General features: G+C 43.0%; 6 protein-coding genes, 1 long non-coding RNA gene and 1 other non-coding gene across 13 annotated transcripts; 4 read left to right on the forward strand and 4 right to left on the reverse strand.

Annotated features, from left to right (window-relative positions):
- Window positions 1-2,623: 2,623 nt before the first annotated feature.
- MACO1 (macoilin 1) lies at window positions 2,624-58,338 on the reverse strand. 2 transcript variants are annotated; one of them, XM_061186970.1, is made up of 11 exons: window positions 58,061-58,338; window positions 43,282-43,423; window positions 41,589-41,715; window positions 37,113-37,236; window positions 35,395-35,573; window positions 33,644-34,145; window positions 14,824-14,982; window positions 13,262-13,444; window positions 11,113-11,233; window positions 8,131-8,305; window positions 2,624-3,800 (listed from the first exon to the last, which is right to left on the reverse strand). In XM_061186970.1, exons 1-11 carry the CDS (start codon window positions 58,138-58,140, stop codon window positions 3,598-3,600), a joined length of 1,995 nt encoding a protein of 664 aa, XP_061042953.1. In that variant the 5' UTR covers window positions 58,141-58,338; the 3' UTR covers window positions 2,624-3,597. The 2 variants fall into 2 exon arrangements, with proteins under 2 accessions (XP_061042953.1, XP_061042954.1); XM_061186971.1 differs by lacking the exons at window positions 33,644-34,145; window positions 35,395-35,573; window positions 37,113-37,236; window positions 41,589-41,715; window positions 43,282-43,423 and having other exon boundaries at window positions 58,061-58,337.
- An 8,514-nt stretch (window positions 58,339-66,852) lies between these two features.
- LOC133088859 (RH-like protein) lies at window positions 66,853-102,510 on the forward strand. 2 transcript variants are annotated; one of them, XM_061186973.1, is made up of 11 exons: window positions 66,853-67,000; window positions 77,371-77,557; window positions 81,126-81,276; window positions 83,503-83,650; window positions 84,431-84,597; window positions 86,136-86,273; window positions 88,643-88,753; window positions 94,375-94,394; window positions 94,802-94,881; window positions 97,884-97,957; window positions 102,484-102,510. In XM_061186973.1, the coding sequence occupies exons 1-11, from the start codon at window positions 66,853-66,855 to the stop codon at window positions 102,508-102,510; spliced, it is 1,251 nt and encodes a 416-aa protein (XP_061042956.1). The 2 variants fall into 2 exon arrangements, with proteins under 2 accessions (XP_061042956.1, XP_061042955.1); XM_061186972.1 differs by lacking the exon at window positions 94,375-94,394 and having other exon boundaries at window positions 88,643-88,776.
- Window positions 102,511-104,699: 2,189 nt separating this feature from the next.
- On the reverse strand, window positions 104,700-125,372 carry TMEM50A (transmembrane protein 50A). The gene is made up of 7 exons (XM_061186976.1): window positions 125,212-125,372; window positions 123,410-123,515; window positions 121,562-121,674; window positions 119,295-119,362; window positions 117,138-117,230; window positions 114,567-114,627; window positions 104,700-104,798 (listed from the first exon to the last, which is right to left on the reverse strand). Exons 2-7 carry the CDS (start codon window positions 123,500-123,502, stop codon window positions 104,753-104,755), a joined length of 474 nt encoding a protein of 157 aa, XP_061042959.1. The 5' UTR covers window positions 123,503-123,515; window positions 125,212-125,372; the 3' UTR covers window positions 104,700-104,752.
- On the forward strand, window positions 125,073-146,000 carry LOC133088862 (uncharacterized). 3 transcript variants are annotated; one of them, XR_009700553.1, is made up of 5 exons: window positions 125,073-125,546; window positions 126,039-126,541; window positions 127,531-127,680; window positions 131,934-132,061; window positions 143,898-146,000. It is a non-coding gene; the product is annotated as an uncharacterized LOC133088862 (long non-coding RNA). The 3 variants fall into 3 exon arrangements; XR_009700554.1 differs by having other exon boundaries at window positions 131,934-131,988; XR_009700555.1 differs by having other exon boundaries at window positions 126,220-126,541.
- A 9,749-nt stretch (window positions 146,001-155,749) lies between these two features.
- Window positions 155,750-159,645, forward strand: RSRP1 (arginine and serine rich protein 1). 2 transcript variants are annotated; one of them, XM_061186977.1, is made up of 5 exons: window positions 155,751-155,929; window positions 156,172-156,766; window positions 157,187-157,338; window positions 158,529-158,612; window positions 159,178-159,645. In XM_061186977.1, the coding sequence occupies exons 2-5, from the start codon at window positions 156,232-156,234 to the stop codon at window positions 159,313-159,315; spliced, it is 909 nt and encodes a 302-aa protein (XP_061042960.1). In that variant the 5' UTR covers window positions 155,751-155,929; window positions 156,172-156,231; the 3' UTR covers window positions 159,316-159,645. The 2 variants fall into 2 exon arrangements, with proteins under 2 accessions (XP_061042961.1, XP_061042960.1); XM_061186978.1 differs by lacking the exons at window positions 158,529-158,612; window positions 159,178-159,645 and adding an exon at window positions 157,719-158,515 and having other exon boundaries at window positions 155,750-155,929.
- A 3,074-nt stretch (window positions 159,646-162,719) lies between these two features.
- LOC133088864 (pre-mRNA-splicing factor SYF2-like) lies at window positions 162,720-171,400 on the reverse strand. Its single transcript, XM_061186979.1, is given in 8 exon segments — window positions 162,720-163,828; window positions 165,487-165,585; window positions 166,434-166,524; window positions 166,632-166,720; window positions 166,722-166,744; window positions 167,330-167,455; window positions 170,976-171,086; window positions 171,302-171,400. Coding segments are annotated over 8 exon segments (732 nt in total). The 5' UTR covers window positions 171,329-171,400; the 3' UTR covers window positions 162,720-163,662.
- Window positions 171,401-175,036: 3,636 nt separating this feature from the next.
- LOC133088865 (pre-mRNA-splicing factor SYF2) lies at window positions 175,037-181,074 on the forward strand. The gene is made up of 7 exons (XM_061186980.1): window positions 175,037-175,125; window positions 175,357-175,467; window positions 177,390-177,515; window positions 177,933-178,050; window positions 178,398-178,488; window positions 179,650-179,748; window positions 180,537-181,074. Exons 1-7 carry the CDS (start codon window positions 175,099-175,101, stop codon window positions 180,700-180,702), a joined length of 738 nt encoding a protein of 245 aa, XP_061042963.1. The 5' UTR covers window positions 175,037-175,098; the 3' UTR covers window positions 180,703-181,074.
- A 37,772-nt stretch (window positions 181,075-218,846) lies between these two features.
- On the reverse strand, window positions 218,847-218,949 carry LOC133089248 (U6 spliceosomal RNA). Its single transcript, XR_009700627.1, has one exon. It is a non-coding gene; the product is annotated as a U6 spliceosomal RNA (small nuclear RNA).
- Window positions 218,950-288,358: the final 69,409 nt, after the last annotated feature.

Consider the following 288,358-nt stretch of genomic DNA (forward strand, 5'->3'; position numbering starts at 1 on the left):
TGCTGCTGAGGACCCCACTTGGGAGTCAGGTGCGGGGATGGAGCTGGCCCGGAAGGCAGACTCCCAGCCAGCCAGGCCTCACGGCCACTCCCTGCTGGAGCTCCAGCTCCTAACCTCATCGGAGGCCCTAGCTAGTTCACAGAGCACTCCTCTCCCTGATTTCCACAGCAACTCCTTCCGGCAGGCTGGGCAGCCAGGAACAACACTCCTTCTTAAAGGGGAGGAAACAGCACCTACCCCAGGGAAGTTGTGCTGGTGGCAAAGCTGGGAGCAGACTCCCATCCCTGTCTAGAGGGCTTAGCCTGGCCTAGAACAGACTAGGGCCTTTAAAGAGGGGAGATGCTGCAGGCTTGTGAAGAAGCCAGCACAGCGGCAAGCATCATTGAGAGTCACAGAAAATCAGGCATTTACAGGGCTCAAAGGGCCTTTAACCTAAACAGGTCTAGTTGCTGTGGCCCACCTGAAAACAGTTTACTAGCTGGCCTTCACTGAATTGGCTTTGGGGTGGGTTTCCAGTTTACCTGTTTGTCTCCCTCTGGCGTGATGTGAATTTCACAGGAAGCAATCTGATAGCAGCTGTCAGAGATGTTCAGCCCTTCCAGGTGGCTTGCCATAGCCTGACTGATGCAGCCAGGTGAGCCTGGGGAACTGGGATGGCAGGAGAAGGGACTATTCCCTTTCTTTAGGCTGGGAGCCATGAGGAATTGCTCATTCTCATCTTATAGGATGTCTTGGAAAGATGATCGCAGAGGGAATGGGCACACAACAGCTATTTCCTTATGTCAAGTTGGGAGACGTCAAGTCAACACACACTCAGCCCACGCTTTCTGTAAATATTTAACCATCCAGAATGGCAAACACTGCTTTATGGCATGTCATAAATGATACTGTACTAAGACGGAACCGTTTCATGATGGGCCTAGAGTAACAAAGACAACAACTGGAGATCTCCTTGGTGGAAAAGAACATGACAATGAGAATGCTTTGGGCAGACACATTCCTTCAGGGAGGGCCAAGGCAAAAGCCAAGCCGCCAAGCCGAGGCGTTTCCCCTGGGGAACTCTGCTCATGGTATTAAGTGTGGTATGTTTGCAAGAGCCTAAATGGCTGAGACTCAGGAAGGCTATCCTGCAATAGGGACGGGGCTGAGGTGCCAAGAGCAGAATTTTCCGAAACTGGAGCCAAGATCAATTGTAACAATGGCCAAGAGAGGAAAACAGAGGCCGAGAGGGGCAGCTGGCTTCTCAGAGGATGAAAACAGACAAAGCCTCTAGAAACAAGGGAGGACTATAGAAGCGGTTACCCTGGAGATCAGTTCAGGATCTGTAGCAGATAGGAAACCCAATAGGGTATTGGTCACAAACTGGCCTGACAAGATTCTGGAAAATGGAAATTTGCTCTCAAAAATTTCTCACCAACTACCTTCCAACCCCACCCCTAATCTGCTTTTTTAGGAAAGGAGGATTGTACCAGAAAACAAGTCAGCCTTGGTTCTACTCAGATGCCAGAGAGAAAGGAAAAGGGAGGGAGGGAGAAAAAGGGAAGGAAAGAGGGAGGGAGGAAGGACGGAGGAGGAGGGAGGGGGAGGAAGAGGGAGGGAGAGAGAATGAGAATGGATACATCCGAAGTAAGACTAGAACGAAAACTACTTGAGAGCCTGGATGGATTCATCCCAAATCCTGTAACCTGCGCCCCACGGCACCCGTTGCCCGGGACACTGCCACTGTCAGGGTTCGGAAATGAGGACAGAACAAGAGTGAAAATCTAAGGCCCATTCAGAACAATCTACCTTGTTGTGCCCTCCTGGAAAGTTAAAAAGGCAGAAAACTAGTTTTATCTGTAAGAAAATGTTTATTCTTTTGAACCCCACAGGGAAAAAAAAAAAAAAAAAAAAAGGAATGCAGCCAAGACCAAGTATTTAACCAAAATAGTGTCTCAAAAGGCAGCAAAATGGGGGAAACCTCAACACAAAGTCAGTGACAATTTTCCATGTTTTTGCACAAAGATAAAAAAATCTGTGACAATTCTGAGTAACACTTTCATGGTGACAATTACACAAGATGATTCAAAAATGCAAAATGGCAGCAACATGCATACCTGGCTAAAGCTAGAAGGTTTTAATCCCAAAATAAGATCAGTGATTAAAAGGAAGATTCTTTTTAACACTTCTATTTTGCTGACTTGCTTGTCCTACTTAATTTGCTTTAAATGAGACGTACATGCCAATTAACAGGAAATTTTAGAAGAACTATGTCCTTCCAGAATCCATGGCAAGGAAGCCAAACCATTCTATTTGGTTTCTTAATTTTCCTAGGTTCCAAATACAATTTTGCTTTGCCCCTCCCTCTCCCAGCCCCTCCCTCCACCCACTCCCTGATTCTTAAACACTTCCAAAGGTTGCCAGTGCAAACACTTTTCTACCAATGTATAATATACACTTGAGACTGAAATCTTTGTGCAGAGTTTTGAGTTTTAAACTCTTTAAAAAAAAAAACAAAACAACAAACCTTCCTTGGCACAAGAGCTGAGGAATTGTCAAGTTTCTTTTAAATCGTCAAACACAAGATGACGAAAAGTGGAAAGCACAGTTAAAGGAAAATTTAAAAAAATAAAACAAAACAAAACCTAGAACTGCAGCTTTTATTAGCCGGCATTTGCAGTCTCTCGAACACAAACACCGCCCAGCTCCCCTTCCCAGGGTGCTTGCCTCAAGACAAGTCCAGAACACTGTGGTGCTTTCAATGAAAGGAAACAGAAGGTGTGGCTGAAGTGGTAACGAACAGCCCAGCTACCCACCAGTTCTACAGCAGGATCCATAGTGAGCTTGATACAGAGAGAAAGGTAGATGATGGTAAAGGGGGAAATTGTTTAAAATCAAGTTTCCTCTTGAAATGTCTTTTCCCAAGGCACTGTGAACAAGACTGCTGCTAGCAATTTTCTAGGACTAAACACACCGATGGGAAGATACACATTTCAGACACAACCCCTGTTACATTCTCACAGCTGGTCTCATCACCTGAGTCTCTCCCCTCGGCTGAAATGACACTCCTTGAATTTGTTTGGTCCTTGGAGGGGGAATCAACTTTTGTTTTCTGTAATTTTAGTAATCATCTTCTTTAATGCAGCTATAGCATCAAAGCTGTGTTAGGTTATTTAAACCTTTCACGCTAAAAACTAAGTTTTCATTGTCATCCCATGTGAATCCAATGTGCAGGTTTTGCTTGCTGATTTAAGAACAAAACAAAACAAAAATAAAGGGTTGAGAAGGAAAAACTCTGCTTTTTTTTTTTTCTTCAAGAGGAAACTGTAAGAATACATAAAAGGCAAAATTGGCTACTTGAAATCCAAGAATGGTTTTAATGTATTGGCCGAGAAAAATAAACTGCAAAGTTCTGTGAGGTCTTCTAAAAACTTACAAGAAAAACTGGTGGGCAGTTCTACTCAGACTTGGATGTTATCTTTTCCCCCCTTTTTAAAAACGACAACATATACAGTCCCACAAAATACAATATAAACTTTTTTTAATCTTGACTGCCAGAGACGCTCCTTTGCGATGCCTTCTGATAACCAAAGCCTGGACAAAACACACTGCTGGCCTTCATTTCTTCAGGGGCTGGTAAACAGAGGCATTGGGATCGAGTCCAGAGGGGCTGGTCTCCACAAATTTGGAAGAGTAGTGTGGGGAAACGGGGCTCAAGGGGCTGGTGGCAGCACTGTATGTTATGCTGGGCATGACGGCCATGACTTCGGCTATCTTCTGTTTTAGGTCCTTGATTTCCTGGTCTTTCTGAAGAATTTGTCCTGGAAGATCAAAGACCCACCATTAGTGAGAAGGGAGGGCTCACCCAACACAATGCCCTCTTGGGCCCATCGATCCCAAATGGATTCGACTCCAGCTTTGATGGTTTGTAAGGGGAGACACACTTTTCCTGTAACGTGCCAAACAGTAAATATTTAAGCACTGTGAGCCACAAACTGTCCTTGTCGGTTTTTTTTTTTTTTTTTTTTAAACCATAGAAAACTGCAAAAACCATTCTTAGCCCACGGGTGGTACAAGAAAAGGTGGCAGGCCAGATGTGGCCTACAGGTCATGGTGTCAAGAGGAACTGCGTTTAGGTAGGTGTGACGAAGCAAAGAGCTCAATCTCCAGGAGCCACATTTTCAGCTCGGCAGTCACCAGGGCAGCCGAAGAGGGTGCTGCTTTTGAACTAGGGCTCTACCTCTTGCGCGGAAACATTTTTCTGGGAGGATGGACTATCTCTGAGTATCAGACCAAGGAATCCAACCAGCTCCTGCCTGCCGCAGGGCCGCTTCCCTTTCTGTGCTTCTCCCATGCTCTCTGTGTTAACTCGTGAGGTTTCTGTTTCTACTCCCTCACAAAGCTTTCCCTGCTCCTTCCATCTAAATCAGACCCTACCCCCAGCCCCCAACTCCTCGATTCTCAACACACCCTAAACTTTCCTTTCTGTCACTTTATTCTTTGTAATAATGATAATAATTACAATAGCTAACACGTATGTGCCAGGCACTGTTCTAAGTGCTTACGTAGACTAACTCATTTATTTATCACAACAACCCTATCAGGTGGGAATTATCATCATCATCATCCATTTTATAGATGAGGAAACCGGGGCACAGAGAGGTTGAGTGACAGAGCTGGGATTCAAAACGATGCAGTTTGGCTCTGGAGTCTGCACTCCTGCCGACTGCATTCTTCTGTCTCCGGTGAGTGTTCATTTGGGTGATGATTTGTGTCCATCATCTCTCCACTGGCCCATGAGCTCCATGAGGGCTGAGACTGTCTCCCCGCTTTTGTTCTTGCCAAATCCCTAGTGCCCAGCCCAGTGGAAAGCTGAGGCCCTGCAAGGTATGCATCTTGCCCAAAGTCATTCAGTTATTAATGACTGAGCAGGATTTAAACCCAGGACCACTTTGTTCCAAAGCCCATGCAATTTCCATCATGCTTTGATGCTCCCTGGTCTACTAGGGGAAGAACACTTAGGAGTAGCCCTTCAGAAATTTAAATGCTGAAAAAAGAAAGAGATTGTATTTGAGTTGCACTCACTTTGAGTCCTACAGAAGATGGTAATATATTTAAAATGTAAGAGAGCGTGGTGGCTTATTTCAAAAAATGATATAGTAGATGAAAGCCATTTTGGAACCAAGATGAATCAAATGATATAGAAAGTAGGAAGGAGAAACCCAACAAGGGGCCTGATTTAAATTATACAGTTGGGTTCTTATTAGAATATTCCAAGCATGAGCATGACAGTGGAGGGGAGTAGTGGGGAAGGCGGCAGCAAAGAGCCACCCCCCTCTGGCTTCCTTCACGTCCCCTCAGCTTCAAGTAAGCATCAAATATCCTCCTTCCCTTTGAACGAAGTAAGCCTCAGATGAATAAAATACCTAATGGCATCTGATATATGAGCCACTGTATCTTTTTTCCATGAAGATTTAAGTTTGATTTCTTCAGTAACGTACAAACATTCCCAGAGCTTTGGAAAAGACAGTTCTCTTTGCTTTACGAGAATTTCTGGGCCAACAAGGAAGCATAATCTGTGCTGGGAAGCCAAACTCCCCTCGGCTACTCTGAGACCCAGGTGCTGCTTCACTCCAGGAGACAACCTCTTTCAAGTCTGCAAATCCAAGTAAAAGGGATGAGGCAGAGAGAGGGTAGCTACTTCTCAGGGAGCTGAGCCAGGCAGGCAAAACACCAGCATATGGTCAGAAGTTTGGCTTTAAAGCAGGATTCCCAAGAACCTTCTTTTTAAATGCCTTTCCCTGAGTCCACAGATTCATAAGCCTGATTCTCAACCCCTTCTCTTCTTGCTCTGCCACTGCCATCCCAAGCCACTCCTATGGCTTCACTGACTTCTCACAACTTCTACACCCCACCCCCAACCCCGGGGTTCTGGCCTTTTCTGTGGGGTTTAGGCCCCAAATTCCCACTGACTGATGAAGATCTTTCAGCCCAGTGTCCGGTAGGCAACTCCAGATCAAAGCATCCCAAACCAAACTCATTCTCTCGTCTCATTCCTTAATCTGTTTTGTTCTTCTTCCATGGTTCCAGCAACCCTGTTGGAACACGTCACCCCCTTCCTCCTGAAAATCTAGGGGATACATCCTCTAGTACGGCTTCATTCACGGTCCTACTAATCTCCTACTCTCTTCTTCCATGTCCCCCAGCTAGAGGCCACTGGACTGCTTACCTGGACATTCTCAACACTGTCCTTCCTTTGCTTAAACGCCATTCCCTCAGGTAACAATGTTCTTCCCTGCCATTCTCTGCTCTCAGAATTCATCCTTCAAAGTCCACTCAATGGTCTCTCCCTTATGAAGCCACCCTGATCTCTCCTCTGGCCTTTCAAGCTATCTGCCTCTACCTAGTGGCAGCAGGCCTTGTGCGTGGCTTTCCCTAGTACAGCACTTCTCACAGTGTCCATGTTGTCCTCATGCTAATACTAAGACATTTATCCGCCTTCTTCACGTGCATTCCCTCATGAGCCTAAGTGGAGTCTTCCAGGAGCAACATGGCAAGTGAAATTACAATAGACTGAATGTAAAAACAGAGACAAGAATTGAAATATCTTCTATTAAGCCAGAAATTAAAGAGATTTGCTAAATGTAAAACAATACCGCCTTTCTCACTAAATTTTTTTTGTTTTGAGAAATAGTTATTTTCATAAAATGTTATGTTAACAAGTAATATGTTTATTACATTATTTTTAAAATGAATTAATATATGTTTTAGGTTTTAATTTCTAATACATCAATATTGGTAGACATAATTCACTTGAAAAACACCTCCCTTGGGGTACTCAATAATTTTAAGAGTGTAAAGGGGTCCCTAAGACCAAAAAGTTTGAGCACAACTACCTTAGCGGATCCCCAGCTAGACTATGTCTTGTTCGTCTTTGTCTCCCCTTCACCTTCTAGTAAAATGCTTTACGCAGAGCAAGTGTGAACGCTCTGTAAGTACCTGCTGAAATATTCTTTTCCTTCTATTAAGTCAACTGTTTGAAAATTTTTTTCAGTAATCTATTGGTGGTTTATCAATTTCTTGAACAAAATCTAAATTTATTTTCATCAGGTCATGTCAGGCCTCTGTTCAGAAGCTTTCCAAAGTTTCCCATGTCACTCAGAGTAAAGTCCAAAGTTCTTTCCATAGGCTGCAAAGTTTGGCAGAATGTGGCTCCTGCTACTTTTGACCCTAAAAACTCTCCCCGTCACTCAGGCTGCAGCCCCAGTGGCCATGACACATGTGCTTTTCCCCTAGAGACTTACACGGCTCACTCACTCTCTTCCTCTCAGTCTCTGTTCAAATGCTACCTATTCAAAGGTTCTTCCATGTCCTCCATGTCAAACCAGCAGCCCTACACACACACACAGCCTGCATCACCACTGCTTTATTTTCTTCACTGCACCCATCAGATCTTATATATTTGCTTGTTACTGTCTGTCCCCTTAGGGATTTGCACAGCGCCTGGCACATAGTAAGTCTCAGTAATATCTGCCGAGGGAATAGCCTGCTCTCCAGACTTTCCTCCCTCCACTCCCTCATCTGCGAACTTCGCTCCAGCAAAGCAGAGCCAGCTGCCGCTCTGAACACATCAGGCCCTCCTAGCTTCCCTGGCCTTGCTCGAGCTGTTTCTTCTGTTCAGATGCCTCTCTACCTCTCACCGCCCCTACACTGCTTCTTCACTGGGCTAACCCCTTCTCATCATTCAAGACCCAGCTCAGACATCAGCTCCCCTGAGAAAAAGCCCTCTCTAACTCTCCAGACTGGCTGAGTCCCTGCCTCTCTATGTTCCCACGGGCCCTGTACATCCTGTTACATCAGCATCTTTTGGTGACTCTGCAGTTCTCTATTTATTTCTTCTACGACGCTCTGAGCTCCTTGAGCAGAGAAACTCATACTCTTCCTTGTGTGCCCTGCACTTGGTATGTTCTCATCTCAAAATATGTCTGCAGAATGAATTAATGTGATGATTCCTAGATGTCCATGGTGGGCACTTATCAAACCACTTGGAGAGGAAACGGAAGTGCCTTTGGTTCGAGCTCTAAGGGAGCTCTGCTCTCCGTGTCCCCAGGCATTCTCAGCCATGCCGCGTGACCTGGGCTGTTCTCCTACCTTGGGCAATCTCGAGCTGTCGCTTTGCATCCCCCAGTGCGGAGAACAGGTCCAGCTTGATTCTTGTCTCTGCGCTCAGGCTGTTCTCCAGGTGCTGCGTTTTATCTTGCATGGCTGAGAGGGCTGACATTAACACCTCAGTGTCCTTCTCATTTTCCTTATACTTCCGAAGCTCCTATCAATATCATCAAAGCAGCAATGTTACAAGATAGTTTTGGCATCGATGTCTACAAATTAGCCTGAAATCACAAATAAAATCCCACTATTATTGACCTGGCCCCTAGAACACAGAATTCTGGTGTTTCATGGGTTTAGACCTCGCCCCTTAGAGGGAGTGCAAAATGTATTTATACAGTGATGTGCACATACAAAAATGATGATTGTATTGGGCTGTTTTGAGATAACTGTGGACTCTGTCTCCATATAAAACATTTTCGGGCTTCCCTGGTGGCGCAGTGGTTAAGAATCCGCCTGCCATTGCCGGGGACACGGGTTTGAGCCCTGGTCCGGGAAGATCCCACATGCCGCGGAGCAACTAAGCCTGTGCACCACAGCTACTGAGGCTACGCTCTAGAGCCCGGGAGCCACAACTACTGAGCCCACGAGCCACAACTACTGAGCCCGTGTGCCACAACTACTGAAGGCTGTCCACCTAGAGCCCATGCCCCGCAACAAGAGAAGCCACCGCAAGGAGAAGCCCGCGCACTACAACGAAGAGTAGCCGCAACGAAGACCCAACATAGCCAAAAATAAATAAATTAAATAAATTAATTAAAAAAAATATATATAAGACACTTTCTTACAGTCCTAATTCAGAACCACAAAGAACTGTTTCCCTGCTGCCAGCTGCAAATGTTGCTGTAATGCTGCAGTCAAATGTGCCAAAACTCTACTCTCAACTTACACTAAAAATTGTAAAAATGTTAATTATTTTGACAGGGTATACTGCAAAATAAGCCCACTTAAAACATCAGATAATGTAGCCTATATATATGCGTGTGTGTGTGCACGCGCGCGCGTGTGTGTGTGTATATATATATATATATGCTATTTAATTTTTCTCATTTTAAGAGAGAAATCAAAACTTATTATAGTCAATTAAAAAATACTTAAAAGTTCAGAGAAGAAAATAAAAATCACCCAAAATCCCAACGCTGCAAAAAATTTGATATTTTCTTTGTCTTTTTTAAGTATATGTGTATCTTTCAGCATAATTGAAATCAAACTATACGTACAATTTTTTAAAAACATATAATCTCAACTGTTCTTTGAAAATGCAATTTTTATTGGCTGTTTAATATTCCTACATGTATATGTACCATAATTTATTAAACAAATCTCCCATTGTTAAGATTATTTCCAATTTTTTTTGCATTTATATACCACTATGATGAACATCTCTGTATATCAATCATCGGTGAGACTTTTAAATGTTTACCTTAAGGCTGGAGTCTGAGGAAAATATTTTTAAAAAATACGTCGTGACCTTTTCCAGAAAGTTACACTTCCACCAGCAACATACGAGGCCTATTTCATTGTATCCTCACCCAGGTTGATATTACCATTTAAAAATTCTTTGCTGATTTCACAAGAGATAAGTGATATCCAATTTTAATCTATCTGTCTTTGGTGATAGATGAGGATATATTCTTACATTGTTATCAGTCATTTATATTTCTTCTGTGAATTATCTGTTCATATAGTTTGCCTACTTTCTGTGTATTTGAGCTTTTCTTAGTAACCTTTATGAGCTATTTACATATTGAGAATATTAATTCCTTTTTTATAATATTTGTTGCAATATCTGTACCCTCCCCAATTGACTTTTTCATTTTTTTTTTCACTTTGTGATTTAAAACAAAATGGTTTTTTTCCCTGCATTCAACTCTTCCTCTGGAATTTATTTTTGTGTGGTGTGAGATGAGCATCTCATTTTATTTTTTCCCATTGTCTAGCTGTTCCTCAGCCTTTCACTGACTAACCCTTGCTGTTCCATCCATTTCTTTTTTTTTTTTTTTCTTTAAATAAATTTATTTATTTATTTTTGGCTGCATTGGGTCTTTGTTGCTGTGCGCGGGCTTTCTCTAGTTGCGGTGAGTGGCGGCTACTCTTCATTGTGGTGTGCGGGCTTCTCACTGCGGTGGCTTCTCTTGTTGCGGAGCACGGGCTCTAGGCACGCAGGCTTCAGTAGTTGTGGCACACGGGCTCAGTAGTTGTGGCGCACGGGCTTAGTTGCTCCGCGGCATGTGGGATCTTCCTGGACCAGGGCTTGAACCCGTGTCCCCTGCATTGGCAGGCGGATTCTTAACCACAGCGCCACCAGGGAAGCCCTCCATCCACTTCTGATGCCACCTTCACTGAACACTAATTTAGACTTTGTCTCTGGGTCATCTATTCTACCCCACTGACCTGCCACTAATTTCTTATGGGCTCCATATGACTCAAATTACCGTAACTTTACAACTTATGACATTAGCCTTAAACATCCCTTTGAAGACCCAACGCCACCAAATACTTGGCTAAGGTACACACAGCCCCAAAACTGGCTATGTCCACAGCACTGGCAGCTTTCCTCCCCATGCATTGCCTGGAGTGGCCATCTGTGAAGCTCAGAGCCATCCAGAATGGTCAATTCCCTGGCGATGGACAGAGGATTAGGGCTAAGAAGAGGTGTATACGTTCCAAAGCACACTAATCTGGCCTATAACCTGAAAAAGTGAAATGAATCTCCCGTAAGTCAAATTCTGGTATAAAACATGTCAAGGACCATTAACATTTCTGGCTTGTCTTAGAATCCAGATAAACTAAATATGACTTGAATGAGCTGGACAGGCGAGAGCTTCTTTTGGTCATACAGAGATTTTCAGATGCAATGGGGTTTGGCCTGTATCAGAAGGCACCATCTCCACATGGAAGCACAGAGCACCAACCTAACACGGAAGAGGAATTCAAGCGCGATGAAGTCTGTTTTTCCTCCTTTACCTGAACTTTCAGTTCTAGTTCTCTGATTTGGTCTTCTTTCACCTTCATGTCCATTGTGAGCTTCTTGCCCTCTGCTTCTAATTCTCTGATCCGATTCCGTAAGGTTTCGGTGCACTCTCCCCTTATGAAAAAGAAGAGAAGGGAAAAAGAGGATTTAAAAGACTATAGGTTTAACTATATTGCAGGATTGATATTTTTCTTATACTCCACAGAGTCAGATTTTAGCTTTTGGCTCAGTCTGCTCATTCTCTCTGTTCTTTATAATTTCAAAAATGATCTAAAATAATTATTAATTGGGTGTCTAATATGAGCCAGGTGCCAAGCTAGGTACTTTACCCATACTTCCTTCTTTGCTGGGGTAGGGTTTATTATCCTATTTTCCAGAGAAGAAAACTGAAGCTACTTAGATATAATACTAGTTCAAGGTCACCCAGCTTGTAGGTCACAGAACTGGGATAAGAACTGAGGTTCTTCCACCTTGCCAATCCAGCAAGCTTCCCATCAGGCCATATGACTTGAGACAATGCACACAAGCTGAGCAAGAGAGAACCAGACGTGTGCTGTCTCCAGCAGGGGGCAGTGAGTTAAAAAACATTTTCACTTTTGAGGGACTGTGCACTGGGAACGTCACCTTTCTTTCGTCATGAAGTTTTGACAAGACTGGAGTAAACAGAAAAAGAAGGGAGCAGCATTAGGTTGCTTCTCAGGGCTATAATAAGGACAAACTTAAAAAGATGATGGCAATGGCCAGTCCAAAGCTGGTGAACTGTTTAGGTTTCAGAAACAGCCTGGTGGAGAAGGTAGGTGTCCTTTGCCTACGAAAAGGAAGGCCCAGTGAGAGACTAAAGCCTTGAGATATACTTAAGAATAAAAACAGCCTCTACATAAATGATGGCAAACAAGGACCATCCAAGGATAAGACCAAAGGCAATAAGCTTAACCAAAAGCAAAAGAAATTAAGGGTAGAGACTGAAATCAATGTACTGATTCTCAGGCATAAGAGACACTAAACAATATGGTTAAGAAACTGTCATATCCTCCTCAGGGATTTTTTAAGAAAGAGTAACTGCTGGATGAATTAAGGAGAGCACAAGCCACACCACATGACTGTTCAGGAAAATCTCCTGCAAGTGTAAGTGCTTCAGGAACGCTCACAAATCTTTAAATGAGTGAACAAACAACACCCCCACCCCCCGACATCCTAAGCAGGTTAGTAAAGGGTCTTGTGAATCTGTATAGATGCTAATGGGCCAAGTTAGCTCAGCCATCTGCAGTACAGAGTCTGCTGGGGGAAGGCAGGACCACGCGGGAGAACGAGTTCTCTTTCCCACTGCTATTTCCTAAAAAATGAAATGATGGTTCACCAATTATTCTACAAATGCCAGAACCCAAAAGAAGGCTATTAACATGCCAAATACAAAAAAGCAAAAAGTAGAATTATATCACATAGACACAAATTTAGGGATAGAAACTTAAAATTAAATAAATAATAATTTACCCTCACCCTGCATCTGTAAACCCATAACTGACCCCCACCACGCAGATGAACTTCACCAGTCAAAAAAACAAAGAAAAAAGAAAAAGTGAAGTAGAAGCCAAAAAGAGAGAGAGACAGAAAGAAAGAAAAAGAGGCTCTTAACTCTCTTCCCCATCTTTTCCAGGTCATTTGACAGTTAGCTGGTGTCCAACAAAGACATGAGCAGTCAGTACACAGTGCTTGAGGGACCAAGATTTTATCTTTCTTCCATTTTAAGATTAAAAACACCAGAAACACACAACTAAGAGTAGAGCATAATGATAGTTCTATAAAGGGAACAAAAGTCCAGATTGGTTCCCTCAAAGCATTTAGTAATTATCAGTCTTACAGAAAGTGGCTGGAAACCCCTTTTTGAGCAGCATTTTGCCTCCCAGGTGTGGGAGGCATGGAGATTCCCTTCCTGACTTTATACAGCAGGTCACTGAGGGATGAAGTAGTCATGACAGCATGAGCTTGCACAGATGGGGTTTAAACCAGCTAATAAAACAGTACTTAAAAGCAATCCATCCATGCATGATTGTGTATTTCCAGTCCTGCCCAAGGCATCAAATTCCCATTCTCAGTCCAAGGAAAGCCAACCTTGGATTAAGCACTCAGGTGACATCAACATACCTAGACGCAGCAGCAAATGCAACAGCCCGGGCAGCAGTAGCTTCTTCTAACTTCTTCCTTTTTTTCTCCTCCATTAACTGCTTTTCTACAAAACTTCGGGCTTCCTGCTCAGCTTTTAGCTTTTTCTCCAACTGGCTGATATTCTGCTTATCTTTTTGCTTCATTTGCACAGCATTATGTAACCTATATGGAAACGATTGTCATACAAAGTTTTACAATTAGAAACGTCCAATATAAACCCTGGAGAAACATGGCTCCTCTTTATCATTTTGAGGCCAAAGTAAACAGGAGATTTGAACCGCAAATCATAAATGTCAATTCCCAGAGTGTCCAGGGAAAATACATTGTCATTATTATTTACCAATTCCTAAACGCCCATAAACAAGCTGCCTTACAAGATACAGAATTGGACCTAGCCTCTGCTTAATTAATGTAAGTGATCTACAGAAGGTAATCCAGAAAATAGGATAAAACAAGTTTCTATCAGAGGAAAAGATAACTGTAGAACTAATTCTAGTGCCCCAAAGCACCTTGAAAGAACTTCAGTCTGAGACCAAGGAAGAGCTGAACCAGATCCATTGAAACTGAGGTAAAGGGTGGGAGGGGAAGGTCTTTCTCTGCCTGAATACAATATGCTGCAGCCTACTGCAGCCTTTCCTTTCCAGCTGGGAGATGTTTTCTCAGAGTATCCCAAAATAGATCTTGTAGTTAGAATCACAGCATGCTTAATTTCAGATAAAAATTTCAGCCATATTCCCTTCCCTGCTACTACCACCCCCAGCTTTACGTATCAATATAAGGTGAGTTTCTCTCAATATATCAATGTAAGGTAAGATGTTCTCTATGTAATAATGCTAGAGTCATCAAATACATACGTGAATCAGAAGCAATGGAAAGGTTATTTGCCTATAATGCTCTAGCTTTTGAGCTACATTCCCTGAAAATGATGAAGGACTGCTCTTTCAAGGAAAAGCCCAGAAACCTCGGCACCTATAATAGTAATCACTACCCCAGACACACATTGCTTAGAGATTAAAAAAAAGACAGACCCACATTGAGTCAAGAAGTAATTCCAGAATGAATTAATGGAAAGCATAAAAGAATTCATGCAGAAGAGCTAGCTTTTTGTCTGCGTCTTCAAATAAAATCAAAGTTCAACATCATTTTTTAGTTCCAGAAATCAAAGTAGATAGAGTCTAATCCTCTGGAAATTTTCACTCAAGGGAACAAGAGTTTCAAATTGTGGCAGAAATACTTCTTGTCAATTTTACTCATATTGTCACAAAAGCTCAATAACTATTTTAAACTAAGAGAAGTTATTAAATGAGAGAAGACAGAATACTAATATTAATAAACTGTTTTGTTGCAATGAAACAAGTTTTTATAGATTTTATAACATGTTGAATATCTGGTGCTACATTAAATATTTTAAACATTTTGTTTAAAAAACAAACCCCTCTGCTAGATCCCTTTGTCGTCATGGGCCTGTGCTCCAATCCCTGGAAACAAGAGCAATGCGAGGCTGCTTGACTCACGGCCAGAGGCCCACAAGGCGCACATACTTGTTCTGCAGCAGCTCATTCTCTTGCCGGAGCTGGCCCATTTCTGAGCGGATCCCTCGCTCGGTGCTCGAGAGGGAGCTGATCTGACTGCGGAGCTCCTGTTCCACTTGCCTGCTGGCCTGCAGGTCGGCCTTTAACTTTTTAATGTCTTGTTCCAGCCTAGGAGAAGGAGAAACACAGCATCTTCATCACTGAGAGGCCACCCCCGGGGCTCTGCGGGAGACCCTGGCTGAAGTCCCTGACTGCTGGGTGGCTGGTGGAGCACCCTGCCAGCAGCTCCTGACATCAACGCAACTCCCGTCTGCAATCAGCCTTTGAATCAGTGCTTCTGCCTGGGTCTCCCCCTTCCCACCAGAGGGTAACTTTTGATTCCCCCAAAATATTTGTGAACACTGACAGGTGAAGATGGTGCCTGTGAGTATCTGAGCTGCTAATAAAGGAGGAGGGGAAGGCAGAGGGAGGGTGCCTGAAGGGCATGGTCCCCTCCCCACTGGTGAATTCCCCATGCCCCTCAGCAAGGGAGATATGCTCATAACAACCAGCTCAGGACCCACATGCTTTGAGACATCCTGACAGATCAGAATCTACTGTCTGAGATTCCCTCCCACCATGGGCCTAGAAGAAAACAGTGTCTGAGACAGCCTCCTGAAACTGCTAGCATCCTTGCTAAATGATGTTCACACTTGTGGTGACTGTGACAGAAGAGCTCACTAGACTCAACAACAATGAAAAAAGGAACAAATTACATGATCTACGAATCATAAGAAAACTCAATCTGTGAAATGAAGCTTCTCTTTTCAATTCCTTACTCCTGTTCCATCTATTTTCTTTAATGCAGTAATAGTTTCACTTTAAGTGATATGTATTGGGGAACTATTATATGCACATGTAGGACTGAAAAGGGTCAACAAAGAATATAAAGTTAAGCCCCCTTCTTCTCAGTATTAATACTTCTCAGTATTAATACAGGAAGGCCATGGTTAAAAACATGCTAAAGGGAGTAACTAATATTTAATGAGAACTTACATGCCAGGCACTGTTTCACAGGTTTTAACGGTATGAACGCATTTAATCTGTACAACTATGAGCTAAGTTGAATAACCTTGGCAATTATTAGTCCCATTTTTACAGATGAAGAAATCTAGATTCAGGAAAGGTTCCAGCCCAAGGTCACACAGGCAGCCTAGCTCTAGACTCCACTCTCTTCTCCAGCAGGCCAAACTGTGGCTCTATCAGCCACAGCATGGCATGGGGAGAAGTGTCACATGAGTTCTGAGGAGAGAAGATGGGAAATGAGTTGGGCCTCGAAAGTTGGGCAGGATTTGGAGAAGTAGAAGGGGAGGACAAGGCATTCTAAACAAGGGGAAAACATGCTCAAAAGCTCAAAGGTAGCACAGCCACAGGCATTTGGAGGCAGAGCAATCAGTCTGGCCTCTGAGGAAGGCTTGTACTCTGGGAACAGGGTGAGAAAGGATAGAAGGGACCTGGCAGATTAGACCATGGAGAACGGCACTGAAGTTCAGGCCAAGGATGACTGCCAGGTGAGACTCAGAAGACACCTTTTCCTACAAACTTACAGTAGGCAAAAGTCAGTTAGCTCTGAAGAGACTCTTGTGCATTTCACTAATCCAGCATACCAACAGAACCAAGAATTCTGGAGGGCAATGGTGATCTCTCCTTGGAACTGCCAGGTCCATAGACTAGGTCCTTACAGAGATGTTTTATGAAGCACTAAATCCCCAGGGCCCATCAATCACAGTGATCAACACTTACTAAATACATATATCGGTTGCCTGGCATTCCTTAGAAAACCAAAGAGCAGGTTTATTTACCTGTCTTACCTTTAGCCAATTGAAGCAAAATCTCAAAACCAAAAAGTCATGAAACATCAATGGTTACCTCCCAGGCCCAGTAGCCAGTCCCCCTGTCCAGTGCCTGGGAACACAGACTAGAGACTTTGTGTTCCAGAAGAGCTGCCGGGTCTCCTGACACAGCTCGCTCCCCAGGGGAGCGTCACAAATGGACATCATGCCACACTTTCCCTATTGCCAGGGTTATTCCAGTTGAATGTACTCCCGGAACTGCTCTAAACAAATTACCGACTGGCATTTATACCATCCCCACACCGTCACTCATTCACCCGAAGTTACCCAAGGGATATTTTCTAAAACAGGTCGATGCTGTCAGGTTATCCTCATTAAGAAGTTTGGCTGAAAAATGTGTTAGGTAATTTATCTTTTTTGAGAAGTCGGTTTCACAGCCCGAGGATTGCATTTTTAGTAAAAAGGATGAGCTTTAAGAAGAGACTAGGGACTTAGCATGGTTTAGAAACGGGGTATAGGATCAGGATTCTCGACTCAGCTCTGGTGCCAGCTCTGCAACCCTGGACAAGGCATATAACCTTTCAGGACTCAGTTTCCCCATCTGAGGCAAACGATCTCTAAAGTTCCTCCCAGCTTGGTCTAGGATTTCTAGGCCTGACACACTTACCACTGGCTGTTGATCTGCTCCTTCAGATTAGCAACCTAAGCTGTATCATATGCAGAGGCCCAGGAATCAAGTTCCACACAACCAGCCACTGGGGCAAAGCATGTGCCGCAGTTGGGAATGAAAGAAAAATTAAATCTGTGAAGTCTAGATGTCAAGAATTTTGAAGTTATTACTTTTTTAGAGTTTTTAACCTATAAAAGCCAAATTTCCTACCATGAACTAAGAGTAACAATTTCTGAATGAAACTTTAGAGTTCCTTGAAAAATGTAAAAAAACCAAGGGGTTAGTGCAGTTAGGAGAGCAAAATGTGCAAAAATATCAAGAGTGTAACTTCTGGAGACCGCAGAACACTAAACAATATTTTTTGTGTGTAGAACTATGAAAATTTTATCAAAGACATATAGCAGCACAATACAAGAAAAATAAAGTGACATGGTTACAAGGGTGTGTTCACTTTTTGAAAATTCATAAGTTGTACACTTAAGATTTGAGCACTTTTGTGGATGTGTGTTATACTTCAATAAAAAGCTTATTTTCAAAAATTAAATAACTTAAGTTCACAAGGCACAGAATTAAAATGCTTCAGGATTTTCATAACTGTTGCCATTAGTTCTGTAAAACTCTGAATGACTGTTTTCCAAACAGTTGCAGCAAACCTGTTAGTTAACACAGCATTCCTCAGTTTAAGAAACACTGGTCTATAGGAAACTGCATAACAACATGTAAGATAACTTAATGTGCTAAATGGTAAATTCTCAGTAATTTTTAAAATTTATTAGGGTAAATTTTTCATTGTCTCTCTGCAGAAAGCATTAATTTAATGTTGAACGTCCACTATATTTTAAATCTTAACTGAGGTAGGTGGTAAAATGATTTATAACCCCTTATTGGATTTATGTTTTTATTGCAAAAGTGATACCCAGTCAAAATTAAAAACTGCATACAACAGAAAAGTATAAAGAATAAACATGCAAATAACTCATAATCCTTTCATCCAGACAGAACCACTATTTGCATTTGGTTTACTTCATTTCTGTATGTCTTTTTCTTTCTCTTTCTTAACACATGTAAACATTTTTCATATTGCTGAGAGAGTATCACATGTATAGTTTACATATCTTAAGCACCTTTCCACACTATTAGAAACTTTTCACAAACAACTTAATTGCTGCATATTACACTGCACAGATGTACTGTACTACCAATCTCTGCATATGCTCAATAAAAAAATGTATACATGAGTTTTTAAAGAATTACATGAATTAGTAAGTTGAACTGAATCGAGCCAGTCAAGTGCCAGGGGCATTTATTAGACAGATAACTACTACTTGTCATAATGGTAAACTTAACCCTTTTGTGCTGAAGGTCAGTACTTACTAGGTAAAATGCAGATATATAATTTATTGCTGTGAAACACCAAGAAGTACTGATTAAATGGTGTTAAGAGGTTAATGCAAAATCTTCAAATGTATTCATGGGATTTTATTAAAATGTCTATAGCTGCAACCTAAATTTGAAGCACGTGGCCAGGAAGAAAATGAGGCAGAAGTAATAGTTTATAACCCTTAAAACTAATTTCAGTAAATAGGAATCAAAAGAAAGGAGGAAAAAATTTCATCTCCAAGCTCAAACCCATTTATCAGAGCTAAATCCTACTCTCCTCCCTACACAGTAGAAGATTAAGGGATAAAAGAGAACTTTCCTCCAGCAGAACTATAAACTCATCCAAAAAAGAGAAATAATGGGTCAGACAGATCTTAACCAAACTTTGGTAAGGCTTCAGCAGGAAATAAACGTATTCCCTCCTTGCCCAACTCCCGTGGCGCTAGTCACCCTTATGAAGGCTGCCCAGTAGTGCTGCCACTTGGGATACAGACAGGGCCCACAGCAAAGCTGGAGTCTATGTGTCCAATAAAAAAAAAAGGTCATGAAGAACCTAGTGGCAAGACGGGAATAAAGACACAGACCTACTAGAGAATGGACTTGAGGATATGGGGAGGGGGAAGGGTAAGATGTGACAAAGTGAGAGAGTGGCATGGACATATATACACTACCAAACGTAAAATAGACAGCTAGTGGGAAGCAACCGCATAGCACAGGGAGATCAGCTCGGTGCTTTGTGACCACCTAGAGGGGTGGGATAGGGAGGGTGGGAGGGAGGGAGATGCAAGAGGGAAGAGATATGGGAACATATGTATATGTATAACTGATTCACTTTGTTATAAAGCAGAAACTAACACACCATTGTAAAGCAATTATACTCCAATAAAGATGTTAAAAAAAAAAAATGTCTATTTGGGCCCAATCAGACAAGCCAGGGGTCTAATCAACTCAGAATGTTACCTGTTAGGTCCAGGCACCTTTCCGAGCCACTTTACTCCACTTTACTGATAAAATTTTAAATCAACTTCTAAACTTGTAAGCTACCTCTAAACTCCAGCAGAGCACCTAACTCACAAGCAAGAGGTGGGGCCACTGGAGCAGCCGTTCCTCAGGGGTCCACTCGCCGGCCCAGCTGACTTCAGAGCAAAACTGCCAAGTTGAGGAACGCTCTTACCCACTCCAAACCTCAACTCTACCTCATCTTCTCCCTCATTCCACCCAACTAAGGTAAGCTATAATGTAAATGGCTGATAATTATTTAATTTTAAGGGAAAAAGTTACATTTTAATACGGGGTAATTTCCTAGCTGACCAAAAGAATGAAGCTCAAACCTGAGTCTTTCAAGGCAGGCTAAGTAGGAAAAATATCTATGAGCATCTTGAAGCACACCTGGTAGTAAAACAAAGTACAGTATTCAAGTGTCAGCTTTTAGTTGAAAGAGGTATTGTTAAGTATCTGAAAAGGTAGGGAGATATTTATGTCTAAGTGTTTGTAATCCTTATCTTTGTGAATTACTTGAATTACAGCCACAGTGCTATGACTTCAATGAAAGTTTAAAAGTCTCCAATGTGTAGAGCCAGTACCTTCATGTTTTTATAAAGCCTGAGGCTTTATGAGGCCTGACTGAGAACACAGAAGAACTTTAAGACTTTGGGGCAGGAAATTTCCCCAGGAAGCAAGTCCTGCAAAAAAGAGGGAGGCCTTTTTTCAGCCAGGACTTCACCTACGGATGACTCCATACCCATTCCAGAAAATGACCTAAGTGTATATTTCTATGGGTCGCCAGCTTGACCCCATGAGGCCGTCAGGAAGATGAGGAGCCTCGGCTCTGCTGGTTATCTCTGAGCTCTAAGAAGCTGTGACAGAGATGCTGTAGGCCTTGCACGACAACACAGAACTTAAGAGTGCTGCTTACTACGTAAGAAAAGGGGCTTCAGAAGGTCACCTTCAAACGATACAGCCAAGACTGAAAGATGAGTTTTTTTCACAAACCCATCATACCAGCCAAAACCACCCACTCCTTGTTTCCAGACATCTTCTGCCTTTCATTATACCACCCCTCCCTCCTGAAGGAATGGCCTCCAATTTTCAAATCTCACTCATTCGAGACCCAGTTAAAAAATAAAAACAAAAACCGAACTCTCCACCATGAGGTGCTGATTTCTAAGGGCCCAAAGTTCCCTCTCCTTCTGAAATCTGAAAGCCCTTACTGTTGGTGTTTCTGGTTTGGCACTAAACCATTTCCCTGTGCTGTTTTTAAATTTGTTTTGGTTTTTAATATTTTCCTGTGTATATATCTTATTTCTAAAAAGCCTATAAGTTCTCTGAAGCCAGGGACAGGCGGTGCTCTAAAATTAGAAGCTGGAAGTGTATTTCTAAAGTTTCTTCCAACGCTTCCAAGACCATGTCTCTAACCCTCGCTCTGTGTCCATTTCTTCAGTGCTTAGATTAGAACAGGGTCAGCGTTATGATATATGAGGCTCTGGAAGCAACCTATCTACAGCAGGCCGCCAGATTTTTAGTTTAAATAGTGGCTGAAGGAGACAGGGGTAAAGGGGCATTTGCTTATCAGGAAGGCAGGTGCACATGAAAAGACTGAATGAAGAGCAACTGCTTTATCTCACTAAGTACCTAATTCCATTAGGAGATCCCCTGGCATACGTTAATCATACAAGACAAGACTTGTTTAGGGACCACACAGCTGTCTATGCAGGAAACTGAGCTCATAAATCAAAGCTCTGTTCCCAGAAGAAATACTGTTTACCCTCTCCACCAACTCCTTCCCTTCCCCCCTTTCCAGGTCATTCACCCTGACAGGCTGGGTAGCATGGGTCATTCACATAAAAACATGAATGTCTCTCATCTTAAGTGAGGCCTACACTGACTTGAAGCTGCTCTAGTATATCCTATAAACCACAACTTTGGAAATAAGGAAATGAAGCTGCCTCAGGTCTCACTGTGGTTACTACAATTGCTTACCAGGCACAAGTATCCAAAAATAAGCAACAGCCTGATGACCTGATTGCTAGGTGAAACCATAATACAAAGTACCTTATGTCTCTGCTCCCTAATCTGTCAAACACATTCATTTTCATTAAGGAACACAGAGACAGGAAAGGAAATCTAGAGGATTTCACTGGCCATTCACGGAATAGGAAACTGACTTCCTGAAGCCCTTTAAGAATAAAGCTATGGGTGCCATGAACTAGTATTTTTAATAAGGTCCTTAAAGGATGTGGTCAGATATGATACTTTGTATCAAAAAAGTCTTTAAAATGTTCATATCTGTTAATACATCATCCCTCTCCCACACTGGAGATACACTCAAAGATTTGTGTAAAAGTGTGTTTCTTGCAGCATCATTTATAATAAGAAAAAAAAAAGCAGGAGCACAAATATTCAACAGAAGAGTGGCTAAATAAATTGTATATTCATGTGTCTGACTGACATGCCACCATTAAAAAACCACTGGGGTCTTCCCTGGTGGCGCAGTGGTTAAGAATCCGCCTGCCAATGCAGGGGACATGGGTTCGAGCGCTGGTCCGGGAAGATCCCACATGCTGCGGAGCAACTAAGCCCGTGCACCACAATTACTGAGCCTGTGAGCCACAACTACTGAGCCCGCATGCCACAACTACTGAAACCCGTGTGCCTAGAGCCCACGCTCCACAACAAGAGAAGCCACCACGATGAGAAGCCCATGCACCGCAACGAAGAGTAGCCCCCGCTCGCCGCAACTAGAGAAAGCCCACGTGCAGCAACAAAGACCCAACACAGCCAAAAAAATAAATTAATTAATTAATTAAAAAAAAAAAAAAACCACTGAGGAAGAATATTCAATGACATGGGAGAATGCTCATGATATAGTCAGTGAAAAAGACAATTACAAAACATTATACATAGTATGAGCTTCGTTTTGTGAAAAGAATATGTATGTATGCAAGAGAAAAAAAGACTGAGAGGATATACATTAAGATAGTGGCCACCTCTTCTTTATTTTCAAAGTTGGAAGTAATCAACAGCTATAATTTATTTTTAACATTTTAATTATCATTTTATGATTGGGAGAAAAGTTATTTTAAAAGAGGAAGCTGTTAATTTGCTTTCCATGGCTTTTCAACATTCACTGTTACTCTTAGATTTGCCCATGTCACAGGCCAGTTTCAGAATAATCTGAAAGCCTTAGGGAAAACCCAACTCTTTTACTTCCTAAACTTTTTAGGTCACTCCAAGGAAGGGGAACTTAATTTTCTGAAGTAGAAGACGCCTCAGTTCCTAAATCTACATCAACTACCTGTACTTCCCATTCATCAGTTCCTATCAAAGCAATAGTTTGTCTAAATCTAGATTCTAGAGCTGCAGTTTACCACCCTGCCCTGGCTCCCTGTACAAGAAGAGAGCAGGCGTTGCTCTGACATCAGCCTTGACAGTATACACACGTTACAGGGGATGGTGCTGGGAGGTCCAGATTCTAAACTGGCTGGTCTGTGAAATCTGCGAATAACCAGTGTCCATGTCCCCTGTTTCGGTATATTTTATGCTCCAAGAACACGGCAGAAAAACACCTTGGTGTGGAGTAAGTCACCTGTCTTAGACACAGGAGGCCTCTATACCGTATGGTTTGAGGAACACCAGAGACCCAAACTACCCTTCTTATCATAAGGCTGTCCCCTCTCCTTCTAAGTGGTCTGAAGGCCTCACGGTCAGGTGTGAGGATGCAACAAAAAAGGTGGCAGTCTTTGACTCTGGAGGGGCACTGTCAACAGGTGCATGTTTTCCAGGAGCACACGGAACTCAAGGACAGGAGAAGGCAAAAAGGTCCCATTAATACATGGCAGATCAGTTCATGGGAATTACCAGATTGCCCCTAACTACAAGTCCTTCCTGCAGGAGTCCAGTTTTTGACTGGTGGGGTCAGTGGGGGATGGAACAAAATACAAGAATAACAGGAAGGGTCAGGTGCAGAGGTTACAGACTGGTGAGCCAATCCGGCCCATGAACATGTTTTGTTTCACTCTCCCCCACATGATGTAAAAATAAATGTTGTGGAACTGTGAGATTTCACATAAAGACACATATTTTGGCATCTCCTCTGAATATCAGAAGATTTAGCAACACTGGGCCTGCAACACAGCAGGCCCCCACAGCAACACCTGGCTGGGCCATCTGGAAGGGCATGTGCTTCCCAACTCCCACGTGCCGGGTGCAGTACTGAGTACGAACGATGCCAACCCCGGCCCCCTGCTCACGCCTGTGCCCTGCCTCGCTCCTGTACGTGCCGGAGTCCGCAACACCCTCTCTAGAGCCAGGGGGACAGTAAGTGCAGTGGTCCCTTCCAGTTCATTACACTGTTTCTGTTTCAAATCTGTTACAACACTCTACGGAGAAAGGTGAAACATACCTTACAAGAGAGAGGAGTTGTCGTTCTTTCCATAAAAAAGAAACTAAAACTTGCTTTAATTCTGAGAGTCCCAGCTGACTAGAAAAGAGGTCTAAGAGATCCCAGAGAGATTTGCACAGACTGAAGTATACCCACACTGGCGGTCAAAGTACTCAAATAGCCAGTTTCTAAATGATAGCGTGAGTAACATTTAAAGAATACAGTTCCTTTTCCTTGGAGTCCCGCCCCTTCAGGGAATCCACCCCTAATTCCCTTAGCTGGAAATCTCAGTTCGTTATGTGCCAGCAGGGGTACTGACTCAGAATTTAACACAACATTTTATAGTAGTTCCTTCTGAATTCTAGGGAGGAAACTTTCTAGCTGGCTAATCAGAAATCCCTGTTGTTAGAATAAACTCTCAGTACTCAACATAAAAATGTTTCTAATGTGGATTCCCCCCACCAAATAATTTGTGTTATTTCATAATTTATCCATACAACATAGATAATGATCTTTTTTGATCACCTGGATATGCAGACATTAAGTAAACTGCTGGCTTAAATTCATTAGTGCCTAGCTTCTAAAGTGCTGCTTGGTTTTCAAGTCACAAAATAGGCCTGCTTAAGTATAAAATTATCATGCTTCTATTACCACATTTATATCCCAGAATATTATAGTTTTAAATCACTGCAATGGTTAAAATAAATTCAAACTATATTATGAATTAATATAATAAACAAAGCTAACCAAATAAAACCTACAGGTACCTTAAATATTATGAGCATGGCAGAAAATGAAAATAAATCAGGTCCAACAATGTATATCTGCTCAGAAACAATGCTAGACTAATATAAATCAAAAACATGTTTCCATGGGGCTTCCCTGGTGACACAGTGGTTGAGAATCTGCCTGCCAATGCAGGGGACACGGGTTCGAGCCCTGGTCTGGGAAGATCCCACATGCCGCGGAGCAACTAGGCCCGTGAGCCACAACTACTGAGCCTGCGCGTCTGGAGCCTGTGCCCCGCAACAAGAGAGGCCGTGACAGTGAAAGGCCCACGCACCGCGATGAAGAATGGCTCCCCACTTGCCACAACTAGAGAAAGCCCTCGCATAGAAACGAAGGCCCAACACAGCCCCAAAAATAAAATAAATAAATAAATAAATAAGTCAGGAGCACTTTCAAAAAAAAAAGCAAATTAAAAACATGTTTCCACAGAGACACTGAACTTACTAATAAATAGAAATATGGCTCTACTTTTTTTTTCACTTAATAATTTCCAAATAATTTATTTTCACTTAATAATTTCCAAATAATTTAGTAGCAGCTATATCCAACATATTTAATCTAATTCTTTCTGAAATGTCATGTATTTTTACTAAATTTTACCTCTCACCTAGAAATGATACTGTTACAAATAAATGGTCAAATACACCTGTGGACGCGGAAAGGCCTACTTTGGCAGCCACCACTCACGAGGAGAGCGTCAGGCAAGTCACTGTGCAGCACAGGTTGTCAATGCAGGTGACAGGTAGCACACGTAGGGAAAGCAGCCAGGGTAAAGCCCCAAAGCCCCAATCACTGTCTCCCAAGGTCAGATTTTCTTCCACAAACTATTCCTGACACACAGCAAAATGTATTCAAATGCAAAAGAAAACAAACAAATATACCATTTTCTCTCTGGCACCAGAGATGACATACAAGCAGTCAACGTATTTTCTAACCAGGGGGATTTCCTTGGAGGGAAGGTTGGAAACATGGGATCTAAGCTCTCTCTCCAGCTACCACAAAGACAAAGAGAATGGCTAGAGCTAAGGGGGAAAAGAGAAGGCAAGACCCACCAGGAAAGGTGAATAAGACAAGGCAAACTGAGATTTCCTCCGAGTTCTTGGCTGACGTGTGGCTTGTGCCTAGGTTCCTTGGCCCTGAGGAACAACCAACCCACTGGCAGAGCAAATGGCTTTTTCAAAAGTCCCTTGGAGGAGTTTTCTCCCCTTGCCCTTGTAACTTCCAGAAATTCTTAAACCTCCTCACAGCCTGGAAAAAAGTCCTGACAGAGTACTTAATTTTAAAACTTCCTGGGAAATACCAAGGAAAAGGGCTTAGAGTGGAAAGTCCTTCTATTTTTTAGAAATAAAATCAGTAACAACTTACTCAAGAACAACAAATAGTTTGACACTGGATGGCAGGTCCTTGGCCTGGTCTAATGTAATATTTAGGTTTTCCACCTTCAAAAGCCTTTGAGTCGCACTGCACTGCATCTTTCCTCCCCCTGCCCCCATCTAGTATTTTCCCTGCACAAAGGTAATATTCATTCAACAAGTATTTACTGAGCATCTACCCTGTGGCAATCACTGTGTACTGTGGCAGACAAGAAAAAAGGAGGTCCCTGCCCTCGTCGAGCTTACATTCGTTTATGGGCACAATAAGCCCGTGTAAAAATTCAAAGTATGTAGAAATACACAATGTAGAAAGTAAACATCTCCTATAATCAACTACAATTGACCATTTGGTGTATACTATTTCAAATAATTTTCTGTGTATATAAGAATGATACCTAACCATATTTTGTTAATGGTTCATACCATATGATCTTTTTTGCTATTTCCGCCCCTTTAACAATCAATCTTGGGGTGTTTCCATTAACCTTCTTTTAAGATGGGTTTCCACCTTTCAAGAGACTCCTTTGTAACCTTCCCCACTTAAACTACTGTGATTTCCCACGTAGGACTCTTTAGGGACTTGGGAGAGGGCTGGAAAGGGCCATAAAAGGCCACCTCCCCCTGGAGTACCTGTCTCAGGGAATGCTCATGGGCTCTTCCTCTGGAATTGACTGCTCTGTCTTGTTTCTTTCCCATAGTCAGGTCTCAACTTTGGATTCTACCCTCGCTTTGTGCCTACAATCTCTAAGATGACAAAACAGGGGCTTCTTGGATTCTCCTTACTTTGCTCTTTTGCACAGCTATTCACACCAAAATCATACTGAACCCACTGATTATTAAAAATCAGTATCTAAAAATATGGCCATTTCCTTTCAATGGATATATAATTTTTAATTGTGTGTAGACATCTTAAAATGTGGGAAATGAACAATAGGAAGTAGTGTAAACTGTCTGTTGTTTTTCCCCAAACAGCAAGACCACACTAAGGAGCCTTCTATAAGGCAGAGGTTAGACGACAATCTCAAATGCTGGTGTCTGGAGACAAGTTTAAATTCAGAAGTACAAAGACTGAGAACTGCTAGTCAAACCACCTGAGCAATCTGTGGCACCAGCAAGTCCTGTCAAAGAAGAAAGTTGGCTGTTGTTAGCTTTTGCTATCTTCGTCCCCCTTAAGAAAAACATAAAATCATAAAACATAAACACAAGGTTTATATGGGCTAGAAAGTGGAATGAAGACCAGTGACATTTTGCTCACCTACCAGCTTAACCTAGAAAGAGATTAGTCACAAATACTCATATCACAGCTACTAAAAACACAATCAATATACTCATGGATGGATCAGAACATTATAAAGCCTATTTATAAAGTATGTTGTCATTAATCTATATGATCCCAAAATACTTCTCTAAGACCCAGATCTAGTAATATGTTAGTTCCTGGGTATGAGTGTAAGTTAAACACTCCTCAGTGTCAGTGAATGAGTTAAAATGTCTTAAAGTGCTTCTCTATCCCTCCTCTCCTCCTCCCTCCCCTCTGAGTCAGGGCTATCACACTTGCTTAGTGATTACTGGAAAAATCCTGATACAAGTTTTCTCCTTTTCTCCCAAGGCTCTCAAGTCTCCAAATAAGCAGAACCGTATGAACAAACTAACTTATAAGTAATAACATTTTGGTGTGCTTAAAATAACCAAATGAATTTACAGAGGAAAAAAGAGTGACTTTTCAATATATGAAAACATACCCCAGATTTCCACTTTCCCCTGAAGAAAACCCACCCCACCCTCACCCTCAGAACTTACCACCATGGCCATGCCCCCACCCCAGCACCTCAGGCCTTCAAAGCAGTCACTAGTGGCCTTTCCTCAGGGTAAGTTGATGGTTACATCCCCAATCCTAAGTTTTCCAATTCAAGGCTCTTCGGTCTGCTGCTGTCAAGCTAGGCCTACCCCAGATTTATTCCTAAAGGGCAAATTTCCTGCTGGGTGGCTCTAGGCTATCTGAACCAGACTAACTCCCACGTAGCCCTAACCAGAACTGAATTCTCAGAGACCCTGTAAGCTTTCAAGGGTACGAGTGGATGACCCCCTTCTGTTCAGAAATAAGTACACCCCTGCGTCTTTGGCAAGAGCAAGAATTTTTAAAACACTTAAAAGAGCATATCTCTAGAAAAATGTAAAATTAAATGAATTCTGAAATTCTAAGCATTTCTTCTATAGATTTTAGCCATGAGAGCATAAAATTTAGCTCTGGTGCCAATCCTTATGTCAGCTTTAGCTGTATGTGCATTTAAAACAAAAAGACATAATTTTTTTAAAAAACAGAAAAATAAAGCAGGTTGATAAAACTTTTTTTTTTAAGCAGCATGGTATAACAGCAAAGGCAGAAGTCAAGAAATTTCGGTTCCGGTCCTGGTAACTGCCATTCTAGCTGGGTTACTTGGACTAGCCATTTACTCTTGTAGGGCTTGTTTACTTCTCTGCTAAAAAGACCGGGTTGGGGAGGCTGGTCTGTCTCTTAGAACTCCTGCAGTTCCAAAAAAAAAAACCCATCATTCTAAATTCTACTCAGTTTTGTAAAATGCATCTCTACTAGGCAAACTGTGGATACTTTTCCTTCATGACTCTTCTCACCAAACATTATTCAACTACGTTAAAGAGTTGATACCTTATTAAGAATAAGCACTAGAAACAAGAAAGGTTAATCTTCTGTCTTGAACACAAAAAACAAAGAAAGAAAAGGTGGGATGGAAATAAACCAAGAAGAGACTTTTGCTTCCACATTTCTACAGAATATGGATCACTTTACATTCTGTACTCAGTTTTAAATTCTCTCCCTTAACCAGGAAATTGAAACAAGTAACAAACCCCAACAAGAAACCCCAGAGTCTTGGGCTGTATTTGAGAGGGAGCTTTGTGCCAAGTACAAACAAAAGTGTTGGCTCTTCTGCTTGCAGGCCCTGAAACTACAGGAAAGCAGCTCAGGTGTCGCACCCTGACCTGCCGGATCTTAGAGTGACCACTGAATGATCACACAGACCTGCCATGGAATATTCCACATCAAGTGAAAACCAGGGTTAGGCTAAATTGGGAAAATGATTTCAATATAATTTAGGTGAAAAAAGCAGGACACAAAAACTACACAAACATAGCGAACAAACTTATGGATACCAATGGGGGAAGGAGGGGGTGGGATGAATTGGGAGATTGGCATTGACATATATACACTACTATGTATAAAAGAGACAACTAATGAGAACCTACTGTGCAGCACAGGGAACTCTACTCAATGCTCTGTGATGACCTAAATGGGAAGGCAATCTAAAAGAGGGGATATATGTATACATATAACTGATTCAGTTTGCTGTACAGCAGAAACTAACACAACACTATAAAGCAACTATACTCCAATAAAAATTAATTAAAAAAAACCTACACAAACACTATGGCCACAACTATATAAATTTAGTTGATGAAAATACAACAAAAATTTAACAGTGACTTGTGTCATATATTTCCTCCTTTTTCCACCTAAATTTTCTATAATTTTTTCACACTTAAAATATTTTAAAATTGACCACTGAAGAAAAAAATTGAGCAAACCTCACTCTAATTTACAGGATTCCTTTCTAACCCAGCACTTACTTAAAATAACTGATCTTCCTCATTGCTTTTTTGTTTATGTCTAGAAGTTTTTTCCACGTCAGAATTAAAAATATTTTTGGCTACCAATATTATAAGTCTGTTTCTAAATAACTTGGGTAAAGAACTCAGAAATCAAGCTGGCAGAAATTGGGTCATTTTGTAAGATACGTATTTCTCAAACCAAAAGAGGACTTTGGAGTGGCTTTAGCAAGTTCCCAAACTTTTCCTGGGAAGGAGCCTACAGGCAACACTTACTGCCAAGTTCCCCACCTTCCCCCACCTTAGTGGATCTATCAGCATACTTTTTCTGTTACGGGCTAGGAGCAAACATCTTTGGCTTTGTAGGCCATAGAGTCTCTGTCGCAGCTACTCAACTCTGCCACAATAAAGCAGCCATAGACACTATGTAAATGAATGAGCGTGGCTATGTTTCAATAAAACTTTTTTTTACAAAAACAGGCAGTGGGCCAGCTTTGGCCTGTGTGCAGTGGTCTGCCAGCCTGTGGTGTACAGCACACTAGAGAACATCTTTGGAGCTTGGAGAGACGGTGAAAAGACCTGAAGGACTGCTTGCTCCTTCACAGGGAACGACCATCGAACCTTATTTTGACAGCCACACCGATCTCCAAGAATTCTTTGAAGGTGGTGTACTAATGAATATTCCCCCCAAAGTCAATGAATTGGTTCCTCAAATATAGTAGTTTTCAACCATGATACTGAGACAGACATAGCTATGTAGAATGTGCTGCAATTAATTTACTATTAATAATACAGTACTGGTTTTCAAATGATTTTAAAAAAAAGCTTTATAAAAGGGATGATCAGTCTTATCCTTATAGCCAGCCTGGACCTATACACAGCCTTGGGTGTACCTGCAGGAGCAAAGGACTCATGTACATACTGTCAGCCCAGGTACGTTTGCATCAGAAGGAGCTTTAGAAACCACTGAGCCCAGCCCTTTCCAGCTGAAGATAACAAATCCACTCTATGGCTAACAGCTCAAACATGTCAGGTTTGGATCCATTACAGTCTTATTAATATTCATCAAAACATACATGAAGTCAAGGAAGAAGAAACAGGAGATAGCCAAGAAGGGCGAGGGATAGTGTGATAATTCGCTAGGATAGATATACTTTTCCTTTTATAAACTTTCATTGTTGTTCATCATAGAAAAACTTGAAAATGCATGAAAGACAGAAGAAAAATTAAAAGCCCCCATACTATCATGGAGCAATTAACTATTGTTATCATTTTGGTTCCTTTTCCTTCAAGTCCTTTCTCTGTGTATATTAGAAAAACAAAATGTTTTTAATAAGATTGCTTTCTACTTTCTTCATGAAATATTATGTCATAAGCACTTCCCTATATTATTTAATATGGCTCAGAAATATGATTTTGTAATTTCTGTATTAAAAATCTATGGAATAGATGGACCATAATTATTTAAATTTCTCCCCTATTGTTGGATATTTATATCATCTCTTTATTTTTTATAATATTATATTAAAAGTTGAAAATAATCCTATGGAAGCTTATAAAACTATTTAAATATAACATTTTATATTTAGGTATTTGACAGCAGGTATTGCCTAAAGCAGAGTAATATTCTGGGGCCCTTCAGATCAAGGCACATCAGAGGACACATTAGTGACCACAGGAAGAGGTATATACCCCAGGAGCAGGCACAGGAGCACTGGACCCACGACTGGAAAATGGGCCATCTGAGACCTTGAAATTCTTTACTAAAGGCAGATCAGGTAGTAGAGTCAACCAACATGACAAGTGGGGCCCAAGTGAGGTGGTATCACAAGACTGAGCCTTGACTGCTCTCTCTCTGCAACACCCTACAGAGGAAAACTGTTTTGACTTGACTGCTATTATTAAAATTGTGTAGGAGAAAGGATGTTAAAAAGATGGTGGCAGATGTTTCATTTATAGCATATAGTAAATTTGTGGGATATTCCCTTTGACATAGAAGGTCAACTAATTGGTCTTTCTCTCATGGGCAAATGGAAGAGAGTTCTCTGCTGAGTGTTTTCTCTGCAGGATATGATGGGGCAGAATGTCAAAACAAACAGATGTGGATGCCAGCCTGGCATCAGCAACAGCATGGTATGCTTCCAGAAGTGGCAGAGGGCTCTGAAACCTCTAGAGACATCAGCAGTAGAACCCACATTTATTTCCCTTCATCTAGCTGCCAGTAAGAAGACTGAAACAAATTAATAATCTAATTCATGTAATTCATAACACTAGTAACCTTCCCTCATAAATTGTCTGCTCTGAAGCAAGCCAAAGGAAGAGGAACAAAGATAACTTAGTGGAGGGAAGGAGTTACAAGTGCCCTCTTGAGTTATGTATTTTTAAAAAGCTCCTTGAAATAATGACATTTACAGCAACATGGATGGACCTAGAGATTATCATACTAAGTGAAGTAAGCCAGAGAAAGACAAATACCATATGATATCACTTATATGTGGAATTGAAAATATGATACAAATGAACTTATTTACAAAACAGAAAGAGACACACAGACATAGAAAACAAACTTACCAAAGGGGAAAGGGGGTGGGGAGGGATAAATTAGGAGTTTGGGATTAGCAGATACAAACTACTATATATAAAATAAACAACAAGGTCCTACTGTATAGCACAGGGGACTATATTCAATATCCTGTAATAAACCATAATGGATAAGAATATAAAAAAGAATATAGATATATATGTATAACTGAATCACTTTGCTGTACACCAAAAAGTAACACAACACTGTAAATCAACTATACTTCAATTTTAAAAAATAAAAAATAAGGAGAAAAAAATAAAAAATAAAAAAGCTCCAATTCAGATCTCAGTTTCCAAATAGAAAGATATGAAGTAAAATGAACATATGTGTATTTTATAAAACACATAAAATACAGCAAAATTAAGTCTGAGCCAGTCAAGGTAATACAACGTTACTCTTTAACTTAAAGATGGGAAAAGGAACATTTCCGATTAAAATCCATGTCTAACACTGTGCAGTTGACCCTTGAACAATGTGGGGGTCAATCCCAGTGTAATTTACAGTTGGCCCTCCATATCCACGGTTCTTCCACATCCGCAAATTCAACCAACCAAGGACTATGTAGTACTGTAGTATTTACTATTGAAAAATAAACACATATAAGTGGTCCCATGCAGTTCAAACCCACGTTGTTCAAGGATCAACTGTATTTACCTATGGAATTTTTAGAAAGAGATTATTTTTCAAACCTAACTTTCCCAGAATTATTTGGGAGATAATTCATATTTTAAGTGGACAATCAAGAACAAGTCCAAAGTGGTAAAGGGCAACTTTCTCCACCCCCACCCTCATTTTTCTATCTGTCTGACAAAGATTTGCATGAACAGGACACACACTCTTCTTTTTGTGTCTATGCCACAAGAACCTTGGATACGCAAACAGAAAAGGTCAAGGACTAAAGATATGCCTCTCAAAACCATGAGAAGAATCAAATTACATGTAAATTTGTCAAATGTGGAAAGTAATCACTGTCACCACTCACTCAGAACACTGGAAAGAGCTGGAGTCAATGCTTCTGGACAACGGCACAGGTGACCAACAAACCCATGTGAAATAAACACTAAATGTCAAACACCACAAAGTTAATTGTCACAGTATCTGATCACAAACAATTCCTACAGGCACACTTGGAAGTGTGTTTTTCAAGACCTAAGTCAAGTTTATGGAAAGTGTTGGTAAGGTCACAGCACACACACTTACCTTACCAGTGCATCTGGTTTGCTTAGCTGGTTATTAGGAATACAGTTTTCCATTAAGTCCTTGTGTGCACTTGGGCTCTTGCTAGGGCATTTCTGCTTCTTCTCGTTTTTACTAGATGAGGAAGGAATGCTCCCATTTGTGGCGCTGTGACTTCGAGGTGAGGAGTTCACAACTCCACTGGCGTTTTTGTAGTTTTTTGAGGAAGCAGTGCATGAGTCCTCTTTCAAGAGATTTTCTGTACTTCCCACGAGATCATTATTTAATCTTTTACTATTGATATGGTTTTCCATATACTCAATTTCTTGTATTTTAGAGTCTACAGGTTGTAGAATATTGTTGTTATTTATTCCAAGGTTGTGTTTTTTGGCATCTTTGTCTTTTTCTTTCCCTTTTTCTCGGTATTCTATCTCTGGCAAAGTTGTGGAGAGTTTTTTATTGGCTGGGATACCTCCGTTGTGGTGTATGAGGATTGAGGAATCCATATCAGGTAATCCTTTGGCTGCTACAATACCAAAAACAAACCAACAAGCAAAAAAAACCCACACTGGAATATTTAGTTGTAAAAAAACACAATGGATTGATTCAATAAACTGCATCATCTACACGTAGAAACTCACTACATTAAGTTGCAAACTCATTCAGAAGCAATAACCACACCACATTATGCTAACTTCAAGAAGCAAATCCAAATAAATTTGAGAAGCTGCACATTTAGAAAATCGCCATCATTTATAAACACCAAGCCATTAAAGTTTTGGCCTTGAAAATAATATGAGGATTTTACAATTAAGTCATACTTTACTTATCAGTCAAACCAAACTTCTCTATCACGGGGGTGACAGGACACAGGCAGATCATACTCTTAAAAGGTCACATTTTAAAAGATGCTTAAACAAACTTAATAATTTTACTGCAAAGAATGAGATTAAATGAAACAAAAAGGTGTGATGTTAGGATACAGGGCATCTATCCTTTGTCTGGACTCTATCATTAAAGTAATAATACGTCTATTATCATTTACTAGGCCACTTACAAAGAATTTTCTGTATCAGGTCTACATATTCCAACTTGTCAAAGTCTACTTGAAGAGATAATTTTGCACCACACCAGAGAATAAGATTTTGTCATATATCAACTAAAAACATGACCCTCTCAAACCAAAGAAAACTGGTATTGCTGTCAATTCATCTATTGAATTGGTTATATATTCATGAGAGAGGTTGTATTAGAAAAAGGTCAATCTGAAATCCATGTTGCATTATACAAACCATTTAAAGTGAGACCTAGCCATCTTTGCTCTATTCAGAAGAATTTTGACTTATAAAACAACTCTATATGTTTACATCTCTATCTTGCTTATACTTTGGTTCTTGGTTTGCTTCAATTACAAATGCACATAGTTATATACACTGTTTTGTTACTGAGAATAAATATTTTAAAGTATTTATAACAAATAAAATATTAAAATAGAAAATAAGCTATAAAAATGAAATATATAAAAATAATAAAATAAACGTATTTAAAAGCACATGGCCTTCAGACACTAGGTAGAAAACATCACACACATTCTGTATTTCATGACCAAACAAAGCAACAGCCCTGAAGAGGCACACCAGAAAACAGGAAAAGCCTTGGTAATTTTCCAGAGCCCTAGCAACTTTTCTGAAAAAACAAAACAAAACAAAACAAAAACCTGACAGACAAAATAATGACTAACCTATTGAGTCAATAGCTTTAGAGTAAAGACCTACCTTCCTCGGCCTCTTTTTCTTGCTTTTGTAGCATCTGTTGCTCTGGGGGGAGGGCTTGTTGAAGAAGCTGCATGTAAAATTCGTTCTCTTTTTGCACTTCCTTTTGCTTCCTCAACCGCATTTTGTAGCTTACATAACTTTTGAAGCCAAAGCCCAAAGTCACCACAGGGTACCCAATACTAGAAAGAAGACAATCCCGCCAGTAATTGTAAGTTAAAAACAAACAACACGTGCATCAAGCACATGAGGACACCTATGAATGAAATTAAGAAATAAATTCTAGATGATGATGACAGTTGAGCATTCAGTAAACACACACGTAGTGTGTAATGCGTGCTGTGGAAATCAGAGGCAGCTGGCACGTAGAACAAACCCCCAGGGAACAGCAGGACTGCTGGACCCTAAGAGGCTGCCCATCAGACTTTGGCATTCTTCAAATGAACTCAAGGAGTTACCGAAGGGACTGATGGATACAGTGGCTAATGTCTTTGATTAACACTGAACTGCCTTATGCATGATTAGAACTTAGGCATCTGTATGCTTTTAAGAACTAACAGGGTAGAGATTTTATGAGTGGTCATAAGTAAACATTACAAGTGTTAAAAAATCAAAAGGACATCATTTGGTTTTTAATACTAGAAGACAGGGTCAAATTCAGGTGACTAATCTTGCTGCCTGAGGGGTACTGTCACCAGCTATTCCTGGAAAATTAGTTCATACATAAACACTCTATCAAACATAAATTCAAGCATCATTTAACTAAGTATCTGATGTTATCAGTGCCAACATTTGGTTTGTACCAACAAATTAAACCAGCTGTACTTACAACTCTAATCTCTGGGATAAAAAGTTGAAATATTTTCATTCAACTCATCAGTCTGTCTAATATCATTTCAAAGTCTCTGAAAACACTGTTGAAACTCATATTAAGCTTCATTAACATGAAAACAACAATTATAATTAGTCTAAACGTGATCACACCACAAATTTAAAGTGACAAATTTTACTGACCAGGTTTATTTAATTCACTTGTTTGTGAAAAGACTTTAAACATATTGGAAACTATTTTTTTGTTGTTGATTCCTATTTGTTTTGGTTTCTGCCATAAATATTAGCAAAAATTGGTGTATTTAAAAGAAATATACGTTACGTGGTTATTTCCGCAATAGATATAAACAAGAATCAAGCTCATTTTAAAACACGTTTCATGGTTTAAGGTTAAAAATAATATTCCTTAAAAAATTATTAATAATATTCTCTTACTTTTGTAAATAGGCAAAGGAAACTGTAAATTCACTTAAGCTCCATGAAATAGCCATATATTTCATTAAGACTTTTTGGAATCATTATCTGATTACAATAAAAATAGATAACATGTATCAGACACCTATGTGCTTGGCATAAAGTTAAACACTTTACATATATCACCTTATTTCATCTTTCCCATGACACCCCATGAGACAGGTTCCCAACATATAGGTAAGAGAACTAAGGCTTAGAGAGGGTGACATATCCAAGGCAACAAAGCTGTAAGGGGGCAGAGCTGGGATTCAAACACCCATCTGCCTGACTAGAGGGCTCATGTTCTTTACCACACCATGTTATGTTGTCTTCTGGATTCATGTAATATCTTTGAGAAAAAATTTACAATTGAAATTACCATTCTACATTGAAAACACTGAATTGGATTACAGATTAAGAATACACATAATACTCACCAGTGAGCAGCAAATGGACGACAAAGGTCTACATGAAAATTTTTGAGATCTTTAAATCTAATTGCTGCTTCAATATAAACAAAGAGTATCCAGAGGGATACTGTGGGCAAACACACTCCCCTTTCTGTGGGAAAGCAGCAGAGAGACAAGCATCAATGAAACATTAACTAATATAACAGATCAGCTGTTTGGGAGACTGGTTCAACTACAGTAACTTTAAGACTTTCAAACTCGGGACTTCCCTGGTGGCACAGTGATTAAGACTCCGCGCTCCCAATGCAGGGGGCCTGCGTTTGATCCCTGGTCAGGGAACTAGATCCCACATGCATGCTGAAACTAAGAGTTTGCATGCCACAACTAAGGAGCCCGTAAGCCACAACTAAAGAGCCCACCTGCTGCAACTAAGACCCAGCGCAACCAAATAAATAAATTTAAAAAAAAAGACTTTCAAACTAATTAAAAAGCAATATGATGCAAACTGAAAGCTTCTGTATGACAAAAGATGCCTGGAATCATAGACAAAAATAAAAACAAGCATTCTGGCAGAAAATATTTACAATATATGTAAAACAAAGAAGTCATAGCCCTAGCATACAAAGAGCTCCTACAAATCAATAAAAAGTCAACTGAAGAAAAAAATTTGAAAGTCATAAAAGAAAAAATATAGATGGCTAAAAAACATGTGAAAAGATGCCAACTTCATTACTGATTAGGGAGATAAAAATTTTTTAAATGAGATTCTATTATTTTAACCTATCACATAAAGCAAAAATTTTAAAGATGGGTAATAGTATAGGGAAGATACGTAAAAGGCTTCCTTCTCATACTCAGCAATAATATAAATTGGGGCAACTTTCTTAGACGGCAATTTGGCAGTATAATTAAAAATACTTATATCTTTAACCCAGAAATTCCAATTCCAGGAATTTACGCTACAGAAATACAAAAGAGCCCTGGGAAAAATGTATAAGAATATTCAATGTATTATTTGCAATAGCAAAAATTAGGATTTAGAATTAACTTAAATGCCTATCAACAGGAACTGTTTAATTATGATAAATCTATATAATGAAATATGATGCAGCTTTTCAAAAGGATGAAGATCTGTACTACCATAAAATGATAAGTAAAAAACACAAATTCTTAAGTAAGAATGAGTTACAGCACTAAGGAATGTTTCTGACATTTAAGTAATACTCAAAAATTTTTTTTTCTTAACTACGAGCTCATATTCCTTCTGTAATTAAAAACAGTTTTCACTGTAGGAAAAAGCAACTTGCAATAGAATAAATAAAACTCAAATAATGAGATAATTTTCACTGGGCTTTAGAATCAAAGTCTGTAGGCTATGTCCATCTATGTCAGGACGTGACTAATAATGAGATATTTCATGAAGATAGACCACAAAGGCATGAGATCCACTAACTCTGGAAAGATCTCCTTTGAGACCATATAAAGCTAGCAAGTTACAGAAGAGAGAACTGGAGGGAAAACTCAGTGACCTGAAGAACTAAATGGCTTTTTTCTAAGACTCTTTGGGATGAAACACAAGAAAAATTATAGCATCTTGGTACTAGAAAGATGATCACTTAGTCCAACTTTCATTTTATGGAAGAGTAAAGTGAGGCCCAGAGTTTATACAAATTGGGTCCAAATCACAGAGATAATAATGAATCTGCTTCTAAGGAGAACCTAAATGCCCACAGACCTAGTCCATAAGGTAAGAAGATACTCAAAGTTCTGTGAAGGCAGCTAATGGTCTCAACCATTCTTACAGATTTAATGTACTGGAAAAAGGGTATTTTCACAATGTAGGAAGACAAACAGCAACCCTTAGGATAATGCATTTTCAATTTCATTTCAAAATGCATTTTAAAAAATTTATATTCTGTACTCCCTATATTAATTTCTAAAGTTATCATAAACAAAATAAGCATATTGTAGAAAAAATAGAAAAATTTGGATAAACTACCCATATTTCTACACCTATCAAATAAATAAAATCAAACCACGTTGAAAATATTTTTGAGCTAGTATAATAGTTATGTTGTACATACAGTTTTTTTTAGGTATTCTTTTGGCTTCTGTTACGTATGTATGTATGTATGTATGTATGTAGGCCATGCTGTGCGGCATGTGGGATCTTAGTTCCCCAACCAGGGATCGAACACGTGTCCTCTGCAGTGGAAGCGTGGAGTCTTAACCACTGGACCTCCAGGGTAGTCCCATACATACAGTTTTATATCCTGTTTTCTCCCTCTTAATAGCGAGGAAAAAAATTAATGATATAATATTTTCATTCTTTTGTGGCAATATATAATTTCATCAACCATTCCTAATATTCTTAAGAAACATTTAAAATTTTAACAACTGAAAGAGAAATTAATCCCAAGCTATAAAAATTGCACTTATATTTATTGGGCCTAATAAGAACACAAAGTTAGTTTTGTTTGTTCACTAATCATTCCAAATTAAAACATACTTCATAACTTAGGTATTCCAACATGCATTTCTGAGCCTAGAGCTAAAGAGAGGCCAATATCATTTATAACATTAGCTTCACTGCTGCCCTGTGGGTCACCCACTGAACTCCAATAGGTTCTATTAATAGTTATATGAGTAGTTTTTTCTCAACTATTAAGACATTATTAAAGTAATTTAGGGAATCATTATAGTTCATCAGAGTCAGAGATTATCTGAGCTCAAAGGCTCCCTTAAACACTGTCTAGGTTACTCTACCCTCACATGAAAGAGAAGAAGCTGAGACCTAGAGAGAATGACAAGTATAAAGGGCAACTCACTTGAAACTGAGGGCCAGGACAAGGAAATACAAGTAAAAACTGGTATATAGGAAAATCACTTTAACTAGAGGAAAGCAGACTAAGGAACCAGCATGCTAGCTTATAAATTCAGTCAGATATGAGAGAGTGCTGAAGATGGAGAAAGCAATGCTCAAAGTGGATACTTTAAATAACAGAGCTGAATTGTGTCTTCTAACATGGGACAACATCATCCTTATAGCATTTAGAGAAGAGAATGAATGTTGCTCCAGAGAGCTTTCATTAGTTGGTGCTCCAACAGCAGTCAAAATTCTACAGGTTGCAGCTGGGCCTAGGAATCAAGTTTCATGCAGCTTTGCAGAGAAATGTGACGATCTGAGAGCCAATCATCACATCCCCATGCGTCCCATGTGCAGGCTTCATAGTGGACTGGAGCTATCAAAACATCTCAGCTCATCTTAGTTTGTAATAGCAAAATAATAGCTCTAAGAAGAAGGGAGGTGGCTACGTAGCTCCACTCAAGTCAGAACATACCTGAAATAGTACATTTTGGTTTAGAGAGCCACTAAGAACTAGGGAGATCAGAATGGTGCAAGTGCTTAAAATAACATACAAGGAAAAGCTGATGAAATCGGAGATGCTTTGTCTACAGAAAAGAAGATGAGAGGATATGACAGTGTCTTTAAGGCTCTAAAGAAATGTTAACATGGATGGAAGATTACACTCATTCAGTGTGGCTCTAATGCAGGGGTCCAATGTTTGGACTAGAGGGATGGTCTGTAAGCCCTTTAAAATTAAAAAAATTTTTTTTCTGTATATTCCCATGTGTTTTTCTGGGGAAAGCCCTTTATATCCTCTAAGTGATCAGTGAGTCCCAAGACAGTCAAGACATGCTGGGTCAAAAGTGTAAGGAGGAAAATTCTGGCTCAGTAGGAGGAAGAATTTTCTATTCCAGTTGCCCCAAAACAACAGTAGTAAGTTCCTTGTCACTAGATTTTCAATCAGAGATTAAAGCACCATGTGCCAGGGATGCTGTGGGGACTCTTATGCCAAATAAGGGTTCAACTAAATGACTTCTGACATTCCTTTCAATACTGAAGCTGAAGGAACATTCTTCCTATTTGGCACATGGTTGTCTTCAAGTCCACCTAAATAAAAACTGCTTCAACTTTTTTTAAAAAATGGATATCTGCATGAGAGTTGGTAAATGAAATGTCTACAATCAAAATATCAAATCACAAAGGCTTAAAGTTTTGATTCAATAATAAAAAAAATACATTTTAAAGGTACATTATAATCTATTATGAAAAGGGATCTTTAAAATGTCCACATTTATACACTACCAAATGTAAAATAGATAGCAAGTGGGAAGCAGCAGCACAGCACAGGGAGATCAGCTTGGTGCTTTGTGACCACCTAGAGGGGTGGGATAGGGAGGGTGGGAGGGAGACGCAAGAGGGACGGGATATGGGGATATACGTATACATATAGCTGATTCACTTTGTTATACAGCAGAAACTAACAAAACATTGTAAAGCAATTATACTCCAATAAAGATGTTAAAAAAAAAAAATTGAAGGATTAAAAAAAATGTTCACATTAAACTCAACTCTAAATAATTTATTCAAGGAAATCACCACATTAAAAAAGTTTGAATCTAAGATTTCTATCCATCTAAGAAACCATTAAAACTTACCTGTGTGCCATACGTACTGAACCCACACATATGTACTAGCAGCAAAAAAAAGCCATTGTATGGGGATGAACAGCAGACATATTATATTTGACGTGAATGCTACACAAACAAAAAATACTGAGAAGGCCTAAAGGGAAAAACAAAATAAAAAACATATCTTAGAACATGTTAATTTCAAACAGAGATTATTAAAAGCACGTTGGACAAAATCTCTGAAACTGCTATGCAATAACTACAGAACAAGTTACAACAGGAAATTTTAAATATTTAAAATCACCCATATAAAAAGTAGTCGTTAATTTAGCATTAAAGAGTAATCCTATTTATGGCCTCAAATCATGAAGAACTGGACCAGAACAAATTGAGGTTGATTCACAGTGAGTTTACTTGGACTCCACAGGTGGGTTACCTAAAAGAAACAGAATTTTAACACAGAAAAGGCTCCTCTCTCCTCACAAAATATTACTAAAGAGACTCATTCTTAAAGGATAGGCTGTTGGAGCACAGATGAAACACAACTGTGGCAAGAATTACACTGATGTTCATAATTTTAACAATGCAGCTTCCTCTGGACACATCATTATCTATTACTAACAGGACATGAGCTCGAAACCATCTTTTCAAGGCATGGATTTGCTCTGACCGAAGCACCAGGCCTGGGTAGAAGAGGTACCGGTTTAAGATGTGGCTCTGGAACACAACAGAACTACAGGTCAACCAAGGGAGCAAGCCCAGGCCTATGCCCTTGCTCTAATCCAGTAGTTCTCAAAACATGATCTGGGGATCCCTGGGGATCTCTGAGATCCTTTCAGGGAGTCTTCCAGGTAAAATAATTTCATAATAATACTAAGGCATTATCTGCCTCTTTCATGCTCATTTACTCAGGAGTAGGGTGGTGTCTTCTAGAAGTTACACGATACGTGATATTGTAATCACCTGAGTTCACAAGTAGATATGAAAATCCAGCTGTCTTCTATTAAGCCAGACATTAGAGAGATTTTCAAAAATGTAGTCAATCTTCTAATTTTTTTGTTTTGGAAAATAGTTATTTTTCATTTTAAACCGTAATGTGTATTAACGTGTAACGGGTTTATTATTGCTATTTTTAAGTGAATTAAGTATTCAATTTTTATTTTAAATTTAAATTTTATTTTATTTTAAATAAAAATTTAAATTTTTTATTTTTATTCAAATTAAATAAGTATTAAAAATTTTTCCAGTTTTAATTTCTAATATAGTAAAAATAGATAGATGTAACCTACATAAATAAAAGCTTTTTGGAGTCCTCAATAGTTGTTAAGAGTGTAAAGGATCTGGAGCCCAAAAAGTTTGAGAACCACTGCTCTAACTCGAACCCAGTCACTAAGCCAGTGATAGGGGCTCCAGAGGTACTTCAGAGTAGAACTGGGCAATTACTGCTTTATCCACTACTCTGTCTTCCTCCTGAAATCCTCCCTCCCTCCCCTTCTTTTCACTGGAATGGTAGAGGAGGGAGTATAATGATTTGATCAGTGGGTTTAGACAAAATAGCCTTAAAGGCTAGTTTCAGTCCACAGACCCTGTTACTCAATACAGTCACCTAAGTATTGCTAATAAAATCTACTTTATACAGTTTCACTATCGGTTATTGAAGACTTTCTTAGAAGAGTAAATAAATCTTTTACACTTGAAAAATATATATTAATAAACATACCAGTCCCTGGTATCTGAAGGAATCATAGACGCTTCTGATGAAAAGCCAAAATGGCCACAGGTATTCAAATCTGAACTCCAGGACAAAATCTGCCAGGAGGACAAGTGCCCACACTACCAGGAATTTCAGGTATAAAAATGTACTGCAAAATATAAAAGAATTCAAGGTCATTTGTGAAGAGCTAGAAAAAGAAAATTCACTGCTTTATTTAAAAAGAGACAAAAAATATCTTCCTATACTATGAAAACAATGGAGATAAAGGACAAAAAGAGATGCTGCCGTGGCCCACCTAAATTTTAAAAGCTCTGGTGTTCATTCTGAGACCCACAACTATCAAAATAAGATGATGACCCAAAATGCTTAATTCCATTTAAGATGGAAAAGGCCCATTTAAATCTCACCACTATTTTAAAATGTGCTAAGTATCTGACTTCAGAATACCGCAACACTCTCAAAATTACAGCTTTCAAGCTGTTCTTCATTAGAAGAAATGTCATGGTTGAGTGGCTTGAAATTTACTGTTTCCCCACCCCTCAACATCTGTTTGGAGAGTCTTTGAAATTCTTGATGCACATCCCTACACGCTTGAAGAATTCTGTCTTTTCCCCCCCATTTCTCCTCTTGCCTCTCTCTGTAGTATTCATCTGAATTAACCAAACAAAAACCAAATGACTTCCCAAACAGACAGAAATTAACTTAGGGAGCAGATGCCAATCACTTCTAAGGGCTGTGAGGGTACCAAAATGTACATTAAAGAAAAAAACCCTGAAAGATCCCGGCCTTGCTCTAGCTGAGATGTTAATTTGTGCTCCCACTTCCCTTTGGACTTACGTTAAACAGAAACACACCCTGGTAAGCCAGTCAGAACACATATCTAACCACTGTGATACCTCAAAGCAAGGTAAGGACCTGGATTAAAAAATATATTTTTCATATAATCTAAAAGCCCATTCTTCCAATTCATTAGTTGTATCATAGATAACAGAAGCTTTCAGACTCTACCTATTAATAAGCCCCTAATTCTAGGTCTTTAATCTGGTCAATTCTGGAGCAGGTTAAATTTAGGTATTTTTTTTTAAAGGTTTTCTAAGATATACAGATGGGAAGTACCTAAAATTCACTTTGACTCGGGCAACAGCCTTGCATGGTGTTTTGCAATACAAACATTCCAATATTGCTGATTAAATTAGCTGTCTGAATTTACAACATGAACAATAAAATCAAAACTTTTAATAAATAATTTTGAAATATATTAAAATAAGGTACAAAAAGACTTATATTCTTGGGGGTAAAATTAACAAAAGCAGGATCCAGCACTGAGGATTCTTTCTATGCCCTATAAAGCCACACAGGTAAAAGATGTCAAGAACAGACACATATGACCCTTAATGTTACAGTATCATGATGATACATAATTTGCAACTAGGGTCAATTTCTAATACTAATTTTTGGTAGAACTTCTTTGGGCATGACAATAAGTTTTGATTAAGAGGTTTGCTGTAGAATCAAGGAACCCAAGGCAAACCACAACACAAGCTTGAATCTTTTTTTTTTTCCATATATTTATTTATTTATTTAGGGGCTGCATTTGATCTTCATTGATGCGCGCGGGCTTTCGCTAGCTGCAGCGAGCAGGGGCTACTCTTTGTTGCAGTGCACGGGCTTCTCACTGCGGTGGCTTCTCTTGTTGCGAAGCACGGGCTCCAAGCGCGTGGGCTTCAGTAGTTGTGGCACGTGGGCTCAGTAGTTGTGGCTCACAGGCTCTAGAGCACAGGCTCAGTAGTTGTGGCGCACGGGCTTAGTTGCTCCGTGGCCATGTGGGATCTTCCCGGACCAGGGCTCGAACCCATGTCCCCTGCGTTGGCAGGCGGATTCTTAACCAGTGCGCCACCAGGGAAGTCCACAAGCTTGAATCTTAAGTCCCACCTTTTAGTTTCATTTCATTAGAGTCATGTTAGCCAGATGAGGACAGAGCTCTCAATCTCATTCATTAAATCCATCACTGATCCAGCGGAGAGTAAGGCATAGTTTGTTAGAAAGAACAACTGAGCCACGCAGGCATTCAGGAGCACAAATCTAGTTTGAAACTAGATTTCCAAGCTTGGCTTTAAAAGTGAAAGGTTTTTTCCTTGTTTCTAGAATTGTTTCTAGGTTTTAAAGAAGAAATAATAGCCTTTCATCCATATTCCTAAGGCATTTAAGAAATGGCATGGAAATGTATTTACTTCTCTGATGAATCCTTCTCCCATGGGGCTGTGTCTGGAATGTAGCCGAATAAGACATGGTGGGTGCCTCATCATGTCTAGTTGTCGCTATTCCCCAAGTGGAGAAGACAGAGTTCTACCAACTGCTCTCTGCCCCAAATGCTCCCAAGCATGGCAGGATCCTAGTCTAGCTGGCAACATACCATTTCACTGTTTAGAAAGCATTATCCTAAGAATGGCAGCCTGTTGAATACTTTTTAATAACTCAATCATTTATACCTAAGGCATTACAAAAACGATCATCTCTGTTACAGTGACTACTCATTTTCAATTCTGTAACTTCAAGGGGGTTCCTTTTTATATATTTAATTTCTTTTCAAACAGCTGCTTTCATACCTCTGATGTTCCTGGACACCCAGTTCTTATGGAGTCACAGTTTGGAAGTACAGATACCTAAGGAAACTTGATCTTTCACAAACATGTGCTATACCCTCAGCTTTCCTAAGGCTCCCCTTCTAGGTGGGCCTGCCTCTAAAATCAAGAGGCAATCTTAATTAACAGTTGACTTTACTCTAGGACTAGTTTTAAACTTTATAGATTCATTTCAATCTAATAGAGTTTTAGAAAGTTTAAGACAGTTGCCTGATTCAGTATTCACTGAGCCTTCTATATCAGTAAATTATGCCTATCATCCTTCTATAGGTACATGTACAAAAGTTAAAAGACAAGTAAACTAAAATGACTGCTCATCAGTGTAGAAAACCTGACTAATTCCTTTCCTTCCATACTCTGAAGGTCGTAAGATTTTGCCAAATCCAAAGAGATGACATTCTAAAGGGGGAGAAAATTTTAGACAGGGTTTTTTTTTTTTTAATAAATTTATTTATTTTATTTATTTTTATTTTTGGCTGCATTGGGTCTTCGTTGCTGCACGCGGGCTTTCTCTAGTTGCGGCGAGCGGGGGCTACTCTTCATTGCAGTGCGCGGGCTTATCATCGTGGTGGATTCTCTTGTTGTGGAGCACGGGCTCTAGACGCACAGGCTTCAGTAGTTGTGGCTCGTGGGCTCTAGAGCGCAGGCTCAGTAGCTGTGGCACATGGGCTTAGTTGCTCCGCAGCACGTGGGATCCTCCCGGACCAGGCCTTGAACCCATGTCCCCTGCGTTGGCAGGCGGATTATTAACCACTGTGCCACCAGTGAAGTCCCTAGACAGGGTTTTAAACCCTTAACATTCCAAAATATTTCTTTTAAACCATGACAAAAATATGATTAAATATAAAATATTTTTATATATATAGTTCATAATATGACTTATGGCTAACTTGCTGTTACTTTAATTCTCTGATCCAAATAAATTTACTAATTACTATAAAATATCTTGAACAGAAATTTAAAGCATAATTGCAACAAAAAGATACTTCCCATAATAATATATTGAAACAAGGGCAGACCAATAATGTCTTCTGATGGTCTGATTAGCTTCTACTCTGGCTGCCAGTGAAATACAGAAGAGATATGCAAACATTAGGCTTAATGGTGGACTCTTTCACAGTGGATATTAACTATAGGATTCTTTTTTCCCATTCCATTCCCAATAGAATTCCCCATTCTATTCCTACCCTTGCCATTTACAACCATATTTTAAAATTGAATCTACTTAGCAATACCCTCCATCTATGGATTAATCACCTATGATTAACGAGAAGTAGTATTGAACATTCTTCTTTTTCCATGTAAAGTGCACCTTCTCTCTAGTATCTCTAGCTGCTTGTCACTTAGATCATTTTCTGGAGCTCATATAATTACCACAGGGTGGCCATCAATCCTCGGTACCCGACCTTTTCCCTAGGCAGACTAATGGCCATTTAGTTCACTTGGGCCTCGCCACAGAAATGAGTCTGTGGAACATTTCACTGGCTGTGCTAGTAGTCATCTATCACAATCCCAAGCTTTCCTGTCCTCTCCGTAACAGCAACTGTGAATCCCTTTTACCTTTCAGTATGTAGCATGATACTTCTTGATACAAACTGCTTTGTCTCTACTGTTATTGAATACTTCTCCCTATTGGACATCACCTCCAGAATGTTTGCCCAGCCTCTTGTCCAGCTGGTATCCTGCAAAGTCTTATTATATGTAATTACAGTTTTGCTACTCAAAGTGTGGTCCATGACCAGCAGCATCAGCATCATGTATGAGCTTTTCAGGAAAGCAGTATTTCAGGGCCCACCCCAGGCCTATTTAATCTAAGGCTGTGTATTAACCAGGTCCCTAGACCCTTTGTGCATACATTAAAATTTGAGAAGTACTGGTTTATTGTATAAACTTCTCATAGTCATAGAACTTCCACTGAATTCCACAATTTCTCAGAAAGAAGACAATGATCTACTCAGATCATCAGTACTTATCTCCAAACTGTTAGTTGTCCATCCCTCAACTGGGAACATTCACACTGTTCAGGGTTAATTCTTCCATTTTTCTACATTTCTTTCTGAGTCACAGACAAGATCCTTACCTAAATACAACTTTAACTAAATGAAGCACTTCCATTGCTACTTATCCTTCAGCACGCAGCATGAACATCATTTCTTCAAAAAAGGCCTCCCTGACCCCACAGTAAAGACTGTTACCCCATTATATATTCATATAGCATCCTGTACCACAAGAATCATATTATAATTAAATAACATTTTGTATAACTAATTGTTTAAATGTAAAGTCCACAAGAAGGACAAAGGAGCTGCCCATTTTGTTCCCTGCTTTATTCTCAATGCCCAGCACAGAACCTTGCACACCAGAGAAACTTAACAAATAGTTTGTTGAATGAATGACCTGCCATGCATAAGAATGTTTAGGACCAACAGTAGGGCTTTTATCAAAGCACACACTTACAGTGAAGGTAGAGGGAAAGATGATGCACAGGTGACTAAGAAGGGTGTCTGAACAAAGCAACACCAATGAAGATAACAAATACAGCTTCTGCCTGAAGGATTACCATGCACCTGCTCCCAATCTGTTCTCACTATTTTTCCACTAGGAAGAAAGAAATCTTATCAGCCTTGCTCTGGATGCCAGACTATCACTCCATTTAGCCTACCTGCCACTGGTTCTGACTACTGTGGGGGTCCTCAAAGTATCTTCTATTAAGCCTAACATTAAAGAAACCTGCAAAAATGTAAAACCACACCACTCTTCTCATGCATTTATTAGTTATTTTTATATGAACTAGTAATTATTTAAAATTTTTGACTTAATTTCTAATCCAGTAAAATTTTTAGATATAACCCATACAAAACAAAGCTCTTTGGGATTCTCAATCACTTTTAAGAGTATAAAGAGGTCCCAAGACAAAAACTTTGAGGAACGGTGGTCTACAGAAAGTTGTGCATGAGCCTCAAGACTAGAACCACTGCTACGTTCTGCAACCACATCCTTGTGTAAAATCCAGAAAAGGGGAGCAGGCTGAGAAGACCTAAGCTGTTCTGTACTTTTCTTTTCTATTCTGGGCATCCTGCAGACTGCAAAGAAAACCATTCTAGAGTCAATCACTCACACACACACACACACACACACACACACACACACACACTCATGCTTATATACATACACAGCCACTGGAATGACAAATCTAACAGTGTGAAATATGTCCAATTTAAAAAGAAAAAAACCCTAGAATGGACATCCCTAAAAAAGCTTTCAAGAATTGTGTTGTATAGTATTTTTCTAAAGTACTACATGACTATTAAGATATCAGGAACAAGTACTGTAACCTAATGCAACTGGAAAGTTTAAAGTTTTAGAATTTCTGCTTCAAAAACACTGTTAATAGTGTGGACTCTATGGGGTTTGGGATTAAAAGAGGTAAAGAAGACATAAGGAGAAAGAAGACAACCCACAGGCCCTAAAAAATTGTGTTAACATTGTACAAACATTAGAAATTCATTTTATAAACGAATCAAGTATTATGCTTCATATCTTTAATAGTAATAATCATCTACCTAATCATACCTTATGTTTATATCGCACTTGTGTAACTCTTCCAAAAGCTTTCATATTATCTCATTTTATCCTTACAACTATGACATAAGCAAGGCAGTTATTATCATTTTATAGGAAAGAAACCTGAGGAACAGGGAACTAATAGGCTGCAGGACACTGTTGAAAGAGCACAGGAATGGGAGTCAGGAGACTGCAGAGAACAGAGTGAATTCTACATGCACTGCTGTGTTGCTGCTAAAAAATTATAAATAAATTTCTATGTAAAGAAATGGACACAAGATTAAATAAGGAGAAAAACCAAGAAACTTTTGTGTAAAACACAATTCTATTTTTGTTAAGAAAGAAATATATATGTTTGTTTATATGGATCAAAGAAGAAACCATACTTATAAATTATATAACAGTGCTCATTCCAGAGCAAGAGGACTAAGCTCTTTTATGTTATACTTACACATTGTCATACTGCTTTAATTTTTTATAACAAGCACGTATTACTTTTATTTTCTTAACTCTTCATTTTGAAATAGTTTTAGACTTACAGAAAAGCTGCCAAAATAATACAAAGAACTCCCTTATATCTTTCCACCCAGATTTCACAAATGATAAAACATTTTATCAAGTTTCTATCATTCTCCCCCTATATATGTATACATAGTTTTTTTCCTGAACTATTTGAAAATAATTTTCAGACATAATGTTCCCTTACTCCCTAATTTCTTGAACACAAGAATATTTTCTTATATAACCACAGCACAATTATCAAAATCGGGAAATTAACACTGATACAGTACTATTATCTGATCTACAGAAGTTATTCAAATTTCAGTAGTGAACTCACTAATGTCCTTTATAGCAACAGATAGATAGATTGATCCATTGATCAATCAATCCCAGTCCAGAATCACATTTTGCATCGTTGTCACATCTATATTGGATTATTTAATGGAAAAGAGATTCTCATTTTGAGAAGGAAAAAAGATTAATGGCCTTGCACAAGACACTCCTGGTACCTGTTGCTTCACCTGAAAAATGAAGATAATGACACCTGTCCTTCATGTAGTAGAGAGTTTGAGAGGACCATAAGAGTTATTACACATAAACACCATTCAGAAAGGGTGAAGTAGCACAAAAAGTAAAACAAAAAGAGGACAGACTTTGGGGTAAGGCAGATAGAGGTCTCTATCAAGTGGTGAAACCTCCTGTAATCTCAGTTTCCTCACCTGTGAAACTGAAGCTAATATCCTTACTGGAACTAAATAACAGAATGAAGGTAAAATTATAATAGTAACAGCAAACAACTTTTTGAGCAGCTCTGTCTGTGTCAGGCACTATGTTAAGTATTTTACGTGACTTATCTCAATTATCCTTATAACAATCCTATAAAGTAGGTAATATTATTTACTATCTTCATTTTACAGATGAGAAAACTGAGGGTTAAAGCAGGTAGATGACTTGTTCAAGATCAAATAACTAGTGTCGGGGACATTAATTGAACACAAGTTCATATGATGTTAAAGCCCATATGCTTATCCATCACATTGGACTTTCTCATCTCTTACTAAATGTTTGATAAATATTATTTCCCTTCTTTATATCCCTTTGTGTATACATATTCAAGTTACATAATTCTTTTTTAAAAATAAATTTATTTATTTATTTAGCTTATTTTTGGCTGCATTGGGTCCTTGTTGCTGCGCACGGGCTTTCTCTAGCTGCGGTGAGCGAGGGCTACTCTTCGTTGCGGTGCGCGGGCTTCTCATTGCGGTGGCTTCCCTTGCTGCGGAGCACGTGCTCTAGGCACGTGGGCTTCAGTAGTTGTGGCTCGCGGGCTCTAGAGCACAGGCTCAGTAGTTGTGGTGCTCAGGCTTAGTTGCTCCGCGGCATGTGGGATCTTCCCGGACCAGGGATCGAACCCGTGTCCCCTGCATTGGCAGGTGGATTCTTAACCACTGCGCCACCAGGGAAGCACCCAAGTTACATAATTCTTTAATTCTCCAAGAGAACCAAGTTTTTAAAAAATGAGCAGATGTGCTTTATGAAAGAATAAACACTCAGTACCTTAATTCATAAACTATGAATTTGTAAACACACTATGAAGCTCTGCAGAAAAAGATGTTAAAGTCAAATGCTCTTTACAGAAATAGCTATGGCACAAAAGATGGGACAATTCAAGACTGCTTTCCAACAATATTCATACTCATAGAACGGTCATTGTAAAAGAGAAACATGTAATTTAAAAATAAAAAGACAACTCATTTTTTTAAAAAGCCAGAAACACAATGAACCATGAGGTATAGTTTGTCAAGTCTAGAAAAAGACAAGAAAATAATACTTATTACATCTGAGACAGAAGACTCCAGCCTTAGTATTTCTCTCATCTGAGACAGGAGTTTTTGTTTGACCATGAACATGGCCCCCATTTTCTCCAGAGCTCATGACCTCACTACAAGATGCCAAAGTACTGACTTTAGTACTGAGCAGCTTATTTGGTTTTTAAAAGTGTTTTGAAGATGAGCAAAGTAATAATATAATTTAAAAACAGAACGAGACTATTTCTAGCCACCTCCCCTGTTCTGGGTAGGAAACAGATCCCAAACAGCCTTAATGAGTCAGTGATCTCTATGGATAGACCCGAAGTGGACTAGGTGCACCATTTCAATCCACTAAATGCAAAACCTCTAAAACAGAAATGGCAACAGAGGAGATGGGGTGAGGGATAAATTACTTCTGATGTTATAACCCCGTGAGTCAATCCTTAAGGGCAGCAGAGGAAAAAATACAAAGGAATGAAAGCCAGTGCTATGAAGGGGCTTCAAAGTCTGGGGATGACAGGCATCTGAGAAGGTTGATGAGCTGAGGCCAATTTGATGTCAGTTAAATTAAATGCCAAAGTAAAGATAGAACGCCTCAAAGAATATACTTTAATAGCTGATTACATTTTTTAAAGTTTCCATTACCAGAATGCATATGCCTGAAGGTGAGAGACCTTGAGGAAATAGTCACCCCTCAGGTATTTGAAGAAATCCACGATGGGGAAAAAAAAAAGTCCAGCAGAGGATATGTGTTTCTACTGTTGGTAAGTACCATTCTACTTATGCAGCTTGTTGAGCAGAGAACTTATTTTTCTTCTGGACTTATTTCTTGAAAACTATCCAAGTAAAATAATTACACCCAAATCTGGGAAGCCTAGAGAATAAAGTAAAAACTATATTTGAAGAGCACACTAAATTTCATGAAGAAAAGTAATCCAATTATAGTATTTCACTTTGATCTCAACTAAGTTTATAAAATTTCTATCTGACCCTCCAGATTCCACAAGATACGTGTTATATCTCGTTATAGCCCCTTAAGTATATCACTTGGATGGTAGCCTAGAAAATGACAAAACAAAACACACATACATACACATAAAACCCCAAAGGGTTAATATGCAGGAAATCTGGGAGAAATGGCCAAAGAAAAAGACTCTGGAAATAAAAGTGCTTATAGAACATGGATTGGGTCTACAATATATAGGTATATAACAAGAAAGTGAAAATAATAAGCTATTAAGTCTACCATTAAAATCAGTCTCCAAATCTAGTGAGTTTCAAGAAAAGCCACGAGGTATCAATGTGAAGAAAAAGGAGAGTATCATTAACAAAACAGGAAGCTTTTAAGCCAATAATCTGGAATAGATCACATTCCCTCCTTTCCCTGCCTCAACACACAGCAGCAACTTAAAGGGATTTTCAAAACATCTAATGAAATGAAACTGCCAAGAATGCTCAGACGAGAAGAATCATAAATGAAAACTGGAGGAAAGTACTTTTTTTTAAAGGTAGTATACTACTAGCAAAAATTAAGTACAAAATTCCAGTGTGGCAGATTTGTTTCAATGTATTTCACAGAAACTACAAATACAAGGGTTTAGCTCAACACCTCACTAGAGGTGAGTGAAAACATTTCAATTTCTAATTTCTCCATTGTACTTACCCCCCTCCCCAATACCCCTCTAAAACAATATTGCATTTATCACTTTTATGTCAAGTCCAGCATAGTTGAAGTTAAGGCCTACCAAGATTACCAAAATGCTTTTAGGCTGTGAGGTTGCAACACTGGTATCTGGGGTTTCAGTTGCAGAACACATGTACACTCAAGGCAGCCAAGGGTCATGCCAGCCTCCAGTGGCTTTAGTAAGCATAGCCCAAAGGAGTCTAAAACCAGGCTTAGGAAACATCATTAAGGTGGGCAGGAAAAGCAGAGAAGTGAAATCTCTGGAGATCAGATTATTTAGACAAGGGTCTGAAAAAGGGAATTAGGAAGCTGAGAAGTATGTAAACTTTGACCATTTAGAAAGTCAAAGGCCAGAAAACTCCTCTCTGAAATAAGGATGGGAAAAGGTACTGTATATACCAGGGAAGTCCCGAGTCCTAAAATGTAAAAGTCAGGTACAGTACTACACTGCTTAAGCTTCAGGCAACATACTACAAGAAGAACCCAGCACACCATGACAGGAAGTATCCATAAATCCACCAGTGAAGGAGTGCTTCCTTCAACCACCAGTAACGAAGCTATAAAATAATTTCCTGAAGCTTAAAACACCTGCCTTACTTAAAATTCTTATATTACTTACTTGGGTAAGGAACAATTTTAACTGCAGAGACTTTAAACATAAATGTTTCTGCCTCTGTCTTCTACTCACCACACCTTATCTCCTCATCTTCCTATTATAAAATCATTAATTCTCAGAGGGGAGTAGGGAGCCTGGCAAGATGAAAGGTCAATGAACCACCCGGAATTCCCTTAAGCCTTTTAAAATCTACACAGCACTCCAACCCCACTTCACCTGGAGAATCAGTGCATGGAGTAATGAGATATTTCTTTTGGGAGCGTCTGGTGCGTGTGTGAAGGCAGACACAGGGAGAGAGTCACTGCCCTAAAACCCGAGGACCTCTGAAATGTTATAGTTAGGTAGAGTTATTCATTTTACTTTCTCTTATTAATAACTATTTTTCATAATTTCCAAAGTACTTTCATATCTATTTCATTTGAGTTAGAAAATACATATTCCCTCACATAGTGGTAACTGTGTACTTCATCATAAAATAGTACAGGGCAAAATTGTTAATGCATCAGGTGAACCACTAAAACAGCAAGCGAAAATTTAATTCAACTAAAATATTTTTACTTGAACAGAACTCAAAGTTCTTTGGAACCTCAAAACCACTGTACAAATTTAAGAGGGCATTATTATGGCCTCCTAGACTGTAAACTCCTGGAAGACAAGGAACCATGTCGTATCTTGTATCCTCCATAATTACCAAAACAACGCAGGTTCTTAAATGAATAGAATGGATTGGCTTATGTTCATTTATTTACTAATTCACTTGCTCAACATTTACTGAGGACTGAATTCCTATTCTCTGTCAGGCTCTATACTGGCTCAGATTTTTTGAAAATGACATTGATTTTAGCTCATAATAATATAAAAGAAAATAATCACCATTCCTATTTCCTTTCTCTTATTTTTGATTAACAATTTGACCAGAATAACATATTTCTATACATTTCAGTTTTCAAATGATGGGTATATATATAAATGTAGGTAATATTAACATAATGTTAAAATCCATTTTCCATCTACCTTGCCCCTGAAACAGAATTCTACCACAGCCATTATAATGACAATAATGATATCATTTGACAATCACCTCAGTCACAGTTGCTGGATTGGAGCCCATGATTAAAAGCATCTCAGCAACAGGATTTTTTTCAGCAAGACCAAGCAGAAACTGACCCCTTGTTTTGACTACTCAACTTTTGTTTGATAGTTTTACCAAACCCTATGGTCTTTCCTGACTCCTTAAAAATAAAACAAATATGGTAAACTGCGATAACAACTACATGCTAAATAATGTTTGTATTAAGCATGATAGAATTTACAGAGTTTCACAAACTGTACATTATTTCCTCTCAGTCCTCAAAACTCACTCGACAGGTGAGAGAACTGGGGCTCAAAGCGGTGGATGCCCTGCCTATCCCACACGGCACAGCTGGGACACTGAGTCTGAACCTAGGTCTCCTGACACTCCCAGTCCAGTGCTCTCTTCACCACAGCTGCCTCCTTGCTACGCCAAGCTCAGAGAGCTGTGCAGACTGAGAACATGAAAATAGTAAGTCCATGAAAAGCTATGCTGTGAAACAGTAGGTAGTGGTTATCAAAACTGCCAACAGAGCCTGAGAAAAAAACAAAGCTCTCTACTTAATGAGACAAAAATTGGCCAGACATTGAGAAACAAAATGGGCAATGGTGTGAAAAACAATTTAGTGTAGACTTAAATGTGATGATTAACAGAAATTTGATACTCACAAATCCTCAGACACCTAATTTGTAACTAGCCCACTCATTCTGTCTGCTTTAGAAATAACTGGAAATTTTCTAAATCTTTTTAAAAACAAAATTGCAAAAAAAAAACCCCAACACTATGGTCTTGTTCTTCAGACCATAATACTCCAAAATATAATACTCCATAATATAAACTAAGAAACAGATAAGTGAATTGAAACGCTCATTTGATATATGATGCTCCAAGAGAAAAGAAAGTAGAAATATATGTAAGTTTTTTATTAACTTTTAACTTAAAGAATGCCAAATAGAGAAGAGTAAATATATTTGAGAGCTGAAGTACTGTTGGTTTTTTAAACTTTTACAGATGAAACTCTGAATAACTTGCATAGGGCATTTACTATTAACCTTTAGGGTAAGAAAATTCAAATTCCAAAAGTTCATCAGTAAAATAATAGACCTTCATTAGACAATAAATTCACTTCTTCACATTGATGCACACTGATTGAGTGGTTATTATGGGGCAGGTACTAAACTGGGCATATTTGTTCAAATACCAGAGAAGTTGAAATACAACAGAAAACATGTAAACAATATGGGATTCCCAATCTTCTCACTATAAACAGAAGTACATCATCATATGTTACTGTAAATAGCAGCCATTCAAATGGCACGGTTGTCCTTGCTTTACCAACTCTGTTTAATACGCTTTTTCTATTCTTGTGTCACTATTAATATTAAATTGTTCATATCTTTTTCAATAGGCAGGGGGAAAACCCTTCCTTTATTCAAGAATTATAGTGTGTGTAACTTGAAGAGAACTTTCCCCCACCCATTAAATCTGTAGGAAAAATGGTTTTTGCTTTTACAGTTTTAGTTTAAATGGCCAGGTTTGATTGATTCAGCATGGATTTTGGCCTGTTTTACTCACTGCTGCACCTTACTAGCTAGAACAGGGCCTGGCACATAGTACATATATTTGTTTAATGAATGAACTCTTCCTATGATCTATGGCTCATTACATAAGGATATATCTAAAAACTTTTTACTTCAACTGACTTCTTAACCCTTTTAAGCTTGAAATAAAAAAAACACCCAATGTTTACATCGGTCAGCTGCTTGTGGAAAGGAATCATTCTAAATGTGTAAACAGTAGCATGTGCAAGGTGTACAGCTATGCTAAGGCAACTTGGGTGTTATCAGCTACCTCACATATTTCTCTAAGTCCCACAGCTAGACGAGCTAAACTGTAAAACACCACCAGGACTCAATTAAGCTTATAGGCACATCCTGAGAATTCTCCTTTGTAAACTAATTACTTCTCCTCTGAAATCATTTCTTTATCAAGGCAGGTACCATTCAGAATTAACATTGTGAGAACCAGAAAATAACAGTCCTACACAAATGTTGCTTAGGGAAGCTGGGATTCTCACTAAGTTGCCCCATGAACCTGTTGTCCTTCTACCCCTCAGTCCTGAATTCAATTTCTATTTAAAGGGACACTGCTTTGTTTTTGGAGGATTAAAACAAACTAAAAACAACAACAAACCACGCGAGTTTGGAGAAAATCCTTTTTAAAGGGGTCGAAGAAAACTATCTGCTTGGAATTGTCAAAATAATGCTGCTGAGAAAATGATCATCACTCCTTCTGAGTCTGGAGCGGGGCCACAGGCCATGATTTGGGGGTATCGGCTTCAGCCCTCGGTGCCAAGTTTGAGATCCCATAAGAAAAGTAAAAGGCGAAAGGGGGCAACGTGGCCACCTGCCCAGTCCGCAGAGGGACCGCGGGGCCACTGTCTGCTCCCAACTTTGTCAGCCTTCCCCCGCACCAGTGCATATGGTCCACGCGCCTCCCGACTCAGGCCGGCGACTCCCGGGCCGGAGCGGGCTGGGGGACCAGCGGAGGCCCGTCAGCCCCTAGAGCAGCCCCGAGGGCCCGGCGGCGCGGATGGGGAGGGGGTCACCGCCCCTCCCCCTCGGCGGGGCCCGGACAGTCCCAACGGCGGCGCGGCGGCTCCCTCAGCCCGCGCCCGCCGCGCCCTCCCAGCCCGGCCGGCGGCCCTCGCCACGCCCCGCGCCCTCGGGGCGGACCCCGGCGGGCCGCCCGGGGCCCCATGGGCAGCGCTCCTCCGGGGAGCCCCCGGCAAGGGCGTGAGGCCTAGTCGGGGTTACATAACGGGGCTCGGCCCCTCCAGAGACGGCCGCGGGCCGCGGGGCCCGCGCCGGCGGAGGCGGGGGCGCCGCCGCTCACCTGCCGTAGATGCCCTCGGTGATCCGGTTCCGCTTTAGGGGGCGGCGGAGCTTACTGCAGTCGGCGTTCCGCCGCTTCATCCTCCCGCTGGGGGGCCGGGTGCCCGCGCCGCCGCCGCCTCTCACCTCAGCCGCCGCCGCCGACCCGCCCCGCGTCGGGCCTGGACTCTACCCCTGGGGCCGGTCACACAGACATGGAGCCAGCACCCGGGGGGAGGGGGTGGGACGAGGAGGTGTGGGCTCAGCGCTTCCTCCGCCTTCGGAAACAAAGAAATGACAATTCCGGGGCCCGCCCGCCCCAGCACCAGCCAGCCGCCTGCCCCGCCTCCTCCGCTCCGACGGACGGCCTTCGGGGCCAATCGAAGGCGCCGCTACGCCGCTGCCGGCCAATCCCAGGGCCCGCTGTTGCAAAGCGGACTCTAGAACCCGCCTCTTTGAAGGACAGAAGAGTGCGCCAATCATTACGGTGTCTGGGCCTGAGTCCGAGCCTATCAGAAAAGACTTAAATAGAGGCTTATAAATAGGCCCTATAAATATAACATCCTATATTATGCCTTGTTGCGAAGGTACATTTCATTATTATTCGATTGCATTTCATTGTATTATAATCCACATTAGAGCATACGGTGCTGTTTTCATTGTAGGCTATCACTAGCACCCTATGAAATCGCGAGGCCTGGGTTTGCGGCATGTGCGTATCTGGGCTGAACTGTGCTCCAGTCAGTCGCATCATTATGTAAGGGGCTCACAGCACCCTTCTCATCCGGGAGGCGCCGGGGGCCTTTCCTGCGGAGCCTGGAATGCTCGACCAAGCCGGCCGCGCCTGCCAGCGACGGGGGTACGTATGACAAAGCAAACCGCGCGCGCGCACACACACACTCCCTGCCAGCTTCCCGCGACGTGGTGACAGCGCGGCGGCCTATCGGAGGAGGCGCGGGGCGGGGCCGCTGCAGTCCTGCCTCCTGGAGGTGGTGTCACAGGGGGCGGGGCCGTGGGTGCGCGCGACGTCACGCGAGGTTGCAGGGGGTGTGTGGGGCGGTGCGGCCCGGGCTCCACGTACGCAGGGCGTGCAAGGCGGCGGGTTTTGCGGGCACCGCGCCTGCTGGACCCGGCGAGCGTCGGCTTCGGGAGCGTCTCTGCCCCCGGGCGGAGGTCTGGAGCTGCGGGGATGCCGGGCCAGCGACCCTTCTCACCTAACATTCCTAGAGCCCTGATTTTGTGCCAAGAACCGTGCTAGGTGCTCTGCATCTATTTGTTCATTTACCCCTGCAAAGTAGGTATGGCAAAATAACAATTAGAAAAGACAACAAAAAAATTTTTTAAGAGAAAGAAAAAGATGAATGTATGTCGAAAAGAGGAATGCATGTCATTAAAGAAAACTGGGGAAATGTAGCACAGTTGACTGTGTTGGGGGGAACACCCATGGGTCTCATCACCTTAACACAACTACTGTTAGCATTCTATATTTTTCCCTTTCTTTCCAGTTTTCCCCCATGGATGATATATTATTACTATTACTGTTGTTTTTATTATTAAGCAGAATAGTGATCATATTAGATATTCAATTTTGTATTCTGTTCTTTGGCTAACAAGCATTTTTACATGCTATAATTAATGCACCCTTCCTAAATATTTCTGATGATTGCAAAATCTCCTGTCAAGTGGCTGTACCAACTTAACCACTCACCAACAGTGGGACAGTTAGATGGTCTTACAGCACATTTTAAAAACTTACAGGAAGCAGATGCCGTCTTGTTTTGTCCTGGGATGCGTGGACCTCTCCCTGCCCTGTGATCACCCCCTGAAATAAAAACCCGCCCCAAGAAGGAACTTGTCATTTACACCAAATGCATCATCCTCAACTGCTGCTCTTTTACTTTATACTGTCACAAATCTTCAAGGATCACCCAGTGCCTGAAAGAGAAAACCCATTCTCTTTATTATGGCATCCAAAGATGGTCACAATGGGGACCCACCCCTATTTTCCAGGCCTCCTCAGGCAAGCAAGCCTTATCTACTTACTGTCCTCAAACCCACTAGTACAACCTTATCTTCCCTCCTTCCTGCCTTTACTCCTACAGAGAGCATCTCTGTCAGTATTGTTCCTAACTTGTGGTTTCTTGGGTGAGGCTTGTCCATCCACCTAGATGAAAAGCTTCTTGGGGATTGGCTTCATACCCTGTAGAGATGCAGTTTGGAAAAATGGCAAGAATACCTGCTTTTTCAGACCAGGATTGAAATTCCACCTTGGCCACTTACTAGCTTGGGCAAGTTACTGAATGTCTCAGAGCCTCTCTTTTCACTCAGGTTTGTTTGAAGGCTTACCAGATGATGAACTCTCAGGGCCAGGCATGCAGTAGATAACAGCAAGTCATTTCTGTTAACAGTATACTTGTTTTTCATCCTTCACCTCTACTCCAGCACGTTGATAAAGTGTCACCGGGCAGCCAAGGATAACATACTCTGTGAGCTCGAAGTTTCACCAAGGCTGCCCATCATTGTGAAATGCTCTGCTTGGAACCACAGAAAAAGACTTCAGTTGCCAGGGCAGGTTGGTTCATGGAGAAGGATACAGGCAGAACCTAAATCAATATGACTGGAGGCTGAAAGGCATAGGTACATGGTGAGGTCATGGCTCCAGACTCCATGGGGTTCGTCGACCTGAATAGCCCTCCTCTCCATGACTGCCAGTTTCCAGATTACCTGGGCCAGGGACTAAGACAGTCAACTCTGTGAGGTTAGGGGCCATATCTGTGGTCTTTTCCACTCCTCACTGGGTCCCTGTTGTCTAGGACAGTGCCACGGCACACTGCAGAATGGGTAGGTGAATAATCCAGAGAAAAGTTGAGAGAGGCACTGAGGACACACGCCAGCTTTCTGGAGCTCACTGTCTAGCCTGCCATCAAATAGGTTCCTGACAAGGGCATTCCATGCTGTGGAGAAGTGTGGAGTGGCTGGGTGTTACTGGAGTGTGTGGCTGGGAGTTACTATTGGGCAACGGACTGAGAGCAGAGGAAGGGCAGAAAGAATCCCAGGGTTGGCCCAAGATGATGCAATCTGGAGGTCTGGGTTCCAGTCCCAATTCAGATGTCAACTCACTGGTGTCCAGAGTTGAGTCACCCGCCCACCCTGTGCCAAGATCACCTCTGGAGACACTTCAAGCCCTATGTTTAGAAGCAGAACATGTTAGCTCCATTTTACAGATGAGAAAACCGAGGCTCAGAGAAAACAAGGTCATGCAGTTGGTATGGTAAAGGAATTTGGCTTGAGTCACAAGCTGAGCAATATGAAGCCTTGATGCTCTGGTGCCTGTACATGGCTCTTGATGGTAAGGATTGTTGATCTGATGATTGGCTGGAGTGGGATGATGGGAAAGGCCTCCTTGTCAAGAGCCCTAGGACAGGCCACAGTAAGTCTGCCCTTCTCCATTCCCTTCCTCTCACACCTCCTGTCCCAGCTGGACCCTGTATTTTCCGGACCAACAATAGCCCAAACCCCTTTGGCTCTAGCCAAGTTGCAGCCTTTCACCTCTGCAACCTGAAAGGACCCTTTGGGATCCTAAGGGCACAGAACTGGGCTGAGATGAGGCCTGACACAGAGCTCCCCAGTTCCCCACACTGCCACCACCAATCAGGAAGCAGGGGAGATCAGCAGTGGCCATTTTACAGATGAGTAAGACAGGGAAGAGGAAATCATTTGCTCTCATTCAAAAGACCAAGGGCCAGACAGGAATAGGGCTGTTCCTCCTCTTCTCCTGGGACTTTCTGATGGCCAAGGGGTTGGGATTGGCATGTGAGCTTCAACTGAGCTCAAAATAGCTCAGAATAGCCTGGAGAGAGATCATCACACCCTATTTCACATATGAGGAAATTGCATACCCACCTCTTTCAGCAGCTTTGATCCCCTCAAACCCGCCAGGCACGGCTGGCCCACCTGCCTTGAGCTTTGTTCCTGTCCCATGTGAGTCACAGAAAAATCCAGACATTGGATGGCCACCTCCTATATGTGTGTCTGTATCCCCCAGAGAACCCTGTTAATGAATGATGTTCATAGTATGTTTAGAACAGAAACAGTTTAGAAATAGCCCAGATATCCCACAAAGGGGGCTGGTCAAACAAATGATCACACATCCTTACTGTGGAAATCAGTGTGCCATGGAGAATGATGACACATAGCACTTAACTATGTGCAGGCACTCCTCTAAGTATCATATGCATTTTGATCTAATCCTCACAACAATCCTATGACAAAGAGATTACTACTGGTGCCATATTACAGATGAGAAAACTGTGACACACACAACTACTGAGCCTGAGCTCTAGAGCCCGCAAGCCACAACTACTGAGCCCACGTGCCACAACTACTGAAGCCCGTGTGCCTAGAGCCCGTGCTCCGCAACAAGAGAAGCCACGACAGTGAGAAGCCCACGCACCGCAACGAGGAGTGGCCCCCGCTCGCCGCAACTAGAGAAAGCCCGCACACAGCAACGAAGACCCAACACAGCCAAAAATAAATAAATTTATTAAAAAAAAAAAGAAGAAAAGAAAACTGTGGCACAGAGAAGTTAAGTCATTTGCCTAAGGTCACACAGTAAGTGATAGAGCTAGGATTCAAACCCAGGCAGTCTGGTGTCAGAGCCTGGGCTCTTATCCACCATGATAGTGTTATAGAAAGATTTTTCCTGGCTTGGAAACCGCTTATGATATTCTGTTCATGAAAAAAGCAAGTTACTAAACATTTGCTATATAATCCCTTTTTCGTAGGGGAAGAAACAAGGCATAAATTCACATGAATAGAAAAAATCTGAAAGGATATATACACAAAGAAGTAGAGCTGGTTTGGGGAGATGATGAAATCATGGGTGCTTTATGTAAGCTTTATGCACCTTTGCATTTTTGAAGTTTTCTGTGGTAAACATGCCAAGCTCGTGCCATAATAATAATGCTAACATTTATGGAGTGTTTTCTACACATGTGACACTTCATGTGCATTACCTCATTTAATCTTCACAACCACCCTGTGAGATTGACCCTGATTTTCTCCACTTTACAGGTAAAGAAACAGACTCAGAGATATTGGTAGTCTTACCGAAGGTCACACAGCTAATAATTTGCAGAGCTAGGATTTGAACCCATGTTGCCTGACTCCAGAGCTCGTTTGTTAAATGAATAAATTATTGACTTAGCCACACTTTAACCAGGCATGCCCAGAGCAGGATCACACCCTTGGTGTGGACAAGCTTCCAGAGAGGAGATGGAGGGCCTACCTACCTCCTTGGTCACTGCTCGTGACTGAGTTTTACAATACTTGACTCAGGTGAGGAGGGCGTGGTGAGTATTCTCATAGAGTCCTGTTTTTTACAGAAAATGCATGATTACATGTGAAAGCTGCAGTCTCTCTGACTTGATTCATCACACCCGGAGGAAGCCTGGTCACTCAGAACAGGAGGCCACAGTCATGGCACCACTTGCTCACCTTCATTTCCAAAACCCAGGTTGCCAAGCATGCTTACATAGTCTCACATTTATAATAACTCTGTGAGGAAAGCAAAGCAGCTCATCTTATTTGACTCATAAGGAAATTGAGACTGTGAGTTGTTTAGTTAATGGAAGGCAGAATTGCAAAGTAGTTAACAGCACAAGCCATGGCATCAGATGGATGTGGGTTGGGTTCCGACTCTGCTGTTTATTAGCTTTGTGACTTGGGGCGCTCACATCACCTCTCTGAGCCGTAGTTTTCTCATCTGTAAAATGAGAGTGGTGATGCCTGTACTCACAGGCTTGAGGGGAAGAGTAGATGAAATAATGTATGCAAAATGCTGGGTCCAGTGCTTGGCATTCCAGAAATGGCAGCTGTTATTCAGTCAACAGATATTTATTGAGCACCTACTATAGACTAAGCATCAGGTGCTGAGGATACAACAGTCAAAAGTCCCTGGTCTCCTGTTGCTTGGATCTGAGTCAGCGAGGGAGGGAGCATGCAGATACCTGGGGGGAGGGGTGCTTTTGGCATAGGGAGTGGCAGGTGCACACAGAACCTTTTCCCCCCAACATTTTGTTATGAAAAATTTCAAACATATACCAAAAAAGTTGAAAGAAATGTTCAGTGAAAAGCCATTCACCTCCCACCTAGAGTCAACAATTAACATTTGATTTGCTTTATGACATTTCTGGCCTAGATCGCCTGTGCTTTTTTGTACTAGGGGCCCTGCCTTGAAGATTTGGAGTCAGACTATCTGGAACTGTCGTCAGAAAACAGGGGTCTTTTGCAAGAGTTAGAGAGGAAGACAGAAAACTCCCCTTTTGACCAGTCTTCTGGGAGAGGCCACCTATGGGGGGGTCCCCTCCCTTTAATAAAAGAAGCCTTCCTGTTCACTGAGGAGCTTGGCCCTCTTGTCAGGCGGTCAGTCCCTCACTGAGGCAGGATCAGGACACACAGGGGGTTAGGATGCCCCTGTGAGAACCAGCTGCCGTCATCACTGAATTTGCTAGCTGGTAAACACAACCATCAGGGGCTCCAGGCACAGGAGCTGGCAGCGACTGGAAATGTTTGGTGTTCATCTGCCTGACATTTGGTTTCCCTGGGCTGCCTGGCTTACAACCTGCTGGTACAGGACCCATGCCAACAGGGGTCACATTCACTTATCCCCCTCACAGGGGAGTCCCTCTTTAAGGAAACCCAGCTCATAAGAAGTGCTGATGGCCAGAAAAGGACCAGAAATCAGAACCAGGGCTGACCATGAGGGCTAATCTCTAGAGACCAGGGCACCTACTCCCTTATTTACTGTTGAGATAGCAGAAGGCTTAGAACCCTACATTCCTAGACTTTTAGAAGTGGAAGAAGACTTAGAAGTTATCTGGGCTAAAGTTAAGTGGTTAAACACCCAGGTGCATAAGGCAGACTGCCCGGGTTGAAATCCCAGCTCTATTACTTACTAGCCCCATAAACTTGGGCGAGTCACCTAAGCTTTCTGTGCCTCAGCTTCCTCTGTTGTAGTAAAGGCTAATAGTCCCATCTCACAGGCTAGTTAACTGAGTTCATACATGTAAAGTGCCTAGGACAGTGCCTAGCATGCTAAGTGCTTAGTAAATTTTAGCTCCCGAAAATACCTAAAGCAAAAGTAACCAGGTAGTGGTTTGCAGCCATTTTTTTTCCTATGCATGTCTTAACATACTGTGTCATTATTATTTTACAAAAGTGGGATCATACTTACACACTGTTCTGTAATTTCCTTTTTCACCAAATAATATATCCTCTGTGCCGTTTTTGAGAAACCTTAAAAGCATTTTCCTCTGGATTTCCCCCCATGTTCAGAACCATCATATGGGTGGCAGATTGTGTGTCCTGTAGTTTACTTAACCAGTCTTCTACTATTGGACATTTAGGTTATTCTCAATTTTTTCCCTTCTGTAAATAAAGCTGTGCTGGGCAAGAAGTGACTGATGCCAATGACTGTATGACCTTGGGTGTGACCTTCTGGGTCTCAGTTTCTTCATCTAAAAACAAAAAGACAAGATTCTACCAGGTGATTAAAATCTCCCTTGATCCAGATATGAATCACATGCCAGACATCTCTGACAAGCAACCATCAGCTTCTGCTTGCATTCCCCTAGTGACAGGGTGCTCACTACCCCATGAATGATCAATAAAGTATCCACTCATGTTGGGCCAAAATCTGCCTCCCTGCTACTCCTAGCCAAGTTTTAGTCTCTGGGCTTCCATAAATTCAGTCTATACTCAGTGGCCAGTGGCTGGCCAGTGCAGAAGGTAAAAAACTTTGATTCCTCCCTCCCTCCCTTTCTCCATGCTTACTATGTATTAGATCTTCTGCTGAGCAAATGGATGTGGCCACAGGAAAAGTTAGCTGCAGGGTCAGAACTAGATCTCAGGTGCCCTAAATCCTATTCCAGGGGACTGTCCTCCATTGTGGGTTGGGCGTGCTAAGGCTGGTGGCCATCCTCAAATGCATTGCAGTGTTCATGCCCCAGGCAGAGTCCTGGGATGCTCTGTGAGCAGGTGACCAGATGGGGGACAATTTTAGTCTCTGGCTGGATCAGGACTCCCACCAGGGTTTTACTAGAGCTGGACCCAAGCCTCTTTTCTTTTCTCCCACCTGTCCTTAAGAGATTTAGAAACAGGTCAATTTAAATACAGTTTCAAATAAAAATAATTTCAACTGTGTAGCTCTGAGGAGTTAGTTCTCTGTGGGTCCTATGTCCTCCCCAGGGCTTAGCATTGCTCTTTGCTTTCATTCATTCATTCATTCATTCAATATATCCTTTTTAAGAGCCCACTTGGTGCCCTCTCTGACATGTGGTAAGGTTTTAAAGAGAAATTTTGCCAATCCAAAGCCCCATCTGAGCTTTAGTTTCCCCATTTGTAAAATAGAGGTGTTGAGTTGATCTATTCTTTGCCATTCTTGCAAGATATAGTGAAGGTAAACGAAGTAAGGAGTAGAGAAGGATTCTCATGTTTGGGGATCGAGTGAATGAATGCCCTCTTTTCAACTGAGCACAGTGCCTGCAGTAGGAATGTAGCAACTACTTGTTGAATGAATAAATCAATGAATGATTGAATGAATCAGTTAATGTTGGAATAAATGCATTTTTTTCCTCCTCCCTGTCACTGCCCCTCTGCTCCTGTGTTAACTCCATAGACAGGCCAGCAGCGCCAGCTGTGCAGCCTGAGATAAGGCCTTGGGCGGGTGTCTCCCCTATCCCTCCCCCGAGTGGGTGTGGAGCCGAGGTGTAATGCCCGGTGCTGGTGGAACTGCCGCACAGAGACGGACACAGGATGGGCTCTAAGTACCAAAAGTCTGTGCGGGGCCCGCTGACCCTGTGGGCCTTTATGCTGGAGGTGACTCTCATTCTCGTCTTCTTCTTTTTCACCTCCTATGAAACTTCTGTAAAGGAACAGAAGAAGCTCATGAGGACCTATCGAGGTGAGTGTCCAGAGGGGAGGTGGTCACAGAGGCAAATAGCAGGGGCAGGGGAAGAGGAGGTCTGTGGTCCTCCAGGGGCCTAGGGGCTCCTTTCCACAAAGTCTCCGAGGAAAGGGGTTCACTCATCCTCTTCCATTCTTTGCGCAAAGACCCAGCCAACAATACAGTCTCTTCTTTAGGACCGGTGTCACCATCACCTCTTCCATGAAGCCTCCCTTGATTTGTCAGGGCAGAGGGAGGGGCCTCCTTTTCTGTGTTCCTAGAATTCCCTTTGCCAAATGGTCTTCACAATTCTCTGCTTCTCTGCTTCCCCACCCCCGCTTCTCTCTCCTTAAAAGCAATGAATTTCATGTTGCTGTCGGGTTTGGGGGATTTCGTTTCCTTTTTTTTGTCTCTTTTTCTCATTTCTGTGCCACCCTCCTTTTGGAAGCTTTCCTCTCACTTAGGGGCTGGGAAGTCTGCTTTCTGCCTGCAAATCCAGAGCCATAAGCTCTGGCTGAAGGGAAATGTAGGACGGTTGTTATTTTATATGCAGCTAAAAATATTCATAGACTGTGACGAGAACAACTCTAAACAAGACAGACATCCACAGTGGTGTGGCTTTTGCTTTTTTTAAAAGTTGAGATGAGTTTTCAAGTATATCAGTGGGTCAATATGTTGTTTATGATAATGGAAGGGCCTCCTTGAGTGAAGTCCCTGGGACAAAGCTGAAACTTGAGCCTCGTTGAGTGCTTGCTTGTTTCTAATTGATGTTAACTAGTTAACTGGAAGCAAAGGGAAGGCATCCCTGGGCCCTCAGCAGCGGAAAGAAGGACAAGGAGATGACTTGGGAAGGGAAGTCCCTACACTGCTTAATGGGCCAGCTCAGAGAGGGCTCTCAGTGCTGGACAAGTGAGGCCTGGGCACAATTTTAATTCATTTCAATTTACTTTAATTCTTTTTAATCCGGTACAATGTAATTCAATCCATTCACTCATTCATTCCCTCAAACCTGTATTACAAACCATGTGAGATCCAAACGCATGCTAATCAGGGATGATATTTATTGATTACTTACTAGGTACAAGGCACTATTCTAAATGCTTTACCATAACTCTACAAGACAGGTACTATTATGATCTCTGTTGTTCTTGTGAGGAAACTAGGCACTTAGACATGGAGTGACTTGCCCAAGGTTGTTCAGCTAGCAATAGCACAGCAGATTTAAACTTAGTCAGCCTTATATTTAAAATAGGTAACCAACAAGGACCTACTGTATAGCACAGGGAACTCTGCTCAATACTCTGTAATAACCTAAATGGGAAAAGAATTTTAAAAAGAATAGATCCACGTATATGTATAACTGAATCACTTTGCTGTATACCTGAAACTAACACATTGTTAATCAACTATACTACAGTATAAAAGTGAAAAAATTAAAAAGAAAAACTAAATTGATTACATAAATAAATAAATAAAACTAAATTAAGGGAAAAAAATAAACTTAGGCAGCCTGGTTTGAGTTTCCATGCCCTTAACCATGATGCTTCACGGCCCCATTTTACAGTAAGGTTGAGTCTCTTGTCATATAATCAGTAGGCGTAGGAGCCAATATTTCAACTTTGTCGTTTGGGCACAGGGTCCCTCTTCTTTACCCCTAGGCTGTGCTGCTAACATATAATAGATATAAGCGTCCTCAGATGCTCACTTTGTATGGAAGCACAGAGGAGGGCCCACAACCCAGGCAGGGAGATGGTTATGTCAGGAAAGGCCTCTGGAGAGAAGTGACTGCCCAGCCAGGCCTTGGAGGCTCAGTAGGAGTTACCATGTGAAAATGGAGGGTCGAGAGCGCAGCAGGAACCATTGTGTGTACACTCATCGGACTGCACCAATCTGGGGTTTAACACTGCAGTGCTGTTGGAGCATAAATAGGGAAGCAGGGTGTGGTGGACCCATTGCATTGAGTAAGAAGTTTGCCCTTCATTCTTTTGATCTAATAGGAAGCAGGAGCGTGATCAGTTTGGGTTTGGGTTATGGAGAAAGCCATTCCAGGGCTGGCATGGGCATGGGGAAGGGAGCGTGACTTGAGGTAGAAGGCCAGTGTGGAGGCTGTAGTGTAGTATGGACCAGGGGGCTTCAAATTTTTCTGATCATGCACACCATTATTCAAGCATGCACCATATTTATATGTACTGCTGCATGAATACATTTTGTACATTATTATACATGTACACAACTTAGAAAATTTGAAAGAAATCAAAAGTAAATATAAAATATTTTCAAATTACTGATCATGATGGTGTCAGTCACTCTTAAGGCAAGGTCCATTGTTACTGTTTTTTGGGTTTTTTTTAAAGGAAAGTTTTTTTCTTTTTTTTTTCCCCACACTATTTTTTAAATATTTATTTGTTTATTTATTTTTGGCTGTGTTGGGTCTTCGTTTCTGTGCGAGGGCTTTCTCTCCTTGCGGCAAGCGGGGGCCACTCTTCATCGCGGTGCGCGGGCCTCTCACTATCGCGGCCTCTCTTATTGCGGAGCACAGGCTCCAGACGCGCAGGCTCAGTAGTTGTGGCTCGCGGGCCTAGTTGCTCCGCGGCATGTGGGATCTTCCCAGACCAGGGCTCGAACCTGTGTGCCCTGCATTGGCAGGCAGATTCTCAACCACTGCGCCACCAGGGAAGCCCCCATTGTTACTGTTAATGATAGTGGATGCGGACTTCCCTGGTGGCGCAGTGGTTAAGAATGCACCTGCAAAGGCAAGGAACAGATCCCTGGTCTGGGAAGATCCCACATGCCGCGGAGCAGCTAAGCCCGTGCTCCACAACTGAGCCCGTGTGCCACAACTACTGAAGCCTGCGCGCCTAGAGCTGCTACTCTGCAACAAGAGAAGCCACTGCAGTAAGAAGCCCACGCACTGCAATGAAGAGTAGCCCCAACTCGCCGCAACTAGTGAAAGCCCGCGCGCAGCAACGAAGACTCAATGCAGCCAAATAAATAAATAAATAAATAAATAAATGATAGTGGATGGCAATCCATTCCTCGGGGTCTTCTTGACAATTTCAAATTATCATGCTTGACTTCTTGTCAGATATGATTAGACTGACTTTTTTTTTTTTTTAAACTCTGAATGTGGCTGACGGAGAGTCTGCACGAGGAGAAGTATCACTCTGCCCTTTTGTTTCTGTATGTTTGGCTGCCATTATTGTTCTGCCTTCAATCTGTGTTTTTTGGCAGGAGTTGTTTGAGCCATTAGTCCATTTTGTGAAGGTTAGTTGACTTAAAACTAGGTAGCAATCTGTCAATCCATTTAATCTAATCCAGTCCCTGTAAACGACAAGTTATTTAAACCAGCCAATTCTTTTTTTTTTTAACATCTGTATTGGAGTATAATTGCTTTACAATGGTGGGTTAGTTTCTGCTTTATAACAAAGTGAATCAGCTATAAATATACATATATCCCCATATCTCCTCCCTCTTGCGTCTCCCTCCCACCCTCCCTATCCCACCCTTCGAGGTGGTCACAAAGCACCGAGCTGATCTCCCTGTGCTATGTGGCTGCTTCCCACTAGCTATCTATTTTACATTTAGTAGTGTATATATGTCCATGCCACTCTCTCACTTCGTCCCAGCTTACCCTTCCCCCTCCCCGTGTCCTCAAGTCCATTCTCTACATCTGCGTCTTTATTCCTGTCCTGCCCCTAGGTTCTTCAGAACCATTTTTTTTTTTTAGATTCCATATATATGTGTTAGCATATGGTATTTGTTTTTCTCTTTCTGACTTACTTCACTCTGTATGACAGACTCTAGGTCCATCCACCTCACTACAAATAACTCAATTTCATTTCTTTTTATGGCTGAATAATATTCCATTGTATATATGTGCCACATCTTCTTTATCCATTCATCTGTCGATGGACACTTAGGTTGCTTCCGTGTCCTGGCTATTGTAAATAGAGCTGCAATGAACATTGTGGTACATGACTCTTTTTGAATTATGGTTATCTCAGGGTATATGCCCAGTAGTGGGATTGCTGGGTCGTATGTAAACCAGCTAATTCTTAAAGAAGACATTTTTAAGACAATCTGGAAACTGGAATAAAACATGAATATTATATAATACACAGAAATTATTGTTAGTTTTGTTAGGTGTGATAATAGCATAGTGGGTGGTTTTTAACCTATTTAGAAACAGGTTTAACAATTTAACAAATAGTGGGCCCTGTTTGTTAGAGAAGCATATTGAAATGGAATGATGTCTAGGGTCTGCTTCATGCCAAAAAAAAAAAAAAAGAAGCAGAAGAAAGGAAACAAGGATAATAAAAACAAGATTGACCCCATGTGACAATCATCAAAGCTGGGAATGGGTACATGAGGTTCATCATGCTACTCACTCTGTTTTTGTGTATGCTTAAATTTTTCCATAATATAGAGGTAAGTTAAAAAAAAAACAAATTCCTGTCATTAGTTGCAACATGATGAATATCGAGAAACACATGTCACCCCCGTGCTCAGTGGCCCAATATTCCCTTAGAACACCTTCTGAAGCTAGGAGACTAAGCTGTCTGACATCCTGAGCAAGTGAGAGGAGGCTCCTGGGTTCATCTGAACATTAAATGCTTGCAGAGTTGCAAACTTCACCAAGTGCCTTTAGGGGTAGAAGAGCCTAGGTTAGTGGTTCTCACAATGTGGTCCCCAGACTAGCCACCTCAGCATCCCCTGGGAACTTGTTAGAAATACCTGGGCCCCCATCCATACCTACTGATCTGAAACTCTAGGGTGGGGCCCAACAACCTGTGTTTTCCCAAGCCCTCTAAGTGACTCTAACGCTCATGGAAGTTTGAGGACTACTGGAGCTAGACTGATTCACATCTTGCCTCTGCCTCTTCTTAGCTGTGAGACCTTGGGCAAATCACTCAACCTCTCTCTGCCTCTGTTTTAACCTCTGTCACATGATGATAGTACTTATTTAGTTGTCAAAAGGATTAGAAGAATGAACACATACCGAGACTGATAAAGAGTATTATCTTTTATTATGAATAAACTTTAATTTCTTAATTTTGTTAGTAAAAATGAATAGAACTAGAGTGCTAATATCTCTTCTTCCAGCAGCCCCTATGGATTGTCTGGAGCATCTTCTGAGGGGTGTGATCCCTACTCTGATGACCACTGGCCTGGATGACCTGTGATGAGGCCAAATGGGCAGGGACAAGAGAGGAGAAGTGAAGAGTCAGATTCAAGAGCTATTTAGGAGATAAAATCAGCTGTTCTTGGTGAAAACGAGGGAGGAGTCAAGGATGGCTTCATATGTGAGATTTGGCAGATGGAGGAGCCCATTCCTGAGATGAGAGACACAAGGGGAGGGGCAGATTGTGGGATAAATGAACAATGATATGTTCATTCTGGGCTTGGGATTCAGGTGCCTGTGAGATGCTTGGGGGAAGCAAGTGTATCCATTATCTATTGCTGCACGACAAACCACTCCCAACCTTAGTGGCTCAAAACAGAAATCATCTAACTTGCTCCTGATTATGATTCCATGGTTCAGCAATTTTAGCTGTACTTGGTGATGCAGTTCTTCTGTCAGTTTTACCTAGGGTCACTATGCATCTCCAGCCTGGAGGTTTGACTGTGGCTGAATGGCCTCAGATAACCTCATTTGCATGTTTGTCAGTTGGTATTGGCTGGCAGCTAGCCCATGTGGTTCCAGCAGACTAGCCCAGACTTTTCACATGGCAGCAAATGAGTTACCACAGTAAGAGAGGGCAAGCCCCAATGCGCAGGTGCTTTTCAAGCCTCTGCTTGTATCGTGTTTGCTAATGTCCCATTAACCAAAGCCAATCACAAGGCTCAACTCAGGTGGGAGGGGTCTATACTGGAAGGCATGATTCACTGGGGGCCATTACTCTGACAACCTATCACACAGAGCCTGCTTGCAAGCTGCCACATTGGGGGACCATCCTGGGCCCTGCACTGTGGCTACCACCCAATTGCCCCCGTACTCCTTAGAAGCAGTAAGCAGAGCTACTAAAAGACAAGAGGGGCTTTGCCAGTGACATAGAAATACCCCCAAACCCTGATACCTTCTATATCTCAGCCTCGACTGCCCCTTTGATTGGGCAATCTCTTTTTCTTTTCCCAGGCTGCTGCAGGGGTGAGGGCGGGGTGAGAGGCTGCGGGGAAGGGGAAGGCAGCATGGGGCTCCGTGGATGGTCCCTGACAGGGGCTGCAGAGGTCCTCCCAGTCAGTGGTGGGGAGCACAGTGTGGAGGCCGAGCCCAGGGCCTGAGGGACAGAAGCTGGGCCTGGCTTCAGAGCTGACGATGCTGAAGTGTCTGCAGGCCAGAGGGAGGGGCTAGGGTGGGTGGGGACACAGAGTGAGACTCCCAGGGGCAGCCAGGCCGAAGGAAGGGGGCACAGTCTTGCCCAAAGTCACAGCTAACAAGTGGCAGGCGTGGAATAATAGTTACTAATACTTACCATGCACCCAGTGCTAGGCTAAACAATTCGAAGGAGCCAGAGAGCTCGGTCCTCACAGCAAACCTCCGAGCAGGTGCTATTGTTTCAGACCATTTTACAGACTAGCAAGCAGGAACACAGAGGTAGAGCCAGACTCTGAACTCTGACAACCTGACTCAGAGGCCCACACTCTTCATTTGACACTATGGAGACTGAAGAATGTATGGAGAGGCAGGGTGGTATAGTGGTTAAGCCCAGAGAGTCAGGATTCAGCTCTGCCACCAACATTTGCTAGCTGTGTGACCTGGGCTAATTACAGCACCTCTCTGTGCCTCCCTGTCCCCATCTGTAAAATGGGGATAATAAATAGTACCTCCTGCATGGGCTTGTTGAAGGTTAAGGCTGGCAGGCACTTGGAAGAGTGCCTGGTATGTGGCGGGCACCATGTATGTGCCCGCTGTGATGGTAATTATTGTCCTGCAGGACTCCCAGGTTAGACTTTCTCTAAGTCATGGAACTTTCATAAACTTCTGAAGGCCTGCCTTAGACAGTATGTAAAACTCCCCTCTGGGGCCCGGTTGTTGGGGCCCCTGCAGCAATCCTCTCCTTATCACCCCTGGACACCTTAGCATCATTAGCTTATCAGACCAGCAGCTGATGAGGGGTGCAGCACAGGGTCTGAGAGGCAGAGGCTGACACCAGTGGGGAGGCCCTGAGCTGGGACCCAGCGCTGAAGTTGGGGTCCAGGTCGTGAGACATGGGAGGAGCAGGGGTGGGCCAGAGCCCTGGGAGGCTGGGAGAGGAAATGGGAGGATGCAGGGGGTGAGAGTAAAGGGACCCTGAAATCAAATGTGATTTACTGACCAGTTTGGGGTGAATGTGCTCTGTCAACAGCTCCCAGAAACTGCCACCCTAATTTCATCCCCCTGGCCGAAGCACAACCCCACCCTCAAGGACACTGTGGGGTCTTGGGAGGAGGGTCTTGAGTGCCTATACCTGGCAGCAGGCGTGGCAGCTGTGCCTGATAAAGCTCCCAACCAAGAGCCTCTGACTTTCTATCTTTAGAGCCTCACGTCTGCCGTAATCCTGGTGCCCTTCCCCTCCCCACCCACTGACCCCCTCCTCTGAACACACCAGAGCAGTGAGGTCCTTACAGAGTATCAAGTCTGACTCCCATGTGTTACAGATAGGGAAACGGAGACCCAAAGAGGGCAAGGGACTTGCCTAAGGTCCTTTAGTGCATTGCGGGCAAACAAGAGCAAGAGACAGCCTAGCCTGATGGGAGGGCACTGCACCAGGAGTCCAGAGCTTGGCTCTGTTACTGACATGCTGTGTGCCCTTAAGTAAGTCACAGGCTGTCTCTGGTCCCCTTCTGTAGAATGAGAGGAAAAGGCAAGCATCCCCCTACTCATGGAATCTTCGATAAGTCTGGACCCTTTGCATATAGCATTGTTGCAAGATGGTGGATGTGTTTGTTTGTTAGTTTGTTTTTTAACAGCAGTGTTTAAGAAAAGATTGAATTTGAATATCTAAAGTGGGGTTCGCAGTCTCCAATTGGCCACAGCCCTCACCACTCCCTAATACACATTGTACCCTTTATATACATAGTTTCCTGCTCAGCTCCTGAAGGAATTTGAGGGATCCCAAGAGGAGCCCCTATACAAAATGTGCCCTACCCACCCCCATTCCACCCCCATTCCTAAGGGGATGCAAGCAGGAGATGGAAACATTGCCTCCCCCTCCCTTATGTCAGAGAAAAAAGGTGAAAGAAGTTGAATCCTCCTGATTGTCCACTTCTCACCCACTCCCCAAGTCCCCAGATCCCGTGGAGATGCCCGGGTCTCCTATAACCTGGTGTTTGTCAGACTGACCTGGGATCATCAACACCCACCCAAGTCCTATGTGCAAGATTCTAGGTATGTGTATTTTTCAATGAAAGTGAATTTAAATGTAAATTGAAGAGGCTTTGGAGAGATCTGGAAATGAGAGCTTCCTTGTTATCAGAGCCAAGGGTGGAGACCAGGTGAGTTCTTATTGCTGTGATGGTGATGATGGTGCTGGTGGTGAATAACCACCATTTACTGAGCTTTTTCCATGTGCCAGGCATGGTGCCAAGCTCTTGAACAAAACATTACTTCCTCTGGCTCTCCCAGCACCCTCCGAGGGGAGGATAATTGCCCTTATTTAGCTGAGGAGGAAAGCAAGCAACCCACAAGGCCATGCAGCTAAGAGGTTGAAACATAAAAATTGCCATTTTTATAGGTCAAAATGGTCAAATATTGGCAATTTAATATGGCTTAACCTAATAGGGAACGATAGAGGTGGAGTCAAACAGAACTGTCTGACCTCAAAGCCCATGCTTTTTCCTTTAAAAAAAATTACTTACTGTCCACATGCTGGCTGTAGAAATTTTTAACACTGAAAATTTTTTAAAAAATAAAACTCTCCTAAACCCAGAGGTAATCTCCATGGGGCAAAAAATTCCTTCAAGATCTCTCTCCAGGCATTTGTACATGTATGAACATAGTTGGTGTTTGTTGATAAAATAGTCTTTACTATTCTGAGCAATTATGTGCCTCGTACTGTTTGATTCTGGCAACCTGATAGGAGAGGTATGATTATTTTTCCCATTTAATAGATGAGAAAAGCAGGAGGGCAGATAGTGTGGTAGCTCAAGGCACAGGCTCCAGAGCAGACCGTCTAGGTTGAAATCCCAACTCTACCAACTGGAGCAAGTTACTTAACCCCTCTGTGCCTCGGTTTTCTTGTCTGTAAAATGGTGATAATAACAGTACCCGGGACTTCCCTGGTGGTCCAGTGGTTAAGACTCCGCACTCCCAATGCAGGGGGCCCAGGTTCGTTCCCTGGTCAGGGAACTAGATCCCACATGCATGCTGCAACTATAAATTTGCATGCCACAGCTAAGGAGCCCGCCGGCCACAACTAAGACCCGGGGCAAACAAACAAACAAACAAATAAATAAATAATATTTAAAAAAAAAACAGCACCCACCTTGAAGGATGCTTGTGAGAACTAAATGAGATAGTTTACGTGAAGTGGTTAAAACAGTGTTGGCATTTGGTAAATACTTAATAAATGTCGGCTGTTATTAAAACTCAGAGACATTAAATAACTAGATTAAGCCACACAGCTGGAAAGTGCCAGAGCCCTGATATGACCCCAAGCTTATCTGGTTCCAGAGCCCAAACTGTTATCCATTTTGCAAACCTGGAATTAATTCAAAGCATCCACCCGTTTCCTTTTGCTGGTCCCCTTCGGAACATTAGCTAAGTCCCTTGCGCTCATCTGTCACAGCAGCCCCTGTGCAGGGTCTGAGGCTGGGAAAGGGGAGGGTCACCCATGTGGCTCTGGTGCTTTCTGCTGGCCCACCAGGTCCCTTTCAGCAGGGGTCAAAGGGAGAGAGCCGTTTTCTGTGAAGATAATTTTGGTTCTTGCCTATGAACCTCTAGACCCGCTTCTGCCCCCTCTTCTGCATGACCTGAGCTAAGTCACCAGCTTCTGTGGCCTTATTTTCTCTCACACATGATCAGGAGGTTGAACCAGATTCTCAAAAGTAGGAGTCAGTACCTTTACTGAGTGTAAACTATGTGCAAGGACTTGTCCTGATGCTCTACACGTGTTCATATCATTGTGTTTAATAATAACAATAATTGCTGCATTTACTGAGCACTCACTATGGGCCAGGCCCTGCATTAGCTCAGTTAAACCTTCCCTCAAACCTGCATGGTATGTATGTGTTATCCCCATTATTCAGATGAGAAAACTGAGGCTCAAAGTGGGGAAGTAACTTGACTAAGCACTCTTCAATGATCTTTAATGTCCCTTCCAGCTGCCGTTCTATAAAACTCCAATTTCACACAACCCTCCATCTTGTCTGCTTCTCTTCCTCCTTCTCGACATCTCTTCCCTGAGCAGACTTCCAGGATGTTATCATCATGGCAGTCCTCGGCTTGGGTTTCCTCAACACATCTTTGCGGAGACACTGCTGGAGCAGCGTGGCCTTCAATCTCTTCATGCTGGCCCTTGGGGTGCAGCTGACAGTCCTGCTGGATGGCTTCCTGAACCAACTCTCCCTTAGGAAGATGGTCCTCAATCTTTCCAGGTAACTGGATGGCCGCTGGATCACTTTTGGGTCCTTGGGGGTTTGGGGCCCAAGAGGGCAGATTCTAGAAGAGCTGGCTTGTCCCCTTCTCTTTCTAGCACCGACACCATGCAATATTCAGGACTTATTTATACTAACAAATTACTCATTGTTTGTCTAAAATTCTAATTTAACTGGCATCCTCCATTTTATCTGACAACCCTACTCTGTGACATCACAAGGGGCCCAGATCTACAGCCCACCCTGTATCCTTTCTCTTTTATTGATTTTGATTTCATAAACTTATACAATAAATATTAGTTCAAAGAAAAAATTAATAGAGATTAGACAAAAAGAAATAGAAATCTCACACTCAGAGAGAGAGTCTCTTGAAAAGAAGGAAGTACTCTCAGTCCTCAAATGCTGGTGGACAAGAAATAGCCTTGTCTTTAGTTTTTTTTAATTAACTTTGATTTATTTAGATGCCTTTATAAGAACTAGCAAAATTAACCTGTGTTGCTAGAAGTCAGAATAATGGTTACCTGAGGAAGGTGGTGTTTATTGATTAGGAAGGGTCACAAAAGAAGTTTATGTGGTGCAGTAAACATTCTCTATGTTATCCTGCGTGATGGTTACACAAGAGTATGTATACATACACACACACACATACATTAAGTTGTACATACCTGCAAAAAAAGTCATTCACACTTAATAGGAGGAACCAGGTAAAATTTTTCTTTAAAAATTGTGTTTTGGTTTTATCCAATTCTGAAACTTTGTCTTGCCCAGATGATGGGTAAATCCCACCTTAGGTATCTTAGGGACCCCTTCAAGGCCATTCTACCCTCCCCTCTGAGACCCTACTAAACCTCCGGGCACTGCTGTTAAACATCTCTCCATGAGCCAGGCTCTGCGCTGGGCACTTCACAAACATTGTTTGTTTAGCCCTTCCAAGTAGGGGTCTGATGTGGCGTACAGGCAAGAAACTAGACGCTCAGAGCTTGTAAGACACTTGCCTAGGGTCACATAGCTAACTGGTGGAAATGGCTTCAGTTTTAACTCTGTAACCTTTCCCACACACTGCAGAGTGGTCCTGACAAGAAACACAGAGTAGCCAGCTCCCCACGGGCCCTGAAAAAAATTCTTCACCTTTTTTCTTTTAAACCATTTTAGAGCTGATCCCCATGGGGATTCAATAACCCCAGTAACCACCTGGGAAGTGACAAAGGGCATTCTGGGGGAACTCCAATAGGGTGGTCCTGGTCTGGTGTTTCTGCTGCCTTGGCTTAAGGTCACACAAGCCTTCGGCTTCCTGAGCCTGAGTCTCCAGGCATCTCCAGGCTGCCCCCTTCTTCTGACGTCCTACCTGCAGGAATCTGTTTGCTCTCGACTCAATCCGGAAAGACGAGAAGAGGCCATTTACAGCCCGAGTGAACGCCCCTGCCCTGCCCTGACCACTTGGGTCCTCCCAGCTGCGACCCCCAATGGGGCTGGCTTCACAGATTTGAACAATGGGCTCCTTCCTGAATTTTCCTGCTCTGGCTGGGCTGGTGGGTGGTGTCCAGGCCTGCCTCTCAGACAGGCCCTTTCCCTCTCCTGCGGCCTCACCCGCCCGAGGCCTGACTTGGCACTGAATCGGTTCTGCCTTGAGTCACCGATGACCAGTCCCTTCAGGGCAGGGGCCTGTCTTATTCAGTTTTGTCCTCCTTTGTTTTCCTCACATAGTAAGGACTTAGTAAATGGTTATTGGAACAAAGATGAAAATAAAAAGAACCCTGAAAGTTGTGATATTTTTAATGCTGTATGTTAAAAGGTCTTGGAGGGCCTATCATAGCAATAACCAACCCCCTTACTTTGCTTGACTCACTTTGCCCTCCCAACAGCTCCGTAGGCCTTGCCTCTCCCTTATAGATGAGGACATGGAAACACAGAGTGGTTAAGTCATTTGCCCAAGGCCACACAGCCAGGAAGTGGCTGAGTCAGGATTCCAACCTTGGCAGCCTGAACGAGACTGTGCTAAGCACCCTACTTCACTGTCTCAATACCTCCCTGGTCCCAAGTGGCCCCTGAGGTCTGAAATCCTCCCACTGGCACAGAATCTCTTGAATTAGGCTTTTGCCAGTTAAGTGAGTGCTCACCCAGAAGATAACATGGCCAGCCACAGTGAAGCACTGAGTGACCCTTCATTTCAAATAATTCCTGGCCCCTGTGAGGCTCCTTCCCCATACCTTTGGCCTCCTCTGGCTTTCCCTCTGAAGCCCTTGAGCCTTAAGTAGGACACTACATTGGCAGCAAACAGTGGGAAGTCTGTGTCCAGACTTCAGAACACAGGCTTTGGATCCAGGCCAAATGGGTGGGTTTGAACCTTACATTTGTCATTAACTAGCTGTGTGGCCATTACCAAAACAGTCACCTCTTCCAGTCTCAGTGTCCTCACCTGTAAAATGGAGGTACTGAATGGTACCCTAGCACCATTTACAGAGGGCTACCTGGAGGATTAAAATTTAAATGAGGTGATGTACTTGCAAGCCTGTTATACATAATGCTCAATAGATTATTATTATTACTATCACTATTATGGTGGTGGTGGTGGTTGTAGCATCATCATCATCAGCTCCCAGGGGGAGGGGTGGTCTCAGCAAAGTGCCAGAGGAGGGTGGGTTGGTTTAACCACAATGGATTATCCAGCTCAGTGCCACCTCCTCCAGGAAGCCCTCCCTGTTGAGTCCAGTTCACATTGCTCTCTCCCTCCAGTGAACCCCTCTGGCCTCGTGATATTGCAGATGGTTTTAATTGACAGGGTCATGATGTCTGCTTTGTCTCCTCAGCCCAATCATAAGTGTCTTGAAAACAAATATTGTTTTCTCCTTCTGAATCCCTGCACTAAGCTTGCTGACTTGTCAAGGGAAGGAAGGAATCAGTAATAGCACTGAGTTAGTTCTTTGTGCCAGTCATGGTGTGCTAGACACACATGCACGACTATTCCTTCTAATCCCCCGCAACACTCCCATGAGATAAGTATTATCATCCTTCTTATTTTACAGATGAAGAAACAGGCTCAGTGAGATTAAATAGCTGTTCAAGTGGAAAAGCTGGAACTGGAAGCCAGGCTTGTCCTACTTCCAAACCCAGTCTCTTTCCACTACAGGGAGAGGGAGAGAGGAGGGTGCCTGAAGGATGGGCGGGCAGGTGAAGAGCGCCCTCTATTGAGCATCTGTGAGTGATGACAGTAGAAGAGAAGCCCAGGGCAGAATCCTAGTAGTCAGATCCCAGAAGCGGTCCCGTGGGAACAATCAGACATTCCTATGAGAACTTCGGAGCATCCTCAGTACAGATGAGTGTATGCAGATCAATCAGAGTGTGGCTGCCATCCTGGGTGGGGGAGGGGATGAAGGAGACCCCAGACTCGGCAGCCTCCAACCCCATGAGAGCGGAAATTTTGTCTATTTGCTCTCCTACTCCATCCCCAGTTTCTTGAAAAGTTTCAGGCAGAGAGTAGGTCCTCAACAAGTGTTTGCTGAATGAGTGGATGAATGAATGGGAGGCATCCTTCCTTCTCAGTCATCCCTGTCTTGCCCCCTCTCCCCAGTATTCAGATATCCACCATGAGCGCTACATCTGTGCTGATCTCAGTGGGTGTCATCCTGGGGAAGGTCAACCTGCTGCAGCTGCTGTTGATGACATTGATAGAGGTGACAGCCTTTAGTGCCACGAGGATGGTCGGCAAGGAAGTCTTCAATGTGAGTCATGGTGCTGTGAGGAGGGACCTCGGGGATGAGGGCTGAGCAGGTGAAAGGGGAGGGCTCTGTCTCCATTTGATAAAGCTTCTGGGATTAAAAAAATTAAAGACAGGCCAAAATGGGGTTGTAAAAGTGTGGTCTGTGCTAAACATTTAAACATAGCAAGCAAATGCTATGAAGGCGGTTCCCACGGTAAAAACTGTCAAGGAAAGAGGTCAATTTCCAGAGATGGAAAGCCCACTGTGGGCAATGCATTATAAGCCTTTTCCTGCTTTGTTATGGTTTTCATAGTGGTTGTTTTAAAAAGCTGCATTAATTCAAAGCCATCTCCTCTCTTCTCTGCAGCTTCAATGTGTTAGTTTAGCTGGTCCGGGGGAGGGTTTGGCACTGATTTTGAGAGTTCACTGCTTCTCCTCAAAAACTTCAATTCAGCCTGGGTTTGTTGCATGGAAGGGCTCAGGGGAAACTAGAGCCAGAAACCAGAGCTGTTCCCAGTAGAGGCAACTCAAGAAATGAGTATTCCAAGCTGACGATTCCCAAATGTGGTTTTTGGATTCCTGGGGGACCTCAAAGAGATTAAAAATGCAAGACCTCTTCAGTTCTTACAAGGGAATTCCACAGACTTCCATTTTTATGTGCGACTGAGGGTTCCCTACCATTCATTCATTCCTTTCACAAATATTTATTCTGAGCCTATTATGTACCAGGCACTCTTCTAGGCAGTGGGAAAATGCAGCTGTCGTGCAACTTCTATTCCAGAGGGAAAGACTGCCAATAAACAATAAAAAGGCAAAAGATACAGTGTGTTAGATAGTGATAAGTACTATGGAGAAAAAAATAAAATGAGGAAAGCAGACAGGAATAGCTGTGAGGGAGGATAAAGTGTTAGAGAGGTTGGCCAAGGAAGGCTTCACTGGGCAAATAATTTTTGAGTAAAGAGCTGAAGGCAGCAGGTTTGCAAGTCACGTGGGTATCTGAGGACAGTGGCAGATGGAGGGCAGGGCCATGGGAGTGGTCTGCCTCTTTCAGGAGGAGGATTGTGTCAGTGACACTGTTTAGAATTGTTGGCACATGATGATAATAAAAAGCAGATGGACTTTTAGTTGCTTTAATTGTTTTAAATTCTCTACAGACAATGCATCCCCTTATTGCCTGTACCCAGGGTGGACCACTCCCTCCACCCTGCACTCCAGGCAGTGGAACAGATGGTGCAAGGTGGTACTGACGTGGGAGCATGAGTGTGGGTTTGAGGAAGAGCAAGGACAGTGTGTGTGGAATGAGCAGGAGATGAAGTCACAGAGGCTGTGGGAGAGCAGATCATGCAGGGTCCTGTAGGTCATAGTAAGAACGCTGACTTTGACATTGAGGGAGACATTGAGGAATTCCCACCCCCCTCACTGGGGGATTTGAGCAGAAATATGCCATGAGCTAAGATTTTAACAGGGTCTCTCTGGCTGCTACGTGGAGAAGGGTCAGTTAGGGGACAAGGGTGGAAATGGGGAGACCAGTTAGAAGATTACTGCAAAAATTTGGGAAAGTGTTGATGGTGGCTTAAACCAAGGTGGGGGTCAGTGGAGCATGGTGGTAAAAATTCTGCCAAATCTGGACATTTGTTGAAGGCACAGCTGACAGGACTTACCAGTAGCCCACGAAGTGAGTTATGAAGGGTTACTAAATTTGATATTCGTAAAGCAAAATTAGCATATAGCTGGAATTTTCTGAACACTTTAGTTCAGTATTATAAAAATTCTGGCTGCTTCATGTTGCAAAGATCATATCACTCATACTCTACGCAAAATTTGAAATTCTGCCAAAATGTAGGAAGCAGTGGGGTACATGTCCGTGTGGCTCTTCCCCCACCTAAGTGGACTTCAGCCAAAAGTGTTTAAAGCCAACCAGAGGGGAGTTCCCTGGCAGTCCAGTGGTTAGGACTTGGCGCTTTCACTGCTGTGGCCTGGATTCAATTCCTGGTCCTGGAACTAAGATCCTGCAAGCCACAAGACTCAACCAACTAAATAAATAAAGCCAACCAGAAACCTGTCGGGAATAAATACACAGCAACTCATGGGACTCCTCTGAAAGGGGGGCTGCTGGGCTGGGTCAGCCTCCTGACTTCAAGTCACGCCTCCTACATGAAGCCAGAACTTTCTCCAAGGAACACGGGGGGTTCCCTCCCTGTGGGCAGAAGATGCTGACGCTCACTGTTCCCGCTGGGTTTTGTTGCAGATGGACAACCACATAAGCATGATGTACATCCACGTGTTTGCGGCCTGTTTCGGGCTGACTGTGGCCTGCTGCCTCCCAAAGCCTCTGCCCAATGCAGCAGAGGACAAAGATCGGACGGCAACGAGCCCTAGTTTGTTCGCCATGCTGGGTGAGGACAAGGTGGCGTGGGTGGGCTCAGATCTGGGGTGGGCAAGAGGCTCCAAAAGGCTCTGCAGAAAAATCTCTTTCCTTTTCCAACCTTCTCTGGGTGTCTGAAGCCCTTCGGTAATGATCCATTTCCTCAAGTAGTATCTGATGAATTCACATCTTTGAAGGAAGCATTCCCCTCTAGGGAACTTCTCTTCATTAATATCCAAAGGAGAGGAGAGGCTCATTACATCTCAGTTTAAATAAGGTTATCCAATCCTTTTGTCCTCAACTTAAAGCAGAGAATTGGACACATGAAGAAAGCCGGGCCTGGGAGTGGAGGAAAGAACGGGAGTGGGAAAAGAGGAGTAATAATGGTGTATCAATAGTTTGAAGAGCTCCAGTAAAAGTGATGAACTTAGAGTCTGGGAGAGGCTTAGACGAAGGAAATTAGGCAGTGAGATCGCCAGCAGGCAACTGAATACCAGGCCATTGGGCCAAATGAAAGCATCCCATTAATTTTTAAAAATAAGCATTTAGCCATCAAAGGCCAGGGTCAGGAGGCCTGGGGTTTGGTGATTTCAACTCTCTGGACCTTAGTTTCCTTGCCTGTAAAGTATGTTAGCTGGGCCCTACCAGCTTAAGAATTCAGAGAGGAGACATGATTTGCCCAAAGTCACAGAGCAAGAAAGTGACAGAGATGAGACTTGCCAGGTCCAGAATTCTCCTGTCTGAAGTCCCCCTGGCTCAGGCTTTGGAGCAGGAATACTGGTTCCGGCCACTGACCCTCTCTGGCCTCCAGGCACCCTCTTCTTGTGGATGTTCTGGCCGAGTTTCAACTCGGCTCTGCTGGACATTCCGGATGAAAAAAAGAAGGCCTTGTTCAACACCTACTACGCCCTTGCGGTCAGCATGGTGACAGCCATCTCAGTGTCAGCCTTGGCTCACCCTCAAGGGAAGATCAACATGGTGAGGAGGGGGCCTTTCCCTTGGGCAGCACTTGGGTCTTCTAGGCCTGACACACATATTCACACCCCACCCGCCGGCCTCAGTGCCAGCGCCACAGGTCGGGAAAGAGCATATCGGGTGATGGGGTCTTGTCTGCAGCATCGTGGGGCATCAGCCCATCAGCACTGCCTTGTCAAAATGGGCCTGAAACATAGGAGACTGTCAAATGAGCAAAGGCCCTCTGGGGGGAGTGATTAAATCTATCAGCCTTGACATCAAACAAATCCAAGTCTGAACCCCATTTCTGCTAGTTACTGAAACCAGCTCCCATGAGCAAGAGTCAGCAGAGAAAAACGGGTAGAATGAGGCATCCTCTCCCCTTCCCCCAAGAACTTTCAAGAATGGAATAAACGGAATCAGAAGTAAAGAACTTTGTTTCCCTAGCCATCTGAACTTGGCCAAGCCACTTAAACTTTTTGAGTCTCAACTGCCTCATATGTAAAGGTGGGAATTGAGAGATGATGCACGTAAAGGGCTTCATGTGGAATAAGTGCTGGGCAAATATTAGCTGCTACTATCAACGTAGCTGCGAGTCTGTGTGTGTTTTCGGGGGAGAGATGGGTGAGATGGTAGACTAAAGACAAAACAAGGTCCCATGATGATCAAGGCATGAGGTCAGCCAGTAAGACATGATGGGAAAAAGTCTAGACAGATCGGGGTGGGGGGGGTGGGTAGGGGGCAGCGGTGAAGGGGAGAGAAGGTGGCCAAGGATGACAGGTTAACAGCACTAAGGGGAGGTGAGGGTCCCCACAGGTGAGCTCCATGGTCACAGGGAGTCTAGGATCAGACAAGGTAGGGACATCCAGGGAGGCAGGTGTAGGCATCAGGTCAGGGAAGCCCAGAAGCTGGTCCCAGGGCCCAGAGCTCCAAGATCTGGGTAGAATTGAGAGGGGCAGAGAGCAGTAGCATAAGAGCAGGGCAACGCCAGTTCTAGAGCAATGAAGGCCATAGCAGAGACATGACCCAGGAACAAGGGCCAGCTTCTTGGGACGGGGTCCAATAATACAGGGTGACATAGGCACCAAGTAGCCAATAATAATAATAGTAAAGAACAATAATAATGGCTTATATTTTGGGGGCATTTACTCATGTTCTATGCCAGGCATTGGGCTCAGAGTTTTGTATATGGTAACTCAATTTTCACAATAACCATATCAGTAGATACAATCAAAACCCCATTTTTCTGGTGACAAAGTTAAAGCACTGAGTGGTTAAGGGCCCAAGGACACATCACAGCTAAGTGTGAGCCTGGCTAGGATCCTGAGTAACTACACTTTCAGGCTAAATGACTCCCAATCAGGGTGACTGCTCCCTGAGCCTGAGAAGTGGGGTGAGATAAGACCGTTGGTGACCTCCCTGCAGAGGGGAGGGGCTGGTTTCAGGATCAGAGAAGCAGGGAGGATGTTACACTGTTGTCTTGCTACCGGCTTACCAAGTAATTTAGAGAGATGCTGTCCTCTCTATGTCATTTCATTCACCCACAAGCTATTCCTTTGCAGACTCACATCCACAATGCAGTGCTGGCAGGAGGTGTGGCTGTGGGCGCCCCCTGTTACCTGATCCCTTCTCCTTGGCTTGCCATGGTGCTGGGTCTCGTGGCTGGGCTGATCTCCATCTGGGGAGCCATGTACCTGCAGGTAAGGAGCTGGGCAACGAACACCTGCTGCCTTGACTTCCACCAGGGTCCGGGCCCCTAGAACATGGCGGGCCATCTTGTAGTGCCAAGGGCTGCATTAGGCAGCCATTGGCACCTTCTCAATTTAGCTTCAGAGCTTGGGTGAGGGACCCACCCAGGTTGGGTGGTGCATTTGTTAAGATCTGGGGAGCAAGTATCAGAACCTATTCAAGCTTGCTCAGGAATAAGGGGGATTTGTTAGAAGGCTACTGGGGTATCACCGAACCCAAGTACAGGAATGCTGCTGGGAGCCCAGGAATGGCCGGCACCAGGGATGCGAGTCTTGTGGGGAACCCAAGAAGTCCCTGCTCTTCTTTTTTTGCTTTTCCTGAACATCTGCTTTATTCTCACTCTGTAGACTTCCTTCTTCTTCTCCTACTCCACACGGTGGAATGTCGTCTTTCTCTTCAAGAAAGCAACCAGGTGAAATCTCTTGGCCCCAGTTGCAAATTCTTTGGAGAAGGGGCTCCATGGTCTAACTAACTTGGATAATGTGCCCATCTTTGGCTGGGTGGGAGGTAGGGCACATCATACATGCAAGTCTGCTGTCCATGAACCATGTGAATGGGGGTGGGAAGGGCAGCACTCAAAAGAGGGATGCTGGGCTGATAATCCAGGTCACATCCACTTCTGATTATTTAGTTCTTCTTCTAAGTGGATGGATTTTTCTTCCTTCAGTATTCAACATATACTGGTAATATCAGAATGCTCCATTATAGCCGATTTGTTATCACACACTTCTAAGAGAAATATTTAGGAGCAACAGATCTTCATAGGTTTGAAGACCTGATGGAGGAAAAAGGAATAGACTTTTGGGTGACACAAGAAGATGAATTTGGATGAACCGTGGATGTTCAGGGAGGCAGTTTCAATCCCAAATAAGGAAGAACTTACCAACAGTTCGATCTGACCAAAAGATGGGGTAGTCTGCTTTTCATCTTTGGAGTGGAAGCGCATGTCTTTTTTCTCCTCTGGCTTTGAGATCCTCTGATGAAAGTAGGACATATTCAGCAAAACGTGTATCATGGGAATTCCCTGGCGGTCCAGTGGTTAGGCTCCGAGCTTTCACTGCCAAGGGCCCGGGTTCAATCCCTGGTTGGGGAACTAAGATCCCACAAGCCGTGTGGCGTGGCCAAAAAACATGTATCACAAGTATCATGAAGCTCAGTGTCCGTCACTTTCTCTGTGCCTCAGGTTCCTTGAGTCTATCACTGCGGGAAGGATTCAAAGATGATTCACTGATTTTTTCATTCATTCATTCACTCATTCATTCATTCATTCAACACATTTGTTTTAACAGTCATCCTGCTTCCCAAGCTATAGTGTAGTGAAGGAAATGGACAAATAAATGCAACACAGTGTGTTAACTGCTACTGGAGCACATCTAAGCTGGCCTGAGATAGGTCAGGAAATGCTTCCCAGAGCAGAGAATGTCTTACCCGAGCATTGACAAAGAACTAATATTAGCCAGGGAAAGAAGTGGGAAATGTACTCCAGGCAGAAGGAACAGTGTGTTCAAAGGCTCAATGGCGAGAAGAGCATGTGGCCCAACCAGGAAACGGAAAGATGTTCTTTGGGCTGAAGCATAAAGTTCATCAGGGAGTGTGCCTCTCACCATAGCCTTGAGAGATGGCAGGTGCTCAGGAATACCTTCTGGGCGAGTTCAAGAGTCTGAATTTTTATTCCCAAGACAAAGAGGATTCTAAGGAGGGAACTAGCCTGATCAAATTTGCATTGGTATCCACATCTGTTGGCTCCCCGCCATCTGGGTGGCCAAGTGATGAAATGGAAGGAGTACTGACTGGGCGTCTAGAGGTGTGGTCAGATTCTTTCCTTTTAATCAGCCATGTAGTCTCTTGGATGGCAGTTAGGTTTGGTCTAGACCAGTGGGTCTCAATCAGCCCCTGGGGACATTTGACAGTATCTGGAGACAGTTTTGGTTGACACACTTGGGAGAGGGGTGCTCCTGGCATCTAGAGGGCACAGGCCAGGGATGCCGCTAAACCTCCTACAGTGCACAGGAGGGGCCCTAGCATAACACAGAATTATCAGCCCCAAATGTGAGTAGTGTGGACAACAGACCAGCATTGGTGTCACCTGGGACTTTGCTAGAAATGCAGAATCTCAGGCCCCAGACCCACTAAATCCAACTCTGCATTTTAATGAGCTCCCCAGGTGCTGTGAGTGCACATTCTAATCTGAGAAGCACTTATTTAGTTGAGTCCTAATGCCCATCCCCCTGGATGCCCTGGATGCCAAGGGTCTATGAAAGGGTGGGTAAGGAGTATCGGTCCCACATGCAGATCTGCTGATAATGGTGTTTGCCCCCAGGTGTGTCTTCAACGAACACTGGACCTCCATGACACCTACGGTGTGCAATATACCTTCGGCTTGCCGGGTCTACTCGGAGGGATCACCAACATTGTGCTGATGGCGCTTCAGGTCAAGTGGACCAAGATTTCCACGTAGGTCACTTGGCTCAGCCCCTTATCACCCCATCCAACTCAGGAAGGAGTGTGCCCAGAGCCCTTGGCCGGGGAAGGGGGGGGGTTACATTCAGGGCCGGGCAGTCAGAGGCCTCAGTGAATATTCGTTGGCCAATTTATTCTGAAATTCTGCCCAGCCCCTACTGTGTATGGACTTATCACCTGTCCAGGCCACTTCTTTCTAAAGCAGGCAGCTTGGGTGCAGGGCAAAGGCAGACAGTCCTGAGTCCTCCCGAAATGCAGACAGAGCAGGCAATCAGGCTCAAGCCAATTGAGCCTGTTTTTCAGTCCCTGGTGGTTTAGGTTGTGGTGAAGTGTGCTGTGGGGTCTTGACCTCTTACTAGCTGGGCCATGCTACCTAACCTCTCTGAGCCTCTGTCACCCAATGGTAAATGAAGATAATGATAATTCCTCCCCTCACAGGGGTGTTGGATGCTACTTGAGGCCAGGTACTGTGTGGTTAAGAGGATTTGATATGTTAATGTAGGAAAATGCTGAGTAGAGCCCATCCCTGAGACCCAGAGAGGGAAGGAGCTTGGCTAAGGTCACACAGTGACGTGGGACCGTGGGTCTCTGGACCAGAGTCAGGTCCTGTGCCCCCCAGACAATGGACAGCAATGATCAGAAGCCTGGCCATCACCTTCTGGAAGTTGTTTATCTTCTTGTTTCTTTCCTTTTTTTTTTTTTTTTTTTGCGGTGGGGGGCAGTTGTTTATCTTCTGAATGTGACTCACATATAATGAAAGAGTGACTTGGGCACAGGGATAGATTTTTCCAGATGAACTGAGTTAGTGATAACAATAATAATATTACTGATGACAATCAGTACTGTTTATTGACTGATTTCTAAATGCCAGGCATTATGCTAAAATCATTACGTCATCATCTCAGTCAATCCTCACAGCACCTGGTGAGGTATTATTAGCTTTCCCTAAGAAATGATACTTCGGGGGAGTTAGCTGTCCAAGGTCATGTGGCTGAAACCTGGCAGTAAAGGTTATGAGCACCTGCGGTGGGTGATGAGAGCTCATCGTTGTGGAGGTATCTCAAAGAAATCATGGAGGTCTGCGTCCCTCAGTTCCAACAACAGAGACGACCATAGCCCCAAGTTATAGGAATTCTCTATGAGCAGGTGAGATATACCTCCATGAGCTGCTTGGGGGTGAGGAGGGTCCCATTTGGGGGTGGGGAGGGGATGGTCTGTGTGAAGCAGTGCATCTCTGTAATGGACTCCAATGATATGCCTGCCACTGTTTCAATAGCTGTGTGACTCTCAGCAAAGCTTTTTCCTCTCTCCGGGCTCCTGAGTTCCCCTCTGTAAAATGAGGTGTTGATCTAGCAGGGTCCTACACTCAGATACCTGTAGGGACCAGGCAGGTAAGGTTAAAAATGAAACCGGTGAGGGGAGGAAACTATGGGCATTTGCTCTTCAGTGCCAGGCAGCTAATACCATGCAGGGTCCCAGGATAAGTGTTGCCAGATCTAATGACTTTTCAAAAGTCAGAAATCCAGAGTTATGCATGTACTCTCCCAAGCATTGGCAATAGATTCAAAATCATTAGAAACACTGTGTGGGCCAGATTCTGCTCGTGGGCTGCCGACCTGGAACTTCTGGACCGCCTACCCTTCTATCCCCCAAATTCTGTGATTCTGTGGCTCTCCTAGGACAGTGGCTCTCAACAGCATCAGCATCACCTGGGACTTGTTTGAAATGCAAATCATACCCCACCCCAGACCCACACAATTAGAAATCTGAGGGCAGGCCCAGCAGTCTGTTTTAACGAGTCCTCTGTGTGATTCTCATACAAGCTCAAGTTTGAGAACTATTGGCCTATAGCAAAAAAAAACCCCAAAAAACAAAGCAAAACCGTCAACCAGCAGTGTGCTGCTAAAGGATTAACAACTGGCTCTCCAGGGAAACAAAGCCCTGACTTAGAGCATTTGCTGATTTCTCCCTGTCGCCAATTTCAAGCCATCAAGGTAAGACCCCTGAATGTGGAGTTGAGAAGAGATGAGATCTATCGGCCTGTGTGTCTGTGTGAGCTGGCTCCTGCACCCCTCTGCAAGTCAAGTCTCATCAGGATGAGACAGCCGAGGACCAAGAAGTAGCCCTCTCTCCTCTGCAGGAACCTGGCAAAGGGAAGGGCACAGTGACAGCAATGACCCCTCTCAGGGTGGCCTCTGGTCTGCTGGAAGTAAAGGGCACAGGCTTCAGGGACAAACAGACCAAGGTCACATTTACCAGTTGTGTGACCTTAGGCATGGTATTCAAACTCTCTTTAAGTCTCAGTTTTCTATCTGTAAAATAGGATAATAAGATCCATGTCCCAGGGCTGCTGTGAAGATTCAGCAACATATAATAATTAAAGGGCTCAGGACAGTGCTTGGCATGGAGTAAACACCCAACACATGGCGCCTTTCTTTATGATGGTTACTGATGCTGCTGCCTCCGTAGGAGGGGCATCTGGATGTAGTGGAAAGATGGGGAAAGGACTGAGCTGTCAGTCAGAGCGCTTTCTGGGAAGTGTGGATCAGCTGCTTTATTAGCTCTGTGTCATTGGATGAGTCAGTTGACTTTACATTCATTCCACAAACAATATTTGTCGATTTCCTATTTGGGTGAGTGAATGTAAATGAGTCAGATGCTGTGCTTGGAGGCTGGATGGAGCATTTTTCACAAATTGTGGGATTTTTTAAAAATAAATTTATTTATTTAATTTATTTATTTTTGGCTGCGTTGGGTCTTCGTTACTGCACGCGGGCTTTCTCTAGTTGCAGCGAGCGGGGGCCACTCCTCGTTGCGGTGTGCAGGCTTCTCATTGCGGTGGCTTCTCTTGTTGCAGAGCACGGGCTCTAGGCGCACGGGGTTCAGTAGTTGTGGCACGTGGGCTCAGTATTTGTGGCGCACGGGCTTAGTTGCTCCGCGGCATGTGGGATCTTCCCGGACCAGGGCTCGAACCCGTGTCCCCTACATTGGCAGGTGGATTCCCAACCACTGCGCCACCAGGGAAGCCCAAATTGTGGGATTTTAAGCGGTGTGAAGATACGCTTAAAGAGCACTGAATCACACAGTGCAGATGCTCTTTTTCACTTCTCATGCAATCCGTTGATTACATCAGGGAGAAAGTCTCCACTTGGGGCTGAGTGCCTCCACGCTCTTCCAGCACCCGCTGACCTCTGATTTAAATAGCTGCAGAGGAACCCTCAGGCTGAGATTTGCCCAGGCTGCCACATCTGGGGGAGAGTAAAGCAATGTTTTGTTTTCATTGTATCTCTTTTTACAGTTACCTCCTATGTCTCTTCCATTTACGCAAGTGACACAAGGTTTTATTTTAAATACATTTATTTAACTGTAAAAAAAAAAAAGTCTATTTAAAGAAAAATATTTGTAACAAATACTATCCCTGGAATTCGGATATGGCCAAATTTGTGAAGGTAACCCTCCAATGCTGAAATTTGGCCACCTTTATGGGTAGACAGACCTGCCTGGTTTGGATCCCAAGAGCCATCCATTCCAAGCCACATGGCATTGGAACCCTTGGTTCACTCTCCTAACCTGGACCTCCCATTTGTGAAAAAGGGACTTTCTCATAGGCCTGCTGTGAGGATCACATAAAACCAGATGGTAAACCATGGAGCTGAGGGCCGGGCACAGGGAGCCCATCCTGCACGGGGAATGTTAATATGGCGATTTCTACTTCATCCATTTCTGCTCTCAGATGGCATCAGGGTAGAGTGAATTGTGGGTTGGAAGTCAGCAGATTTGGGTTTAGCCTTTATTCCACCACTCATTAATTTTTTGAGAAACTTTTTTCTTATGGTATAATCTACATCCAGAATAGTCAAATATCCTAAGGGTACCACTTGGTGACTTCTGACACACCCGGTAACCAGCACCCAGAACTCCTTCGTGTCCTGTCCCAGGGTAACCACTAACCTGACTTCTAAAAGCATCAATCAGTTTTGCCTGCTTTTGTCCTTTATATACATGGAATCACACAGGAGGTCTTCTCTTGTGTGCTTGGCTTCTTTTACTCGACATTGCAGTTGTGAGATTCATCCATGTCGTTGAGTATCTCTGTAGATTGTTCATTTTCAATGGCGTATGGCAATGAATTGTGCTTGGGTTTAATTTATAAAGGCAACTGAGTGGCAACACAGAGAGGTCAATGTCATCGAAAGGGAACTTTATTGTTACTCACAGTTGCCCTGGAAATGAGAGGCACGGCATCCACGCAGGGACACATGAAAGCTTATCACATGCAGGTACCAGGCAGTAGAGAGTGAGGGGAACAGAGACTACGTCTTTAGGACTTAGTGGCAGGGGAGGAACGTAGGGGCGTCCCCTCTTGGGAGGAAGTGAAAACACATGTTAGAGTTTGTGGTTGGGGGGTTTGTAATATGAGTTTTGCATTCCCATGAAAGCTGACTTACAAGAGAGAGAGGTAAACAACTTTGGCCATTAGTTTGGCCCTGTGATAAATGAGTGCTGAGTAGACAAATACAAAATCTAAGAAAACACAGAACAGAGCTCCAGTATATGATTACAGCACAATTTATCCATTATTGACGAGCATTTGGGTTGTTTCTAGTTTGGAGCTATTATGAACCTTCTAGTATTGCTGCCATGAACATTCTAGCACTTTTTTTTTTTTTTTGAACATACGAATGCACTTCTGTTGAGTATATGCCTAGAAGTGGAACTGTTGGGTCGTACAGTATTCATACAATCCATGTCAGTGAATACTTCCAGTTTTCCATTGTGGTTTGTGCAGTAGAACCTGAGAGCTTCCTTTACCCCATATATTTTCTAACATTCCATCTTTTTCTTCTTTTTAATTTTAGCCATTTAGGCATCAAACTTACTGTTTTAATTTCCCTGATGACTAATTAAGTGGAGTACTTTTCATATCTGCTTTGTGGACATTTGAATACCTTCTCTTGTGAAATGTCTGTTCAGGTTCTTCTGCCCATTTTTCTGTTGTGTGTTCTGACATTTTTTTATTGATTTGTAGGAATTCTTTTTTTTTTTTAATTTAATTTTTAAATTTATTTGGCAGCATTGGGTCTTCGTTGCTGCATGCTGGCTTTCCCCCGTTGTGGTGAGCGGGGGCTACTCTTCGTTGTGGTACGCAGCCTTCTCATTGGGGTGGCTTCTTTTGTTGCAGAGCACAGGCTCTAGGCACACGGGCTCAGTAGTTGTGGCTCGCAGGCTCTAGAGCGCAGGCTCAGTAGTTGTGGCACATGGGCTTAGCTGCTCTGAGGCATGTGGGATCTTCCCAGACCAGGGCTCGAACCTGTGTCCCCTGCATTGGCAGGCGGACTCTTATCCACTGCGCCACCAGGGAAGTCCCTCGATTTTTTACTTTCTTAATGGTATCTTTTGATGAACAGTAGTTTTAATTTTATCACAGTCCAATTTATCATTGTTCCCTCTATGTTTAGCTCCTGTGTGTCATGTTTAAGAACTTTTTGCCTACTGCAAGGTCACACAGGTGTCCTCCAAGGGCCGCTTAATAGTTTAAAGTGAAGCCCTGGGGTTGCTTTGAAGGAGAGAGGACAGGCAAGTATGTCCAAGGGGGTAGGCAGGGGAAATGGGTCTGATGGCCAAGCTATACTCCATCTCGCCCTGATAGAAATAAAACCTTCATCTTTAATTGCCTAATGAGGAAACTCAGGACTGTGAGAGGCTAAGTGCCTAGGGTCGTGCAGCTAGTGACAGAACTGGGACTTGAACTTGGGTTTTCTGACTTCTAGTCTAGTTCATCGTTCATGGGGTCTGAGAACTAAAGTAAGCTAAAGAGGATCTTGAAATCCCTTCTTCCCCTTCTACATGTCTGCATAGGTTTGTGGGAGAATGACAGGAATGTACTGCCTAGGGAGGGGACATTTGTTCTCCTGGTGGCCCTCCCTGATGGCATCACTACTGATGCAGTCTTTTCTGTCCCCAGTGACCTCTGCAGCCTGATGCCCAAATGTGACCACCTCTGCTTTGTCATTTCTAGGCTTGGCTACCAGATACTCACCGACTCCGGGGCATTCAGCTTCACCATCATTATGGGTATGGGATCTGGTCTTCTGACAGGTCAGTGTGAGACCACCCTTCTTCCACCATTGTCCAGGGCACAGGGCCTGGGCCTAGACTGCACCTGCCCCATCCCTGGACGTGTATGTGCCCACCCCCTTCCCCCTGAACCCACCCCCTCAGCTCCAGCCAAAGGAGGCAAAGAGCCCAGACCTTGATTAAAAAATAAAGGAACACAGAATTACAAACTTTCATAATTGGAAAGGTCCTCAGAAGTCACCTGGACACTGCAGCCTCTTGAGCCCAGGACTGGTGATTTCATCAAATTTTGCACAGAAGACCAAGAAGACCCTTATGCTACAGAGCTTAGCTTTTACTCCCTGAGAACACCTAAATACTATTTTGTTCAGCAAATATTTGTTCAATATCTGCTATGAGCCAGGCACTATTCTTAGGTACTTGGGATACAGCAGTGAACCAACCAAATTCCCTGGCCTCATCGAGTTGACATTCTAGATGGGGAGGGGACTTTTACCATAAACAGAAAAAAATAAAATAAAATAAAATAAAATAAAATAAAATATATGTGCTATGTCAGATAGTAATAAGCACTATGAAGGGAAATAAATCAGGGTAGGGGGAACGTAGAGTTATTGTGAAGGTGGGCTGCTCTTTTAGAAGGGTGGTAAGGAAGGCCTATCTAAGAAGTTGACTTTTAAGCAAGGAATGAATGCAAAAAACGAGGGAGATACCATGTGTTTATTTGGGAGAAGAACATTCCATGAAAAGGGACAGCAAGTGCAAAGGCACTGAGGCAGGAGCATGCATTGCATGTTTGGGGAACAGCAAGGATGTCAGTGTAGCTGATGTGGATGGAGTGAGGGGGAGAGAGTGGCAGGGGTTGAGGATAGAGTGGTAGCAAGGAGCCAGATCATTCTGAGAGATGGGAAGGCATTAGAGATCTGTAAACAGAGGATTGATGTTTTTTTGCTTCTGCAGTATGACAGACCTGCAAAGAATCTTGGGGTGATACCAATTTGCCAGTCTTACATGCTAGGTGAAAACATGCATTCTGTACAGAACTGTTCACTGTTATTCTACAAGCAAACAGCTTTTATTGGTTAGACTTTCATACATTGTATCTCTAAGCATGGAGTGAATGCCAAATAAGAGACAAAATAGCATAAGTAGACACTAAGGAGTGTGATCTTGGGCATGTCACTTTGGGCATTGGCTGGCTTCTCTGTAAAATGAAATGATTATAGTAACTAATCATATGGCATCCTTTCAGCTCTAAAACATGTATGAAAGTACTGTTTGGAGTTTTAGAGCGTGAGATTGGCTAGACTTGCTTTAACGTAACAATTGGCCTCAGCTTTCGACAGAGTCTGAGGTGATTAATTAAATACAGATAAGAAAAATGTCTCCAGCCATCACTTTACATTCGATTCATGGTGGCAGTCCAACACTGAATAGGGTTGCCAGATTTAGCAAGTGAAAACACAAGGCACCCAATTTGGAATTCAAAAGTAACTGAGCATCTTGTATTTTATCTGGCAGCCCTACACCTGCCCTCTCACACCATTTACCACTCTCCCCAGCGTGTAGAGGCTTCCTATGCTTCACTGAAGCCAAGAAAGAGAATAGAGGAAAGACACTCCTATTATTCCTTTAAGAGTTAAGACCAATCAGCTTTCCTCTTCACATGTTGCTTTCCACATGAGGGAGCCAGTGATAAAAAAGGACTTGGACAATGGAAGCGGAAAGAGGCCTCCAAGAGGCCAAGATGGCAACAAATTGACCCCCGAAAGCGAAGCATTTTACATATGAAGAGACCCCGTTCCATGGAGCCCATCTATAACATATGCACTTATTTAAGAAACCATCTTATCAAGCATAGTTATGGGGTTTCCCAGGTCAGGCAGATTAGAAATAGCAGATTAGACGTGGACAGGTTTCTAGAGGCAAGTCACCCTGGTAGAAGTTAGAAGTGAAAGCAGAGAGCCTGGCAGGAGAAGAGAAATTCCTAAAACCAGTCACAAGAACATGAGAAGCTTGGGCTGCTGGAGAACAGGCCAGTAACCTTCAGCAGCTGTAGCCCTTCTCCAGGTTACACAGCACATTTCATAAAAGGATGTTCCTAGGAACAGTTCTGATTTTTTAAAAAAAAAAATCTAAATGTGTTCAGTGTTGTCTCATAAGACAAGAAAATATAATAATTTTAGGGGATTTGCATCAGATGAGTAAGCCTCAGCTATCTGGAAAATATATGTAGGCGACAGGGATCATTTCTGAGTAATTCTAGCTAAATGAGGTGTGCTGATTGCACTCTACATGCCAGTATCAGTTAAAGGCATGCACTATAAGACGAAAATATGAATAAGCACACACCTACTCTTGTTAATCTTACTATTTAATACATTGGGACTGATCATCATTAAAAATACACAGATAAACCTATCAATGGCATTTCCCTGCTTCACGTGAAAGGTAAACACTACTTTATGTACTGGAAATTTGGCAGACTTTGAGTGACTGGGGAAGGCATAGGGCCCGAGCTCTCAGGGCGGAGGAGGGATGGGTGAAAAGGACAGGCACAGAAGCAAGTTGTTATAAACTACTTTCCTAATGAGTGGAATCTTGAGCTGAGGTCACTGGGACTTTATTGGAACCAGTGAGGATGGACCTGCAGGGGTGGCTATTTGAGTCGCTCTCCATGGTAGCTTTTGCATTTTAAATGGATCAGCTCTTAAGTGGGGCACCGTCTAACAGGGTCCTTCTATTCCGTCTTGGGAAGTGTGTTAATCCATGACTATTGTATACCTCCCTGCGTAACCTAAATCCTTTGGATGTAATTGCTCTTGCCAGTTCCTTTTGAAAGATGTCTATAGAATTAATTAAGCTGGTCCAGGAAGGACAGTGCTTCAATTTGTCTATCTCCTGGTTGTGGAAGAAAAAAGGATTTCTGTTGAGATACCATAGTTGACATAATATTTTGATTAATTTTGAGATAACAAATGCAATCATCTAAGTGTGTAACATTTAATTATGAATTTAAACAGGTTTGCTCTTAAACCTCAAAATATGGAAGTCACCTCACGTGGTTAACTATTTTAATGACCAAACTTTCTGGAAGGTAAGAGTTTTAACCTATTAATGTCTACGGTTTTGAGTGAATGAACTTAAAAAGATACCTGGGTATATATGTTAACTTGCTGTTTATGAGAGTAAAGTAACAAACAAACAAATCCGAGATGTGTGTGTGAGCGTGTGTACATGCGTGCGTGTGTGTGCATGTGTGTGTGTGTGTGTTGGTGGGGGGTGGGGAGGTAGTAAAGGTTCCCATTTCCCTGATGCCTCAAAATCACTGAGGGTCAGGGATGCGAGAACTGTCACTGGCCACATGTCTCCTCCCCACCTGGCGTCACCAAAGTGGGTGGGCGAACAGTTTGACGTGAAGGTGATGGAATCCTGCAGTGCAAGAGCCAGAAGGACCACAGGGGCCAGCGAGTCCAATCCCCTCACCTGATGGACCTCCAAGTGGAGCCATGAGCACCCAAGTTCTCACAGGCAGTGAGTGGCACAGCTGAAGAAATTAGAGCTAGTGGACATGAGAAAACTTGCAGCATAGGTGTCTGGGGTTATTTAGTCAGGGGACATAAAGCTCAAACAACTCAGCTGCTGCTGAGGGTCTGTGTGACATTGTAGTGTTTGTTGTCATGACTGGGCTAGAAAGGAGGTCAGGGCTCATTCCCTGAAACCCCACTGCCCTCCTCCCTTTAACCTACACTCACAGTTCACAAAGCGTTCTGATGTGTGTCACCTTAGGTAATCTTCCAATTGATGCTGAGGTTGGCTGGGCAAGCAGGGACCCACATTGCCAAGTTATAAATGGAAAGTGGGGGCCGACAGAGGGCAGGCTAATGCCCAGCATCATGCCTTTGTGAGTGGAAGCAGTCCTTCTGAGTCCCAGGCCAACCCTTTCTCCACCCAGCAGGCCAAGATACTGACCACTAAAGGGACAGAGAACCAGCCTTACTACAGGCCTTGGCATTTGTGTCTGTAGGGGCGAAACAGAGAGAACCTACGGAGAAAACCGACCTCATCTCCCTTTCCTTCATCTCCGCGCTCTCTTTCCTCCTCTTCCTCTTGAAACAGCTTTCTAGAGGTATACTTGACAATGAACTGCACATATTTAAAGCATACATTTTGATACATTAAACATGTTTACACACCTATGAAACCATGACCGCAATAAAGGTGAGAACATATCCATCACCACCAAACATTTCCTCCTGACTCTTTGAAACTGCTCCCTCCTGACTCCACACTGTTCCATCCCCAGGCCACCACCGAGCTGCTTTCTGTCCTATAGATTAGCTTACATTTTCTATAATTTTATATAAATGGAAGCACACGGCATGTACTCTTCTTCGTCTGGCTTCTTCTGCTCAGTGTAATTATTCTGGGAGTCATCCACGTTGTTGTACGTAATCTGCCTCATCTTGCACCAGCTTCTCTCTATATGGCTTCTCCCAACAGCTAGTCTCTCCCAGTCCCCTGCAAGTGTTCTTGCCCCTTTAGCAGAAGCAGGGTAATCTAGTGAAAGGACTCAGAAAACTGGCTTCATCCATCCATTCATTCCACAAGTGCTTATTGAGCAACTATTATATACCAAGCACTCTGCTCATTAACTCTGCCTATTACCACAAATAGGACAAATATCCAGCTCAGTTATTTGAGTTGCAATAAATACTTGCTGAACAAATGAAGGAAATCTGAGGAACACCCCCCTCCCAATACTAGCCCCTTGCAGCAGCAGGTGAAATGGAGATTGTGTCCCTGGAACAAGAAGACCTGGATTCTAGTCACCATTCTGCAAGGTCTGATGTAGGCAAGACCCTTGACCTCTCTCACTGGTAAAATGAGAACAGTAACCTTCGTTCTACCTCACTGGGTTGTTTTGAAGACCAAATGGGGTCATAACATATGTGACCACATTATGTAAAATGCAAACTGCCATGTGAATGTGAAAGTTTATTACTAGGGGCTTAGACAAAGGAATGTGTAAGCCTAACAGCTATCATTTATTGCAAGCCTATTGTTTCCGATTCTGTGCTGGATGCTTTTCAACATTATCTGATTTTATCCTCGCAAAAACCCTGCGTAAGAATAAGTCTCCCCGTCTGCAGATGAGGAGTAACTTGTCCAAAATGACAGAGCTAGTAAATGGAACAGGAGGAATTTGAATCGGTGTCTGTTTGGCTCCAAAGACACAGCATGTATGTGTTGTGGGCAGCTACTGGAGAATGGTTATTTCTCCCCTCATTTTCTGATGTATTTTTTTTACAGCTGAGTAGAACTATTTATTCAGCAGTGTAACACTTATAGCTTGCATTTAAAAAGCAAGAATACAAACTTCCAAAGCTGATAAATCCAGGGGTGATTTTTTTTTTTGTTTTTTTTGGTAAACCATCCAAAAAGACATTTTAAACGTTATGGAATGCCCTTTATTGTATGTCATAGAAGCAGAGTACTGGGGGTTGGAAGGGACATTCCTTCACTGGTTGCCCAGACCATGCTCAGCACTTCCTGGGATGGGGCACTCACCACCCCCCAAGAACACCCATCCCATCCTTGGATGATTTTATTAAGATGTACTCATTCATTCACTCATTAATTCCATAAATATATTATCTAATATGTGATCAATATTGTATGAAGAGCTGGGGAGACAAATCTAAATAAAATTTAGTTCTAGGTCTTAAGGAGCTGCATGTACTAATCCTTCGTCTTCCTGGAAATTACAGTGATCCTCACCCAGATACTGATTTACAAAAATCCAATTTATAATTTTTCATATGTCTTCTGCCTTCGCTAAGAGGATAAATTCTTTCAACTTTTAACTTCAATTTCATAAACCATGGATTTTATTTCATGCTTTCCAAGGCACAAGGACCCACTGACATCCATTTATTAAAATGAAGAAAGGAACTTTTTTTTGCGAGTCTCCCATGGACAAGCCCCTGTTCTGATTATTGTGTGGATGCAAACAGAGAAAATAGGGGTCTAAGCACTTAGAAGAACTGGATCTTTACCTGTGCACAGCTCTATCTATTAGGTACTAAATAAGTAACCCTGGCAGTAGCTGCTAGTTGAACCAGTGGAGGCAGAGGTCACAAGCTTGGGGAGGTCAGGATTTGCTGGACGTGGCTAAGTGACAGAAAGTGAAAGACATTCCAAGAAAGGGGAGGATTGAGAGCAAACACAGGAGAAGCATGAAGCAACTGGCTCAGGGGTGAGTTGGTGAAGAGGAGGATGAATGGTGGGCAGAGTCACTTGAATCATCCTTCAGGCGATGGGAAGCTCCCAAGGTTTACGTGGGGAAATGGTGCCATAAAATGAATGTTTCAGGGTTGAGTAGTATGACAGGATTAAGCATGTAGGATGGATTCTGAAATGACTGCAGTATACTCAAGGTCATCCATTGCTTTCTGAACACGTATTTGCAGTTTATTTTCCACATGATTGTATTGCCAAGAAATTTAAACAAACACCACCACTGTTTTGGCACAAAAACACGACAAAATGTGTTGAGTTCCTCTGCTGTTTTATGCAAAACAGCATAGACTTGTCACACTGGTGTCACCCCTGCTTCTGATTTAAAATAGATGTTCTAGACACACAGTAAGGGTCCAAAAAATGCTTGTTCCACCGAAATGAGGAGAGCCGGTTTTTAAAGCAAAGTAGGAGAACAGATCAGGAGCCTTCTGATTCCTCCCCTTTGGGAGGGGCCCAGTGGAAACAGCCTTATCTGGGAGGCAGATCTGAATTGAGTCCTAGCTCACCCACCACAGGCTGGTGCCCTTGGGCAAGTCACTTTACTTCTGTGGGGTGGAAGGGAGGCTCAGTTCCTTCATTTGTGAAATGAGATCAAATTCAACGTTCTGGAGTCAGACAGATCTGGGTTCTACCACCTCTAGCTCTGTGATCTCTGAAATGGAGATATCTCACTAGGTTGTTGGAAGGATTTAAGGGAGGTAACGTGTGTGAAATGTTAGCACACTGATCCATAGGAAACGCCGCATAAACTTTAGCTACTCTGATTTCTGGTTCTGGAATTCTGTGATCCAACGCTACTCAACACGCAGTGATGTTGTATGGCAGGGTACCATATGGCACAACCAAAGAACTGAGGATCAATTTATTTAGCTTGCAGAAGAGAAGACCCAAGGGAGACCTAAGAACAATCTTCAAACACTTGAGAGACTGTCATGTAGAAGAGGGAAAAGATTTTTTTCTATGCTTCTCCAAAGAATTTAACTAGGCCCAGTGGGCAATGCAGTATAAATTGCTAACAATTTGAACTGTCTGCAAAACGGAATAAACTACTTCATGTGGTAGTGAGTCTCCTGTCACTGGAGGTGTTCAAACAAAAGCCAGGTGACCATTAATGATCCATGTAAAGAGCTATATGAAATGAGATCTAGCTATCTAAGAGATCTTCCACTTCAGATTTTATGAAAGAATTTCTAAGACCTTTGTGATGAAACAACATTTTGGGCAACATAAGTTTCAAAAGATCAAGCCAGAATCAATATGTGTACAATATTAAGAATAAGGGTTCATCTGTAATAAAAAATGTTTGCTTTCCTTTTACAGTTTCCACATTTGGCTGTTGGATATTAAGCGAAAGCATCCAAGAAAAACAAGGCCTGTTTGAAAACAACTTCTTTTCACTGTTGCCCATTTTTTTGTGTGTGTGACAAACACTCATTACAGCAAAGTCTCCTTATGTACAATGAAACAGGTCACAGATAGATTTGATATTAAAAATAAAAGACTAAAAACATAAGGGATAATTTTATATTATAATAATTTTAAATAATTATGTTTGGTTTCATGAAAGATGATGCTATCATTATTTTCTTGGGTGCAGACACAGTTCACAAAATTAAGGTTTTGGTTCAATTTTATTGACAATTCCTAGATTCTTTCTTGCGCTTAATAAAGTATTAAGCTATCAGTTAACTCATCTACATCAGCAAAGCAGATGATATAAAACAGGGGAAAAGTAAGAACTCACTTAGATTTAGCCCTTGCAGACACTGTGCTTTTATTCCAGTGGTTTTACAAGGAGTTCCTACTCCCTGAGCATATCCTGAATTTAACTGTGGGGAAGACATTCGTGGTCAAACGTGGAGATACACTGCCTCAAGATTTAAAAACTAGTTCTATGACCTTGAGGAAATCATCTAAATTGCCATGGTCTGGGTTCCCTTATCTGTAAGAAGAGGTGAACTTCAACCCCTAAGATTGCCTCCACTTCTTACATCCTGTGGATCTAAAACCTCACCAGGAGTGATTTGCTGTGAGATGACAGCAACACAGCCATTTCTTTGAATAGTTGATGACCAGGCAACACTCAAATTGTACACACTGGGAGAAAACTATGGCTGACATAGAAAGGGGACCACTGGGACTTCTCTGGTGGTCCAGTGGTAAAGAATCCGCCTTCTAATGCAGGGGACGAGGGTTCGATCCCTGGTCGGGGAAGATCCCACATGCCACAGAGTAACTAAGCCCATGCACCACAACTACTGAGCTCGCGTGCCTCAACTAGAGAGCCCGCGTACCGCAAACTACAGAGCCCACACCCTCTGGAACCCGCGCACAACGACAGAGAAGAGAAAACCCGCCGCCACAACTAGACAGCAGCCCGCACGCTGCAACAAAGATCCCGCATGCCGCAACGAGGATGCAGCCAAATAAATAAATAAATAAATAATTAATTAATTAATTTTAAAAAAAATTTAAAAAAAGGACCACAATTTAAATCTAAGAGATATTTGGCATTTAATGAATGGCTAATTGTAGCAAGTTTTATGTAAGAAAACATTTCAAGCTTTAGTTCTGAAGAACATGTATCCCACAGTTAGCTAGTTTATTAAAGAAAAAAAAAATTCCCATTTTGCCAAAGCGGGGAGCCTGGGGGATAACAGAATTCCAAAGAGGAACAGACTAAGAATTCCCAGTAGTTAACATTTGTCATTATAATTGACCCTGCTGGTCTATCTTGAGCTTAGTGGTTCAGTACAGAGATACAATGAAATGGAATCCAATTTATTATCAAACCGACAACAGAATTAGTCACCTGAGTAAAGACCAGTGTCAAGTCCCTATCCTCTTCCTCTTTCCTTCCATGGTGGCTGTGGAGTGACTGTCAGCGTCCCACCAGGACCAGGTATCACAGCTGAGTTATTACTCACCCCCTTCCCCCCCCCCCCACAATCAGTGCCACTGAAGGGACACTTTTGAGGAGACTGGCGGCAGGACTGAGGGGCTACTCTCTTTCAACATGTTCACTCACCCCTTGGGAGATGCTCAATAGTTACTTACACTGAAATATTTACAGAATTTTTGGCAAAACCATATAAACCAAACACAAAGTATACTGAGAAAGAATTCTGACCACTGAATAGTTTTTTAAAAACAACAATATGTTTATATTTCATTTAACATTTGACACAGAAGAGGCCACATTTAAATAAACACATTCAATCTTCAGAGCACTTTAACTGCAGTTTTGCACCTTGGATATGACAAATACTCATATAAGATGCTTCCATAATTTCTTTTGTGATTTATTTTTATTTTTACAAATTATACCATGATAAAACATAATAAAAATTTCTCATGTGAAATATTTTTCTTTAACATTTTACAAGTTAAGCAAATGCATACCACAATAGATTTTGCTGTTGTTGTTGTTTAAATAGGGAGTTCTCATGATTTTAGTATTATACAAATTTAAGTTGAGACTACACTCAGAAAGAAGTTTAGAAAATGGCATTACAAAAGACAGGGAGTGAGTAGTGAAAAAAAAAACAAACCCATGCAGGACTTCTCTGCAGTAAGAAATCAGATGTTTTCACTGCCACAAGTCTTCAGTGCGGCCAAACTTAAAAACGAGTCCTCTGTGAATAAAATAAGAAACATCACATGACTAGCTGAGTTTGGTGAAAGAAAGACTGTGTGAGATTTAGAATCGTGGGAAACTAACAACAAAGAATAATTGATGAGTTGTATGGAAAAAAACCCATGGGATGTATCAGAACAGAAACTGATCATTCTAAGGTAGTAAATTCTTTCACTGTGCCCAGCTGTGCTATTTACCATTAGCTTCCCTGCATTCTTAACTTCTGAGTTTGGAGACATATGTCCCTCCTAAAAAGTTAACCAATATTTAGCATGTAACCATTATATGTCTGATTTTATCTAATTCATTCAACAAGCCTTTTTTTTTTCTTTTAACATCTTTATTGGAGTATAACTGCTTTACAATGGTGTGTTACTCTCTGCTTTATAAAAAAGTGAATCAGCTATACATATACACATATCCCCATATTTAGGTTGATTCCATATCCTGGCTATTGCAAATAGTGCTGCAATGAACATGACTGTACATGTATCTTTTTGAATTATGGTTTTCTCAGGGTATATGCCCAGTAGTGGGATTGCTGGGTCATATGGTAGTTCTATTTTTAGGTTTTTAAGGAACCTCCATACTGTTCTCCATAGTGGCTGTATCAATTTACATTCCCACCAACAGTGCAAGAGGGTTCCCTTTTCTCCACACCCTCTCCAGCATTTATTGTTTGTAGATTTTTTGATGATGGCTATTCTGACTGGTGTGAGGTGATACCTCAATGTAGTTTTGATTTGCATTTCTCTAATGATTAGTGATGTTCAGCATCCTTTCAGGTGTTTGTTGACAATCTGTATATCTTCTTTGCAGAAATGTCTATTTAGGTCTTTTGCCCATTTTTGGATTGGGTTGTTTGTTCTTTTGATATTGAGCTGCATGAGCTGCTTGTAAATTTTGGAGATTAATCCTTTGTCAGTTGCTTCGTTTGCAAGTATTTTCTCCCATTCTGAGGGTTGTCTTTTCATCTTGTTTATGGTTTCCTTTGCTGTGCAAAAGCTTTTAAGTTTCATTAGGTCCCATTTGTTTATTTGTGTTTTTATTTCCATTTCTCTAGGAGCTGGGTCAAAAAGAATCTTGCTGTGATTTATGTCATAGAGCGTTCTGCCTATGTTTTCCTCTAAGAGTTTGATAGTGTCTGACCTTACATTTAGGTCTTTAATCCATTTTGAGTTTATTTTTGTGTATGGTGTTAGGGAGTGTTCTAATTTCATTCTTTTACATGTAGCTGTCCAGTTTTCCCAGCACCACTTATTGAAGAGGCTGTCTTTTCTCCATTGTATATTCTTGCCTCCTTTATCAAAGATACGGTGACCATATGTGCGTGGGTTTATCTCTGGGTTTTCTATCCTGTTCCATTGATCTATATTTCTGTTTTTGTGCCAGTACCATACTGTCTTGATTACTGTAGCTTTGTAGTATAGTCTGAAGTCCAGGAGCCTGATTCCTCCAGCTCCGTTTTTCTTTCTCAAGATTGCTTTGGCTATTTGGGGTCTTTTGTGTTTCCATACAAATTGTGAAATTTTTTGTTCTAGTTCTGTGAAAAATGCCATTGGTAGTTTGATAGGGATTGCACTGAATCTGTAGATTACTTTGGGTAGTATAGTCATTTTCACAATGTTGATTCTTCCAATCCAAGAACATGGTATATCTCTCCATCTGTTTGTATCATCTTTACTTTCTTTCATCAGTGTCTTACAGTTTTCTGCATACAGGTCTTTTGTCCCCTTAGGTAGGTTTATTCCTAGGTATTTTATTCTTTTTGTTGCAGTGGTAAATGGGAGTGTTTCCTTGATTTCTCTTTCAGATTTTTCATCATTAGTGTATAGGAATGCAAGAGATTTCTGTGCATTAATTTTGTATCCTGCTACTTTACCAAATTCATTGATTAGCTCTAGTAGTTTTCTGGTAGCATCTTTAGGATTCTCTATGTATAGTATCATGTCATCTGCAAACAGTGACGGCTTTACTTCTTCTTTTCTGATTTGGATTCCTTTTATTTCTTTTTCTTCTCTGAGTGCTGTGGCTAAAACTTCCAAAACTATGTTGAATAACAGTGGTCAGAGTGGACAACCTTGTCTTGTTCCTGATCCTAGAGAAAATGGTTTCAGTTTTTCACCACTGAGGACAATGTTGGCTGTGGGTTTGTCATATATGGCCTTTATTATGTTGATGTAAGTTCCCTCTATGACTACTTTCTGGAGAGTTTTTATCATAAATGGGTGTTGAATTTTGTCGAAAGCTTTTTCTGCATCTATTGAGAGGATCATATGGATTTTCTTCTTCAGTTTGTTAATATGGTTTATCACATTGATTGATATGCATATACTGAAGAATTCTTGCATCCCTGGGATAAACCTCACTTGTTCATGGTGTATGATCCTTTTACTGTGCTGTTGGATTCTGTTTGCTAGTATTTTGTTGAGGATTTTTGCATCTATGTTCATCAGTGATATTGGCCTGTAGTTTTCTTTCTTTGTGACATCTTTGTCTGGTTTTGGTATCAGGGTGATGGTGGCCTCGTAGAATGAGTTGGGGAGTGTTCCTCCCTCTGCTATATTTTGGAAGAGTTTGAGAAGGATAGGTGTTAGCTCTTCTCTAAATGTTTGATAGAATTCGCCTGTGAAGCCATCTGGTCCTGGGCTTTTGTTTGTTGGAAGATTTTTAATCACAGTTTCAATTTCAGTGCTTGTGATTGGTCTGTTCATATTTTCTATTTCTTCCTGGTTCAGTCTCGGAAGGTTGTGCATTTCTAAGAATTTGTCCATTTCTTCCAGGTTGTCCATTTTATTGGCATATAGTTGCTTGTAGTAATCTCTCATGATCCTTTGTATTTCTGCAGTGTCAGTTGTTACTTCTCCTTTTTTATTTCTAATTCTGTTGCTTTGAGTCTTCTCCCTTTTTTTCTTGATGAGTCTGGCTAATGGTTTATCAATTTTGTGTATCTTCTCAAAGAACCAGCTTTTAGTTTTATTGATCTTTGCTATTGTTTCCTTCATTTCTTTTTCATTTATTTCTGATCTGATCTTTATGATTTCTTTCCTTCTGCTAACTTTGGGGTTTTTTTGTTCTTCTTTCTCTAATTGCTTTAGGTGTAAGGTTAGGCTGTTTATTTGAGATGTTTCTTATTTCTTGAGGTAGGATTGTGTTGCTATAAACTTCCCTCTTACAACTGCTTTTGCTGCATCCCATAGGTTTTGGGTCATCGTGTTTTCATTGTCATTTGTTTCTAGGTATTTTTTGATTTCCTCTTTGATTTCTTCAGAGATCTCTTGGTTATTTAGTAGTGTATTGTTTACCCTCCATGTGTTTGTATTTTTTACAGATTTTTTCCTGTAATTGACATCTAGTCTCATAGCGTTGTGGTTGGAAAAGATACTTGATACGATTTCAATTTTCTTAAATCTACCAAGGCTTGATTTGTGACCCAAGGTATGGTCTATCCTGGAGAATGTTCCATGAGCACTTGAGAAAAGTGTATTCTGTTGTTCTTGGATGGAATGTCCTATAAATATCAATTAAATCCATCTTGTTTAATGTATCATTTAAATCTTGTGTTTCCTTATTTATTTTCATTTTGGATGATCTGTCCATTGGTGAAAGTGGGGTGTTAAAGTCCCCTACTATGATTGTGTTACTGTCGATTTCCCCTTTTATGGCTGTTAGCATTTGCCTTATGAATTGAGGTGCTCCTATGTTGGGTGCATAAATATTTACAATTGTTACATCTTCTTTTTGGATTGATCCCTTGGTCATTATATAGTGTCCTTCTTTGTCTCTTGTAATTGTCTTTATTTTAAAGTCTATTTTGTCTGATATGAGAATTGCTACTCCAGCTTTCTTTTGATTTCCATTGGTATGGAATATCTTTTTCCATCCCCTCGCTTTCAGTCTGTATGTGTCCCTAGGTCTGAAGTGGGTCTCTTGTAGACAGCATATATACAGGTCTTGCTTTTGTTATCTATTCAGCCAGTCTATATCTTTTGGTTGGAGCATTTAATCCATTTACATTTAAGGTAGTTATCAATATGTATGTTCCTATTACCATTTTCTTAATTGATTTGGGTTTGTTATTGTAAGTCTTTTCCTTCTCTTGTGTTTCCTGCCTAGAGAAGTTCCTTTAGCATTTGTTGTAAAGCTGGTTTGGTGGTGCTGAATTTTCTTAGCTTTTGCTTGTCTGTAAAGGTTTTAATTTCTCCATCGAATCTGAATGAGATCCTTGCTGGGTAGAGTAATCTTGGTTGTAGTTTTTTCCCTTTCATCACTTTAAATATGTCCTGCCACTCCCTTCTGGCTTGCAGAGTTTCTGCTGAAAGATCAGCTGTTAACCTTATGGGGATTCCCTTGTATGTTATTTGTTGCTTTTCCTTTGCTGCTTTTAATATTTTCTCTTTGTATTTAATTTTTGATAGCTTGATTAATATGTGTCTTGGCATGTTTCTCCTTGGATATATCCTGTATGGGACTCTCTGCACTTCCTGGACTTGATTGACTATTTCCTTTCCCATATTAGGGAAGTTTTCAACTATAATCTCTTCAAATATTTTCTCAGTCCCTTTCTTTTTCTCTTCTTCTTCTGGGACCCCTATAATTTGAATGTTGGTGTGCTTAATGTTGTCCCAGAGGTCTCTAAGACTGTCTTCAATTCTTTTCATTCTTTTTTCTTTATTCTGCTCTGTGGTAGTTATTTCCACTAATTTATCTTCCAGGTCACTTATCCGTTTTTCTGCCTCAGTTATTCTATTGATTCCTTCTACAGAATTTTTAATTTCATTTCTTGTGTTGTTCATCACCGTTTGTTTGCTCTTTAGTTCTTCTAGGTCCTTGTTAAACATTTCTTGTATTTTCTCCATTCTATTTCCAAGATTTTGGATCATCTTTACTATTATTGCTCTGAATTCTTTTTCAGGTAGACTGCCTATTTCCTCTTCATTTGTTTGGTCTGGTGGGTTTTTACCTTGCTCCTTTATCTGCTGTGTGTTTCTCTGTCTTCTCATTTTGCTTAACTTACTGTGTTTGGAGTCTCCTTTTTGCAGGCTGCAGGTTCGTAGTTCCTGTTGTTTTTGGTGTCTGCCCCCAGTGGCTAAGGTTGGTTCAGTGGGTTGTGTAGGCTTCCTGGTGGAGGGGACTGGTGCCTGTGTTCTGGTGGATGAGGCTGGATCTCGTCTTTGTGGTGGGCAGGACCACATCCGGTGGTGTGTTTTGGGGTGTCTGTGACCTTATTATGATTTTAGGCAGCCTCTCTGCTAATGGGTGGAGTTGTGTTCCTGTCTTGCTAGTTGTTTGCCATGGGGTGTCCAGCACTGTAGCTTGCTGGTCGTTGAGTGGAGCTGGGTCTTAGCGTTGAGATGGAGATCTCCGGGAGAGCTCTCGCCATTTGATATTATGTGGAGCTGGGAGGTCTCTGGTGGACCAGTGTCCTGAACTCGGCTCTCCCACCTCAGAGGCACAGGCCTGACACCCGGCCGGAGCACCAAGACCCTGTCAGCCACACGGCTGCTGCCATTTTCCCCTGGCCAACAAGCCTTTTTTAAGTCGAGGTGCTAGGTGCTAGGTGCTAGAAGCTAGGGCTATAAAAGTAAAGATACAGTCCCTGCCTTCAAGTTGCTCATGTTCTTGATGACACAAAGTGGTAGTATAGGGGGTGGGGGTGGGGAGACACATATGTATCACATGTTAAGGGAGCAGAGAACATATGGGAATTTATTTTGCCTGAATGTGTTAGAAAAGGATTTACAGAGGAGGTAATATTAGATGAATTTTGAAGGATGAGCAGGAGTTTGAATGGGAGGTTGGGAGGAACAGGAGCTAGTGGGATGATGAAGGAAGATGTTTCAGGGAGGGGAAAAGGAAAAGTAGATCAAAAGGCAAAGAGGAATAAAAGACCATGGGGCCTCAGAACAAGCCCAGGAGATGGATGTGTCAGGAAGTGCTCTCACAAAGCTTACACTCTAGGTTTTAGTTTGGGAAGTATCTATAGTTGTCTTCAAGGCTTCAGTTTAAGAGGGCAGAATGGAATTATATGCATAAGAATATGTATACACACACATATATATATCTCAATATAAATATCTGTGGTGTAGTAAAGCAGCGGAGAGTCCAATATGGCCAGAGTATAGTTTAAGAATCAAGGAGGATGAGGAACGGCAGTGGCCGGATTTGGTAAGCCCATTGACCAGGGTGGCAAATTGCCCACAGGGGCCTTCGGTGCCTTAGATGAGTCAAGGGGGCAGGCACCAGCCTGTGATCTACTAAAGGGGCAGCTGGTACTCGGGCCCAGGCAATGCATGAGATTGGACTATGCAGAGATGCATCCCCATTAAAAGAAACAACTTTAGCTCCAGCGGATTGTTGCTGAGCAGGGCCCAGGTTGTTAGATCCTCTAGTTTTTCAAGAAAGGCCCCAAATTCCAATTTTTGATGAAATCTCTTGATTTTTAAATGTCAGCTCAATAAAACAAAAAATACTGTATAGGCTAAATAAAACAGAATTGTGGGCAGAATTTGGCTGGATGGTCACTAGTGGTAACCTCTTCTGTAGACAGCTCCGAGTTTTGAAAAATTTTAAGACGGGAAATGACAGGCTTAGAGCTTTGTTTTAGAAGGAAACCTGACATAGGAAAACTGGATCCAAGAGAGGTATAGTCAAGGATGTGAAGTGCTCAGGAAGGGATGAGGACGACCAAACATAACAATGGAAATAGACAAAAAGAGAACTGGTTTAAGGCAATTCAGAAGCAGACTCGTCATCAGGGCTTGGATGTGGGGAGTAAGTGCAAGGGAGAAATGAGAGGAGTGGACGCTTCAGTGGCATCTGCTGGTTTTCATATTTGTTTTCCAATCTCCAGTGTATACGCAAGGTTAAACCCTCAATCAAAATGGTTGATTTAAAACAGGTTTCATAGGGAATTCCCTGGCGCTCCACTGGTTAGGACTCTGCGCTACCACTGCAGGGGGCCCAGGTTCGATCCCTGGTGGGGGAACTAAGATCCCGTAAGCTTAGCAGCACGGCCAAAAAATTAAAAAAACAGGTTTCATAGGCCTTTATAAAGGTAAACACCTGAGTGTTTTTTGATGAAAACAAAAATGCAACCAGGAGAAAAAAAAAAAAAGTGCAACCAGGAAGTCATCTATACCCTCTCTTGGAAGTATATGAATTTCTCTTTATAAAGGATTTCATAAACCTCCAAAAAGTGATTTGATCTCTGCTCTTCCAGGTAATATCAAACCTACTGCTGCAAAAAAAGAAAAACCAAAGTTGGGTATTAGGGCCCCTACTCTCCAGAGAGCTTAAAAGAGATGTGGTAACTTCAGCACACTAGTCACCAGATGTAAACTATAATCTCAATAGTTTCTCGGGCAAGAGCCAGTCCCTCCTACATTGTCAGATGGTCACCTTTGGTACTGACATCAGTTTCTGAAACAGTAATTTCTAAGCTGTTGCTGAGAATTGTTCTGTTATAAATCAAAATGGTAGGCAATCTGCTACAACTGTTCTAACAATGGTGTCTATTAGTTGAATTTAATTTCAATTTGCTTACAGTATTTTCACAAAACCAAATTAGTTTTTAGACTTAATAGATAGACTAGTAATAAATGAGAAATTAACCAAACTCATTGCATAGAAAAGCAATTTATTATAACTAATTTGAGACAATGACAAGTCACTGATCGGTTTCCAAGGTTTTGTGAAATGTGATAACTACCATATGAACTTAACGTGTTTCTTCCCTCATTGGAAAAGATAAAAGTTTCCCACAAATCTTCACTCAATCCTCTGGTTCCTCCCTGCTGTGACAGAGTAACTTCTCTGCCAAAAACAGCATCTCAAGGTGGAACTTACTTTATCCTCTACCTCTGCCAGAGAAAATAATGATTAAAATAAAGAAGTCTGCTGTTTGACCTTCCTTGGCTGGTTCTCGTAAATCCCCTCCCCACCACTCCATCCTGAAACTTTTCTAACCCCTGCCTCTGACCCTGTTACACTGCCTTCCTTTGGCTGAAGTTGTGGGGCACTGAATTCCCCCGAGCACCTCTAACCCTGTGGAGATACTGGAGTAGTGAGCTCAGGGTGCCTGGTCCTTCTTTAAAGATGCCCAAGCCTCAGCATTGCAGCTTGAAAGGAAAAGAAATCATAAATATCAACACTGTCCCTCTCATAAACACATGCTACATTACCCTATAAAATAACAAACTTACCCATATTTACCAAATTTGCATAACCTGGGGAGTGAGGTTTGTTCACTTTGTATTTTTCATGTACAGTGTTACATTCTTTAAAAAAAAAAAAAAAAGGCAGGAGGGAAACAGTACTAAGCAACTGGTTGAAGATTCAGCAAAAGGAGAAAATGTCAATTAAATTCATTCCAAATTTCAAATTTCACCCTCATAGTAGCTGGAGACTGAACTTTGAAGTCAGATAGCCTGAATTTTAGCCACATGATCTCAAACATGAGCTCTGTGCCTGTTTCTCACATATAAAATGGTGATAATAATGGAGCCACCTTCTGAGTTGTGTTGGGGATTAACTGAGAGCACACATGTAACACTAAGATGATGCCTTGCACATAAAAAGTGCTCAATAAACTTTGGTCATTATTATTTTCTGCACAAAAAATCAATGGACTAACATTTTTAAAAAACTCTTTGGGTTTTCTCCACTAGTTTCAAGATGCAAGGTATGACCCAAAGAGGCTGTGTATCTTGCCACATGTAAGTTCACATTTTTCTTATTTCTAAACTGATTTTATAAAATTGCAAAAATGCTTTGTGGTAGAATGGAAAAAGTGTGAATACCAACTGCTGACTATTATTAAAGGGCAACTGTTAGCATTTCATGAGTGGTTCAAGTAGATATGGGGCATCTATTTCCTTTTAGGAGGTGGGTGGGAAGGGACAGGGAAGGAAAAGTCCTAGAATAGACTGTCCTAGAATATACAGCATATAAAGAAGATACAGAATATAAAGGTTTTTTTAAAACCTTTTTTGGATTAAGGACATCTTTGAAAATCTGATGAAAGCCACAGACTCTCTTCCCAGAAAGAAGCAGAAAAACCAATGTCTTGCATACAGAAATACCCGGTGGTTCCCAATCTTCAGAAGCCTACCCATGGAACGGAAGTTAAGAACTCCTGATGCACAGGATAAAGAGAAGTTTTTGTTGTTGTTGTTGTTTTGGGGGGGAGGGGTTGAGTGGGAGGCCAGGGATAGGGGAAAGGGCAGGCCCTAAGTGTCCAGGAAAGAATGAACATTAGAAAAGATTAGTGATAAAAGTATTAAGGTCTTAGCAATCTTTTAATTTGTCATTGCGTCAGAAGGATAAAAAAATGTCAGGGCTTTTCCTCTACCCCTCAAATGTCACAAATTCTAGTGACACCAAGGATAGTAAGAACCATAAAATGCATTCAGAAACAAAATCTTAAGGAGAAATGATTTTAAGCAGGCTTTCATTAAAAGCAACTGTTAGAGATACAGATTTTAAATGAACAGTGCCAGTGTTATGTAACTAAATCTACACAAATCACAGTTCTTCGTTAAAGGGGAGGTGGTGGCAATTTTAAAAATCGATGTATGTTCCCAAGGCGGCAAGCCAACCCATGTAGTAAAAATATCTCTCTCAGTCTCATTCTCCGTATTTTATGACACTAACGTGGGGAAGGGGCATTAGACAGGGGGAAATTAAGCAACTAAATATAGTAAATGACATAAAATAAACTATTATTTAAAAAAAAGATAGGATGAAGAATGCAAAACAAACTTACCCAAAAAAGATGAAGGCATTTTGGAAAAATACTGCAATTCCAGGGTATACTATGGCTTTTTCTGTAAAAGTAATTGTAGTATTTAGAGGTTTATGATCTCAACACATTGTTTCTGATAAACTGGTGAATATCAGTTGTCCTGCCTAACATAATTGATTTTTCTGGTAACTATGGTCGGTGTGGGCATTAAATGACATAATACATACGACAGAGTGTAGCGCTGGTAGCCTCCTTCATTTATTTAACAAATACTGAGCACATATTATGTGCCAGCACTGTTCAATGCGCTGAGGATACTGCAGTAAATAAAACAGGCAAAGTGTTTGCCTTCACGGAGCTAGAGAATACCAAGAATAAATAAGGAGAAAAAGCAGGAAAGGTATAGGAAATGTAGTGAATGATGATATTTTATACAGGTGGGCAGAAAAACCACATGAGAAGGTGACACTGGCATAAGGACACGAAGAAGGAAGTGGGGGCAGGAGCCATGCAGAAGCAGCAGAACAGCAAGTGCAAAAGCCCTGGGGTGGGAGTGGGCTGGTACATCAGAGGAATGGTCACGTGGGCCAAAGAGAGAAAAGCAGGAGACAGATCAGAGAAGTACGAGGGGCAGGCTGGGAGGTGCAGATCCTCTAGAGCCTCGCAGTAATGGTGAGGACTTTGATTTTCACTCTGGGTGAGAGGAAAAGCCATCGGAGGGTTTTGAGCGGAAGAGTGACCTGAGCTGACACATTTCAATAGGATCCTTCTGGCTGCTGTGCTGACAGTAGACGAAAGGGGGGAAGGGGAGAAACAGAAACCAGTGAGGCGTTAGGAAATCAGGCCAGAGACTATAATGGATTGAACCAGGGTGGGAGCCATGGAGAAGGTAAAAGGTGGTCAGATGCAAGACCACTTTTTTTAATAGCAGAATCAACAGGATTTGCTGATGGACTGGGGTGTGTGGGATGTGAGAGAAAGAGGTGTCATCCTTGACAGGCCTTAACCACCCAGGTTTTGGGCTTAAACACCTGGATGGAGAAAGCAGCCCCTAACTAAGATGGGCAAGACTGCCAGAGGACCATTTTGTCTCCATTTTGTCCTCGACTGAAGTTGAAATTCTCATAAATTTCTACTATTGGAACTGTTAATCATCGCTGACTAATTGACAAACTGAGGCATGATGAATAGATGAATAGCAACTTTTTCTCATAATAGTTTTAAATTAATCTGATTACCATAACCACTGGTTTGTATAGGCCTTCTCTACTAGAAGGCCACATTAAATATTCCACATTAAATAACTATTAACACTAGAATGACTCATAAAGATCCTATATAAAGGCAACTTATAAAATTCCAGATTTGCTGCTAATAATTCTCAAAGCATAACCTGGCTTCAGAAGCCTTTAGGAAAATAACTTAAAAGTCTATGAGATGAACACATTCCTACAAAAAGGGGCTCTGTATCAATAGTTGTATCTAGGAAAGAAAAATTATCAGTAATTTTATTTTCCTCTGAGCTCTTTTATATTCTCAATTTTCTACAATGAACAAGAATTATGCACTTTACATGATAAAAAAGTAACACTTTTGTTTTTAAAATATGATGGTGATAGATTTTATAGCAGCAAGAAAACTACTTATGATATCATGTTAAATGCAAAAGGCTAGGTTCAAAATTATATTTATACTATGATTATAACTACTTAAAAAACGCAAGATACCAAAGGAAATATACCAAAATATTTAAGAGTAGAAAGATTATTAAAGTTTTTCTCTTCTTTCTTTTGTACATTTTTAGTAACATGGTTTTATAATAAATTATATAAATAAAAGAAAAAATATAAATATTTAAAATTGCCTATCATTCCTATCTGTAAGATTAAAACAATTTTAATAAAAAATCAGGAAACCAATGATTTCAATCCAAGAATTACATTTTATTCAAAGAAGTAAAATGTTAAAATATGAGCTAGCTTAGATCTCTGCTGGTCTAGTTTGGCAAATCATTAATATTATATTTTTACTATGATAAGCATCGTCAATTTTACCCAGAACATTAAATGGATTTCATGTTTTTCTGGGGTCCCTCAAGGCAAAATTTCAGCCAGGGACCCAAAAGCAGGTCTTTTCCTAGCTTGCCTTAAACTGGCCTTATATAGCAGATACGCCTTAAGTGTTAATTTGCTTTTCTGTCTAAAAGAAGATGCTATCATATTATCAGGGAGGCTTAGCTCAATAAATTTCAATTCTAGGATGTTAGAGCTTTGCCTGGATATTATTCAGCAAGTCAAAACTTGCCAAATAGCTGGACAACATACGTGTTCTGCTTTTGAGGTTTTTGGAAGCCAAAGAGAAACAAGGTATAGAGCTGTGTCCCATTCCTTCCAGCCTCTAGATTAGAAAATACAGAAGAAAGGCACACTAAAAACATAGCAAACAAACAAAACAAATACAGATAGGGGAGGAGAGTTCCCAGGCACAAATGCCTTGCTAGTATGAAAAAAGCTTTATTCTAAAAAAACCCCAACTTTAACACAAAATTTCAGTATTCCATTGAAGTAAAATAAAAACTGCGTTTTCTCTTACCTTTAGCAACATACCCTCCAAAAAGAATCCACATAGATGCGATCAGAGAGCCAAAGGCCAACATGAAACCAATGAACAGCCAAATGCGAGCACCTTAAGGAAAATAATATTTTACCAGAATTGTTTCTCAAATGGCAGCAGTCAGTTCAATTAACTTTTCAAAAAGAAGACAAAAACCCAAAGAGAAAAAAATGTGTAGTTGTCATTAAAGTCTAAAGCAAGACCAGTGAAAAATGTGCTGAGTATCATCAGTGTGGACGTTGGCCCTTTTCCTGTTGGTTGGTTGGTCTGTATATTCTAAGTGCCTATGCTTACTTTCCCCAACTATGACACTGAGAAAAACTTTACTCTCCCTTCCTATATAAATCTCACGAAATATGTTTCACTATATTTAGAAGCTCATTCTCCAAGTATTTTTAGAAATTGTGCTCCAAAGTTTAAAGCCCTCCAAGAGAACTTTCAAACAATAACATAGGTATACTTAACAAAAAATTCATATTCAGTAATATGTGAACCTAAACGCTACCGTATTTCCCTTTCAAGCAAGTCAGGCAGCAAAGCAAATTCAAATTTAGTGTGGCTGGCACTTAGGACTAAGCTGCATTAAAATTATGTTAACAGAGAAAGACAACCAACTTATAAATCACATTATACAATATTTATGAAGATTTGATATGCAATAAATGAAGTCATTAGATGGCCTAAAATGAATTCTGAGATGAGTTTGTTTAATTAGCACAAATACATTTTAATAAAAACACTGCCCTGCTCAATAAAGCACAGCAAATAGAATGTTATACATAAATTTCTGATTTCATACCCAAAACATAAAATAGTTCTGAAATAATAAGCTGCTACTCATAGATGAGATACTAAAACAAATACAACTAGCTCTGGACCCCCAAAGCTGTGCTAGCTAACAAATTTTATTTATGGATGTGATTGCCATATTCTATCTAGTCTTAGCTCGAGCTATTATTGGCTTATTATTACCAACACTAACTGCTAACGTTCATCTCTTTGTTTAGAGTTTACAAGGTTGTGGTACGTCAGTATTTCTGTATCTCTTCTACTTAAGTTGATCTACAAAGACAGTGAACCAAAGGAGAGTCTGAAAGCATAGACCAGAGCTGACTACTGCAGTTTCTCCTGTTTCGTTAGGGAAAGAAAAAAAGTCACCTGAAATTTGCCTATATCCAGGTTTATTTTTGTATGGATGTAATATTTTAAGTTTACCACTTAAACTGCTCAATAAATATCCCCTCAAAACTTTGACTAAATTGGACCCTATAGGAAGCTGTGCTACATGTATCCTGTATTCTGCCTACCTTGGGTACATGGCCATGGGGTTCAGGGGATATAAGTTCCTTAGTTGAGCAGGGCAGGCCTGGGTGAATCTAAGCACTAAAATTCTATTATTCTATTCAGTTTTGCAAGATTAAAAGAGTTGCACAACAAAAATGAATGCACCTACTACTGAACTGTATACTTAAAAATAGTTAAGATGGTAAATTTTATGTTGTGTATTTTAAAACACACCAAAAAACTATGACTCTATTTCAAAATGCTAATTCAATCAAGTAAGGTTGGCAAAAAAGGGAAGAAAATAATTTATATGGTATAGCTTTTTTAAAAAAAATTAATTAATTAATTAATTAATTAGGCTGCGCTGGGTCTTAGTTGCAGCATGCGGAATCTTCATTGCTGTGTGTGGGATCTTTGTTGCAACATGCAGGATCTTTAGTTGTGGCACGTGGGCTCCAGTTCCCTGACCAGGGATCCAACCCAGGCCCCCTGCATTGGGAGCGCAAAGTCTTAACCACTGGACCATCAGGGAAGTCCCGGTATGGCCTCAAGTAGCAGAAATTCTATTTTGCACATGTATTCTTTATTATATACTGTTCTTTACCGTACTCTGTATACATTTATATCCACATATTATTGCACAGGGTTATATATTCAAAACTGTGCATATATTTAAAAATACTATTCTGCAATCTTTGATCAAATGCGACTTTTACCTTAGGCCTTGGAACCTATAACCTCTCCTTGGAACCTATAACCTATCTCTGATCTGAAGGAGTCAGACAAGTGGCCCTTCCATGTATAATTCTCATTTTAAGGGTGTATAGTAAGATGTTTTTTGCACCTATTTACCTGTTTGACCCAGGCAACCTTCACTGTAACTATCACCTCGCACTTGTCCATTCGATACTGCATTAATCCTGTGTGAATACAATAAAACCAAGAGATCAGGGTCTCTGACTCTTAACAGGAAATTATCCATGACATCAAATTACCAGGTACAATAAGCTAGAGTTCTGCAAATTTAAGGTAAGTCTTCATAAGTCTTGAGTAATGGGTTTATACACCTTCGGCAAGTCCCCTCAACCATATATCCTGTAAAGCAGTGGCCATAGTCCCCAGACCAGCAGAATCAGCATCACCTGGGAATTCTTTAGAAAGAAAATTCCCCGGCTCCACCCCAAGTTTATTGAAGCAGAAACTCTGGGTATGGGCCCCAGCAATCTGAATTTTAACAAATCCTTTAGGTGATTCTGATGCTTGTTAAAACTTGAGAGTGAAATTCTCAAAATTATATCTTGCTAAGATTGGAAGGATCTTTAGCTTGGTCCTATCTAGTTTTCCATTTGTACACATCAGACATACTCAACATGAAGAGATGCAAGTGGTAAAATCTTGTTTTTTCAATCCCTGTTACACGTTCCAGACATAAGGAGTCTTTTGCTGACTTTCACAGAATACTAAATTGAGATAGCCTTGCTTTCTTTAGAAGTATCCTCTGAAAATTTTAAAATATCATGGGAAACTGTTCACAATACAGCAAGTTAAGAAGTTAGAAAACTATATATGTGTGTGTGTGTGTGTGTGTGTGTGTGTCTCCATTTAACTGTGTATGTGTGAGTGTCTACTGCTAGAAAGACACAGGGGCTGTGTCTATCTTATTTTTCACTTTTAGTCTCAGTGCCTAGCACAGGGATTGGCACATAGTAGGTGCTGAATACATGAACCCTAATTTTTTCACAACAACATAAAGTCTTAATGTATTCATTCAAATCTAAGTTTTAAAAAGAATGATCAAAGTACTCTTAATTATTTTCAGTGAGTTCTTTTAAGTTATTTGGTACATAAAACAAATACATTTTAAAACAAGTTTCATATTTTTAAACAATGCAGATGTTCTTGGGCTAGTGGCTATTGGCTCTTCTTTTTCCTTGCTGAGCCACCTGAATACACTTCACAGCCCTCTGTGGGACAGCCATGACCCTGCCTCATCAGTCTTCACCACTAGGCACATCCTCGAATGAACAACCTCTTTTTGTTCTCTGGTATTACTGGTTTTATACATATCTCAAACTTATAGAAAAGTCCCAAGTATAGTTCAAATAAATTTGTTTTCCTGAAACATTTGAAACTTGCCAACATGATGACCCATAACCCCAGAAATTTGTATGTATTTCCTACAAATGAGACAGTTCTACCGAACAATACAACCATCAAGATCGGGAAATTAACAATGATCCATTCCCATTAGCTAACCATCAGACCTCATTCAAGTTCCCTGGTTGTCCCAATAATGCTCTAAATAGTAAAAGGATCCGGTCCAGAACCATGAGGGACATTTTGTTCTCCTGTCTCTTTAGTCTCCTCAGTCTGGACAGTTCCGCAGTCTTCTCTGGCTTTTATGACCTTGACCCTTTACTCCAGCCATGCTGGTCCCCTTGCCATACAGCCTTTGTGCTTGCTCTTCCGTCTGTCTGGAATGATCCTCTCTTACGTATCTCCATGATCGGGTCCTTCACTTCTTCAAATCTGTACTTAAAAATCACCTTCCAGTAAGGCCTTCCTTGACTCTATTTAAAATTTCTGCACCCGCTGCTGACATCTCATATCCCCGCCTCTGCTTTTTCTCTCTAGCACTTATCATTATCTTACATGCTATATATTTAATTTATTTCTCTTTAGTTACAATCTGCCTCACTCATTAAGGTATAAATTCCATAAAGGCATGGATTTTCCTGTTTTATATACTGTATTTACTGTACCTAGAGCAGAGCCTGGGAATATAAAAGCTTAATAAATATTTGTTGGATGAATGAATAAACAAACTCTTAGACAAAGTATATGGTTTCTGACATGAAAGTAAAGTTATAAACACTGGCAGCCTAGAAATAAAAGGATAGCTGAGAGAAGCTGGGAGACAGAAGTGGGAGAGGAGAGGTGGCAGGAAGAATAGAAAAGAAGCCTGCTGCTTGTCTTCATCAGTCCTTCTCTATGATTTGACTTTTAAACCATGTCCCATATGTTAATTTGGTAACACTTAAAAAATTTAACTCAACTGTATGTAAAACATTCTTCTTTTGTGACAATCTGTAAGTCATATCACTAACAATGACACTTACATTAGGAAGGCTATGGTTGCTATAACACCACAGGCATGGTAGGAGTGGTTGAACTCTTCCATGCTGGGATAAATGACAGCTGCATCTATGATAATCCACCAGCCTGTAAAAAACTAAAACAAACAAACCACAAAAAGGATAAATTACAGTTATTTCATATCTTACTGGATAGAAAGAAAGCAAGGAATCTTGCTTTCCAGCAAAGAAAGCAAGGAATCAAGCAAAGAATCTAAGTGAAGAGATCCCTTCTAATAAAGTCCAAAATTTTCTTAAATGTTCCAGCAGTGTCTTGCATATAATTAGTATATGGCTTAATATCTGATGAAAGATTAGATACCCTAAAGTCCCACAGCAATTATTATTTATTAACACTTCTTTTCTAAGTCTCCTTTAGTCATTATTTTATGTTGTCATATTAAAGTCTGTAATCTAATTTGGTGAACTAGAAGTTACAATATTTCATGGCAGGAGAAAGGAAAAAAGTGATTCAGACTCCAGCTGACAGGAGGAGTGGCCTGTTGCCGATATATTATAAGCCTCCAGGAAGATATTATCGAAAATGAAAAAAAAAAGTATTCAAAATAATATAGGGAATAATTATCGTTGATAGAATTTTAGCTAGCCTCTTGGTGTTGTGAAATAAACAATGGCTATGCAGTACTGCTTTCCCTTTTGATGAATTATAGTGCAGTCTACAGACGGTTTCAGAGATTATGCTAAATTCAATTTAAATACCAAATTATAATTTATCTTAATTGCATTTGGTTCTGGACACTATCAAGGGCAAACATATAAAGAAAAAACATTAAAACTGCACAAATATTTTTTATCACCTGAGCAGAAACTTACAGTAAGATGATATTAAGCAAATACTGACAAGTAGCTTAGAAGGTTTGGAAAGTAACCCCCTTCTCTATCCCCACTTGCAACCCTGACCTAGTTCGCTCTCAGAATTGCCATCTTCAGGGAATTATTTTAAAATAACTATTTTAGGCTAATCAAATTATTTTTATCAGGTTACAGACAGATCCATACTCCATTAATGACTTTTTTACTAGCTAGTGCAAGTACTCTTTCACTGTTTTTTTTTCACCCTTAGCTCAATGTATTCAAGATATTTTCTTCATAGACTAAAATTCAAAGCTTTTTTTTTTTTTTTAAGAGCAGAATTTCTACAGTAGTTTTATATTTTGACATTACTTTGGAAAAATATAGGATAATTATTTTTCATAGATTATAACTGTCAGAGACTAGGCAAAGGGGACATATTTAAACTTAGAGTTTTGTTTGTTTAAAATTCACTCTTTAGAGCATATGACAACATTAGAGGACAAAACAAATATCAGATACCTTGAAGGATCTGTAATGTAAATAAGAATTTTATACTATAAATTACTTCTAAGCAATATATTTTTATGAGTTCTTTCTATTTTCTAATGAGATTGAGAAGAAAGTTAACGCTGGATCATGGAGAAACGCAATCATATCTCTTGAATGGTTCTGACCTGATTGTTTCTTAAACACTTCTTAGTAACTTAATGTACTCATTAAGAGGAAGCATAATCCATGCTATGAGTAAGTGTATAAAATATACTGTCTTACTATACAATTTTTTTCATGCAGTTAAAGTAAAATAATCTGATCAAATTTCAAGCCATAATGTCAACTCTTTAAATGGAATAACTAAACCCTCTCATAAATAAAACAAAATATCAACATTTATTTTTAAAAATTCAGTAGTCAAAGATAAAATAAATAGCACTTACTTAAAGACATCACACAGAGCTTTAAATACATAAAAACAAACACACCAAAATAATGAAGGCCCAAATTATCAAGGACACTTACTAGGATACCAGCAGCAACGGAAGCAATAGTATTGCGCTTTTCCCCCCAATCAATGCATTCTGAGCATCTCAAGCCTTCTAGAAATCCAGACATTTTTTTCAGGTCACTTGAAAAAACAAACAAACAAACAAAACCAACTAAAGTACTTCTATTGACTTGCTTCAAACCTGACTTATGTTTCTAGAAAATGATTAACAGTTTAGGAATAATTTAATAAAAGTGAAGTTACAAATACTTTATCTGGCTACACATACTTCAGAATATTTGATTTAGCTTTTGATGAATTTCCACATAACTTTGGAAAACAAAATGTGGACTCATTTAAGTTTTTTTTTTTTAATTTAAAAGATGGTTTTGGTATATTTTAAGCAATATAAACAAAAGTGGGCATCCAAATATTGAAAAAATTTTACACTGATTATTAATTTTAATTCCAAACTAAGTTATTATGTGACTTAGATATTTACAGTCCAGCAGCACTAGCATAGCAAAGAGACAAATGATAAAACTTTGGTTCTGAGTTAAAGCATGGACTCAGATGAAAAATATTTCTCTTAGCAATTTACCCATTTTGTCATAGAACATGTTTCTTTACACTCAGATTAAGAAATTAAACACTGCACCCGCATCACGTCCCTTCACTTCATTATTTTTTCCTTCTCCATGTCTGTCTGTTGGCGTCATTTCTATGTAAAGAACACCCATTTCATTTTAGTAAGCTCTATCTCTGATTCTAACATGTTTTCCAGCCAAAAGAAAGCACAAAATTGAAGTCAATATTAATTCAGACCACAAAAAAAGAAAGAAGGAAAGAAAGAAAAAAAAAGAAAGGAAGGAAGGAAGAAATTAAAGAAAGAAGGAAGGAAAGAAAGAAAGGAAAGAAAGAAAGAAAACGCCCTGTTATATTACCATGGATAAATTACCGTAGACGACATTTACATAAAACATTCCTTAGAGCTGGGCCATACAAACCTGGTCTGAGACACAGCCATAGGATCTCTATTTCAGAATATGAAAAAGCCTGCATTAAGTGTAAACTGTTAATAATCAAGCAAACATCCAAACTCCTACAGTGAATCTTAACCTGTCCATGAAGCTACTCTGTAGCCAGCAACTATGGTTGTTCAAAAACATATCCTAAAAAAGAGCAATGAATCCAGTTGGAAACTCCCTTTTAAAAATTAAATTTAAAACTGTGATTATACCCAGTGCTAATATGTCTTTCGGACAAGCCCAATTTTGAAAATTCACTCGTTTTATTCTTCCCTGGGAGGAACGGCAAGCCAGTATGTTGTTTTCGGTTCACCCCAATGACGCCGCCCCGAATCCGTTTTTCTTTGGTTTATTACCCGCACAACTCGTGCCCAAACTCCGCCCTCCAGATTCTGGGGATCTGAGGTGTAGAGAGTGGCCTGCGACTGGGAAGATGTGGAAACTAGTTCTAGCTGTTGTGGCTCGGCCATCTCCCTCGCCGAGGGAACCAGCCGGCTTACACTCCTTCCGGGGTGTCAGTTTCTGCAGCTCTAAAGTAGGGGGGCATGCTGAGTTTCAGGGATCCTGTGACGTGCCGGGGAGGGCGCTGTCCGGAGTGCGGAGGCGGTCGCCCTCTCCCGCCGCCGGCCGGACACGAGTCAGCAGGAAGTGGCCAGGAAGGGTCCAGCAAGGCACAGCCTGAGCCTGCAGCTTCCCAGAGGGTGGACCCAACGACTCAGGCAGCATCAGACGGGCAGACACTCCCGGGTCCCGGCCTCATCCGGCCTGCGGCAGTTCCTCCCCTTCCCCCACTCTTGCCTGGCACTTACGTCCAGCCCCGCGCGTGCAGTCGGTCCAGAGCCCGGTGTCGCGCCGCGCCGGGCCGCCTCACTTTCCCAGTTCCAGCCAAGAAAACAAAACAGCTACAGGCCGCCGGATACCCGGATTGAGCAGCACCGCCCCAGGAGCTCGGTCGCGCATGCGGAGACGGGGCGGAGGGAGCGGCGCGGGGAGAGAGTAGCACTCGCTGAGGGAGGGCTAGAGAGAGCCACGCCCACCGCGCCGACGTCTCTGGGGATGCTCGGGGCGCCAGCTGTGGGGACTTTCCGCAGCGCTCAGTTCACATGTGTACGTCGGAAGTGATACTTGGGTCCGGCATTCAAGGGTAGGTGTGAGAAGTTGCTTTCTCCTAAGCTTTCGAAAGAAGGCGTTTGTTGGGGCTCTGTATCCGTCTTCAGTGAGGTGGTAAATTTTCTAGTGCTGGGGTTGCTCACACAGTTATCTCAGGCATGGGTCCCGTGTGGTGCAAAACGTAGGTCCGGGTTCGCGGCCCCACAGCACTAATCGGGGTTTTAAAGTCCCGTTTATTTTCTCAGAGCCTGGCCCCGTCCTCGCCGTAGCTTCGCCTCCGTGAGTGGCGGGGTCATTCCCGGGAGGCGGGGACCTCCCGGTTCTGGAAGCGGGCTACCTGGGCGACCCAGAGGGTCCCGGCGCGGTGACCCTCTTCTGAGACTTGACCTTTTTTTTCCGTTTGCTTTAAGGCAGGGTTTCTCAGCCTAGGCACTACTGACATTTTGGGCCAGATAATTCTGTTTTTTGGGGGGGAGCAGTCCTGTGCGCTGTAGGGTGTTTATCTGCATCCCCTTCTTTCCCCCAGTTGTGACAACCAAAAATGTCTCCAGATTGCCAGACATCCCCTCCCGGGGAAAATCGTCGGGAGATAGGATTCGGTTTAGGAGATACTCTGGGTTATGGGGAAGTGACCCTTTTCAGAGCTGGCAGCAACGATGTCTTAGCTACGTGAACGAACTTGTGGCCGGGCTCGCCCGCTCTTCCAGACGCTCTCGTTCCTGTTCCAGCGTCTCGCTGGAGTCGGTCGTGGTCCAGGAGTCAGAGCCCGCCCGGGAGAAGGAGCAGGTCACGGTCTCGGTCCGAAAGGCGCCACCAGAGAAAGTACGGGCGCCACTCGCAGTCTTCCTCGCGGAGCGGGTCGCGATCCCGCAGGAAGTGCCGCTCTCGGGGAAGGTCGTATTGCAGAAGGGCCTTCTCGAACACGCAGGGTGACAGTACTAGGGCTTTGACCCTGTAGTGTACCCGAAAGAACACAGCACTTGGAGGGAGAGATCCAGGAAGAGGTCGCAGAGCAGAACCCCGTTTCCTGTAAGTAAAAAAGGTGGGTGGGTTATTTGTGGTTAAGAGAGGCGCACAGGTTCACCTCTTTTTACATGTAGGGCGACGGTATATGAGTAGGCTAGGGAACCAAGGTTGTTGTGTCATTTAATTTCTTTGATTTCTTTTGATGTATGAAATCTCTGTAGCTTTGGGTTGGGGGCGGTATTATCTTTTTTTTAAATAAATTTATTTATTTTATTAATTTATTGTTTCTGGCTGCGTTGCGTCTTCGTTGCTGCGCGTGGGCTTTCTCTAGTTGCGTGGAGCGGGAGCTACTCTTTGTTGCGGTGCACGGGCTTCTCATTGCGGTGGCTTCTCTTGTTGCGGAGCATGGGCTCTAGGCGCGCGGGCTTCAGTAGTTGTGGCTCCCAGGCTCTAGAGCACAGGGTCAGTAGTTGTGGCGCACGGGCTTAGTTGCTCCGCGGCATGTGGGATCTTCCCGGACCAGAGATCGAACCCGTGTCCCCTGCACTAGTAGGCGGATTCTCAACATTGCACCACCAGAGAGGCCCGTAGGGGCGGTATTATCTGATTAGCAGACAAAACTATACAATCACAATCCATAGCCTATTTTTAAATGGACATCATTCATACCCCTCGAGATTAAAGATTAATTGTGGCTTTAAATGGTTCGGGGTGGAGGAATCTAGTGCAGGCAGTTCTTAATGGAACCTTTTAAATGTCTATTAATGACATTAGTTTACCAGCTCTGAGCAGCTTTAACAAATCTTGCCTTCAGCTTTTAATAAGTTAACTAATGACTGCGGGAGGAACGGTATTAATTTTCCTTTCTCTTTTGCGTTTTCTGTCTCCACCCTTTTTTACATTTACTGGCATAACAAGACTGTGGAGTATTTTATAAACATAAGTGAGCATCTTTATCTTGCTTTTATAATAAAGTGCATCCTTAGTTTGTCATTCTTATACTTTTTGGGGTATGCTATAGAATTAATGAGTATTCGGTGTTTTCTTTGTAGGTAAAATGGAGCTATTAGAAATAGCAAAAGCAAGCGCAGCTAAATCATTCAGAACAACCAACCTTGACTTCCCAGCTAGTCTCAGAACTGTTCCTTGTAGCTAAAGAAAGAAACTGTGGAACAGCTGTACCAAATACTGCAAAGTTCAAGGTAAGCCAGATTTATCCAAACAAAACTTACAGAAAAACTACCGTCAGAAAGATTTGGTTAACCATTTTTATCTGATTTACCTTAGACTACACTTCTCAGAAAGTCTAGCTAAACCTAATTTGCTAAAGTCAAAATAGCAGATCTGAAAATACTAGATAGTCTCTCACTCATGAAAATGGGAGAGTAATGAACTTTATTTTTGGTGACCAACCATACCAGATTGGGACTGTCCCTGAAAGTCCCATATTCTAAGAAATCCCTCCTGGGTAAAAAAATGCCCTGGTTCTCAGCAGTGAGTGCAAAGATTAGCAGGGGAGAGGAGGGGTGCAAAACCCATATTATGGCCCCCCAAAAAAGAGGCTGAAGACTACACCTTTTTTATGAATATGATGATAGTCTGCCTTCTGTTAACCACAAATGAATATGGTGATTGTCAGCCTTCCCTTGACCAGTGATATTGGCAACCATTTGTGTGGTTCACATAGTATATCCATTGTAGCCTTCTCTCAGAGCAACTTAAGTTCTAGTCAGGAGTGTTAACAGTCCAATTAACTGTTTTCTCTGTATGGAGATAGTGCTAGTGAATTTTTAACTTTATGAATATTGTGACCATGTTTTCTAAGAGTTCAGATAATGAAAATGAGAGTGAGTTCCATACCAATGCCAGCATGACCCAGACAATACCAAGAAAGAAGACTAAATGGCTATGTTATTTTAATGACAGATGGAAGGACACTTACTACTGGATTAGGGAGGTAAATAATCCAAAAGGAGCATACTGCACAATATGTAGAAAAGAATTCGGGGTTGGCCATGGTGGAGAAGGGGATGTGAAGACACATATGGGGACCGAATCCCACAAATCCAGGATGAGACAAGCAAGCACTTTTGAATCAATACAAAGTGTTTTTGTATCCCAAAAACACACCAGTGCTCAATGGAAAATAGCAGCTGCTGAATTAGCTTGGGCATATCGTACAAATGAACATGCGTTGTCCTATTGCTCTCTTGATTGCTCTGTGAAGCTGAGTAAAGTTACATATCCTGATTCAGAGGCTGCAACTAAAATGTCTTGTGGGCGAACAAAAGGGGCGATTTTGATCACGGACGTGTTGACCCCTTACAGTATACAGCTGATCCTGTCAGATCTTACCAGCAATCGTGCTTTCTATGGTATATTAAGTGATGTGTTGAATCATGGCAATAAAAAGTGTTCCCCCTAGCTCTCAGGTACCTCAATTTGAAAAATGGAGTTTCAAACTGTCTTCTTGTTGTCTATGAAGATTTTAATGAAACCTCAGAAAATACAAAACGAAAGACTGTTGATATCCTGTCCAAATACAAACTAGACTTTGCTCACCTATCTGCATATTCAGCAGATAGTGCAGATGTAAATTTCAGCAAATTCCATTCAGTCTATAAACTTCTTACCAAAAACAATGAAAATATCTTACCTGCTAAGTGTCCTGCACAGCTTGTACACAAGACTGCTAAAAAGGGGTGTGATTTGCTTTCCTGTGACATTGAGGCTTTCATAATGAAGGTTTTGGGTTACTTTTCAGTTTCTTCAAAACATGTAGAAGCACTTAATGAGATTTTTGACTTTGTAGAAATGGAAGGAGAGAGACTCCTTAGACAGATGCCAACAAGATGGCTGTCATTGTTGCCAGCCATAGGAAAGATGTTAAAATGTTGGCCTACTATAGAATCCTATTTTCAAAGTGTGGGAAAAGAAAAATGTCCTTCTCTAATATGGAAGTGCGTAGAAGATGAGAATGGAGAAAAGGATTACAGTACAACAGAAATTTATATGCTTTTTCTCCAGAACTGCTTGATGATCTTTGAAGAGGCCATAAGGAGCCTAGAAAAGGATAAACTGTCTGCACCTGCGTTATTTGATACTATGTGTAAGTTGTGACAAAAACTCACACAGCAAAAAACTGACTCATTTTTTGGAAAGAAAACTGCTTTAGAACTGAAAAGAATGTCACCAGAAAAGGGCAACCAAATTAAACAGGATTTTCTCAACTTCTTTACTAGAACAATAACTCATTTGGAATCCAATATCGATTTCACAAGTTCAAATTACCTCTGTGCTTTAAAACCATTTTCCCTGAGAAAGAGAGGTTTAACTTACAAGGACATTCCACGTGCTTCAGAATGTTTTAAAATGATGGATGGGGCTTCCCTGGTGGCGCAGTGGTTGAGGGTCTGCCTGCCAGTGCAGGGGACACGGGTTCGAGCCCTGGTCTGGGAGGATCCCACATGCCGCGGAGCAACTGGGCCCATGAGCCACAACTGCTGAGCCTGCGCGTCTGGAGCCTGTGCTCCGCAACAAGAGAGGCCGCGATAGTGAGAGGCCCGCGCACCGCGATGAAGAGTGGCCCCCGCTTGCCGCAACTAGAGAAAGCCCTCGTACAGAAACGAAGACCCAACACAGCCATGAATAAATAAATAAATTAATTAATTAAAAAAAAAAAAGTGATGGATATTTTAGACACGGATAACCTCTATGATGAATTTATAGATGCAAAGGACCTGATTGACAAACAGCTGGTCTACCAAAATAAGCCTGTAGATAAAAAATGGATGGACAGGGCTTCCCTGGTGGCGCAGTGGTTGAGAATCTGCCTGCCAATGCAGGGGACACGGGTTCGAACCCTGGTCTGGGAAGATCCCACATGCCGCGGAGCAACTAGGCCCGTGAGCCACAATTACTGAGCCTGCGCGTCTGGAGCCTGTACTCCGCAACAAGAGAGGCCGCGATAATGAGAGGCCCGCACACCACGATGAAGAGTGGCCCCCACTTGCCGCAACTAGAGGAAGCCCTCGCACAGAAACAAAGACCCAACACAGCCATAAATAAATAAATAAATAAATAAATAAAATTAAAAAAAAAAAATGGATGGACATTTTTGGAGAGCTAGAAATTAATTCCTGCAAGTCCCAAAACTTGCTGTTGCTAGTAAGTAAAATCCTAAATATTCCACCCTCAAATATTTTTATTGAGAGGATATTTAGATTGATGTCATCACATTGGACGGACACCATGAATCAGTGTAATGTGGGTTTGATAAGAGCACAACTTCAGGTCAAAGAGAATTTCACATTTGACTGTATTCAGTTTTACCACTACATAAAAGAAAAGAAGGATGTCCTAAAGGCAGCAGGCAGTTCAGAGAAGTATTATTGGAAAAGGAAACCAAAGGAGTGAAAAGATCCTGTATCATGGGCAGAAAGGAACATGCCATTGTTATTTTTTAATAAATATAGCAATGTTTGTTTAACTAATCCTATTGAATTTACATTCTCCTTTAAAAAATTCTTATGTTTTTATGTCTTAAGAATACGGAATAATATAGCCTATAAAATTTAAATATTCAATTGTTTAAAAAAAGTAAATTGGTGTATCAGAGGAGGGAAATGCATAAAGATATCGTTACATATTTCTCATACATTATTTAATTAGTCCTGTTATTGTCACTGTTAACTAGTCCTATTTTTAAATAATAGCATTTATGTAAATGAAGGATAAATTATACAACATATGTAAACACCTGTCTCATATTTTTATATTAAAGTAATGACACTTGTGTGTAATTATTATCTATTGTATTATGGTGTGTATGTGTATGTTTTTGTTTGTTTTAGCTTTGTCCCAGATTGGCTCTCCCTACAATCAGTCCTTTTATCTTTCTTAACTATGGAATTTTGATCCCTGTTTTAAGTAGATTCTCTTTGGGATTCCCCCCTCCCCCCTCCTGTACCAATTATCCTTGGCTAAAGAGAATCACCAAATAATTACTTTAGGCTGAGGTGGTAAGGAAGGGCCTTGTAGGTTGAATTGGGTCTGTTAAAATGGAGACTAGGCCTAAAAATCCCTCAAGCAGACAAAGCCAGTTAAGCCATGTAAGCAAAACTTAATCTAGCTTACTTCATGAATGTTAGCAAAACTAAATTTAGGTTATTTCTTGCAAATGCCTCCGATAATCATACCCAAAATTTAGTGTCTTCCTAAAATGGTATAAGAGAATCACTTTTAACCAATCCCCTGCCATTTGGAAACCCCCATTGTTTAATAACCAATCCTTGTAAAAGTTAAACAACTTCCTCAATCTCATGTTATAAGCCATCCTATAAACATGCCTTTGAGCTTCTTACCATTTTCAGTCTGAAGTCTCCCAGTTTGTGAACTGTTCTTTTGTGTGCACAATGAACTCTTAACATTTTAATTTGATCTGATGTTTTCACAGTTTCTTGTGTCATAAGTGGGATCTGAAGACTATCCCCTGACAAGCCCTGAGGCCGGTGAGTAACCAGGTGCCAGTACCTAACAAGCCCATTGTGCTTGCTGCTTTCTCATTGACCATGGAGTTCTAGGGTAAGTCTCTGCTCTTTGTGTCTGGAGCTCTCTGACTTTATTGTGCATACTGGTGTCGTCTTCAAGCTTTTTGGTCACTCTTCTGTCTGTAAAGGGAGAAAACCCATGATTCCCTGGGTTTCTAGATAGCAGTAAAATTCCCACACTCTCTTATAGATACAGTCATTTTTAGGGAATCTATAGGCAAAGATTAGGGAATTTCCTGGTGATCCAGTGGTTAAAACTCTGCTTTCACTACTGAGGACATGGGTTCAATCCCTGGTCAGGGAATGAAGATCCCACAAGCCATGTGCCACTGCCAAAAAATAAATAAATAAAGGCAAAGATTAGTTGCGCCCAGTCTAAAACTCTTTCCCTACCTCCTTCAAAAGCTCCTGCTTCTTATGTATATGTACTTAATGACCAGGATCTTGTCCCTTTTTGGAAAAATGAGTGCACTCTACATAGGGTAACTTGGAATTACAGTGGTCACTTTGGGGAAACTTTAACTTAGATAAGGTAGTCCACCTTAGGGGTACCCCTGAAAAGATATGATCCCAAACCTTTCAAAAACAATGGAATGCATGGGACTTCCCTTGTGGTCCAGTGGGTAACTCTCCGTGCTCCCAATACAGGGGGCCCGGGTTCGATCCCTGGTAGGGGAACTTGATTCCATATACATGCCTCAACTAAGGGTCCACATGCCGCAACTAAGACCCAGCGCAGCCAAAATACATAAATAATAAATAAATAAGTAAATAAATAAATATTTTTAAAAAACCGATGGAATGCATTTTCGATTGGTTTGGAAGCCTCCGAAAGACAAAATGACTCTAAAATAGCCTCTTCTAAAGGAATCATTACCATGAGCCAACGAAAAACTTAACACCAAAGCTCTGATCGACATGAATGACTTGAGTGACCTGCAGCTAATCCCTCTGCTCCTCTTTATTCTCCTTAATCTGATTATTTCTGAACCCACTAACCCCTTTGATCTTTTACCCTTTCCCCCCAAACCCCCTAAATATCAGATGTCCTTTAAAATAAGTTACTCTAATGAACCAGGGATCAGTAGAATTTAAACCCTGGTCTTGAGCCAAGCTTTGAACCATTGTAAATAATTTTCCAGACCCTAAAAAGGACCAAACCACTGATAAATTTATAGAAGAATTTCAAAATTCTTGGTGCCTATGACCCTGGACTACCTGATTTTTACCAGTTTGTTAACACTGAGTCCAGGAAATGCTCAAAATTGGCTTCAAGAAATATACTGGAAAGACCCTACCTAAGATTTTGAAGGCCCCAACAAACATGCCTCCAGAGGTAGAATAAAAAGAGCAAGAAAATAAGTCAGCGGCTTCTTGAAGAAGTTCCCAAGATTTTCCCTATGAGAATTGACTGGGCCATATTGCAATCCTGTTTTAGAAAAAAAACCAGTGGCAGGTTTCTGAATTAGTTTAGAAGTAGTACTTAGACAATATTGTGGTCTCAAAGACCTGGGGACTGGTTTTGCCTTGTGTGCTCATTTTTTTAATGGGCTTAACCCAGAACTCAATGGTTTGTTACGGGAACATAAATTAGAATCAGAAGCCACTTCTCTCCCAGAGCTTCAACATCTTGCTGAACATTTTGAAAGAACAACAGAACAGAAAAAGGCTGCTATCAAGAAAATAAATTCACGGCCCTACGACTGCAACAACCTTGACCCAACTTCAAGAGGTCCATTCCTACTCCAAGTTTTGCCCCTATTGGTAGAGATAGCTGCAAATACTGTAATCAAAAGGGGCATTGGAAGAACAGCCCACTTTTTTTTTCTTTTTTGGCTGCGCCACACAGCATATGGAACCTTAGTTCCCCTACCAGGGATTGAACCTGCGCCCCTTGCATTGGAAGCGCAGAGTCTTAACCACTGGACTGCCAGGGAAGTCCAAGAACAGGCCACTTTTAGCAATCCAGTTGCCCTATAAGAGAGAGCTCTCAACTCCCAGATTCTTGTGATGACTGTCAACAATGATAAGGCTCCAAGAAATTGCCCAGTAAGCTACTTTCAATAATTCCTTTAACTCAAGAATGAAAATTAAACTAAACTTAAATGGAGAAATTTCTACCATGTTGATAGATACAAGAGCAACTCTACTTTTTCTTTCTTTTTTTTTTTTGTGGCTGTGCCATGAGGCTGGTGGGATCTCAGTTCCCCACCAGAGGTTGAACCTGAGCCATGGCAGCGAAGGCCCCGAATCCTAACCAATAGGCCACCAGGGAACTCCCTTCCCCCCATCCCCCCAACTCTATTTACTTTAAAACCACCGTGATACATGAAGAACCTCCCTCAGAGTAATAAAAATATCTTAGTAGTGGGAGTTTCCAGTCAAGTTCAAAGAGTTCCTTTATTGGAACCCATAACTGTTGGCTCTTTCTCTGAAAGTCATACTTTTCTATTATGCAGTACTGCCCCTGTGAATTTCCTAGGTAAAGACCTGCTTTCTGTAGCTATTTACTATTTATAATAGCCAAGACATGGAAGCAACCTAAATGTCATCAACAGATGAATGGATAAAGAAGATGTGGTATGTACACACACACACACACACACACACACACACACACCCCAATGGAATATTACTCAGCCATAAGAAAGAATGAAATTATGCCATTTGCAGCGACATGGATGGACCTAGAGATTATCATACTAAGTGAAGTAAGTCAGACAAAGAAAGACAAATATAGTATGATATCACTTATATGCGGAATCTTAAAAAATGATACAGGGACTTCCCTGGTGGCGCAGTGGATAAGACTCTGTGCTCCCAATGTAGGGGGCCTGGGTTCGATCCCTGGTCAGGGAACTAGATCCCACATGCATGCCACAACTAAGGAGCCCTTGTGCTGCAACTAAGGCGCCTGTGAGCCACAACTAAGACCTGGTGCAACCAAATAAATAAATAAATATTTTTTTAAAAAATGATACAAATGAACTTATTTACAAAACAGAAATAGACTCACAGACAGAAAACAAACTTATGGTTACCAAAGGGGGGAGGGGAGGAATAAATTAATAGACACACACTACTATATATAAATAGATAAATAACAAGGACCTACTATATGGCACAGGGAACTACATTCAATATCTTGTAATAAATAACCTATAATGGAAAAGAATCTGAAAAAGTTATACATATATAACTTTGCTATACACCTGACACTAACACAACATTGTAAATCAATTATACTTCAATAAAAAGTTGGTTGTTTTGGGGGGAGAAGAAGATCTGCTTTCTAAATTACAAGGCCAAATAAAATTTTCCTCAGGAGAAATAACCTTAGACTTTCCAGACTCATCAGACACTGAAGCATTATGTGTTCTCCAAGCCCAAATTGATTGTCCAGAGGAGACTACTAAATTCCATAAAAATATAGATGTTATAGATCTCTCTGAAATCCCTGATACTTTTTATCAGGGATAAAAAGTATTAAAATTCAGAATGATCATTAAAATTCAGAATGATCCTTCTAAACTGCTTCCTAACTCACCTCAATACCCCTTAAAGCCTGAAGCCATATAAGGGGTCACCCCTATAATAGAAGATTTATTAAGTCAGAGGCTAATTATCCCCTGTATCAATTCTTGCAGTGCTCCTATCTTGCCTTTAAAGAAACCCTGTAGATGGGGATGGAGATTTGTATAGGACCTTAGAGCCATAAGTAAGAGCCACTGTGATACTGACATTTCCAGGGGTACCAAACCCAAGTACTTTGTTGGCAAATATACCAACTGAATCCAAATGCTTTACAGTTGTGATCTTATGCTCTGCTTTCTTCAGCATCCCTGTGGGCAAGGTAAGTCAATATTTATTTGCTTTTACTTGGAGAAATCAAGTAGTATCGGACGATAATGCATCAGGGATTTACCGAGGCTCCCCCACACTTTTCACAAATTTAACATCAGGATTTAAACACTCTGCTGCAATTTCTCAGAAATTCTACCTTGATTTAATATGTAGATGATTTAATATGTAGGAATCAATTCAACATATCTGTTACAACGACTGGCTTATAAAGGCTGTAAGGCCTCAAGATAAGCTTCAGTTACCACAAGAGATGGTTCGTTATCTAGGTCATGACTTCTCTGCAAAAGTAATCTTTCTGTCTTTAGAAAGAATAAATACCATTTGGGACTTCCCTGGTGGCGCAGTGGTTAAGACTCTGCAGTCCCAGTACAGGGCGCCCAGGTTTGATCCCTGCTCAGGGAACTAGATCCCACATGCATGCCACAACTAAGAGTTTGCATGCCACAACTAAGAGTTTGCATGCCACAACTAAGGAGCCTGCCCCCTCAACTAAGGAGCCCACCTGCTGTAACTAAGACCCAGCACAACCAAATCAATAAATAAGTAAGTATTAAAAAAGTAAATAAATACCATTCAAAATTATCCTAGACCTGTAAGGATTCCTCAGACTTGCAGGATATTGTAGGTCCTGAGTCTCATATTTTTCTTTATTGGCTTCCCCACTCTATGAACTAAAAATAGCACTCAGTAATCTCTTCCTTGGGAAATAAAACATAAGGAAACCTTTACTGAACTCAAATGGGCTTTACAAAATCCTCCCACATTATTGCCCCCGAAATGTACTAGACCCTTTGTATTGTTCATCCATGAATGGAACAATCGGGCTTTAGGAGTCCTCACTCAAGAACATGGAGGAAAAAATAGACGTATAGCCTATTACAGCCTGCAGTTGGACCCAGCAGCCAGGGCATATCCAAATTGTTTAAAAGCAGTAGCTGCAGCAACAAAAAAATTGTAGAGTCTTCCTTGGAACTTTTTCAGGGAAATGATTCATATCTACAGGTTCCTCATGCTGTAGAAAGTTTACTAAATACTGAGCATTCACAGCATTTCTCAGTCAGGAGACTAACATCTTATGAGATTCTGCTCCTTCCTGTGTCCTTCAAACCTATGCATTCTTTGCTATAACTCTTTAAACCCTGCTACCCTCCTACCTTTACCCAACAAAGGAGAGACGTATAACTGTATTGAATTGGTTCCTCAAAATTTGACTCCTAGATTAGATTTACAGGAAACCCCATTAACCAATCCAGAATTAATACTCTATGTTGATGGCTCCTATGCCAAAAATTCTGCAGGAAAATATCAGGCTCCTATGTTGTTACTACCCCAAATGAATTATTAGAAAGGAAAGTTCTTCCCCAATTTAATTCAGCACAACCTGCAGAGTTAGTTGGCCTGACTCAAGCCTGTGAGTTAGCCAAAGATAAAACTATAAATAGGTATGACCAATAGAGAGTATGCTTTTGGAGTAGTCCATGATTTTGGTATACTATAGAAACAGAGGGAATTCCTAACATCAAATGGCATGCCTATAAAAAATGGACCTCAGATGGCTGAGCTCCTCTGCACTATTACTACCTTCACAAGTTGCTGTCAGAAAAGCTGAAGCTTATACAGATCAGACCATGAATATCAAGGAAATGTTATAGCTGACTTTTATGCTAAGGTTGCAACTCAAGAGATTCAAAATGTACCAAAACTCTGTAATGAATTAACTCCATAAAATTGATCCAAATCAAATCACTTATGATAACTTATTTAACAGACAAGCAAATGTATCTATATTAGAAAACAAAAGTGGCACCAAGTAGGATGAAAATTTGATATAAAAAGAAGACTGGGAGGCCCTGAGTAGCCACCTGGTGTTTCCTGAATCCCTGAAGTTGCCACTTTTGCGAGCACTCTATGACTATTCACCATGGAATTGACAAAATGATTCAAATTATGAAAAAGTATTGGTGGAGTAACTGTTCTAAGATGGTGTGAAACATCTCTAATTAATGTCTAACCTGCCAATCACATATCCTGGGTAAGTCCATTATAGTGGCTCCAGAACTGCTCCCTTACCATCTGGACCATTTGAACATTTGCATTTGCATTTCATTCATTTGCTTCCTTCTATGGGCCATCAGTATGTACTTAATAATAGTATGTCTGTTTTCTAGATGGGTAGAAGCTTTTCCATGTTGGAAAGCTGATGCCACCACTGTAGCAAAGAAATTATTAGAAAATGTTTTTCCCCTTCACGGAATCCCAAACTTAATTTATTTTTAAAATTTTATTTATTTATTTTTCGCTGCATTGGGTCTTCGTTGCTGTGTGCGGGCTTTCTCTAGTTGCAGCGAGCGGGGCTACTCTTCATTGCAGTGCGCGGGCTTCTCTTGTGGAGCATGGGCTCTCGGCATGCGGGCTTCAGTAGTTGTGGCACGCGGGCTCAGTAGTTGTGGCTTGCGGGCTCTAGAGCACAGGCTCAGTAGTTGTGGCTCCCGGGCTTAGTTGCTCTGCGGTATGTGGGATCTTCCCAGACCAGGGCTCGAACCCCTGTCCCCTGCATTGGCAGGCAGCTTTTTAACCACTGCGCCACCAGGGAAGTCCCCAAACTTAATTTCAAGTGATAGAGGGATTCACCTTACTGGACAAGTTATAAAACAACTAGACAAGGTTATTCAAACGTGATGGCACTACCACTGTCCCTGTCATCCTCAATCTTCAAGAAAGGTTGAATGCACCAATAGCATTCTAAAATTAAAATTGACGAAATTAACTGAGACCACAGGATTACCTCGGCCTAAAGCGTTACCTTTAACTCTTATGACAATAAGATCAACACCTTTTGGAAAATATAAGTTGACGCCTGATGGACTTATATATACTAACAAATGTAATATAGATAGCTAGTGGGAAGCAGCCGCATAGCACAGGGAGATCAGCTCGGTGCTTTGTGACCACCTAGAGGGGTGGATAGGGAGGGTGGGAGGGAGATGCAAGAGGGAGGAGATATGGGCATATATGTATAGGTATAGCTGATTCACTTTGTTATAAAGCAGAAGCTAACACACCATTGTAAAGCAATTATACTCCAATAAAGATGTTAAAAAAAAAATAAGTTGACGCCTGATGAAATCATTACTGGGTGACCCATGCCCTTAATGATAGAACCCCACATGCTCGTCCAGCTCTTGTGAACTCTGATACGACCAGGTACTGTAAGGCTCTAGTGCAATATTAGAAGCTTATTTCCAGCAGGTCAAAGAGGCCTTTAGAGACCCTCAACCTGATGAGGACTTTCTACCCCACACTTTGGAACCCAGTGACCATATTCAGGAAAACACATCAACCAAAAGCTGCACTTGAACCTTGATGGAGTCCCATCAGGTTCTTTTAACCTCTCAGATAGTAGTCAAATTACAGAGTGTTGAACCATGGGTTCATATCTTTCAACTAAAAAGAGCTCCCTCAGACTCTTGGACCTGTCAACCTACAGCTGACTTAAAATTAAGGATACCAGGGGAAAATTTTCCCCAGAAGCAGACAACTACATGATGTAGACAACTTTCCCAAGTCAACGGAACAAGACCACTGGTGCCAAAATTAACATGCTTTTATTATTAATAATTCTATTAAGCCTTTACTAATGTTAAGTATAAACACCACTTAATTGACACTGTACAAAAAAAAATAGCATCAGTGACTAATTAAGTAGAATGTTGGATTTGTACCCAGATTGATGAAGATCCTGATGTATTCTTACAGTTATATCTTGCTAACAAAACAGTTTGGTATCAACCCAATGGATTATGGACACATTCCTAAAGCCTAACTAACCAGTTCTTCCCAATTATATTTCCTATTCATCCTCCAATAAAAGAAAAATTTCCACTTCATATTTTCAGTAATCAAATAGATTGTTCCTCTTTGGGACTTATCATTCCTCAGTAGTGTAATGAAACTGTTCGGATTAGACTTTCTTAACAAAACCCTAAAAGATTCTCTACCTATATTCATTACCAATACTATGACCAAAATAAAATTTCCCTGACTGGATGTTCTCCAGTCCCATGGCGAATTCTTCCTTCTGTCTAAATTCAGTAATCGAAGCACTGCTTGCTCATGGTTCTTGAAGAAACCTTGGGTAACCAATCCACAAATTGCCCAAGCCAAGACCATCAAAATTTAACTCTGTCCCCAAGAGGAGTGGGGCTTTATTTCCAATGCAACACCACCCTATATCAGGAACTTCCCCTAAACTGGTCATTGTGGGTTAGAGCTATTAACTCCCAATAGTCAGAAACAAAAAAAATATCTGCACATGAAACCACAATCTTGATTCATTTATTCATAAGATAACAGTTCATAAGAGAAATCCATGAAGCACCAAAACCCTCTCACTACACACAATGCTGGATTCCTTCCTTTGTCAGAGCATTAATTCTTCATACTGGCACCTGTAAATTAGAAAAGGCTGTTTTATATATCTCTAAAACTTAAAAAAAAAAAAAGCTTCAGTGACACAGCTAATTCTCTCCAAGCCTTAGATACCCAGGTTTCCAGCCTTGCTTCAGAAGTCTTACAAATAGAAGAGTCTTAGGCACCTAACTGCCCAACAAGGAGGTGCGTGTATTGTCATTGGTGAAAAATGTTTCCATGTTAATAAATCAGGAATTGTTACCCCAAATTTAAAAGATCTTAAAGGTCAGATGTTTATCTTTCGCCAAATAGGTGACACGGTTCATCCACTGATTTCTTTAGTTAAGTCTTGGCTCCTGGGAATCTCTGCCCTAGGGAATTTTTCAGTCCTTGGGTATTATTCTCATAGTCATCACATCAATTTCCCTAGTGTGTTGCATCTTCTCAAGAGATTTAAATACCTTTCAGCAGCTACTCACGCATCAAATGATGTCCATCAGGATTAGACAACTAGAAGAACTCAATGATCCAACCACCCATGTCTACCATGACTATACAACTGTCAGTAATAGTGACTGCACACAATCCACCCCCCCCCCAAAAAAAAGAAAGAAAGGAATTCCCTGGTGGTCCAGTGGTTAGGACTTGGCGCTTTCACTGCCAGGACCCGAGTTCAATCCCTGGTCGGGGAACTGAGATCCTGCAAGCCTCGTGGTGCGTCCAACAAACAAACAAAAAACCAATCCATCCTACCAACGTCAACAGTGGTACCCGAGAGTAACCCTATACTAGAACATATACAGGAACAAGAACTTGCTGAGAGTATGACCAAAAGTGGAGACCAGCCTTAAAAATCCCCCGAGCAGGGACTTCTCTGGTGGTCCAGTGGCTAAGACTGCACTCCTGATGCAGGGGGCCAGGGGTTCGATCCCTGGTCAGGGAACTAGATCCCACATGCCACAACTAAGGGTTCGTATGCCGCAACTAAAGATGCCACATGTGGCAACGAAGATCCCGAGTGCCGCAACTAAGACCCAGAGCAGCCAAATAAATAAATATTAAAAAAAAAAAAATCCCCTGAGCAGACAAAACCAATTAGGCCATGAAAGGGAAACTTAATCTAGCTTATTTCATGAATGTAAACGAAATTCAATTTAGATTATTTCTTGTAAATGCCTCTGATAATCATAAATGAAATTTAAATTGTCTTCCTAAAATGGTATAAGATAATCACTTTTAACCAATCTCCTACTGTCTGGAAACCCCTATTGTAATAATCATTGTAAAGGTTGAACAACTTCCTATTCTCGTGTTATAAGCCATCCTGTAAGGACATGCCTCTGAGCTTCTTGCCACTTTCTATCTGAAGTCTACCAGTTTGCGAACTCTTCTTTTGTACGCACAGTAAACTCTTAACATTTTACTTTGATCTGATTTTATTTTTGACAGGTCTTAACAGAAATGAGGGAGGCTTTCTAGAAAAAGGAAGAGTATTAGGAAAAAGTACAGAATTAGAGAAGTGTAGACATGTCAAAAGAAAATGAGATAGATTAATTTGACCTGAAAGGCCAGTTGAGACCAGCTCATAAAGGGTTTTTTGAAAGCCCGATTTGAGTTAGTAGGCAATGGACTCCCCTTAAAGTTCCTTTGCACAGCAGAGGGAAATCATCTGAGCTGACCATACGAATACTTTGGAATCAGTTACTAGGTTACTAGTAGGATTAGACTATCGATCCGGAGACCCCGAAGGTACTTCTGTAAAGATGTAGGCAAGAGGTGTTAAGGAAGCATGGGATCCTTACAGAGAGAAAAGGATGACTTTGCACTGAATATTACAGGGAGGATCAGGTTTGGTGTGGAGAGTAGGTGTTGAAGTTAGCTTTGCACAAGCTGAATTTTTCAAACAGCTGGAGCCTCAGGTCTAGACCTTGGAGAAAAGGCTAAAGATGTGGGATCCATTGTTCAGAAACCCTTGAAGTAGATGCAAGAATAAAGAAAAAGGAGAGGGTTCAAGACAGCCTTAGGAATTGCCTACATTTTAGGAAGTGGAAGGAGGAACAGTTAAAGAAAATAAAGTGTGATCACAGAAGAACAGCTAGGGGTCAGTGCCATGGTAGCCAGGGAAAGAAGAGCTTCAGAAAGAAGGCATTAAGATAAAAAGGATAAAAACAGAAAAAAACTTTTGGCAATTTGGAGGCCATGGAAGATCAACTTTAAGAGAATGGTTCTATTAAAAGTTTAATGAAAGAGATTTAAAGGTGTCTTATGGACCTTTTCACACGCCATTGATTCCCTGATGTTCACCTTCCCCTGTGTTTAAACTGAAGACCCGTGGCACCATGTGCCCTCCCTAGCTGAGCAGATATAAACAGGGTTCTAGTCATGGCTCCCCTGAGTAGCTGGGTGGCCTCCTATTTGAAAAATAACTTCTGAAAGGGCAGAGGCTTGGGAGAGAACACTCAATTTCCTTCTAGCTTCAGATGCCACGGTACAGAGGTAAAAAAGAAGTTCCATGTATATGAAGTTCAGATCTTATGGGAGAGATAAAAGACATAAACAGAAGAAACAATCAATAACCAGAGGAATCTATCATAAAATACAGGTATAGACAATTAGAGAATGAGGGCGACTCAAGCTACTAACAATGTGAGTTGTGAACCTTCCCTCATGGTAAACACAATACCAGAAATAATAGAAATAATACTCTTGTCTCCAATGAACAAGGAGGCCATTAAAAACTTTGGCTTTAGAGCTAGACACACCTGAGTTTAATGCCTGGCTTGGGTACAACTAGGTCTATGATACTGAACAAGTGATGTAACCTCTCCAAGCTGCAGTTTTCTCAGGTCTATAGCACTACCTCTTTCACTGTGGGCTGTGATGAGAATTAAACGAGTATGGAAAAGGTACTGGCATAGTTCCTGGTACCTAGGAAAAGCTCAATTCATATTTGTTGAATAAATGAATATGAGCTAGTAATCTTAAGAGCTCTCTGGGGGAGGTAAGACCTTGGAATATATGTGGAATGCAAGGGGAGGAGGGGTCCCACGGACACTAATGGAGGGACAATAAAGCAGGGTGGTTAAGGCATGGGCTTTGGAGGCAGATCTGGGTTCAAATATCAATCAGTTCTGTCACTTATAATACTATGACTGAGGAAATCACCTAATTCTAAACCTTGTGGACAGAAAAAAAAAACCAAACTGAAGCAAAAATGTCAAACATCTTTTTTTTATTGCAATAAAATATACATAACATACAATTTATCATTTTAACCATTTTTAAGTATATGGTTTTGTGGCATTAAGTATATTCACATTGTGCATCCGTCACCACCAGCCATCTCCATGGATACATGGATGTGAGTTACATTGTTGGTTTTTTTTCCTTTTTAACTTGGATTTACAGAAAAAATGAACAGATAGTATAGAAGGTTTCATGTTACACCCCCCCACACAGTTTCCCTATGAACATTGTGCATCAGTGTGGTACATTTGGTATAATTAATGAACTGATATTGATGCATTATTATTACTGAAGTCCATAGTTTATACAGATTTCCTTAGTTTTTACCTAATGTCTATTTTCTGTTCCAGGATCCCATCCAGGACAGCACATTACATTTATGTCTCCTGAGGCTCCTCTTAACTGTGACAGTTTCTCAGACTTTCCTTGTTTCTGATGCACAGATTTGAGGAGTACTGGTCAGGAATATTGCAGGTGTTGGTTATTTTTTGTATGTAACATTTCATGATTAAAAATTACTAATCAGGGGGACTTCCCTGGTGGTCCAGTGGTTAAGAATCCATCTGCCAATGCAGGGGACACAGGTTCCATCCCTGGTCTGGGAAGATCCCATATGCCGTGGGGCAGCTAAGCCCGTGCACCACAACTACCAAGCCCGAGCTCTAGAACCCGTGTGCCGCAACTGCTGAGCCTGCGTGCTGCAACTACTGAAGCCTGCACGCCTAGAGCCCGTGCTCCACAACAAGAGAAGCCACTGCAGTGAGAAGCCCACGCACCGCAACGAAGAGTAGCCCCGCTCGCCGCATCTAGAGAAAAGACTGCGCGCAGCAATGAAGACCCAGTGCAGCCAAAAAACAAAAAGGAACCTAAGAGTGGTGATCATTAAAAAAAAAAAAAAAGAAAAATTAGTAATCAGGGACTTCCCTGGCGGTCCAGTGGTTAAGAATTCGTGCTTCCACTGCAGGGGGCACAGGTTCGATTCCTGGTTGGGGAACTAAGATCCCGCATGCCATACGGCGCGACCAAAAAGAGAAAAAAATTACTAATCAATTGTGATAGCAATACCTGTTGGGCCTACCTTAAAACACACACACACACACACACACACACACACACACACACAACACCTCCATGCTATCAATTTAGTGCAAGCCAGCATCATTTCTCACTCTAATCACTGCAGTTGTCTCTCTGCTCCATGTTGGGCCTCCACTCCCCCCATCTTTTCTCCACACAGCAGCCAGAGAGGCTTTAAAATATAAATCAGCTTCTATTTCTTCTGGTCTCCAGATGCTTCAATGGCTTCTTTTCTTGTAGACTAAAATACACTACAGGATCCTTCATGCTCTCATCACTTATCACTCTTCCCCCGGCTCACTCTGCTCTGTCATACTGGCTTCCTTGTAGCCCCTGAAACACACCGCATTCCTGCCCTAGGACCGTTGCACCTGTCCTTTACCTGGAACGTTCCTCCTCTGCACAGCCACAGGCTCACTCCTCCACTCTTTCTAGTCTCTGCTCAGATGTCACCTCTTCAGAGAGGCATTCCCTCGCACCTTAGCTTGCAGCCCGCCCCCCACAAGTTGTCCTCTTTCTCCTTAACTTTTTTTTTTAATTCAAAATATCACTACCTGACATTACATTCTACATCTTAATTTGTTTATTGTCTGTCTCTTCCATTAGAATACAAGTTTCATGAGGCCAAGCAGTTAATACAATTTGTTTATTGCTGTATCTTAGGCTCAAAGTTAACACTCAATAAATATTGGTTACATTAATTAGTCAATAAAGTACTTTTTTTTTTTTTTTTTTTACAAGGAAGTTGGTTGTTAGGTAAGGTGGTTCACAATCTGGGACTCCTGAACTCCTAGATATCTTTGAAGGTGGCAGTTTTCTTAATTTCTAAAGATCTGGTCAGACTACAAGTTACTTACAGGGGGATGGTTCATTAATGGATATATCTCCAGAATCTGGGATAATTCCTTGAATACATTGAGCACTCAATAGAGATACCTGTATTATAATTAACTGGAATGAAATTGGCAATGTGGCAAAGCAAAGTCTTTGTGATGGCAGCATATCTGAAAGGCAGAGGAATACTGAGAAAGTTTATGTACGAGGACAATAATCACACATTAAAATTATATAATGTTTGTTAATAACACTGTTATGGACTGAATTGTGTCTCCATGCCCCACCCCTCCCCCTGTAGCCCTAACCCTCATTATGACTATATTTGGAGATAGAGCCTCTAAGGAAGTCATTAAGGTTAAATGAGGTCATAACAGCGGGGCCCTAATCTAATAGAACTAGTGTCCTTATAAGAAGAGGAGGAGACAGGTGTGCACAGAGAAAAGGCCATGTGAATACACAGTGAGAAGGCCACTATCTGCAAGCTAGGAAGAGGTCTCACAAAACCAACCCCTCTAGCACCTTGATCTTGGACTTCCAGCCTCCAGAACTGTAAACAAATAAATTTCTGTGGTTTTAAGCCACCTAGTCTGATTTCAGTCACTATGAGTGGTATCATCTCAGAAGGTGAAGGACAATGAGGAAGACACCCCACCCCATGTTTTGGGGGTGGCTTCAGATTCATTGTTTTATGTACTATATGGGAAGATATCTATGAAATAAAATTGTATTTCAGTTGTAAATAATCAATAGATTGGTTCTCTTTCATTCAAATAATGTTCATAATTTAAAAGTCCTGGAAAAATAAATTCACAATCAAATTTTATATGTGCAACTACATTGATACAAGTGAAACCTCGGTAATTGGATAGCTTGTTCATTTTTTTAAGTGTTATGGAAACATAAAGGACCTTGGTCTGTCAGGATTTTCATTAAAAATAATACTTTGGCCAAACCAAGATTCCCCACAGTAATAACCTACATACAGCCATATTCAGTGACTAAATTGTGTTTATGCTTTTCTTAAGCAATGGCGTTCATTTTGACCATCTATCTAAACAAAATGCGACAAACAGCAATAGAAAAGACAAACGTAACCCTGGGCTGCATTTGCAATCAATGCACAGAGCTGTGGCATTAGCTTTTGGAAGAGTATTTAAACACTGCCACACAGTGTCCAGCTGTGTGTACTGCCCTTGGTCTCAATGGAAGTCTGAATTACAAGCACTACCAGGTTCACAAAATTGTTAATTCTGCAGAAACACCAAATGGACTTCAAAAAGGGAAGTATAAAAATCTTAAGACTCTAATAGTGTATCGTAGCTAAAATTCCATGAAGTACATGATTGTAGTTGTGACAAAGTGGTCTTTTTTTTTTTAACATCTTTATTGGAGTAGAATTGCTTTACAATGGTGTGTTAGTTTCTGCTTTATAACATAGTGAATCAGCTATACATTTACATATATCCCCATATCTCCTCCCTCTTGCATCTCCCTCCCACCCTCCCTATCCACCCCTCTAGGTGGTCACAAAGCACGGAGCTGATCTCCCTGTGCTATGCGGCTGCTTCCCACTAGCTAGCTATTTTACATTTGGTAGTATATATAAGTCCAGGCCACTCTCTCACTTCGTCCCAGCTTACCCTTCCCCCTCCCCATGTCCACCACTGGGCATATACCCTGAGAAAACCATAATTCAAAAAGAGTCATGTACCACAATGTTAATTGCAGCTCTATTTACAATAGCCAGGACATGGAAGCAACCTAAGTGTCCATCGACAGATGAATGGATAAAGAAGATGTGGCACATGTATACAAAGTGGTCTTTATGAGCATGTTTACTGTTAAAAAAAAGTAGAAGCCCTGCCAGAAAGACTTTATATATAATGTATTAAACTTATTAATGTTTGAGCTTTTTATTTTACAAATTTCATAACATTTTCTAATTATCAGTGCTAATTTTATGTGATGGTACATAGGACCAAGTTATCTAAAAGAATTGTTTCAAATAAAAGTATATTTGCCTCGGGAATTCCCTGGTGGTTCAGTGGTTAGGACTCGCCACTTTCACTGATGTACTTCGAGTTAGGAATCATGTTTAATTGAGTTTTGTTTTTCCTGTAACTGGTAAAAATGGATATATGGAGAAAATGCTTGTTGAATGAATTAATAAATGGATAATCAAGCACAGTTCAGAATTTTAGAAAGAAATTTCTGGAGAATACCAGATCCTACAGCTACCGTTTACTTCTAGTTTCCTCCTTTTCTGAAAATAACATGTAGATGGACAGATTCAAAACTAGTTGTCAGTTTTAAATCCTTCTTTATTCAGCAACGTCATCCTCAAGAGAAATAAGTGTACTAAAATGAAATCCTTGTTTAATCTAATTACCTTGATCAGAAAAATTGAACTAGGATGTGCTATTCTTTGCTCTTATGTGGTCTTTAATTTAAATAAAATCTGGCATAAAGCATTTCTCTTTGTGCATGCAACATAAACTCAGTATTAACTCACTTTATTTTTCATTCATTTAAATACTGAAAACCTCTATGGTAAGAGAAGATCAGATGTTGGAGAAAAAAATAGTACTGACTGGTCTTCTTTTGAACTCATGATCACTAACTTCAAGTGATGCCTAGCTGTCCTACTCTATCTAGTCAATTTCATCCTAAAAGATTACATTGGACCTTCTTCTTTCTCTTCAGATCTTTAATATCTCCTGCCCCTCCTCAATCTCAGCTGCTCATTTCACTGGGGTAAAAATCACAAAGGGATTTCCACAAGTGCTCACCACCAAGCTATCATCTTACCTTCATTTGTACTCCTGCTCTGCCTTCCCACCTGTTTTAGTCCATTCGGGCTGCTATAACAAAGTACCACAGACTGGGGGGCTTAAACAAAAGTTCATTTCTCACATTTCTGAAAGCTGGAAGTTCAAGAACAGGGTGCCAATATGGTCAGGTTCTGGTAAAGGGCTTCTTATGGGTTGCAGACTACTGACTTCTTGCTGTGTCCTCACATGGTAGAAAAGATGAGGAATCTCTCCAGGGTTCCTTTTATAAGGGCACTAATCCCAATCATGAAGCCCCACCCTCATAACCTAATCACCCCCAAGGGCCCCACCTCCTAATTTAATCACCTTGGGGATTAGATTTCAATATATGAGCTTGGGCACAAACATTCAGACCACAGCACCACCATATTGGGTAAACTGTCTGTGGTCCCATGTAAGGCCAACTCTTCCACTTGTCCTCTGGACCTACCCCCTCTCCTACTCAAGAACATGGCTCCACAACTGTACAATCTCTCTCCTACATAACCCATTTTCCCCTCTCTACTAGATTATTACCATCAGTATACAAACATGCTATAATATATCCCATCTTAAAATAAAAAACAAAAACAAAAAAACCTTGATAGAACCACCCTCTCTAGCCACCAGCCCAATTCTTTGCTTCTCTTTACAGCAAAACTCTCTAAATTTATATCCACTATGATGATTATGATTTTTTTTTAAAGGAAAAGTGTTGGCAAGGATGTACAGAAATTAGAACCCTCATACATGCCTGGTAAGAATGTAAAATGGTGCCGTCACTGTGAAAAACAGTTTGACAGTCCCACAAAAAGTTAAACATAGTGTTATCAAATGACCCAGCAATTCCACTCCAGCAATGTACCCAAGAGAACCGAAGACATTTGTTCACACAAAAACTTGTACATGGATGTTCACAGCAGCATTATTCATAATAGCCAAAAAATAGAAACAACCCAAATGTCCATCAACCAGTGAATGGATAAACAAAGTGTGGTATATACATACAGTGGAATATCATTTAGCCATAAAAAGGGATGAAGTATGGATGCATGCTACAACAAGGCTGAACTCTTAAAACATGCCAAGTGAAAGAAGCCACACACAAAAGACCACATGTTGTAGAATTCCTTTTATATGAAATGTCCATAATAGGCAAATCCATAGAGACAGAAAGTAGATCAGTGGTTGCAAGGGACTGAGGGGAATGAGGCATGTTGCCAATGGGTAAGGAGTTTCTTTTTGGGGGGATGAAAAAGTTCTGGAATTAGTGGTTATGGTTACACAACCTTGTGAGTATACTAAAAACCACTGAGTTGTATACTTTAAAAGGATGAATGTTTTGCTATGTACATTATATCTCAATTAAAAAACTCCTCTAATTTGCCCAAACCTACTATCTTGACATCCTCTTTTCTTATTTTTTTTTTCTTGAGTCTATTCCAATCTGGTTTTCATTCCCAGTAACCCATGGAAACTGCTATTGTCGATGTCAACTATGCCCTGTTGTTTTCTGTACTTTTAGTCAAAACATTTTCACAGAATGTCAAGGAAAAATAGTTTAAAATTCCTTTAGTGCATGAATTTGTCTTCATGACAGAGGATTCTGAAAGTTATAGAAAGGAAGCTAAAGGTGTTCATTATGGGCAGTATTTTATCGTTGCATTCTATAGTGCATAATAAGTTGTGAGATTATGCATTTTTATAGTATAGCTGACTGTTTTAGGTGTCTGTTTAAGGGGAGCATATGTTAGGGTTAAAAGCCTTTTGAACCCTGTTCCCCAAATCCTGCAAGTGTTTTCTTCCTTCCAATCAAGTAAAGCTATTTACCATCTCAATGTATTCAGTCAGCTTTTGAAAGGTAGATTCAGTATTTCTGACAAACTAGGACCCTGCTGCTTGATAAGCAGATGTTCACATTCATGGTTCCCCATGATCTGCCCCAATTCTACATCTCCAGCTTGATCTTCCAAAATTCCGCACCACAAACTTGTTGCTCTAGCCAAGCTGGTTTGTTTTCTGTCCCCAAATTACAAAATGGGCAATTCTATTTCTAACATTTTGCTAAGAACTTTGTTCCTGTCTAAAACATTCCCTTCCTTTCCAGAATTCCCTGGCGGTCCAGTGGTTAGGACTTGGCGCTTTTACTGCCGTGGGCCTGGGTTTGATCCCTGGTTGGGGAACTAAGATCCTGCAAGCCGCGTGGTGTGGACAATAAATAAATAAAATAAAATAAAATATTTCCTTTCTTTCCCTCTGCCTGCCCTTCAAGATTTATTTGAGAGTCTATGCCATTTGCTTATTCAGTAAACATCAACTGAGTGCCTTCCATATGCCATGTACTGTCTGGAATACTGGGGTACAATAAAAACAAGCCTGTCCTTATGTAGTTTATATTCTAGCAGGAAAATGACACATTACAAAATGAATTAAAACGTTATTACAGTTGTGATAAATGCTAAAAATATGAGGCACAGGAAAATAGGATAACCTATACTAGGGAAAATTAACTGGTCTGGGGGATCAGAAAGGCTTTCTCTCAAGACATTGTTGCTTTTTGGAAAGCAATATGGTAATATATTAAATCACACAAAAACTTTAACCCAGAAATCCCACTTTTGAGACTTTATCATATAACAATAAAAGTACCAGTACTTAAAGTGGCTTAAAGTGTGACTCTGGCTCCTAGTAAAGTTGCAAGCATTATAACGTATAATATCCCACCAAGCCAGGCTGCCCAAGAGGTCAAATCTCCAAGCCAGACTGGTGGATTGAGGAAAGCAAATGCAGGTAACCCAGTATGTCATTAAAAAATATTCAGGTGGGTGGACTCATCATGAGATGCTTAGAACATTCCAGAGAAATCAGATTTAGGTCCAATCACATAATACAAAGTATCCAGCACCTGAAAGCTTGCTATAAGGTCCTGATGGAAGTCTCCCAGTAAAAGTTTATCCATTAATGGGGTTTGATGAAATGGTTTTGAACATGGGGGCGATGGCCAGTTCTGGCTACCTGGAGCACATTTGTCTTATTGGCCAAACTGGCTGATATGTATGGTCCTTTGCCTATGGAAGGCAAATTGCTGTATGAGATCCTGTTCCACTGATAAAACATCACAGTTGCATTGCATTCTACCTTGAAGCAAAGCTCACCTGTTGTTAGATTGAGGACAGAATAGTTTATCTTTACATAGGGCAAGACAAGTGCTGAGTCTCGTGAGATAATATCTGTGATTATTTGGTTGTTGAGCCAAGGTTGCAAAAATTGAGTATGGTCAAGTAAAGGCTGTGAGAAACTTGAGGGAGCAGGACACAGAGTAGATTGCATGACGTATATCCTTTGAAAAGGAAGTCTCTTACAGAATCAATAGTGTAGCCTTGTGCAGTATTTCTCCTTTTTCTATTCTGGACCCATTGACATTCTCGTTATTACATTGCCTCTGACTGTGCCTTTACTGAAGTCAAATTCCTTGTGCAGGTCTTATAATCCACAGACGTACAGTTAGTTATGGTTCCTCTGATGTTCAGGTGGGTATGGCCGAGACGGCTCGTCTGATTGAGGAGCAGCGCTCTAGTGAGCAAAGGTGTGCACTGAAGAGTTATATTGCTGTGCAGAGTAGAGCAATCCTCAAACAAGCAATACAGGTGGCCATTAGGCATGGACACAAATGTCACATTCTTAGGCAGAGGCACCGATCAGTCCTTATATTGTAATGACACCATTTTTGTGGGTTATTGGGAATGCTATTGACAGGTACACATCTGGATTTGTGTGCTGTTTGCTTGCTTTTCCTGGCTTCTGAGTAGACACCCAAAAGCCAAATGACATGGTACAGGAGACTTCCTAACTCCTCTCAATGGTGGCTGCAATGGGGACACGGTGGTCAGCTTCCATGGTGATACTGTAGATAACATCCTCCTGTGATAAGTCTTCATGGCAGGAAACAGCTGTGTCAAACTGCTACATCGAGGGGTGCCTCCTGAATAGCATTGCAAGCCTAGTATTTCCATGCCAGAGCTACCAACCCAAGAAACAGCCATCTGGAGGAGCAGTAGGAATAACAGCCTAGTTATAGTGAGGCTCAGTGATCACAGGCAGTGGAGTGGCGAGCCCACATGGGGTGATGTTTGAACCAATGGCAGGAGTTCCTTGGGACCTCTTGGAAGACAGGAACGTCACATCAGGCTGGAGTTTATTGACCTTTGTGTTGAATGCTGCACTGGTGGACTGTAGCTAATGATTCTATAGCAGCTCTAACAACAGAGATGTCTCATCTCAACTCATCTCTGACCTAAGATCAATGAATATGTCTTCTGTGTCAGAATTCCTCTTTGCAGCTCTCACTCTCTAGAGGAGCTCCATGGTTACAAGTTCGTCTTATCCTGTCATCTGAGAGAGCTAAGCTTACTTCCTGAGCTACTATCTCAGGTACTTTGGAGGTAACTCCTCCAGTAGTGCTGGAGTCTTCATTGCAATCAGCTGCTCCAAGTTGTATACTGGACATGGCTCTGTTGACCTTGAAGCCATGTATTAAGAGCCAGTGGAGGAGCTCCACTCTGCAACTGTTCTTATGTTTTTGGACTCTGACTTTGGTTCCAAGGCATAGTTTTTAGTGGTGGAAAAACTGGATACCACATGAATGTCCATGAATAAGCAATAAGGGATAAAAGATTAATTTCTGGTTTTTCTAGACAATGGAATATTAGATAGCTGATTGGAAATAAATTAGATCTAAATGGTTTGTCTTAAAGGATATTGATTATAAGAACAAGTTTCAAATCAGTTTGTTTAGAATGAGCCCATATTCATAAAAAATACCATATGCTTGTATATTTGAAAGAGTTTGAAAATGTTAACATTGGTTACTTCTAAGTTATGGGGAAGAAGAATGGGGACCTCTTTTAGAGGATTCCATACTTCTAGGGAATGGATTATTAGCTTTTACTTTATATATCTTCGGATTTCCTCACCTGTCACAAAATTAGCTGTTATTAAAATTAATGAAAAAATTTAATTTTGGTAGGGGAAAGGACTACTAAATTTTTCTTAACCTATCCTACACCATCTAATACAGTAAACATTCTATAAATATTTATGGAAGGAGATATGGGGGAGGAGGAACAGGTTAAAATATGTTTCACAGCGCTAAAAAGATAACCCTTAAAGCATTAATGGTATGATGAAGCATTGCAGAACCTCTAAATGAACAGCAGGAGGAAGAAAGAGATACTTGATTAGGCTGGCAAAATAAAATGGGAAGAAGTGAAAAAAGCAAAGTATTATAAAATAAATAATAGGCACCAATGGAAAAGATAAGATCAATATTGCAGTTACTCCAATAAATGTAAATGGGTTGAATTTACCTATCGAATGACAAAATCTTTCATACTGGGTGTAAACACTCAGGTAGGTGTTATTCACCTAACTAGATGTTGTGTACCTTTCAAAACACATAAAACAAAGTGAACCTTTAACAAAAAGTGATCTTGGGTGGCCTTGGCCTGCAGTGGCTTGCAGCAGGATTTCGGTTCCCGGCCAGAGATTGAGGTTGGGCAGCGGCAGTGAGAGCACTGAATCCTAACCACTAGACCACAGGGGACCAGTGGCCCGGGACAAGGCCCTGGCCCATCAGCTGTGTAGAAATGAATTTCCACATGGAGACGGAAAGTAGTGAAGCAAGTAAATTGTTTATTAGGAGGAAAAAGACTACAGTACGTGCGGATAGACACACGTGCGGGCTCAGAGAGAGAGTCTTGCCCTCCTGGCAGTTTGAATCACTTTTATGGGGCATTTCCTCCGGGTTTCCTTTGACCAATCATCTTGCTTTGCCTGGTTCTAAGTCCGTATTTGGTACCTCTCACCATCCTCCCCTGTGTGCGTGTGCGTCTCTTAGCCAAGATGGATTCTAGTGAAGAGGCCTATGGGTAGTTGGCATCACTTACTATGAGGTGGCGCCCCCTCCCTTTTTGATCTCCAAGGAGCCTTTCTGTGCATGCGTAGTCGGTGAAGTCTCCTTGACTTCAAGAATGAGGAATACGTGGTCTTTTACCTCTTTTCTGGGCAGGGCCCAGCCTCCTCCATCATCCTGCTTTTATGGAGTTTCTGCTATTATAGAGTTTCTGTCCACAGGGGAGAAACTGTTCAGCCTGGGGCTCATCTATCTCCTGCCTCAGAAGGATACTATTTGCAAGCCACAAGTACCATCAAAATATTTTAGAATACACCTAGCAAGACAAGTACAAGATGTGTATGGAAAAAAGCTATAAAATTTTGGTGAATATTAGTTTTCTATTGCTTCAGTAACAAAGAGCCACAGACTTAGTGGCTTAAATCAATCCCAACTTATTACCTGACAGTTCTGTAGGTGAGACGTCTCACTGAGGTAAAGTCAAGGTGTCAGCAGGGCAGTGAGTGCATTCTTTTCGTAAACCTAGGAGAGAATCCCCAGCACTGCTCCTTCAGGTGTTGGAGGAATTCACTTCTGAGGTCATAGGACTGAGATCTCTGTTTCCTTGGTGCTGCCAGCTGGGAGCCATCCTTAGCTCCTGGACGTCTCTCAGGGGTCCTTGTGGAGACCCCACATTTCAGAAGCAGCAATAAAATGTGGAATTCTTCTCGCGCTTTTAATCTCTCAGGTGATTAGATTAGGCCCACCCTATATAATCCAGGATAAGTGATTTCGTATCTCCCTCCCAAGAAAGTAGCTTTTGTAAAAATGCCTGCAAAGCAGCATTGACTTGCAAAGCAGCTCATAGGACTAATTCTCCTTACATAAGTGGTTAGTTCATTCGATGAAAAATTATTTCAAGGCAATTGTCATGCTTTATTAACAATAAATATGTCTAAAATGTATCCTACTTATAAATCCCTGGAAATAAAACAGTCACCATTGTTTAATCCTTAGCACCAAGAACACTGTCCTCAGAATAGACATCTCAGACGTCATTCTGAATCTTTAGACTAACTTAAAGGTCAGCTATGAGTGCCCTTCGCATTCTGTCTCCACCTTTCTGACTTTTCCTAGCCAAAACACGGGAGTAAAAAACGTTTTCTAAGATAATGCATTGACAGGCATCCTGTGACGTCCGAGGGAAGGCGGCCCGCCGGCCGGACACGGGTCAGGAGGAAGTGGCCAAGAAGGGTCCAGGGAGGCACAGCCCGAAGGGGAGGCAACGACCCAGTTAACATCGGCCAGGCACACAGTCCCAGAGTCCCGTGTAGCCGGCGCGAGGCCACCTCGTTTTCACCCGGTTTCAGCCAAGAATACCAAATAGCCACAGGCTGCTACCCGGATGGAGCGGCGGCTCCCCCCACCCACCTTCCGTGCTAGGGCGCGCATGCGCATCCTGGAGGCCATTGGGTGAGGCGGAGGGTGGGGCTCGGGGTGGAGAGAGGAGGGGAGCGGCGGTTGGACGAGAGGGGAGCCACGCCCATCACGCAACGTCTCTGCGCAGGCGCGGGGCGCCAGCTTCTGGTCTTTTCGACACGTCTGTCGCGCCCCGATTCAGTTCGCTTTTGGACGTTGGACGGGGGCGGCCGAGGTTGTGAGTCCGCCGTTCAGGAGAAGCAGCGAAAAGCCTCTCTCCGTCCTTAACTTCAGAAGGAAGGCGTCCGTTGGGCCTTTCTCTCCTTGAGTGAGGCGTCGACGGCCCGTGGTGGGTTTTCTGGTGACGGGGTGGCCCTGCGGCCGGTTACTTCAAGGCGAGCGTAGCCGGGGCCCTGTGGGCCCCGCGGGGCGTGGACGGGGACGGTGGCGGGGCGGGAAGGCCGGCAGCAGGCGGCGCCACAGCCCGGAGTTCCGGAGGCCGGGAGGCTCGTTTCTTTCTCGGCCCGAGGCTGCCCGCGCGGCTCACTTCGGGACTTCACTTCTATTTTGTTTCCTCTCGTTTGTTTTTAGGAACTGAGTTTTCGGGCAGGGGTCGTCGAAGAAAAGGAAGCTCGGAAGCTGCCGTCCGAGATGTCCAGCTACGTGAACGATCTGTGGCCGGGCTCGCTGCACAAGGCCTCCCCCTCGTCGTCGCGGTCGGGCCCGTCCAGCCGGCTGTCCTCAGCGTCCGGGAGCCGCTCTCCCCGGAGCTCTCCGTCCCGATCCATCGTCTGGAGTCGGTCGTGGTCGCGGAGCCGCAGCCGCAGCGCGCCCCGGCGGAGGAGCAGGTCGAGGTCTCGCTCCCGAAGGCGCCACCGGAGGAGGTACCGGCGCTACTCGCGCTCCTATTCGCGGAGCCACTCGCGCTCCTACTCGCGGAGCCGCTCGCGCCTCCGCAGCCGCCGGTACCGGGAGAGGCACCACGGCTCCTCCAGGAGGTCCTACCGGTCCCTCAGCCGCCCCCGCTCCCGCGGCCGCTTGCCTTACCGGAGGGCCTACGCCTTCGCGCGGGACCGCCGTTACTACGGCTTCGGCTGCACCGTCTACCCGGAGGAGCGCAGAGGCTGGAGGGGGCGATCCCGGACCAGGTCGCGGAGCCCAACCCCATTTCGTCTGAGTGAGAAGGGTGAGTCGTCGGCCGTCGAGAGAGGCGTTGGGGGAAAGAGAAAGGACTCCAGTAGGTTAATAGTTAAAACTACACTGTAGTGGGCGCCCAGTTTTAAAATGGACGGCATGCTTTCCCCTTGGGAGTAACGCTGTGCACGTTTAATGGCTTAGTGGAGGGCGGTTCTGGGTGGAGCCTTGAAAATGTCAGGGAGTCAGTTATTTACCCACCCTGTGCTTTTACTTGTTATTTAGGGATGCTTGTTTTTCTCAGCAAAATAAGTAGAGTTCTTTTTCCATCAATAGAAATATATCTTACATGTGGAAGTACCGTGTAAACGTCTGGATGTTACTAGTTTAAAAGCACAAACATAGTTTGTGATTTTTGAGTTTTCTGGAGAAATACTACAGGATAAATGAACATTTTGTGTTTCTTTTGTAGATCGAATGGAGCTGTTAGAAATAGCAAAAGCCAATGCCACAAAAGCATTAGGAACAGCCAACTTTGACTTGCCAGCTAGTCTCAGAACTGTTTCTGTATCTAAAGAAACCAACCATGGAACAGCTGTACTGAATAATGGTGCAAAGTCTGAGGTAAATATTTTAGATTTATCCAAACAAAATCTTCAGAAAACTACTACCAGAAAGATCTGATTAGCCATTTTTATGTGATTTGCCTTAGACTGCTTCCTGGAAAGGCTAGCTAAATATAATTTAAAATAACAGATCTGACAATACTGGATAGTCTCCCCCCGTGAAAATGGGAGACTAATGAACTTTATTTTCAGTTGACACAGTACTAATTACTTTCATAATTGTAGCTGGTACTTTGGTGATTTCTATGTAGTTACCACGTTTTTCTAGCTAGTTTTTTACGGAGTATTTATCTGTAGCCCTCATTTGCAGCATTATGTTCCCACAGATTCTGTACTCAACATACAGTATAGTTTATCTGCTTTATTTCTGTCTTATAGAAATCATGAATGTGGTCTCCAGACATTGATGAAGAAAATCTGTTGGTAATTGATACATGGGCAAAAGCATCAGAGGTTTAACTAATTTGAAGTTTATGTTGACACACTGAAAGCTTAGTTTTTTGTTGGTAGATCCCTGTGCATGCTAGAATTTGGGACAGGTACGAAACTAAACAAAAGTGTACTTTGTAATGGTGGGGCATCTGATATAGATGTCCCTTTCATAATATATGCAATATATTCCAGATGTTTTGAGAGATTACAGAAGAAGAGGCCTGCTTCACTTGCAGATAAGTTTATTACAATTCTCCAGAAATGTGCAGCATAAAATTCATAGCTTAAAGGTTTAAGGTAGTTAGGAATCGGTAACACTCAGCTAACATAGGAAAGATGGGTTATCTCCTGTCATTCAGACCCAGATGTGGGTTTGCCTAAGTATTGTGGTGGACAAAAAAGATCTTAGTTCAGTCGCTTTTTCAGACGGTTAGGTGCCCAGCTGGATGGGCAAATGCCGTAGTTCTTTGAAACTAGGTGTTTTCTGGTATGACTTGAGTTTCAAAGTTACTTGAATTTGCATCAGGGGGATACAATACTGCTTTATGGGGAAGAGTGTCTTAAGCCTATCATCGAATCAATTTTGTTATGGGGAAAACTCAACAGAGTACTATGTTGTTTATTTTAGGATGTTAACTATTTGGTTACATCCAACTTGATTTGTGTCTCTACAAGTGAATTTGTAATACAATTGGGCTGCTTTTTATACCTATTAGGGTATGGTTTTTTAAAATTTACTTTCTCTTACCTGTCTAGCCGTCGGATAAGTTAATAGAAGATGAAACAGAAAATCCCAACAAGAAGTCTTCCCAGCAGAAAAGCATAGCTTTTAGCTCTAATGTAAGTATATCTAAGCATTGATCACTCAAAAACTGGCCTTAAACATATTTCTGTTATGTGGGTTTTTATTTTTGTTGGCTCATTGTTTTTATGCTGATAATTCGAGGCCTACTAAGCCACTAAATAAATAGAATTAAAAAAATTTTTTTTGTATGGTTCTTACAAGTGACCAATATAATGGGCTCCTATCTAATATCTACATTCTCAGTCTCAATATTTTGTCCTCCTTTTAAGTATTCCCATTATCCTTTTTAACTGTTAAAATATTCAAAAAACAAGTCTCAGAATATCCTGTAGTCAGAATATTTTAAAATCAGCTAAGGGCTTAAACAAAATTTCAAAACTATTTTTAATACTTCACTATTGCAGTGTGCCTTGCATATGTCTGATTTGATTAAATCAAGTTGCAAGTGCGGTCCGTGGCTTTGCATTTATTTGGTTGGTGTCTTTTTTAAGTTCTAGTCTTAAATGGAATTATTTAATGTATTTTGTAAAAAACAAATATTTTAAATATGTATAATAATATTTGTTTGGAAAGCTGACTTAAGAACTTGTTCCCTTACAGAATTCTGTAGCAAAGCCATTGCTTCAGAAATCAGCTAAAGCTACTGCTGAAGAGACCTCTTCAGGATCCCCAAGAATAGATAAGAAGAAAAGTCCATATGGACTGTGGATACCTGTCGAAAAGAACATCAATAGCTAAGGTTGCCTGAAATGCGCTTTTTTTTTGTGAGTTTGTTTCCAGCATTATTCCATTCCTTTGAACCATTTAGTGATAATTGTTGCAATTACAGATGACAACACAGAAAGATGTAAATACTTAATATTTAAATATTAACATTTTAGATTTCTCTTGCAGATAGGAGATAGCACAAATGGACCAGAGGTTACGCACAGGTGGCATTCTTGTATATATACTTGTAAATGTTTTATATAATATGGATTGGTTATGTAGAAGTGAAATTTTTAAGACAAACAGTAGTTGAACTGTTTGTGTTGTATATATTTTGTTAATAAATTTGTTTTTATCATTTGTTTTTATTGTGTATATTTTACATAATGGGTTTTTATTTAATGACGAAGAATGAGGTGGTATCTCTTGTTTAAAGCCTTGCTAATCCCAGATCCAAATCCGTGGACTGACAGCATAGGGCTCAGTGATCTTACCTGAGAGTTTGTGAGAAATGCTGAATCTCACATCTACCCCAGAACTGAATTAGAAGCTGATTTGTAAAGTACTCCCGGTTGATGTAGATACTCATTAAAATTTGGGAAGTTTGGCCTAAGACTTAAGAGAATACTGGCATAGTGTTGTCCTGGAAGAATTGAGCTTCACGGCAGGAAACTCAGCCAGAGAAGGGTTGAAACAGAATGCCTCATTGGGGTATAAAATCAGAGGTTTCTTTGCATTTTTTTCTTATTATGTTTTAAAAAGTATTCATTGATTTGAAATTCTTCATTGCTTCTTACTCTAGCTGGGAAAGACCTTAACTAAGCACATAAAAATTTAGAGATGAATGTTACACTTAACTGAAAGGTCTGGGCAGTTGGTTTAAACGTTAGCTGATTATGGATTTTTGTGGTTTTGCCTGTTAATACATACTAGTGGATACCAAAACTAGGAAGATTTAAGCCAGTTTTAGATGGTCTCTCCAAGTGTTAATTTGACTTAATAGATCAAATGTTTGGATTAAACGTAAAATGCCAGCTTAATGAATTTATTTTGCCTATGTGCTAGGCTTTAGCAACAAAACATGTCTTGCTAGAACCTAAGCAAAAAATAAAAATCCTAGTAGACCAAAAACATGCATGAGGTTTTATTTTAGTGATGGGGGTGGGTACTACTGATTGCTTGAATGTTTTTCTTTTCTACTCCTTGGAATCTTGCCATAATTTTGAACAGACTCTTTAGTTTGGGAAATAATGAAATAGACTTTCAATAGGCAGGGATAACAAGTTAGAGAATAGGATGAGGAGAATATTAGAGGCAAGACAAAAAACCTGGGAAAAGACAAACACCCAGAAATTAGATAATAGATGAGCAGGCTTAAGTCCTAAATTTGTAAGTAGAAGTTGACTTCAAAAAGATGGTGAAGAATCCTCAAGTGGAATGTAATATTGTATTAACTAAAGCTGTGCTGTCCAGTATTTTACCTGCATTTCCCATTAAGACAGCCACCAGCCACCGTGGCTATTGACCACTTGAGAAGTTGGCTAGTATGACTGAGGAACTGAATTTTAAGTAACCACTTACTGGAAAGTGCAGATAATAGAATACTTCTATGGTAGAACATTGTATTGGATAAGAGCTGCTCTTAAATTTGACCCTATGAAAAATTTAAATGTACAAATTTAGACTTGGATATATACATTCCTGGACATATAATTTCTATTACTATAGTAAAGTTATAGAACTCAAGGATTTCCTTGTAAGGGAGACTTCTGCAATGAATTGATGACATAATGCTAAGATCATTTTCACCTTCACTTAGCTGGTAACAGAAAAGCACCTGCTTTGATTATGACCTTATGTAAGAGGTTTGGCTAGTTGCTATGGATATGTGCCACTTCTGAGATTTCACTTCTACAGTGGTCTTTTCCTTTGGCCTTGAGACTTGCCTATTTTCTCTTTCTTTATTAGTTCATTTTCTTTTTACTACCCAGTATCCTGAAAAGAATGTACACTTTCTCCATTTTTTTTTTTTCATAATCACCCCATGAAGTCCTGTCAGTCCTTGTCTAACCTGACCTTGTTGTTTGGGTGTGGCCAGGACAACTGTGTTCAGTCTCTCCTAGGCTTTGTAACACAGAAGATAACTCGTGCATATTCCCAGACTGCCTGTCATTACATAAGTGGGATGCAGTTGCCCAGGTGTGATACCACGTCATTACATAACCCGTGGACAATATAGCAAGCAGGCGCTGACAGAAATTGTACCAAGAGACTAGATTTAGTGCTGTCCAATGGAAAGGAGAGCTTCAATGAAAAGTAAAAAGGTGAATTCGTTTTTTACCCCAGTAGATGTTAAAATAGTTAAACATATAATGTAGAAAAGTGATATTTTACTTTTTTTGGGTAGGTGGTGTGATTCAGTGTGTATGTTACACCTAAAGCACACCTCAATTTGCCCTAGTCACATTTCAGATGATCACTAGTCACATAACGGTGGGTGGCTACCATTTTGGAAAGCACAGCCCTAGATTGTAGGTTCAGGTGTGTAATGCTTTGCTTTTTTTCTAGAGAAGCCATGATTACTGAACTAACCACAGCATGCTGTCCTTTGGTTTTCTTTGCTGAAGCACTTATTAAGCTTACCTAGCAAAATAAAACTTGTTCTTATGAGGGCTCACTTTTCACTATTTCTTTATGGAGTCCTTTCTCAAATTTTTCTGTCATTCAGGCAGAGATTTCCATGCATTTGTCTTCTTTTCTTTGACCTCTTCCATTATCTACAGTGGCTTTTTGTCCTCTGCCCACTGTTAGGATTCTATCCTTAGCCTACTCCCTCTACAAGCTCTTTTGCTAATTTCCTCCACTCTGCCTTTAACTACCATCTACTAACTGAAGAGTATCAATTTCTGAACTCTAGTTTCCAATGCTTGCCTCAGCTCTTCAAAATGAACTTTTCCTATACTGAGCTTATTACAGTATTGCCTGTTTGAATTAGTGGCTTTTACCATCCACCTAGTCACTTTCAGAGTAGTCTTCAGATCATACTGACATCTGTTTTTTTGGTTGGCTATTGGGAGTGCTTTTCTCCTCTGGGGAAATCTTATTTGTCCTTTAAACCCAAGTCAGTATGATGTCTTTGAAGACCTATTAATTTTTCCCTGCCATCCTTTTCCCTTAATAGAAAGGTATTATTAAATGTTTCTTTGAAAATACAGGAGAAGAAAAAACTACTGGCATGTTACTACTCTTGATAAGATTGGGCAGCATGGGTGTGTATTTGTGTCAAATTATTTTAAAAAATAAGTAAAATTACCACCTCTGTTCCCATTCCCCAGGAGCAATCACTGTAAATAGTATGGTGCACATCCTGGATTTTTTTTCTATGCCTGTACAAACCTCTCTTTATATAGGTAAGAGCATCTTTTCATGTTAGATCTGTCTCATTCTATAGTTGTATGACTGTACCACAATGTTAAAATTTCCCTATTCACAGTACATTGAATATACCTTTATTAGCATTTATATTACCATCTTTATAAGCCCGTCATTAGCTAAATCAGAGCTTCCTACTCATTGATCAATAAGTGTGCCCAGCTTATACTGATCTCAGTCCTAGGCATGTTTTTATTCACATAACATGGCACAAATAATCTTCACTTTCATGGGATACTCCTGACTTCAGGTTTTCTATCCCGTTTCCCATAATTACTACTAAAATCACATGTCCTAATTTTTTAGTTACAGTTGAAATAAGGTTAGAATTCCAGTTAGCCTTTAAAAAAAAAAGATTGTATTATGTGTATTTTAATTATACTTTCACCAAGTGTTTTAACTTACCTTCTTCCAAGGGATATTTGCTTTTTGAAGCATGGCATATTTGTAAAATGCTATTGGAGAATCAGTCTCCCACCCTCTATGCTTGCCCCATAAATGGACCTGGGCTATGGGATAGAACATGGGACAGGCAAGCACCTGCTAATTGTGACCTCTTGGAGCAGGGAGGGATTAGGTTGAATTTCCAGTGACCACTGCCTTCCTTTCACTACCTACCATAGCTTATAAGAAGAATTAGTGCCAATTTAGCATCTCACCTCTGAAGCTCCCAAGTTCAACTCCAGGTCAAGTCAAATGTATGACAGATTTCAGCATGATGATGACTTGTGTTCGTATCTAAGGATTTTAAGCCTAGCAGAGTGCACACATTAAGCACACACTTTAAACACAGAAATACAAGACAGATTTTTCTAAAACAAATGAATAATAAATATATAAGTATGAAAATACACAGATTTGTAGAACATGTCTTTACAAATTATAAAAGGAAAGAGTCCTGATTTACTGGTACAATTTGGCAGTCAGAACAGTTCCTGAAGGAGATTAGACAGCTGTTCCTCTTTCCAAGTTTTGTTTAATTTCAGCTGTATATTTCCCATAGAATCTTTCTGCCTTCTTGTTGAATTTAGCATTCCTTTCATTAATGTAGTCAATATCTGCATCATCATTATAAGGACGTCTCCGGCTGTATTTGTCTCGTTTTTCAATTCTGTAATGGAAACAAATATACAGAATTCAAAGCTGCTTTCCTTTTTTTTTTTTTAGAATTAAGCTCTAATTCTTTTTAAATTTTATTTATTTATTTATTTATTTTTGGCTGTGTTGGGTCTTCATTTCTGTGCGAGGGCTTTCTCCAGCTGCGGCAAGTGGGGGCCACTCTTCATCGCGGTGCGCGGGCCTCTCACCATCGCGGCCTCTCTTGCTGCAGAGCACAGGCTCCAGACGCACAGGCTCAGCAATTGTGGCTCACGGGCCCAGCTGCTCCGCGGCATGTGGGATCCTCCCAGACCAGGGCTCGAACCTGTGTCCCCTGCATTGGCAGGCAGAATCCCAACCACTGCGCCACCAGGGAAGCCCTCCTTTTCTTTTTTTAAAAATAAATTTATTTATTTATTTATTTTTGGCTGTGTTGGGTCCTCGTTGCTGTGCGCGGCCTTTTCTCTGGTTGCGGTGAGCAGGGGCTACTCTTCATTGTGGTGCACGGGCTTCTCATTGCGGTGGCTCCTCTTGTTGCAGAGCATGGGCTCTAGGACCGCAGGCTTCAGTAGTTGTGGCTCGTGGGCTTAGTTGCTCTGCGGCATGTGGGATCTTCTCGGACCAGGGATCGAACCCATGTCCCCTGCATTGGCAGGTGGATTCTTAACCACTGTGCCACCAGGGAAGTCCCTCCTTTTTGTTCTTAATAGTTAAGACTGAAAGCAATATCTTTAGAAAGCATCCTACAAGGATATATGTTCAATGAGCATTCTCCTTGAATTTAATCTTGTAAGTTAACAGTATCATCAGATGATCTGGTCTGAAGTTTGGGAAATTACCCAGGTTCACGCTGAAATATGAGTGGTGATATATTACGTTGAGAGAATTTTTATACGTACTCTAGATTCTGCCTAGTATAACCCCATTCAAAACACATATAAGCAACGTAAGTATCCATCGACAGATGAATGGATAAAGAAGATGTGGCACATATATACAATGGAATTCTACTCAGCCATAAAATGAAATGAAATTTGAGTTATTTGAGGTGGATGGACCTAGTGTTTGTCATACAGAGTGAAGTCAGTCAGAAAGAAAAACTACTGCAGGCTAACACACATACATGGAATCTAAAAACAAATGGTTCTAATGAACCTAGGGGCAGGACAGGAATAAAGACACAGATGTAGAGAATGGACTTGAGGAGGGGAGTGGGGTGGGGGGAGGGTAAGCTGGGACGAAGTGAGAGAGTAGCACTGAAATATATACACTACCAAATGTAAAATAGCTAGTGGGAAGCAGCTGCATAGCACAGGGAGATCAGCTTGATGCTTTGTGACCACCTAGAAGGGTGGGAGAGCAAGGGTGGGAGAGCAAGGGTGGGAGGGAGACGCAAGAGGGAGGGGATATGGGATATATGTATACATATAGCTGATTCACTTTTTTATACAGCAGAAACTAACACATTATAAAGCAATTATACTCCAATAAAAATGTTAAAAAAAAAACCCCACACATATGAAAGTGGTGGTGAATGGGACCATTCTTCATACTAATAATTCAAATGTTCCTTAACTTCAATCCAGTTGCTACACTTCAAGACCATATAGTTAATTTTGTTATTAAGCATGAATCACTACTAAAACTTTAGGCTGCATTTGTAGTACTTACTGCTTTTCCAAGTCTACGACCATCCTATCAATTTCCTCTGTGGAAGGCACATGTGTTCCATGAAGAAGACTGTTAGATGTTGGGTAGAACTCCTCTCCACTGAAAAAGAGTGAAGTGGTGAGTAACACGAAAAAAGATCCTATACCTTCAGAACTGGACAATGTTTAGTGGTCAAAAGTGGAAAACTTTGAGATATTTGATTGCAAAGAAATAGAATTCAGACCAAAAAAAAGATATTTAAGAAATATCTACTCCTGGGACTTCCCTGGCAGTCCAGTGGTTAAAACTCCATGCTTCCACTGCAGGGGGCGTGGGTTCGATCCCTGATCCGGAACTAAGATCCTGCATGCTGCGTGGCCAAAAAAAAACAAAAACAAAAAACAACCTCCAAAGCCCAAATGAGTTGGCTGAGGACCACAGGTTGATGGAATTAACGAAGTTCATACAGTGGGAGAACTTAGTAACAATGCTCAATTGAGGGCACAATTTACAGCCCTCTCCACTCTCTACACTATCACTATTAAAACAGTCTTGATCTTAGCACAGTACCTGTCTTACATAATTAGGTAAGGAGTGCAGTTTAGCATTGCTTACTGTGCATGATGAAAGAAAGTATTACTGTGTCCCTTACCTGTGGATAAGGGTAATAGCAACAGTAATAATCATGATAACAAATAATAGCCAATACATATACAGTGCTTTCTATGTGCCAAGCACTGATTGAGGGCATTGTATGAATTTATTTAATCTTGATAATAACCCTGTGAGGTGGGCACTGTTGTTATTCCCTATTTACAGATGAGGAAACAGAAAAATTGTGTGACACAGCTACTAAGTGGTGGAGCCAGGACCCGAGGCCAGGAAGCAAAGCTCCAGAATCAGCACTCTTAAATTCAAGGCCTTCCAGTAACATACATAATGTATGCTTTTAAATCACATCAACTTACTGCTTTTCTCTCAGTCTCTCATATGTTTCCATGTCAGGTCTGATCTGCTTTGTCAACCTATGATACTGGTTTAATTGGGCAGCAGCATAATCTGAAAAAATGAGAACCCATACTATTTTAGATGTTGGGTGGGGCATTATTAGACTTGTTAAATGGGCTATTAATAGGCCCATTCAAAAAAGTAAAAGCTATTTTTACCTGAAAATCCCAGATTGGGGTTTTTCCTCTTTTTCCTCTCCCATCTTTCTGCATCTTCTGCACTGATCTCTAGCAACTTCACTTTCTTAGTCTTCCCCTCTTGCTGTACATTCCTAAAACGAGGGGAAAAAACATTAGCTTTATTGCCTTATATAATTCCTTAATTCCTTTCAAATCAAAGGCCTAAAGACTGCCATCAAGACAGTAAAATGGCCAGTTTACAAAGAAAATTGTGGAATCTGCTATATCTGTAAAAAATAATACATCTATAAAACTGACATCAAAAATAGCTGTGGGGGACACATTAGGTGTCCATCAAAATCCTTTCTCCCCTCCTTTCTGGGCTCATGGCCGCCCATTTCTCAACGTCCCTTGCAGCTGCATCAGGCCAGGTGACTTGGGCTGCTCAACTGGGAACTGATACAGGAGAGACTCATGAGCTTTATCTTTTCTTATTGTTGGAGCTTTTGTTACTGTAGCTTAACCTTTTACCCTAATATCCATTATGTGGCTGTAATTATGTGCCAGGCAGTGTTGTAAATGTCTTACATATTTTATTCTCACAACTCTCTAAGGTACAGATGAGGAAACCAGAGCTGGAATGCTTAATGCTTAACTACCATGCAATATACCGCCTCAACAAAACACAATATAATATTTGAATACACAGCTTATGAAGGTGGCAGGAGTGTACTTACTTTTTTCTTTTCTTCTTCCTGCAATTCCCATTCCAAACGAGCTTTCTTAGCTTCCCAATTTGCAGGTAATTTAAGTCTTTTATCTTCCTCCACAACTTCCTGGTGATTTAATTTTCGAGCTTCATTCTACCACCAGGACACAAAGTTTGTCAGCAGAGTTATGAAACAAATCCAAATAAATGTTACCTATCTTCTTGTATGGTAGGCCATCGAAAATGGACTTATGGATTTTATCCTGAAAGGAAGGGAGCCACTGGAGAAGTTTGTGTGCGAGTGTGTTTGTACTGAAGAGATTTCATGTAGGGGGAAGAGAGGTAAACACCAATACCTATACCTTTAAGTATTATTTTACTGCCTTCAAGGAACCATGTGATAAAGATGGAAAGAGCAATAGTTTGGGAGTAAGAAGGCCTGAGAAATATACTGATTTGACTACTCCCTGGCTGTGTGATGTAAGCAAGTCGCTTAGGATTGGATTCAAACAGCATTTCCCAAACTATGAGTTCTACTGTACAGAGGTCCTTGAGATGATTTTAGATACTACTGAATGACACAGTCACATACTGAGAAAGTGATTCCATTTCTCATTCCTTTTGCAATTCAGATTGGGTTGAAGACAAAGTTTCAGTTTTAACACCTCTAAAAACACCTATCTTAACACCTCCTTTAGTCTTCCTTTAAAAACAGAGGGGGCATTCCCTGGTGGCGCAGTGGTTAAGAATCCGGCTGCCAATGCAGGAGACACGGGATCGAGCCCTGGTCCGGGAAGATCCCACATGCCGCAGAGCAACGAAGCCCGTGCGCCACAACTACTGAGCCTGCGCTCTAGAGCCCGCGTGGCTAGAGCCCATGCTCCGCAACAAGAGAAACCACCGCAATGAGAAGCCTGCGCACTGCAACGAAGAGTAGCCCCCGCTCGCCACAACTAGAGAAAGCCCACGTGCAGCAACGAACACCCAACGCAGCCAAAAATAAAATACATTTATTAAAAAAATAAAAACACTGAGCAAGTGGACAGGTGGTCACACTTACAGTATAAACCATGAAGGTGGTATGAGAAGGACTACAATCTAATTCTCCTATTATCTATGAAGTCCAGAAAGTTTTAGGTGACAGAGTTAGTGGCAGAGTTAGGCCAAGAACCCAAATTTCCTGATTTCTAGCTGGTTTTCTTTTCTACCTATAATATTGTAGTATCTCTTTAACCACAATACCATCAGCACACTCCCCAAATAATTCCTTATTATCAAATATCTTGTCAGTGTTCACATTTTCCTGATGGTCTCATAAGTGTTCATTATTATTATTATTATTATTTTTTTAATTTTATTTATTTATTTATTTATTTATGGCTGTGTTGGGTCTTCGTTTCTGTGCGAGGGCTTTCTCTAGTTGCGGCAAGCGGGGGCCACTCTTCATCGCGGTGCGCGGACCTTTCACTATCGTGGCCTCTCTTGTTGCGGAGCACAGGCTCCAGACGCGCAGGCTCAGTAGTTGTGGCTCACGGGCTTAGTTGCTCCGCGGCATGTGGGATCTTCCCAGACCAGGGCTCGAACCCGTGTCCCCTGCATCGGCAGGCAGATTCTCAACCGCTGCGCCACCAGGGAAGCCCTATTATTATTATTTTTTAAAGGAATTCCTTTATTTTTATTATTTATTTATTTATTCATTTATTTTTGGCTGTGTTGGGTCTTCGTTTCTGTGCAAGGGCTTTCTCTAGTTGCGGCGAGCGGGGGCCACTCTTCATCGCGGTGCGCGGGCCTCTCACTATCGCGGCCTCTCTTGTTGCGGAGCACAAGCTCCAGACGTGCAGGCTCAGTAGTTGTGGCTCACAGGCCTAGTTGCTCCGCGGCATGTGGGATCTTCCCAGACCAGGGCTCGAACCCATGTCCCCTGCACTGGCAGGCAGATTCTCAACCACTGCGCCACCAGGGAAGCCCTCATTATTATTTTTACAGTTTGTTTGAATTGGAATTCAGACGAGTCCCACATGTTGCAATTAGTCAATATGTATGTACACCTCTTAAGGTTTATTTAATGTATAGTTTCCTTTTCCATCTTTTTTATCCATTGCTTTTTTGAGGAGTGTGAAAATGACTGTGTTGACCGTCCTATTGTTTCCCAAAGTGGTATCTGCTAGTTGCCTCCCTATAATGTCCTATAACGTATTTTTTGACCCCTGTATTTCCTGTAAATTGGTCAGTAGATCTAGTGGATTCATCCAATTCAGGTTAGATTTATTTTTTTTTAAGATTTATTTATTATTTATTTATTTATTTTTATTTTTGGCTGTGTCGGGTCTTAGTTGTGGCACGCGGAATCTTCGTTGAGGCATGCAGGATCTTTCGTTGTGGTGCGCGGGCTTCTCTCTAGTGTCGTGCGGGTTTTCTCTTCTCTAGTTGTGGCATGCGGGTTCCAGAGCGCGTGGGCTCTGTAGTTTGCGGCACACGGGCTCTAGTTGAGGTGCGCAAGTTCAGTAGTTGTGGCGCGCAGGCTTAGTTGCCCCGTGGCATGTGGGATGTGGGATCTTAGTTCCCCGACCAGGGATTGAACCCGCATCCCCTGCATTTTAAGGCAGATTCTTTACCACTGGACCACCAGGGAAGTCCCCAATTCAGGTTAGATTTTTAGCAAGTCTACTTATATGAAACTGGTGCTACATACTTCTATCAGGAGACACATAATCTCTGATTTTATCCTTTTTGTGATGTTCACAGCCAATGACTGTGATCCAGTGACTCATTAAAGATTGCAAAAGGGGGATGTTTGAATTATATCATTGCTTCTTCACATATCATCCGGCCTCCTTTTTTTAACAATATTTCAAGTGAATTAAGTATGTCCCACTAGTTTTTAGATTGCGTTTTTCTGGGCAAATAGAGGTAACTACCGTCCTCACACATACCTCTTGTCTCCAGCTGCCTGCTGACCTCCTATCCTAATGAGGACTTTTCCTTTGCTCTCATTCCTACTGCTCTATACCACTTCCCCCAACTCCTTTACTTGTCTGATAATATCCTACCCATTTTTCAAGCAGCTTAGTTGTCACCTTAGTCTCTAGTTGTCAGTCTTCTCCGCACTTCTGAGGCACTTCGTTCCTCCCTCTAACATACCATTTACCAAGTCGTGAAGTAGTTATTGGTTATGGATCTGCCTCCATAACTGGGCAGAAGCCTTACCATATCTACCGCTGTATCCACACCATCTGTTGATAGTTGGCTATAGCACACTAGAGGCCATTAGGGGAGGGGCTGTTTTTGGATGAATGACGCCAACTTGCTGCATGACAACAGACAAGTTACTTTCCATTTCTGGTCCACGGTATCCCCCTCCATAAAAAGAAAGGTTTGACAGAATCACTTGAGCTGAGAGGAGGGTGCGGGGAGAGGATGCTTAAAAAAATAACAATGTCTGTGTTTAGAAACTGATCAAATCAGACACTCTGGAAGTGAGGCCTAAGCATGTCTAGCTTTTAAAAGTTCTCAGAGTGACTTCAGTGTGATGCCAGGTTGAGAACCACCGGGACCGAACTTTCATGCAGCTCTGCAGGTCTGTCACACGCGCTGGTGCAGCTTCCTCGTCCCTCCACAAACGCGCACGGGCCTGGCCACGTGACAGGTCTCAGCTGGCCTCTGGGGCGACTCACCCGTTTCAGGTGCAGCTCCCGGAATTTGCGCAGTCTCTGTTCGCGCTTCTGGGCGGCCAACTCCTCGGCCGCCGCAGGGGGATGCTGCTCCTCTGCGCCCTCTACCGGCACCTGCGGCGGAGGACAAGCTGGAGGCGGGGCCGGTTCGGCTTCTTCCCGGACGGCCCAGGTGATTCCCCGCGGTTCCCGACAGGCCGGGCGCCCTCACCGCCGACCCCGACCCCACAGTGTCTGCGGCCCCCTCTCTGACTCCCTGGCACCGCCTCTTCGTCTAGCCGCAAACGCCCCTACACTCCCAACCGCTGGGCAAGACCAGCCCCACCCACCTGCTCTGCCTTAGTCTTTGCCGCCATTACCCGGTAGCGTTTTTCCCCCAGACTTCCTGCGACAACAACTTTTCCGAGTCTCCAGCTCACTTCCGTCAGCCAGCAGCCACAGGTTTCGAGATAAAGCCCCGCCCCTTTCTGCTTCCCCAGCTGAGGAACCAATCCCGCCCTCGATACAGCCTTGGGCTATATCCGATTGGGCCAGGCTTGGGCGCAGGCGCACTGAGTGGAGAACCAGGGCAGCGCGGCGGAATCGTCTGAGCGTGTTGCTGGCGGAAAAGGGGTAAAAGGAAGAAAACGCCACCAAAGTGTGAGAAAGCAACCCAGAGCACAGGTTGTGCCCATCAAGTGACCAAAGTAGGCCTACAGTCACCATCACAGCATCCTATCTTAATCTTTGCGTGGCGGTACAACGCCCGGTACAACGGAAGCTCCAAGAGAACAGGATCTATTTCTGTCTTGTGCACAGCGGATTCCCTGTGCCCCGAACGGTTTGAATGAAGAAAGGCAGGAACAAATTGACTGAGGGTATTTGGGATCTCTTCCACAAGCATCTCCGAGATGCAGAAAGATTTCTTGGATTAATGTGAGATTTTGACTTTCTTCTCAAAATTCTGCATAGGACACCATTCTTCGTGTATCTGTCCATTCATTAATGAACTGTATAACCATTCTCTATTTAACTCGTCTATTCTTTGGTTCCTCATCTATGAAAAATAAATAATAAGACAATACCCATGGCACAGAGTAGTTTGAGGACAAATTCGACAATATTTGTGAAATATTTGTGACTTGTGCCTGGCCCATGGCAAATGACCAATATACCAGTTGGGATTAGGTGTGTCCTCCTCCTAAGATGTCCTTAAATGTTTTTCTTCAGGGAAGCCCTAACCTTCACCACCTTAAGGGTCAGTTTCCCCTGTTACAGCTTTTCATACTTTCTTCTTTGTGGTGCCTACATAAATGTAATTAAATCAGCGTGGAATTGACTGTTTAGTGCAGTTAATTTAAATGAGACAAGTTTCTTAACAACTATGAAAGCAACAAATCTAGCAGTCATAAGCTTATATTTTTTCTATATTATGGATGATTTGACAGAGCAGTCGTAACACGTATTTTTATTCTTTAGGAATACAGAAATGTCCGTTATTTTCAGTATGATCGCTTAACCAGAATTACACGGTTTGTAAAAATATTTTATCCGTCAAAGCCCTACATACTCAAACCAAGTAATTAAGGAGAGTTTAATAAAGGGACTGTTTACAAAATTGTAGACTGGGTTAAGAGAAACCAACAAAAGAGTGAAGCATTCCAGGGCTAGCAACAAGGGGGAGCCATTGCTACCCTTAATCCTAAAGAGAAGAATGAAGGATAGGATAGGAGAAAGTCTTCAGACAGAAGATGTGACTCAAGAAATGCAGCCAACCCATAATCCAGTCAGGGAATAGATATCCTGACCATTTATTCTCTTCTATTCTAGAAAGCATCACTTTCCCACTAAATCCACTTGTGAACTTTCTATTCTGTTCCTTTTTTTTTTTTTTTTTTTTTTTTGGTGGCCCATATGGGGACCGAACCCATGACCTTATTCTGTTCCAATTATGTGTCATTTTCTGTGCAAGTGTTTTTACTGAAGCCTCTTATTAAGTTTTAATTCCTAGTAAGATAAGTTCCTTCTCAGTTTTTTTTTTTTTCCCAAAAATACTCTTGGCTGTTTCTGTAAAAATTTTTAATTTTGGATTTGGAAATATATTTATATGATCGAAGTATATATGTATATATATAGTAAATCCCCCCAGATTATCACTTATATTAGCTTCTTGCAAAGCAAAAATATGTTCTTAGTAACCCTAACCCTGCCCATTGCCTCCTAAATATAGCATACTATAACCATATACACAGTTCTGTACCTTGCATTTTTCATTTAGTATACTTTGGAGAACTTTCCAAATTAGTATACAGAGAGCTGCCCCATTCCTTATTTATTTATTTATTTATTTATTTATTTAGGCTGTGCCGCGTGGCTTGTGGGATCCTAGATCCCCGACCAGGGATTGAACCCATGCCCCCTGCATTGGAAGTACAGTGTCCTAACCACTGGACCGCCAGAGAATTCCCTGCCCCATTCCTTTTTACAGCTTCCCCCGAATGTACCATAATGTATTTAACCGGTCTTCTATTGACAGACATTTGAGTTGTTTCCAATTTTTTGCTTTTACAAAAAACTGAAATGAGCAACCTTGTACATAAGTCAGTTTATGCCTGTGCAATTGTACCTGTAGGATAAATTCCCAGATAGCTGGGTCAAAGATTAGATGTCTTTGTAATTTTTATAGATATTGCCAAATTGCTCTCCCTAAGGGTTGTACCAATTTTCAGTCCTACTGAGACAGGCTGGGACCTGGGACCACAAGGAAACAATAAGGGACTAAAAATAACTGGGTACATGAGCAGTTGGGGCAAATTATGAACCACACAATACAAAAAGGCCCAAAACCCAACTGCCACTTCTGAGATGTCAGGAGCAAAAGCAGTCTACTGCAGCATGATCCCTGCACACAGCACCACAAATCAGGTGGGCAGACCACCTAAGCCAACCCTCCCGCCCAACCCATGGATCCGCCCCTACCATTTAAAAGGACCAGCTAGCGTGCCCCCTCTCCACCACTCCCTCAGGGAGCTAACAAGGGCACCTGTTACTTGTTTTCACTCCCTCCTGCTACAGCAAGAGTCCCAATTCAAGCCTTGCTTGAATTCCTCATCTGGCCTCATCAATTTCTATTGATTAAAGAGTCCAAGAACCCTGGTTGGTAACACTTCACAGGCTCACCGATAGTGTTTCACTGAACTTTTAGATTTTTGTCACAATATTTTACAGTTCCAAAAAAAAAAAACCCACTGAGATTGATGGAATAATATTACATTTATACTCATTTGAGATACTCTTTTGTGATATTACATTTTTCTATTGTCTTCCAACCAGAAAATCCTTCATCACTTACTGAAATTTAATTTCTTTGTACTTTAAATTATTTCATATTTTTCTTCATATTACTGTTTAAATCTTATACCCAGGTAACTTTTCATTTGGGGGATTACTTTTTCATTTCCACATCTAATTAATGGTTTTAGTGAAGAAAAAAATTATTTTCATGTATTTCTCTTGTATCCAGCACCTTACTGAATTATATGAATAACTTTAGCACTATTATTAATTCTGGCGCAGTTTCACCGCTGAGCACGGAAGAACGAACAGGATGGGACAGGTCCTGCTGTCCTGCAGTTTACAACGTCGTTGGGGGAAAAAGAAAACGAACAGACGAGAAAAATATCTTACATATATTAAAGAGAATGAAAATGGTACCATATGACAATACTAAGGGCCTACGCGAGACAACGTAGTCAGGGGAGACCTGCCTCGGAGGAGGTGACACAGGTTAAGCGCTGAATGGAAAGCACTTTTCGCTCAAGGGTGCAGCACACAGTTGAGGTGACTTTCCACGAGCTTCCCAGCTCCACCATTCCTACCTAGCCGCCCTCTACCGAATCCCCCCAGCGCTTCTCTCTCAGTCTCCACCCTTCCGGCCCCCGCCTCTGCGGCCTTTTGCGGCTGCGCACGGCCCTGCCCAATTGAAAACGTCTCACTGCCAAAAGGGGCAGGGATTGGTCCTAAATTCCTGAGGCTGACGGGGAGGGGCGGGGCTTATAGTAGGTTATTAATCTGTATTGACGCTGCAGTCCAAAGGCCGGCGGAAGTGCTCTGGGTTGTTGCCGGAAGTGGGCGAGGAAAGGTTGAGATGGCGGCTGCGACTGTAGCAGAGAAGGTAAGTACTGCCGGCTCTTTCCAGGGGTTTTAGTTGGGGAGGGCTCTGAGGGACGGCAAGGGCGAGAGGTGGAGGAGGTGCTTGTGTGCCGGGCCAGGAAGGCGCAGATACTGTGAGGCCTGGGTCGGCGGTGAGGGCCCGGCCTGGGCTGTCGGGACCCGCGGGTAATCCGCCTGAGCTCTTCGGGGAGAAGCCTAACCGGCCCCAACTCCAGCCTGTCCTCCGCCGCAGGTGCCGGTAGACGGCGCGGAGGAACAACAGCCCCCTGCGGCGGCCGAGGAGCTGGCCGCCCAGAAGCGCGAACAGAGACTGCGCAAATTCCGGGAGCTGCACCTGAAGCGGGTGAGTCGCCCTAGAGGCCAGCTGAGACCTGTCACGTGGCCAGGCCCGTGCGCGTTTGTGGAGGGACGAGGAAGCCGCACCAGCGCGTGTGACAGACCCGCAGAGCTGGATGAAAGTTCGGTCCCGATGCTTCTCAACCTGGCAACACATTGTAGTCACTTTTGGAAATGGACATGCTTTCACCAAGCTTTCTTTCACCCCCATCTGTTTTAACTTCGTTGGGCTAGTTTGGGGGTCTCTGTTACTAACCGCCTCCGTGCTGTATGATTCTAGTAAACTCTTCATTTTACCTAGGGAAATATGTGGAGCTAGAGACTGGAAGAAACTTGTCCAGTAAGAGAGCTGGTTACCTCTTCATTCAAAAATAATCAGCGAATCTCGGGAAGTCTATAGGGTCAGTGGTTCAGCTAGTAGGTGGGGAACTAGATGAGTAAGATAAGTCCTCTGCTCTTAAGTAGAGGAGACAACGTTCTAGCTAGAAATTACATTGTGATAAATGCCATGCTTGAGTTAGGAACAAAGTGCCTTGGGAGTGCAGTGAAGGAGAGATTGGTATAGTTTGGGGGCCCCCAGGGAGTGCCTCGTATAAGAGGTGACACCTGAAGTACTGCTATAAAGATGAGTAAGATGTTATCAGAAAAATAAAGAAGTTTGAAGAAGAAATATCTAAGCAGAGGGAACAAATGCAAAGGAAGAGAATTCATATCAAGGATAAGAGTCCAGCAAACAACTGGCTGCAGTTGGAGCTGAGAAACAAAAAAGCAGCTCTTGGCTGTTTCACCTCAAAGGGGCCTGACTGATAGCTTGGCCATGGTTTCACAAAACTCCAACATCACTCTGACTATCGCAGTGTGACAAAACAAAACTGTTCAAACCACAGAAATGACCACACAGCACCCACTTCTGCTAACAACACGGATAAATACAGCACTAGCCTCACTCCATTAATCCTGCTTCCTGTATAAAAACTGAAGATAACCCAATCATAGAGTGCCCCGGCTTTCTGATAGTGCCTAATCCAGGGCACAACCATGCTTCCTTGAACTTTTCCCTCCAGTCACCTGATACAAACTCAAATCCTGTAAGTGGCTCCTCCTAACACCCTCTCACTGAAATGCCTCCAGTTCCCCATGGTTTGCTGTTTCCTTCAATGCCATACACACAACTTTGTTTGACTACACATGTGTTCTTGGTGTCTTCAACTGGAGGGCATTGCCAGAGCCAAGAGTATGTGAGGGATGGTTGTTGAGAGAAATGTTCTGGGTTTTTCTCTTTACCCAGAAGAATTTAATAAAGAATTCAACACACATATATTTACTTGGAGGGACTGTGTAAAGAACATGGGGTTGGATATTAAGAGACATGTCTTCCTGGACTAACGGCCACCAGCCTGTAACCCAAGAAACATCTAACTTAAGTTGTCCTTAAGATGGTATACTCATTTTGTTTTATGCAATTATTTAAAAACAGACTCTACATACAGTAATTTAAATGGAAAATGCCTTTCATTTGACATGATGTAAACTGCTAAAATATCTAAAGAGGAGGGGGGACTTGGGGAAGGTTAGAGATATTATGATAGGTATTAAAGCCCCCAGCCCCAAATTGAGGCTTCTTCTTTGCATCAGTCAGGATTAAAAGGCAATTGAAAGTAGAATATCTTTCTCATAATGTGAGACATTAACGCCCAGGCCTTTGGCACAGCAAACCAGTGCAGCTCAACACATTTCTTGACTGTATACAAATGCAGACCTAATTAGGCCGTTTCCTTGCTTAAAATCCTCTGATGGTTCTCTTGCTTTTAGGGTAAAATGGAGTCCCCTTGTTACCGTGTCTTACTTGACCTTCCTCAAAGAGGGAAATATTTGTTTGGATTTATTTTCATGTTTCAGCCGATAGCCTTTTTGCGTTTATGGTTTTAGAATGAAGCTCGTAAATTAAATCACCAGGAAGTTGTTGAAGAAGATAAAAGACTTAAGTTACCTGCAAATTGGGAAGCCAAAAAAGCTCGTTTGGAATGGGAACTACAAGAAGAAGAAAAGAAAAAGGTTAGGAACTACTCCGCTATTTTCATAAGTGGTTTATTCAATCTTTCTATAGTATTAAGACAGTAAAAAATGCGTTTTACCAGCTGCCAAGCTTTGGGTGAGTAATTTAACCTCTCTGTGCCTATGTTTTCTCATCTGTAAAATGGGGCCTGTAATAATTATTTGAGTTAATTATGAATTAAATGAGTCAATGCATGTAAAACATTTAAAAGAGGGTCTGACACCTGATAAATGTTGAATAAGTATTATTTTTTAGATTGATGTACTCACTTCTTATATACCATAGCAGATTATCAAATTTCCTTCAAATATTAATCATTATTTTTAATGTATTGCTTGATATCTTTATTTAAAATAGGTCAAATAATTGCTTGAATCATATGGGCAGGCATTAGCTTTTTTTCCTTTCTTTTTCAGGAATGTGCAGCAAGAGGGGAAGACTACGAGAAAGTGAAGTTGCTAGAGATCAGTGCAGAAGATGCAGAAAGATGGGAGAGGAAAAAGAGGAGGAAAAATCCCGACCTGGGATTTTCAGGTAAAACTCACCTTTACTTTATTGAATGAGCCTGTGAGATAAGCGTTGCCTTCAGTGTTTCTGGTTTTAAGAAAGGATATACCGCTTCATGGAATATTCTCCAAGAGGCTTACTCCCAAGAAAAATACAAATATATCTCATAGGGCAGAAGTGAAAAAGGCTGTGCTTGAGGCAGCTGGATCCCTTTACTCATTGTGCTAGAATTAAAGCCTGTATTGTCAGCATCTTCAGGATAGAGGCTCTGCTTAGATTAGTGCGTATATTGCCGATAATAATTTTGATTTTTCTCTGAATAGTAATGACCAAACAAGGAAATATATCATTTCCAATTCTCATTTTATTTTTAGATTATGCTGCTGCCCAGCTTCGCCAGTACCATCGGCTGACCAAACAGATCAAACCGGACATGGAAACATATGAGAGACTGAGAGAAAAGCAGTAAGTTGAAAGGACTAATGCCAGTCCTTTTTCATCCTGAAGTGATTTTTTTTTTAAACATTACACTTTATTTATTTATTTATAAATTTATTTATTTATTTTATTATTTTTGGCTGCGTTGGGTCTTTGTTGCTGTGCGCGGGCTTTCTCTAGTTGTGGCGAGCGGGGGCTACACTTCATTGCGGTGCACAGGCTTCTCATTGCGGTGGCTTCTCTTGTTGCGGAGCACGGGCTCTAGGCGCGCAGGCTTCAGTAGTTGTAGCACATGGGCTCAGTAGTTGTGGCTTGTGGGTTCTAGAGCACAGGCTCAGTAGTTGTGGCGCACAGACTCAGTTGCTCCACGGCATGTGGGATCTTCCTGGACCAGGGCTCAAACCCGTGTCCCCTGCCTTGGCAGGCGGATTCTTAACCACTGCGCCACCAGGGAAGCCCTTCTGAAGTGATATTGATGTACTTGTGCATTTATATAAACGTACATACATGAATACAAACAGATTGCAGTGCTTGGGTATGGGTTATCAACAGCTGTTTAAGAATAGTTTCTGGTCGTGATGACACTATTTATTGCTCATCCACAGCAGTTAAGCTAACCACCTGGTTATCTTTCTAGCTGGGCATTCTGTGACTGGGTGTTGAGAGTTTAATACCCAGATTATCATAGTTATTCAGATATTTTGGGACACAATGCTTTAGTGCCAGGATGGGTGAACTTCTGCTGTAAAGGACCAGATAGTAAATATTTTAGGCTTTGTGGGCTATGTGGTCTCTGTCATAGCTACTCCACTCTGTCCTTGTGATGTGAAAGCAGCAGCAGCCTGTAGAGGAGATATAAACACATGGACTGTGTCCCAGTAAAACTGTTTATAGAAACATGCTGCAGTTTGTTGGCCTGCTGTAGCGGAAAGAGAAATATACTGAGCCTAGAAGCAAGTCCTTTAACCTCTGGCCCTGGGCTCTTTCATCTGTAGAATGAAGGTGTTGGAGTAAGTGATTTCTTACTTCTGTCCCTTCCAATTCTGTGATTTTTTTTTTAAAAGGTAAGGTAGGATCCCATAGTATAAAGATATGTATGTATTTTATCTCTCATCGTGAATGGTAGTTTAGTTTGAAAATGTGGAGCACTTGCAGTGTTACTTCAAGTCCCTGTTGCCATCTTTCCAGTGAAGAAGAGTTTTACCCAACATCCAACAGTCTTCTTCATGGGACACATGTGCCTTCCACAGAGGAAATTGATAGGATGGTCGTAGACCTGGAAAAACAGTGAGTACTCCGTGTAACAGCCTGAAATTTTAAACGTTTAATGACAAAATGGACATAATATGCTTAGAATGAATTGAGAAGACAGATATTATACTTCCTAATTTCTGACCTAGCATCTCTAGTGGTTTTGGGGACAGACAGTAAGGATGGGTCGAGTCCCTGTGATTTGGAATGAAGATGCAAAATATTGATGGAATTGAGTTGTTATAATTGAAAATTATAAAGAAAATTATTCTTCTTTAAGAAATTATTCTTGTTTTTACTTTAACAACCATTCCACTCTTTGATTTGAAGAAGTACAAATGTTCTAGTAAATTTATCTTTGTATGTTTGTGTTTCTTAATACTGATAGGAGTGTGTTTCCTGATGCTGATCAGGCAGAGCAAAATGAATTTATATTATAGGAACTAATACACTTAAGTATTAAGAATAGTGTCTAGTATATACTGTGTACTCCGTTCATATTAGCTGTGGTTATTATTAATATAATTACTGTTGTAATCATTTTCTGTTAAGTGATACTTCATGTGTCCAGTTCCTAGCAGTGTATCATTGCTCTTCTAGAAACATTCTAAAGATGAGTTTGTATTTACTAAATTTCATGGTTCATACCCAGGGTTGTGCTGTTAATTGGCAGTTTCAACTTCATCTTGATGAAACTGGGCTTCCCCCCGCCCCTTCCCAAAGTGCTAGTGTTAAGTGTACTGATTCTATTCTATTTGGCCGTGTTTTATTAAGATCAAAAAAGAAGGCAAGTTTGAATTTTATAAATTATTTTCTTCTCCCAGAATTGAAAAACGAGACAAATATAGTCGGAGACGTCCCTATAATGATGATGCAGATATTGACTACATTAACGAAAGGAATGCCAAATTCAACAAGAAGGCAGAAAGATTCTATGGGAAATATACAGCTGAAATTAAACAGAATTTGGAAAGAGGAACAGCTGTCTAATCCCTTCAGGAACTATTTAGAAGCTTGAGAATGGAGTGAAAATTTCTACTAGCAAATTGAAGTTCTCTTCAGAGTTACACCAGTAAACCAGAGCTCAGTCTATGCCTTCCCACTCAGCATTTAAAAATAAATGTTTTTTCTTAAACTTCTACTTCCATGTATATTTCCACATTTTTGTGCTTGGATATAAGATGTATTTCTTGTAATGTACTTGTTTTGTAAAAATCTACTTTGTATAAATTCTGTTATTTTTCTATGTATTTTAAATGTGTATGACTGTTGAATCTTTGAAGCATTTTGGCTTTAAGAATGCTGGCAGCATACGTAAATGCAGTCATTGTTACTTTGAATGTTTTTATGAATTTGACAAAATCTAGAGCTGGACTCAGGAATTATTTGGGGTTGTAGACTCCGAAGCTAAGGACGGTGATGAGGAAGGGGGCAGTGGCTGCTGGAGGGTGGGTATAGGCTCTACCTGGGCTGCTTAGGACCAAGTTCAGGAAGTAGCAGAACTGTCCTCCCATGAATACTGACTATGCACAGTTCCCTTTTAAAAAAGGAAATGTCTTGTGGAATAGAATCCCTACTCAACAATTTATCATTTAAAACAAATATTTGTATTTATACATTTATATATACACAAATATACACATACATGCTTCCATTCCACAAACATTAAAAATTTTTCTATTATAGGAAATCCCAAACATAGTCAAAAGAAGACAGAATAGTACAATGAGTCCCATATACCCAATGCCCATCTTCAATAATTATCAACTTATGCCAATCTTTGTCTTTATTTCTATCCTCTTTTCCCTGTATAACTCCTGTGTTATTTTGAAGCAAATACTAAATATCTAATTTTGTCTATAAATATTTTCAGTATGTATCTGAAAGATAAAAACTTAAAAAAGGCCACAGTACTATTATCGCAATAATAGTTTAATAAAAGTCAAGAGTGAAAGATTGGTATAATTTTTTTCTATGTGATGGTAACAATACTAAGTACCTAATTAGGACATTCCAAATTAAGAAAAATCTGAAATTCAGAGAAAGTTTCACAAATATTTCAGCTTTTGTGTTTAATGAACATTTAATACCACTGGTAATTATTCCCTTTTAAAATTTATGTAGTACTTTCTATTTCTGCTCTCATTTTGTTTCTTCTAGCATTTAATCTATGTGCAGTTAATCAGGTCTGATCATAGGGCCTTGATGCTGCCTCTGAAAATAAATATTTCTTTTCCCATTTCCACTACTTTAGTTCAGGTCTTTAGTCCTGAGTATTGCAATAGCCTTAAACAAAATCACAAGAAACATTGTCAAATAGAATCTGGCAAGGTATTTAAAAGAATAATTCACTATGAGCCAGCAGGGTTTATTCTAAGAATGCAAGAGTAGCTTGTAGACGTGTTAGTTACCTGTCCAATATCAATTCTCTTTTCTTCATAACCAACCAAACCCTGATTTTTTTGGTGAATTTGAGGTAAAATTTCCAGCTAAACATTTGCTTCCCCAGACCAACTTGCTGTTACAGGTGGTCAAATGTTATAGTTCTGGCTAATAAGACACAATCTAATTATTCTGAGAAATCTTTTGCTTTCCTGGTAAGGGAGTTGCCACTCCCTCCCCTTTCCTTCCAGCTTGGATCACATATGTGAGGCCTGGAGTTTTAGCAGCCGTCTGTGCCATGAAGTAACAAGCATGAGGACAAAGTCAATGTGCTGAGGAGAGTGGAGAAGAGCTTGCATTCCTTTCGGCATTGCCGAGCAGCTGCACCAGCACTGGATGCCCACCTCTCATCTTCCTGTTCCTCACTGCTGAATACATTTATGACCAATGCATATTTCAATTTCAGGACAAATGTTACATGTACAAAAATCAATAGTTTTTTCTCCACTGTAGAAATAAATACATAGAAATGGAGATGGGAGGAAATAGTTACAATAGCAATAAAAATAAGAACCTACTGAGACACAAATTTAATGATAAGTCATAGGACCTATGTGAAGAATATTATAAAATCTAATGAAAGAATTAACAGGAGTATAACTGAGTCACTTTGCTGTACAGCAGAGACTGGCACAACATTGTAAATCAACTATACTTCAACAAAAAAAAAGAGTTAAGACTTTTACTTCCAGCCAAGATGGAGTGACGGGATGGATTTACCTTGCCACTTGAAATTTTAAAAAACAGCAGTTTTCAAGATAATGGAAATCAAGCAAGGAAGGCCAATGGTTCCTAAGAGAGGAAACAAACAGGTGTAGCCCTATGATCACCTCAGCTTACTGTCTTTAGAGAACTTTCAGCCTGTGGCGCATGGCGGAAGAACCCAGGCAGAGCCCAGGGGCGCCCTTCGTTGAGGAGATAGATAGAGCTGAAAGTCTGGGGACACCACAGTGGCAAGATCTTACAGTACAGAGTGCTGGAGAAGTGGGAGCTGCACACAGAACTCTGAAAGTCTGCAGAGGTCTCTTCAAGTATCAGGCAGAATACATGTGTGAGGAAACGACTCGAGGCTGAGGGGAGAATAGCACCTGGCCCTCACGTGTGGCCAGGAATAGTGTTTTCCACCAGCTGAACTGGAAAACTTCGTAATTCATGGAGTAGTACAGTGAGGTTTTGCCTCAGGAGTGGAGAATAATTAGTCCTAGACTAAACACTGCTTGGGTCTTGCCTAAAAATCTTAAAAGTTAAGACCTGAAAGAAAATGTTTCTGAATAATTTAACTACAGCCTAAAACAAAGATTAAGAATCATTGTAAAAAAAGACAGAAATATCCAGTACCCAAAAACATCAAGTTCACAACGTCCAGCATCTAACAGAGAAACAGGAAAGTAGGACGCATAATGAGAAGAAAAATCAATCTAAACTTACCAAGAACTGACATAGATGTTTGAATTAGGAGACAAATCAGGGAATTCCCTGGCGGTCAAGCAGTTAGGACTCTGCACTCTCAGTGCCGAGGGCCTGGGTTAAATCCCTGGTTGGGGAACTAAGATCCCACAAGCTGCGCAGTACGGCCAACAACAACAACAACAAAAGGACAAATCAAACAGTTACTATAGCTGTACTCCACATGTTCAAGAAGTTAAGAAGAGACAGGAAGATATAAAAAAGACCTACATCGAACTTCTCAACATGAAAAGTACATGTCTGAGATGAAAAGTATACTGTATGGGCTTAATCGCAGATTAGACATCATGAAAGAAAGTAGTGAACTTGGAGACACAGCAACAGAAACCTTCCAAAAGGCAACATAGAAAGTAAAAGAATTAAAAAGTGAACAGGGCATCAGTAAGGTGTGGGACCCTGTATGTGTAATTTGGATTTACCAAGCAGACACTGCTGCCCATGGAAGCCTCTGGGTCTGAAGTCTGGTCTCTCTTTGTTCAAGTATGAGCAAATATGAGAGGCATTATGAAAGACATATTAGCACCAAGCCTTTTCCTTGACGTAGTCACAAGGTTGAGAAAGATTTGAAAAGGGTCTACCTGTCTCAGGGGTGCCCACCTGCGAGACACATCTTGCCCTTTGGAAAATGCTGTGCCAGCAGAATGGAGATGATTTATGTCAGTCCTTCCTAACCCATCCATGGGACTGATGAAATTGAGTGCCTAAAAAAGGAAGGGAGGCCTATTTGGGGGGATGTAGAGGGTGTGGCTGGAGACAGAGGCAATGTGAGCAACCCCTCTTTGACCCCAACGTGACTGCTGCTGAGTCCCCATTAGCCATTGCTTATTCAAAGAGAGAAGGAGGAAACAGTGGTCCTGTGGCCCTGCTGGAGCAGTCCTGGATGGGTATGCCCCTCTGACAGTGCTCCTTCCTACCCTATCCTGCCCATCAGGGCAGAGCTGCCTCTCCACTGGCCCTTTGTCTTCAACACTGTGCTATCTCAGTGGGGACACCTTCCTCATTGGCTCACAATTCTCACTTGGCTCAACTGTGTTCTCATACTTGGGAAACCCAGTTGAATAGTTTTTGGCCAGGTGGTGAAGCTGACCATAACAAAATGATCTCTAATAGTTATAATTAATTGTGGTATAGCATAGTGTTCTCAGCTGGCTCTGGAGTGAGTTTGCCCCCACTGGATTCCTCCTAAGGCCTTAGTGAAATGGGGGGGGGGCGCGGTTAATAGCAATAACCTCACAGGATTGTTGTTGGTATTAAATGGATAATCCATGCAAAGCACTTAGCGAGGTGGGCTGGTGCAGAGTAAATGCTTATGCGTGCTGGCAGTTCCTGTGGTCACCGTCATGCTCTCCAATGGGACTCTCCTACTCTCTCCTTTCTCAGGGCAATAGACACTGTACAATAGCCATGAAAAGCATGGACTCAGGTGTCAATACAGTCTGGATTCAAATCTCAGTTCTTCCATTTACCAGGCAAAAGATCTTGGGCAAGTCACTTGCACTGTTCACTAGGGCTTCCACAACAGAATACTACAGACTAGGTGGCTTAAACTACAGAAATTTATTTGTTCACAGTGCTGGAGGCTGGAAGTCCAGGCTCAAGGTGCTGGCAGGGTTGGTTTCTGGCGAGGGCTCTCTCCTTGGCTTGCAGACAGCCACCTTCTTGCTGTCCTAATGGCATTTTCTCTATGCATGTGTATTCCTGGTGTCTCTGCCTCTTCTTATAAAAACACAAGTTGTATTGGATTAGGGCCCCACCCTTATGACCTCATTTAACCTTAAGGACCTCCTTAAAGGCTCCATCGTCAAGTCTAGTCAAATTGGGGGTTAGGGCTTCAGCATATGAATTTGGGGGGACACAATTCAGTCCATAACATCAACCACCTACTCTGTGCTTCAGTTTGCCCAGCTCTAAAACTTGTTAATAATGCCTACCTCTGAGGGTTGTTGGGAGGATTGAATGAGTGTAATATGCTTAGACATGTCTGGTTTATAGTGGGTACTATGTGAGTTATAATAGTAATAATGAAATGAATAAGTACTGTCCTCATGGATATTTCCTGTACTTTCCTCACTTCCAAATCAAGATAATGCCAAATTGAACATTCAGAAATCTCCAAGGGAGGTAGGATTTCTGTGTGACTTGCTCCCTGCCCCCAAAAGTCTTTGGCATTTTTTTTTTTTTTTTTTTAGGACCAGCAGAGACTTCCTCTTTCTGCCAATCTGAAGTTTTGAAGAGATAGGAAGCCCAGGAGCTTTGGAGTCACCCTTCCCCAGGCCTTTTCCTGGGGCCTGCATGCTGCAGCACTGCTCCTTGCTCCGTGGGCAAGCTCTCTTCAGAAGCTCACCGCTAATGCAGATTTAACCTTGAGCTCTCCTTGGGCTGCTTCTCCAATCCAAGGATGTTAGACTCAAAGTCCAGTTTCTTTTTTTTTTAATATTTATTTATTTTATTTGGCTGTATCGGGTCTTAGTTGCGGTGCGTCATGGGCTTAGTTGCCCCGCCACATATAGGATCTCAGGTCCCCGGCCAGGGGTCGAATCCGCATCCCCTACATTGGAAGGTGGATTCTTAACCACTGGACCACCAGGGAAGTCCCCAGAGTCCAGTTTCTGACAAACGACAACTACTTGCAGAACCCAGGGATCTGAGAATCAGAGGTCCCTCCTGGATTTTTTGCTACAATAGGACCAGCACTTATGGTCAAATCATTAAAACAAAAACAAACAAACAAAAAATCCTTATCTATAAAAATGTTCACTTTTTGAATGAATAGTTTAGCTTTGGATCCAGTCTTGTCCCTGCGGATGAGGTTGTCGGATTTTTGTTTGGAAACCTGCAGGCTGTTGGGAGCTCAACGGGCTGGAGGGACCACGAGAAACTGGGAGATACTGACAACATCTCACCTGGCTGAAACCTGTGTGTGTACATGCAAGTGTGTGGTGTGTGGTGTGTGTGTGGTGTGTGGTGTGTGTTGGGAGGGGCAGGTGTGTGTTTCTTTGGCTAGAAATGACTCCTTGGGGAAAGATGCAGAAAATACCCCACAATCTCAGAGGTATACTCTACAGTGTATGGAGTCTTCCATACATAGGATATCGGTCACCACATGTATGTAAAAGTAAACCATCAAAAATATACCACAATTTTTACAAAGTCCTGCTTTGGCATTTCTCATTCTTATTAATGTAATAGAAGCCCTCAAATAAGGAGGGGTCTGTCTCTCACCTGTTGCTTAGAGGCCCATGTGCACAGGGACAGAGACTGAAAGCAGAAAGGGGTGGGGAAGGAAAGCAGGGACAATTAAACAGCCCTTTGGAGTGATCATGGCAACTGTTTAGCTCTCCCTTGTGGGGTTTAAGGAGCATAGTTTCAAAATCAGTTGTACTTTTTTAAACCCAAGAAGAAAGCATTCGGCTTTTTCCTAGTTATAACATTAGTTATCCATAGTCATTTTAGAAAATTATTTCTTCTAATTGGGAGGTGGGGAAGGAAGTATGGAGTTTGATTGGTTTATGAAATCCTTAAGTATGGGAACCACAGAACTAACTTAAACCTCTTGTTAAAAAACCAAGTATAACTTACATAAATGCACAATCTTAAGATGAATTTTTACATATTTACAACCAGGTCAAGCCTAGAGGGATACCTCATGACCTCTCGCCATCAAACCATCCCCCAGAGGTAACCATTATTCTGACCTCTATCACCTCAGATTAGTTTGCCAGTTTTGAGCTTCCCATAAGTGGAATCATACAGTATCTAGTTTTCAGAGTCTGACTTTCTTCGCCCAACATCATGTCTAGAGTGAGATTTGTCCAGGTTGTGTGCAGGGCCAGCTTAAACTTTAAATCCCTTTCCAACTCTGAGATCATCTAGTTCTATAAGGAGGGAGGAAATGAGGGAAGAATACAATGTGAGAGAGATATTTGATGGAGTTTTAGAGTTGATAGTTTCAGGCTCTTCAAAGAATGGGGATGACAAAAAGGAGAAGATGTTAATGACCTGTCCCCCCATTGCCTGTGGCCCGTGGGGGCAGGTAGATAACTGGTTTATTTAATTGACGACACTTCAGATCCAGAGGAGCTGTGCTCCTTGACTGAACTCCAGAAGTCTCAACTCCATCTGGACCTGATTTATATGATAAGATCCTGGACTTTAAGCTGGTGCTGTAATGGGATGAGACTTGGTGGTTTGCAGGAGGGGACTAGTGTATTTTGCGTATGGGAGGGAGGTGAATTTTTGTTGGCCAGGGGATGGGCTGTGGCAGGTTGGAATTTCCAAAGATGGCCACACCCCTAACTACCCCATTCTGCAAGCTCTTCCTACAATATGATGTTGTTAAAATTATACAATTCTCCATCAAGAGGTGGTGGATTAGTTTTCTAGGGCTGCTGTGATAAAGTACAGTCATCCCTCGGTATCTGCAGGGATTGCTCAAGTTCCAGAGTTGGCCCTCCATATCTGTGGATTCCGCATCTGAGGATACGGGCTGATGGTACCACAAATTGGCTGGCTTGAACCACTGACCCTTATTGCCTCACAGTTCTGGAGGCTGGGTGTCTGAGACCAAGAACAGGCTGGTTCCTCCTGAGGTCTGTGAAGGAGAATCTCCTCCATGCCTCTTCACTAGCTCTGAGTGGTTTTCTGGCAATCTTTGGCATTTCTTGGCATGTAGAAGCATCACCCTGATTTCTGCCGTCATCTTCATATGGTGTTCTCCTGGGTGTGTGTTAACTGTCTTCAAATTTCCCCATTTTATAAGTATACCACTCATACTAAATTAGGACCCAACTTAATGACCTCATTTTAACTTGATTAGCTCTGTAATGACCCCATTTCCAAATAAAGTCACAGTCTGAGGTATGGGGATTAGGACTTCAACATATGAATTTTGTTGGGGCATGTGTATTAGAGAAACAGAACCAATACACACACATACACATGTATATGTAGTTTTATGTACATGTGTATATATACAACCTCTATATAAATCTGTCTATGTAGATAGGTTTATTATAAGAAACTGGCTCACATGATTTTGGAGGCTGAGAAGTCCCATGATCTGCCATCTGCAAGCTGGAGACCCAGGAAAGCCAGTGGTGCAACTCAGTCTGAGTCTGAAGGCCTGGGAACCAGGGGAGCCGAAGGGGTAAGTTCCAGTCCAAGGGCAGGAGAAGACTGATGTCCCAGCTCAACAGGCCAGTGGGAAGAGGATGGATCCTCCCTTCCTCCACTTTTTGTTCTATTCAGGCTCCCAGTAGATTTCATGATGCCCACCCACATTGGGGAGGGCAATCTGCTTTACTGAGTCCACTGATTCAAATGCTAATCTCATCTGGAAACACCCTCACAGACACACTCATAAAGAATGTTCAATCTGGGCACCCTGTGGCCCAGTCAAGTTGACACATAAAAGTAACTGTCACAGTGCATACTGCGATCCATAACTGGGAGGGACTGTGTTTCCTCTACTTGAACTTGGGTGGACCTTTGTAACTGTGATGGAAGTGACGCTGAGTGACTTCTGAGACTCGGTCACAGAGGCAATATGGCTTCCATCTGGTTCTCTCTCAGGAATACAGCCACCACGTCAAGAAGAACATGCATAGGCTGTGTGAAGGTCTCAATCAACAGCCAGCATCAACTGCCGGACATTTGAGCGATATTTGCTATTTCAGTCCCCAGCCTTCGGGTCTTCCCACTGAGACACCAGATGTTGTGTAGAAGAGTCAAGCCATCCTGCCCATGTCTTAGCCACAGAAACTATGAGAGCTAATTAATTATGGCTGTTGTTTTAAGCTGCTAAGTTTTGGGATGATTTGTTACACAGCATAGCTAACAAATACATGCTACCCACCTCATAGTGTTCTTGTGAAGTTTAAATGAACCAGCAGCTGGAATAAATCTGGTATAATGCTTGACATATAGCAACTTAGAAAAAACTTATTAGTAGATAAATTAAAAAGTGGGACATTATAATTTTAAAGTACACAGTAGTTTCTGTTACTACATGTAATTAAAAGAAGAAAAGGGAATTCTAGAAGCCATTTAACATTTAAACATTTCACTAATTCTGATCACACTTTTGCTCTACTAGACTGATTTTTTTTTTTGCCAGACATGCTAAGAGATGGGATTTTAGTGGCTGAGAAAACAATGATCTTTTCCTTTGTTGTGGATACAGCCATTCTAAATCAGTGACGTGTGAGTTAATCAGGTTTTCATAATACTTTGTATACTATTAGGGAAAAAAGAATTTTGGTTTCATAATGCAGCCTCACAAAAGTTTTCAGCAAAATTAGACTATATAAATAAGATCAAATTTATGTCTGTACATTTTTCTAAAGAGGTTGTACAAATGGCCAATAAACACACAAAAAAGATGCTCAAAACCATTAACCCTCAGAGAAATGCAAAGTAAAACTACAAGGAGATACACTTCACACCTGCTAGCTCTAATCAAAAGGACAGATAATAACAAGTGTTGGTGAGGATGTGGAGAAATTGAAACTCTCCATACACCACTGGCAGGAATATAAAATGGGGCAGCTGCTTTGGGAAACAGTCTGGAAGTTCCTCAAAAGGTTGACATAGAGCTTGACCCAAAAATTCTACCCCTGGGTATGTACCTAAGAGAAAAGAAGACATATTGCCAGACAAAAACTTGTAAGCAAATGTTTGTAGCAGCATTCTTCATAATAGCCTAAAAGTGGAAGCAATCAAATGATGAATGGATAAAGAAAATGTGGTATATCCATATAATGGAATATTATTCAGCAATAAAAAGGAATAAAGTACTGACACCTGCTACAACATGGATGAATCTTGAAAACATTTGCTAAGTGACACAAGTCAAACACTAAAGACCACATATATTGTATGGCTCCATTTATATGAAATGTCCAGAATAGGAAAATCCATAAAGCCAGAAAGTAGGTTAGTGGTTGCCAGGGGCTGGGTGGATGGGGGAGGGAGTGATGGTGAATGACTGTTGATGGTTATGAGGTTTCCTTTGGGATGATGAAAATGTTCTAAAATTATATTATGGTTGATGGTTGCACAACCCTGTGAATATGCTAAAACCCACTGAACTGTGCACTTTAAAAAGTGAATTTTATGGTATGAGAATTATATTTCAATAAAGCTGTTATGATTTCTGTTTGTAATCATATCATGAGAAGACTTCCATTGAGTTTGGAAGGTCTGTTTAGTGTGCAGGCTTCACAAAATTCACTTTGGTGTGATTTCCAGGAGGCTTCTTGAGAAGACAAAGCAGATTCCCAGAGACACATGTGATGGCCCATCCAGAGAAATATCAACAACTCAATTAAAAATTTCATTTAACAAGCTATACTGAGCACCTATTATATGTTAGGAAGTGTTCTAGAAGTTTGACTACATCAACAAACAAAATTTAAGGGTTGATTTTAGTTAAGCTGCTTCTCCATGGGCAACTCTAAACTGATCACTCCAGGAAGAGTGGAAGCAGTTATCAATTGACTGATATTAGCAAGAATTTGTGACTTCCCTCCTGCTATTTTGGAGAGGTCTGACCAACTTAAAGAAAAAAGAGGGACATGTGAAGATATAGCTTTTGTAAAAGTTCTTCTTTGCCATACTTAACAGAGTCAATAACAGTTAAGAAAGGCTTTGGCTGTAAATAATAGAAATCCCAACTAATGCTGGCTTGAACAAAGAGAAGATTGTTTGTCTCAAAAAATGTGGAGGTAGGGCTTCCCTGGTGGTGCAGTGGTTAAGAATCCGCCTGTAAGTGCAGGGGACACGGGTTTGACCCCTGGTCCGGGAAGATCCCACATGCCGCGGAGCAACTAAGCCCGTGCACCACAACTACTGAGCCTGTGCTCTAGAGCCTGCAAGCCACAACTACTGAAGGCCGCGAATCACAACTACTGAAGCCCATGCGTCTAGAGCCCGTGCTCCGCCACAAGAGAAGCCACTGCAAGGAGAAGCCTGCGCATCGCAACGAAGAGTAGCCCCTGCTTGCCGCAACTAGAGAAAGCCTACGCACAGCAACGAAGACCCAATGCAGCCAAAAATAATAAATAAGTAAAATAAATAAATAAAAAAAAATGTGGAGGTAAGCAATTGTTCAGTGGCTTGAAAGATCACCAAGGACCTAGGATCAGTCCTTTTTTCTGCTTTGGCATCCTTAGTGTATTGGCCTTTTGTATTTGTGTTTGTTTCCTGTGGTCACCAGATGGTGCCTAGCACTAGGTACAATGTCCTCTTACCAGTGCCCAGGGAGGAAGAGAGGGGTAAGGTCCAAAAATATTTCTCCTCTGGAGGCTCAATTTATTCTGGAAACATTTCCCAGAGTATCATGGACTAGAACATGATGATAAGCTGTGTCAGTGCATGATGTATACAACCAGTAGGGTGGCCGGGGTTTGATGATTAAGTCTGGGTTCAGCTGGGCCTGACTCTGGGCTTCACTCCAGTCTGGGATGGCTCCATGAATCTCCTTCTGAGGCCCATGAGGCCAAGGGGGTACACCAATGGCACAAGCACATTTCAAGCCCCAGCTTGGATCACATGGTGAAACATCCCATTGGCTGAAGCAAGTCACATGGCCAAGCCCAAAGTCAGGGGACAGGGAGACCCACTCAGTCCACTATGAGGTCATGGTAGGGGGTGAGATATAATCCTACTTCTGGGGAGTGAAGGCCACACCTGCCTTTCCCTAGACCAGTCAATAGGGCTTGGATTGCCATGGATGGCTTAGACCAAGCCGGGCTCATGAAGTTGTAAGGTGTAGTTGTTGAGAGCATGGTCTTTGCAGAAGGACTTCGGGGATCAAATCCTAGCTTCTCCACATACCAGCTGCTTGATCTGGGGCAATCAATTTCATGTCTCAGATTCCTCAACTGTAAAATGAGGATAACAATAGCCCCTGTTGTGAAGACTACATGTGCTTCTAAAAATGCTCAGCGCACAGTAGGGCTGCATAAATGTAGCTCTGATACTCTGGGGCCAGGGGAGGGGAGGGTCTTGCTGCTCTTGCTGTCCCTGGAACTGTAGCTCTGCACGTCTTTCTCATTCCTCCCAAACAGCTCACCAGCTAATGCACCGCGATTGCTTTTTCATTAGTAGCCACAGAATTCACATCCAGTAGCTCTCGACCACTGAGGTTTGCAGTTAATGGTGGCCTCATACTCGAAAAAATGAAACTGCACGATTTACTCCAGCTTTGTTAGGCTGGAATCGGCCACTGGAATAAAGACTGCCACTGCATTACCTGCTCTCGGGCCAAGCAGGAGAGAAAAAGACTGTCTTCACCAGATGGTCCACGTGCTGGGGCTCCAGACTTCTCAGGGGTTCCAAGTGTGTTCATTCCAGAGAATTCTCAATCAAAGCGCAACCCCAGGCAGACACATTTTCACACTAGCATGCCCACAGCATGTGTGGGAAAAAAGGGGAAGATCTGTGTAGATCTAAGTCAAACTAATTAGCTGTCAGCTGCATTGCATCTGGAGATCAAATATAAACTGTTGGCATCAAAAATCGTTCCGGTCCCTGTCATTTCCGTGCTCTTGGTACCACGCCATCCTTTGTAGCACGGCCCTAATGTGTTTCTCCACAATGACAATGATCCAGCAGCCCGCCAAACATGGTATCCCAAGTCATCTGCTATTGGCAACTGTAGCGCCCCTTCATTTTGTGCCAGGTGGTGTTAGATGAAACTAACTGGGATGAATAGGTGGGAGTGGGTCATTGCAGTCAGTATGTTGGAATGCAAACATTTACACAGTTACCCATTAACAGGGTCCTTTACCATTGCTACTGTTCTGTGTGTGCAAAGATCACAAAGTCCAGGGTCTGAAACAGGTTCGTTTTGGCTAATCTCCTGCTGAATTTCATCAATTACACCAGGTCGAAGTGGTTCATCGATAGGGGGTTGGAGGGCTGGGGTGTGGCTTTTGCCTTTCAGAAGAGGTATGTGCATCTGGCCAATGGGAGAGTGGCCAGAGAACAGAGCCAGCAGTGGTTTTGTTCTATTTAGATATTTTAAGTGTTTTCCCCCCTGTGGAAAATAATCTGTTTTTAGTTTAAGTTGATTTAAAATTGCTGCCATGTTATCGTAAATAAAGTGACATCTCATTTCTTTAAAGAAGTTTGGAATATGGTTATGGAATCCCAAGTATACAAATGACAAATTGGCTTTATGAATTTGATTCCTCTCCATGGCAAAAGATGTGTAATTTTTAGTACACTTTAAAAATCAAAGAATAGGGTAGGGTACTACTAAGAACTATCCACTAGGTGGCAGTATACCTCTAGGTTTTTAACATGTAACCCCGCAGCTCTCAAACCATGGTACCTGGACCAGCAGCATCAGCATTGCCTGGGAATTAGTTAGAAATGTGAATCTTTTGGTTCCACCCCAGACCTATTGTATCATAAAGTCTGGGAATGGGGCCCAGTAATCTGTGTTTTTAAAAGTCCTCCAGGCACTTCGCTGGTGGTGCAGTGGTTAAGAATCCTCCTGCCAATGCAGGGGACATGGGTTCAAGCTCTGATCCGGGAAGACCCGACATGCCTCGGAGCAACTAAGCCCGTGCACCACAACTACTGAGCCTGCGCTCTAGAGCCCGCGAGCCACAACTACTAAGCCCACGTGTGACAACTACTGAAGCCCATGCGCCTAGAGCCCGTGCTCTGCAACAAGAGAAGCCACCACCATGAGAAGCCCACACACCGCAGTGAAGAGTAGCCCCCGCTCGCCACAACTAGAGAAAGCCCACGCTCAGCAATGAAGACCCAATGCAGCCAAAAATAAATAAATAAATAAATTTATAAAAAGCCCTCTGGGTGATTCTGTTATACTCTCAAGCTTAAGAGCCATTGATCTAGTTAAGCTTAGGTCTTTCTGTGATCTGAAAATGCCAGCATTACAGGCAACAAAATCTGGTGGGCTTTAGCCACAAGTATTGTGATTGAGAGACACTAAAAGGCACCCATTCTCAACAATCTTTTATACTGGACTTTTCCCAGTGTCTAAAATGTCCCCCATTAATCGTGACTTAGGGTTAAAGTATAAAAAGCCCCAGAAGGAAGTGAGGAAGTGAACCTCTAGATCCAATATATTAACCATTATAATCCTGTAACACCAAAGAACTATTTAGATTCTTGGGCCAAATCAGGCCCATCGCTTGTTTTTGCAAATAAAGTTTTATTGGAACACGGCCACACTCATTGGCATCTTGTCTATGGCTGCTTTCACACTGCAGAGGCAGAGTTGAGGAGTTGTGACATAGACTGTATGGCTTGCAAAGCCTGAAATAGTTACTGTCTGGTCCTTTACAGAAAAAGGTTTAGGTTTAGATAAAGAGTTATCTAGCAAGGCCTTGAGGGATTGGGTCACCAGACGCAGGACAGTTGAGGGACCCAAGGTGGGAGACCTTGAGTAGTAATATGGGCAAAAGTGTGAGGGGTGAGGAGGAGAAAGGAGGAGCAGTATGGGGGAGAGAAGAGGGCTGGGTGAGGGTTGGAGGGACACTGAGATGTTACAAATACCCCCAAATCCAAATACCAACCAGCAAATCTACTAACTAGAATCATCTTGACTCATCTGCAAATAACAACTATTTATTCATCTATAATCAGCTAAGATGATTCTTATGGGGACTTTTCATTCACTTACTTTCAAAGGACTTGGAGTGGGCAAGCAGGTTAAAAGTGCAGTGAAAAATAAGATGTTTGCTGATAAAACAGAATGGACCATGTTCGTCAGACCTCTTTCCATTTCTTTCCATTCTTAGTACAAGCCATTAGGCTGGAATTTCTTGAGCAATGTTTCCATGCATTTTTTTTTTAAAACCACAGATGAGTGGTTTTTTTTGTTTTTGTTTTTGTTTTTAATTAATTTATTTTTTATTTATTTATGGCTGTGTTGGATCTTCGTTTCTGTGCGAGGGCTTTCTCTAGTTGTGGCAAGCAGGGGCCACTCTTCATCGCGGTGCGCGGGCCTCTCACTATCCCGGCCTCTCTTGTTGCAGAGCACAGGCTCCAGACGCGCAGGCTCAGTAATTGTGGCTCACGGGCCCACTTGCTCCGCGGCATGTGGGATCTTCCCAGACCAGGGCTCGAACCCGTGTCCCCTGCATTGGCAGGCAGATTCTCAACCACTGTGCCACCAGAGAAGCCCCCCATGCATTTTAAGCCTATTTTCTGGACAGTTTTCATGCATGGCATCTACTGGATTTCCACAACAGCACTGACAAATATACCTCAATCCTTCCATTTATTGAGAGAGGAAACCGCTCAGAGAAGGCAGGTAACTTTTAGGTCGAATAGGTGGACCCTGGACTTGAAACCCCGTGAACTAAGGGTGGCCTTAGTCAGAGCTGGGTCCACTATTTTGTGTTCCCTCTGTCTTGAATGTCTTTCTAATTGTGCTATTCTTGGTGTTCTTTTTATGAACTGGCAGCTAGGCCTTGCAGTCTTATTTAAATTGTTATATTATTATCCTTCCTAGTAAGACTCTAATTAATTAATCATATAGAAATGGTTCCCTGTTTAGTCCATTAAGTTAAATTGAGGTCTTTAGCAGAGCCTTGTGTGAGGTGTGTCGGTCTCATCGGTGGTTCTGACTAAACATCTCAGAGACACTAGCCAGGGGCATCAAAGGCAGGAGGCCAGTATTCAGAACAGATGCACCTGCAACTTGCCACCGTTGGGCAACAGGAAGAGAATCAGACAAAACCAAGCTCCGTGGGCCAGGATAATTTGTTAGACTCTGTTCTAGGTCTTGACTTTCAGCGTCGGCCTGTGGAAGAACAAATTACCCCGGCCTGGGATGGCCCCCCATCTCCAGCCTCAGACTGACTTTGGCAGCTGGCAGAGGTCCTTTTAGTGAGCAGAGAATCCTACAAGGGCATCTGGAAATAGACGTGCCAGGGAGCACATTGCTCCTTTATTCCTTGGTGTTTAGTTTGTTGTCTTGGGAAGTGTTGACAGGTGTACAAATCAGAATTAATAAGTGTGGGTGCCTTTGGAGAAACACCTACCCTGAAGGTCTCGATCTCCTCCATCCTTATTTTTTGCAGGAGGTACTGAAGGCGGAGTAGGGTCATGGCTTACACAGCATCAGGTATGGGTAATTGGACGCTTTCATGGCCTAAAACCCTCCGCCTTCCTTCCCAGTCCGGCCACACTGTTGGAGGACACAGGTCGGTGACATGGTCTTTAGGATCACATCACCTGGAGGCGAGGCAGATCAGAGGACATGTTCCCAGGGGATTTATTTACCTGTGAAACTGACCTCTTGGAAGGCTCCAGAGGACTTGTCCCCAACAAGTGACCTCCAGCCTGTATGGGTGAGAGGTGGACATGGAAGCTGATGACCCTGAGGGACCTGGGAGCTGCAGACGTTGCCTGCTGGCTGGACAGGTCCATGGGGATGGAGTGAGACATGGGAGAGCAGCACACACTGATACAGTTTTAACAGAGGATGGGCTGATGGGGGTAGGAGGATCACAAAACTTAAAAAAGATGGAGAGGCTATAAGAAGAGGCTGAAAGATCTATTCCCTGTAGAGGAAACTTCCCACGCAGGAGCTCACTTAGTGTGTATGCAGCCCCATGAGTGGGCGGTGTGGTTAAGGACCCAACCACCAGCCACAAGTCTTCTCAACTTGGCCTGTGTGCTGAAGCTCCCCTCAGAGGCCCAGGCTCCATCTTTCCCTCTCCCTGCGCTCCTGCCATCTGTCCTGAGTCCCTGCCTGTCAGAGTTCGGGTCCCACATGGTATTGACCTTCTAATGGGCATGACTTCGCCTGGCTGAGCCCCGCCTGGGAGAACTCTGATTTGCTGTGTCCCATGTGCATGCCGGCCACGTGGCACTGTTCTGGATGCTTCCTGAGCATGCAGAGAGCTGGCCAGAGTCTTTTTGGGGTCTCGGACTGGAGCCGGGGCCCTCACATTCCTGCCGCTTTCCAGAGCTGTCTCCAAACGCCTGTCAGCTGGTGAAGGCAGGAGTTGGGCACAACAGCTGCAGAAATCAGGCTGGGTCAAAAGAGCATAGCTTGCAGATAAAAGAAAATTGCTTTGGAAAGAAACAAGCTACAAATAACCTATAATGACCAGAGCCGGGCCCTGACAGCTTTGCTCTGGGTTTAGTGAAACATCGCAAGATATTTTTTCAAAGCCCTGAATTTGGCCAAACCTGAAATGTCCTTTGCCAAATGCTTTCCTCCTCGCCTTAATTTTTAAAGTCGAGTCTTTGGAAGGCCATCTCCTCTGCAGTTTCAGATTCACTTATTCTTCACACGTCACGAGGCTGTCTGGTGAGCGAGAGCTGTTAATGGGAGCAGATTTTAGGGATCAGAGGCCAAAGCAGGAAAGATTTGGTCCATCCCCTAAGCACATCCCCCTACACAGAGAGAAATACATATTCCTCCATAATGCACATTCCTCCAGAAATTCTTCCACACGGAGAGAAAGTTCTGGAAATAAATGACAGGTTTGGGATCCCTGATGGAGGTGGGAGGTCCCTCTTCAGTCACCCCTGGGGCACCGTAGTAACACGAAGGACCCTTTCTGGTGCCTGAAATCCTCCTCACTTTGCTTTTCTCTTGGATTCTAGAAATGCTCCAGAACCCAAACCCCAGACTCCCAGAGGCCTGTCACACAGTGAGCAGCTGGGAAAGAGTTCACGTTGATCAGCCTCTTCCCCACCCCCCACCCAGCTCTTCCCAGCATCCTGGCCCCCGGCGTTTGTGGGGTCCTGTGATTGGCTTCTGTGGAGCTGACCCAGGAGCCTCAGCTCTGGAATCAGGCCCAGAGCTCCAAGGTCCCCCAGGGACACAGAAATAGAGTCCTGAAGCCTTTGGCTCCTGGCGTCCAGCTGCCCCCCCGGGATCCTGCCTCGCTCCCCGCTGGACTCTGAATCCGAGGTGTAGGAGCAGACGGGGTGTCATTCTGCCACTCCGCTCAACGGCAATGACTTGGAATTGAACTTGGGATCAAAACCTCGGGGTTTGCTCCTCAACAGCAATGCAGGGCTGGAGATGACGGAGAACAGTATTTCACACACACACAGCCTTTTTCTTTTGGCCTCATGTTGGAAAAATCTGCAACAATGCCTTCTGAGTCAATTCCACTGGGGCTCTGGTGACAAACCACTCTGGTTGTGTCTGGTGGTTTACAGTGTCACCAGAGCCCTTTGATGGAATTATAGCTGTTGCTCTGTGCCGTCATTGTCTCCCCGCCTCTGTCTCTCTTGGTTTCTGGGCCTCCGTTTCTCTCTCTCTCTCAACATGGCATGAGCTGGAACCAAATTGGAATGTGTACTTGGGCAGCCTCTGTCCTGCGTGACCATATGCTGGCGTGTCTTGGCACAGGTGCCCTGGCAGAGCCAAACAGATGAATAGGTAATTAAACAGAGTGTTTCTTTACTGATGCTCATTTCCCTGGTTCCAAATTTATTGCTTAATTAAAGGACGTTCACAGCCAGCCAGAGATGCTAGCTCTTTCTTTCCTTGTGCCAATGGATAGTTCATATAATACCCCCTTTTGCCTTTAATTCCCTCTCTCTCTCTCTCACACACACACACACACGCACATACACACACACACATACACACACACACACGGAGTCTTAGATCAAATAAAAGCACTGGCTTTTGGTAATTTGAGATTACTCCCTGGATAAGACCTGGATATTCTTTGCCCCAGCACAAGGCAAGAAGACAAGCGCTAGCTCCTTCTTTCAATGGCCATTTAATGGGCTGGCAGTTGGGTCCAGGGAGAGAGGTGTCAAGGGGAGGTAGCCCAGACCACACTGTGGCTGGCAGGGCCGGTGGAGACACAGAGGACCCGACTTCCCGGAGGTTGCCCCCAGATCTGCATTGCCCCACGGGCTGCTCTCTGCTGCTGCCTTGGACACCCTCCTGCCCCTGCCACACACCCCCAGTGCCCTCATTCCTTCTGCTGCCCCATGCAAGATGAGCCTGTGTGCTTTGGAACACAGCAGACTATTGTTCCAAAGACAATAAAAAAGATTGGGAAATGCAGTGGCTCCCCTGTGCCCCCAAGTTAGAATTCGACGTGTGTGTTCGAAATGCTGTGGCCATCTCGTGGGCCAAGGTAGGACACACGAGAAGGAACAAGAGAGAAAAAGGAAAAAAGGCTGCAATCAGGCACCCCAAAAATAAGATGAAAAGAGGCAGCTGCTCCCTTAACCTCCTGTGACTGATTTAAAGCTTCAGTAGTGGCCCGCGTGGAGTTCTCGAACAGCGCCTGCCTCATCATCGTAGCCATTAAGCCGAGCGCAAATGACCCGGGAGGGCCCTCAACCCGTCAGGCCGCTGTCACCAGCGTGGTTTATGGCTTCTGAGCACCAGGTCGCCCATGGGCAACACGATCCCTTTTTCCCTCGCCGGTGAATCTGGACTTGTGAGCTCGTAAATTCAGCAGGGTTTCCCAGGGGCAGACGGACATATCCGTGGTACGGGGTGAGGATTTACGGCTGAGTTACCGGGAGCCAGAGGTGACCAGTGGAAGCATTGGAGGATGCTGACTCACCTACCCAAGGCAGCAAAAGGTGTCCACACTGGTGGCTCCAAAAGAGTGATGCTTTGTCGGCGTGATTCATTACTGGGCCCAGTGGCAGCTGACATTTATGGAGGCGCTCAGCACCTCCAGTCAGGGGGTTGAGTCAGGATTCAATCTCAGCCTGACTCCCAGGCCTGCCTCTCCCCACTGGGGCGGGTGGCTCCTCACCGCTCACCGTCGGCCCTTTCCCCGCTGCTTCACTCCCTGGGCTGCCTCTGCTCTGCCTGGGGCTGGCTTTGCCCATTTAGGACAACCTGGGGCTGAATGTATAAACACAGAGGTGGATGCCTAGGGTTCCTGATGGGCAGCTCACAGGCAGGGGCAGGGCGTTGCCTCCTCTCCTCCCACCCAGATTGCTCCTGCTCTGTGTGAACGTCCCCAGTGTCCCCTGAGTGGTCCCCATCTCCAGTCCTCTGAATTCCTATCTTTGCTTGTATTCATTTTCTGGAGCCACGCTTCGAGGTTCAAACCCTCTCTCTGTTCTTACCAGCTGTGTGAACTTGGATATATTACTTAACCTCTCTGGGCCTCAGTTTTTCATCTGTAAAATAGGGGTTTTTACAGAGTGCCTTCGTTGTAGGGTTGTTGGGAGGATTACAAGAGATAATCCCCACGTGTCTGGCCCATAGTCCATGGTTGATAAATGTTAGCTTTTTATTGACGTTCTCATCACCAACTCACCCAACACACACCTGCCAGATGTAGTGGTGAGACCACTTGCCTGGTGTCACTTTGAGTGTGTGTGTCTCATTCCTGGAAGCCCCTCGAAGACTGGATCCCACCTCTGTAGCCCTAGACAGGCCCCCCCCCCGTGTCAGAGGAACCACAGACAAACTTCGACTGCAGACTGACCAGGGCGGGGCCAGGTCCCTGAGTCTTGTATCCTGGGAGGTGTGTTGATCTGGCTTCTCAGGAGACTTGAGGCCACCTAGGAAACCTTTGTCCTGATAGTGACTCCAGAGCTGTTTAGGGGGGAGGGCGTGGTGATCTGAAAGGCTTCTCTCCAGCCTGTCCTGGGTGCTCTGGGGCCTCCCCAGTGCCAGTTCCCCAGGGTTGTCATGCTGTCTGCTCCCCACCTCTGTGATTTCACCATCTGGACCCTGTGTACACCTGCCCCTCCTGTGTCTCCCGCTCCTCCCGGGCAGGGGGTGCCCACATGGCCCGGAGGTATGCCAAGCTCCCCTGCGGGGTGGGGTGGACCGCTTGTGCTTCCTGCCGCCCCTCGCACACATTGTTGGTGTAGACAAAGGGAATGGAGTTTTGGTTTCAAGGTGTGATCCAGCCTGGCACATCCATCAGGCCCTGCTGTCGCCCTCTTTCTTTTTCTCCCCTTCTCATTTCCGCTTTGGGCTGTGGAGGGGAAATAGCAATTGTGAAAAGGCCACTTGTCAAGATAAAAATCACATGCTCGACAGTGCTGCTGCCCCGGGCCCCGGCAGCCCAGCCAAGTGCCAGGGGGCAGCGCTAAGGGTCGCCGCCCAAGGTGGAGGTAGAGCTGCCCCGCCTGGCTCGCAATCCCTGCCTCTTCCTGGCTGTGCCTCCTAATGGCTCTGTGCCTGTTTCCTCATCGGTCTAATGGGGATAATAATTCCTGTATCACAGGACTGGAAAGACTGGAAGGGAGAATTCAATGAGTCCCTTCATGTAAAGTCCCCGGAGCAGTGCCTGGCTAAGAGTAAGCTCTCCATACAGGATGCTATTTTATCAGGAAGCAGAAAGGGGGCACGATTTTTGTGGGAAAGTCCAGCATCCACTGGGAGTTTGCACGGGAGCATTTGCACCAGGGGTTGGATGTTTCCAAACCAAGCTTTTCATCAGGATCACCCAGGGAACTTTAAAAATTTCATCCCACCAGAGTGTCTACTATTTCATTCATGGGCATGATGTTTAGAAGCTCAGGCTCGGGGGGGTGACTGGCCTGGGTTCCAGTTTGGGCTCTTACCACTCAGAGGCTGATCACTGGACAAGTAATCTGACTTCACTGAGACTCAGTTTGCTCATCTGCAAAATGGGTACCCTTGGGGCTGCAGCCAGGATCCAATGGGATGAGGTAGCTAATTCTGTGGTGACTTAGTTCTTCACTTGGTTCCTGGGCAAGGTGCTGGGCTGCAACCGTGAGAGGCAAACCCCCGGGCCCCCAGGACAGCAGACAGAACAGAGGCTGGGATGGTGGTGTTTCTCAGGAGGCCTAACTAGTCATGAGTTTAAAACATCTCATGGATGCTGGCACTCCTTTTGAGTTGCTGTGACCTGAAGACCGAAAGAAACGGAGGCCTTGGCACTTCCCCCTGGTGGCCTTGCATCTGTCACACGCCAGAGGAGCCACTTTGGCCTGTGTTGCTCATGGGCCCAGCAGCTCGAGGGCTGCTCTGGATGGCGGTGGAGGCCTGGCAGGCGCTGCTCTTTTCCCTGCGCACTTCCCTTTGTTCCCCCACCAGACCAGATGCCACAATGATTACAGAGAGCAAATCCTCCTTAGGTTCTGTATCACCCAAGCAGGGTCTGTGTCTGAGGAACAGGAAGGCTGGTTCCCTAATCCAAATTAGATCAGGGTGGGGAGGGGGGCCGGGCAGGGCTGGGTGCAGGCCCCGCGCCTGGGGTTCCTTGGCGCTATGGCTCAAAGATGGGTCCCAGGGACCACCCGCAGAAGGGGGTGTGTGAGTGCGTGTGAGAGGGTATGAGTGTGTGTGAGGGTGTGAGGGTACGAGGCCGTGTGGGGCTGTGTGAGAGGGTGTCAGTGTATGAAGGTGTGTGAGAAGGTGTGGAGGTGAGAGTGTGAGTGTGCTTTAGTGAGTGTGAGTGTATGAAAGAGTGTGGCTCCATGTCTGTGCATGCGAGCTGTGTGATAAAGTGTGCGAGTATGTGTGAGTGTGCACTGAGGGTGTGAGAGGGGGGAGGGGAGCTTGGTCAGAGCCCTCCATTGGGGATGGGGGCCAGAGAGGCCCTCTGTGGATTTTACCCACGATTCCTGCAGGTCCCCAGAGTTGCTCCCCTGCTCCTGCCGGCATCTGAGGTCCGGCAGCAGGGCTCCCTTTGTCCCCTCCTCCTGCCCCCTGCCCTGTAGACTGGGGACGGAGCTTCTCACGCTAAGCTCTCAGGACCATCCCTCCTGTCCCCTCTAGGGGTGAAGTGTTACATCTGCTCCCACCTGCAGGGGCTCCTCACGGCCAACCTGTCACCTCTGCCCTCAGTGCCCACTGGTGAGTGGGTGAAGCCATCAGATCATTTTGCAAGTGGGTCAGGCAGTGGTGGTGTGGGTGCGTCTCTCTGGAATTCGTCGGGGGGCCACCCCCAGGTAGACAAGGGAGAGGCAGGCGTGGTGCCTGGGGGGGGCCGGGAGAGTGGCGGAGCATCAGGACGCGGGGGACGTGCGGGGGTGGGTGTCTGGCTGAAGGGGAGCAGCCAAGCCCCCCAGACTTCGGGCCTTGTGGATTGGTAAGGGCCACCTCTCTCAATCTTGGGACAATTTGGGGTGACAAACTTCTTATTTTGCCAGTTGAGGATGTTAAAACTGTGGCCAAAAATAGACCACCATTATCATATCATAAAAGGAAGGACATTTTAAAAAAGGGAAGTGACATAGTCTCATGTTAAAGAACAGTATTTTCCAAGAAAGAACAGTTAGTGACTTTCCTAGAACATGTTTTACCTTGGACCAGTGAGAGACCAAGCGGGCAGAGAGTGGGGGGGAGGCAGGTTCTGGGACCCAGGGGTTGGAAACCACTGATGGGGTGAGCGCAACAATGAGGAGGGACCACCAGCCCTGCTCCTTCTGCCCTGGGTGCTGGGACATTGTGTGTAGCAGGGAGTCCGGGTCTGAGTCTATGGAACTAGGGGGCGAAAACAGGGTGGTGTGATACCTGCAACCACCTCAGGGGGTGGGGATGTCCAGCTTGAGGATGTTTCCCCTGCTCAAGTCCTATGCCATGACTTACTAGCTGTGTGACTTTGAGAAGTAACTAAACCTCTCTGGGCCTCCATTTTTTCATTTGCATGATGGAAGTGCCCATCTTCCATGGTTGTTGACAGGATTAAATGAATTAATACACAGAGAGCCTCAGAATAGTCCCTGAGGCACAGAATTCAATCTGTGTCAGTTATGCTTATTATTATTATTATTGGGGCTCATTCCACCTTTTTGGACGAATCTCATGTGCAGAAGGATCCAGACATTCTCTGTGTGGCTCTGGAGGACAAAGCCCACATGAATACATGCTGTGAGCCAGGCTATGTATCAGACAATTTTACCCATGATCTTACAGGGGGCTCTCAGTCCCATTTTTTGGGTGAGGAATCCGAGTCTCAGAGGGCGAACAACTTCCCAAGGTCACATAGCTAGGACGATGCAGAGCTGAGAGAGGGCCCAGAGTGGTCAGACTCCAAAGCCCCCGGTGTCATTTTGTAATGAGTCGTTGGAGCAGACTTTAAGTTTCACCTTATCGGGAATCACCAATGTCCTGTTCAGGGCTGTCTGGTCAGCACCTTCCATAGCGCCTGGCACAGAGTGGGCCCTCAGTCAATCTTCGGTGAATGAATGATGGGAGGTCATGAGTTCCCCGATGGCAGAAGTCTTCAAGCAAAGAGCTACCAAAGATGCCATATGTTCATTAGGGACCCACCGGGCGTCCAGCCCTGGATTCTGTGAGTCTGTGGCCAGACACTCAGGGCATGAGGGCCTTTCTGAAGTGTGTGCACAGCCAGAAGCCCCCTCACTTAATATTCAGAGGTGCTCAATCCCTCCGAGGCCTCCAGGGAGTAGCTGACTAGCTCCTTGTTAGGGACCCCCGCCTTAGCACCACCTGTATTGCCACCTACATCCGTGTCTGATAGGTGGATTCAGTCACCCTCTCCTGCTGCCCAGCTCTGGTCCCACATACAGCCATGGGGCCTGGGGTCACGTGGGGACTTTGTCTTCAGTGGCATCCTCCAGCTTCTGCCCAGTGGTGTGCTAGAGCTGGCTGGTACCAGATCGAGATCCACTCCTTAAATCATCAGGAATTTTATGAGCCAGCCATCATTATAAATTACATTATATAAGCTTACAATTAAATTATATTAAAAACAAGGACCAGAAGTATTCAAAACTCACCACTTCCTAATTATTTCCCTATATTTTATTATTACCTATGGTCTTGAGGTTATTTACAGCTGTTGTATCTGTGGTGGAAACACTATACGATGCTACTGTGCATCTCTTCCCGAGCCTGTGCCCAAAGACTTCACAGTAGTAGTTTGATGTTGGCTGTGGTGAGAGTATTTATACCCCAGAAATCGGCGAACACTGCGACCAGGATGGCCCCACCCCAGGAGCCGGTTGTTGAACACTTACCAGCACACCACTGTTTCTACCTGTACCAGCAGGAATTTAGGATTTAGGAATCTTATCGACAGCGGGGGTGGATGACTAGGCTCCAGAGAAGTGCTCAGGATTGGGAACCCACTGGGCTTTACCCAAACATTTTTATTTCTAGCTTCCTGGACACTATTTTATTGTGTTAAAATCATTTTTCCCCCTCCTTGCGTTCACTTAGAAATAAATTTGAGTTGGGCCTCTAGCAGGCAGCATGCCTTACATTCCGCACCCTGATTTCATTTCTAGCATTTTTAATTTTTCTACTTGTACTTCCTCTTTGCTTTGTCTCCCCTTCTCCTTTTACCAGTAAATTGTTTTACAGCTTTTTTGCGGTATAATTGACATAGAGTGAGCCGCACGTATTTAAAGTGTACAGTTGGACTTCTAACATATGAATGCATCAGTTAAACCATCGCCACAATCAAGATACTGATATATCCATCACCTCTGAAAGTTCCCTTGGTAATCCATCCCTCCCATTCGCCAGGTTACCACTGACTTGCTTTCTATTACTATTGATTAGTTTGCATTTTTAGAATTTTGTATAAGTGGAATCTATAGTATGTACTTTTTTTCTTTTTGAGTCTGATTTTTTTCACTTAGTATAATGTTTTTTTGAGATTTATCTACATTGTTCACGTGCCAGTAGTTTCTTGCTTCTTATTGCTGAGTAATATTCCATTGTAGGGATATACCACACTTTGTTTATCCATTTACCTGTTGATGGACATGTGAGTTTTTTCCAGTTGGGAGCTGTTATGAATAAAGCTACTATAAATATTTGGGTACAAGTCTTTACGTGGACATATGCTTTCATTTTTCTTGGGTAAATATCCAGGGGTAGGATGGCAGGGTTGTATGTTAAATGTCTGTTTAACTTTTAAGAAACTGCCAATTTCAGGGTTTTTTTTTAATCATGCTGTGTGACCTTGGACAAGTGACTTAACCTCTCTGGGCCCCAACTTTGTTGTAGAAAACTCCATGATGCAATTCTTGTCCATTTCTACCTTCACAGAACTCTTTAGGACAGACACGACTGTCTTTGTGAAAATACTTATAGGGCTCTCAGGAAGAAAAGTGAGCCTGAGAGAGCCAGGGTGTTATTTCCACCATCCTCAAACTCTCAGGACTCTTTAATTAGATTGCTCATCTCCCCTGTGGACCTGTAGGGGATGCTGGGTTGGGGTGGGGAGCACTTTAGATTCTTATCAAATTCTATGCTGCCCAACTCTTCCCCCAGCCTCTGGGCAGTGTTGATGCTGTCATAGATCACAGACCTGTGAGCTGCCAGCTGAGAAGGCCCTGGTCAAGGTGATGGGTTCCTCCTGTGATGTGTGAAATGTCCTAATCAGGTTTCTATACCCCCCAAGTCAGCTGGTGACCCTTGTCCTCAGACTCAACAGCCACGTTAAATTACGAAACACACCCCCCACCCAGCCTAACAAACTCCAACATCCAGACAACTTGGTTAGAGGGGGAGCACTTTTGCAGAGGACTTGGAAGGGTGCTGTGGGCCTGTGGCTGTGCTCTGAGGCCCTGTAGTGCTGACATTTCTGTGCTGTGCTTGATGGTGAGACTGTGTGTGTGTGTGTGTGTGTGTGTGTATGTTGCAGGGGATGGGCAGTCAAGAGGACTTTCCTGTTTGGAGTGACCAAATACATCTGATTCGGACATGGTGGGGTTTCGGGAGAATGGGTCGGGAGGGAGTGGGGAGATGGGTGAGGATCCCGTGGGCAGGCTGGTTGAAGGAACTCCACTGCATGGCTCCAGCCCCTCGGGATGGGTGCGGGGACTACGGATTCTCCAACTCTGCTGAAGTGTGCGGTCCCTCCGGGTGCCTAACAAACAAGCCAGGGCCTGGGAACGCCCCCTTCTGCCCTTGACGTGTGATAACAGATGTGTGTTCCCTGAGACATGCAGACTCAGAAGGAAGCTGATTTTCAAGATGAGTCAGTTTGTCCAGTCTCCCTGCCTCTGCAACTGCAGCTTTTCATTTATGTGCTGGTGACTGGGGCAGAGGTGGGAGGTGAGGGAGGACACTGGGGAGGGAGGAATAATAGAAAAAAGAAGATTTGTGTCAGCAAATGAAAGAGCCAAGTTTTTCATGTGTTTCTGGGGAAATAGAATTTGCAGCGCTTATGCTTGACTGTAAATCAAGGCGGCTGCTTTGGGCAGCTGTTGGCTCTGTGTTTGCTCTGGGGGCTGGGATGTAGGTGGGGTACAGAGCCAGGCAGAGCACATCCTGGCTGTAGATGTGAAAAACGGTCCCAGGTATGGGGTCTAAGAGAAAACAGAAGCTGGCTAATGAAGGTCAGGTGGCGGGCAGTGGAGGGTGAGGGGCAAGGACATCTGTTAACCCAGGGTGGTTCCCTGCTTGTTACCTCTCACACCACGTCCAAACCCAAGTTCAAGTTCTTTGCTGTGGGCAGCAAATGTTTGAGCCCTCCTTTTGCCAGGTGATGTGGGAAGAGGTTGGAGAGATCCTGGGGGACAGATGGAATGAAAAGGGGAGCAATTGTACAGAGTGTTGGTAGGGCCAGGGGAAATTTTGCAAGCAAAACTGGACTTCTGCAGGGCTAATGAGTTTGGAAAATGTTTTTGCAGAGCTGCTCCAGCTCAAAAGGCTCTTTGGGAACTAGGCAGCATCTTGCTTAGTTTTCCAATTTGAGGAGTTATTTTGTAAAGTAGAACTGATGGAACTCTAGGCCCCCTCCTGCCTGGAGAACCTCCTCTGGCTTGATCCAAACCCTGCCCAACCCATCCCTCAGAGGGCGCCCCCCCCCCATTCCCATCTCAAGGATATTTGTTGTCTATGTCAGGACCTGCTTATTGTTATATGAGTTTGACTTTCTTCACTGGGTTGAAAGGTCTCTGTGAGGAGCCCCAGCCCCTAGCCTGTTGAACAGACTCAATAGAAGTCATTTATCACATACGTGCTTGTGTCCAGAAGCTGAGGTACACCTTCTGTGTGTTTGTGTGTGTGTGTGTGTTTGTATGTGCATGCGAGGGGGAGGGGGTAACCTGTCTGTCACCTGGGGAGCTTGGGACACCTTGGCTGAGCACCTGGATATCTCTTGGGACCCCTGAGACCTCTGGCAGAATTGGTGAAGGGATTGACTTTGGAATTGCAGGTCAGGCCCCCAGAATGGTGGAAATGAGATTTTCAAACAAAGAGGGAAATTGGTTGGTAGGAGCACAAATTGGTACCACACTTATGGAGGGTCACTGGTAAGATGAATTAGAAGCCTTCATTTTGTCTGCCCTTCAGCCCAGCCTTTCCACGTCCATGATTTTATCTTAAGGAGACAACCACAGATGTGTATAAAAGTTTAGTTACTTAATCTCTCGGGGCTTCAGTTGCTTCATCTGTACAATGGGGATGCTCAGCTCTCAGATCCCCTCCGCAGAGGGCTGTCATGAGGATAACGTGCTTGGTGCCCAGTCAGCTCTTGGCTATCACTAAGACTAAGGACAGAGAGCCTGAGTGCCTTGCTCCGGGGCACAGAGCAAGGCAGCCACATGGCTGGGACAGGCAGTCAACCCGCGGTGCCCAGGCAGTGGAGGATGGGGGTGGGGGAGCATCAGCAGTGCTGGGTGTGGAAAAGAGGCCAGGATGTCGGCCCACACACCTTCCCACAGTTTCTCCGTTTGCCAAATGAAGACAATGGTCCACCCCCCTCCTCTGCCTGCAGTAGGAAAGCAGAGGCTTTCAGGTTTGGGGTCTCAGGTGGTCCTGGAGCCTTCCAGAGCAGTAAGTAGTAGCAGGAGCCCTTGCCCATCCCCACCATATCCCTCAGCTCAGTTCCTCTGGGCACAGCACCAGGAGGCCTTGGGAAGCACACATACACACACCCATGTACACACACACTCACATACTTACACACACACACACACACATACTTACTTTCCCCCCTTCCCCGTCTCCATGAAACACATCTGTAACAGCGTGGTCGGCTGAGGTGAGTGGTTCCATTCCCGGGTCTGCCTCCGTAAGTGAAACTGACAGGTGAGGGAACGTGGCTGAGAGGCCCTAAGAGGCTGATGGAGAGTGAAAAGCTTTTTATTTGCTGGTTAGTTCTGAAATGCTGGCAGCACATTAGCTGGGGTGGGAATTAGTAGCTGGGTTACGGGCGAGAAGAGGTTCAGCAGAGCCTCCGTCATGGGCAGAGATGCAGAGCCTGGCCTGGGCTGGAGCAGGAGGCCCTGGGGACCAGGCTGTGGCTCAGGCTGGGGGAGCCCTGCCCACACAAAGACCCCTTGTGGGGGCCCCTGGCCTGGAAGTTGCCCCCAGTAGAGCTGCCTTTGTGACCCTTAGGGGCCTATCAGGTTTTCAGGCTGTGTGACCGTGGCCAAAGCCACTTTACCTGGCTGGGCCTCAGTTTCCTCTTCTGTAAAAGGGGAAAATAAAATACTTACCTCATTTGGTGCCATGATGGTTTAATGAAATAATGAAGGCCAAGGCTTACCTGGTGCCTGGAGCAGGTGAATATACTACAAATAAGTCCTGTGTGTGGACCCTTTGCCATGAGCCAAATACCCTCACCAAGAACGCCATACCTGGGTAATCACCTTAAATCCTCACAACAGCCCAGGAAGAAGGATATGATTATTATCATCTACGTTTTACCCACAAGGAAAATGAGGCACAGGGAGCTTGCCCAGCGAGCATGCGCTCCCGAGCCCTGGGCTTAGTCACCTGCTCCCGTGCCTCCCTGGTAGGTGGTGAGGGATGAAAACGATTCTTGTTGTTTTTAGGAAGGTGAGAGATGGAGAATCAGCTGGAATTGGCTCTTCGGCTTATGTAGCTGTTCATCTATCTTCCTCATGTCCCATTCTCATTAGATGGCATATTCGACCACCTTCCAGAAATGCAACGAGGGCCCGAGTCCTGACTCCTTCTGCATGTGAGCTCGGCTTGCAGAGGGAAGGGTGGGCAGTCAACCATATTTTAAACCAAGAGATGGTGGTTTGATCTCAGCCATGCCTAAAACTGTATAATGTTCCCATCCAGACCTTTCCACGCATGGCACATCCTTCAATAGACACTACACTGTGGTTCATAAAAACGACTCCTTATATCCTGCTTTCATGCTGCAGACTGGGAAAAACAAATCTGTTCTAGAACTTCCCAAGACCAGTAAGGAAGCTGCCCCAGTGGAATGCTGCGGTGAGTCCAGATGCAGACAATTGGGCATTCGTGTCCCTGCAGACGACTCAGCCCCCAGGAGCGAAGCGCCCTCCTCATGCCAAGTGTGTATCTGCTTTGGGGAGCGCCTGGCCCCTGCAGGTATTAGTCATCTGTCACCTGCCTTTTTCCTGCACAATTACCAAAGGACAGTAGTGACGTAATGAAGTCTTTCTTTTCTCAAATGATTTTTGTGGCCAAGCGGGGCCCCCAAATGGTTAGGTATTATATTCTAAATATAATTTAGAAAACTATAATTTCTAAATATTTCTAAAATTTATTTCTAATGTTTCTAAATATTCCAGGCTCAGTAAGGCTATCCTAGGATGAACAGGACTGACTCTCTTCTTGATGCTGAAGTGTCCTTTTGAATCCTGATTCAGAAGGAGAGGACAACGTGCACCAGTGATTTACCCTGGAAGTTGTTTTTATAAAACAAGTGACAAGTAACCTTGTTCTCATAAGTGACGAGTAACATTTTGGGCCACAGAACACTGCTGCTTTTTGGCCAGTTGACCCATTGAACCGAATGAAAAGCTGCTTTCCTTGGATGTTTGATCACCTTCATGAAAAGCTTTTGTTTTTCTCTATTGGAAACTTTTGATTTTTCTGACTTTCAGGAAGTCGCTATTCTCGTGACATCTCCATCCCCACCAGCCCCTTCATCTTCCTTGTCCACCGTAGCCATCTCTCCTTCTTTAAACTTTTTGAGTGGGTGGGTTCCGGATGGGAAGAAGTGGTACACTGTGTTCCCTGGGCTCTCAGCTGCTGTGTTCACTGGACACCCTCTCAGCAGATGCAAAGCCAGGCCAAAATTTCTCCTACATTCTGGACAATTTTCAGTGCTCAGCTGAATTTAGAAATGAAAAATACCATCTTGCAGCTCTCTTGTGAAGACTGGAGATGATGCACATAAAGTACACCTGGCACCTAATAATTGTACTAACGTTACTATTTTTTCCAGGCAAACTAGATGTTCAGAACAGCATTTTCTTCCCCTTTCAGTTTCATTGCGATGTAATTGGCGTACAGCACTGTACAGATTTAAGATGTACTGCATAATGACTTGACTTACATATATAGTGAAATGATGACCACAATAAATTTAGTTAACATGAATCATCTCATATAGATACTTATAATAGCATTTATGTGCATATATTAATGGAATTAAAAGTCCTGTATAGGACTGCATGACAAATCAATTTCTCTTGAAAGAGCCAAGAGCTTTTTAAAAAAAAGTTTTTATTTTGAGATAATTATAGATTCACATGCAGTTGCAGGAAATAATACAAAAAGATCCCATATACCCCTCACCCAGTTTCCCCGAAGGGTAACATCTTGTATAACTATAGTATAATATCACAATCAGGAAATTAGCATTGATACAATCCGTTGAAAATTAACATTAATACAATTCATTGACCTTATTCAGATGTCACAAGTATTACATGCACTCATTTGTGTGTGTATTTAATTTGATTAGCATTTCTATTGTAAATAATGTCAAGATCTTATTGATCAAGGAGGCACTTTTTCACTTTCTAAAGAATGACTGGGTTATGATGGCTTATTGGTCTGTTTCCCCTAGTAGCCAACTGGTTCTTTTGGGGAAAGCCTGTGTCTTCTGCATCTTTATGTTCCCATAGCCCAGTGAGGGCCTGCCTCAAAAAGATAACAATATAACAAACACTTATTGAGCCCCTACTATGTGCAAGCCTGTGTTCTGAGTGCCTATCCAACAAGGCACGTTCCATTACTATTATTCCCACTTTACAGATGAGGAAACAGAGGGTAAGATGCTCAGTAAACACTTACTGAATGAGTGAGAGTCTGTGAGGGATCTGCCAGCATCAGTCATTGGGAGTGGCCCTTTTTCTTATGGCGGATCCTAAGCTCCATAGTGTCAGAAAAGAAATGCTGCTCATTCATTCTTTAAACACTTCCCCCTCTTCTGGAAGCATCATGTAGGATTTAAGGGCACAGTTTCCGAGTCAAATTTTGTGAGTCCAAAGCTGGCTCTGCCACTTAGCTGTATGGCCTCAGGTGAGTTACTAAAACCCTTTGGGCCTCTGTCCTCTCATCTGTTAAATGGGATAGCGGTAGTACTTGCCGCGGGGGGTTGTTGTGAGGATTAAATAATAAGCATAAAGGGCTTAGAGTAGGCCCTGGCAGTATTCAGAGTAATGCATGTCAGGATCTATACTTTCTGTACTTTTAACACCACCAGTGCTACTGAACTCCAGAAAGTTGACATACAGAGTATATGGTACCAATCTGTGGGTCGTTCCCCCATCATGATTAAAATTCCTATTTCCCTGCCCCCTCCTCACCCCCCATGCTTCCAGGCACTGGACTGGAAGACCCTGGGCTTAGGATTGAAGGTTTGCTTGGTAATAATGACATTTATCTTGGGAGGACTGTTGCTACCAATGCTAGTGGCTCCTTCCTCCTTCTCTCCCTCCCCCCTTCATCTTCCTTTTTAATTCCTTCCATAAGTAATTATTGTGAGCTTGTTAGCTCTTGTATTAGGCAGACACAGTAGTAAGCAGAAACTGGCCTGGTCCCTGCCCAGATGAAGCTTGCATTCCAGTGGGAGAGAGAGAGCCATTGCCTAAATGATGACACAAGGGCAGTGACATCACAGATGCAGTAAGTATGGCTACAAAGGACAGGTGTGAAGGCATGTGAGGTGCACAGCCTGGAAGTCAGCAGCAGTAGCCACTGATTAGCCAGGCCGCTCTTGAAGCTAGGCTGGGGAGAAGGTCCTGGTTTACAAAGTAACAATCATAGCTGACACGTGCTATGTGCCCAAGCACTTTCCATATATTAACTCAAGCAATCCTTACATTAAGCCTATCAGCCCATTTTACAGATGAATAAACTGAGGCCCAGATTCAGTAACTTGTGCGCGTGGAAGATGATCAATAAGCAATGTACGCATGGTTGAATATCTAATTGGTTCCCACGGACAATGGACTTTTATAGGCATTTCATGCGCTCAACATCCAGAGGGCAGGTAGTGACTATCAAAGGTCAACTGTATCCCCTTAAATCTTTCCTCTACTAGGAGACCTTTCCAATTAAAAAGAGCTCATAGATTATAAATGATGCCTGCTGTCATTTCCAACATTGTGCTGGGCACTGCACTAGGAAATTTAGTTCAGTATCTCATATAACGACACATATATGAGCTTTTTCAGTCCCAACAAAAGCTTGTTACCTTGTTTTGGCAAAACAAACAAGCAAAGAACAAACAAACCCAAATCAAATTAAGGTGGCAACCTTCATTACAAGTGACAGGTACCAGCTGCTCTCATCCTCTCTTTTTAAACAACTTTATGAGGCATAATTTACATTCCATAAAATTTACTCATTTTAAGTGTATAGTTCAATGCTTTTTAGTAAAGTCACTGAGTTGTGCATCCATCACCACGATTGAGTTTTAGACATTTTGCCACCTCAATAAGATCCCTAGTGCCCATTTACAGTTAATCCTTGCTCTACTTCTGAGCTCCAGGCAACCACTAATCTAATTTCTGTCTCTATAGATTTGCCTTTTCTGGACATTTCATATGTGTGGAATCATACACTATGTGGTCTTTTGCGTATACTTTTTTTCAGTTGGCATAATGATTTTGTGGATTATCCATGTCGTAGCAGGTCTCAGTTCTTCATTCCTTTTTATGGCGGAATAACACTCCACTGTGTGGATAGACCACACTCAGTTTATCCATTCATCTGCTGATGGGCATCTGGGTTGTTCCCAATTTTGTGGTATTACAAATGAAGCTGTTGTGATCATTTGTGCACAAGTCTTTGTGTGGACACCTGTCTTCATTCCTCTCGGGAGTGAAAAAAACCTAGGAGTGAACATTGCTGGGTCATAGGGTAAGTGCACATTTAACTTTTTAGGAAACTGCCAAACTGTTTCCGCGGGGGCTGTACCATTTACATTCCCATCAGCGCGGGAGGAGGGCTCCAGTTTCTCCCCATCCTCACCAGCGCCGGTTCTCGTCTGTCCTTTCCAGCTTCTCTTCTTAAGGGAAGTGACAGCACCTGACATTGACGGAAGGTTCACCGTGCTGCGCCAGGCGCCGGGCGGGCTGCTCCCCAGGCTTTGTCTCCATGACCCTATAAGCAGGTGTCCTCGTCACGCCCCAGTTGAGGGGCCTGGGAAGTGGACACATGAGGCGAGTGGCTCAGGCCACAGGTGAAGCGATCACAAAGCAGGATGGGAGCACGTGGGAGTCGGGCCCAAAGAGAGCAGAGGGGAGAGAAGCTGGGAGAAGGTGGGGTCCGAGGTGGGAGCACTGGACCTGTCCCGCTGAGGCCTGTGGTCCAGAGGAGACTGGAAAGTACGGCTGGGAATGTTCCTTGTATGACAGGAGGGTCACACTCCACCGAGGAACGGGCATGACTTGGAATGACCCGTTCCCGAAGCCCAGCCCCTCCCGCGTTCCTGTTCCATGGAACAAAGAGGCCCTCGTGCCAATTCCCACCCTCCCCCTCCCCAGGCTTGGAGAGAAGCACGGAGTTTGTGTCCAAAAGAAGCAGCATCCTGTTCTCCCCAGGGACAGCCTCTCACGTGACACCTCGTTCCGGGCCCTCGGCCGTTAATCATGACAAGATTCAAGGAAGAAAGTTCCCGTCCAGCGGCCAGCAGGTAGGAGGCCGGCCTGGGCTCCGTGGGCCTCACTAAATCACCCTGTTGAGTTGGCGTCTCACTGGATTGCAATTACAATCCTTCAGGCCTGACACAAAATCACTGGGCTGGTAAGAGGAGAGTACCTGGGTAATGTGTTTAACAGAAGTTAACCTGGTTAAGCCCTGACTCTATTGAAAATGAGAAAGTGTGGATGGGCCTGATCAATGCATCCGCAGCCCAATTGACTCCAGAGCTGGCTTTGGATTTCAGTTAAGTGGGCCGACCCGAAAACGGGGATACTCATTTTATTAAATTACCTCTTTGTCATAGAGTTCAGATCATGGTGGAGTTTGCTTTGTTAGCTGTGGGGGCTGGTGGCTGGAAGGGTCTTTGGTGCCCACGTGTGCACCCATCTGCAGCCCTGCAGACCCCCGGCCTGCACAGATGTGCACACAAACCTTGCCAGAGCAAGAAGGGTTAGTAAATATCTATCCCCCTCCTCAGGGAGTTGAGAGTATGGATTTGATCAAATACTCATTTACTCCCTGCCCACCATCGCTTCCCACCCCTTGGCCTTTTGGCAGATAAATGATGTTATTTGAAGGTATTCTTGAAATTTCTGATGGAGACTGTTTCTTAAGTGCTTTTAGAGCAGGCCTATACTTTGTAATACTTGTCATATTCTGGCTAGTAAACTCCTGGCCTTTAAAAGCCGGAACCTTACTCTGTTTCCTGAATCCGAGGGAATAGGTCATTAACTGTGAATTTCAAATGAAGCAGATTTACAGTATATATCACAGAAATATGTTTATGAGAGACAGTGAATACCAAGGAATCCATGGAGCAGGAAAAAACCGAGAACCCAGAGAGAGATCAGCTGATCTGGGGAGCAGGTTTTTTCTTTTCTTTTTCAGGTTTTTTTGGCTGATTTGGCCAAGTCCGGGTCTCTTGTTCCGAGTTCCTGATAGAAATATCTTTCTGGTTCTGTTCAGCTCCCATCCCAATACAGTACCCTACTGGGTGAGGCCCCTGGAGATCTTGACTGTGGAAATGCCACAGACTGGAAGTTAATTCTTTGAGATAAGGATGGGAAGTTGGGTTCGGCTGGGTTGGGGAAATAGGAGAGAGGTTAAGGGAAACACAGTTGAGGCTGGGTCAGCTGGGGTGATGGTCAATGTTATGTGTCAACTTGGCTAGGCTATAGTACCTAATTGTTTAATCAAATGCTAATCTAGGTGTTGCTCTGAAGGGATTGCAGTTGACACGTACAATCAGTTGCCTTTAAGTAAAGGAGGTTACCCTTGACGCTGTGGGTGGGCCCCATCCAATCAATTGAAGGCCTTAAGAGCAAAAACTGAGGTTTCCAAGAGAAGAAATTCTACTTCAAGGCTGTTACATCAACTTCTGCCTGAGTTTCTAGCTGCTGGAAGATTCCTGCTGCTTACAGGATTTTGGACTTGCTGGTCTTCACAGTTGTGTAAGCCAATTCCTTAAGATAAATCCATCCATCCACCCATCCATCCACTCACCCATCTATTCACCCATCCATCCAACCATCCATCCATCCATCCATCCACCCATCCATCCACCCACCTACCCATCCATCCATCCATCCATCCATCCATCCATCCATCCATCCATCCATCCATCCATCCTATTGGTTCTGTTTCTCTGGAGAACCTTGATTGATACAGCTGGTTTCTGGCAGTAATTTTGGACCTTTTCTCCTCATCATTTCTGAAGAATTTCTTCACTTGCCACCATCTCGAAGAGGCAGGAGAGCCCCACGTAAGTGCTTTGAACAACACATGGCATGTGGGAGGGCGCAGTGAGCAGTAGCTAGTTCCCTTCCCCCCTCTTTCTCTCTCTTTCTTTCTCTCCCCCTTCCTTCCTCCCTCCTTTCCTTCTTCCTTCCCTTCTTTCCTTCTTTCCTTTCTTCCTTTCTTGAGTCAGCCTTAAAAGAAGGTAATAACCAACCAGTTTTTATCTATCTTTCATCCACCTCCCCCATCCGCACACCCATCCATCCATGTTTATCTACCTATCCATTTTAGAAGGAATTTGGAAATAAAATACATTCACAGGACCTTAGTTTTGAGGGGCCTTTCTTGATGTCCAGACTCTTCATTTTACTGATGAAAAAAAACCATGAGGCTCAGAGAGGAAGTGACTTGCCAAGAGTAACACAGCACATTATGATCAGTGTGGAGACTGGACCCCTCAGGTCTCCTGGTTCCCACCGCCTCTTCTGTGACTCTGATTGCATTTAATCTCAGCAAAGCTGGTGAGCCTGGGTGTGGGGCAGGGGGTCTATCTGGCAGGCAGGTGCTCTGTCCCCGGGTGCCCTCACCCCTCCTCCTATTTCAGCCCATGCGATGGCCTCTGGAGCAGATGAGTTGGTTGTTAGTGACAGCTCTCTAGTGGGTTGTTTCTGGGGCATGATGGTTAGAAGAGCCACCTACTGCTGAATATTTACGACATGCCAGGCACTGCACTTGGCACCCTAGGGAGGTCACGATCTGCCCACCGTGCGCATGGAAGATGCTGCACTCCATGGCTTGACTCTTCTCCTGGGCACAGCAGTGCCAACCCGCTACTGTCGTGTCCTGCCTCAACCTCCCTCCTCCTATCCGAGGGGTGAAAAGTACCCCAAGAGAGCCACCCGGGACCAGGGCTGGGCTGAGTGCTGTGGGCGGCTAGCGGGGGTTTAGATGTCTCCTCTTTGATGTGGAGTCTGGAGGATCAGGCGAGGATCCTGCTCTGCAGGGCCAGGATGGTGCCTGAGACAGTCGCGTCTTTGTGTGAACCCTGCCCTGCGGCATCCGCCCACAGAAACCTGTTGGCTCAGAGCTGTCTCTTGTGGGGTAAAGCAGCCTAGAGGGGATGGGGAAACATGAGCTTGTCCTGTTCAGGGCAGAGCTGGGGGCTGGGCCGGGGCTGGCACTATGTGATTTGGGAAGCAGACTCAGGAGCCCTGTTAGTGCTAGGGAGCAGACCTGACTTCTAGGCTGGCACAGGTGGGAGGGAGCCTCTGGAATGTGTGGGAAGGACGTTGTCTCGGATGGCTGTGTGATTGAGTCCCCACCTACTTCTCTCATCCTGTGCCACCTTGTCCTTTGCTCCCTGCTCTCCAGCCCACACTGGCTATGCTTCATCCTGCCGCAGGGCCTTTGCACACGCAGAACCCTGGCCTGAGATTTAAAATTTTCAAATATGAAGAAAATTACAGAACATAATTAAGAAGATAAACTGGATACCCATCTCTGAACAGATATTAACATTTTGTCACTTTTGCTTTAGAACACTCTATTTTTTAAATTGTGGTGAAGCCACATAGATTAAATTTGCCATCTTAACCATTTCTAAGCGTACAGTTCAGTAGTGTTAAGTATATTTACATTGTTGAGCAACAAATCTCTAGAACTTTTTCATCTTACAAAATTGAAACTCTGTGCACACTAAACACTAAAGAATATGGAACAGTTCATGAGTTTGTGTGTCATCCTTGCACTTGGCCAGGTTCATCTTCTCCATACCATTCTAATTTTAGGCTGTGCTGAAGCCAACACAGAACACTTTTTTTTCGCTGCACCAAGTGGCTTTCAGGATCTTAATTCCCTGACCAGGGATTGAACCCGCACCCCTGGCAGTGAAAGCACCGAGTCCTAACCACTGGACCACCAGGAAATTCCCAGAACACTCGTTTTTTAACCATTCGTATCAAAATTCAAAAGGTAGAGAAAGTATGCTGTGTCCTCCTTTCCCTGTCCTCCAAGCACCTTGTTCCTCTCAGAGGCCTCTGGTGTTATCGGTTTCTAGAGTATGCTTTCTGAAATATTCAGTGCATGTGCAAACGTGTGTGTATTACACATGCATATGTATGTGTATATGATGGCACTAATATTTACTGTTCTGTCCCTTGCCTTTTTTTTTTAAATAAAGCTTTTATTTTAGAATAGTTTTGTTGATAGATTTACAGAAAAGTTGCAAGGATAGTACAAAGAGTTCCTGTATACCCTCCATTCAGTTTTCCCCAGTGTTAACATCTTACATTCGTGTGGTCCATGTTTCACTACTAAGGAACCAGCTCTGGTACACTACTATTTACTAAGCTTCATGGTTGATTCTAAGTTCCCCAGTTTCCCCCTAAGGTCTATTTCCTGTTTTCGCCCACCACCCAGGTCACCCCATTGTGTTCAGTTGTCAGGTCGCCTTGGCCTCCTCTGGTCTGTGATGGTTTCTCAGACTTTCCTTGTTTCTGATGACCTGGACAGTCCTTTTTAAAAAATATTTATTTATTTATTTGGCTGGGTCTTAGTTGCAGCACGCGGGATCTTTGTTGCCACGTGCGGGATCTTCGCTGTGGCATGCAGGATCTTTACTTGTGGCATGCAGGCTCCTTTAGTTGCGGCATGCAGGATCTAGTTCCCTGACCAAGGACTGACCCCGGGCCCCCTGCATTGGGAGCTCGGAGTCCTAACCACTGGACCACCAGGGAAGTCTGAACTTGACAGTATTGAGGAGCATTCATTGGTCAGGTATTTTGTAGAATGTCCCTCAGTTAGGGGTTATCTGGCGTTTTCTCTATGCCTACACTGGGGTTATGGGTTTTGGGAGGAAGACTGCAGAGATGAAGTTGCTTTCTCATCACTTCACATGATGGGGGGGCACATGTCACCAATATGACTTCTCACTGTGATGTTCCCTTGATCCTTTGGTTAAGGTCGTGTTTCCAGATTTCTCCACTGTAAAGTTGCTCCCTCCGACCCCTTTTGATATTCTATTCTTTGGAAGGAAGTCGCGATGTGCAGCCCATACTTAAGGAGAGGGGGGCTGAGCTCCACCTCTCTGAGGTGGGTGAGTGTCTACATAAATTCTTTGGAATTCTTTTGCATAGGAGACATATCTCTTCTCCCCTATTTATTAATTTTTAATCCAATCACTTATTTGTATCAGTATGGACACATGGATATTATTTTATACTATGGGTTATAATCCAAAAGCTTATAGGGATTTTCATCTCTATAGGGTGAGAAGAAGAGGTTCAGGGAAGGAAGGTAGTACTTTTTTTTTTCTTTTAAATTAAGGCAAAATTCACATAATATAAAACCAATCATTTTAAAGCGAACGATTCAGTGGCATTTAGTTCATTTACAGTGTTATGCAAGCATCACTCCCCCCTAGTTCCAGAACATTTTCATCATCCCCCAAGGAATCTCGTGCCTATTAAACAGTCACTCTCCATTCCCCTTCCCCCCAGGCCCTAGCGACCACCAATCTGTTTTCTGTCTCTATAGATTTGCCTGTTCTGGACTCTTCATATAAATGGAACCATATAACATGTGGCCTTTTGTGTCTTCTTTTTTTCACTTAGCATTATGTTTTGTGGTTCACTCATGCTACAATGTGCTCCATTCCCTTTTATGGACGGATAATATGCCACTATTTGTACATACTACAATTTGTTTATCTGTTCATCCTTTGCTGGACGTCAGATTGTTTTCCATATGTCCTTTGGCTCTTGTGAATAATGCTGCTATGAACATGTATTTGCTTGCAATTCTTTTGTGTATATACCTAGGAGTGGAATTGATGGGCCATCTTGAGGAACTGCCAAACTGTTTTCCAAAATAGCTGTACCATTTTATATTCCCACCAGCAACACATGAGGTTTCCAATTTCTCCACATCCTTGTCATCACTTGTTATTTTCCATTAAAAAAATAGAGCCATTCTAGTGAGTGTGAAGAGGTACCTCAGTGTGGTTTTTTTTTTTTTAATTTATTTTTATTTATTTATTTTTGGCTGTGTTGGGTCTTCGTTTCTGTGTGAGGGCTTTCTCTAGTTGCGGCAAGCGGGGGCCACTCTTCATCGCGGTGCGCGGGCCTCTCACTATCGTGGCCTCTCTTGTTGCGGAGCACAGGCTCCAGACGCGCAGGCTCAGTAGTTGTGGCTCATGGGCCTAGTTGCTCCGCGGCATGTGGGATCTTCCCAGACCAGGGCTCGAACCCGTGTCCCCTGCATTAGCAGGCAGATTCTCAACCACTGAGCCACCAGGGAAGCCCTCAGTGTGGTTTTGATTTGCATTTCCCTAATGATTTGTGATGTTGAGCGTCTTGTCATGTGCTTATTGGCCACTTGTATATCTTCTTCATCATTTTTTTCCCAAACATGAGAAGGTTAAAATAAACTATTCATTCATTTATTTCAGCTTTGTTGAGGTATAACTGACATATATAATTGTAAGGTATTTGAAGTGTACATCATGGTAATTTGATACATGTATACATTGTGAAAGGATTTTCCCCCATTTAGGTAATTAATATATCCATCGCCTTATTTATTTATTTATTTTTTTATAGTGAAAACGTTTAAGCTCTACTCTCTTAGCAGATTTCAATTATACAATGCAGTGTTATCAACTAGAGTCATGATGTTTACATTAGATCCTCAGAACTTATTCATCTTACAGCTGAAAGTTTGTAGCTTTTTACCAATTTTTCCCTTTCCCCCACCCCTCAGCCCCTGGCAATCACTTTTCTACTCTCTGTTTCTGAGTTTGACATTTTTAAAAAAGATTTCACATATAAGTGATACCATGTAGTATTTATCTTTCTCTGTCTGGCTTATTTCACTCAGCATAAATGCCCTCAAGGGCCATCGATGTTGTCCCAAATGGCAGGATTTCCTTTTTTCTCATGGCTGAATAATATTCCACTATATATATACACACACACACACATATATATATGCCACATCTTCTTCTTTTTTAAAAAAATATCTTTGTTGGAGTATAATTGCTTTACAATGGTGTGTTACTTTCTGCTTTAGAACAAAGTGAATCAGCTATAATATATATATATATATATCTGCTCCTCCCTCTTGCGTCTCCCTCCCACCCTCTCTATCTCACCCCTCTAGGTGGTCACAAAGCACCAAGCTGATCTCCCTGTGCTATGCGGCTGCTTCCCACTAGCTATCTATTTTACATTTGGTAGTGTATATATGTCCATGCCACTCTCTCACTTCATCCCAGTTTACCCTTCCCCCTCCCCGTGTCCTCAAGTCCATTCTCTATGTCTGCGTCTTTATTCCTGTCCTGCCCCTAGGTTCTTCAGAACCTTTTTTTTTTTTTTTAGATTCCATATATATGTGTTAGCATACTGTATTTGTTTTTCTCTTTCTGACTTAACTTCACTCTGTATGACAGACTCTAGGTCCATCCACCTCACTACAAATAACTCAATTTCATTTCCCTTTATGGCTGAGTAATATTCCATTGTATATATGTGCCACATCTTCTTTATCCATTCATCTGTCAATGGACACTTAGGTTGCTTCCATGACCTGGCTATTGTAAATAGAGCTGCAATGAACATTGTGGTACATGACTCTTTTTGAATTATGGTTTTCTCAGGGTATATGTCTAGTAGTGGGATTGCTGGTATGGTAGTTCTATTTTTAATTTTTTAAGGAACCTCCATACTGTTCTCCATAGATGCCACATCTTCTTTATCCATTTATTTTTTGATGGACACTTAGGTTGTTTCCATATCTTGGCTATTGTGAATAATGCTGGAATGAACATGGGAGTGTACATATCTCTTTTCTGTCCTGTTTTCATTTCCTTTGGATATGTACCCAGAAGTGGGATTGCTGGATCATAAAGTTCCATTTTTTAACTTTTTGAGGAACCACCATACTGTGGTTTTCCATGGTGGCTGCACCAATTTATGTTCCCAGCAACAGTGTACAAGGGTTCCCTTTTCTCCACATCCCCGCCAACACTTGTTATCTCTTGTCTTTTTGATGACAGCCACTCTAACAGGTTTGAAGTGATATCTTATTTTAGTTTTGATTTGCCTTTCCCTGATGATTAGTGATGTTGACCAGTTTTTCATGTGCCTACTGGCTATTCGTATGTCTTCTTTGGAAAAATCCATATTGTATATATTTTTAATAAATGTCTATTCAAGTACTTTGCCCATTTTTAAATTTGGGCTTTCTTTTTATTGTTGATTTGCAACAGTTCTTTATATATTCTGGATACCAAACCCTTATCAGGTATCTAATTTGCAAATATTTTATCTGACTCTGTAGGTTGCCTTTTCACCCTCTTGGTAATGTCCTTTGATGCACAAAGGTTTTAAATTTGATGAAGTCCGCTTTATTTTTATTTTTGCTGCTTGTTCTTTTGGTGTCATGTCTAAGAATCCATTGCCAAATCTAAGGTCATGAAAATTCACTGCTATGTTACCTTCTAAGAGTTTATGGTTTTAGCGCTTATATTTAAGTCATTGATCCATTTTGAATTAATTTTTGTATATGGTGTGAGGTAGGGGTCCAACTTCATTCTACAGCATGCAGATATCATATAAAATAAACTTCAATTTAAAAAATTTGAAAAACCTCAAAGTTGCAAGAATAGTACAAAAAAGTTTTTCTTGTAATCATTTGAGAGTAGGCTGCCAATATGATGCCCCATTATCCCCCTGATACTTTAGTGTGTATTTCCTACAAACAAGATAGTTGTATAGAACCACAATACAACCATCAAAATCAGGAAATAAACATTGACTTGTTACTACTGTCTAGTCTTCAGACTCCATTCAAGTTTTCCCAGTGGTCCCAACATTATCTTTTATAGTAAAGGATACAATTCAGAATCATTTAGTATCATGTCTTTTTTCTTTCATTCTGGAAAATTCCTCAGACTTTCCTTAACTTTCATGATCTTGACATTTTTGAAGATTGCAGGTCAGCTATTTTGTAGCCCATCTCTCAATTTGGCTTTTTCTGGTGTTTCCTCAAGATTAGACTCAGATTTTGCATATTTGGCTGGAATATCACAGAAGCAATGCTGGGGTTCTTCTCAGTGCATCCTGTCAGATGGTGTGATTTGGATTTTTTCCATTACCAATGAAGTGCGCTTTGAACCCTTGATTCAGGTGGTGTCAGCCACTTTTCTACTTCTCCACTGTCAGGTTATTCTTTTTCTCCTTGGAATTAATAAGTATTTTTTTTAGGGGGGAGGTACTTGGAAACTGTAAATATCCCAATCCTTGTCAAAATTTCAATTTATTAATTTATATCATGATTTCCTATTTTATTTGATGGGTCATAATATGTTTTTATTTTTTAATATTTTTAGAGCACTTTTAGGTTCACAGCAAAATTGAGTGGAAGGTACAGAGATTTCCCATATGCCTCCTGTCCCCACATACACACATCCTCCCTATCAACATCCTGCACCACAGTGGTGCATTTGTTACAGTTGATGAAGCTACACTGACATCATTATCACCCAAAGTCCATAATTTACGTTGAGATTTACTCTTGGTGTTGTGCAGTCTATGGTTTCAACAAATGTATAATGACATATACCCATTATTGTAGTATCATACAGAATACAGAATAGTTTCACTATCCTAAAAATCTTCTGTGTTAAACCTATTCATCCACCTCTCCCCTCTAAGCCTTGGAAACCACTGATCCTTTTCCTGTCTCTGAAGTTTTGCCTTTTCTATGTCACATATTCCAAATGTCATATATTTGGAATCATACAGGATATAGCCTTCTCAGATTGGCTTCTTTCAGTTAGTAATACTAAAGGTTCCTCTATGTCTTTTCATGGCTTGATCATTTCTTTTTAGTGCTAATGGTCCATTGTCTGGATGTACCACAGTTTATTGAATCTTTCACTTACTGAAGAACATGTTGGTTGCTTCCAAGTTTCAGCAATTATGGATAAAGTTGCTATAAACATTTCTGTTCAGATTTTTGTGTGAATATAAGTCTTCGGTTCATTTGAGTAAATACCAAGGAGTGTGATTGCTGAATCATATGGTAAGAGCATGTTTAGTTTTGTAAGAAACTGCCAAACTGTCTTACAAAGTGGCGGCACCATTTTGCATTCTTACCAGCAATATATGGGAGTTCCTATTGCTCCACATCTTTGCCAGTATTTGGTGGTGTTAGAGTTTTGGATTTTGGCCATTTGAATAGGTGTGTAGTGGTATCTTGTTGTTTTAATTTACATTTCCCTAATGACACATTATGATGAGCATCTTTTCATGTGCTTATTTGCCATCTATAAATCTTCTTTGGTGAGATGTCTGTTTAGGTCTTTTGTCCAGTTTTAGTTAAGTCATTTGTTTTCTTATTATTTGTTTTTTTATTATTGGGTTTCTTATTATTCTTTGTATATTTTGGGTAACAGTCCTTTATCAGATGTGTCTTTTGCAAATACTTTCTCCCAGTATGTGGCTTGTCTTCTTATTCTCTTGATAGTCTTTTCCAGAGCAGAAGTTTTTAATTTTAATGAGCTCCAGCTTGTCAATTATTTTTTTCATGGATCATGCTATGCCCAAGGTCAATTAGATTTTCTTCTATGTTATCTTCTAGGAGTTTTAAAGTTTTGCATTTTACACTTAAGTCTATGATGCATTTTGAGTTAATTTTTGTGAAGGGTATAAAGTCTGTGTCTAGATTAATTTTTTTTGCAGATGTTCAGTTGTTCCAGCACCATTTTTTAAAAATATTTATTTATTTATTTTTGGCTGCACTGGGTCTTCAGTTCTGCACGCGGGCTTTCTTCAGTTGCGGTGAGCGGGGACTACTCTTCGTTGAAGTGTGCGGGCTTCTCATTGTGGTGTCTTCCCTTGTTGCGGAGCACGGGCTCTAGGCGCACGGGCTTCAGTAGTTGTGGCACGCAGGCTCAGTAGCTGTGGCTCACGGGCTCTAGAGCACAGGCTCAGTAGTTGTGGCGCACAGGCTTAGTTCCTCTGCGGCATGTGGGATCTTCCTGGACCAAGGCTAGAACCCGTGTCCCCTGCATTGACAGGCAGACTCTTAACCACTGCGCCACCAGGGAAGCCCCAGCACCAATTTTTTAAAAACGAATCTGTTTAATTGCCTCCCCTACCAACAGTGAAGCCCTCGGGTGCACAGTTATTGTTTTATTCATGTAGTTCATATTTAATATTCAATGAATGTTTGTAGAATCAATGAACAAATCATTCACTGTTTCCATGTTCTTATTGTCTATTCTTATGTCTTCTTTTTTTGAAGTGATGCTTTTGTCTTTTAAAAATTGGATTAGTTGTCTTCTATTATTGAATTTTAGGAATTCTTTACATACTCTAGATAGATGTCCTTTGTCAGGTAGATGTTTTGCAAATATTTTCTCCCACTCTGTAGCTTGCTTATGTATTTTCTTAATTGCAGCAACATTTGTTGAAAAGACTGTCATTGCTCCATCATTATTGCCTTTGCTCCATTGTCAACAATCACTTGACTACATTTATGTGGGTTTATCTCTGGACTCTATATCCTGTTCCATTGATCTATTTGTCTATCCCTTTGCCAATACCGCACTGTGTCTTGATTACTGTAGCTTTACAGTAAGTCCTGAAGTCAGGTAGTGTCAGTCCTCCAACTTTGTTCTTCTTCAAAATTATGTTGGCTATTCTGTGTCTTTCACTTCTCCACATAAACTTTAGAATCACTTTGTTGATATCCACAAAATAACTTGCTAGGATTTTGATTGGGATTACATTGAATCTATAGATCAAGTTGGGAAGAACTGATATCTTGACAATATTGGGTCTTACTACCTTCAATATTGAACAAACAATATCTCTCTATTTATTTAGTTCTCTGATTCCTTTCAACAGAGTTTTGTAGTTTTTCTCCCACAGATACTGTTTATATTTTGTTATATTTAACTTATTTCATTTTGGGGGATGGTGCTAATGTAAATGGTATATTGCTTTTAATTTCAAATTGCACTTGTTCATTGCTGGTATATAGGAAAATGATTAACTTTAGTATGTTAACCTTGTATCCTGCATTTTTGCTATAATTGCTTATAGTTCCAGGAGTTCATTTGTTTGTTTGTTTGGCTGTGCCGCAGAGCTTGTGGGTTCTTAGTTACCTGACCAGGGATCAAACCCCGGCCCATGGCATTGAAAGCACCAAGTCCTAACCATTGGACTGCCAGGGAAGTCCCCAGGAATTTTTTTAAGACAATTTTTTGCTGTATACCTGAAACTAACACAACATTGTAAATCAACGGTACTCCAATAAAAATTAAAAAAAAAAAAAGGAAACGCAAAAAATGAAAAGACTCTAACGGGTAAGTTAACATTGACTTTTCCATTCCCCACCCTCCCACCCGCCACCTGCCTTCTGGACTTTTGGTCGCCCCCGACTCTTCTATCTCTCTCACTTCCTCTGCATCTCTCTCCCAATTTTCCTCATCTCTGTCTCCCAACACACATGGGGAAGGAAACATGTGACCCCTCTCCTCTCCTCTCAGTGGGGACTGACTTGCAACCCCTCCAACAATGAGCTAACATCGCCTCCTCTCTCCCTCCCCATCACCTACCACCCAGTTGAAGAAAAATAACTACCATTATTTTTGAAGTCCTTTGTGTGCCACCCTCTCAGTTTTATTCCTTCACCTCCCTCCTTGAGGTAGTTTAACAAGATGAATGTGTTTCTAAGAATGAATATTGTCTGCTTTTCACATTTTAAACTTTATGAAAATGGAATCTCGTATTCTTCTGTGACTTGCTTTTAGTACTCAACATTTTGTTCCCGAGATACAGGCGTGTAGCTGCATGTACTCGTAATCCATTTATTTTCTCTGCCATACGGATACTCCACAGTTTATGCATTCTACAGTTGATTGACTTTCTGGTTGTTTCCATATGATTAGACTTTTTGACTTTGTGAATATGGTAACACATTACAGTTTTAATCTGCATTTCCTGACTACAAATGAGGTTGGATGTCTATGTGTTTATTAGTCATTTGGTTTCTTCGTCTGTGAAATGCTTGCTTTAAATCTTTTGCCTATTAGTTTGTTTTATCTTTTACTTCCTGGTTTGTAGGAGTTCTTTATGTGGTTCTGACTATGGATGGCTCTATTCCTACTTTGTGGCTTGTTTTTTCACTCTCTTTATGATGTGCTTTGATGAAAAAAGTTCTTATTTTAATGTAAGTTTACCGTTCTTTTCCTTTAGGGTAAATTTTTTATGTCTAGTTTACGAAGTCCTCTCCCTATCCCAAAGTCACAAAAAGTTATTCTTTTTTGTCTATTTAAAAGCTTTATAGGTCTTTAATCTACCTGGGACTGATTTCAGTATATGGTGTGAGATGATAAGGATTCAATTTTATACCCCCACCTGTATGTTTAACCAAGTGACCCAGCAACGAGTATTGAAGAGTCCATCCTTTTCTCATCTACAATGCTAAGTTGGTTATAACTCATACGTCAATATATGTGTGTGTCTATTTCTAGGCTTTCTATTCTTTCCATTGATCATTTTGTCTACTCCCATGCCAATACATCATTGTCTTAATAATGAATAGCTTTAAAATAATTTTTGATATCTATAAAGACAAGCTCCCATTTTGTTCTTCTTTTGAAGTGTCATTGTGTTTTGTACTTCCACATATGTTTTATTTTTTAATTTATTTATTTTTGGCTGTGTTGGGTCTTCGTTGCTGTGTGTGGGCTTTCTCTAGTTGCGGTGAGAGGGGGCTACTCTTCGTTGTGGTTCGTGGGCTTCTCATTGCGGTGGCTTCTCTTGTTGCAGAGCATGGTCTCTAGGTGCACGGGCTTCAGTAGTTGTGGCTTGCTGGCCCTAGAGCGCAGGCTCAGTAGTTGTGGCACACAGGCTTAGTTGCTCCGCGGCATGTGGGATCTTCCCGGACCAGGGCTCAAACCCGTGTCCGCCGCATTGGCAGGCGGATTCTTAACCACTGTGCCACCAGGGAAGCCCCACATATGTTTTAGAATCAGATTGTATGTTCCACAAAAAGAATTTTACTGAGGGTTTGATCAATTGAGGAAAAACTTATACACACACACACACACACATATATATATATTTAAATTGTGTCTTTCTATCCATGGCAGTATCTCTCTCCACTTATTTATACAAAGGGTTTGCAAAATTTTTGTACAGTTTAGTCCTGGATACTTTATATTTTGATGCTATTGCGAATTTTGGTTGTATTGTATTGCATTGTATTTTTAAACTTACATTCTCAAATTGTGTTGCTGGTGTTTAGAAATGCAGTTGAATCCTATAGATTGATTCTGTATTCCGCAATTGTTCTTGACACTCTTTTATTAGTTCTAATAATTTTTATATAATTTTTTTGTTTCTATATATGATAATTGCATTCTTTTTCTTCCTTTCTATTTTGGATATTTTTGTCCTATTTTTTGCATAACTGCATTGCCACGAACTCCAGTATAGTGATAGAGGGGCGATAATGAGACCTTATCTAGCTCATGATCTTAAAGCAAATGCTTTCAGTGTTTCACCATTCAGTATGATATTCGATATAATATGGGTTTATTTCTTCTCTTCCTTTCTTTTTCTTTCTCTCCCAGATACTCTTTAACAAACTGAGAAATTTCTCTTTTACTTATAGTTTGCTAACTTAAAAAAATGATAAATGGATGTTGAATCATATCAAATGATTTTTCTGTATTACTGAAATAACCATATTATTTTTCTTCTTTAATCTGTTAAAGTAATGAAGCACATTAAGTGATTTTCTAATGTTATACCAATCTTGGATTCCTGAAATAAATACAAGTTGATTCTGATGTACTTATTACCCTTTTTATTACTCATTGCTCATTCCTAGTATTTTTTTTAAAATATTTATTTATTTATTTTGGCTGCACCAGGTCTTAGTTGTGGCATGCAGGATCTTCGTTGCAGCATGTGGCCTTCTTCTTAGTTGCAGCATATGAACTCTTAGTTGCGGCATGCATTAGAGATCTAGTTCCTGACCAGGGATCGAACCCGGGCCCCCTGCATTGGGAGCATGGATTCTTACCCACTGGACCACCAGGGAAGTCCCTGGTTTGCTAGTATTTTATTTAGGATTTTTCATCTATGTTTATGAGTGACATTGGCATGTAATTTTTATTTCTCATACTGTCCTTAATGGGTTTTAGAGTCAAGGTTAAGCATAATGAAATGAGTTTGTAAGTGTTCCTTCTTTTTCATTATTCTGGAATATAAATCCTTAAAAGTAGAAAACGTTTATTGACTGAGTCAGAGAGAGATGAGATAAAAGAAGAAAAAGGAGAGATTCAAAGCGTGAGAGTGACTCAACCTGCTATTGCTGGCTTTGAAGGAAGACAGAGATATGAGCCAAAAAATGCAGGAAATGGTCCTAAGCTGGAAATGGAAGCTGACAGCTAGCAAGGAAACAGGGATCTCAGTCTTGCAACCACAGGGAACTAATTCTGCCAAAAACCTGAATGAGCAAGAAAATGGACCCTTCCGTAGAGCCTCCAGAAAGGAATGCAGCCCTGCTGACACCTTGATTTTAGCCTGTTGAGCCCCATATCAGAATACTGACTTACAGAATTGTAAAATAATAAATTTGTGTTGTTTTAAGCCACTAAGTTTGTGTTGATTTGTTACAGCAGCAGTAGAAAACTAATACACTCTTAAATTTGGATTTGTTTGATTGTTTCTTCATGATTAGATTCAGGTTTATTGGTCTTTTCAAATAATCAACTTTGGGGTTTATTGATCTTCTAAAATGTATGTTCTCTATTTCATTAATTTCTATTCTGTATTGTTTCCTTCATTCTACTGTCTTTGATGTTATTTAAATAGAATATTCAACTCAGTTTTCATCCTTCATTCTTCATAATATAACCTTTAAAGGCTACAAATCTGCTTCTTGGTATTGCTATAGCTGCATCCCACAAGTTTTGGTATGAAATATTTTCATTATCATTCAATTCTAAATATTTTCTAATTTCCATTGTGAGTTCTTTTTTTTGATCCATGAGTCATTTAGAAATGTTTTAAAATTTGGAGATATATGGGGCTTCTCCATTATGTGTTTGTTATTGATTTGCTAACTTATTTGCATTGTGCTTAGAGAATGTTATCTGTATGACACCCAGCCTTTGAAATATTCATGAAAATTGATTCATGTACTCTTGAAAGTATACTGAGTACAATGTTCTATATATGTCCATAAGATCAAGCTTATTAGTTGTGTCAGTCAAATTTTTCTATATGCTTACTGATTTTTTTTTTGCTCTGTGTTGTCAATTACTGAGAAAAGTATGTTAAAATCTCTTCTATATGGTGGATTTGTCAATTTCTCCTGTAGCTCAGTCAATTTTTCCTTAAAAATTTGAATGTTATTAGTTGCATACAGGTTTAGAATTGTTGTATCTTCTTGGTGAATTGGACCTTTTGTCATTAGTTTGTGAAACTCTTCATTCCTAATAATACATTTTTCAGTAAAGTCTATTTTTCTGATGTTAATATAACTACCTTATCTTTCTCATTTAATTAGTGTTCGCCTAGAATATCTTTTTTCATTCTTTCACTTTTAACCCTCTTGGGTACTTATGTTTTAGTTTTTACTTTCATAAATGATACTTGGATTTTTAAAAAATCCACCCTGATAACTGGGATTTTAGGTAATCAATGATTTATTTAAAAAACTTTTTTTTTAAAACTATTTTTTGCCTTTTCTGTTTTTTCCCCCTGTATTTTCTAACCATTTTGGGGGGATTTTTTTTTTTTGCATTCCATCCTAATTGTCTGTTTGGAAGTTATATACTTTATTGCTATTCTTTTAGTCATTACTTTAGAAATATCAACATACCATTTACATAATCAAATACTAAAATTAATTACCATTATTCTTTTCACCCAAATGCAAGCTAAAACTCCAACACCACTCTTCTTTTTTTTTTTTTTTAATTTTATTTATTTTTGGCTGCATTGTGTCTTCATTGCTCTGCACAGGCTTTCTCTGGTTGTGGAGAGCAGAGGCTACTCTTTGCTATGGTGCACAGGCTTCTCATTGCGGTGGCTTCTCTTGTTGGGGAGCATGGGTTCTAGGTGCACAGGGCTTCAGTAGTTGTGGTGCATGGGGCTTCAGTAGTTGTGGCACACAGGCTCAGTAGTTGTGGCTCACAGGCTCAGTAGTTGTGGCTTGTGGGCTCTAGAGCGCAGGCTCAGTAGCTGTGGTGCACGGGCTTAGTTGCTCCGAGGAATGTGGGATCCTCCTGGACCAGGGATCGAACTCGTGTCCCCTGCATTGGTAGGCAGACTTTTAACCACTGCACCACCAGGGAAGTCCCCACCACCACTCTTCAATTCCACTGTTGTTACATATTTTAATTCTACCTTAGTTTTTAAATCTTGCATGGTATTAATGGCTTAGTCAATCTGTGTTGCTTAGAAGTACCCACATATTCACTCACCATCTTCCTTGTTTTCCATTCCTTCTTGCTTCTCTAAGCTTCCATCTGGTATTACTTTTCTCCTGACTGAAGAAATCCTTTATCATTAAAAAAAATGAGGATCTCTTTATGGCAAACCTGTTTAGTTTTTATTTGTTTAAAAATATCTTTATTTTAGTCTCATTTTTAAAGGTATTTTCTCTAGACGTAAAATTCTAGTTATGTTTTTTGAGTACATTGAAGACATTACTCCACTGAATTTTGGCATCTCTTGTTACGGTTGAGAAGTCAGCTGTCAGTCTAACTGTCATCGACTTAGAGGCCATCTGTCATCGACTTAGAGGCCATTTGGCTGCTTTTTTGAACTTCTCTTTTTCTTTGGTGTTTTGCAGTTTCATTATAATGTGTTTAGGTGTTAGAGTTGCCAGAAAAAAAAAATAGGATGCCCAGTTAAATTAAAATTTCAGGTAAACAACAAGTACAATTTTTTAAAAAATTTATTTATTTATTTATTTTGCCTGCTCTGGGTCTTAGTTGCAGCCTGAGGGATCTTTGTTGTGGCACACGGGATCTTTAGCTGCGGCAGGCGTGTGGGATCTAGTTCCCAGACCAGGAATCAAACCCAGGCTCCCTGCATTGGGAGCTCGCAGTCTTACCCACTGGACCACCAGGGAAGTCTCAACAAGTACATTTTTAGTATAAGTATGTTCCAAATATTGCATGGGACATGCTTATACTAAAAAAAAAAAATTCATTGTTTATCTGAAATTCAAACTTAACTAGGAGTCTTGTATTTTTACTTGCTAAATCTGGTAACACTATTAGGTGTTAATTCCTTTATTTACCCTGCTTGGGCTTTTTTAGATTCTTAAATCTGTGGCTATTTATCTTCATTATTTATAGGAACTTCTCAGAGATAATGATTGATTCAATGGCCCTTATCTCTTCAAATATTGCCTCTGCCATATTCTTTCTCCGCCCTCGTTCTGTAACCATGATTAGGTATATGTTACAACTTGTCATACTATTCTCCATGTATCTTAATCTCTCTTTGATTTTTTCCACTTCTATAATTTCTGTTTTATTTTTCTTCAACTGGTTCTAATTCACTGTTAAAGACAATTACTGAGTTTTAAATTTCAGTCATTATATTTTTCATTTCTAGAAGTTCTTTTTAAAATCTATGAAGTCAGGACTTCCCTGGTGGCACAGTGGTTGAGAATCTGCCTGCCAGTGCAGGGGACATGGGTTCGATCCCTGGTCCAGGAAGATCCCACATGCCACAGAGCAACTAAGCCCGTGTGCCACAACTACTGAGCCTGTGCTCTAGAGCCTGTGAGCCACAGCTACTGAAGCCCACATACCTAGAGCTCATGCTCCGCAACAAGAGAAGCCACTGCAATGAGAAGGCCGTGCACTGCAATGAAGAGTAGCCCACTCTCGCCACAACTAGAGAAAGCCGCATGCAGCAACGAAGACCCAACGCAGCCAAAAATAAATAAATAAGTAAATCTATGTAGTCATTTTTATAGACACTCACTCTTTACTTATATTTTCAAATGCCCTTTTAAAAATGTCTTTAAATATGTTAAAATTATTTTAAATTCTATGTCTGATAATTCCAGTGTTTGAGGTCTTTGTGGGTCTGAGTCTACTACCTGTTGTTTCTGCTGAGTCTTGTTCAGGATGCTTGGTTTCCTTGTGTGTTTTGTGATTGCGACCATGAGCTCATATATCAGAATTTTACCTTTGGGTAATTTTTGGGACTGTGTTGGAGGTCGGTTCCTACAGGGGATGTGCATTGACTTCTGCCAGGAGCCTGTGGTCATTACCGGCTTGAGACCATTTTAAACTAAATTCTTGGCTTGGTATTTTTTTGACCACCCAAGTAGAGTGAATTCAGGCTGCAAACCCTCTTATTGGTGTTGGCTTGTAGTTACGAATTTTGAGAGAGATTTTTTCCCCCCTCTTCTACTCATTGCCAGTGTTCAGTATAAGCAATTTGCCTGTAGTCCCCAGGGAGTAGAGGGTAGGGTGGTTTTGGTCTAGTTCACCTTGATACCAATGTGTAACTTTTTGGGCTTTATGCTGAGGGGCTTTTCTCTTAGAGTCCTCACCTTGGGTGGCCTCTGGGTTTTGTCCCCAGTCTGTACCCCATGTAGCTTTGGAACAACATTAACCTCTCTGAGTTCCACTGTTCAGTTAGTTTTTGGTTCTGATAGGCATTACCTTTTGGAGACTTAATTGGTGCAGTTAAAGCTTTTTTTTTTTTTTTTTTTTTTCTTAGCTGGCATGTTTGGTTGGTTTTGGTTGGAGGGTCTAAAGAGTGTTTAGTGAAGCATCCTGCTGGAAACACAAGACCCTCATTTACCCTGCTAGCAATTTTTTTTAGTGAAAACCTGTGAAATTAGCTTCTGGTTGGTTTTCTCTTCCTAATATGTTATTGTTTTTGGACATGCAAGTAGAGGACATGGTCAGATGTAATAATCACAGCATTGAATCTTTAATGTGGGCTAGCATGTTTATTCATTCATTCACCAATCATTTTTTTAAGGCTCTGTTAAAGACCAGGCTTTTTGTTAGGTCCTGGGGATTCAGGTGGCCAGGGCAGACTCAACCCCTGTCTGCTCTCACGAGGCTCACAGTGCAGTGATTTGAATTTACAATACTGTGCTAAGCACCTTATGTACATTATTTCATTTAATCCTCATAACCACCCTGCGGGTTGTATACAACCATTTTATCGATTAGGAAAAGAAGGCACAGAAAAATTATGTAAATTACCCAAGGTCAGACAGCTATTAAGAGGTGGATCAGGGACTTGAGCCCAGGTCTGCCCGGCTGCAAAGCCTTTGTCCTTAATGTTATGCTCCTTGTTATGCCAAAAGAGGGCACTGTTGGGTATGCCTGGAAGAGAGGGCACTTTCTTTCTTACATGTGTGGAGGGATATGCAGGTAGAAGCCATTGTTAGCTTTCTTAGGATGAATTTGGGTAATAGGTCAGGCTAATCCATGATCAGAGCTTAGAGTTCCAAGGAACAGGACCGAGCAGATGAAGGCTCATGTTCAGGACCTCCGAAGCCATTTGTATCACACAGTGCTGTTGTTGGATGTGGAAAACAACTAAGAAGATGAAATTAGTAGCATCCAGAGTAGGATCTTGGGGTTGTGGTGCTGCTATTGTCACTTACTTCTGGAAAATGCACCCTGGATAGCAGTGGTTTCAGAAGCCAAGTCTGTCCTTGGATGTGAGTCTAGCTGGTTCCCTGGATGGAAAATTAAGAGGCCTTGGGGACAAGACTCTTCCCCTCATTGGGCTTCAATATCCTTGTATATATAATAAGGATATTTGACTCCATCATCTCTAAGAGACCCTTCCATATCCAAAAGACTATGGTCCTGTGATTCTGTGAGATGCCCAGAGAGGGATCATTTTCTGTGCTGTGTCCAGGGAGGTGCAGGTGTAGAAAATTAAGGGGGCAGGAGTCCTATTTTTCCTGCCCCCAACTGATGTCCCAGGTATGGGTACAGTGGGGTGAAATATAACCATGTGTCTCAACCCTACAATTCCATCCTTCCCAAACCTGTCTGGATGGCATCTCTTCTAAGTGGCCCTCCTTGATCTCCCTGCTGCCTGGACTTCTTCAGTAACACCTGAGTTTCCTTGTTTGTTAGACTGTCAAGCTTCCTGAGGGTTGGGCCTGGGTCTTTCACACCCCTGAACCCCTGCAGCATCCAGAGTAATGCTAGCTGAATGCACAATGAAAGGAAATCTGCTCTTTTGGCCTCAAAAATCCTTTTTTTTTTTTAATTTTTGAATTTTATTTTATTTATTTTTTTATACAGCAGGTACTTATTAGTTATTATTTTATACATATTAGTGTATATATGTCAATCCCAATCTCCCACGCCACACCCCCGCCACTTTCCCCTCTTGGTGGCCATACATTTGTTCTCTACATCTGTGTCTCTATTTCTGCCCTGCAAACCAGTTCATCTGTACCATTTTTCTAGGTTCCACATATATGTGTTAATATACGATATTTGTTTTTCTCTTTCTGACTTACTTCACTCTGTATGACAGCCTCTAGATCCATCCACGTCTCTACAAATGACCCAATTTCATTCCTTTTTATGGCTGAGTAATATTCCATTGTATATACATATCACATCTTCTTTACCCATTCGTCTGTCAATGGGCATTTAGGTTGCTTCCATGACCTGGCTATTGTAAATCGTGCTGCAATGAACATTAGGATGCATGTGTCTTTTTGAATTACGGTTTTCTCTGGGGATATGCCCAGTAGTGGGATTGCTGGGTCATATAGTAATTCTATTATTAGTTTTTTAAGGAACCTCCATGCTGTTCTCCATAGTGGCTGTATCATTTTACATTCCCACCAAGAGTGCAAGAGGGTTCCCTTTTCTCCACACCCTCTCCAGCATTTGTTGTTTGTAGATATTCTGATGATGCCCATTCTAACTGGTGTGAGGTGATACCTCATTGCAGTTTTGATTTGCATTTCTCTAATAATTAGTGATGTTGAGCAGGTTTTCATGTGCTTCTTGGCCATCTGTATGTCTTCTTTGGAGAAATGTCTATTTAGGTCTTCTGCCCTTTTTTGGATTTGGTTGTTTGTTTTTTTAATATTGAGCTGCATGAGATGTTTATATATTTTGGAGATTAATCTTCTGTACGTTGATTCATTTGCAAATATTTTCTCCCATTCTGAGGGTTGTCTTTTCGTCTTGTCTGTAGTTTCCTTTGCTTTGCAAAAGCTTTTATGTTTCATTAGGTCCCATTTGTTTATATTTGTTTTTATTTCCTTTACTTTAGGAGGTGGATCAAAAAAGATCTTGCTGTGATTTATATGAAGGAGTGTTCTTCCTATGTTTTCCTCTAAGAGTTTTATAGTGTCCAGTCTTACATTCAGGTCTCGAATCCATTTTGAGTTTATTTTTGTACATGGTGTTAGGGAGTGTTCTAATTTCATTCTTTTACATGTAGTTGTCCAGTTTTCCCAGCACCACTTATTGAAGAGACTGTCTTTTCTCCGTTATATATCCTTGCCTCCTTTGTCATAGATTAGTTGACCATAGGTGCGTGGGTTTACCTCTGGGATTTCTATCCTGTTCCATTGATCTATATTTCTGTTTTTGTGCCAGTACCATATTGTCTTGATTACTGTAGCTTTGTAGTATAGTCTGAAGTCAGGGAGTCTGATTCCTCCCGCTCCACTTTTTTTCCCTCAAGACTGCTTTGGTTATTCGGGGTCTTTTGTGTCTCCATACAAATTTTAAGATTTTTTGTTCTAGTTCTGTAAAAAATGCCATTGGTAATTTGATAGGGATTGCATTAAATCTGTAGATTGCTTTGGGGAGTATAGTCATTTTCACAATATTGATTCTTCCAATCCAAGAACATGGTATATCTCTCCATCTGTTGGTATCATCTTTAATTTCTTTCATCAGTGTCTTATAATTTTCTGCATACAGGTCGTCTCCCTAGGTAGATTTATTCCAAGGTATTTTATTCTTTTTGTTGCAATGGTAAATGGGAGTGTTTCCTTAATTTCTCTTTCAGATTTTTCATCATTTGTGTATAGGAGTGCAAGAGATTTCTGTGCGTTAATTTTGTATCCTGCAACTTTACCAGATTCATTGATTAGCTCTAGTAGTTTTCTGGTGGCATCTTTAGGATTCTCTATGTATAGTATCATGTCATCTGCAAACAGTGGCCATTTTACTTCTTCTTTTCCAATTTGTATTCCTTTTATTTCTTTTTCTTCTCTGATTGCCGTGGCTAGGACTTCCAAAACTATGTTGAATAATAGTGGTGAGAGTGGACATCCTTGTCTTGTTCCTGATCTTAGAGGAAATGTTTTCAGTTTTTCACCATTGAGAATGATGTTTGCTGTGGGTCGGTCATATATGGCCTTTATTATGTTGAGGTAGTTTCCCTCTATGCCCACTTTCTGGAGAGTTTTTATCGTAAATGGGTGTTGAATTTTGTCAAAAGCTTTTTCTGCTTCTATTGAGATGATCATATGGCTTTTCTTCTTCAATTTGTTAATATGGTATATCATATTGATTGATTTGTGTATATTGAAGAATCCTTGCATCCCTGGGATAAATCCCACTTGATCATGGTGTATGATCCTTTTAATGTGTTGTTGGATTCTGTTTGCTAGTATTTTGTTGAGGATTTTTGCATCTATATTCATCAGTGATATTTGTCTGTAATTTTCTTTTTTTGTAGTATCTTTGTCTGGTTTTGGTATCAGGGTGATGGTGGCCTCATAGAATGTGTTTGGGAGTGTTCCTTCCTCTGCAATTTTTTGGAAGAGTTTGAGAAGGATGGGTGTTAGCTCTTCTCTAAATGTTTGATAGAATTCACCTGTGAAGCCATCTGGACTTTTGTTTGTTGGAAGATTTTTAATCACAGTTTCAATTTCATTACTTGTGATTGGTCTGTTCATATTTTCTATTTCTTCCTGGTTCAGTCTTGGAAGATTATACCTTTCTAAGAATTTGTCCACTTCTTCCAGGTTGTCCATTTTATTGGCATAGAGTTGCTGGTAGTAGTCTCTTAGGATGCTTTGTATTTCTGTGGTGTCTGTTGTAACTTCTCCTTTTTCATTTCTAATTTTATAGATTTGAGTCCTCTCCCTCTTTTTCTTGATGAGTCAGCCTAATGGCTTATCAATTTTGTGTATCTTCTCAAAGAAGCAGCTTTTAGTTTTATTGATCTTTGCTATTGTTTTCTTTGTTTCTATTTCATTTATTTCTGCTCTGATCTGTATGATTTCTTTCCTTCTGCTAACTTTGGGTTTTGTTTGTTCTTCTTTCTCTAGTTCCTTTAGGTGTAAAGTTATATTGCTTATTTGAGATTTTTCTTGTTTCTTGAGGTAGGCTTGTATAGCTATAAACTCCCCTCTTAGAACTGCTTTTGCTGCATCCCATAGGTTTTGGATCATCGTGTTTTCGTTGTAATTTGCCTCTAGGTATTTTTTGATTTCCCCTTTGATTTCTCCAGTGATCTCTTGCTTATTTAGTAACATATTGTTTAGCCTCATGTGTTTGTGTTTTTTATGTTTTTTTTCCCTGTAATTGATTTCTAATCTCATAGCACTGTGGTCAGAAAAGATGCTTGATATGATTTCAATTTTCTTAAATTTACCGAGGCTTGATTTGTGACCCATGATGTGATCTATCCTGGAGAATGTTCCATGCGCACTTGAGAAGAAAGTGTAATCTGCTGTTTTTGGATGGAATGTTCTATAAATATCAATGAAATCTATCTGGTCTATTGTGTCATTTAAAGCTTGTGTTTCCTTATTAATTTTCTGTTTGGATGATCTGTCCATTGGTGTAAGTGAGGTGTTAAAGTCCCCCACTGTTATTGTGTTACTGTCGATTTCCTCTTTTATAGCTGTTAGCAGTTGCCTTATGTATTGAGGTGCTCCTATGTTGGGTGCATATATATTTATAATTGTTATATCTTCTTCTTGGATTGATCCCTTGATCATTATGTAGTGTCCTTCCTTGTCTCTTGTAACATTCTTTATTTTAAAGTCTATTTCATCTGATATGAATATTGCTACTCCAGCTTTATTTTGATTTCCATTTGTATGGAATATCTTTTTCCATCCCCTCACTTTCAGTCTGTATGTGTCCCTAGGTCTGAAGTGGGTCTCTTGTAGACAGCATATATATGTATCTTGTTTTTGTATCCATTCAGCAAGCCTATGTCTTTTGGTTTGAGCATTTAATCCATTCACGTTTAAGGTAATTATCGATATGTATGTTCCTATTACCATTTTCTTAATTGTTTTGGGTTTGTTTTTGTAGGTCTCTTTCTTCTCTTGTGCTTCCCACTTAGAGAAGTTCCTTTAGCATTTGTTTGAGAGCTGGTTTGGTGGTGCTGAATTCTCTCAGCTTTTGCTTGTCTGTAAAGCTTTTGATTTCTCCATCGAATCTGAATGAGATCCTTGCTGGGTAGAGTAATCTCGGTTCTAGGTTCTTCCCTTTCATCACTTTAAATATATCATGCCACTCCCTTCTGGCTTATAGAGTTTCTGCTGAGAAATCAGCTGTTAACCTTATGGGAGTTCCTTTGTATGTTATTTGTCATTTTTCCCTTGCTGCTTTCAATAATTTTTCTTTGTCTTTAATTTTTGTCAGTTTGATTAATATGTGTCTCGGCATGTTTCTCCTTGGGTCTATCCTGCCTGGGACTCTCTGCGTTTCCTGGACTTAGGTGGCTATTTCCTTTCCCATGTTAGGGAAGTTTTTGACTACAATCTCTTCAAATATTTTCTCAGGTCCTTTCTTTCTCTCTTCTCCTTCTGGGACCCCTATAATGAGAATGTTGTTGCATTTAATGTTGTCCCAGAGGTCTCTTAGGCTGTCTTCATTTCTTTTTATTCTTTTTTCTTTATTCTGTTCCGCAGCAGTGAATTCCACCATTCTGTCTTCCAGGTCACTTATCCATTCTTCTGCTTCAGTTATTCTGCTATTGATTCCTTCTAGTTTATTTTTCATTTCAGTTATTATATTGTTCATCTCTGTTTGTTTGTTTTTTAATTCTTCTAGGTGTTTTTTCTTTAATTCTTCTAGGTCTCTGTTAAGCATTTCTTGCATCTTCTCGATCTTTGCCTCCATTCTTTTTCCGAGGTCCTCTATCATCTTCACTATCATTATTCTGAATTCTTTTTCTAGAAGGTTGCCTGTCTCCACTTCATTTAGTTGTTTTTCTGGGCTTTTATCTTGTTCCTTCATCTGGTGCATAGCCCTCTGCCTTTTCATCTTGTCTATTTTTCTGTGAATGTGGTTTTTGTTCCACAGGCTGCAGGATTGTAGTTCTCCTTGCTTCTGCTGTCTGCCCTCTGGTGGATGAGGCTGTCTAAGAGGCTTGTGCAAGTTTCCTGATGGGAGGGACTGGCGGTGGGTAGAGCTGGCTGTTGCTCTGGTGGGAAGAGCTCAGTAAAACTTTAATCCACTTGTCTGCTGATGGGTGGGGCTGGGTTCCCTCCCTGTTGATTGTTTGGCCTGAGGCGACCCAACACTGGAGCCTACCCGGCTTTTTGGTGGGTCTAATGGCAGACTCTGGGAGGGCTCACACCAAGGAATACTTCCCAGAACTTCTGCTGCCAGTGTCCGTGTCCCCACAGTGAGCCACAGCCACCCCCTGCCTCTGCAGGAGACCCTCCAACACTAGCAGGTAGGTCTGGTTCAGTCTCCTATGGGGTCACTGCTCCTTCCCCTGGGTCCCGATGCACACACTACTTTGTGTGTGCCCTCCAAGAGTGGAGTCTCTGTTTCCCCCAGTCCTGTTGAAGTCCTGCAATCAAATCCCGCTAGCCTTCAAAGTCTGATTCCCTAGGAATTCCTCCTACTGTTGCTGGACCCCCAGGTTGGGAAGTCTGACGTGGGGCTCAGAACCTTCACTCCAGTAGGTGGACTTCTGTGGTATAAGTGTTCTCCAGTTTGTGAGTCACCCACCCAGCAGTTATGGGATTTGATTTTATTGTGATTGCGCCCCTCCTACCGTCTCATTGTGGCTTCCGCTTTGTCTTTGGATGTGGCGTATCTTTTTTGGTGAGTTCCAATGTCTTCCTGTCTATGATTGTTCAGCAGTTAGTTGTGATTCTGGCGCTCTTGCAAGAGGGAGTGAATGCACGTCCTTCTACTCTGCCGTCTTGAACCAATCTCCGCCCTCAACAATTCTATTGAAAGGTTTTTATTTTTTTTTTAATGGTAGCTTTTCTATATTGTATATAATGTAAAATCATTGTATATAGCATATAAACATAAAACAGTATTTCTATGAGTTTTAAATGTTCATGGTAGAAATTTCATAAATGTTAGACGTATAATGAAGAAAAGACCATCTCCTGCAGTGCCCCCACACCCCAGGAAAGCCATTGCTAATATTTTGGTGGATTTCATTACAGTCTTTTTTCTACCTGTGACAGTACTGTCATCCTGGTGCCTATATATTTGCTACTCTGTGCTTATCATTCAGGAGTCTTTGGGAGCCTTTCCCCACATCCTTAAATATTCTTCAAGAACACAATCTTGAATGGCTGTTGGATGTTTCAGACCTTTTGAGGTCCAAGCTGGGAAAAGCTGGACTGCACAGAGGACCTACCAAGGGGCTTGTGGAGTCTGGGAGGTTGGAAGTAGAGCATTTCCCTCTCTTCTGTGGCCATCACCGTTCATGGAGCACCCACTGTGTGCCCAGGCTCTGGGTGGCAGGCAGCCACCCCCACCCCCATAGCTCTCTGAAGAAGGTTCCTTGGGAATAGAAACTCTGGAAGGTGCAGAGAGGTGAAGTGACTTGCTGAGAGTCAGACAGCTAGGAAACGGTGGATGAAGATGCCTATTTCCAGGCCTCCTGCAGTGATTTGTAACACCATCGCTGGCACTTGAAGGAGCTGCTGGACACACCAGGAAGAAGGAAATAATAGCATCTGAAGCAGTACCCCGAGAGCTCGCGGCCCAGCCCACCCCCCTGCGCTGCATGTTAGCTGTGAGGCTCAGTGGCTCCGGATCACAAGCTCATGGCTGGCTCTCTGCTCGGGGTGGCAGAGGAGACCCCGGTGGGAGCCAGGGAGAAAGGAGGAGGGAGGCTGTGGGGCCCCAGACAGCGAAACCTTTCTGATTACTCTTCTTCCTGAAAGAGTCTTTGGTGATTCATTAGCATGGAGAAGAGGATAATTAGCTGACTAATTATGAAGCGGGAAGGACTACACCCCTCCCCCCCCAGGTATCCAGTTACATCCAGGGACACAGAGTGCTGTCCTCCCCAAGACCTTTCCCACTATTGTTCTTCTCCAGAGACTGGGGGTTTCTCCCCTTTGTGATAAAGACTCCTATCTGTGCCAATGGGGACACCATTTGTCACCCTCAAAAACTGCGCCAAGAACACTTGGTGGGGGGGTATTGTGCGCGGTAACGGCTATTACATGAATCGGCATTCCTTTCCAGCCACAGGCTTAAAAACTTCCTGGTTATAATTGGAACCATTTCTAACTGTTCTGACACATTCAGGGGGGGCTGCCCAGAGCTCGCTGAGCTGCGGGGAGCAGAGCCAGAAAGGTGGGTTCTAATCCCGCCCTCAGCCACTGTGGCTATTAGCTCTGCTTCATTTAGAGTCTCATGGTTGGGAGTCCTTGGACCATGAAAGAGAGAGCTGCCCCCTCCCCGGTCACCCTCCCTTGCGTCCTGATTCCGTCTTTCAGGGCTTCCTCTCCCTTTCTGCTGGGGAGACCGGGGCTGGGGGAGGGGGGTGGTTTGGAGGGTGTAGTGCCAGCCTGACTTCATAAGATGTTTGGATTATGATATATTTTCACATAAAAATGTTACATTTTTAGATGAAAGGATTTTAGCAATCATTTAATTGTGTGGTTTTCAACTCTTGGGGAGACTATCAAAAAACACATGTGAACCAGTCTTCCAGCTCAGATGGGGGCTCTGAAAAGGGGTCTCAGGTGGTTTCTGTTTTTTAAATTAAACTCTTAATTTTGAGCTGTAGATTCACATGCATTTGCAAGAAATAAGACAGAGCCACTGTACCCTTCACCCAGTTTCCCCCAAAGGTAACATCTTGTAAAACTGTACAGGCAGACCTCGCTTTAGTTTTCTTCACTTTATTGCGCTTTGCAGATATTTTGGTTTTTATAAATCAAAGGCTTGTGGCAACCCTGCATTGTCAGATGATGGGTAACATTTTTTAGCAATAAGGTATTTTAAAATTAAGGTATGTACGTTGTTGTTTTAGACACAGTGTTATTGTATGCTTAATAGAGTACAGTAGAGTGTAAATATGACTTTTATATGCACTGGGAAACCAGAATATTCGTGTGACTCGCCTTAGTGCGATATTTGCTTTGTTGCGGTGCTCTGGAACCCAACCCGCAATCTCTCCGAAGTGTGCCTGTAGTCACAACCCAGATATTGACATTAACACAGTTAAGATACAGAACATTTCCGTCCCCACAAGGCTACATCATGCTGCTCTTTTCTAGCCTCACTCACTTCCCTCCTCTCCCCACCCCCTCCTTAACTCCTCTCAACCACAAATCTGTTCTTCATGTCTATAGCTTTGTGGTTTCAAGAGTATTACATACATGGAATCATGCAGTATTTAACCTTTTGAGATTGATTTGTTTCGCTCAGCATAATTCTCTGGAGATTGATCCAGGTTGTCGTGTGTATCAATAATTCTTTTGTATCAATCGTTGTGTATACTATTGTGTATCAATATTTCCTTTTTACTGGTGTGTAGTATTCCATGGTATGAATATACTGAAGTTTGTTTAACTGTTTACCCATTAAAGGACATCTGGATTGTTTCCAGTTTTTGGCTGTTACAAGTAAAAATGCTATAGACATTGAGGTACAGCTCTTTTGTGTGTGAGTATAAGTTTTCATTTCTCTGGGATAAATGCCCAGGAGTGCAATTGCTGGGTCATATGATAATTGCATGTTCAGTTCTTAAAGAAGCCACCAAACTGTTTTCCACAGCAACTGTACCATTTTACATTCTTACCAGCAATGTATGAGGGATCCAGTTCCTCTGCATCCTCATCAGCATTTGGTGTTGTCACTTTTTAAAATTTTGGCCATTCTCATAGGTGTGTAGTGGTACCTCATTGTGGTTTGTAAGTTGCATTTCCCTAATGGTTAATGATGTTGAAGATCTTTTCATGTGCTGATCTGCTGTTTATCCTCTTTGGTGAAATCCCAGGCAGGTTTTTTTTTTTTTTTTTTTTCAGGGGCGTGGCACTGCGTGGCATGCAGGATCTTATTTCCCCGACCAGGGATCAAACCTGTGCCCCCTGAAGCGCGGAGCCCTAACCACTGGACCGTGAGGGAATTCCCATCCCAGGCAGTTTTGATGGGCAGTGCTGGTCACACAGCAGGCCTGGTCCACCCCACTGGGCTTAGTTCTCTGCCCAAGAGAGCAGTCTCTCTCTCTCTCTCTCTCTGGACAGTCCTGCTTAGGTCAAACTGATGCCTTGGGATCATACCCTCTGCCCATAGACACAAGTCCTTTTGTTTTTTGCAGCCCCTACAGTAACTTTATGAGGTGTAATATGACGACTGTGTCCATCAAGAGCACTCTGGCTGGTGCTGGTGTCTCTGGGCTCGTAGGCCCCATGGGACTGGGACCCAGGCCTCTGGGGGTGGGGGTGGGCACTGGCTGGCTAGTGTTGGAATCTGGGGGTGAGGTGGGGGCAATGAAGCGGTTCCGCAATTGCTGGAAAAACTGCAAAGTGGATTCAGCTTCTGCTGCAAAAAGGAATTGCTGCTGCCGGGGTGAAGGGACATTGCTAGGATGACCTCACAGGAGCAAAACCAATCTCCAAATTCCACCTTTGGGGATCTGTTTCCCGGGACCACTCCTGGTTCAGTCAAGTCCAGTCAGGAGACAGAAACCACATCACTTATTTAAACAGACAGGGTTTAATATAAAGAATTGTTAACCAGGTATAAAGTTGTTAACTAAGAAACTGAAAAGGTCAAAATAGAACACTGAGGTATTGCAGAAGGGATGGGAGAACAAAAGGAGGAAGTTGGAATTATGAAGACAGGAATTTAGAGGAGCAATTCTGTGGAGAGGAAACACAGACCTCTGAGGACGGGGTGCAGCTCAGCTGGGGTTGGTGTTTCTGAGACCAGATGAGGGGCCTCGTGGGCCCGGGACCCACCTCTTAAGGAAGAGGTGCAATCAGGCTGGTTCTGGTGTCTCTGAGTGGGGCTGTGAAGGAGCAGGAAGCGAGCAGGGAGGAGAAGGTCCCTCCTTCCTCCTCCAGCCTTGCAGTCTCCCTTTACCCCCTTCATGGCAGAGCCAGCTGGCAGAGAAGATGCATTGTGCTGAGTCCCCGCCCACATCACAGAGTAGATAGAGAAGGCGGGGTTTGAGGTGAGAGACATTAGCTCCGTGACTGGCATCACAGCCAAGAATCCTGGCTCTGGAATCAGACTTGCCTGGATTGCACTCCCAGCTCGCTCCAGCTGTGTAGCTTTGAGTGGTCACTTTACCTCGCTGAGGCTCAGTTGTCCTAGAGGTGAAATGAGGATAAAATGCCCACAATGAACTGTTCACGGGGCTTAAATGAAAGAATGTATGTGAAGCTGTTAGCACTATGCCTGGTACATAGATTATTCAATAGATAAAACTTTGTAACTCATACCCTCCTAATTGGCGTATACACACGAGTGGTCCTGTGGGATTGGAACAGGGGCCTGTCACCATGGAAATGGTGGCGGCTAAGAGACCAGAGACTTGACTATAGTCTGCACTCTGCTTGCTTGCTGTGTGACCTTGGACAAACCACATACCCTCTCTGGGTCTCAGCTTCTTAGCTGTGAAGAGAGAACTTAAATGCTCTAAGGCACCTTTCTGGTAGATCAGACATGGCCCCCTCTATCCAGTGTACACAAGTCACATTTGTAGCAAACCTTTATTTGCACAGGGGATGGAAAACAAACTGCTCAAGGACATTTAGTGGGTGTGAAACAAGACTAAGTGTACTCAGGGTTCACATGGTCAGAAGGTCTACTGGGAGTTCTTCTGGAGTAAATCTCAAAATACTGATGAAAAAAAAAGCAGGAAGGGAGGGAGGGAGAGACCCCTCCCCACTTTGGAATCCCAGGAGAGCCCACTCCTCCACTTGCTCAGGAAACAGCTGGTCTAGCCCAGTGGGTCCCAAACCTGGCTGACCATTGTCATCATCTGGACAGGTTGTAAAAATATACATTCCTGGGCTCCACCTCCGAAACTCAAAGTCAGTAGGTCCAGGAGCAAGACCTGGGACTCTGTCTCTAACAAATGCCCCAGGGAGGTCCTCTGGAGGCTGTTTCACAGACCAGTGTTTGGGAATCTCAGCTTGATTCATAAAAGGCATTTTCCTCTGTCATTGCAAAGGATGCCTCTCCCTGGCCTATTTCCATAATCATATTGACATTAATAAGAACAGATGATGTTTATTAAACACTTACTATATGCCAAGAGTTGTTCCAAGCATTTACACACTCACACATGCATCTATATAGTCATCTATGTAATCACATTATCTATAGTAATCTATATGAGTATATACACACACACTCCTTCCAACAGCCCCAGGGGTAGGTGATATTAACAGCCGCATTTTACAGATGAGGTAAAGCGAGCAATTAAAAGCTGCTTGTAGCTGGGTCACAAGGTACACAAAAGGTCAGGGCAGGACCATAGTACAGGTACCAGCAGAGGGATCCGGGGGCTCAAGCAACACTTGTTCACAAATGTGGAATCAAGAAATCAAGGAAGACTGCGTGGAGGAGGCAGCCTTGACTAGTTCCTCTTGTCCTCGGACAGGAGAACACCTAACTTGTGATGACAGTCTGCTTGCTACTGGCTTCCTTCCCTGTCTCTGAGACTTCTGTTTTACCGACACGAGGCGTGTGGCAGCAGGGGCCAGAAGGCACCATCAGACCCAGGGGACCAAGCCCCGCTTCGGGCCAGCGGTCACTTCCTCCTGCTCTCTGTCCACGGGGACTTCCATGTTCCCAGGGCTCTGCTGGGCTCCAGCTCTGTGACTGGGGATGAGATAAATGTCACTCAGACCCCATCTGGGCTTGAGATGTGAGAAGAGGAGATGGGCTGACTTTGCCGTAGGCACGGTTTAGAGTTACACACAAGAGGCTTTCTGAGGTGGGTTTCAAGGGGAGAGGCTGGGGTGCCTTGGCAACTGCTTGGGCTCGGCGATCAGCCAGGCCCACAGTCAAGTCAAGGATCTGTGATCTCGGGCAAGTTACTCAACCACTCTGTTCATTTCTCTGTCCAGGTAGAGATAATGACAGCAACCCCTGGCTTATGGAGTTGTGTGCACTTAGCTGAGTCAGGGAGTGTAAAGCACCCTGCATGGGGCACAGCACATTAGAAGCACTTAATAAATATCTGTTTTGTTATTATTTAGAGACCTGTTAGGGCACATTCGATACCAATTTCTCATTATTTTCAGCCTCAAAAATTGAAGCAGTGGGCCACGCTATGGGAAATTGGCATTCCTGTCTTTTTTTATCCACCGAATATTTATGAAGCATCTACTCTTTGGGGCTCCATCTGGGAGATACAGCTGTGAAAAGGTGACCACGGTCCCTGCTGGCTGGGAGCCTCCAGCCTAGTGGGGAGCCTCAGTGACATGCCCTGGGCCGGGGTGGGTGGACACAGAGAGTTTCCCAGGCACTTGGAGTCCATGCCTTTTTGGGGTGGGAATGGTAAATGGCCTCCCTCGGACCTCCAGGAAGGATGGAGCTGGGGAGCTAGCATCCGGGGTGGGAAGTGGGGTGAGGGAACAGTGTTCCAGGCCCAGGGAACAGCAGTTGCAAAGGCTGAGAAGGGAAAGTGCAGTGCATTCCAAGAACTGAAAGCGAGGAGGGAGATGAGGCTGGAGGAGCATCGACAGGAGGACCGGTAGGGAGAGACCGACCATCTGTCTGAGAAGTGGAGGGGCCCAGGCCAAAGCTCTCCCTGGCTTGTGAGGCTCTGTGGCTGCATCTTTGCCTTCAGCCCCTTGTGGGGGAAACAAGCCCCTACCTGTATCCCGGCTTCCTTTGTGTGTGCTTAAGTCATTCTTTGTTGTCACCACTCTTTTCTCTGGACTGTGTTTCTGTTCAGATTATCCTTGGCTCCCTTCTCCCCACCCATCCCCCATTATGTAATTTAAAACCATTCATCCAATTAACATCTGTCCGGATGGTTTTGGTGTGGTTTTGCCTGGAAGGACTGGGCTACATTGGGCAACATCTTGGATTTTCTTCCAGCTCAAAGACTCCACCATCAGGTTCTCACTTTTGTTTTGGCCCGAGAATGTTCCAAGGCAGAGATGAGACACCAGAATTTGGGAGCCTCTGTTGTCTCTGGGGCCGACCATTTCTGGCAGCAGGGCTGAATCCTTTGCCTCTGTCGCTGCCATTTCTCCATCCAGAAAGGGGCCAGACCCGGATGCCCATCTGACCTAGGGAGGAGCATTGAAGGGGGCAGTGAATTTGTGATGCATTTGGCGTTAAATTTTCCAGCTCCCTTCCTCAGACACTGAGCCTCCTCTCCTTCTCTGTCCCTGTTCCTGTCTTTTTTTTCCCCCTTAATATTCTTTTGCACTTTTGTGTTTCTCTACATCAATAAGGAGACATGGTAGGAATCAGTGAGGATCTCCATCTTTACTTGGGTCCTTTGTGCTGTCCTCTTGCTGTGACTTTATCTTATTTGATCTTTTCTGAGCCTACATAAGGTGCCTTTGTTCTCAAATTCAGTCTAAAGGCTGAACTCTGCTGTTGAATAAAAAGGGCCCAGAATATAGAATCAGGAGATGTGTTTGCCTCCTGGACCCCTCATGTATCTGTATGTCTCTTGAGAAACCATTTTCCCTCTCTTGAACTTCAATTTCCTCATATGTAAAATGGAAAATAAAAAAAATAATAATATAGAACATTCGTTGTACTCACTTTCTTCCAGGCACTGTGATAAGACTTTTGATCTCAGTAGAGCCTTACAGTAAACCTGTTGGCATTATCATTCCCATTTTACACACACAGAAACTGAGGCTTGGAGCGTATATGACTTGTCCAAGGTCACAGAGTGTCAGAGCCAGGGCTAGAACCCAAGTCTATGTGGTGCCAAGGCCCATATGATATTCTGCCCTATGGTTGTTGCAGGATGAAGGGGTCACAAGTGATTGAACCTACTTTGGCAAGTCTATAGTTAAAGGTCAGTGGAAAGGATTTGGAAGACTGGAGAAAGCAGTTCTGAGTCATGAGTCTCTGGCACTGCAGTACTCATGTCCTACAGTAGAGTGCAGTGTGGACAGAGTTAATTAAGAGTATGAATGAGAAACCAGAAGAAGGAAGCAGGGAGGTCTGCAAGGTTGTACCCTGTGGTTGTTTTGCTGCAAGCTGTTGGGTTTGCCAGCCTTTGACGTCATCTGTAATGTCAAAGCAGGGATATTCTCTGCAAGCTAATGCAAGGGTTGGATTTATTCCATTTCAGGATGAGACTAATGGCAGATGGTGGAAACATTTTCTGGAAATCAGATATTTGGATTTGTTCTCTTTAGGGTCTCGGGAATGGGGAGGTAAAGGATAAACAGTCACTGGAAAAGCACTGCTGCTGGTAGCTCATTACGTCCTACACTGTGGAGACCCTGCCCTCAGGTCAGGAAGGCAAGCGGATGTGACTAGGAGACATGAGAGAAGCTCTATTGAGTAAAGAGGACCATTGAAACCGAGTCACTTTTCTGACCACAATTCTCTTCCGAAATACTGTGGTTCTTTCCTAAGACTGGCAGGTGCATGGAGCCTCGTCCAGGCCGCACTCCCTGCAGCCAACCCTGCGGGAAGAGAGAAGCCACGTGGAACTTTCTCAAGTGTGTCTGTTGGGCAGGAAATAGTCACTCAGGAGGGAAGGAGGCCCGGCGTTGACTTGCTTGATCAGAGGGAACAAGAAGCCGCCTTCTGGTTGGATGAAGGACGGGGTCAAGAGCGGGGTCTCGGCGCTGTGCCATCTTGCTTGGGGCTCAGGCTCCTCATCTCGAAAGAGGGAAGGATGGGACCTGGTCCCTGAGCTTCCTTTGTCCCCAGGGGATCCCCCGAGGGATGACCGGTCAGATATTTGAGAAACTGACCTGGGCTTGCTTTAGAGAAGATCCATTTTGGGTTCCATTCACTATATCCAGTGTGCTTTATAAACCGATGGCTGGCTCCGGATCCCCAGAGCACCACGAATGGGTACAGATCAGGGAGAGCGGGAAGTAGTAAGGAGCGCAGCACCTGGCCGCATGGTGACCTGGGGGCCAATCCAGAAAATAAGGGCTGTGGAGACCAGGTCAGGGCTGGAGTACTTGGAGGATTTGGCAGTCTTTTTTAGAGGAGGCGAGACTTGAACTAGGTCAGGTAAGATGGGCAGACATCAGAATCCCCCAAAACACATTCCTTTAAAAATGTTCAGAGAAAACATTACGTCTTGTTTCTGTCCTCAATAAAGGGTACAAAAATATCCTTGGTGAAACAGAGGTGTCAGGTGTTCTCCAAGGACACCAAGACTGGCAGCCATGGGTCTTGCTCTCTAAGACTCCAGGGAAAGAAAGGGAGTTGGCCACCAGTGCTGACCCTCTTAGCATTTTGCCAGCCCGGGGGTACTGGAATCCCCTTCTGTAACAGTAATGAGATTCCGGGGTGGCGGATGGGCACTGGATCTCAGGTACCACAGAAGGATCCCCAGTGGCGCCAGGCCAGCAAGGCCCAAACCTGGCTGCACCTCAGATTCACTCGGGGAGTCTTAAATTAGATTAGGGGACCCCTCTGCAGACACGAAGAGTCAGAATCTCTGGGGGTGGGACCCTGGAGCCTGCAGCCAGGTGGTTTTGATACATGCCCAGGGGATCCCTCTTCTGGGCCATTTACCACACGAAGTGTTTGGCCCAGACCTTCTAAATTTCCCCACCAGCCTGCCTGTCCCAGGGTGACCCTCTGATTGGGGCCTATGGCAATGATGTTGTAGGAAACCTGGGCGGCCCCTCTCACCACGTTTGTGTGGGGTCCCCAACACTGCATCTCAGCAGCTCTGGCCCACAGGGAAGCAGGCCCCCTGGATATTCCCCAAGCTCTTCTCTGAAGCAGGAACTGCTTGGCATCCCCAGTGATCCTTTGTCCCAGTGGAGAGAGACCAGGACATGGATAAATGCAATTGTGAAAGCAATTTGCCTCGGACCAGGATCATAGAAGACAATTCCTCAGCATTCAAATTATTATAATGAGTCAAGTTCCACTTCAAAGGGGGCTAATTTAATAATAGGAAGAGCTGGGGCTCCAAGGGATTCTAATTAGATTTCTTTCCACACCGCCCCTTGAGTTTTTTTTCTGAAGAGCATCCAGGGCTGCTAGATTGTGTTATGTTTGGGTCCAGCGTGAAGAAACTTGGAAGCTGGGCCTGGCTGGGGAGGATCATCCATCTGACTCAAGCCTGACAGCCCAGGTCCTGCTCCCAGCAGGAGAGGGGCCTGGCTACCATGAACGTCAATAGGATTTGGGGTGGCAGGAGTGGGAAGGGGTGGGGGTGGATTTGGGGTAGCAGAGGGCTTCCTGTGTCAGTTTGGTGAAGTGGGAAGATGAGATGGGTTAGGAGAGTGAGATTTGGAGCCAGACTGCTCTTCCCTTTCCCAGCAATGTGACCTGAGTACGTGACATTACCTCTCTGCATCTCAGTCTCCTCATCTGTGAAATGGGGCTAATGATAGAGCCTACCCTATAAGGCAGATGGGAACATTGAATGCGCTAGGACACATACAGTGGCTAGTACAGTACCTGGCACAGAGTACAATTATTATTATGACTCTCTAATGTAAGGAAATCAGAAGATGGGAAAGGCTTCCCAAGGTCAGAGCTGACTTAATTTGGCATAAATCCACTGGGCTCAGAAGGTAGCTTGGAGGAAATACCCAGGAGAGGGTCTATCTCTGCTATTGTGACAAGATCAAAGAGACCACAGTTCAAGTCCTGGCTTTGCCACTTATTAGCTATGTGACCTTGGACAGATTGCTTTACCTCTCTATAGAGGAATGATAACAATAACAAACGAAAGAGATGTGACACTAAGGGAAGATGTGTGCTAGGAGCACCTAGTATGGGGCCAGGCTCATACTGGGGCCTTAATAAATGTTATTACCAAAATCATCCATTCTATAAAAACAAACCTTTTCACATATTACACCTCAGGAATTTGGATGCATCTTACGATCGATGGTGTCTTACAGTTGCTGTTGTCTGGGCAAACACCGAAAGCTTCAGTGTCAAGATTTGCAGAATGGGAGCAAGTGGCTTGGTAGATAATCCAGGGGGAAATTAGGAACACAATGGTTGTGGGAGAGGGTTGGGGGGATGGCAAATCCTCCGTGTTTAGCAGCGTTGCCCACAAGGGGTCAAAAGTGAACTAGTGCTGCTGAGGACTCTGGTGAACACTTGAGAGTTGGGGATCAGCCTTCAAACATGGGGTTGAGGCAGGATGGATGGCTGGGATGCCCAAGACCCAGAGACTCCTAAGGATCCGCTCCTGACCTGGGTGGAATATCGGGCCCACTGGCGATGTTTGTATAGGAAGTTGTTCTATGGGGAGCATAGGCCTGAGAAATGTTTTTGATCAAACAGCACTCAAGCTGTGTTGTTTCGAGTTTTGCCTGGTGCCAATTCCACGCAGGATGTGAAGTACGTTAGGGTTGGAAGGGCCTCTGAGGGTCTCCCATCCGCTTTGGTTGGTTTGTGGAGGAGGAAACAGTTACATAACTGCTGCACATGGGTCTTTCCTCCCTTCCCAGGTAAACCGTAGGATCCTGGGGAGGAGAAGGGACCTGCTTGCTTCCCTTGGAGCCCTCACCGGGCTGAGCAAAGAGGCCCTGGCTGCTGCAGGTGGCCTTGACCTGCCCGAGACAACTACGAACATTTAACACACGTGGTTTATCTGAGGTTTCCTAGGAACCAGGCACTATGCCGAGTGCAAGTACATTTTCTCTCTCCTCGTTATAGCAACAGCAATAATAGCTCTGTTACTTGAGGGCTCACATGAGCCAGGCACAGTGCCAAGCCCTTGACAGGCCTCATTTCACTTGATGCAGATGTGACATCTATGGCAGATGGGCTAAGACTAGGGCTTTTGCCCTCAGAGGACATGGGCTCAAATCTTGGCTTTGCTTCTTTCTTATAACCTTGGGAGGTCACCTAGCCTAGTCAAGCCTCAGCTTCTCCCTCTGTAAGGTGGAGGTGATCAGTGTCTCCAGCTGTTACAAAGATTAGAAATGCACATGATGCTCTTTCATAGCATACTTAGCAGGTATTCAACCAACACTAGTGATTGTCTGTATGGAAAAAACTGCCCAGCAGTCTGAAAAGTTAGGCATTACATAGTCACCAAGATGAGGAGACAGACTTGCCTACGGTCACACAGTGGCAGGTGGCTCAGCCAGGATTCAAAGCCAGGACTGCCTGACAGCCACCCTGTCCCTTTACTCAGTGTGCTGCTGCCTCCTCAGCGCCTAGAGCTGCTGTCCTCCTCATGCGACAAGTCCTAGGGAAGGATCTGCGGGGCAACGTCCCCGGAGATCCCAGGCAGAGAGTGGGCGACAGTGTGGCAACGTGGTTAAAGGTGTGCAATCTGGAGTCATTCTGCCACTCTGCCACTCCCTGGCAGTGTGACTTTGGGCTAGTGACTTAACCTCTCTGGGCCTTTTTTCCTTATTGGTAAAATGAGGATGACGATGATAATGAGGATTAAATGCATTTAGAAATGTAAAGTGCTCAGCCTTGTGTGTCCAGAGCTCAGAGTTGAAGTTTCCTGGATGCAACTTGTTGTTGTTTTTGTGGTTATTATTATCACCCTGGGGTGGCCATCCACTTGAAGGTGGGCCCTCCACCCTCCTCCCTGGGAGCTTTCAGAGCCAGAGAGTGGCCCAGCAGGGCCTCCAGGGCCATGAGGCCTTTCAGACAGTGGCGTAGCTGTTGTTGTCCATTTCTCCAGCCAGGGCAGGGGTCCAGTTGGGCTGGCTGGCAGCCCTGGCTGCCCAAGTCAGGTTGGAGTTTCATCAGTAGGGGAGGTTGGATCCTGGCACCTGCACACCTGGCACCAGCAGGGAGCCAGGCTCCCAATGCTCACCTGGGGACATTGCTTAAAGGATTCCGTCTTCAGGGCTTCCCTGGTGGCGCAGTGGTTAAGAATCCACCTGCCAATGCAGGGGACACAGGTTCGAGCCCTGGTCCGGGAAGATCCCACATGCTGCGGAGCAACTAAGCCCATGCGCCACAACTACTGAGCCTGCGCTCTAGAGCCTGCAAGCCACAACTACTGAGCCTGCGAGCCACAACTACTGAGCCCGTGTGCCACAACTATTGAAGCCCACGCGCCTAGAGCCCGTGCTCTGCAACAAGAGAAGCCACGGCAATGAGAAGCCTGCTCACCACAACAAAGAGTAGCCCCTGCTCGCCGCAACTAGAGAAAGTCCGTGCACAGCAACGAAGACCCAAAGCAGCCAAAATAAATAAATTAAATAAATACATTTATATACATATAAAAAAAGATTCCATCTTCAGATGCCTCGGCCCTCCCCCAGCGCTGACCACAAGCCATACGGTGCTGGGCTGAATTCTCCGGGCTCTCTAGCAACTCTATTCTCCAGGGAGGAAGAGGCGATGGATTTCTGAGCTGGGACAGAACCCAGAGTGGCTGGAGCAGACCAGAGCCTCTATACTCAGAGCCTGAAGACATCAGGCAGCAAATGAGAAACATTTTGAGGCTCTTCTGCCTGATTTCTTTGAGGTTGAGGCCCAAGAAAATGCCTTCCCCACTTTAATTCTCCTCCCTTATTGTTCTAGACATAAAGAAAATTTAGATAATTCAGGTTAGCCCAAAGAAGAAAATAGAAATCCTCCATAAACTTACAATCTGAGGATGATGCTTGTTAATGTTTGGTGCATATCCTTCCTGTCTTTTTTCTATGGGCAGATATACATATAGGCTTTAAAAAAAAAAACAAAAAGCCTGGAAAATAGAATCATTCTCTATGTAAAGTGCTTAGAACAGTACCCGACACATGGTAAGTGCTTGATAAGTGTAAACTCTTATTATTATTTCCATTTTATAGCCTGATTTTCTCTCTTAAATAGAATTTCAACTCCATGAGAATGAGAACCTTCTATGCCTTACTCATGTTGGTAATCTAGTGCTTAGCACATAGTAGGTGCTCAGTAAACATGTTTTGAATAAATAGATGAAGAGACATTTCTTCACCTCATTAGATTTTCATCTGTTACATTTAACAGCAGCATAATAATGCATGGCTGAATTTGTTTCTAAACTTGTGCCTTGTGCTTATTTAAAAAAATCGCTCCCAACCCCCTAAGTCTCCACCTCAACCAATGTCCTATCCTAGATCTCATTCCCATCTGCAAGAGGTGAGGGATGCTGGGTTCCCTGGAGCTTGGGGACCCAGCATCCCTTCAGAGAAGCCAGAAGTCAGCCTGTGGGCTGTCAGCACCCTTTGGCTCACAAAACCACCAATCATCGACTTAAACCGTGTAGGTAGCACAGACAAGTAAAACCCCAACTCCTGCATTTTTGATGAAGTTGACATTATACAAACGCTCAGGGCTTATTTGGTCAGACCCGGCAGCAAGGGGCTGAATCAATAATGAAACACTGGGAGGAATAAAACATTAAACAGGGAGTTCTGCAAGGCAAGCAGCTGGGCGGGGGGGGGAGGGGGGGCGGTCAAGTCAGGTGACCCAGCATGAGCCGTGGCCAACGGTCCCTTTCCCCTGGCTGTCGGGCAGGGAGATGGCCCGGCACGCAGATTATCCTTGATTCCTACAAGTCTGGTAGGTGGTGTGACTTCCTGGGAAAACCTCTAGGCCAGAAGCTCAGACACATGGAAATAGTATTCATTTTGTGGCCTCAGCAGATTATATTTTGCCCGTCTGCCTCAGTTGGGAGAGTAGATCCTTGACAGCGATGCCTATGTCCTGCCCAGCTGTGAGATTCAATGCACTCAGCATGAACTTGAGGATGGGATGGTCCAGATACACAGTTTGTTAAGAGCCACAAATGAGCAGGACTCCGGAAATCCATCACTTGGGTCTGTTCTAGCTCTTTTTTCAAGATTCTCCCCGCTCTGAGATTCTTGTCTTTGGGGTCTTTGAGGAAAGACTTCCTCTGGCTTCTTCTCCATCCATGAGATATTTGAAGATAATGCTCTGCAGTGAAGGGGACCCCAAGCCCCAGATTTCACCTTTCACTTCAGGTCACATCTTTGGCTCTTACTGTAAGACTCCAAACTTTGGGACAGGAATCTGCTCCCTCCCCAAAGAGGGGGAGCCTGGGAAAGGGAGGAGAGAGGATCCAAATGGGCAGAAGTGAATTGTGGCTGCAGCCGCCAGGTAGGCGAGCTGTCTCTGCATTTACTGCATCACATCCTACCTTTGCTGGCTTATTTGCTTTCTATAGCTTGATTCCTGGAAGCCTGGTCTGTGGAGCTGTGGCCTTGGCAATGCCTGAGCATTGTTAGAAATGCAGCACCTGGGCGCCACAGAGCAGACTCTGCACTTCAATGCTCAAGGTTCAAGGTGGAGAAGCGGTCCCCCACATCCCCACCCCAGCCCCTGGCCGGCAGGGAGAGGTGGTAGAGGGACACCTTTGCTCTCAGAGCAGATGCTACAGTTTCGCTGGAGGCGACGCTTGGGAAACACCTTTCCTCTGAGGTGGTTTATCTATGCTTATTTTTGAAAGCAGATTGAGTCAAATGACACTTTCTTCTGTAGGTGTAAAGGCATTTCAAAGGATTTCCCCACTCTACTTTTTCCGTTGTGAGGGTAAAAACAATACATTCAACAAACACTCACTCGGTGCCTGTTATGGGCCACAGCCTGGGCCTGGGACTTACGGTCTGGAGAGGGGATCCCAGGCTTGAGTAAGATGCAATCAGGAAGCACCGAAGGATGCAAAGCGCAGCCAGGTCAATCCCCACACACGGCCTCTAACTATAGGAAGGGCCTCCTTAGACACCGGGTTTACCTCTCTTATCTGAATTCACAGTGGATCTTAATCCTAGCAGAATCGCCTGGGGAATCTTTTTCAAAATGTGTTTTCCTGGGTCCCCCCTCTGCGTGTCTGACTCAGTAAGGCTGAATCAGAAAAAGCTTCCACATTAATTCTACTTCTCAGTTTTGGCCCGCTAAGAACTACTGCTTTGTAAGGTAGTCCAATTATTTCTGGTCCTTCAGGAGCTGAGATGGCTTATCTGCAATGATCAAAGCATCACTGGTCATCAAAGGTCATTCCCTGGGGCAGAGACTGCTAGCTGGGCACTGAGATTCATTCCCTTCTTCCTGGGCACATAGCTGGACCGCAAGTGCCAGTCTCCTTTAGAGTTGAGAGGGGTCATGTGACTATATTCTAGCTCATAGAAAGTGATGCACACCTCTTTGGAGCTAAGCCTGGAGAGAGAGGATGGGTTTTCTCTGTGAGCTCTCTCCAGCCAGCTGGGACCTCAGCCACACAGATGACAACTTCCCAAAGGATGGCAGAGCCACAAGATGGAAGGAGCCTGGTTCCCTGAATCACCACATGGAGCTGAAATACCTGCCAACTGTCAACGTTCAACTCAGATATGAATGAGAGACACAAATATGCTTTTTTTTTTGTTCTTAAAGTCACTGAATTTGCGGGTTTGCTTATGTTACAGCAGCTTACCTTACCATAACTAATACTTCTCTCTCTGCCCCACTTATTTTACCCCAACAGATTTTAAGCTCAATGTTCAGAATTCAAGATTTAGCCTATACCACTGCACTAATGTTCTTATTTGGGAATAGATAGGGCTTTTCCTTAGTACAGCCTAAACTTCAGTGTATAATCAGGGTCCTTTGCACCTGATTTTAATTTGGTTTATTTTTTGAGCAGTTCTATTTGTAAGGCTTGATATTTCATAGCTTTTATTCTTCCTTACAGATTTTCCAAAGAATATAGAGAAATGGTACTTATTGTTTTTTGTTTTTTTTTTTAAATTTATTTATTTATTTTTGGCTGTGTTGGGTCTTCGTTTCTGTGCGAGGGCTTTCTCTAGTTGCGGCGAGCGGGGGCCACTCTTCTTTGCGGTGCGCAGGCCTCTCACTGTCGTGGCCTCTCTTGCTGTGGAGCACAGGCTCCAGATGCGCAGGCTCAGTAGCTGTGGCTCACGGGCCCAGTTGCTCCGCAGCATGTGGGATCTTCCCAGACCAGGACTCGAACCCGTGTCCCCTGCATTGGCAGGCAGATTCTCAACCACTGCGCCACCAGGGAAGCCCCTACTTATTGTTTTTTAAATAGAAAAATATTACTTTATCTTGCAATTACCACATGGGTCCATTGGACACATTTGTAAATCTAAGATAGATTTTGGGATTTCAGTGATCTTATTTTTCCTATCTCTTAAAACGCTCTTCTATTTCCTCATCCTAGGAATTATTTCATCATTACTTGGCAACTATTCTCAGCTATGCTAAAAAGACTAAAATAATAGGAAAAGGGAACAATGATGGAATTATCTAGAAGGATGATGTGACACAAGTCATCACCGCTGTATCATCTACTGTTTTTTACTGTGTTGCTGTGGCAGGCAGTACAATGGCCCCTCAAAATGTCCACATCTTAATCCCTGGAACCTGTGAATATGTTACCTTACATGGCAAAAGAGACTGAAGATGTGATTAAGTTAAGGACCTTGAGATGGGAAATTATTCTGGATTACCTGAGTGGCTCAATATGATCACAAGCGTCCCTAAAGGAGTCAGAGAAGAGGATGTGACTGTGAAAATGGAGCACCAGAGTGATACAGCATTGCTGGCTTTGAAGATGGAGGAATGGATTGTAAGCTAGGCAATGTGGTTCAGCCTGAAAAAGGCAAGGAGATGATTCTCCCCTAGAGTCTCCAGAAGGAACGCAGCCCTGCTGACAGCTTGATTTTAGCCCAGTGAGGCCCATTTCAGATTTCTGACCTCCAGAAGTAGACTGTAATATATTTGTGTGGTTTTAAGTCACCAAGTTTGTGGTGATATTTAATAGACACAGTAGGAAATTAATGCAGTCACCCCAAATCTTGCATTGTCAGAAGATATGAAGAGAAATCTGGAAACACCATTTTATAGTCTGACTTTTGCTTTCATTGAACACAACTGAGAAATCAGAATGTTTTCCTTTTCATCTATAATGACAAGGAGAAGAAAATAGACAGAGGAAGGTGTTTCAAAATAATTGGATGATTCAGAAGATGAATGCAGAGAGACAGATAGCATCACTTTAGACTCAAGTTAATGAGGATGGTGAAACTTATCACATAAGTGAAATCTCAGATCATCAGTCTTCAGATGACAATGTCCTAGATGAACTTTCTCAAACTCAAGAATCAATGAGTAAACAATGTATTTCTAGAGAGAAAAGGAAATGTGGCATTCTCATCTAGTCATTCACTTAACAGGCAGGACAAGAACCTGGACTATCCTGTTTCACTAAAAGGATGTGTCACACTATTTTCATCTTTTGTGATGTTTGTGCACCAACATCTACTTGATATAGTTCATAAGTAGACAAATGCTAAGGCAGGTGTCAACAAAAGGTAATTGGAAGGAAATACCTGGAGGAGAAGTTTTAAAAAATCATTGGATTCTCATTCTGGCTGGAGATTATAAAAGTAAAAGTGCAATTCTTTTGCAATTATGGAGCAAAGAAGATGACCGTCTTCTCTTCAGCAAAATTATGAGCCGTCAAAGATTTCAAAAATTTCTTCAGGAACTGCATTTTGGATTTGCAAGTGAAAGAAGGGAAATCAGAAATGATGAGAATCTAGAATCCAGTGGAGATGTATTTTGAATCTGAAATCACTATTTACAACATGTGTGTGTTCCTGTTCATGCGTGACAGTTGATGACAGCTGATGAGATGTTGTTTATATTTGGAGGATGTTGCCCGTATCAGTTACCTTCAAAACCAGGATAACGTGGAATAAAAATTTAGGTTTGCTAAGTTTAAATTCTTATTAGAATATCTAATAAAGTTGTTCTTCACTCACCCTTTATTCTTATTTCAGTAAAATTTTTCAAAAAAAAGGACTTAAAAAATATTTTACAGTGGTTCATTACTCCCAGATGGTAAATGATAATGACTACTTTTCCTCATGCATTGAAGGGTAAAAGAGTCTTTCTTTCCATTCTTCTTTTTGTCATAATAATGTCACTGAGACTAGGGGGCACTTTGAGCCAAGGTACTTTGGGGTGTGCTGTTAAGACACGTCTCACTGAGCCCCTTCAAAGACACGACTCGACAACAACGCTCATTCATGGAATTGTCTCCCAGGCTTGGGAAAAACCCACTACAGAGCCCTCTCTATCAACTGTCTTCAGCTGAAAATCTAGTTATGTAGGGCCCAGTCTTTCAGATGATATGGAAAGCCAAGAGCAGAGGGAAAGTAGGCCTTCCTTCTCTCTTTCTCTACTCCTTTATTGACTCCATCCATCCATCCATCCATCCACTCAAACATTCTTTCAGCAAAGATTTGTTTGGCTCTTACCACTATGCTTGATGCAGAGCAGTGGTTCTCAACTTGTGGTCCGTGGGTCCCTGACCGGGGTGGGGGTCGGGGAGGGTGTCTCTGAAACCCTTTCAGGATGTCTGTGAAACCAAAGCTATTTTAATAATAACACTAAGAAGTTATTTGCCTTTTTCACTTTGGTAATATTTGTTCAGAGGGTACAAAAGCAACAGTGGGTAACACTGCCAGTGTCCTAACATGAATCAAGACCGTGGTGTCCAATGTACTAGGCTCATTGTATTCTTCCTGGCCATGTACCCACAGTAAAAATAAAACAAAGCAGTATTCGTTTTGTTAAATCTTGATCTTTGAGTACACTTCTCTTTAGTATTCTGTGTGAGGCAATGGGGAGACACATAACCGAAGTCTGTGTACAGAAGTCTGATGGTTGCCTTGAGAACAAACACTGGTGGATTACTTGGGTGGTGTGCTGAAATAGCTGCTTCTTTCATGAGTCACCATATTTATTTTAAAGACTGATGGACAAACTATGGTTATTCAGACTTGGGTATCTGGTAGATCTTTTCTTGAATATGAGCCAAATGAGTCTGTCACTTCAAGGAAAACAACAGACAGTATTTGTGGTCAGTGATAAAATTTGAGCTTTCAACTGAAAATTAGAATTTTGGAAAGCTTGTATCTGTCACTGTGAGCTTGGCAGCTTCTCAATACTTGCAGACTTTTCTGATGAGATCTGTGATGGTATTAACAAATGTGATTTTTGGTATCACATAATGAAATGTGTCAACATTTGGAAGATCTGCATAATTCAATGAACCACTGTTTTCAAAGTGACCAGTGCATGATGTTTTAGTTTTCTGGGGCTGCCTTAACAAGGTACCACAAACTGGCACTTTGGTTTAAACCACAGAAATTTGTCTTCTTATAGTTCTATAGGCTAGAAGTCCAAGATCAAGGTTGGTAGGGTTGGTTCCTCCCAAGGGCTGTGACAAGAAACTGTTTCATGCTTCTCTTCTAGCTTCTGGAGGTTTGCTGACAATCCTTTGCGTTCCTTGGCTTGTAGACACAGCACTGGATCTCTGCCTTCATCTTCATGTGGCAATCTCCCTGTATGTGTCTATATCCAAATTTCCCCTTTTTATAAGGACACCAGGCATTTTGGATTAGGGTCCTCCCTACCCCAGTATGACCTCATCTTATCTAATACCATTTGCAATGGCCCTATTTCCAAATAAGGCCACATTCTGAGGTGCTGGGGGTTAGGACTTCAACATATGAATTTGGGGGGGATAGAGTTCAGCCCACAGCACATGATGTCACAAAATAATGCATGGGTAAAAGATTCATTCAAAGTTCAAGACAGACCAATGGATTTAAAAGTAACTGAATATGAAAAATTCATGGATGTGGTTTAAGATTCCACACTGTAACTAACCTTTAAGAGGTTGTTGAGTTTTGGTGTAGTAACAAAGAAGAATATGCATAGTTACCTGAAAAGCCTGTTGAAACACTCTCCCCCTTTCCAGTTACATATTGTGTGAAGCCAGATTTTCTTCATACACTTCAACAAAAACAACATATTGGAACAGATTGAATGCAGAAACAGATATGGAAATCCAGCTGTCTTCTATTAAGCCTGACATTAAAGAAATTTACAAAATAAACAATACATTCTTCTCATTAATATTTTTGATTTGAAAAAATACAGTTATTTAAAAATTCATTTTTGCTAATGTAATAGGTTTATTATCAATATTTTAAGTGAATTAGTAAATGTTTAAAATTTTCTGTTTTAATTTCTAATTTGGTAAATATCTATAGCAAGATCTCTTAATGTTGGAACTATTGATGTTTTGGTCTGATAATTCTTTGTCATTGGAGCTGTCCTGTGCACTGTAGGATGTTAGCAACATCTCTGGCCTTTACCCACTGGATGCCAGTATCATTCCCTGCTCTCCTGCTACCTACTCCCTGGAAGCTGTGACAACCAAAAGTGTCTCCAGGCATAGCCAAATGGCCCCCAATGGAGAACCTCTGATCTGTAGATATAACCAGTATAAACAAAAGCTCTTTGGGGTTCTCAATAATTTTTAAGAGTGGAAAGGGGTCCTGAGACTGGAAAGTTTTAACACCATTGATGTAGGGGATACCCTGGTGAGCAAATCATTCATGGCACCTGCCCTCATGGAACTTGGGGTTTAATGGAGGAGACAAGCATGAACCAAACAGCAGTAAAATTGCAACCTTGGCAAGTGTTTTTAAATATGATGTGTATGATGCCACAAGGCCTCCTCTTCCTCTCTACCTGAAAGAACTGCCTGTGAGTTAGGAGGAAATCCAGGGAAGTCTGGTGTCCTGGTTGCCACCAGAAAGAAGTTTCCAGAAGGACTGGGAGGTCCACAGTGTCAAGTGATGCCAAGAGTTTGAGTAACATGAGAAGAGCTTCATTGACCAGTCTCCAGTGACAGACATTTTGCCATTGTTGTGTTTGTTAAAATAATTTTGGCTGAAAACAATAGAAATGGAAATTTTTTTAAAAGGAAAAAAGTTGGTAATTTAATGGGTACTGAAGTGACTGATAGATTCGAAAGAGTCAACTTGGGAAGGGAAGGGGCCAAGATATTTCAGCACTAAGAGCCTATTCATTAACCTGCTCTCAGGCTCTATCAGACTTTTTGAGTACTATTAGATAAGGAGTCTAAGTTGAGTGTGGGTTTACGGAAGTCAGGTGACAAATGGACTTTGGACCCAAGTACATCTCACATTAGTTTTGCAGACCTACTCTGAAGTTATTTACTGGTCCCTGGGCATATACCTGAGAAAGGTATACTTGGCAGCTGGATGAACCCTCACATTGGTTTCCTGACCTATGGAGGTAAGAGCCATTATGGTAAGAGATGACAAATAGAAGCCCTTGAAACTCTTTCCTACTGCCACTCCTGGCCAAGACAGTAAATCAGAAGCAATAGTGTGTTTAGGGAAGAGTTGCAGAGATTAGTGGCACCAACGAAAACTTGAAGGATGCATGAGTGGTGATCCACATCACATCCCTATCCAATTCGCCTATCTGACTTGAATGGATTATGGCACACTGTAAACTTACCAAGTGGGTATCCCAATCCTAGCTGCTGTGCTGGAAGTGATATATTTACTGGAGCAGATCAACACAACTTCTGGAACTTAGTATGTGACAATCTGGTGAATGTATTTTTCTTGGTTCCCATCAGTAGAGAAGAGCAAATGCTGCTTGCTTTCACATGGCACGAACAGCAGTACACATTTATGTCTTGCACCAGGGCTACATTAATTCTCCCGCTTTCTGATATGATATAGTCTATAGGGATCTTGATGGTCTTGACATTCTGCAGAATATTTTATTGGTCCACTGTATTGATGATATCATGATAATGGACCTGGTGAGCAGGAAGTAGATACCAAGATACCCTAGAAAGACCCATATGTGCCATAGGGCAGGAGGTAAACCCCACAAAGATTCAGAGACCTGCCATATTGGTGGGGTTTGTAGGGATACAGTGGTCTGGGGAATGCTAGTACCTCTTCTCTAAAGTAAAGGACAAATTGTTGTGCCTTACACATCTTATCACTAAGAAATAGACCTAATACCCGGTGGGGCCTTTTGGATTTTGGAGGCACTGTTTACCACACTTGCTAATACTGCTCTGACTCATTTATTAGATGACTTAGGAGGCTGCCAATTTTAAGTGGGTCCAGGACAAGAGAGGACTCTGCAGTGGGTCCAGACTGAGATGCAAGCAGGGTCTGCTTATTCATTCTGCACAATGCCTAGGGCCCAAGGTACATTTAAAAATGTAAAATAAAAATATTTTAATTTTAGTTTATTTTAAAATCAAAAGAAAAAAAATGAATCTAATGATCATGAATTCAACCTAGATTACACCCATCTTTATGCCAATGGAGTTGTAAAATGCACTTTTTAATTTTTTTTTTTTATGAAAGAAAGAGCCCACATGGCAAAAATGCCTGGTGCCCATGAAAGCCATAGTGCAGCTCTGGGTGTTGCTTTGCCTCTCATCACGTGGGATCTGGTCAATTTGATGCTGTTAGGCGTACTTATGGCAGATCAGGTTGCCATGGAGAGTATCAGGTTGCCATGGAGAGTATCTGGTCAGTCTCATTAAGAGAGTCAGAGCGCAGTTCCCTAGGGTTCTGTGTCAAGGCCATGCCCTCTTTGGCAGAGAGCTACTCTATCTGAAAAGCAGCTTCAAGCACAGACGAGTGTTTAACCGTGGGACACAAGTGCCTGTGTGGCCAGAGCTGCTTGTCCATCGTGAGCTGTGTCTTGTCAGATGCTCCAAGTCAAAATTCTAGTTATAATGCTTCAGGTTGTTTGATGGAGATGGCTTATTTGGGGTTGAGGCCAAGTGGGTCCAGGAGGCACAAATCAATTCATGAACAGATAGGGAAGAACCCCATGCAACTACCTTCTTCATACGGACACCCTTTCCTCAGCTCACATGTGTGGCCTTGGTGGGGGTTCTTTAGGACTGACTGAAGGAAGAACTTGGCCTGGTTCACATGTGAGCTGAAGCAATACATGGAACTGGCCAAAACTGGCCTGGTGCCACCCCACTCAGGGGTGGCCCTAAGAGACACGGGGAAGGGAAATCCTAGACGGGCAGAGCTGTGAGCAGCACCCTCTGTGGTCCATGTTGCACAGAGAGAAAAAGGACCCGAGATACAGGAAGACATGACCTCCTGGGCATGGCTAATGGCTTGGCTCTGCTTTCTGGGGCAACCAGAACCAAAACACAGGGCTTACTTTCTTCCAGGCACTCATTGACTCCTACACCAGTCTTATCAGGTGGGTATTTTTGTTATCCCCATTTTACAGATAAGGAAACTGAGGTCCAGAGGGGTTTAGTAACTTGCTCAAGGTCTGACAGCTAGTAACTGGAGCGCTGGGACAAACAGTCCAGCTTTAGACTCATTTTCATAGTGGAGTAGAATCAACAGTGCCACATTAGAAGTGAGTATGTCTGGGTTTGAATCCCAGCAATGACAGTGATATCCTGTGGACCTTTGGATGTGCCTCATCTGTACTCCAGGGCTCTGTTTCCTCTTCCTAAATGTAGTGCTTGATGTAGAGCCCTGGGAATATAACCATTTTTTAAAATAATAACTTTAAATGGAATATAATCTATAAAATTTTGAATCCCTGTGTTGTACACCTGAAATGAATGTAATGTTATAAATAAACCATGCTTTGATAAAGAACAAAACGAAACAAAGCAACACCAACACAAAGTAAAATGTAGTGCTTGGGCTCTTATTATCGATAATGCCTCTTCTTGCTCTAAGTTACTTGATTCCTCTCGGCCTTCCAGGGGTTCAGCGTGGGCTAGGAGCAGGGGGATGCAAATATGAATAAGCCATAGTTCCCCAGGAATACTCTGGCCCCTCTGTAAGCTATGTCCATAAAGCCTGCATTCTTCGCCTACCTGAGCAATTATGGGTTTGGAGGTTTTTAAATAATGATTTCAGCATGTGTTTGTATAAACAAAGGTTGGGGCAGGGAGATGAGGGGACTGTGGGCCTGGTTCGTTTGTGCAGCTAAAAATAGAAACGTGAAAGTCCTATAATAATGAGGCAGAAACTTAAAACAACTTTCTTGGAAAATTCCCTCCCCATGCCACACTGCCCAGGTATTTCCCCCTTTTTGCCTCATGCAGATGGAGCAAGGGAAGTCGGGGTGAGGGCCGGGTGTCACAACACACACTTCCTTCCTGGCACTGAGGAGGAGGGGCCGAGGAGACCAAACTGGGAACAAAACGTCTGTTCAGGAGCCTGATTCAGGCTGACATGGGCCTTTGAGCTCCCTGAGTGGCATTTACAGCCACAGATATGGAAAAGAAAATAAATCTCCCAGGCCCAGCATCTTGCTTTAATTAATAACATAATCAAGTTTCTGGCCTCGTGAAATGGAAGGATTTCAACACTCAAGAAGGCCCCTCTGGCAGCAGGCAAGAAGTGGGCTCCCTGGCCAGGCAGCCCCTTGAGCAATGGGCTGGCCAGGCCGGGCAGGGAGATCAGGGAAGGTGTGCTCAGGCCTTCAGGGCAGGACAGTAGGAGGCTGGCTCCCAGGTGTGAGGCAGGGGTTCAGAGGAAAGAATCAGGGAAGCAGGAAGCACACTGATGATCACAAGCCCTGGTATTTGCTGTGCATTTATCATGTCCTGGGCTTTCACCTTTATTTCCCCATTCCGTCCCTATAGAACAATTGGGCTGGCTCTTCTCCCCATTTTTCAAATCAGGAGACTGAGACCCAGAGAAATTGGGGTGATTGACCCAGAGACACACAGCTAGAAGGTGGTGGAGCTGGAATCTGAATGATCCGAACTCAGGGCTGTCTGAGTCAGGAGAGACAGAGAGGATGGGGGTGAGGCTCACAGAAGGACCGAGGGACCGTGCCTTCTGTTTCTCCCCAAGGTCTCAGGATGATGTCCCTTTCAATCAGGATTGTCCACCCTCCCTGTTTGAGCCGATGTAAGTGTCTAAGGAGGGGTGGGTGGGGGTGTTGAGGAGCGATGGCTAGATTTTAAAAATGGATGTGGAGGGAGAGAAGTGGTAGATGCTGAGGAAGGCAAAGGAACACAGGTCAGGAGCCTTGGGGGCTGGATTGAACACCCAGAGGTCCCTCCAGGGCTCCATGGGCCAGAAGCAGAATGGAGAGAGGCCGCTGGCTGGCTGGGAACTCTGTGATCCTCTGGGTGCGAAGCAAGGCTCAGGGCCAGATCCCTGCCATTCCCTCCCGCATGTGAGGGGCTGCTTAGGATGGCCTTCCTGGCTGACATGCTTGACTCGCTTTGGAGGCTCCAGTAAATAAATAAACACAGGAAATCATCAAATCGTGATTTGGCCCTGATCTACCTTTGTCTCCCCTCTCCTCTCACACATTCCCCGTCTCAGCTAAGTCGGTCAGCGTGTGGGTCCCTTGGTGGTGTGGGTTTGCATGGTTGTCCCCATCACCTGGAGGGTTCACTCCCCCATCGCTGATGCTGGCGTCATCTCCACCTCTCACTGGCTGGCTCCAGAGCCACCTCCTCCAGGGTGGCTTCTCTGAGCGTCTCAGCCAGAAGTAATGCTCTTACCTTTACTGGGATATCTTTTACCCTGTAATTGAGCCACTCAATCATTCACAAACACTTGTGGGTACTTGCTTTGGTTCTGGAATGTTATTCTGCCCATGTCTTATGTCTCCAGGTTCCTCAAAGGCAGAAGCCGGTGGTAGTTGTGATAATAATTATAATAGTATTTTCCAGTTGCTGAATGCTTACTCTGTGACCAGGCATATAGCATTTTATGGGAGTTATTTTATTTAATCCTCAAAACTATGAGGTTGGTGTTATTATCCTCTATATGTTATAGAAGAAGGAACTGAGGCAGAGGTTAAGCTGTTTAAAGTCATCAGCTAGTAAATGGTAAAGCCCGGACTTGAACCCAAGCAGTCTAATGGCAGAGTCCAAGCTCATAACTACTAGTTTAAATACCATAAAATGTGTGGAAGTGCCTGGGGTGGTGCCTGGCCCATAGCCACAGATTCTCAAACGTTGCTTGAATATGAACTCGCCTCACAGGGCCCAATATTGGACTTTGATTTATTTGTTTCCAAAGTTTGTGGATTGAATCAGTGAAAAAATGGCTGGGGAATGAATTCGTGGGAAGTTTTGGCAGCTTTCCTGGTTATCTACTACTGCATAACAAACCATCCTGAAACCTAGTGGCTTAAAATAACTGCTTATTATTATCTCTCATGGTTCTGTGGATTTGATGGGGCTCAGCTGGGTGGTTCCGGCTCTCAGTCTCTCCTGAGGTTACAGTCAGATGGCGACTGATGCTGGAGTCATCTAACGGCTCACCTGGGCTGGACGTCCAAGATGACTGAAGGATGGTCAGGCATCTCTCCTGCTACATGCCATCTCCATGTGGTTGGTTGAGCTTCCTTATAGCATGGTGGACTCAAGCTAGTTGGATTTCTTACATGGTGTCTGGCTCCATCCAGGGAAAGCATTCCAAGAGGCCCAGGCTGAAGCCTTGAAAGTCACATGACCCAGCCTTGGAAGTCACATGCTGTCATTTTGGTGCAGTGAGTACTGGGAGGTGTGTTCACTGGTTCAGAGGGAGGGCATTTTTGAAGACTAGTTACCACGGGAGCAGCACTGAATCATGAAGGTCCCAAGGGCTTCAGTTACTCTGGCATGGCTGAGAATCAGGATCTACTCAGGAGCCTTGGGTCAAGTGTTAATTTGGAGGTAAACTTCTTCTTTTCTTTTTTTTTAATCAATATGTTGATAGTTACTTTCTTTTTTAAAATTATTTATTTATTTATTTATGGCTGTGTTGGGTCTTCGCTTCTGTGCGAGGGCTTTCTCCAGTTGCGGCAAGCGGGGGCCACTCCTCATCGCAGTGTGCGGGCCTCTCACCATCGCGGCCTTTCCCGTTGCGGAGCACAGGCTCCAGACGCGCAGGCTCAGCAACTGTGGCTCACGGGCCTAGTCGCTCCGCAGCATGTGGGATCTTCCCAGACCAGGGCCCAAACCCGCGTCCCCCGCATTGGCAGGCAGACTCTCAACCACTGCGCCACCAGGGAAACCCTGGAGGTAAACTTCTGAATGAGGAGAGCTGACACTTCTTTGGCCTGTAATGTCTCAGGCATCCTCACACTCTCCCAAAGAACTGAAGTTTGCCTAAATTTGGGCCCTGGAAATTTTGTTTCCTGATTCTTCCAAAACCAAATCCCCCAAATCTGACTCAAGTCAAATGGGCAAGTCTTTACTGAGCACCTACTCTATGCCCTGCCCTGTGTAATAATAATCACTAACATTTTTGAGGGCTTGTACCTGACACTCTCAAAGTGCTCATACATATTCTTGGACGTAATTATCATAACAATCCCATGTGGTAGGTATTTTCATTAGCCTCATTTTATTTTTTATGTATTAATTTTATATTTGTATGAAAATCATTTCTTTAACATTTTGAAAATTACCCTTTGGCACCACATTACAGCAAGATGGGACTATGCTTTGTCATCAATGCTTTGTTTGTTACAAAATAATCAATATTGTAGGTGATTTATTATTGTCAAGTCACAGATAATTTGTGACTAGATTCCTTTTTCTTTTTTTTAATTAATTTTTATTGGAGTATAGCTGCTTTACAGCATTGTGTTAGTTTCTGCTGTACAGCAAAGCAAATCAGCTGTATGTATACATATATCCCCTGTTTTTTGGATTTCTTTCCCATTTAGGTCACCACAGAGCATTGTGTAGAGCTCCCTGTGCTATAGAGTAGGTTCTCACTAGTTATCTATTTTATACATAGTAGTGTATATATGTCAATCCCAATCTCCCAATTCATCCCACCCCACCTTCCTCCCCAGGTATTCATACGTCCGTTTTCTACGTCTGTGTCTCTATTTCTGCTTTGCAAATAAGTTCATATGTATCATTTTTCTAGATTCCACATATAAGCGATATTTTACGATATTTGTTTTTCTCTTTCTGACTTACTTTACCCTGTATGACAGTCTCTAGGTCCATCCAAGTCTCTGCAAATGGCACAATTTCATTCCTTTTTATGGCTGAGTAATATTTCATTGTATATATGTACCACATCTTCTTTATCCATTCCTCTGTTGATGGACATTTAGGTTGCTTCTATGTCCTGGCTATTGTAAATAATGTTACAATGAACATTGGGGTGCACGTATCTTTTTGAATTATGGTTTTAAAGGTGAGGAAAGAGAGCTGCAGAGAGGTTAAGTAACTTGCCTAAGTTCTTATCATCAGCAGATAAATTCAGGATTTGAACTTATGTATACCTGACTCCAGAGTCCATGCTCTTAAGCTCTATACCATCTGAGTTCCTGCTCTATGAGAAAGACCTGACCCAGAGGACATCGTCCCTGCCTTCAAGGAAATTGAATCTAATAGAGGAAAGAGGACTTGAAATACTTTGTTAAACCTTTGTTTAGGAAGCAATTCTGTTATATTTTACTGGTCAATAGAAAGGTATCCGCCTCTCTATAATGAGAACCAGGAGGAAATGTTTGATGTAAGGATATCATAATTGAAAAAACTTTATCTGATCGGGTGACAGTGGGTCACTAGTTATATCAGTCAGCATTTGCTGTGTAACAAGCCACACCAAAATATAGTGGCTTAAAACAAACATCTATTTGCTCAGGATTCTATGGTTTGACAGTTTGGGCCGGGATCAGCTGGGTTGTTCTTCTATTGGTCTCTGCTGAGTTCATTCACGTGTCCACAGTCAACCGACAGACAATAGTCTCACTCACTTGTCTGGTATGTGGTTGGCTGTTGGCTGGGGTGACAGCAGTAACTGAGCTGTGTCTCATCATCCAGCAGGCTACCTAAGGCTTGTTAACATGGGTGTCATCATGGGGCTCCCTAGAGTAGCAAGAGAAGGCAATCCCCAATGTCTTTGCTTGCATCACATTTGCTAATGTCCCATTGACCCAAGAAAGTCACATGACCAAGCCCAAATCCAAAAGGTAAAGGAATAGACTCAACCTCTCATTGGAAAGGGTTACAAAGTCATGTTGAGAAGAGACATAGGTCTAGGGATGAAAGGAATCTGCGGCTACTTTCGCAATCTATCAGGTTGGTTTTCCTAAGGTCAAAAGATACCTGTAGGTAAGTAGAATAATGGCTCCCTCAAAGATTTCCACATTCGTGTGCTATATTCATGAATGTTTTGCCTTACATGGCAAAAAGGACGTAGCAGATTAATTAAATTAGTAATTTAAACAATTCATTATTAAATTATTAATAATTAAAATCAATTTATTAAGTGAATTAATTAAATTATTAATTTAAATATCTTTAGATGAGGAGATTTTCCTGGGTTATCTGGGTGGACCCGATGTAATTACAAGGGTTGCTATAGGTGAAAGATGGTGGCAGGAGAGTCCCATCAGAGAAGGAGATGTGACGACAGCAGCAGAGGTCAGAGTGATGGAAAAGGGCCATGAACCAAGGAATGAGGGCAGTTTCCAGAAGAAAAGGCAAGGAATGAGTTCTCCCCTAGAGCCTCCAGCAGGATCGCAGCCCTGCCCACATCTTGCTTTTTAGCCCAGTGAGACCTCTGACCTCCAGAACTCTAAGATAATACATTAGTATCATTTGTATCTAATGATACTAATACATTAGTATCACTAATTTGTGGTGATTTGTTACATCATCAATAGAAAACTAAAACACAACAACTTACAGCCATATGACCTTTTTCTTAAGACCAGTAATACTGGTTTTGTGATTAGTCAAAAGCAGGCAGTCACATCCCTTTTATTAGAGAGAACAAAGACCTGGGCTTTTAAATACCCACTCCCTAAAGTCCTCACGTCCTAGAACATAAACGCTCCCTGGGAATGCTTTCCTCTTAAAACCTACTGAAGGGAAAGTTGTAAGAAGTGTTTGATGAATCTTCAGATAAAACCAGGGTTAGAATGAGCAGAGTTGAATGAGTATTGTGAGAAGAGTACAATATTATGTTTATGAGTTGCTTTCCTTAAATCTCCTGATCTTTTAGGACTATTTCACTCTTTTCTATTTATTTAATAATTTTCATAACAATTTTTTTTCAAAAGAATAATGGAGTATAAAAAGGCTTTGACGGTTACTAAGTTTCCATCGTTCAACTGCTGGCTGCACATCCTAATTGCTGGCAAAATCCCTAAGAAGAAATAAGAAGCTTCTCTCTCAATAATGCTGAATCAATAGTGACAGCCATGTCACACACAATAAACAGAACAAAGTGAGATGGCCCATCATTCTGAAGGAGAGTGCATGCAAGGAGCCCTCTCACCAGTGCGAACGCGCTGGTGATTCATCACGGTGGAAATCATGAGTGAGATACGGAGGGGGCCTCTCTAGTGGGCAGGAGTACCAGGCTGTCCCCATCGGTGTGACTTCTTACTAATGCACCCCGGTTTCTCGGGTTAAGACTTCAGCTGGCAGATTAGAAAGTACAAAATCCATTTGCTTCCGTTGTGAGTCAACAGAGTACCAGAGGTCGTAGCCATCTCAGGATCTCTAAGCTGGAAGCAATTTCAAAGAGCAAAGGATCAACCTCTTCTTTTCCAGATGGGGAAACTAAAGCTCAGAGAGAAGCGACTTGTCCCGGGTCATCCAGCAAGTTGGTGGCAGGACAGGAACTTGAACTCATATCTCTTAATTCTTGGGCCAGTCTCTGGGCTGTCTTTTAAGGAAAAAAGGGGTGAAGGGAAGGGAGAAAAAAAAAGAGGTAGAAGTGGAGGAGAAAGAAAGGGATAAGGAAGTAAAAGGAAGAAGCAGAGGGGACAAAACAACAACAAAAGTAAAGGAAGCGAGTGTTCTCCAGACCAGTGGATCCCAGATGCCTTCTGAGGATCAGCTCCAACAGTGTCATCTGGTAAGACAAAAGAAAAGAAAATCGTTCCTAAAATAGGACGTGAGGGAGAAAGGGGGCAAGGTTAGAAATAATGAAAAGTAATGTTACAATAAAATAAAATAAAGTGATGGGTACCAATACGTACCCCATATGTTTGTTGTAAGGATCAGGCGAGATTACAGATGTAAACGTGCCTCATTGTGAACGGTAAATCCTTATTAAAAAACACCAGGCTGTCTGACCTTGGGTAGGTCACTGCTCCTCTCTGGGCCTCTGTTTCCTCAATGTTCCCTGAGCAGCTGGTGTTGGCAAGAACTGAAATTATTGGGACCCAAAAGAAAGAAAATGCGGTGTTTCTGTTGAAGAAGCTCTCTCAGCCCATTTCTCTTGTTACATTCATCTACTCAAGCTGACTGCAGTGGGAGATTGATCGAGAAAATGTGAGCAACAAACCCCTTTTGCCTTAATTGTCCAGATGCTCGTGAGTGTGAAGGAGCTGGTGCATTTCACTTCTGCCCCTCCCACCGCACCCCGCCTGCTGGCCGAGGCCACCCCCCACCCCCAAGTCCAAGGTGGCACCTCCTGCCCCACTGCTCTGTGGTCCTGGGCCAGCAGGGCCAGGGTGGGCAGGTGAACTCCATTTCTGGCTCATCAGTGACTCATTTTCAGAAGTCACGCCTTGGGGAGCTTGTTAAAAGGCCGTTGGCATCCCCAGGAGGGGAGCTCAATTTGCATTTATGAATGAACCACTCCAGAGAAATCAATGAACATGTCACTCAGGTCAAGTAAACAAATGTGTTTTCTCCTCGGGGCCTGGTGCAGGGCAGTGAGCCTCCCCACGGGCAGGGGCTTCCGAGAAGCTGCTCTGTCTGGACTGAACCCCAGCTTCAGGTCAGCACCCCGGGCAGGGCCCTGGCCTCCACTGAGCTCCTGTCTACCCCACCCCTACCTGGAGAGGCCATTCCCAGAGACACAGATTCTCTGGTATTTTATGGATGAGAAAATCCTACAGAAGAAAACCTTCCTTGACTTCTGCATTCCCATCTTTCCTTTTCCTCATTCATTGATTCAGGGGACATTTATTAAGCACCTACTGTGTACCAGTCATGTAAATGTTAGGGACAGGGACTCAATGACACATAAGACATGGGCCCTGTCCTCAAGGGACTCACACTCTGTGCCCCAGAATCACCAGAAAAGCTTTTTAAACACACAAATGGCCAAGCCATCCAGGTGTGACAGAGGACATCCACTCCTAACTGCCTACTTTCTCTCTTCCGTTTCACATTAGATTGTGCTATTCTTATCAAATTTTTTCTCTTTCAAAAACTGATCTTTTGCTTCTAAACCTGTAAAAGAGAGACTTAGAAAATCGTACAACCTTTACTTCTTACTGACACAACATTCAAAAGTCTTTGTTTATAGGTTGACCGAGTTCCCACGATGTTGAAAGTTCTTCCTGCGTTGGCGCCTGAAGGAGGATTTGAAACCAAATATTGAACTCATTTTGGGAAAGTGAAGCAGCAGGTTCTCTGCGGAGGGAAGGTTTCCACTCATCAGAAGACGATGTCGCCCCCATGGGAAGCGAGCCTTGCCGGCGTCTGAGGCACTGGCTTCCTCACACAGGCACCGGGGAGGGGGGAAGCTCTCTCTCCCATCAGAAGAGGGTTTCTCACCATCAGCCATACTCATATCACACCCAGAATATGACACGCTGAACATTCAAAAAAAGAAACTATTTTTCCAGAACCTTGAGGCCTCATGGGCACGTTTAGAACCCTAGAGGTAAATTATTAATAACATGAATCAGTTATTGTCTTTCAAAAGAAGTCTTTCTGCAATATATAGTTTTAAAGCTAAGAAATGCATTCATCCTTTTTCTCCAGGCATGTTCAAATTAAATTGAAAAATAGTCAATTCTGAACAATCAGACTTTTTGTGATAAATCACCAAGGATTTACTACCTCAGAATGGTGGGACACAATATGAGGGTCAGAGAGAAAATTCTGACAGTCTTAGAGTTCCTGGTTCCATATTCTGAGACCCAGTCATATTTCTGCTGAGTTTCACAAGATACCCATGTGTATTAATTTTAAAAATTGCCCTGTTTGACTAAGCAAGCCGAAGTTGGATTCCTGTGGCTACCTTGCAACTAAAAAGAGCCCTGACTAGCACAGACCTGAAAGGATTCTGGAATATTTTCTCAGCATAAGTTGGGCTGCTTTTGGCTACAAGTGGCTGAAGTAAATCTTAAAGAGTTTTCACACGATGAGAACACTCTTTATTTCATTTAACCAGAAGTCTGGGGGTTGATTCTACAAGGCACAATGATATCATCAGGGACCCAGGTGCTTTCCATTTTTGCTCTGCCGACCTCAGGTCTTGGCTTTTGTCTTCAGACTGGTCCTTGTGTGATCACGAGATGGCCACCATGGGCAGGAAGGAGGCTTTCTCCTCACCTATCTTTTCTCTTTTTTAAACCAGAGAGGAAAGGCTTCCCCAGAAGTCACCTCAGCCAACTTCCTCTCAGGTCCCACTAACCAGAATTGGGTCCCCTGACCATCTCTAGCTGCAAGGGAGGATAGGAAATTGACCAGCTGGCATTTTTGGGCTCTGAGGTAGAAGCAGGTTGGCTGACAAGGAAAGAGGGGGGAAGGCTGCGGACAGACAAGCCATAATGTCTGCCACACTCCCTTTCACTTCTTCATAACCACTGCAAGGGAAGAGAAAGGTAAATAATGGACAAATGACAGTCTTCACAAGTAATACATTTAATCCAGGAAAATAGTCCGTACAACAGCATGGCTGCCTAGACGTATTTTTGGAACTACACATGAGCTTCCTCTGCTACGAAGCAGGATACTGTTTTTGAACTGTTAACTGAGAGGTGTTGGTTTCTGGTGTTTCCTTCTACCCCTTGACCCCTCCCTTCAGTTCGCTAGACTCTTCTGATCATTGCCTCAGGGAAGGGGTGACACAGCAGAAATGCAGAGAGAAAAAAGAATGGATTCTTAGCTATGAGTTTCAAAGACTTAGACTAGAAATAACCCCCAAGGCTGGGGGAAAAATTAGAGAAACAGAGGGGGAGAAGTTGGTGGGGAGGGGGCGGGAGCTGGCCCTGGAGAGGCCACATGGGGGAGAGAGGAGTCAGGTCCAGCTCCATCCCGAGCGAACCGTCTGCGGCGGACCCCAGGGAGCTGCGTGGAGTAGAGCACACACTGCAGATGGCCCAGCGTCCTCAAGCCCTCTGTGGCTGGACTGCTGGCCCCTGAGGTCTTCCCACGGACTGCAGCAGGAGCACTGCCCACTGACCAGTCAGCTGGCAGGGTGCCCGTCTGTGTTCTTGGGGACTGCCCCCTTTGACACTCCAGGACACTTGAACCCCCAAACATAGGGTGGAGTGAGGGCTCAGTGGAGGGCAGAGTGGGGGGAAGAGGCAAGCCCCAGCCCCTGTCCCTCTCCCCAAACTTGGGACTAAACAAAACCAGCTTGTGAACCATCTGGGGCTGGGAGCGTGGACACTCCCCCTGAGAAGATGACAAGGACAGAGAGGAAGGCCGGTGTCAACACAGCAGAGGGGGTCCTGCAGGTGGTCACGGTGGCAGGTTCGTCTTTGCACAGACCCAGAGAAGGGAGAACCTTCTCCGCACCCTTATCAGTTACCCTCCCAGCTCTGGAGCTGGACCCATCACAGGACACCTGGTGCCACCTGTCAGCCCCTTTGGGCTCTCAGCAAACCCCTCTCTGAAGAACAGTGCTCTGATGGGTTAACCTTGCCCTTGCGTGTCTGTCAGCTTGGCTTTATTTTGAGGGGCTGGAAGTGCTTCTCCCTCTCTTATAGTATTGCAATCCCATTCCAGTCTGATGATAGGGAAACTGAGGCCCACCGTGGTTACTAACTGAGCTCCTGTCAGCTCTGTGCTAACGTCCTCCACATACGCTCCTTGACTTAAGGGACTTCGCTTAACTCTTTCGACAATCCTATGTGCCAATGCGGTTCCTAATTCCATTTTATAGTTGGAGCAGCCGAGACTCAGAGAGGTTCAGCAACTTTCCCAAGGCCACAGAGTGGGAGAGCTGGGATGCCCACCGAGCGCTCTGACTCCTGGATGTTTTGCCAGTCTCGCAGTTAAACGACTTGTCCAAGGTCACGCTGTAACTCAGGAGTGAGCTGAGACCTCCCCCTTACTCCTAGCCCGTGCTCTCCGGCCTTGCATAAGTCCTCTGCTCTCACTCACAAAGAGCCAAGAGCCGCATGGGAATTGAACAAGGAGCGGAGAGGAGGGCAGAGCCTGTGCGTAACCCTCCCTCTTGCTCCCTCCCCCGTGTCTGTCCAGGTAGCAGGAGGTAGCATGCGGCCCACTCCAGCCCCCCATCCCTGCCCAGCTGACCCGGGAAAGGGCTCCCACCACAAACACCCCACTGTTTACTTGCCCCCGTGGAGGGTGAGAGCCGTCAGGGGGCTTGGAGGGGAGATGCGGCCACGCCAGCCATCACCTGGAATACATTACAGCAGCTGTGACTAATTAAACTTTGATTTCCTCAAATTTCCATCTTCTTGGAAATTCCTTCAGAGCCCCACGGTATTCAAGGCTGTGGCAGAAAGTAAATACCATAGCAGCCGCAGGGGCCTCCAGGCGGCCCATTCTCCGTCTCGCTCGTTCCCTTTCTCTCTGCCCTCCTCTGCTTTTCTTCCCGAGGCCTCACAAGAGAATCCCCCTAGATCGTCTCCAAACCACAGCCCCAGAAGCTGATTTGGGGTTTCCACCTAGGTGAAAAAATGCTCCTTCTGTCCTCCTGTGGGGTGGCAAGGATGTGGCGGGAGGGGGCTGCATCCTCCACCCCCATGGGGCGCCTGCAGGCATGAAAACAGCCGTCTGGGTGGCCTGCGTCCTTGGGCTCCCCCCACCGTGGCTTGCCTCGGGGGTGGAGGTGGGGGTCATCTCAGGTGGCCAGTGTCCTTAGACCCAGAGAGACGTGGCTGGGGCCGGCAGGCAGGAACGCGGCTCACAAGAGGCGCAGCGGAGCGGCTGGAGGTGGCTGCTTCTGGGTGTGGGCGCATGGGCTCCGTGAGGCATCCAGGTCTTCTGTTTGTCCAGGAGGGCTGGGCTGAGGCTGATGGCCACCATTCACTGAGCATCTATTATGTGCCAAGACCCACTTGGAGGCATTCACGCCCTTTCTCTCCAGTCTTCACAACAGTCCTGTGAGGAGTATAAGGCAGTAGTGCCCTGTTTTACAGAGGAGGTCAGAGGTCAGGACGTCCCCTGAGGTCAGAGAGGAGACTGGCTCAGAGCCACTCAGTAAAAGCCGAGATTAAGACCTGGTCTTTTTGAAGCTAACATCTATGTTTTAACTGACACATCCCGAGGCCTTTACCGCTGGAAGATGCTTTGTTATCTTCTACCAGAGTAGGGCTTTGGGTGGAGTGGAAGGGAATGACATACCATTTCTTTGGAAGTCTTGATTTTGGTCCATGATTGCTTCTTTTTAAAAGATTAAAGAGAGGAACTTCCCTGGTGGTCCAGTAGTTAAGAATCTGCCTTCCAATGCAGGGGGACGCGGGTTCAATCCCTGGTTTGGAGCTAAGATCCCACATGCTGTGGGGCAACTAAGCCCGTGCGCCTCAACTACTGAGCCTGTGCGCTTTGGAACCCACACCACAACTAGAGAGCCCCTGCGCCACAACGAAAGATCCCACGTGCCACAATTAAGACACGAGGCAGCCAAAAAAAAAAAATTAGGTATTTGTTGTTAAAAAAAAAGATTAAAGAGATTTTAAGGTTTTCTTTCTTAATTTAAAGACATCAACAAATACTTGTTTCATATAGAAAAATTGGAACATACGAGTAAGTGAAAGATGAAAGTAAACATTCATAATCCCACCAACCAGAAATCACCTCTGTTCTCATCCTGGCGTGTGCTCTTTTGGGTCTTGTGTATGTGTGGGTCTTTCTGTTCATTTGAAAGCTATTCATGGAGCACGTGCAATGGAGATGCCGAAGCGATGAGAGGGAAGCCCGTGGACTCCATGACACTGTGTGGTTCAGTCCTGGCCCTACCACTTATTAAATGTGACCTTGGCAAGGTTCTTAACCCCATGTGCCTCGGTTTCTTCATCTGCAAAATGGACATAATAGCAGCATACAACCCTAAACCTCATAGGGTTGTGACAAGGATCCACAGGGATTATGCATGGAAAACACTAGCACGATGCCTGGTACGTGGTAAACTCTCAATAAATGCCAGCTGTTACTCTCTGTGCCAGGCTGTAAGCAAAAAAGGACAGGTCTCTGACTGCATGAGCCCTTGGTCTAGCAGGGAGAGAAAGAGGTTAATCAAGAGCCAAGATCTAAAGGATGCAGAGAAATGAACTAGGCCAGGTTGGGAGGGAAGAGCATTGCAGGAAGCAGGAACAGCATGTGCTGAGGCCTGTGGGTGGAGCGACGTGGCCAGCGTGGGTCGGAAGGAAGGCCAGCGTGACTGGGGTGGAGAGTGAAGGGTGGGTGACAAGAATGGAGAAGTTGGCAGGGCCAGGCCCAGAGGCCTCATAGCTGGCATTTGAGGAGTTTTGCATTTATCCTGAGAGCAATGGGGAGCCATTGAAGGGTTTAAAGCAGGGGAGTGTAATGTGATCCGATTGCTTTTAAAAGATCACTTTGGCTAATAGAGAAGAAGTTGGCTGGGGCAGTCAAGAGTAGAAGCGGGCACAGTATCATCCTTGGACCATTTAGAGGGCCTTGCTCTTGCCCTCCGTGGTCTGTGCCTCTCCCAACAGGGAGACAAGTCTGTGGGCCAAGGGCCCTTGCCCCCCTTCCCCCAGCCTCTACCCACAACCCTCTCCCGAAGCAGCCTGATTCCAAGGCTGTGAGGGCCTCTTCCCCCACTGCCAACGTGCGCACCCCTGGGCCTGAGGGTGGCAAAGCAGTGGGTGTGCAAGGGTGTGGCTGCAGTGTCCACACCCTGTCCTTACAGCAGGATGGAGCAGGGACGGCAAGAGAAGGCAAAGGACAGGGACCCACAGCCCCCATTTGTACTCTCGGAAGGAGTGGGCCTGTATGGGCAACCCAGCATCGCCACCACTCAGGAGAGAAGTGGGCAGACCCAGGAGGTGTTCAGGATGTGAAATCTCTGGGAGTTAGTGAAAGATAGGACAGGGAGATGGAGTTGAGGGGTGGGCTCCTGCCTGCACACCGGGGGGTGCTGGGGGGACCCCATGGAGAGGACCTGGCTTGGGTGGAGGGTAGATTCTGGGTTACGTTTGCACATGTTAAGGCTGAGGATCTCTTGAGACATTTAAAAGATGTCAGATACGCAATTCGCTTTCTCTCTCTACACACACACACACAGACACACACACACACACTTACGTATTTGAAGCTAAAATTCATTTCACGTATGACTGGTCTTCCTGGGATACTGTGCTGGAAGGCTCTGAACCCAAGAAGCTTGATCCCCACTTGAAGACTTGTCCTGTTAATTTACCCTTAGTCATTGACACCCTAGTATGAATTAGTGGCTCAGTGCCCTTCCAGTTTGGCTCTTGACTGAAAGAAGTTTCCATCTGGGGTAATCTAGGAACATGGTGCCCTGCCTGCGCTGTCACTGGGGAGGCCCTCATGAAAGGCCGAGGACCAGCCTGGTTCATCTTGCTGTCCCTCCTCCATGGGCAGAGAGCCTGTCTGTGGCTCTGGCTCCATGGCCGATGGGCAAACCCCACCTAAGCTCCTGCAGGCTTCTGACCCTTACATCTATTCCTGCTTCTCAGCCTAGGAGTGCACGGGCTCTGCATCTATCAGTAGCTCATTCCTAGCTCTCTCAGTTGAGCGGTAGGTACCTTTTCCAAAAGTGTTCTAGGCTGTGAAGGGATCTGCCGGCCATAGCCTACAGCCACATGTGGCTCTGAGCTGGGACCTGGGGCCTCTTTTGTCACCCCAGGCTCGAAGGAAGGCAGCAGCACCCTGACACTTCACTGTGCCTGGCTCTACTTGTACATCTGGGCCCTCGAGTGAGACCATCAACAGGGCTGGCCCCGCTGGCACCGCGGCCCAGCAGTCAGGCTGCCAGCTCCCTCTCCCCACTCCCTGATCAAACAACCACATGTGGGCAGCGGCTGAGCTCCTCCAGCTTCCCAGGGGCAGGGAGCTGGCAGGGTAAATGCAGCCCAGCTGGCCACAGTTATCCCGGAGGCCGAATGCGGGCTGCAGGCTCTTGGGGAGTAGGGCTGCCGGCTCACCTTGGCTTCTACCTCTCTTCCCAGGAAGGTTTGGACCTGGAACTAATGGAGGGAACCACAGAGAAGGGGGAAAGGGAGCCCACCTTTCCCGTCTCACCAGGTCTGAGGGACAGAGCTGCATCTTGGGTGGGCTCTGAGGTCTTCCTGGTCAGAGAGCCTCAGGCTCTCCAGGTGGGAAAGGACCTTCAGAATCAGGACATATGAGGATCAGAGAGGTTGTGACTGGCCCAAGGTCACCCAGCAGCTGAGGTGGTCTCAGACTCACATCGTTTAACACCTGATTTCCTGTGCAGGACTCTCTTCCTATCTCCTTTTCAAGCCCCAAATTTATTCATTTTGTCAACAAATATTTACTGCGTGCTTCCTGTGTGCTCATTCTAGTGTTGGGTGCTATTTCACCCAAAAAGCCCCTGTTCCCAAGGGGTGTACATGTGGGGAGACAGACAACAAGCAATGAACAGAAAAACGGGTAAGGAAATGTGACCAGTATCTGCTCGATAAATATGTGTTGTATGGATAGCTGTAAAAAATAAAGCAAGGGGGTGTGATGGGGTGTGATGGAGTGTGGCGGATGTTATAGATCAAGAGTTTGTGTCTCCCAAATCCATGTGTTGAAATCCCAACCCCCAATGTGATGGTATTAGGAGGTGAGGAATTTAAATGAGAGGTAGGTAGGTCGTGAAGGTGGAGCCCACATGAATGGGATTCGTGCCCTTATAAAGAAGCCCCAGAGAGCTCTCTAGTCCTCTTTCCACCATGTGAGGATACAGTGAGAAGCTGTCAGTCTGCAACTTGGATGAGGGGCTTTGCCAAGAACCTGGCCATGCTAGCAGCCCAATCTCAGACTTCCAGCCTCTAGAACTGTGAGAAAAACATCTCTGTTGTTTATAAGACACCCAGTCTATGGTAATTTGTTATATCAGCCCAAACTGATGCAGAGGGCCACCCTGAGCTGGTAGAGGAAGTATTCTTAGTAGAGAGGACATTTGAGAAACAACAGGATGGAATCAGTCATGCGAAGATTTGGGGCAAAAGTATTCCACAAAATGTCATAGTAAGTGCAAAGGCCCTGAGGTTGGAATGAGGTCACTGAAGCTGGAGCAGAGTGAATGGGAGGCAGGCTTGGGGAATGAGTTCAGAGGTAGACGGAGGTCAGATCAGGCAGGTCTTGGTAAGGAGATGGCAGGATGATCTCAGAGGGGCCCCGTAGCTCCTCAGCTCCAAGCAGACCCCCCCCAGTGGATGAGGCCCCTGGAGGAATTCTAGCCTCCACAACTTAGAGCAACTTCTTTCCTGTCCTGTTCTTTGGAAAAGAGGAAGGCACCCTGGTGTGTCAAAGTGCCAGGGCCTGGGAATGTGGGGACCAGAGTTCTGGTCTGACTGGTTGTGTGACCTTGTGCCAGTCTCCTCTCCTCACTTGGCCCTAATATTATCAGCTGTGGAGCAAGAGAATTGGACCATTGAGCTCTCAGTTCTGAGGATAGATGTGGAGGAGGGGAGACAGGAGGAAAGGAGACCAAGCAAAGGTCAGAGTGACTAAATGGGTGTCTGTTTGGGCTTGCAACTGATTGCATCCGAAGCCACCCAGGTGGTTATCAAGATGAGGAAGTTTGAGCCTATTTGTGATAGTAATGGCCTCACTACCCTCAATTCCTTAGGGCTGGGAATGGAAGACCCTTGCAGTACAGGCTGATGGACAGCAGAGGGCATCAACTGAATGGCTAGGAATCCCAGGAAGGAGGAAGTAGTTGATCTGGGGTTGGTACATGATGGTTGGTGGCTACCAAAGATTTTTCTCTTAATAACCAGTGGTGACTGGAATGTGTCCACTTGGATTTATTTAACAAAGATTCACTCTATGCTGAGCTCTGTTCTAGGTCTCAGGGAAGTAGAGAATGATCTTAGGAATAGGAATTAGCTTTCATCTCAAATGTTGGTTTACTTTGATTGGAGCACCATGCCTGGAGCAAGTGTTAAGAAAAATTCAGAGGCCGCATCCTGATTAAGGAGGATAGAATACTGTGACTGATTAGCAATGTCTGTTAGGGTGAGGTTGGGGAGGGGCTGCACGAGTGTCAGGTATTTGCTGTCTCTTCTCTAATGCAACCTCACTATTGGACAATTAGGTAAATTGAGACTCAGAGATGCCAAGTTTATGTGTACAAGGTCATGAAGCTGGCAAGTGACAGAGTTAAGACAATGTACATTGTGTGGTTGAGTTGGCTAGCCATATCGCTGGGCCTGAAGAAATTGCATCTCCGGGCCTGCAGGGACTCTCTGGACATTGGTGCCATCACCAATGACCATTGTGGTAACCAGGACGCTTGATGGTGGGGGAGGGCTCCAGATGTATTTCCAATTGGGGTCATGCAATGATATTGGGTACTTAGAGGGCCAAGCTGGTGGCCAGGGGGGCAGGCTGGACCATTCCAAATCCCATAATAAGGGCCAAAGAGCAGCCAAGCAGTGGCAGAGCTCAGGCCTGACCCAGGCCATTGGACTGGGGAGCCCACGTTCATTCCACGGTGCCCCATGCCTCCTGACTTTCCATTGACTTCAGATGGGTGGAGGGTGCCATGCTGGGCCCTCTACAGGGCAGGGGGGGTATGCCGGTGCCTGAGCCAGAGTTCCTATGTAAGGCATTTACTGCTTATTGGTGGGGACAAGGGTGGGACCGTGTAACACAAACACAAAGCAGGAGGAAAAAGAGTTCATCAGAGGCACCAGCAACAGTGGGAGATGGGAGGGTAGTCAGTTCTCATCAGGGGAGGCCTGGGGAGAGAGCTCATGAAGGAGGTGCTTAAATGTTAAATGTTAAAATAAGTCATATTTATCGCAATTTGGAAGATTGCAATAAAACAGAAAAAATAAAATTACAAAAAGCCTGTAATCAATCTCATTACACAGTAATAATTACTATCAACATCTTAATCATGTACTTACATATAAATACATGCTGTATATGTTTGAATTTTCTTCTTCATTATTTAGGGCAGTGGTTCTCAAAGCGTGATCCTTGACTGGCAGCATCAGCTTCACCTGGGAACTTGCTAGAAATGCAAATTCTTGCCCCCCAACCCCACTACTGAATTGGAGGCTCTAGTGAGCGGGGGCCCAGCAGTCTGTTTTATCACATCCTGCAGGTGATTCTGATGCTTTCAAGTTTGAGAACCACTGACTTGGTGTATTGTGTACAACTTTCCATTGTCATTAATTATTCTTTGACAGTCGTTAATTCTCCAAAGCAATGATTGTCTTGTGTGCACTGCACGTGTGTCCATGGGTGCCTCAGGGCTTGTTTCGGGGGGTGATGCCCTTAGAGCTGGGCCAGTGGCAGGAGGCCGGGGCAGGTGGGGTGGGGGAGGTTTGCTGTGGGCAGGGCCGGGAGGGGAAGAGGCCGAGACTGGAGGCCGTCTCTGGTTTGGGACTGCGTGTAGACAGGAGGGCTCAGAGCCCTCCCTCCCCTTCACCCCCTCCCTGGAGTGGCCCTAGCAGAGCAGGAAGCAAGTGGTGAACATGTCAACATCAATTGGAAGGGACTTTGGCAAAAAGAGTCCAGATTTCCTGGAGCCAGTGGTCCGTGCCGCGAAGCAGAGGGAAGCCACGCTCTGCCAGGCACAGACCCAGCAGAAAGAAGTAGCTAATAAAATGGCTTCGGTGCGCATCCCTGCCAGCCTTGGCTTTGGTTTGTTTTTGTTTTCTTTCTTCCCCCCTCTTTGTGTGTGGATGGATGCCCTGGTCTGTCCTGGGATGTCCTGCCTGCCTGAACTGCCAACGTAATTCAACCATTGTCCTCTTTCCTGATGTAGCCTTACAATTTCAAATTTAGGTCTCCATAGGTCCTCCCTGGACATCCACCTTTAACAGCTCTCTCCCAGATGCCTGGCCCCAGTCCTCAGAGAGTTCTCAAGGCCTCGCCACTCATCTTTTCTCTCTGGCTCAGCTCTAGGTGAGGCAGGTACAGACAGGTGACGCTGGAGACGAAGGGGCAGCTCCCACCAACCCAAATTAATTGGGATGATGTGTGAATGGACGAGGAGTCATCTGTGAGCTGTGCCAACACCCCAACCCCCAAAAGGCTCAATGGAGGGGGAGAGGCTCCCGAGCTCCAGGAGGCTGTTAATCTCCCCTTGAGCCCCTGGGCACTGAAGAGGGGCTGGACTTTGGACGGGGAACTGCAGAGAAGGCCAAGGCTGAGGCAGCCCACGCCTGTGACTGGGAAGTGTTGGCTGGGGCCCTGGTCAGGTTGCAGCCCAGGCCGCCTCGCTGATCCTGCCATTCTGTTGCTCAGGAAACTTGCTGTGGCTGCCCAGGCCTATGAAAGTCCCAGAGTCCTAGCCTGGGGTCAAGGACCCACCTTTCTATGGCCCCAGATCTCTCCAGCTGTACCCCCTAGGATAGTGCCCGATAAATACTGGCAGGATGAGTGAACGAATACTGCGCACTCCAGCCAGGCAGCTCACCCTTTACATTAGCCTTGAAATGCACGTTATGTTTTCCTGTGTCCTCCTCTCCACGGACTCACACTCTGCGAGTGACTCGGCCTGGCCTACGGTGGATGCTCCATAAAGGTTTGAAAATGAAAGTTTGAATGTATGAATGAATGAAAAGTTGGGATTACGTTCCAGGTGCCCTATGAAGTCATCTCTGCCCCCTTCTGTCTTCTTTTTTTTTAAAACTATTCACTGATGACTCCCAAATTTTTTTTAAATGCATAGTCAAATTTTTTTTTTTTATTAATGATATTTTAAGTAATTTTATTTATTTATTTATTTATTTATTTATTTATTTATTGTCTGCGTTGGGTCTTTGTTGCTGCACACGGGTTTTCTCTCCAGTTGCGGCGAGCGGGGGCTACTCTTCGTTGCGGTGCAGGGGCTTCTCATTGCGGTGGCTTCTCTTGTTGCAGAGCACGGGCTCTAGGCACATGGGCTTCAGTAGTTGCGGCTTGCGGGCTTAGTTGGTCCGTGGCACGTGGGATCTTCCCGGACCAGGGCTCAAACCCATGTCCCCTGCATTGGCAGGTGGATTCTTAACCACTGCACCACCAGGGAAGTCCCCCACTTCTGTCTTCTGTGTGATCTGTCTTGTGTGCTGGTTGCCTCTCATGGCCCATGCGGTCTCGTTTCCACCTGTACCCTATGCTCTGTGTGTGTGTTGAGGTGGGGTGGTTCCTTAGTACCCCTACAGGGTCCAAGGCTGTGCCTGGCTCAGACCAAGGTCAGGACAGGGAGAAGGAGAATGACCATCCTGATGCAGCCCACTCCTGATGGGCCTGACTCAGTCTGTAAGTCACAGATTCCTCCTCATCTAAACTGGGGTGAGAATGTCCTTTTTTGGGTTGTGAATATTTATCAACAAAACTTACTCATCCTGATTCCAGAAAGGATGATCAGAACAGACATGTAGACACTAGAAACATTAATTTAAGGTCAAAAGAACAAGAGCAGTGAATGGAGCTGAGGAGATAGTTGTACCAGAAAATCTGGCTGAACCCCAAATTTGTCTCTGAGCTTCCTGGCCATTTCACAGGTGTGTAAACCAAAACCCAGAGAGAGAGGAAGGGGCTTGCCCCAAGCCACAATACTAACAAATACCATGTGCTATACACCATTTCATTGAAACCTCATAAGAGCCCTACCAGGCAACTACTGCTAAATCCCCACTTCACAGATGGGGAAACTGAGGCACAAAGAGGTCAAATAATTTGCCAAGGCCACACACCTGAGTTTCAAACCCAGGCAGTCTGGCTATGGAGGCTGGGTCTTAGCCACTGCCCTATCCTGCCGCTCTCTAAGCGAGAAGAAGAAAGAAAGGAAAAATGCCCAGGACCCACCCATTTCTGAATATTTTTTGGAGTCTCTGATGTATTCAGCACATTAGCAGGGAACAGTGACGGGCTCTCTCCAGGGTTCCAGCTAAAGTGTGGCTGCCTAACAGTGGCTCAG

Source organism: Eubalaena glacialis, chromosome 3 (genome assembly GCF_028564815.1).
Source record: "Eubalaena glacialis isolate mEubGla1 chromosome 3, mEubGla1.1.hap2.+ XY, whole genome shotgun sequence".
Lineage (NCBI taxonomy): Eukaryota > Metazoa > Chordata > Mammalia > Artiodactyla > Balaenidae > Eubalaena > Eubalaena glacialis.

Excerpts from the sequence above, each read along its gene's own strand:
- MACO1 (XM_061186970.1), bottom strand. The coding sequence starts at position 58,140 with ATGAAGCGGCGGAACGCCGACTGCAGTAAGCTCCGCCGCCCCCTAAAG. Across the intron at positions 37,237-41,588 it reads TCAGTACGTATGGCACACAG|AAAGGGGAGTGTGTTTGCCC; the intron begins GTAAGTTTTAAT and ends GCTTTCCCACAG. Across the intron at positions 35,574-37,112 it reads CGTCCATTTGCTGCTCACTG|TATTGGGTACCCTGTGGTGA; the intron begins GTGAGTATTATG and ends TCTTCTTTCTAG.
- LOC133088865 (XM_061186980.1), top strand. The coding sequence starts at position 175,099 with ATGGCGGCTGCGACTGTAGCAGAGAAG. Across the intron at positions 175,126-175,356 it reads CTGCGACTGTAGCAGAGAAG|GTGCCGGTAGACGGCGCGGA; the intron begins GTAAGTACTGCC and ends CCTCCGCCGCAG. Across the intron at positions 178,489-179,649 it reads GAGAGACTGAGAGAAAAGCA|TGAAGAAGAGTTTTACCCAA; the intron begins GTAAGTTGAAAG and ends CCATCTTTCCAG.
- LOC133088859 (XM_061186972.1), top strand. The coding sequence starts at position 66,853 with ATGGGCTCTAAGTACCAAAAGTCTGTGCGGGGCCCGCTGACCCTGTGG. Across the intron at positions 67,001-77,370 it reads GCTCATGAGGACCTATCGAG|ACTTCCAGGATGTTATCATC; the intron begins GTGAGTGTCCAG and ends TTCCCTGAGCAG. Across the intron at positions 77,558-81,125 it reads ATGGTCCTCAATCTTTCCAG|TATTCAGATATCCACCATGA; the intron begins GTAACTGGATGG and ends CCCTCTCCCCAG.
- RSRP1 (XM_061186977.1), top strand. The coding sequence starts at position 156,232 with ATGTCCAGCTACGTGAACGATCTGTGGCCGGGCTCGCTGCACAAGGCC. Across the intron at positions 156,767-157,186 it reads ATTTCGTCTGAGTGAGAAGG|ATCGAATGGAGCTGTTAGAA; the intron begins GTGAGTCGTCGG and ends TTTCTTTTGTAG. Across the intron at positions 157,339-158,528 it reads ATAATGGTGCAAAGTCTGAG|CCGTCGGATAAGTTAATAGA; the intron begins GTAAATATTTTA and ends TTACCTGTCTAG.
- TMEM50A (XM_061186976.1), bottom strand. The coding sequence starts at position 123,502 with ATGTCTGGATTTCTAGAAGGCTTGAGATGCTCAGAATGCATTGATTGG. Across the intron at positions 121,675-123,409 it reads CCGTTGCTGCTGGTATCCTA|TTTTTTACAGGCTGGTGGAT; the intron begins GTAAGTGTCCTT and ends TGTTTGTTTTAG. Across the intron at positions 117,231-119,294 it reads AGGTTGCCTGGGTCAAACAG|GTGCTCGCATTTGGCTGTTC; the intron begins GTAAATAGGTGC and ends ATTTTCCTTAAG.